Source organism: Halichoerus grypus, chromosome 2 (genome assembly GCF_964656455.1).
Source record: "Halichoerus grypus chromosome 2, mHalGry1.hap1.1, whole genome shotgun sequence".
In the NCBI taxonomy this organism is placed as follows: Eukaryota; Metazoa; Chordata; class Mammalia; order Carnivora; family Phocidae; genus Halichoerus; species Halichoerus grypus.
Genome location: NC_135713.1, coordinates 36138910 through 36427267, shown reverse-complemented (window position 1 = coordinate 36427267; position 288358 = coordinate 36138910). Strand labels below are relative to the sequence as shown.

Here is a 288358-nt window from a genome sequence, read left to right as displayed (position 1 = left end):
ACAATTCAGAGAAGGGGAAGTAAAACTATCTATGAGCAGAGACATGTGAAAAATGAGGTCACCGAGAGATCAATGATGGATTGTACCTTATTTTAACTTTGTTTAAAATAATTTGTAAAAGGAGTTGCATAGTGCAAGTGCCAATCTCTACGTTTATATTAAATCTCTGAGCATAAACAACTTTAACAAAATGTATTTAGGGAAAATAACTTTAAATGTATTTATAAGAGGAAGAAATCTAAGCTCTTAGCTATAAGCAAAGAAAAAGAAACAGGTGTCAATATACCTCATGCCTTAAAAGTTTCAGCCAGAGAACTTCTATGCTAAAAATGGTAGCAACTAATGTATTTTTTAGCATGGAGGGCTAGACACTGTGCTAAATCTTTGACATGCTTTATCTAATTTAATCCTCCAACAACCCTAGACATAGGAATTAAACTTTTACAAAATTTAGGTGTATTCATCTCTGAAGTAGTGGGTGTAATATTATCTGCCACACTAGAAAAAATCTAACAGAAAATGCTAAGCAATGGGCAGCTTTTATAGTCAGGAGGTGAAAGGTTTTCCATGAGGATAGCCAAATAAATGTGGTAGTTTCTTTCACTGAGGAAAGACAAGGGTTAATAAAATTAGGAACAAAGACGATAAAATTAAAAAATGCATGTGCTCACCAAATAGCAGAATTCAACATCTAAAGAATATTCAATTAAATTGCATTAAAACATAAAAGGACACAATACATTTTAGTGGTAGATATCAAACTAAATGATTTCCAGATTTGGTGGAGACCAAAGCTATAATTAATTTTGAGAAGAGTTTAGCTGAATTAATTTTTGATAAAAGGTGGGGAGGCTTGTGGTATTTTAATTTGTTCATTTAGAAAATAATTCTTAGTCACTGATAGGTTCTAGGCACGGGGGCTAAAGTGGCAAAGTTGCTGTCTCTTGAAATCTGAGCAGATGGCCAATGAGGTGCTATTGTTACCAAAAAAACATAACATAATGGGCCATTGCCAAAAGGCATGGCCAGATGCCTTTCCAGGAAAGCTCCTCATAGTCTGATGCTGATACTTCTTCAGTCTTGGAGGCTTGGGAATCTTATTTCTTAGCAAATTAAGAGTGACTTTCTCTCAGAGTAGAATTACTTTGACCAAAGTTATGAAGGTTATGAAGACTAATGTTAAAAACAGAACATTCACTGACATAAATATAAATATAATATCTTGGAGCCCTATATATTCACATTGTCATAACTCAACATATATATATATATATATATATACAGCAAGCTAAATTATAATCAGAAAGTTGCCTAGTGAACATGGTATCATAATAAAGGGAATTGGACTAGAATCTCTTTGACCGAAATCTCTTCTTACCTAACTAGTGATGAGGACAAGTCATCATTTGTGTCTATCACTCTTTTGCCAGTCCTTCCATCAGAATCAGTCAGAATCTAATCTTTGTCAGCTAGAAAGACATTTTGCCTCTTTTTTCTTTTCTGAGATCCATTATATACTGATTTGTAGCTTAATAATTGGAGGACAGTCATTTGTTGCTTATTCCAAATTCCACTTATTAACTCCCTTCTGCTCACATGAGAACAAAGACAACACCATGGAAGACCAAGAGGGTTTTCTATCAATTGTTCTTTTATTCCAAAGAAAGAGAAAACATCCTAGGCCACCTGTAACATTGGTCGGCCAGTGTTTATTATAATCTTAGATAAGGGAAATTTCTGTCCAATAATAAAGATGAGTAGAAGACACTACCTTGAACCCAGTGGAACAGCTGTGCTGTGAAGTAAAGTTGTCGCCTCGGGGCTTTCTTTTGTTTATCTGTGAGCTAGCTTGTTGCCCTTAAGGTCTCAGATGGTATTACCCCCTCACCTTAGTGTCCCTTGTTACAGCTGAAAGCTTGGTATAAAGGGACACTACACCCACAGTTGCCTTTAAAAATGATAAAGTAAAAGGTCCAAGCAAAAATTAAATTTGTCTCCAAAATATATCTTCTAACTTGTTACTTTCTACAAATTTCAAATGCCATAGAATCCGATATCTGCTGAAATAGACAAAACTCTTCATACATTTTGAGATGCCAAGTGTTTGGCGCATGGACTGTGATGAAGTTTCCTGTAAGATTTTCTTCAGAGGTGGACAAGTGGTCATCTGGTCCAGTTTGCCATCAGATGGCCTAGGGTAGTGTTGCCATGAAACCTGAAGTTGGCAGCCAAACACTTGCAGAGTAATTTTGAGAGTCTCAGAATTTCAAGTTCCCGTTGCGGAGTAATAAAGCTAAACTAAGCTAGACCAAAGGATAATCATGAAGGAGCCACCATCACCAAACACCATTTCAAAAATGTCTTACTGCAGGAATTTTAATTAGGGCAATAATAGGATCATCCACAAACTCCACATCACTCATCTATCTTGCATCATGATTTAATCTAGGGAAGAAATTAATAAATAAACCAGTGAGACCCAATAAGGAACCTGAGACTACTGAAGATCAGGATGCAGGTAGGCATCATATGGCCAGGAGAACTGAAGTGGAGATCCTCTCTGCAGTGTGGGGGGGAGTGAAACTACACAGTCTCTCTGGGAAAGGCTAAGAGTATGTTGTACTCCCGAGACATAGGGGCTAGGAGACATTAGGCACCCACCCCCTCTTCAAACTCTTTTGGGGTTTTGGTCGTTGTTGTTGCTGTTGTTGCTGTTTTTAATCCTAGCAAGGCAGAGGGCACTTTGAGTTAATTCAGAGCCTGCAGAGGGCCAGACCTGTCACTGCAGCCTCCTAGTAGTGCCCTAATGCGATCTAACCCTCCCTGCATCAGGTGGCTCCGCTAAACGTCTTGTCCTTTGAGTCCTGGGCAATTAATTAATCCAGGAATGCAAATCCTGAATCCCGGGCTAAGAAAATACGAACTGATTTGGTAAACAAATGATATGTAAAATCTATACACAGAGAGCGGCAAGTGACAAAGGAAATTGCAAATGCCCCTAAACACTCTTTCCCATCGATTGGCAGAGAGAATCTAACACATACACAGAGGAGATGGAGCATAAAATTGGGCGGACTGATTCAGAGGTTTGTTTTGATTTTTAAAATCATTTATTAAAAATAAAATGAGTGTGCGTACGTGTGGGGAGGGGGAACAGGATTCCCTAACGCAAAGGGGCTGTCGGCAGACGATGTACAAATGAAAGCGCGCTCTCTAAATCTCCAAAGCACTAAATGTAGAGAAATGCGCAATTATCCTGGGACTCGCCCGGAGAAGGCAGCCTCCGGAGTTGAAGGCGAGCCCGTCCCTCAGGTCCCCGCCAGAGGAAAGCTAACGAGTGGACTGGAATTTCCCACGACTGCCTGAGGTGAGCTTCAGGAGGGGACCGGCCACGCGAAGTCGGAGACAGTTTTCAACCCGAAAACCAGCGCTTGCCCCCGCTGGGTCAGGGGGCGGGCGTCCCGGGAAAGACACCCTGTTGGGGATCTGGGGATCCCCAAGCGACTCTGCGGCAGCAACAGGCTGAGCAAAAAATTAAAATCCTAGTGAGAATAATAAAGTGGTCTGCAGAGCCAGCAGAACAGAAGCTCGTTCTTCAGTGCAGGGGTGCGGGGGGGCGTTTAGTGTGTCAGGGACGCGATCTCCCCCCCCCCCCGCGCCCCGCGCGCACACACACACACACACACACACACACACATACCCCCAGACCCGGGACTTCTCTTCCGAAGGCGCGTCCTCAGGGCCGAGGGGAAATAGAGGCAGAGACCCGGGACCGAGAAATCGAGAATCCAGGGCATCCCTCTCGCTGCTCAAGCCCCCATCCCGTTCTCCCGCAGGAGTCCCCTCGGCCCCGAGTCCAGAAAGCCGTGGCACGCGCCCGCCCGGGAGAGTCCCGACGAGTCCCGCGGGCTGGCGGCTCTTGGGCGGGAGGGCTGGGGCTCCAGCTCGCACGGTCGTGGGCTCTGCCCCTCGCTCGGCTCCCGCAGGCCCAGGGATTAGCTGCACCGCGCAGTGGTCGTCCGGCTCCGGAGCCGCGGCGCTCAACCCGGTTCCCTCTGATGCTCCCACTGATGTTCAATCTTTTTCCCTTTTACCAACTGGCCTTTATTTTTACGTAGTCATCTTTGGGGGGCAACAATGCTAATAATCAGATAATCTCACTCCTGCCTTTGTAGTCCTGCCTCCTTGAATATTTGTGCCCCTTCACGGAAAAGGCTACCCACAACCTGTCCTAAGAGGACTCCGGGGCCAGATGGGGTTCTCTTGTGGCTCTGAGACATTTACACAGAGACAGCTAGGTTTTGGTTTTAGTTTTGGGTGCCGGTTGCTTTTGATTGGGGGATTTGTGTTTGTTCTATGATTATTTTTCTTTTATCATGCAGTCAAGGAAAACTCTCAGTGTTTTAAGAAAACTTACTCTCCCCATCCTCAGGGACATGAGTTCCAGTCCTAGACACTTTACTTTCTCCCTCTGTTTTTCCTCTACCCAAGTCCAATTTCTTAACTATTGTTTGCCCTTGATCTTTTTCCAAATTGCCCGGCCCCTGGCCGCCCCAGCCCCTCCTTCCATTTGCCCCTTTCTTTAATTTGTCTTGTACGTTAGACCTGGGTCAGCAAGCCTTTTGTGCTGTAATCCTGGACCAGTGTGTGTGTGTGTGTGTGTGTGTGTGTGTGTGTGTGTGTGTGGTGTTTCTTTTGTTATTTTCTCCCCTAACACTGCAGAAATGAAACACACATGCAGCTCTGTCGCCTCATATTTTCAGATGTTTTTCACACTATTGTCTGCTCCAGCCCGTTGAAAGTGCAAAGTGAAAACAGATGCATTTGAAAAGTTGTTTTTTTTTTTTTTTGAAAGGGGACAATCTTAGGATGGGGACTAACCCCTCAAATAAAGATAAGCAATAAATATAATATCAGATTTATAATGTGCATCAAGCAGTCTTGATTAGCACCAAGGTGAGCTTTGGTGAGATTTTTATCATTTCCATGTGTCTGGACTACAAGAAGAAATCAATGGGGGAAGAGCTCTATAAATCAGCATTCATGTCAAGACAAATCAAAATAATGCCTCTATTATTTCAATCAATAAACCATTTTTATTCCCAACATCTGATATACACAGTGTGTGTCCATCTATTTGTATTTGGAATTGGCAGCTTAGAATTATACCAAAACAAACCTTTCAAAGATGTGTCAATAAAATTAAAATTTTAAAAAGAAGAACTCCAAAGGGTCCCTCCTTTTCTTTAGATCCACTCTATTCTCTCCATTTCGAACCCTGTACACCCTAAGTCAGTAGGAGAGCTTTGCAATCTCCGCAAAGAACAGAATTGCTCAGAGAGGGGATAGAGGAAAGGGGTGGCTGTGGCTGGTTGGTAAAAGAAACCGAAAGTGACAACAGGCAATGACTCAGGCAGAGGAAAGCCTGCCTAGCTGTTGGCTCCAATATATTCCTGAAGAGGAACCTACAGGGGTCATGGGCAGGCTTGATACGGTGCCCTCGTGGTTTGCTCAGAACCAACCCACCACCTCCTGCCACCAAAATCATGATTCTTCCAGCAGGTGTTTGGCTGACTTGCTGTTGGAAGCTAATTGGGGCGAGGCTAGCTGGAGGAAGATGGGAGAGAGGGTGGGAGGAAAGGGGGGGAGAAAGAGAGAGAGTAAGAGAGAGAGAAAGGGAGAGAGAGGCGCTCTGGCTGACTGGTGGGCTGGCGGGTGGCTTTGTTAGTTTCGGGCAGATTTCTAGCCTTGTTTCTCAAAAATGTCCTGCAGTTTTGGCTTCCCTGGCAGCTTGTTAGATGGGGCCACAATTCTTAATAGATGCAAGAAAGGTAGAGAAGGAAGAGATTGATTCATTTATGAATTAACATTGTAGATACCTCTGCAGCAGTGGTATGTCTATAGTTTCCTTGGTTATTTCGTTTCCGAATTTACACACCCAGAAACCAAATCTCAATTATCCTTTTGTTGCTGGGGGTTCATTCTTTCCTGTTCCATCCGTCTGTCACAAACGCACAATTTTGACCAGGCCATTCCTAATCCCTTCCTTTCCCCTGGAATGGGAAGAAGGAGATGAAAAATCCTCCCAGATGGAACCCCAAACGGCGTGGGATCCCGTATAGTCTTTGTTTGGATTCAACAGCTGTCCGCCACGCCCTCAGCCCCCAAGACCAAAGCGCATTCTCGGGGGTTTCATTTGGGAAAGGGGGAAAAAAAGAAACGTATATATTTTTAAAAATCGGTATTTTTAAAGCAGGATTCCACAACCATTGGGAACTTTTGAGACTTTAACAGTTAATCTCTCAGGCGAAATTATCACCCCAACAACTGTTTCCAAATAAGTCAATGCAAATGGAAAAAACATGTTGGTAATCTGGATACGCGGGTTTATTTTTTACCCTGAAGAGCTTGTTGGTTTTCTCTCCCTGACTCCCTTCTTCCCTCCCTCTTCAGCCTCGGTGCATTGTTTGTTGAAGGGGCGGGGGAGGGAGATTGGGGGAAAGCTTCGGCGACGGGAACCTCGAGGCCGAGGGATTTCAAGAAAAGCGAAATAAACCAGGCGAGGAGGTGCTGGTTCTCTCTTGGTTTCTCTAATGCGTCTCTGCTCCGGGTCAGAGCGCTAATGACGGCCTCGTTTCTACGATTTAGGACGCGGTGCTTTCAAACAAAGGATACGGGGTGCTCTCGCTTTTCTTGTTCGCTACCCTGGCTTCCTTTTACCTTCTCCCTTTCCTCCCTCCCGCCTTCTAACGCCCGCCCCCCCCCCCGCCCCCGCTCAACACACACACCCCCCTCGACTGAAGCCCTTCCTTCCCCCTCCCTAGGCTCGGGTTCTGCGTTATTTGCCTCTCCTCAGCCGCCTACTTTCCACACGGGATCTCTAATCCCATTATTTTGCTGCCTGAAGGGCATGCTCCGATTTCCAGAGGCCTTTTTCTGTTCCCGGTCAGGTCTTGAATTCAGGAGTCCACGAATAAATCTAAAGCTTCTCTCCCAACCATTCGGATTGGATGCCTTTCGAGGCCCTGCTTAGTGCCACCCTTGCTTGCCCTAGGCGGCCCACGTCGGCCTAGAAACATTTCCACGGGTCCTGTTCTTCGGATATTTTCTATTTCCGAACATGCTAAAGCGCACAAAGGACCCGAGATGCAATGAAGGGACGGTTTTTCCAGGAGAAAATGGTGGGAATGAGCGCGGACGTGGGAGTGCTCTCTTCACTATGGGGTCTGAAGGGGGGCAGAGAAGGATACACAGCCGAGATGACCCCATTGGCCTGAGGCGACCTGAAGCGTGTCCCAAGTGGAGCGCCAAGGCCCCGGCTCAGCCTTGGCCGGCTCCGCCCCTTTCTAAGGCTCCTCGGTGGCTTTCGGCAACCGAGACCAGGTACCTCCGGCTCCTAAGGCGACCCCCTCGCACCCCCAAGAAAGAGGTTCCGAAAGACCCCAGGATACCCGATCTATCTGGTATTCTACCAAGAAAGACCGGAGGAACTGCAGCTCTATCCAGAGATGAGTTTTAAGGGTCACTTGAAATTGAGCCGCCGAGAGGACGGCTCCTTGGGGAGCACAGTTGAAAGAAAAATTCCTGAACACCTAGGCTCTGCCCGGGTGCTAACAGGCTTGCGCGACCCCCCGACTGGAGAGTTTCCGAGGCACCCGATCTTAAGAAGCAAACCTGGTTGCAAGCCCTGAACGCGCCCGCCTTGGAAAAGTACGAAAAGAGTACTCTGCTTTTTCAAAAACAAAAACTCTTTCCCCGAAGACGATTTTGGAAAACTCAACTATAAACCCCTTCCCCACAACCACCAACATTGAGAACTTTTGTAGATTTTAAGTGGAAAGAAGATACAAAGGATATATTCCGTTTCTGTTTAAATATCTACATTTTCAGATTGCTGTAGGCAACAATTTCTGGGAAAAAGGGGAGGGATGTGATCGAGATGGGGGTGGAGTTTTATTTGTTCTTGATTATTTTATTTTATTTTGGTTTCAAATATTTGGAGATTTCTTTGTTATTTCGAGGTTCATTTGAAAGACCAAGGACTCCACTCTGAATAGAGCATTTTTTTTGTTGTTGTTGCTGTTTCAAAATTTCAAACTGGCATAAGTGTTGGATCATCAGTTTTCCCTTTGTCTGGCCCGGTTGTAAATAATGGCTTTGAGATTAGCTAATTAAGGGACATTAATCACTGATAGAAAGGGAATAAATCAAAGCCTTGTTCTAAATTTCAAACTTGCCTGTATAGATGTGCATAGCTACTCTATCTGGAGCAGATAGGTGCTGTTTGAATTACTGTTCTTCAGAATAAACCAAATCCACTTCAGTTTTAAAAAATGAATATTGTATTTATACAGCTCAGTTGTGCCGTTAAATTAAGTCCCCCTCCCATTCTTATTCCATTTTATAAACAAAGCGTAGAGACGACAGCTATTACGGGTTAAAAGAGCCAAATCTTAACTTTCGCCTAGCATTATGCTTACCTTTTGGGGGGAGGGGTTGAAGAAGTCAGAAAAGGAAGGAATAAACCCTAAGCAGATACAGATGGAAGGAGGATAAATAGATTTGTATTGAGGTTTGTTTTTAATCAGAATACAGTTTCTGTAGAAATTCTTCAATGCCTGCAGTATTTCAGGTATAATTCTCTAGATTGCATTTCCTTGGCCTTCTGCATAAGACATTAAAAAATATTACGTTCTGGTTTGTGAAAAAGAAAGGCAAGCAGCCTGCGTGTGTGTGTGTGTGTGTGTTGTGTGCGTGCGTGCATGTGTGTGTGTGTGTGTGTGTGCGTGCGTGTGTGTAGGGAAAGAATCAGGCTCGTCTCTCCACCGCGTTTTCCCCCACCAGTGATGCTCATTGCATTTCGGCATTCCACGCTCATAGCCCTGCACAGTATTTGGGAGCTTGGACCATTTCAACACCGACAAAAGAGGCTTTAAATACATGCCATAAAACAACAAGCCGGTCCCTGGGAGCAAGTAAAAATTTATTCGTTTCACGTAAAGCCCTCCGAAACAGTAAACACAGAGCAGATAATCCAGAGCCAGGCAGGGGATCTGCGCGCCCTTGGCCGGGTGTCTGTGTCGGCGTGTGCGCACGGGTGTGCGCGCATCTTGGCCTCGGTGCGCACTGCTCTCCCTACCCACCCCCCAGCTACCCCACACACATACAAGTGCAAGTAAAGACTTGTGTGTTGAGATTCCTCACACTCGCCTCCTCCTTTGAGGCCCTATTTCCTTTTAGCGGCGACTCTCAGTTGAGGACTCAGTTTAAGATTAATGCCTGGGACATGTGCGCGTCTGGAGGGCAGAGTAGAGTCCTTGGGGTGAATTCGGCTTCCCGGCCAGAACAGCGCCCAACTATGGGTGTGCTCCCATAGAGCGACTGATTGGAGAAAATGCCACCTCCCAGCTCCTAAGTCTCTCCATACATTGGGTTCTGTCCTCAACTGGACAATATTGGCTGCCCAAGGCAGGTGCCAATTCCCCAGAAGCTAAAGCCTTCTCAGAGCCTCAGCATACACACGCCCCTCTCTTCCTTAGATTGCTGCTAGTTCCCCCCCCTTTTTTTTTACTTTTATTTTTTAAAGTCAAAAACTTTATAATTTAAGGTACCCAGTGTACCGTGTCATTTTAGAAAGGCTCACAGACTCGCCAGAACCCGGGATTGGGGAGCGAGGAGGGGGAGGGAGCCCCGCAAGAAAGGAGGGGAAGCAGCCAGGGAAGGGATATTTGCATAAAGCTTTGTCTTTAATGGTTCTTAGGCTGCTGTGGGTTATAACGCTAATTACGCGAGATTAATATGGAGATTGTTCTCCATTGCTCACCAAGATTTATTTAAACAGTGAACTGCTCAAGATCCAAAGCCCTAAACCATCCCACCCCGAAGCCGGGCCCTGATTTTCTCCCTGCACAAAGTTTTCCCAAGTCCAAAGGAGAAAAGAAGAGCTGCTCTTGGATCAGAAGCTCTGAGAAGCCAACTTTGGAGGTATTGCTGTTTAAGCCAATACCTGCCGGCCATCGGATATATAAATACGTAACGTGCAATTCTCTGTCTTTCCCCTCTATCGCCTTCTAAATGAATGCCTTTTCGGCGGCGCTCCCTCTTGATTGGGGGGAGGAGAGGTGGCCAAGGAGTAAATCCGGTGCCGGAGCGCCCCCTAGTGCGACCAAAGGGGAAGAGACGCCGTGGAGACATGCCTGAGTTTCAGTGGTCTGATGCTGTCCCTTAGCGGATTAGAGTGGGATAGGACTGTGGGCTGAGGCTCATACTAGAACCACCTGGGGAGTTGAATAATTCTAACCTAAACCGTACACACACACACACACACGTCCACTATCAGGGGTTCTGATATTCTGATTCATTGGTTTTAGGTGGGACTCAGACATCATTTTCTTCCCCCAGATAATTTAATGTGCCGTCAGAGAAGATAACTGATATTTGAGAATTTCCAGGTCTTTCCAAAATAATTACTGGTTACGGTGCAAGTGAAAAGGGTAATTGGCTTAACACTGACCTTTTATGTATATGCTTTGATATTTGCTAATTGTATTTAGAAAACCATGAGCTCATCATTATCCCTAGGCTACTTAGAAGACGTTATTTCAAAGATTTTTTTTTTTTTTTTTTTAGATTATTGGGAACCTTTGCTCTGAATGTTAATGTCAGATTGTATCTTGAAATAAGATGTTTGAAACTCAGTTCTTGTTTTCTTCTTTCTTGGGGTAAACATATGAAGTGAAAGCTTCAGTAATGGTGAAAATCATGGTAATATAGAATTATAACTATAAAAGGGTTAGATAGAGGAGTTGGTTCGTAGCTAGGGCTGGATTCTAGTTTCCCCACTGCAGTAAGCTGCTATCTCACTGTAAGCAAATCTTTTAATCAAGCTGTGTCTCAGTTTCCTCTTTAATAAATGCAGTATCCCATAGGATAATTTTAAGGCTCTGTGTAGATTTAGTGACTCTGTAAAAACCTAAAGCACAAGTACAAAAAATACAGAATAATGTCCCTGGAAAAGCTGCAGATATATTTGTCATTATTTGTTCTATTCATTCTCCTAAAGGACAATTATCATTGTAAATCCAGATTTTTGAAATGTGACCTTTTCTATAGCCACAGCAGAGAAAATTTTACATGGTCCCCCCAAAAATCATATGTATATAACTATATATGTATATCCATATACAGACATAACATGTCACTAACTTAACACATTCAAATAAAATTAAACAGCTTCTTATTACCCCCATTCACCCAACCTAACCCCTAAGCCTACAATCTAGGGATCGTATTTTTGACAGTTTTGTAATGGTCTCCACAAATGAACTGCTATAAAGGAGGGAATAAAGAGCTGAAGTTGTGGCCTCCGGCTAGGTAGTGAGCAGAGATTTGTGATTGCCCTTTGAGGGGCCTCTGCATGAAATCTTTGAAACTTTTTCTGGGTGTCAGTTCTCAAGAATCAGGTCAGTGTCACTGATGGAGAAACTTCAGCAGGCGAGCCTGGCAATTATTAGTAACAGCAGAAGCAATTAGAAATGAAATATCTCAAAGGAAACAGAAAAGAAATTGTAAACAGCCACAGAATGTGAAGTTTTCACTTTATCCTCACCAAGAATCACAACATAATATTGCATCTAGACGATCTATAGTTACATTAGAATTCATATTGTTAAGATTTTTTAAGTAGTAAAATAAAATATCGACCATATAAGGTACATATTTTTTCACCAAAAGAAGTATTTTTTTAAAGTTGCTTTAAGAACAAATATTTCAAAGACATAGCACTGAAATTGTTCACACCCCATACCTCATCCATGACAGCAACTTCAGAACTGGTTTATCTGTGTTATGCTTCCCAGCCTTGTGGATTTTTCCTAGTAAATAAGTACCAGTTTGATCAAGGGACTTGCTTTGAAGTCGTGCTGATATTTAAGATTTTCACAGTATCTTTGGCAACTTGGTTCAAAAAATGTTATTTTTCAGGGTTACTTAAAAAAAACCCATCTGTAATGTTTAAGCAAAATAACAAGCATCCATAAATAATTTGCTTTCATTCTGTGGTGACTTATGTGATAATATAAGAGATATAAAGAAAAGAATGTGAGTGAGTGTGCACGAATGTGTGTGCAGAGATAGTGGCCATAGTACACACATTTCAGGGTAACGGTTCACTTCGCAACACTCAGTCTGAGAACTCTGCCTTCAGGCACAGACTTGAAACTGGGCAGCCATGTTTTCACTCTGGAGCCCAATCTGACTCCAGCTCCCCCAACCATCCACCTCCCCACAACTGACCGGAAAGGGATGAATCTCTTTTTCAAAGATTCCGAGACAAATCAAAGTCTCTTTCAGGAATATGGAATTGAATTCACATAAAGTTAACTAGATATCTTTATGGCTAGAAGAGAGAACGGTGACCCACTGGGACCTGTAGCATGGTCATCTCTACTCCATCTGCCATGCTCTCTTTGTATCTGCCGTTGGTCATACTGTGGTAATCCTCTGAGCGATTTTGTTTCATCTAAAGGCACAATACTACAATTAGGAATTTTCCACACTGAGGTTGTTGGCTAGGGAGGTGTTTTGGAGACATTCTTTAAAATACCTCAACATCTTTGCCGATGTTCCTAAAGAGAGAAATAACATTTATTCAGAAGTAATTTATGAGGGAAGCATTTTGATACTTTGTCTTATTTAATCCTCACACAGCCTGGTAGTCTTACACACCAACTTTTCATTCAAGAAACTGACTCAAGGAATTTCATAACTTGGACAACATCAAATAGTTATTCTAGATCTGAAATGACATTTGGAACCCAGTGGGCATGATGCCATAACCTAAAATCATTTACTATGTGCCTTTCCTTTTCTCAATTATTTGAAAAATCTTGGAAAACTCTCAACTCCATGCATCATTCACCAGTCTAATTAGACACCAACTAACACAAATAATATCCAAGCTGAGATGTAAAGAAGTAAAGTGTAGTCTTCTGCAAAAACTGATCTATTGGGATGATCACTTTGGTTTTCTTGGGAACCTAGAAACTGGTCTTAATGTTGGAACACCTCTGGTTTTTGCTTGTTAAGTAGGTGCCCTGTGTTACAATATTTACAGGTTGTCACATTTCTTCCTTCCCCGATAACTTCTACCTCCACTAAATTAATGTACATTCTTTTCTTCATAAATTTTTCATCATTCGTATTTTTGGATGCTTTAAGAAGATCCAGAGGCTCTGGGCTATCTCTTTTTTCTCATGCCATTATCACGTTCTCAAGAAGCCCATCTACACCTAATGATGCTTTAATGTTTTCTTTACTTATATCATTTCTTTGAAGGATATTAATGTCCTTCCATTAATATTTCTTCTGAGCCAAGAGACAAATCATCTTCCAACTGGCCTATTTCCATGCTGGTCCGAATGATAATTTTTATAATAAATATTGCATGTCATGTCTTATTACCAAAATCTCCCTTCAGCATAAATGTCCATTTTGTAAGAGGATTAGTTAGGCTTTGCTGTAGGATACTTGTATTTTCAGTAAGCTTTTTCAATCCTTTCATTTTGTCAAAAGGTGATTAAAAGGACAGAAAAGCATTTAACTTGGTTATCATGATCAACCTTGCCAATAGCTGCCCTTCTTACATCATATGCTTTACCTAGAGATAGGAAAGCAATCACCTTTGAGTGCCTTTTCTACTTGCAGCCCTTAAAATGAGCAGTTTTCTAGAACTTCCCCAAATACGCTTGTGGACGTCAATTTCTCTTATAGTATCCTTTGCTGCCACCTGCTGTTCAACCTGCATTTATGAAGGCTGTGAATGCTCTACCCCTGGATGCGTGTTTGCCGACCTAAGGGGTGAGCGCAATGAGACAGGCTGATTCATAGCTGGGCCCTTTCACATGATCACACTTCAAGATGATCTTTAAACCAATAACTCTACTTAATATTTGTAGCAGTTGATTTCCTTTGTCACACCCTCTCTTCCAAATTGGCAACAAAAACATGAGAAACCCTACTCCTTTTCCTTTCCAGCACATTACTCTGGTTATTCAGGCAATTGGTGTATAAAAAAATATCTGGGTGCACATGGGTGGTGCAGTCGGTTAAGCATCCGACTCTCGGTTTCAGCTCAGGTCATGACCTCACAGTCGTGAGATGGAGCCCCTCGATGGGGATGGGCTCCAGGCTCAGTGCAGAGTCGGCTTGGGACTCTCTCTCCCGCTCCCTCTGCCCCTCCCCCACCTCCCAAATAAATAAATAAATCCTTAAAAAAAATTTCTGGAATATCTAGTATGTGCAAGGCCAGAACTGTAAGTGGGGACCACATTTCTAACTGTAAGACTAATTAATAGGTAGCCTTTCTTTTATACCACCTGCGCCCAGCTACCCTACCTCGCGTGGCGCTCAGTGATTGCTCCCACGACTGTCATCTCTTAGACGGGAGGTGTGGGGCTGCCGCAGATACTGCTCTCTTGCTGTCCCTTTTGCTCCCTTTGTGCTGCTTGACTACTTAAATCGTCTCGGTTCGTTTGAGTTATAAAACATGTTGATAATAGAGACTAAATATATGTCATTACCAGACCCTTTGTGTGAATGCTAGGTGGTGGTTCACTGTATAAAATCCTACCTTTGTCTTAAAACTATGCCCACCTAAGAGGGTTAATTTAGCAGAGGGGCTGATGCTATCATTGTTGGAGCAACTCCTGACATTTCTAGTGCACCTTCTAGAGGCAAACAAAGCATTAGAGACCAAAGTTGCATGGGCCGGATGACTCTCGCTTGTGACACTTTACACTTCTAACTAGAAAGAAATCCAACGTGGCACTGGGTTTTAAAAAAAATGCGGAGAACGATCTCTTGTTTTCTTCTTAAGCTCACCATCTGCCTTAGTCCATTCACGCTGCTATAAAAAGTCCCATAGACTGGGTGGCTTATAAACAACAGACGTTTATTTCTCGCAGTTCCTGGAGGCTGGCAAGTAGAAGATCAAGATTCCCCCGTAGATTTGCTGTCTGGCAAGACTGGCTTCCCCGTTTGCATGGTAAACTCCTGAAGCAGAAGGGGCCACGGGGCTCTCAGGAATCTCTTTTATAAAGGCATTAATCCCACTGGGGACAACTCCGCCTTCCTGTCCTCATCACCTCCCAGAGGCCCACCTCCTAAAACCATTACCTTGGGGGATAGGATTTCGACATAAAAGTTTGACAGGGACACCAACATTCGGTCCCTAGCACCATCCTTGTCCATCAGATCTGTCGGGAGCAGCCGGAGCATTACAGGACCTGCCGGGAACACTGGCTGAATCCAGCGTATATAAATGTTCACTTTCTTCGTGGAAGAATTATTTTTTTTTCAAATGTTAAATCCAGGCCTAGATAAGTCACCCAGCTCAACCAAGCATTTCAAAACCACCTGGTATCCTTAAATGTTCCTGTGACCAGACTTCCAGAATCCTGTAGGGCAAAAATTGCTAACAGAGAGAAGTCATTCGCAAAGGTCACCGCTCCCCAGCTCATCTTTGGCAGCAGACAGCTCTGTGCTGACATTGACAAATGTTTCTAAGGTACAAGATATAGTTCTCTTTCATGCAAAATTTCCAAATCTGATTTGCCTTTCAAATTTATTGCAGTCTTTTAAGGAGTGGTTTTGGCAATGTTTGGGAAGTGATAACAGCCAGAAAGCTGTGGAAATGATTTAATGGTCCAGAACTTTGAAGTGCCTATTAAAGACATTTAACTAACTTCATATTTCTCCCTACATTTTCCCCAAAATGTGTATGCATGGAAGTTTTCCAAATGGCTTTTCTTTAAAGCACAGGGGCCATCATTTTTATGTTAGAGGGAGGAAATTTATTACTTTACAGGTTCCTTGCTTCCATGTGTTTTTCTTCAGAGCTCACTGAAGTTACTCATTTTCATCTCTTGCTAACAAATTAAAAGACTTTGTTTTCTTAATTTCTTTTTGGATACATACTAAGGTGGCCCCCCTTCCCCCTATAAATCTTCTAGTTACTTCTAGTCCAGCAACAAGCTGTATGAGTCTAATTCAGGGAGGTGGGGAAGAAGGGAGAGAGGGAGAACTAATATTTTAATGACTTATCTGATGCTAAGCACCAAGCAGGACCCTTTATTTCATCTAGATTTGCTCATTGCAGGCATGCCTTCATGCACTTGTGGGCCCAAGAGCTGGGCATTACTCTTGGGACTGAGCTCTATACATCAATTTTTTCATGGTCTAGTAGGAAAAAACATGCAAGTCAACAGTCAACGTCAATGCAATACCCAATGCTTTTTGAGAGACAGTTATAATAAAGTGGCTGAGAGCATGGGCTTCTGAAGGCAGGTTGTCTGGGTTTAAATCCAAGCTCTACCACTTTTTTTTTTTTTTTTAAAGATTTTTTATTTATTTATTTGAGAGAGAGAGAATGAGAGACAGAGAGCATGAGAGGGAAGAGGGCACAGGGAGAAGCAGACCCCCTGCTGAGCAGGGAGCCCGATGTGGGACTCGATCCCGGGACTCCAGGATCATGACCTGAGCCGAAGGCAGTTGCTTAACCAACTGAGCCACCCAGGCGCCCAAGCTCTACCACTTTTAAGCTCTGAATCTTCTGTAAGTTACTTCACCTTTCTACCTTGGTCTCCCCATGTGTAAAGTGGGAATAGGAAGAGTAGCTACCTCAAGAAGCTATGAGAATAAAATGAGTTAATACACAGAGAGTGTTCCTAAGAGTGCCCGGTGAGTTTACACAGCTGGCTACTTCTCAATATTTAGATTTCAACCCAAATGTCATGTCCTTGACTAGAATATTTCCATCTGCCCATAATCTCTCCTCAAGCGTCTCTTACTCCTCCCTTGTTCTTTGCTGCCTTATAAGCCCATATCACTGTGTGAAATTATTTTTCTTCTTACGGGCTTGCTTGTTTATTGTCTTCTTTTGCTCCACTAGAGTATACAAAACACAAGGGCAGAGATCATTCTGGCTTTATTCATTGCTGAATTTCCAGACCCTTATGAAGTACCTGGCACATAATCATTTTTCAGCTAGACTTTGTGAAATGAATTGTTGAATGTTAAGAGCTCTGACAGAGGTAAGCCCAGGGCTCTCTTCAGGAGTACATAGGAGACATAGTTGATCCAGCCTTCGACGTCATCACGGACAGTCTCCACAAGGAACTGACATCCTTCAGGGACCTGCAGGCTGTCCGTAATCAGGGACAGAGGCAGGGGTAGGGCAGTTCAGGGAGGCAAGAGTGCTGTGGGAAGAATACACATTTAATCCTCACAGTGACGGTTTAAGATGGGCATTTTTCGCTCCATCTCCTGAAATGAGAAAAAGAAGCTGAGAGAGAGCTATGGAAACTTGCCCAGAGTCCCAGAGTTACTGAGAGTCAGAGCCAGGATTAAATCATTCCACTGCACTTACCTGCAACAAATATTACGATAAGGGCCTTGAAGCCAGAAATGGTATCTAATGCCTGAAATTGTTCTTCATGGATCTAATTTACTCAGAAATGTTGTTGTGATACCTTTCCTGTTCCGTAAAGAACGTAAAAACATGCCACTCTTCACTTCAGATAAACAGGAGGCTTCTTTGGTCCCACTTCACTGTCTTTTCGATAATCTCACCTTCTGTGTGTCTGCCTACCCACAAATACAGGTCGTATGGTCGAAACTGTATGGAAAATAGAACAACGATTTTCTATGCTCCGAGAATTCACACACAGGGAAACCCCTGCGGTACCTGACAGGAGCGCCATTTCGTGTGAGGATGGGATTACTTAATTACGTGGCTGCATCACCGTCCTGGCCATGTTGGCTGATCAGACTCCACAGCAAAATCACACAGCCACAGCAGCCTCATCTCGGGGGGCTCTCTCTTGCTGAGTAGGTTAAACAGCCCATCATCCTTCAGAAACACTGAAAAGGGACTTTCTCCTAATCGATTTGACACCATCTTTCCTCAGTGGGCAATAGGAATGGAAAAGATGGAAAAGCAAGTTGAAGAGAAGCCATTCTTAAAGAATTGTGCTCAATATTGAGTCCTGTCATTGTTACTGCGGCAGATTTTTTAAGTGACTGCCCATTCTTTGGGCCTCCTCTCATTGAGAGGAGGGGGAACTTGTCCCCTGCCCTTGAATCTGGGTAGGCTTGTGACTGCTTCTACACGTCACTGTGTGACTTCCAAGGCTAGGTCATAAAAGGCCAATTAGCTTCTGCCTGGGGCACACTTGCTCTTGGGATGTTCTCTCTCAGAATCCAGTTCCCACGCTGAGCGAAGCTCAAGCCACATGAGTAGGCCATGTGTAGGTGTTCTAGTCCATCCCCTACCTGGGCCCAGCCTTCACATCATCCCAGCCCAGATGCCTGGCACCTGAGTGAAGCAGCCTCCAGATGATTGCAGTGCTCTGCATGATCAAAGTCTGGCCCGGCCATTTATATCATCACATTAGCTGAGGCCCCAGACACTGTGGAGCAGAGACAAGCTGTTCCCACTGAACCCTGCCTGAATTTTTGACCAACAAAATACGTGAGCATATAGAAGTTACTGTTTTTGTGACCAAGTTTGGGGTAGCTGGTTACACGGCTCAAGTAGCCAGAACAGTTACCGTCTCTCTACATTTGTTATGGATCTGTGTCATAAGGATCTCTCTAAGAGATGCTAGAACTTCTTAAGTAGAGCTGTGGTAGATTCTTTTAAATTGGCCTCTGTTAAATTAACAGCCATTCCAATACCTATCGCCTCTCTTTTGTTTTCCTCTCCAAGAGACTGGAGAGTAAATTTTTCAAATTCCAAGCCTATCTTGCAGTTGGAGGTGACCTTGTCATACAGTTCCGGCCAATAAGATGTAGACAACAGTCCCTAGGTAGAGCGTCCCTTCTCTAATAAGGGCTTAATGGGGAAAAATCCCTTATCTCCCTGCTTTCTCCTTCCTGGAATATGGACATGATACTTAAAAGTGTGGCAGTCATCTTGAAACTAGGAGACGGAAAGACACACACCATGGCAAAGCATAAAGAGAGAAGCAGTCTGGTTCTTTGATGACTTCTTTGAAAGGCTAGACTTACCTTGTGTTGTCTTCTTCCAAAAGTACTGTTACATAAAAAAATTAATTTAACCTTTTTAAAGCCATTGTTAGATATTATTTAATTTATTGTTGAATGTATCCTTAAGTGATTCAACAATGTATGATGTTATATATTACATTACATATACCCATACATTTGAACTAAGAGAGGAAAGACATTTACTTGCACCTAAACAAACAAACAAAGAGTCTGTTCTTTAATTCAGACCTTAAAGCCCAGACATAGACTTACATGGGAACATTAAATGATTGAGCTCCATTTCCCGTACCAGCAATACTGGCCCTACCATCAAGCTCATCCATAGGCAAGGACACTTCCGTTATGATGTAATAGAAATAATCAAGTATTTTGTGAATTGAAATTCTCCAGTATGATTATCTTCCTTGAGCAAATCTTTATTTCTTTTTACAATCATGGATAACATTTCAGTCAGCTTCTTAGCTTTCTTTTTTTTTAAGACCTTATTTTTTGGGATGCCTGGGTGGCTCAGTCGTTAAGCGGCTGCCTTCAGCTCAGGTCATGATCCCAGGGTCCTGGGATCGAGCCCCGCATCGGGTTCCCTGCTCAGCAGGGAGTCTGCTTCTCCGTCTCCCTCTGCCCCTCCCCCTGCTTGTGCTCTCTCTCTCTCTCCCCCTTTCTCTCAAAGAAGATACAGATTTCTCCTGTGCTCCCCCCGACGATGTACACAGCCTCCCCCCTCATCAACATCACTCATCAGTGTGCGACGGCCTTTATATTTCTTTTAAATAAGAGCAAACACCAATTTTCCTAATTCATTTTGTATTAAAATGTTTACCCTTGCTTGAGTTAGTTGTATTCCTCTTCAGCCTTCACAAAGGACACCTTGTATATTTGCTGTTTTATATTTATATACACATATATGCACTTCTGACATATCATTTCTCTCATCCAATACAGTTGTAACCACCGTAACTGAATAGTGTGATGACTTACCAATAGTGATTAATATTAGTAAAAATATGTCTAAAAATAAAATCTACAGAGTTCTAAAACCTGTTAATTGACATCTCTTTTACTTCATAAAATAGTAAACGCATATAATTACTGGTTAATTTTGTGTGACAGTTATTCATCTTGTCATATAATAAACAAGATGAAATGTGAAACATAAAACAATAATTCCAAAGACAAAAGAGAAGAATAATTACATATGAATGAGGGGGGAAAATCAAAGAACCAAGAGCATTTTGAATCTCTCCACTCTCCCTAGAGTACCATTTCAGGTTGTAATTTATTTTAAAGGTATTGTGCTTCAAATGCATTTACTCTCTCAAGGCATTTGTCTCATAATTCTTTAAAATCCTGCAAGTAGATCTTCTAGTGTACCCATTCAGGCTTATATTAGGTAGCTTGAATTGTACATTGTGGGACAAAGTGATCTTCACAAGTTAGGAACACTATAAATCTTCTCTGCATTGAATATTCTTTATTATAAAACTTTTCTAGAAAATCTGGTCATAAAAATCTTAACTGCTTTATGGGCACCTGCTCTTCTTTGTTACATTGTGTGTTCTTCAAGATTAATACCAAGCTGTATTCATCTTTGCTCCCTCAGTGTCTATAATTCTTGATTGATTGATTGATTCATTCATTCATTTATTCATTCATTCATATTAGACACCAAGTACTCCCCATGTGCTAGGCACTATATGAGATAAAGAACTAGATATACCTGATCCTTACCCTTTGGGGACCTTCATTTTTATCAAGGACACAAACATGAAAATGTAATTACCCAAGTAAGTATTTGATTACCGATTTGATAAGTACAACAAAAGAAGGATGCAGGGGTAATGAAGAACTATAATGGAGACTTAATCTACAGTGGAGTGAAGAGAAGCTGAGGTGGAAAAAGTGGCATTGAATTTGAGGCCTAAGCAAAAACATTTCCATCCAGCGCACATGTGTAGGCTCTGGGTTGGTCAGATGTGAATGCTTATTAAATATTTGGTTATTCCAATAATGACGGAGAATGAGGCTGGTACCTAGTTATATATCTTGGAAAATTCAATTCCAACCTATTTTTTCAAGCCCCAGTTTAAGTTTCAATCCATTCTCCATTGATCTTCTAGCATACTTAAAACAATCTTAAATGCAAAATATAGCCTTTATATGAGCATATTGTTTTCAACTATTTATAATTATTTCCATCAACCTTCGGATTATATGTTCTTTGAGCACAAGAGCTGTGGTTTAACTTCTTCTATGTCCCAGTCTTAGACCTAACACTTTGCTGAGCAATATGTATTTGCAAATTGGGTCTTTCACTGATTTCTTTTTTGCTTGCATTTGTTTATATTTGCAGTTTCCAATTATACTAGTTCAAATTTATCTCTAGAATTAAATAAATCATAAAGTTTAATCTGTGAATACTATATTTAGTTTCCAAAAATGAGTTGTGAAACTGTCTTATATATATGAGAAAAACGAAAACACCATAATGGAATACAAAATTAGTTTAGAACCTGGGACAAAAAGAGCTAACTTATTTCCAAGTGATCTTGGTAAACAATGGGGCACAGATTAGTTCAGAGCCCTGAGTGAGTTTTAGCAATCTTGATGGTAATACAGCATAAAGGAAGAACTGTAATCTGGTGTGCCTGGGTGGCTCAGTCGGTTGAGCATCCGACTCTGGGTTTCAGCTCAGGTCACGATCTCAGGGTCCTGGGACCAAGCCCCACATGGAGCCCTGCATCTAGGGCCCTTCACCACCAACCCCGTTCAGCCCCACTCCCCAATGAGTCAACCTCCCTGCTGAGCGGGGAGTCTGCTTAGGCTTCTCTCTCTCCCTCTGTCCCCTGCGTGCTCTCTCTCTCTAAAATAAATAAATAAATCTTTAAAATAAAAAGAAAGAACTGTAATCATGTACATGATGAACAAGAAGTTGATGCTTCTCAAATAATACATTATATGTTAAAAAAAAAGAGAAGAAGAAGATAGCAGGAGGGGAAGAATGGGGGGCGGAATCGGAGGGGGAGACAAACCATGAGAGACTATGGACTCTGAAAAACAAACTGAGGGTTCTAGAGGGGAGGGGGGGTGGGAGGATGGGTTAGCCTGGTGATGGGTATTAAAGAGGGCACGTTCTGCATGGAGCACTGGGTGTTATATGCAAACAATGAATCATGGAACATTACATCAAAAACTAATGATGTAATGTATGGTGATTAACATAACACAATAAAAAAAGAAGTTAATGCTTCTATTTTACTTATGAAATGAAAACAATTTGAGTAGTTGGGCAAAAGCAAAGATGTTTCTTGTCTCTGGCTAAAATAAACAATGGGAGTCTATGGCTACATCATTTACCTGTGTTTGATTTAAACTCAATTCTTTTCCTTGAAAATAGTAGATATGTCAGTGAAATCTCTCCCAAATATGGTAATTGCTCACATTCTCAAGCTGAGGAATAAGAATAAGATGGTCATAAAAGAGCATTTACTACTGAATTTTCGGGGACCAAACAACTTGGGCAACTATGAATATACTTGAAATGAGTCTTTCCTTGGAGGAGATAAAGTTAGCACAAACATCATTGTCGTATTAATATGCTTCCATTAACTGAACAACTACTCCATGCACTATCTTTTATTAAACCTTAGAGATAACTTCAAGAAGCAACACAGATTGATTCTGCCCTAAAGAAATTTACAGTCCTCTCGGTTAAAATAATGAAAACTCTCTGTAACACAACTCCAAGAAAGGTCATTTATATAGAACACAACACGAGTGGTGTCACCTCGAGCTTTGCAGTTCGGTAGCCCTTGATGGGACATGGTCAGAAAAATGACAAATAACTATATAACATATGGTAAGGGCTGAGAAATACTAACAAGGTTTGTGGCACACAGTAGGACTCAAAAATCACCAGTTGAATGAACTGTCAAGTTGGAATTATCAAAGAGAGAGGTCATCATGAGTTGGTAAAGAGAGTCTTCAGATCAAAATAGACTTCTATGTTCTTCAACCAGGAGCCCATTGACCAACAATCAACTTGGGTACTGGAGCCTGTGGCCAAGAGACAGTATCTCTTTTGCACTCTCATCCAGAAAAACTTTCTGCTAGGATGCCCATTTCTTCCTATACCTTCCCCTGACTCTATTAATTTTGGACAGTCATTGATCCTCACCCAGAGGTCAGTAAATAGACTTTGAAATCAAAATATCCTACCATGGACAGATGTGAAAAACAAAACAGTGGCTGCTGGAGAATGCCTCTTCCTAACAGCACACCTCAGTGCTCACACTCTGCATTCACTTGTATAGATGGGAATTTTTCCTCATAAAAAGGACCAGGTCTTTTGTGAAACTAGGACACCCCAGCAGTAGGTCCAGCTCTAAAGGCGCCACACAAGCAAAACCCTGACCTTTTCTTCCCCTCGCTTGCCCAGAAGAGTCTCCATATCCACGATCGGACTTCACCTTGTGCACCTGCTTTATTTTTTCCTTTCAATTTTCTCTCTCAGCAGGCTGGGCCCTGGCTGCCTTCCAGCCTGCACTGAGAGGCCAGCATGCTGACTTGGTGTTACTACGCGTTTGTTTTTGTACAGAGCCGTCCATAGAAGATGGATTTCAGTTTGCTTACGTTCTCCCCCACAACCAGGCTATAGGTGCATTTTAACTATTACGTATGTTCTTTAGCTGCTTCTGATTGAAATATTTTCCAAACCATAGGAGCTTGGAATCACATGATCTCCACACTGATTCCTTTGCATCTCTTACCAACTGAACTAAATAGATTTGTTTCCATTAAAAAAATCTTCTTTTGGTCTAATATGCATGGGCCTGAAAAAGTCAAGTTCTCTGTTCACAGATACAACATTTTTCTTAACCAATATCAATACATCAACATCTTATATTCTTTGGAGGGAGAATCGGGGGGAAAACTGACATTTTTGGCATCTGGATCTTTAAAATATCAAAACAACTATCTTTTATTATAACATCAAATAGTAGTAATATTAACAATTGGCCTTCATAGTTATTTGTTGCTACTTGTTTGGCCATATTTCCATTATCACTTACTTATAGTGAACATTATTTTTTTAAAAACATGAATATTTAAGAATTTATCATTGAAGTACTTTGGATTCTTCTCTGAAGTAATGCATTGGGACATTATTTCAGGCAACTAGTCTTGCTTGTCTATAAGAAAAATCATCCTCTATGTGAAGGAAGCTGGTTTCTCTGTCAGTCAGATGGTGCAAGATATAACAGCCCACTGGGTATTAGGGCTACTTATGTCCACTGATATTGAGGTGACCTAAAAGTATCCTGGGCCTGACAATATCCAGGACCCAGGTAACTCTCCTATAGATAGACCACCCCAGGTGACATACAGGCAGTAAATGAGAGATCCATATCTTAGTAAAGAAATAGCTAAGGAGACTTCTTCCCCCAGGGAACTGTAACTGCTGAAATGAAAATTAAAAAGTCTGTTTTTAAAGAAAGAAAAACTTGGATAGACTATTTTTTCCTTTTATTTTAAATTTTACTTATTAGTTATTTTGGTTTATACTTGTCCTTGGATCACTGTGGATAGCTCCAAATAAACAGTTGACAGGGTAAGCATATAGTTTAATATGTCAAGGTATTATCTGGCATTTTTATATTCCTGGAAAGTACATTCACTCTCATCCACATGTTTCATCTGACCAACAAACTACCCCTAGAAATGCTGGTGGGAATTGGGGAGAAAATTGGATCTCTCTCCTTTACTCCATCTTCCAAGAGTTGTTCCATATACCATGGTACTTTTGGCTGAGAGAGCCATACTTTATTGGGTCCCCAAATGTAGAATAAGTGAGGTCATGGATATCAGGTGGCCTTCTCACTAATTTGGTCTAAATGTCACTATGTTGCCAAAGGTTAATTGCACAATAAAGAAGTTCTTCTATTCTTCATCTCCTTCATCCAACCAAAGGGAGATCCATTGCATTCCTGCCCAAATATCAAGAACTGAGGAGAAAAAGCTACTGTATCATTTTTGGTGGCTTTATTAGGCATATTCTGGGAATGAAAGTTTACTCCTCCATCGTATCTACTAATTACAATTTTTAGGACCTCTGTTAAACTTCTCTGGCAGGGAGCTCATTGGACTTTTGCAAATGAGCTAAATGGGGTATTCCTGTAGCAGGTAGCTCTCAAAATTCCATTCCAGAGATGAATGAATTTTCACTAAAAAGACAAATAAGATGCTCTTTCTTCCAAGTACTAAACAACAGTGTTCAACTTCTGATTCCATGAATGTATTTGAACATAGGGAAAAAACCAACAAGAGTGAGTAGGGAAGAGAAACTCAGTACTGAAGATTGCATCTGTCAGTATTGTTCTTTTAAATATATATATATATTTGCTGTTATGTATCTGCACTTTGGAATTAGTCATCCTGAGATCAAGAAGTAGCTCTGCTAAAAATTGTAATGCTCAGGTAGAGATAAGATAGTCAGCTAAAAGAAGAAAAGATGGGGCAATGAAAATTATCGTTAAGCCCCCTTCTTTGACTCAAGAGAGGGAAACCAAATTCTACCAGTAAAAACTTGGGAAATAAAACCAAGACTAGTAAAAATGTAACAAGACTTCTTAGCCAAGCCAAAAATGCCAAAAAGAAAACCCATAGCTTTCTGAAACTAAGGCCAGAACCATATGGTCTTGAGATAATCATCTCAGTTCAGCAACTTCTCTCTCATCCAGAAACTGAAAAGGAAAGGGAAGCCTGGCAGGAGCTAAGAGTCAGATTACAGTTCCTTCGCCTTCAGGCAGAGATGTCACTCACTTCTTTTATTGCTGACACCCAACCCACAGATTTCTTTCAGACTCTGCAATTGTGCAGCTGGAAGAGGAATGGTCCCAGTACTGGGAGGGGTACCGAGATCCTAAGGTGTAGGGTCTCCCACAGCAGGGACAGGACTTGCTCCTGGATATCCAGGATCCCCTGGTCAAATTTGGAGAATCCAGGAATAATCAGAGATACAGATCTGATTCAGAGACCTAACATCCACATTCTTGGAAATCCTAATGTAGGAAATGGAAAAAGGGTACAAAGTTTAATAGAGGAGAGTGAAACAGGTACAGTATTTTGAAATACCTCCAAATTTGGGCTCCCTTATCAATAAGTAAATCTCACTTTTATATCACCATTCAATCCACTGTTAAATTTTAGTCCTAAAACAGAAGCTCTGAAGGAAGAAGATGCGATCTAGAGAGAATACCGGAGAACTGTGTCCTTTCTGATCTTGGTAGATAAGAGAGAGGAGGATGCCATTCAGGTCCTGGTATCCCTTCCCCAAGTTTAAGTACAGGTAATTTGGAGGGTGGCAGGGAAATGTTCAAATACCAGTAAATTCCAAGAGAAGGCTGAGTCATTTGTACTGTCCCACGGGGAAATAATGAAATCAAATAAAATACCGGTTGATACCTGGACCTGAGATGTGATGCCAGCAGGGACAGAAAGTCATCACCATGGAGACCAGAGAAAAGTACAAGGAAATCACATGGATCTCTGGACACTTTCTTCCTTACTGGGATGAGGACACAGTTCATTTCACCTACCTTCATATATCTGATACCATCCTGGAGGGCTGTAGGGAAAGGGGAATGGAAATCTGAGAGACTGATTATTTTTATCTAAGGAGGCCAGGCTTTATCTAAAGTGGCTGTCTAAATTGCAATGGACTAAAGGTACCAGGCTGGTTCATTAGGTTCTTTTTTTTTTTTTTTTTTGGCTCATAAGGGAGATCAGAACAATTTTAGAAAAAGAAAAATTCTATTTTCTCTGTACATCTAAGAGTATGGGAAAACTTACATTAAAATTTATGGACTGCTTACTATGGGTCAGGCAATCATACCCATATAAAATAGGTATTATCATCTTTATTTTACAGATGAAGTTACTGGGACCTTGGAAGAGAAAAATCGCTTGTCTAGAGTGACATGATCAGTAAGTGAAAAGGCACGATTTTAGCACAGGTGATTCTAATGTCCGATCTTGTGCTCATAGCTACATGCTATACCGTCTAATGGGTCGTGTACTGTGGGGTGCCCAGAACTATTCCCGAGCCACGCTGTGTGTTATTACCACGTGGTCTGTGAAGCTTTTGAAGAGACAGTTTCCACATCCCCTCTCTATAGAATTGGGGTACTGCTTAGAAGTTGTAAGGACTCTGCCTTTTGAAGAAATATTAATGGTTACAAAAACTTGCTCTGAGCAAATTAAGGCCCTAATACACATTACAGAAAGGAAAAATCAAAAGAGGGACTATGTAGCAAGTGTTGAAAACTTTGTTCTCCCTATCTCTAGAATGATTTTAAATTTTTTTTTAAGATTTTATTTATTTGAGAGAGAGAAAGAATGAGAGACAGAGAGCATGAGAGGGAGGAGGGTCAGAGGGAGAAGCAGACTCCCCGCCGAGCAGGGAGCCTGATGTGGGACTCGGTCCCGGGACTCCAGGATCATGACCTGAGCCGAAGGCAGTCGCTTAACCAACTGAACCACCCAGGTGCCCTCTAGAATGATTTTAAAGAATAACTTGGAAGGACTACTTTGAGACAATGTATCCATCAAAGCCATTTCAAGAGCTCCAGAAGGACCTTTTTGTAATAACCTGCAGATATGACCTATGACCAAGAGTGGTGCTGAGTTACCCAGCTGCTTAAGGGTTTGGCTACAAATTGCCAAGAAGGGAGCAAGAGATGCTGGAGACCCTGCACAGGCAGTGAGCATGGTTACTGTTCAGGAGCCAAGAGCAGTAAACATTACAGGTTTAAACAGTTCCCACTGTTCAGAGCTGCAGGAAGACGCTGGGAGTCAGGGTCATTGATTCTTGCAGCCGAGAGAAGCTGACTCTGAGAGTAGACTACTAATTTGAGAAATCACTAAAAGCAGAGCTGCCCCTGCCACCGAGAGTTGTCGAGAGGTTCCTCTGGAAGTTGTGGGAGGAAAATCTGCATACGTTCAGGTGGAAAAGGTACCATTGATGGAAGGAATCGCAGGGAGCACCCCAGAGAAAGAGTGGAGACCCATGGAAGTCATCCTCTCTGTCACCTCAGCTCCAGTTTCTTAAAGAGCCACTAGCAATGGGACAAAAGGAAGAGTGGGTGGCATCTGCATTGTCTGCTTGCTACTCGTGGAGCCAGTACAGGCTATGATATTAAAGTATCACTCGGAGGGAAGACAGAGTAATCATTTACATATAAGGGTACCTGGTTAAGCTGGAGATCCAGAAATTCTGGGAGTCATTTGAAGCACCCATAGAACCAGCAGTTAAAATCCAACCATGTGATACTCTGAGGAAGGCAGCCTGGACAAGAGAATTATAGATAATTGCATTTTAAGAAAGACTTGCATTGTTCTAATAATTTGTATCTGGCCATCACTGATATAACCACATCCATGGAACTCTGTAGGGAGATCCGTGCAAGTAACACATTTTATAGGCAGGGAAATTACAGCACAGACCATGGTGGGAGCCATATTGTGAATCAGACTGTGAATCAGTTACAGAGCTAAGAATAGACCCCGGCTGCCATTTAGCAATAGAAAACAATCTCTGACAACATCCTAAAGGCTATTAGGATTTTCTCAGCTTTAGATAAATTCACCACCAGGAAAGTATCTTATACTTCTGAAGAACTGTAATTTAGTACAGTGACTAGAATTTGATATGTCCCATTGGTTTCCCAGTTAAGGAAAAATGAAGATGTTTAAAATCAGCCTTGAGATTACAATTGTCAAGTAATCTACTGTGTGAATTGCTGTGGAGAATAAGGTCAGGAGGCAGTCTAGCTGAAGAGATTTTTATTGAGACACAAAAAGAAAAGACACAAATATTTTCACTTTGACCATGGTCTTTGAAAAGTTACGAACATAATTACACAAATTTGCAGTGCTTTTTTTTCCCTATAAATATTTATTGTCCCAAATTTAGAAAACATTTTTGAGGGAGCAGATGAAGTAACAACTTCACTATAAAATAACTTAGAAATGTATTTCTCCATGACAAAATTTTGAAGACCCTTACAGCTGAAAGGAGCCTTAGAGTTCATCTCATCCAACTTCTCTCCTACATGAATCCCTACTCCCTCTCTGCAAGGTCATATAGGGACTACATGTCACCAAAACCAGTGGACAATATTGAGTCTTGGCTTCTTAGACATATTTGACATTGTTGATTTCTTGACACTTCTTGAAATATTCTTTTCTCTTGGTTTCTCATAAAGAATCGGTTTCCCCCATATCTGACGGCTTTTCCTCGGATTTCTTTGCAAGTTTATCCTCTTTTTGCCCAGCCATGAAACAGTGCAGCTTCTCAAGACTTGGTCCTCTTCTCTTTTCACTCCACAGACTGTATCATTCATTCCCACTGCTACGGTTACAATCCTTATAATTTGATTCACAAATTTTATCTTAAGTCTGCATTACTCCCCTGAGTTCCAGATCAGTATAAACAAATCCCTGTTTATATCTCTTCTTTGATCCTGTAAAGGCACCTCAAAACCCATGCTCTTCTCTCACTCTCCCTACCCTCCGATGCCATCAACAGTCCCTCTACCTGAATCACAAGCACTTCAGAGTCACCCTGAACCCCTCCCACATCGACCCCAGAGCCTACTGATGTACCTCTAAAGTATTTTTCAAATCCATCCTCCTCTCTCCATCTCCAGTGCCACCAGCCTAGTCCAAGCAGACAACACCTCCCTCCTCGATTATATTATTCAAAAACCACATCTAGTCCCCATATCTACTTTTGCTCCCTTCCAGTGAATTCTCTCCTCAGCATCAAGAGACCAATCTTTTCAAAATACAAATCTGATCATAATACTCCCTTTAAAGAAAAAAAAATTTAAGAGTGTCCCAGTGTTCTTAGGACAAAAAAAGTAAAAAGTAAAAACAAATACAGAATAATTCTTAACACAGTCTGTGAGGTCACACAAAGTCTCACCACCAATTGCATTTCCCACTTCACACTGTGCTCCCCCTCACTCTCCTTGCCCCAATAGCTTTTTCCAGTTTCTTGAATGTTCCATGCTTGCTCCTGCTATTTCTTCTGTACATAGTTAACTCTTTCTTAGCCTTCTAAGAAAGTGAAAGTGACAGATCGCAACTATCACTTCCTCCCTTGACATTCCAGATTAAGACAGACCCATGAATTATCTGCCCACCTAGCTTCACCTCTTACCACTACTGCAGTTTGTTCATTACTAGGGTAGTTAGAACATCTACTCAGTTTGTGCCTGTCTCCTCCACTAGATTTAAAGTGCCATGAGAGCAAATAGTTCATCCCAATTTACTTATCATTTTATGCTCAGTGCCTACACAGTGTCTGAGGGCAGGCAATAACCATTTGTTGAGTGAATGAAAGAATTCCTTCCTGTCCTTGAATATTCCCAGGGAGAAAGAAATCATAGCCTCCTGAGTCAGTTCATCTTTTTTTTTTTTTTTCCCCTTTTGGGAAATTTTGATGGAAAATTCTTCCCTGTATTTAGGCTTAATCTATCTCTAGGTAACTTACCAATTTATTCTTGCTTTTGTGAACTACAAAATTAATCCATTTCTTTCTCCATGTGATAGTTTTTTAAATAAATGAATTCAAAATCGTGATGATTTTACTCTTACTCTCTCATCCTCATTTTTTTTTTCTGTGTTTGCCATCCTCTTTATGCTTTTTGGTATATGACAACCCTAGTCTCCTTTTTTTTTTTTTAAGATTTTATTTATTTATTTGACACAGAGAGAGTGAGAGATAGAGAGACAGAGAGAGACAGAGAGCAAGCACAAGCAGGGGGAATGGCAGGCAGGGAAGAAGCAGGCTCCCTGTTGAGCAAGGAGCCCAATGTGGGACTCAATCCCAGGACCCCGGAAACATGACCTGAGTTGAAGGCAGCTACTTAACCAACTGAGCCACCCAGGCGCCCCACAACCCTAGTCTCCTGTTGAGATGAATAAACAAGTAATTTTATTAAACACCCAATAAGTGACTCATTTTTATGTGTACAAGCTTATTTCAATATTCAGAGGTAGAATTATTGACTGGCTTTCTAAACCCTGTCAATATCAAGAGTGTTTCATAGATTTGAGGATAACTTTGAAGCTAATTGTCATTTTAGTATGGGTATTTTCAATTTAAGTTCAGAAAACTTAGATACATAGATCAAAATGTACCTCTGAAAAAGCTCCATCAATTGACCATATCAACATCTATTTAAATTAAAACTATTCCATTTTTTACGCTCTAGCAATGAAATGAGCATTATTGGAAAGCCTTGTGTTTTGGCAAATTTGGCAATTTTAGCAAAATTCAGTGTGCTTGTTTTGGTTTATACGTATTTTCTATTACAAAAATGGAGGGTTTTCATTCACTGCCATAAGGCCTGGTCTGGTGCCTACTAGAGATCAGCATATCAGCGCTCAATATGTTTGTTCGAAGGAAGAATGCACAATTTATAGATGGAATGGCTTCTTATCACTGGAAAATTTGGTATATTTGTTGAATTGACCCAAGAAGATAAGAACCATCTTCTCACTTATGAGTTTCATTTAGAAACAATTGAGAAATAGTCACATTAGTAATGATTTATACAGTTCATTTACAAGCTTCTCCTCTATTATCAATTTCAGAGAATTCCATTTCTCAAGTTTAAAAAAAAAAAATGGCACTGAAGATGTATCAAACCTTGCCTAAAAACTCCTTCTTTTCGCCAGAACTTCTCCTAACCTCTAGAGGAGTTTACTCCTTTACATTATAAATTTTTTCCCAACATAGATTAGAATTTGGCCAGATCCAGAAATTATGTATTTAGTATTAAAACATTCAAATGGGCCTTTATAAGATCACTCATTTGCATTTCTAAAATAATACCCCAAATCATATACTTGTAAAGAAAAATTACAGAAGGAAAATTTAGTTTTGCTGACTCCTCTCTCTCTTAACTAACTCTCAAGTCAAAGCCCATTCCTTACCCTGCTCCCCACATACGAGACCTCAGACCAGGGAGGAAAGAATTAGTAGAAAGAAGTATTAGAAAAGAAATGCTATTTTTGTATGTTTACTGTTTTGATTTCAACTGGAGTTAAAAGCATTCTCCATTTATGAAATGATGGTACTCATGAATAAGAGAAAGGGCTGGAAGAAAGACTTCTGGGGGACAGGGGGTGACCTGAAATAATAACGTCTCCTAATTGTGCTTTAAGCATCAACTTCTTAAGAAGATAAACTTCATTTATCTTAACTTTAAGCTTATACTATTTTGTAATATAATTTCCCCCAATATATTTTATTATTTTCCATAACCTTTAGGAAATATATGCATTAATATTTTCATGTACTATATATCTTTTTTTAAAAAAAATATCACTCAGCACCTTTAAATTGCCGAGAATATAAGGAGGCTAGATTTAGACTGAACAAGGGTTACTACTTCTAAGGATTGTCAAAGCTGCATCTGCCAAGTTCACTGATGTGTGTTTAAAAAAAAAAAAAAAAAGGACCCAAAGCCTTTTATGCTTCAGCTTGAACTGTGGTTATCATGGTCCTAATCATAGTGCTTATAATCAAGGCTTTTTTTCTCTCTCTAATTTTCTCTTTCCTTCGGGAAAGCACCCTCACTTCAAGTCAGGTTCATTCCACAATCTCCTATTTCAGATGACTTGGTTGGAGGATGTGTCATGTTGTGTTGGAGCTGAGAAGAGGTGGTGCTCATCAATCAGCAGATTCCCGGGTGCTAATCCTCACCCCAGTTAGCTGATTCGGTCCTCTGGATTCTGACCACTGCCATGGTCAATCACACAGCTGCTCTATTCAGCCTCATCATCTCCCTATTCTTCCAGATTATTGCCTCATGGCCACCGAGACAAAAAGAAAGAGAAAGGGGACCAAAATCATCAAAATCATGTGTCCTGAAAGAAATACTCAATGTGATCAGAATTTTTCATTTAATTGACATGTGGAAAAGACTATTTTAACCAAATAGTTGGCAATCAAATGCATATGATGGTAAGAAATCAGAAGTTGGACGTTGCTGTTGTGGTGGTGTTTTTTGTTGTTTGCTTTGGTTTCCATTCATAATGTCTCCCAACCTGGCCTTTTTATGGTGAAGCTTTTTCTCTAACCCTCAATAGATCATTATTTATTTAAACTTTATACTCAGAGCAATGACTTCAGAAACAATCAGTGTCAGTTTACTCATAATATGTCCAACAGAGTTTTTTACTTGGAGGCTGACATTGATTCAATCATTTTGTAAAAATTATTTATCACCTGCCAATTGATTTCTACAGTAACGGGAATCATCTGACATTTTGCTACACATATCAAATTGCAAAGAAATATAATGAGAAATCACTTACTATAATCATCTTAATTATATTTATGAAATATTTGTTAAACATTTTAACATTTGTGACAGTGTCAGGAGAAATTGCTCAAACATTGTACTGAACTGAGCTGGTGGCAATCAATTTTTATTACATAGGATGATGTGAAACAGTATTTTCTGTAAAAGAATGGTAGTCTTTTGAAATAAGTTTCTACAAAGAATTTACTTTTTTATCTCCTTATATTGATGAAAAGAAATTCAGAGCTAAGTAGAGATATTTGCTAAATTTTTCTCCTTAGTGATAAAATGATACCTATAAAGATGATTTTCAAACAGAAACAGAATTTCATTTTCCATCTCAACTTCTCAGTGGTGCATTTCATAGAATTGCAAATCATGATGAGAAGACTTGGAAAGTCCCCTTCCTATAAAGAATATTTTTTTTTTAAGATTTTTATTTATTTATTTATTTGAGAGAGAGAGAGCACATGAGAGGGGGGAGGGTCAGAGGGAGAAGCAGACTCCCTGCTGAGCAGGGAGCCCAATGCGGGCCTCGATCCTGGGACTCCAGGATCATGACCTGAGCCGAAGGCAGTCGCTTAACCAACTGAGCCACCCAGGCGCCCCCTATAAAGAATATTTAAATAAAATGATTGTAATTTATTCACAGTGAGTCTACTTCATCATTTCTTTACATCTCTTTCTCCTAGAACTCCAGCTCCATGTTTTAAAGTAGCTGGTATGAGTATGAAATTTATAGAGCACTCTTAATCTGCAAATCACATGTTTTGTTTTCTTTTGTTTTCTTTCTTTTTTTAAGCAGATTTAAAATAAGTGGCATTCTCTTAAATGCATTTACTCGAGGGGATGAATGGCATGAAATCTCAACAGTGAACTTCTTAGGGATGTCAAGAAGGCAGAGAACTCCATTTGATCATGTGCCAGATGGTGACATCCCTATGCCTTAGTACAAAAGAACACATCAGAACCTTCCTGAGGATAAGTTTTGAGAGTTAACAATATGGAGCAATCAACAGGGCAGTCAACAGGGCAGTAGGAAAGTCCCAGTTTCCTACTGGGAGAATATATTCGTGGAACGAGGTGGCTCCAGTTTCCAAATTCCAAATTTTACATGTTTATACAAGGTGGGCCATCCTAGATGTTTCCTGAAATTGGCTAAATTCACATTTGAAATTTGCTAACCTCTCTTTCAGTATCCTCTCACTGCTAATGATAACTCTGCTATGGGGCAGACAGCGTTGTGTGCATGCATTCATTGCATCATTTCCTGTGCCTGGACACACAGGAAGATAGTTCCTAGTCTTCTCTGTAGTAAGGTGGACGGTGAGACTGGGTTCTGGTCAACAGGATGTAAGTGGAGATGACACATGCCATGTCCTCAGGCAGAAACCATAGATGCTGCTTTTTGAGAAAGCAAAACAGATGGAAGCATGGAAGCAATCTGGATCCTTGAAAAAAGGTGTCTCAAGGGTCACCTGACTTACATCAGAAATCTTGTGAGCGAGAAATAAATCCTATATAAAACCACTGAATAGTTAGGATTTATATGTTATCACAGCATAGCCTATCCTACTCTCACTAAAAAACTTGCCTTCTATTTTCAGCTTCCTTATTCACAAACTCATGTTTTTATGGATAAAGCGTAATGATTCACCTCTTCTAAGAGGTAGTTGCATCTCAATAAGATATTGTGAGAAGCAAAAAATACCATCAAGCCCTAAGAGAAATTAATTTCTAATAGAAAAAACTTAAGCGCTATGAAAAAGAGCAAGGGAAACTCATTTTTTGAAAAGATTCTATTTATTTATTTATTTGAGAGAAAGAGAGAGCGCGAGCAGGAGGGAGGGGCAGAGGGAGAGGCAGACTCCCTGCTGAGCAGGGAGCCAGCCGCTAGGCTCGATCCCAGAACCCTGAGATCAGGACCTGAGCTTAACCAACTGAGCCACCCAGGTCCCCTGGGAAACTCATATGTGAAGAGATAACTTCTGAAGCTTCTCTGGCTGTATCATTTACTCCAGCATTCTGTAAGCTAACCTTTTAAAAGTCATATTTGTTCTCCATGTTTCTATAGTTTCTTTCTCCTATTCAGTAAAACGCTGTTTTAGTAAGGAGCAATAGAAGAAAAAAGAATATATTTTTTTTGGTTGAAACATTTTTGACAGTTGTAACTCTATCAAAAGAAAGGATTATAAAGTGATTTATTCTAATAGGTACATACACTAAATACCTTAGCTTCTTAAAAATAGTTCATATTGAAATCATTTACGTAATAGGCATTGTGCGTTGTATGAGTTCCGTATTATACTCAGAATCCTTTTGTGCTTCTCTCTATGACACATAAGTTGTTACAAACAAAGTTTCAGACATCAGGTCACAGTTTTTGAGCTGTTTCTCTGTAGCTCCATTTTTTTTTTTCAATTGCACCCACAAATTCCCAAGTCTGTTTATTTTGTTATTAGGAACTGTAAGAAGCATTGACTATGAAAGTGACAGTTTGGGAAAAGCATGGGTTTGGGCATCAGACCTTGGCTTAAATATCATTTCTGTCATTTACTGGCCATATAAGTTTCACGGAGTTTAATCTAAAGGGTTTTAAATTTCTTACATGTTAAAATAAGGGGGTAGGGGGAAGCCTAACCCATAAGGATTGATAGATTTGTTTATAGATTCTACTTACGAAGCCACCAGTACATTGTCTGCTATATAGTAGGAATTCAACATACAAGAATCCATTTGAGAATTATTTTTATTGATATATATATATATAAAATTAATGTGTAAAAAATGCATAGATTTTAAGATTTTGATAATTCTATACATCCATGAAACCACCACCCGAAACAAATGTAGAGCATTTCACACCCTGCAAAGTCCCCTTAAATCCCCTTTCCATTAATCTCACCTCCTCCCTCCCTCCCCCTATTTACACAACCACTTTCTAATTTCTGTCATCATACACTTGTCTGATTTTGGACTTCATATGAATTGATTCACAGACTATGTACTCTTCTGTGCCTGGCATTGTTTACCTGACACAATGTCTTTTGAGATTTATTCATGATGGATGCCGTAGTTAGTGCTTTTTCATTGCTGTATAATATTCCACTGTGTGATGATACCACAATTTTTTGTATCTTCTGACATGTTAATAGACATTTGAGTTGTCAGCTTTTGGTTATTATGAATAAAGTTGCTGCGAGTATTCTTGTACAAGTTTTTTTGTAGACTTATGTTTTCATTTCTCTTTAGTGAGTACCTAGAAGTAGACCTGCTGGGACATAGGGTGGATATATATTTAACTTTATAATACACTACCAAATAGTTGTCTAAAATGGTTGAACCATTTAATACTCCTGCCAGCAATGTATGAGAGTTTTAGCTGCGCTATGGCCTTGCCAGTCTTTAGTGTTATCAATCTTTTTGGTTGTAGCCATTCTAATGGGTCTGAAATGGTATCTCATTATAGTTTTATTTTGCATTGCCTTGATAACTGATAATGTTAAGCACCTTCCTGTGTGCTTATTGGCCTTTTATATAATTAATATTCTTGAAGTGTTTATTTTACTATCTTTGTATTGGGTTGTTCAAACTTTTGCTGTTGACTTTCCATATTCAGGACACAAGTCCTTCATCATGTATATACTGCAAATATTTTTCCTAACATGTGGCTTGGCTATTTTCTTCATAGTGACCTTTGATGAGCACATTTAGTTTTGATGAAATCCAACTTATATACTTTTTTTCTTTTATAGTTGTTGCTTTTAGTGTTCTGCCCAAGAAATCTCTATCTACCCAAAGTCTTCTCCTAAATGCATTATGGTTCTGGATTTTACATTTATCTCTATGATCCATGTTCAATTAACTTTTAGGTGTGGCGTGACATAGAGATCAGGTTTTATTTTTTCCACACAAATAAGGATGATAATGATTTAATGCTGGGCTTATAAGCTTGGGTTTTACATTTTATGTTTTGATACTAGACACAGCAAGACATATCACTGTCTTCAGAGTCCCTAAGGTAATGTTAAAAGATTTCAACAATTTTTAAAACAAGTTTAATTGTTAGTAAAATCTCTTCTCAAAAATGTTATAAAATATCCATGTTTAAGCAAAATTGTCAATACAGTGATGATTTCCATGGAACCTGCACAATCACCCTCTCCCCCACCCCCCAATTTGGTTTTCCATCCCCAACCTTTAGCGTCTTTCTTGCAAATAAGTACTAGGGCACTCTTACCCTGTGTGATAATCTGTGTGGCCTAGTTCTCCAAAGATAGGTTCTTATTCCAGGTATTTCACACAGTTTGTCCCTTTCTCTCTTGGCTCCCCTCCATAGTAGCTGACAGCAAATTTATCTGATAACTAACAGAAACAAATGTGTTGATGTTTATTACCCCATTTAGCTAACTTATCTCTAGCTAAACAAATCCTATCTTCTGGACATGATGTCAACTCAAAAATATGAATTTAATGGTAGAAATTTCAGGCACTGTATAAATTGATGAAAAGATCAGTTCGGGATCAGCCAGCTCTGTGATAGTCTTAAAAACCCTCTTTTTGGGGTGAGGTACCCGTTATTTGACTCTGCTTCAGACTGGTCCTGGTGTTCTAATATAATAGAATCACCTCTACTTTTGCCTGTATGTTAACCATAAAAGGTACTTATTCCTGATTTGATCAGAATGATACTAGTTTGATTACATATTACATCATTTACAGCCACTTTCCAAAAAGGCACAGCCCTCCAAAAGGAAATAGTTATTACTTTAGCTGAGTCTGTAAAGTTTAAAGTGAATTCAGGGACTGTTAATTATCTCCTGATTGCTTATTATGTGGTGAATGTGAATACATAGAAAGTCAATCTGGGTAATTTTGTACCTGTGCCAAAAAAAAAAGGAATTTCTAAGGTTAGTCAACCTCAAAAAGTCTGACGGGAGTACTTTCTCTAAAATGTTCAATATCTCTTGTCTATATAATCTTGATTCACCACATTGCTAATGACCCTACATACATTTGGTGCTAGTTGCCGTCACTAAAATCAACAATTCAATGCAAATTGTGATATTTTAATATTTAATATGCCCCTTGCTAAGTTTCCAATCCCATCTTTCATTTTAGTTCACAAATGATTTTACAATGTAGTGACTTTTTTTGCTGATAACATTTTCTTCATAAGCCTAAACTTTTCAAATTCTTTCTTTTCATGCACACTTTCTATTGCATTTTTACTACTCAAAGACTAATCAGGCAGTCATTTCTTATCAACAACCTCTTTTCCCATTACGGAAGATTCAATTGAATGCATCCATTTGTTTCATTCTTTCTGAGGGAAGACATTCTACCATCAGCATTGCCTCCTGTGGCATTCTGAGGAAATTTTCTATAAATCAAATTTTGCTACTGATTCCCTACCCAAACCTTTCTGGAGCCATGTTCGCATCAGGGGAAGAACGGGAAGAAGAGAGCTTCAATAGTTTCAGTCATATGGATAATAACCTATTCAAACTTTAACTTGTATTCTGTCTACAGATCCTGCTCTACCACCCTGGGAATCCCACTGCTCTTCCATTTTACCATGTTCTTGCTACCAAGAAGGTAAATGACCTGATAAATTGACCCATATCATAATTTGCTTTGGACATTATTACTTTGGACATTATTACTTTGGACATTATTACTCCTCAAATAAAGGTATATACTTGTTTTAAACTCCCATCTTAAGGGAGACCCACTGGAGAGTCTCATGGTGAATTAAATTAGAATATAACAGACTACTCACTAAAATTACACTACTACTACTATGCAAAGCTAGCCACACTTAATGTATACCAGGTGTAAATGAACACAGCTAGAATCTCACTGTACTATTATCACATTAATAAATAATGCTGCTGATTACATTCATACTACTGATGATGATCATCATCATCATAATGACAACTTACATTTATTACCCACTTACTATGTGTAAGGGGCGCCTGCATGGCTCAGTTGGTTGAGCGTCAGACTCTTGATTTTGGCTCAGGTCATGATCTCGGGGTCGTGAGAAAGAGCCACAGGTCAGGCTCCACACTCAACTTGGAGCCTACTTAAGATTCTCCCTCTCCCTTTGCCCCCCACTCCGCTCGGGTGGGCACTCGTGCAGGCTCTCACACTTCCTCTCTAAAACACACACACACACACATACACACACACAACCACACTGTTCTCAGCACTTTTGAAATATTCTTCTTTTATCCTTAGAGCAATTCTATTAATCAGAACATATATAATTATCCCTTTTTTACAAGTAAGGAAGCTGAGATATGGGGTAGTTAAGTCACTTGTCTAGGGTGATACAGATAATACTGAAAACGTTTGCTGATATTGTCCACTTGCTATGGGCACTAAGGGTAGTGCTTCCTAAGCATTCTGTCCTTTGCTTTCATGAACCAGGTCAGGAAGCTCTGGAGGAAGCTGGGGCTTAGAGAGACTCAGTCTGGCATCACCTTGTAAGCAGAGAAGAGTGAATCCAGAAACCAGCTCTGTCTGGCACCTAAGTTTATCCTCCTAATTACTATACTCTTTCACAATAATGTGTAAAACTATTGCAGACGATGTTGATAATATAAGAACAGGAAATGGCAGTTTCATTCTTGGGCTCACAGAGGAATATCTTATGGAGCTGATGTAAGAATCCCAGTCTTTCTATTTCTCAACACGAATAGGCTTTGCAGATACCACTGCAGTATGTTCCCGAAAATGTCAGTTGCCACAGTGAGCAGTGTGCTTTGGGATAAGACAGCAAAGGAAGGAAGTGGCTAGAGATGAAGAGGATTGGAGGCAAGAAAAATTAACCACCACTCTCTCCAGCTGCCTGACCTTTGACCTCCCCTTAGCCTACCCAAAAAGATAAAGATGTCTTCCTTGGACAACACAAAATGAAATTCAACTAGGATTATGGTCAAGAACTTAGCCATATGAGGCCAGTATAAATAGGACATTTTGAAAAATGGACAATAGGGAAATTTATTCATAAAAGCTGGAGACTCTTACCTGATTGAGGGTTCTTTTTCAAAAATACTTCCTTTCATTAAGCATTGATACATGTAAGATATATAAGATAATGTAAAAGATACAAAAGATAAGTACTAAAACATAGATACAGATATATGGTGCTGGTATATGGCAGAAAATACTTCCCCTGATTTTTCCACTTATCATTTAACAGAATATTTTTTCGTGTAATTCTTTCTTTTTTTTTTCCATTTTCTTCAAAACAGAAGCCTCTGAATAACAAAAAGTCATAGTACATATTATCTCTCCTTCATGTTTTAAGGTGTAATTATTTCCAGATTTTCTATTTGATAAGTGTGTTAAAAATCAGGCTCAACCTACCATTTTTCATTGTTTATGTTCATTTATTCTGATTTTGACACATTTTATATTTTCTTACCTGAGGTGATATATTATAGTAAAGAATTCTGTCAAGTATTTGTTTTCTTTCTTTCTTTGGGGTATGGGCAAATTACTTTTATTCATTTGGGTACCCTTTCCAGAAATTATGGTATCTGATTTGTTTCATTAATTCTTATTTTTAGAATCACATAGTGATTTTTTTTCATGTTGGCATCTGCTCACACAAGTCATGCGCAATGAGACACTTGCTTAGTGGCTCTATCAGTGGAATCTCTTTATCTTGGAATATATAAAACATGAAGCAGAAGATCTTGGTGTTAAAAAATGAAGTGCTAGAAAATCACCAACATATAGAAAGCTACATATTCTTCCCATGTTTCATAAATTTTCCATGTGTTATTTTCTGTTGTAGTTTAATGGAAGGGAGGCATATAAAAGTGAGAAGGGGGGTGCACCTGGGTGGCTCAGTTGGTTAAGCGGTGGACTCTTGATTTCTGCTCAGGTCAGATCTCAGGGTCATGGGATCAGGCCCCAGATCAGGCTCTACACTCAGCACAGAGTTTGCTTGAGATTCTCTCTCCCTCTCTCTCTGCCCCTCTGCTGCTCATGCTCACTCTCTCTCTCAAATAAATAAATAAAATCTTTAAAAAAAAAAAAAAGAGTGAGAAAGGGCTGACAGCTGACAGAATTCTGTCTCACCAACTACTGTAACTCCTTTAAGCTCTGACTCCTCCTCTGTAAAAGGGGGCCTATACTCCCTCCATTGCTGGTAGACTACTTTGAAGATCTGGGATAACGCAAAGTGTCACATGGTTGACGCTTAACAATTGCATGTAATAATGTAGTAATGTTGTAGGATTCTTCATTTATGTAGTCGCTCATCCTTGGGTGCCCTATTGCTACATTTTTGTTTCCATTTTTTTATTTCAAGATGGAACCCAAACTCTAGGCAAGACTTTTAAAATTATATTTTCCTCTATCTGGGAATAGACAGTGTATTTGTTTCTTAAGGCTACCATAACAAAACACCACAAACTGGGTGGGTTGGTGGTTTAAAACAACAGAAATATATTGTATCACAGTACTGGAAGCTAGAAGTCCAAGGTCAAGGTGTCAGCAGAGCCATGTTCTGAAATCTGTAGAGGAGACTCCTTCCTCTCCTCTTCCCAGGGTCTAGCTGTTGCCAGGAATCCTTGGTGTTCTTGGGTTTACAGCTGCAGCACCTCTATCTCTACCTCTGTTGTCACATCCTGTTCTCCCCTGTGAGTCTGTGTGTCTGTCTCTTACCCTCTATAGGGACACCAGTTATTTTGGGTTATGGGCCCACCTACTCCAGCATGACCTCATCTTAATTACATCTGCAACAACCTTGTTTCCAAATAAGATCATATTCTGAGATAAGAGGAATATATAATTCAATCCATAATAGTAATAAACCCATCATATAAAATATTTAAGTTTTATGATACCCATCTCTTATTTCAAAAATGCTTCTTCACAAAGAATAAGGATTCATAATATACATACCCTCTGTCCAATTTCTGCTGGAAAAACTTTCCTCCCATTAGGGACATTTTCCCTCTAAAGTCCTAATTCCAATTTAAGTCAAAATCACATTATGACTTTGCAGTCTGTTGCCACCTACCTTCTTATACAGTGACCTCTGGCTAGTTGATTTTCTTATAAAATGTGTAGCAAATCACTTGACCCTTTCTGAGCACTCTTCGTTGATCAGAATCAGTGCTATTTCTCTGAGTTCATAACACAACTGTAAAAATAATGCTGCCTGGTCAGATGAGTGTCTTAGGTATGAAGTCTCTTCAGTACTTGTCTCCCATTTTCTATATCCCCATCAAACTGTGACCTGTTTGAGGCCCTACTTCTTATATTTTTTAATTAACAGTAATATGAATTGTGTGAGATGTTAAATGAAAATGATATGAGGTTCAAAAACATATTTTTCAAATACTAATATTATTCATATTTATTTTTATAGTTTTATTTTTATTTTTTATTATTATGTTCCATTAGCCAGCATGTAGTACATCATTAGTTTCTGATGCAGTGTTCAGCGATTCATCAGTTGCATATAACCCCCAGTGCTCATCACCACACGTGCCCTCCTTAATACCCATCACCCAGTATCGTTGCTTCATTTCCATCTCCAACTACCATCCTCCCTCTCCTTCCCTTTCCAACAAAACTCCTTGGAAAATTGTTTACACTCAATGTCTACAATTTCTCTTTCCCTCCACTCTTTTAAACCACTCCTTTTTAGCTTGTATCCCCACCCAATGACCTTATCCCCATCTCATGGCATTAAATATCATGTATATGCTAATGATGCTCAACTATTTCACGAGACCAAATCTCTCACCATATAATCTATCTTCACTTGAATGTCCAAAGAAAGGCATCTCAAATTTAATACACACAAAACTGAATTACTAAACTCACGCCACTCCTGGGGAGGCCTGGGGAGGGAAACCTTCACTGCTGTCATTTTCCCCTTTTCAGTTAAATGGCAAACTCCTACTCTAACACAATCAACCCAAAACCTTGGCATCATTTTTTGACTCCTAACTTTCACATGCCATGGAAAGATTGCCACACTATCTTCTTGGCTCCAACTTCAAGGTATACTCAAGTGTTCACCACCTCTTCACCATGATCAAAGCAACATTATACCTGAACTCATTCGTTGAGATGGCCTCTCAGGAGTCTCCCTGCTTTTTTCTTGCCATTCTGCAAGATATTTTAAAGACAACAAAGTGATCGTGCTGAAACATAAGTTGTGTCATCTTGCTGCTCAAAAAAACTCTATAAAAACTTTACATTCCTCTTAGTGTAAAAGCCTATAAGACCATATACAATCCATTCCAAAGGTAATTGATTCCCCATTGCCCCTTGTCCTCATCTGCTATTCATTCCACCACGCTCTCTCCACAACAGCCACACTGACCTCCTTGCTTACTCCTGGAACATTGCAGACACAAGCCTGCTTCAGGACCTTTGCATTTCGATTGCCTTTGCCTAGGATTCTCTTTGCCTAGCTATCAGATAGTCCCCAGATACAGCTCTGCCTGTTTCCTTCAGGTGCTTACTAAAACTTCATGATCTCAGTTAATTTTACCCTGGCACCCTATCTAAAAGTTCACATATACTCTCCGACATTTCATACCGCCAATTTGGCTTTATTTAGATTTCCTCTCAGCAAGTACCACTGTCTAATATATTATATATTTTACTTATTTATCTTTCATATTTCTATCTTTGTCAGCTAGGGTATAAGCCCCATGAGAACAAGGAATGTTTTCTATTTAATTCACAATATCTGGAACATCATGGTACTCAACAATTGTTCTGAATGGTTTAGTTTATTCACCAACATATCCCAGAATTTAGATAGAGCCAAATAGATAGTAGATGCCCAGTAAATATGTTTGAATGAATGAATCCTAAAATACCTATTGCATTGTCTTATACTTAGTATTAGCTTGATAAATGTTTGTTGAATTATTAAGTGAATATTTTTAAGGTTTTAAAAAATAATTTTTAATTTTATTTAATTAAATAATAATTGTTTCCTTTAAAAGTTGTCGGAATATTTTTTGAAAATTATGTTACATGGTTTTCCTCTCTATTATTCTGATTTGTCTCCAAAATTAGAATGATGATATTTCTTTTTTCTAATCAATCAGTACATTAAGTGTTTAACTACGAAAGAAAATTATTATGAAATCTAAAAATTGTTCTGCTAAAATCACTTGGGGATAGCAATGTTGTTGTGACATTAAAAGAAAAAAAAGCTACTTTAGCTGGAAAAAAAAAGCAGAGGTTTCTAGGGCTATCATCTAAAACAAGATAAATGAGATTTCTACCTGAAGAATGTCCCTGATATAACATCTCAATTTCTTGAGCAACATTCACTTTTAGACCTTTATTCGGCATGATGGTATTTCAGACATAAATTTATAGCAACTGATCTAAAGGCATGCAATAACAAAAACTAAGATTAAGTTAATAAAATAAGTAATCATGTGTTTTGTTCCTTAATTAAAAATCCTATTTATACAGAATAGTGAGTGCCTCAGAACATTCATACTCTATTTTATTGTATTTTTTATTATAAGAATAATAAAAAGTAAGATAAGCACTGATCGGATTTGTCATTCCCTATACAAAACATGAATGCACAATCTATCCCATTCCTGAAAGGCCTATTCTGGAAATATATTGCTGTAAACATTTACCAAATCAAATCCACTCACTCTACTAAAATAAGTTTATTTGGAGATGGTACATAAACAAGATACACATAATCTATGATTAATAGATGCCCCTGAATGTCCATCTTGAGAATTTAGTGCCATTACTGATTTTTATTTAATCCCAGTGTTCTAGTGATCTCATTTTACAAAACTTTTCTGTAGAAAAAAAGAGGAAAAAAACAAAAAACATTCTATGGTCTAGTCACAGAATTATCTCATTTGATATGTTTTATATGTAAAACAGGGAAGAGGGATGACCTAGAAAAGGGGAAAATGCGTTCTAAAATGCAAAGTGAACTGAAAAAAAAATAAAATAAAATGTAAAGTGAAGAAAGTGAAATCGGAGCCCTGTGAGTTTCTCAAGGCACAGAGACTTTTTTTTTTCAATCGCAAAGTTAATACCAGGTCATTGTTTAAAAACCAGAAAGAACAATATAGAATTATATGTTAAAAAAATTAACATTCTCCTTCTCAACCCTTGCAGGCATTCCTGTTTCTGCCTTTCAACTTCCTTCTCCAGAGCTATTATATATGGTTTATTCTGTACCATTCTAGAATTTTCTCTATGTATATATTTATACCTTTCTTCATAAATGACTTCATTGCTATTTCACATGAAAGCTACTCCCAAACAATTCTTAAGCCAAAAGAGAAAATGTTTTGGCAAACCTTAGGAACCAAGTCAGCCAAGTAATTAAACAACTTAAATATCATATCCATCACTTTTCAAAAGAAGGCAACAGTAAAATATGAGTAATGTTACCTGACAGCATTAAATTGTCAAAAATAACATTTATTTTTTACTACATAAACAAAAATTTTCAAAATCTACATGTTCAAGAATTGCATAGAGCAAGTTAACGCCGGAAGAATCAAGCCATTCCAAGGGCTCATTACTTCAGTAACAGAGGGCATGGCTCAGCAATGCACCTTTAGAACACATCAGGAACTCCCACTGCCCTGACAGTTTGGGGACATCCTAAGTCAAAAAAGACCTAGTTTTGTCACTTGTCAAGTGAAATATCCACATAATGTTTTAAGATATATATATGACAGAATATACAAAAAGTATTTTAAGGTGATTGGTATGGATTTCCAAAATCAGATTGGTCTTACAGGTTAATAATTTGACTTAATAAGCAAGAGGATACAGGTGATCATCCCCAATTATTAATTTTATCCAGCAATGACATATCTCCTCCAATATGTATGTGTTTGCCCATGCATGAGATTCTCTTTTAATTAAAAAAAAAAATGTACATTTTGGTAGGGATAGAGGCTTCTTCCCATTTTAAGTTCACATGTAGAACTTCTTCTCACTAGTTATGATCTAACATCAGAGACTACTTGCAAATAAATCCTACTTTCCTTGGACAATTATCTGATCACCTTGACTGCAGTTTGATATTCTAAGGTAAGTGTAACTTCTATTTCTTGACCTTTTAGTATGAATCAGATCTTCTCATTTAATTTTAGCAGTCTCAAAAGATAAATATTGTTATTAATCTTGCTTTAGAAATGATGACTTTGAAGGTTACAGGGGGTGAATATCTTACTCAAAGCAAAACAACAAATAAGTGGAAAAGCTGAGACTCAAAACGAGGTCTTTCTCCTTCTGAAGTCCATTCTTAATCTTCCAATACATAACTATAATATTCTGATTCCAAAACTTCTCAACTGCCCATTTATAGGTATTCATTTGAATTATTTTTTAGATGATTCATTCATTTTGAATGAAACCAGTAATTAATACCAACTTTCCTAAATATGTTCTAACAATTACGTTAATTTCAATAACTTCGTTGATGTTTCCTATGTACTGACCATATATACCAATATAGAACCAGTTAAAAATTTTCTAAGAATATATAAATGATCTGTACAGACAGAGAAAAGAGTTCACATACTGTGTGCTTGGCATAGATCTCACCCTATTTCTGATTAGTCCTACTCAAGTACAGATTATATGTGGAGGCAGAGGTTAGGAGAATGAGATTTTCCAAACCACCAGGTCTATAGAAGTCTAAAGCTTTCAATGGTAGCTGCTAAAAACTGTCATGTATTAAATATATAGGTATCTCCCCAAAAGAAATGAAAATATATTTTCACACAAAAATAAGTACAAAAATGTTCATAGCATCAATATTCATAAGAGCCAAAAATTGGAAACAACTCAAGTGTCCATCAGCTGATGAACTAAGTGGTTTTTCATACCATGAACTATCATTCTGTCACAAAAGAAAAGAAGTACTGATATATGCTAGAGTACAGACTTTCTCTCTTGTGAAAGAAGCCATCAGAAAAGATCACATACTATATGACATCATTTCTATGAAATGTCCAGAACAGACAAATCTATAGAGACAGAAAGTAGATGGGCAGTTGCCTAGGTCTGGGAGGAATGATTGTCAATGGGTAAAAGGTTTCTTTTGGGGGTGATAAAAATGTCCTAATAGAGGATTATTAATATACTCTGCAAGTATATTAATAACCTTAATGTTGAGTTGTATATTTTGTTGTCACTCTTACAGGACAATCAACCAACTGTGTGCTGGAAGCTAAAGATGAGATGACTTGTCAGGGTAGCCATGAGAAGGGTTGCCTTGCACAATCAATGTTCAGTGCATCTTTGAATAATCACTGAGTGATCTACGAGCTGACTTGACTCCTAGTGGGCTTCCTAGTATTGGCCAAGATAGTGCTTGGTGTGGTAGCAGCTAAGCAGCCTCCTAGAGCTGCTGGGCGACCTTTGGTGCTGTTCATTTATTATTCCTCTACGATACAAACTTCAGACTTTTGGTACTCAAAATATTCACGTTCATTTATTTCAAAGCTATAGGTTCTGTTGTACTTGTCACAAGTTTCTTTTGAGACTCACAGTGAGCAATGACTCAGCAGTTTTGCAATATCAACCATATCCTGAGGGCAGGGCATATAGAAAAATCTTGGTTGATGCCTGCATAGAAAGTTCAGGGGGAAAATAGAAGCATAGGAGAGTAAAGATTGAATTTATCCTATTGGAACAAAAAAGTATGACTGCTAAGACTAACTTCATATGTAAAGTTTGCTAATCAGTGAACAAATGACTTCCATGACTTTCTTAAAATCGTGTCATGGGGCATGGAGACAGCCTGATTTTAAGGGTGGTGATGACAGAATCTTGGCTCTAGCTCTTATATGTTATCAGAAAAAAACAAAAAAACGAAAACAGTGCATAGACTTCTTAGGACAAGAATTAATTTTAAAAGTGGGATTTAATGATCCTGCAGGAAATAGAAGTTCTCCTTCAGTTTCTCTTCCCATTGCTATTCCATATACCTTCCAGTACTTTTATTCAGCTGCTCATCCATTAGATTTTAAGCTCCTGGTGAGTAGCAATCCTGCCTTTTAGAGCCTAAAGAATTATCACAGATGTTTAGACAGTACTCAGAAGGCAGGGGCTGCTATTAAAGGTACTGTCTTTTTAATTGATTAACCCAGGTCATAGAACAACTATAACAACAAACACTAACCTCTGAATGAGTTCTTGTATTTGCCTACTTATTGCAAAAACTTCCTTTGGAGTCATTTGTAATTCAAATTTAAGCCAGAATACTAAAGAAAAAATATAAAAGGAAAAGAATAGCTTTAAAGTCTTAGAAGATCATGCTGTTAAATAGAAACATTCTCATTTTCCATAGAACAAAGAGTCACATTAAGTAATAAAAGCACAGCAGTAATGAGTGACTATATAGTTCACTCCTTCGCTGGATCTTTCCCTTGGTATTTAAATCTTTCCTATTTTTAAGCAAACAAGTAACAAACAAACAGAAAGTCTCTTTGACCTCCTTTCTCCTCTCTCCATCCTCCTTTTCACAAATTTTCCAAAATGCTGTTTATATTACACCGTTTCCATTTCTCATAACTCTCATTATCTCACCCAAGCAGTTCTTTATTTAATTTTATTTTATTATGTTATGTTAGTCACCACCCAAGCAGTTCTTTGTTGAGCTTTAGAATACAACTGACCTCATGTCTTTTGACCTCTTGTCACGTGACTTCTCATTTATTGCTACTGTAGTATCAATATTTATTGATTTATTTATTGATACTGTAGACTATTCCCTCCTTTAAAAATTCTTTTTTCAAAATATTCTTTTCTTGGGTTCCTTGACACACTTTCTTACTTCCTATATCTTTGGCTACGAAAAGTTTTCTTTGCAATATTATCTTGCAGGAACAAAGTTTTGAAAACTCTGATGCTTTGCTGGTTTCAAACATGCCCATGGCTTCAATTGCCTTCTATGGATTAATGAGTCTTTCTCCACGTAGACCTCCCTTTTTAGTTTCATATCAGGACATGAAACACTCCACCTGATATCTCCATGTGGTCGTCTCCAAGGCTTTTCCTAAATATTTTTCGGATTTCTTCACTTCTGGCCTCCACTACTCATGCTCAACTGTGTACCGCTCTCTTCTTTCTCCAGGACTACAACATGGCATTCTTAGCTGGTTTCCACATTCACCATTGCCCTCTCTAAACCCAGCCTCCAAATTGCAGCCTGAATCATCCTTCCAAAAAAGCAAATCTGATCATGTAGTCATCCTTCTTTCTTCTCCACCCTACAACACACATTAAAGAACTCTTCCTGAGGTCTCAATGCTCTTAACAAAAAGACCAAATTCTTATGGGGCTTGGTTATCCCTCCGGGCTTATCTCAATTCATTTCCTGTCTGAATAGCTGCACCCCAGCCAACGGCATTCTTTCAGTTCTTGAATGTTCCACATTCCCTTCCACCACCAGACATTTGAGCAGGCTACTTCCTCTATCAGCAATCTTCTCCTTTCCTATTATCTCCTTGGTAGACTCTGACTCTTTGGTGTACCACTTCCTCACGGGAGCATTTCTTGACCACTGCTGGGTAACAAACAACCATAAGTACAGAGATTAACAACTCAAATTTATTATCTCACAGATCCCATGGGTCAAGAGTATGGGGACAAGTTAGCTGAGTCCTCGGCTTAGGGTTTCACCCAGACTGAAATCAAAGTGTTGATATGTTCAGCCTCATCAAAGGCTCAAGATCCTATTCCAAGCTCAATCACACTGTTGGCAGAATTAATTTCCTTGTGGCTGTAAGGCTGAGGTGCTCATTTTCTTGCTGGCTATCATCAGTAAGTGAATGGATATGCAAATCATGGTATATTCATACTGTTGAATACAATCAGCAATAAAAGTAATGACTGATTAGTACACACAAATTAACTATTCTGAGTGAAAAAATCCAGACAAAAAAAAAAAATACATACTGTATGATTCTATTTATATAAACATCTAAAAAATGCAGTCTATCATGGCAGAAAGCAGATTGGTGGTTGCCTAGGAATAGAGCAGATGGAAGTGGGAAGGAGAGTTACAGACAGGCATGAGAAAACTTTTGGAGAGTAATAGATGGGTTCACGATCAACTGAAAGCTTTAAATAAGGACAGTTTATTATATGTCAGTTTTCCTCAGTAAAGTTATAAAAAAGAAGAATCATCATCACCACCATTTTCTGGTATCTTTTATGCTTTAAATCACTTTGCTTGCTCTCACCTGACCTTGGTCAGGATCCCAGGACTTCTTTTGAGTGTCTCATGTTTCTTAGCTACAGAGACCTGGTTTGGGGTATCCAAGGCTGCCAGATGACCAATCTTTATATGAAATCCCAATTAGAGCACTAGCAAGTACAGTGCCTGAGGACAATTTGGAGAATTGATGAACGTGTTTTAAATATGGCAGACAAACTTTCATCTCTGCCAAAGAGACCTTTTTGTTATAGGCCTGTAAATCAAATGGTGCCCTGAGCCAAAAATAGAGTAAGTTACAAAGCTTTGCTAAAGGTAGCTACGAAATCAAATTCAATTTTTAAAAATTTATTTCACAGTGACCAATAAATCAATTCAAACTAAGCTAAGGGTTTTCTAAGAATATACCAAATAAATTAATTGTAATTGAAATCAAAGTTATACATTTTCTGAGACCACTGAGAAGAGCAGAGCTAGACATAGTAAAATGTTGTCACTGTACTGAACTTGAACCTGAGTTTACTCGGTCAAATGATTCAATTCCCTGACTATATTGCAGGTAAAATGATGCCCACAGTTTGTGGACATCTCAGTGGAGCTCTCGTTGGATGATATCTTGGTAGAGAAAAATTAATATAATGTCCTAAGGTGCATGGAGTAATTCCCTAATAACTACAACTGATTAAATTCTAGTTAGAGCCGTTCTAGGCTTCCAAGCACCACAATTAGTAGAGTGCATTTTCACCTCCTAAATTTGAAGAAAAATACCTAGATCGCAGAAAAGTCTAGTTACTGTCAACTACATAAATGAAAGTACTTATATACCACAGCATGTATACAATTAGCTAATAAATTTCCACTCAATAATTACTTGAAATTAGGAAAGCAGAAAAGAAAGAAAGGAATGTGCCACATACCAACTCCACATTTTCCCCTAAAAGCATTGCTCTCCAGTGGTGACAGTCACAACATGTTTGGGAAAATGTTATTGGACCTTGTGGAGTTAACGATATAGTGTGGCTTTCAGCTAGGAGGAGAGCTTTAAAGCAGAGTCATAAGAATATTGTGGTAATTGTACTCAACACCAGGGAAAAGAAGTAAAACAGCGAGATGCTGAAAATAATACATTTTAATGGAAAGAAACATAAAACAAACTTCACAACGGTGCCCTTTTAATGTGCTCACGATAGCTGTTAATTTTGAAAAGGTAAGTGGACTGTTTATAGCATATAGAGAAGTAGAAGGTAAATGTTAAGAAGGGCTATTTTGGGATAATAGAAAGCATGGTACTAAATCTTAAAGTAGTAGCTGCTTAAAATCTTGCCATTTTCCAAATTTAGTCTATGACCTAGAAAATTTTAACAGCTCAAAGCCTTAGGCAGATCGAAGAATCAGTCCCACATTTTGGACTTTTTAATCAGGATAATGGATTCTGACCAAGTCAAAGATATCAAACAGTAGAAGTAAAGGATTATTAAAATATTAAATGAATGGAATCATAAGTCATAGAAGTTGAAAGCAGTGAAGACCTTTACATGTGACAGAGTACAGCTCCCTTTTCATACAAATAGAAAAAATGAGCCTCAGGAGATTATTTGCCTGGCTCAAAAGCACATACCAGAAAACCTTTATAATCATGACTTTCTACAAATGATTTAAATGCCTGAAACACAGGAGACCCTCAATAAATATTTGCTGAATGAATATATAAATAAGTACTTTAGCCTTTTCAAAACCTATTTATCAGACATTTAGTTATGCATAGCTATATAGTAGGTGATTAATGGCAGTCTGAATATTAATTAAAATTTTTAAAATACATAATACCATTTAATTATTCATTTCATAACACAATTTTGTAACCAGTGTGGCCAAGATTAGGAGTTTAGTCTGCGAGCAGCCACCTACTACCTCTATGATCACCAAGGGAAATATGCCCTGAGGATAAGGTGTGGGTCTGTCAGGGCAGTCTCCTTGCAAAGTGTGCTGGACCATGTCCAAGTCCTTGCTCTCTATTCCCTGTCCTTGTCTGGTCTCTACCAGTGAAATGAGAGAAGCCAAGAGCAGGATTCACAAAACAGGGACATCAAGGACAGCATGTTACATGGACAAGGAAAATATAAGGAGAAAAAAGTGGAAAGGCTTTGGAGGACGTAGGATTGATAGCCACGTATTAGTAAATTGACAAATCTGCTTTCTCTCAAAGGGAGAGGAGCCAGAAAAGCATTGCTATTGTATCTTAAAGTTCTTAAGATGTTGTTGATATGGCCTGGAAAACACAGTGTGTTAGTTTGCTAGGACTGCCATAGCAAAGTACTGTAAGTTAGGTGACTCACGCAACAGAAATTTATCATCTCACAATTTGGAGGCTGGAAATTGGAACTCAAAATGCTTTTCCTTCTGTTCCAGGCCTCTCTCTTTGGCTTGTAGATGATCATCCTCTCCCCGTGTCTCTACACATTGTCATCTCTCTACATGTGCTTGTCTCTGTGACCAAATTTGCCCTATTCATAAGGACACCAGTCATATTGCGTTAGGGCCCACACTAATAATTCATTTTAGCTTGATTACATCTGCAAAGGCCACATTCTGAGGTATTTAGGGTTTAGACTACAACACATGACTGGCGGGGTGGTGGGAGACAGGATTCAACCTAAAACACATGGACTACATAAAAAGTAAGATTTCATTTTTACTTTTTTCATGTGAAAGGTACAAATGAAGTTGTCAAGTGGCTATAAGATAACATCTTTACTTTTGGAACTAGCTATTACATTGCATTAATGGTTTGAGGAGGAAGTTTGCACCTCTTGAAAACGTCCTCATCTCTAACTTGCCATTGACTTTGTGTCAGTACACAGGGAAGTAGCTATACGTGGTCCATGAAAAATCAATCTTCAAATAGACAATTTGAGAGAGTCTTGTTTTTAGTTTCCTGCTTGTTTCACAAGATCCTGGATTTATGGTTAGGAAGTATCTTTCTTCTATTGTTAGCACTTTTATTTATGTATCAATGGTGGAGCACTTTTTTTTGTAATGGTCAGAATCCTACCGAGCAAAAAAAAAAGTGTTTTCCAGCATTTTACAGAGTGACTAGAAATTGGAGAAAGTGGTAGCACATTTATTTGCTAAAATACTTATGACGAATTATAAACAGGGTAGCACAGTGGTTAAGAGCATGGCTTTGGAGTCTGATGGATCCAAGTTAAAAATCTGTCATTTGCTAATTGTATGACCTTGAGCAATTAGCCAACCTCACTATGCCTCAGTTTGTGACTCAAATTCATTTGTGATAGTAATAACTAACCTCATATGCATTTTGTGAGAATTAAATTTAAAAATGTTCATAAAATGCTCATAATAAACACCTGGCTCATAATAACCCTCTCTCTGTGATAGCTCTTGTTATTAAATAAAGAATGAGAATTGGAAAATGAAATCACTATGTAAGCATGAGCCTGATATTATGATATTAATAAAGAACAATAAGATTCAAAACCTGTGATGATACTCAAAAGGAAACAGAGATGAAAACAATTTCACATTTCGTTCTTAATTACAATAATTTGCTCAAGCAATACATAAATCATTTTTACCTAGATTATCAATTTCAAGCCAATCATTTGCACTACTTTTCAAGTAAAAATTATTAACTTATATTCCCTCATTTTTATTGGTAATTTCCCATCACAAGGTAGTAATTATAAAATTATATATTGCTAGAAATTGGTCTTAGAGATAATTTTGTCCAATTTTTTTCATTTTACTTGACAAGAAAATTGATATCTAGAAAGCGTAAATGGTTTTCTTCATGTTACATATTTAGGTCATAACCAACCTAGGCTTTTTAAATCCCAGGCCAACAGTCACTGAAGGGCATAACTCTTCAAAATAATACTAACACATATTGTATTGAGCCATACAGTGTTGAACTTCCAAACTTTCTTACTTAATTTTCTACCAAGGAAGAAGATTTCATTAAACTTGCCAACTGGAAATTAATTAAGCACTAACACCTGATATTATTTAAAGAAGCCCCATACAGCAAAAGCTTATAAACACCTACCTTTAGAGCACGTAAGCAGGTACAAATTATCTTATCCAATTGAAATTTAAAATTAAACTGTACTAACCTTAATATATTTAAAAAGTAAAGACACTCCTAAACCGATGGGGATAACAAAATGAAATTAAGTGGATGTTGCAGCCCTTGGCTAAATTCATCTGATTGATCAACATGACAAACTCACTAAAAGATAAGGTAAGAAAAAAGGATGGTTTTTAAGATAATCAGATCTGTCCACATTAACTCGTCTTGGAGACAGCCAAACGCACAATGCCTTGCATTATTTGTTGTTTTTTTTCACTGATCAAGAGATTAAAAAGAAACTGATGTAATTTCTATTGACAAGATTTCTAATCACTCTTACATCTCTGTTTTCCCAAGGGTTTTGAGGATAATTGCTAGAAAAACTCCTGAAATGATGAAAAATTAAGTAGTGATGCCAATGTTGTGAAGGCTCTGTCTGCTTTGGGGAGAGGGGGGGTTAGGAAAAATTAGCCTGGTTCTTGTCAAAGACATGGATAAGATGGATAAATCATTGGCATTCCAGAACCTTTCCCAGTGTTAGAGGAATTACAGAGGGCAGATATTAACAGAGGGAGAAGTCAGTGGACACTGCTAAGAGGAGCAGGGGAGAATCAGAGAAAGGACCTCAGTCAAAGGATAGTGTAGGTAGGTGCCCAAGGCTCACTGGGGTCATGTCACAGCATCAACTATGGGCTTACTATGGTGGAATGGATACATAGGCAAACCTGTTAGTGGAAACAAACAAACTAAAACTCCATGCTGAATTGAGGAAAACAACTTGGCTTTGTGAAACTGGAGCTTGAGTTGGGATACTGCATCACCAAACATTTTATTTGTGTGTGTGTGTGTGTTTAGAATTTGTCATTTGTCACATTTCATCTATAGATGTGTTCATAGTGAATGCATAGACTTATCTTTGTTTACCAAGCAATAGAAATAGAAACTGAGTCTAGCTGTATGCATTTTACCCTTGAAAATATATAACCAGACACATATTGGTCTCTAAATTTAAGATCTTCCTATATAACTTCCTTATTAATTTGGTCTGGTTGCCCTGAAGGCCTGCTGGACTGGAGCTGTCATGCTGAGACATTACTCCATGTTTCTTATATCTGTTTTTCTTTCATTTTGGTTTATTTTCTTATTAAAGAAAATCTTCTAATAGCTGCCCATGAGAAAAGATACATGGATGTAATTTTTTCAGGTCATTTATGTCTTAAAATTTATTTCTTTAACTTTCTACTTGCCTGCCAACTTGGCTTATTATAGAATTTTAGGTTGGAATTCATTTCCTTTCAAACTTTTGTATCTTGTGCCCCATTATATTCTAGCTTCCAGCGTAGCTGCTGCTAAGTCTACTGCATTTTGATTCTTTATCTTTTCTATGGGACATATTTTTGTTCTCTTTGGAAGCTTTTTAGATTTTTTTTTTTATTCTCATTATCTGAAATGTCATCACAACGTGAGTTGTTGTGGGCCTTTCTCATGATATTGGGCTATCAGAGGGTTCATTTGGGCTGGAAACTCATGCCTTCCAAGTAAGAAGTATTTATTATTATTTTAATTATTATCATTATTAAATTTCCTTTATCCTCTTTTTTTCTGGAACTCCCATTATGTGGTTGTTAGATATTTCACATTGATCCATCATGGAGTGATCAAGTTTTCATTTATTTGGACTCTTCTACTTTTGATCTCTGCTTTTGGTTTCACTTTTTGAAAAATATCTTCAACATTATATTCCAAAATTTTATTCAATTTGTTTATAACAGGTATCATATTTTTTATCTTTCAAGTTTTTTATTGTTGTTTGCTTGCTTGTTTTAATAGCCTTCTATTATTCAACAAGTAAAATACCTTCTTTTGTCTCTTAGGAAACCGACCATAATTCTGATATACCCTTATATTCCCAGCATTATCTCTGTTTCCTTCAAATTCCTTTTCCTGTCTATAGTTGTTTTCATCTCTGCCTTTCAAGAAGGGACTTTCTTAAAATTAATAAAACGTGAATTCGAAACCCTTTGTGCTTGGGCAGGACTTTGCCACTGGTGAGCTTCACCACAGAGGAAATGGTAGAGATCTGACCATTTCCTCAGGGGATTTTTCCAACTACTAGTAACAATAGATTTTTTCTTTTTTCCTTTGAGGTTATCTGGCTTTTCCAAAGAAGAAACTTGCAATTCTCTGGCTGGGATATGTGCCTGGGTCACAGTATTCTTGAAATTGAGGAATACAAGGTTGCTGAAGCTTCATTTCAGTTTGTAGAATTTCAATTCATTCTCCTCTTTTCAGTGTGGTGCCTCTTTCTTCCCTTCAATGTGCCAGGTGGCCCCTGGTCCTGAGCCCCTCTCGTTCAATTTTTCTGCAGAATCCCCAGGATCCTGCTGGCGCGGGGAAGAATCACCTGGCTACACAGCATGGGACTTGCACTGAGCTCCGGGCAAAGGTCCAAACAATGTCTCCGTGTTCTGCCTCATACCTCACACCGACCTGAGCAGTAAGTGCAGCGATACGTGGCTGAGCCTTCTCCTGAGTCTGTGATCCGAACGGCTGGCTTCTCGTTTGTGATCTCCTTACACCTTATGTTTTCCTTCACTGCTTATGTGGCTTTAACACATCTCATAAGGCTTCATATACGCTGTGGGCCTTTAGCAAGAGAGAAACCTAAGTTCAAAATTTAAAATAATGGAATAAAGGAAAGAGAGCTGTGCTTGGAGAGAAGTATCACGAACAGAATCATGCAGCTGACATGAATAGGGATTATATGTTTGTACGGGGAATGTGGGGGCAGAAGCAATGGGGAAAATGAGGGGAAAAAAAGAGAAGAGTCCCTTTGAGGAACAGCAGACTATGGTTCTGTGGGAGCCAGTTAACAGGGACTTGAAGGCTAAGCTACAGAATTGGAAATAGTTATAAAAGGCAGTGGGGGGAGCCATTAACAACAGATTTGTGGTGAAGGTTTCATGAGATTGGACAAGGAGGCGGGGGCATCCTGCAGTGCCTTTTCCATAAGCCAGATAGATGAGGGGTGGTGAGAGCTATGGCAGGACTGGAAAATCCCCAGTGAACTAGATATGAAAGGTGAAAGAACGTTATTGGGAGAAGTTCTCAGAAATCTCAGATTCTAAGGGCTATGTCCTAGGCATCACACTATTATCGTAAGGTCCCTTGAAAATGAAGAGTAATATTAAAGCATCTAAGGTGTGGTTTTTATGATTCTAGAATGTCTGCATGGAAAGTAGACTGTTATTTGATTGTCGAAATATTTCTGTGGAAGGATGGCCACAAAATAGCACACTTACAATAACAGCAGATTTATAAACGCCACCAGAAAAGAAAATACCTCAAGACTTCGGAAGAAAAAACTTTATGACCTAAAGGTCATCCTTCCACACGCAGAAAGAGCTCCCAAATATATTCCTTGTACCTGGCACACAGAAGCGATGCTGAAATAATTTCATTAGAAAAGGAGGTTTTAGATAACAAAGTTAATTCTTAAAATGCCATCAGGCATAAGAGGATTGATTGCTAGTAAAGTTTTAGACATATGGTTATTATTCAGTAATGTTTATTTGATTATGACTAAAATTGAATTTATAAAATTATGATAGAAATATAACATATAAATATAAAAATAATTATAGACTCATACTGGTTTGACAACAACAAAACAGATTTGAGGTTAGGCATATTCAAGTACAAAAAAAGATGAACAACTATAGGAAGATATTTTCTCTTGGGTTTTGTGCATTTGGAGATGTTCAACCGAGAGTCTTAGTTCAGGTATAAACCTGTGCTTCTTAAAATACATTTTTTGCTCTGGCCAAAGCGCTGCTTTTTCCCTGAAATTATGCCGGTAATGCAGACAGCCATGGTGTGATCGCTAAGTTAGCATTTGATGGGGACACTGGGACCAGCAACTCCATCCCAGGGGCACATAACCGCCAGTTATTTCTGGACCCGCCTGGAGGAGCTCAGTTTCCTCTCCTCTGAGAGAGCGCTGCTGTCACAGCAATTTAGTGTCTCTTGCCACCACAGCAGGACATTGATTAGTTTGATTGTGGGAAAGAAAATGCCACCCACAGGATAATCAGTCCTATTTTTTCAGTGGTGGGCAAAAGGGTATCTGCTCCTAGTCCAGCTTTGTGTGAAGAGAGCCACCTCACAATCTGCTCTTCCTACTTGCCGGATGCCACACTATCCTCCCCACCCCAAGAGAGCCAGAGAGAATTCTAGGTCAGCTGCAGCAGTCTGTGGCCCCCAGAGGAGTCTTTACTTACCACAGATGCAGAGTCAGGTGGTATTTTGTAGATGGGAAGGGCCTGGGGTCAGCTCCGGTGAAGGCTGGTTCTGAGGAAGAGGCATGAGGTAGATGAAGTCAGGTATCAACAGTGTCCCAACTTCCTCTCCTATCAAACCCTCCTTTGTTTTGTTTTGGCTTTTGTTTTTTTTTTTTAGATTTTATTTATTTTTTTGAGAGAGAGATACCGGGGGAGGGGGGGAGGAGAGAGAGCATGAGCGGGGGGGGGGGGGGGGGGGAAGAAGGAAGTAGGCTCCTTGATGAGTCAAGGGCCTGACCTGGGGCTCCATCCCAGGATCCTGGGATTATGACCTGAGGCATGATCCTTAACCCACTGAGCCACCCAGGCGCCCCGAACCCTCCTTTGTTAAAGGAAATATCTAGTTCACTTCTTATGTCACCCCCAAAATGTTCCTTCTGTGATTTATCTTTTTAAAAAATTGCTATGATCATTTCATATCTTAAAGCTTGTCATGGATGTCACCTCACTTTTCAGATTAAAATTAAAAATCTTAATTTTTAAATTTATTATTTAAATTTTAAATTTAATTTAATTTAATTTAAAAATTAAAAATTATTATCATGGCCTAAAAGTGCTGCACGGTCCAGCTGCTAACCCCTTAGGCAGCCTCATCCCCATTACTCCCCACTTTGGTCAGTGTGCTCTGGGAAGACAGCTTCTCTCTGTTACTCCAATCCCTGTGCTCCTTCCCACCTCACAGGAGTGGCTCTCTCACTGGCAAATTCCAGTTTCCACCTGGCAAATTTTTACCCACTCCTAGATCTCAGTCTTGTGCCACTTCCCAGGGAGGATATATTTTACCGCCAAGTTCAGTTAGATTCTGCCAATGTGCCCTCTGATTCTCTCTGTATTTTTCCTCCATGGCACTTAGCAAAATTGTTGTGGTATAATTATTTGGTATGTGGTTATTGATTGATTGTTCATATCTCCCACCTAACGTAAGCTCCATGAGAACAGGGACAGTATCTTCTTTGCCACCACTGTACCTTCAAAGTTCAGCATGGTGCCTCACCCATAATTGTGTAATCAAAGCTTACTAAGTATTTGATGAATATAGGTTGCCACCGAATCCTTACATTCTCCACCAGGTCCTGGAAGGGTAGAAATATTGTTAATATCTAAACATTCTCTCCAACCTAAGACCTGAGTGCCCTAGACCCCATTTCTAATGGCTTACTGTGTTATGCCTCATCATGGCAGGAAAGGCAAAATCTAGACCAGACATCATTTAATGGCATTTATGCTCTCCTTCCAACTTGTAGAATACACATGAGGAATTAAAGCAGTGTCATTTTGGAATCATTTCACTAAAAAAGTTGAGCTGGTGCTTTTAGTGTTGTTTAATTTTTTTTTTTTTTTTTTTTTGGCAAAAATTCTGGATGTGAGCACATCCACATTTTTGGTAGAACTTTCTGTGCAATGTGTAATCATGAAGTTTACCAGGTCAGTTCAACCAACTCTGATTTCAGTCAGAAAGACAGGAACTCATTCTAACTATATTCTGTTTGGCTATAACTACCTACCAAACAACCCAAAGTTTAGTGGTTTGAAACAACAATTACTCATTAAAAAAAAAAAAAAAAAAAAAATATATATATATATATATATATATATATATATGTAATTTGGACAGGGGTCTCTGTGGACTGCTCATTTCTGTTCCTTGAAGCATCTGCTGGACTGGCTTGACCAGGGTTGGAGGGTTCATTTCCATAATGGCTCATCTGCATGGAGTCTGCACTGGTTGTCAGCTGGAAACTCCCTTGAGGGCCACTCTTTCTTTCCCTTTGGCTTCTCCATGGACTGCTTGGGCTTCCTCTCATAAGGTAGCTCAATCTCAGATGTGAGTGTAAGAGATAGTAGAGGCTGCCAGTCTCTGAAAGCGTTAGCCCAGACAGTGGCCCAGGGTTACTTCTGCTGTATTCATTTGGTCAAGCGCTATAGACTGAATGTTTGTGTCTCCCAAAATTCATATGTTGAAACCTAATCCCCACTGTGATGATGTTTGGAGGTGGGTGATTAGGTCATAAGGGTGGATCCCTCCTGAAGGGGATTTGTGCCCTTTTAAAAGAGACTCCGGAGAGCTCCCTCACTCCCTCTGCCATGCGCGCAAGCACACAGCAAAAAGATGGCAGTCTATGAACTCTCCCAGACACCTAATCCGCTGATGCCTTGCTCTCGGACTTCCCAGCCTCCAGAACTGTGAGAAATAAATTTCCATTGTTCAAGGCTCCCCGCCTACGGTATCTTGCTCTATAGCAGCCGGAATGAACGAAGACACCAAGGCAGTCACAGCATCCTCTACGTTCAAAGGGAAGGGTATATCGAATAATTTCATACAACCTGTCCTTGTCCCTGGAAAGAAGCAGTTGAGTAATCCACACCTGGGTTGGTCTCAAGGCATCTAATCAGGAAGCGAAAGCACAGCCACCACTTACCGTCAGCATTGCTTTTGCCTTCTTTCCCTCTCCCTTTGCTTGGGTTTGGAAGAATCCTTTGAGGTAGTTGGGTAAAGACTATTGTCAACAGTTTGGAAAGAGATCATGACTGTGTTTAGTCCGTCACTTCATCACTTCTGGGTTTGATAAAAAAAATATATCAACTAAAACAAAACTATTCGGTATTTTTACTCTGTACAACCTTTTGTTGCAAGCAATGTTTTTTTTAGTCGGGCTTTAGGGAAAGGTGTCAATGGTAGGATTTACAAAGTCTGTAGCTGGACTCAAGTCTTGCCTTTGAACGTCAGCTGTGACAGCAATTCAGTGTCAGAAGTGGAGTGCAAAGGATAAAAATTATTGCTGGCGGGAGAACACCAGGCTGCCATGTCTGAGCGGGGTAGCAAGGGAAGGCTTTCCGGAGCAGGTGGAGTTTTGGTGACACCTTGCAAGACGGCAAAAATGTAGAGCGGTGCGAAAGGGGAGGGAAGGCAGAGATTATTCTAAGCAGGTTTTCTACATTTCACCGTGAGCAGTAAGCTAGCATGGGGAGAGGCAGGCGGCAAGGCTGGAGGAGATGGGGGTCAGCCTGCCGAAGACAGGGGACAGCGACTGGGGGCTTCAGCGCTGAGATTGCAGCACTGACGGGCAGTGGGAGCCCGGTCGTCGGTCACACGGGCCTGAGCTGCAGGGGCAGAAGCAATAGGGATGGAGGCCGGAGAGGAAACCTACTGACAGTGGGGGCACCAGCGTCAGGTGGGCAGCTCTTCAGTGAAGGACAGATGCAGGATTGCAATTGGAAGGGATCAGAACCCCAGGCTAATGTGCTAGGTCCTCAGCCAGCCTCAGGGAAGTCTCTAAAGAAACAGAGCGGAGAAAAGGAAGTGCAGAGGCCTTGACGTAGGCAGCGGCAAAGTGCCGAGCTGCGGAGTCTCACCGGTCTCTCGGGCCTTCACAGGAACCAGGCTGAGGCCCCAGCTCTTTGAGATGGCCTTCGTCAAGCACTGGCAGCTACAGAAGGTTTTTGAGCAGACCAAGAGTGGTCCTTGAAGATTAATCAGGCGGAGAGGCCCGTGAGTGACATATATATTCTAAACAAAGATCTGTCATCACAAACCACACCACCACCACCATCCACCAACGATGTTGAAGGCATTTTATATCTGGGTACTGTGTGGGGGGTGTGGGGTGACCCACACACAATCCAGTGAAATGATTAGAACCAATATTATTGTTCCCTTTTGGTCAAGGGGGAAAATGTGAAATTGACAGTGTAAATAACTTAGCTTAAGTAACAGTTCAAATTAGCATCAGAGCTGGGAATGAAACTCTCTGTGGCTCTCAATCTATTTGCATTAAGCTGTGATCACTGTTAGGTGTAGGCTGGGGCCCATAAGTTTAAGGACTGTCTCACGGGCCACTGGAGGGACCAGAGGGACCTTCCTTCCAGTCCCTCTGTGTTGCAAAGCCCACAGTTGCCCTCTGCAGTTGCAGAAGCCCAAAACTTCAGTAAAGACTGGAGGTTGCCCTTGCAGCCAAGTCCACCCACCTGTCAAAATGATAATTAAAAATTTTTAAAAATCTTTTGTGGAGAGTAGCCCCAGGAGCCCATAGTTATAGCTGAAAGAAAGATCTTATCAGCATGTAATTTCTCACACATGGTACCCTTCATTTTATAGAAAAGAATACCAAGATCCAGAGAGGTTAAGGAACTTATGCAAGATCACACAGTTAGTCGCTGATGGATACCAAACCAGAATCTAGGTCTTATGTTTTAAGGTGCAATTTCAATGATGGATCTTTTAAAATTCTGTTTTTTCTGTTAGGAGGTTTGAAAGGCCAGAAAAGGAATCCAGAATCATTTTTTTATTGATCCTTTAGATTTCCCTTGGTCTAATGTTTTCTGTGTGGCTACAATATCTAATACAAACAAAAATCTTTACCATTTTTTGGGTGATTTGCTTGGATCAGTCTAATAGATGAAGAGTTAATTGACAGAGAGCAACAAGCACTCATAGATGGTTAGAAACTTTCCTCCAACTTTCCCTGACCTTCCTTTAGATACTCTATACAGAAAGTCCTTGAGGCCAACCATGGTGTTTTATGTTTTTCTATTACCTAATTTTGAGTTTCTAGGAGATACTCAGGAAACAGTAATTAATTGATTGAGGTGGAGAAAACCACCCTGAACCCAGTGCTGGACCACACAGCTACATACAGGAGTCCAGCTTGGTCCAAAGGTCAACTCCCCCAGGCTGTGAGCTGCAAGTGAGCCAACCATCTCTCTCGGTGACCATGTGATCTGGTGAATAACCCTGTGTGTGGAGAATGAGGATGTGTCATGAGAATGCAAAACTTGGGAGTTTTCAAGAACGTACAAATTTATTTTGAATTATCATAATAGCCGGGATGAGGCTGAGGTGGTAGCCCCTCCAATCATTATCATAGGATAATGTCCTAACATAAAATGCCTTTTCAAGTTTCCCATGAGAGAGCATTCAGTCAGGGACTAGTTCACAGGTTAATGTGAAGGGAGCTGGAAGAAGGAGAGGGGTCACTCAAGGGCCATTACCAAGGGGACAGTCCTGTTAGCATACTTCCAGCTCCATGAGGACCAGTGGACCAAACAAGATGTGGTGAAGAGAAGAGAGGTACCACAAATGACATGCCATTTCTACTCTGCCTGCTTCAGCTCTGCCTTCACTGATCAAAGTCCCACGTAAGTCAAAGTGCTCTGGCTTGGATCGTAAACCGAGGAATTTTTTGACAGAGGACTGAACCTTTCTGCCTATCAGGCGCCTGGTGTGTGAAATCGGCAAATCCATAGCTACCTGCGATGGTAAGGAAGGCTTACTCCGGGACCAGCAGTATACAAAAACATACACATTTATCATCATTGTCCCTGCAACCCTTTGAGGATAGAGTAATATTGTCTCCTCAACACTCAACACATTGTTTAAAAATCGCCATTCTTCTCCCGTGTTTATTCCACATGATATTCAGTCTCTTTCATGGTGAAAATTAAATCACGTATATGAATATTCCAGCAGTGTCTGATACCTTTTCGGCATTCTAAATTTTCCTTCCTTCCTCTTCTCTTTCCCTTCTCTGTCTCTCTGCCTTCTTTCTTTGCTACCTTAATGCACCTAGTTCCTAACCTGCCATCACATCTATGTATTTCTAGAATACATGGGCATCATGGCTCCAGCAAAGAGAGTAATCCAGAAATATTGACGAATTCTCATCCTACAGTAGGGATTATGATTTTGCAATTAATTTTCATGCCACATCCAGGCATCCAGGATGGTGCTTTAACAAATAAAAAAAAAAAATGTATCTTGGAAAAGAAGTTCTGCAGTTTTTAGAGTCCAATGGAGCTATTTCCAAATATACTTTGTCTCCTTTCAGGTTTTCCTAAGGCTAGTCTTAAACTATCCTACTAATTCCGTGTAGGATAGTCTTTACACTATTTCTGATTCACTCTGTGTCTCCAATGGAAATCTTGTTCTGCATCCTTGGCTCTCTACCTTTTTTTTTTTTTCTTTGACTCTTCTGCCAAGCTAGGATTTATGATAGGTATAGCCTTGCATAGCCTATCAAAGATTTAGGTGTATTGATCATCGTCTCTCTTCCACTACTTCAGCAGCCTTTCATTTCCCAGGCCTCTATGGGAACATTTCCACTATTGGTAAGAGCTTCCAGAAGGTCTCCTCTCAAGGGGCCCTGGAATTCTTCAGCAAACACAAATCAGATTTTTAACACAGCTACACCAGTCTTTTCAATGTTCAGTCACTGACATGTACCAGAGGCAAGTTTATAATAGCTTTTGGGTCCCATACTTCATAGAGGAAAGATTGATTTCGGCACACTGTTTCTTTTTTAAAATCTATAGTAAAAAACATATTGTTTTGAAATCCTGTCTTAGGAAAGTTGACTTTTGCCCTTCAGCATATAAGAAAGACTGTGACAAATGCTGATTTATAATAAAACACATACAGATAATAAAATCTAAGCATAGGGAAAAACCAAAATAAATGAACCAGCTACCACAAAATATTGTGGATGCTTTTGAAGAAGGAGGAGAACCACCATAAGATATTCATAGTTTCACATAAGTACAAGTTTCAGACCCCAAAACACCACATGCATCATTGTGTCCAAATGCTTCCTTTTACAAATGAGCAAATGAGATCCTGAGAAGGTAATTGATTTGGCCAAAGCTACCTAGTCACTAGGGACACTTCTTATTCAAGGATTCAAGTCCATCTGGGATTAAAACAAAACAAAAACAAAATTAAAAAAAAAAAACAACCATTGTGCTTTGTTCTTTGCTTCCTATTTGCAAGGCAACTGCTCTGGAAATATAGCCCTTGCTCTTACATGGTTGCAAGTTTCCTTGGACCTAACCAATCGTGGGTACTTTAATTCTATTTACCCAATATTCAATGGCTCACTGCTCTCCTCATCTCATGGATGTGTGTCTTACACTCTTACTTTTCCTCTCCACAACTACTGACCTGATCCTCCAAGTAAATTCCAAGTGTCCTTATGTTGCCCCTGCTCCCTGTGCCCTCCAGAGTCTACTGCTCTCTCTGCCAGGGCTAGTTCCGCATTAAGTGCGAGAATGCCTTTCTTCCCCTTGGGTCACCCTTTGTCCCTGAGAACCACACACACACAACTTGTAACATCAAAGAATGTGAATGTGTGTATGTGTGCTGCTCATTTGATCAACTTATCAGACATCCCTGAACATTTCTGAATCCCAGCAGTGAGCCGAACTTGGGCTCAAGCTGACATAAATTAGCCTCCCAATATTTAAAATAATAGCTAAATAGTTCACCCAGAAAATTTTATCTAGTATAATCACTTGAGCATAGGACTAACTTTGCTCCGTTTCACTTTCTTGCTTATCAGAGAAAATCCCCGCAGCCAATACTGATTGTATGTTCGGTAATGAAAATTAGCCATATCTTCTCCACTCTACAAAATCTACCCTGAGATTCTGAGTCTTTGAAGCTACATTTGAGCCACACCTCCTCCTCGTATCCAAATACTTTAAAAATCCAAGCGTGACTTTGAACACCAGCGTGGAATTGCCTCCAAATTAATTCTCGTTTGTTTACTGGGGAAACATGATAACTTGTTTTCGTAGAGCCAGAGAAAAGGAAATTTTTTCTTCAGCTCAGAATTCGGATATCCGTAAGACTGGCATATTCCACTTTTTTCTTTGAGGCAAACCCTCTTCCGTCTACCCAACCCAGAGGGTGCAAATGGGGCTGCATGGCCTCAGAGCACCAGTGCTTTTGCGGGGGTGCTGGGCTCGGCTTTCAGCGTGGACTCTGCGGGCCAAGTCGCCTCTCCAAGAAAAGAACAATTTGGAGAGAAATTCATCTCATTTATTGTAAAACATGAAAATGCAATTATGTAATTTGCAATTAAAATGAGGTTTTTAGTCTTTAAATTTAAATTGCTGAATCACTTAACTTGGTGCTTACATATTGCCTTATATATTTTGTATTTCCTCTGATTATGTCTCCTCTTCCCAGTGAGGGCAGAGACCAGGCACTAAACTTTTCAAATCTTCCACAGCTATTTTTATGGTACCTTATACATAGTAACACTATTGTCTATTGACTTAAACTGGGTGCAAACACTTACGTTTTAATTGCATTTTTTAGATTAAATCGAATCCTCCAACTGAACACTGAAGGCACAAACACAATGCTATTTAACCATTCTTTATTTTGTGGAGTCTATTTCGAATTTTGAGTGATCTTTATAAAATGCTAAACCCCCAGCTTTCTACTAAATCTAAAATACTTTAGGTAAAATAGAAGAAAAAATTACCCCTCGTCTAAAGTAAAAGTTGCAGTCAGCAGTCTTAAGTTCTATCACCAGCTTCACCTGAATTTATCCCTTCCTCTGAAACAATTTTCCCTAATCGGAACAATCTTCTAAGAGGGTAAGTGGAAGCTCCCACAGAGAGATACTGATCCAGGATTCTTCGGGTAAATGCTGTTAAGGTAAACACTTGGTAGATACTCTGTCACTGAAACTCTTGTTATCTGCTCAGGGACATTCTTTTCTCAGACCTTTAATCATCACAGAACAACCTGGACCAGGCCACAGTCTAAGGCAAAAGTCAGAAGGAAGAACACCAGTGTCTTCCCAACAACATCATTTACATTCTAGGAAGGTATTAATGATGCATCTATCTACTCCACTTCTTCCTTTTTTTTTTTTGTCTATGCAGAAAAAAGAGTGCTAGGGAAGGGCCCAGTGTTCTTTTGCTAAGAAGGGGTAGGAAAGATGAGAGGACCTTGGCTACCAGGATATTTTTTGCACTAAAAGGACGGACTCCAATACTTGAGGTGGATGTCCGTTGCAGATCATTGCTCATTCTTTGGACCATCCTTCAGCTTAGGTCACAAACAGAGACCTCTGACATTTGCTGTCTCTCTTTAATCATTGCTCATACTTTCCCAAGATGGCTATTTCCTTGTCCATTTCTTCTTTATAGGACACTCATAAAAATCCTACTTATAAAGAAATCTCCCCTTTCAACACCAGCAAACACCCCTCTTTTCCATAGCATTCTCAGGAATTTAGAATTCAAAAAATATGGAAACAATTTATGCCCATTGATGGATGAATGCATAAAGAAAATGTGGTAGCTACATACAACAGAATATTATTCAGCCTTAAAAAAGAAAGAAATTCTCCATTTGTGACAACGTGGATGAACCTGGAATGCATCATGCTGAGGGAAATAAGCCAGTCACAGAAAGATAAATTCTGCATGATCTCACTTATATATGGACTCTAAAAATGACAAACATAGAAGCAGAGAGTGGAATGGTGGTTGCCAGAGCCTGGGAGGTAGGGAAATGGGAAGGTGTTGGTCGAAGGATACAAACTTTCAGTTATAAGACGAGTAAGTTCTAGAGATCTAATGTACATCATGGTGACTGCTAATAACACTGTATAATACACTTGAAATTTACTAAGAGGGTAGATCCTAAGTGTTCTCATAAAAAAAGGTAATTATATGAGGGGATGGATGTGTTAATTAACTCGATTGTGGCCATCATTTCACAATGTATATTTATATGGAAACACCATGTTGTGAACCTTAAATACGCACAATTTTTATTTGTTAATTATACCTCAATAAAACGGGGATGGGGGAGAGGAGAAAGAATTCAAAGAAATCCCTTCTTTCCCCACATTTCTATAGTACTTATTATCAGTTCTGTAAGTATAAATTTTCTTACAAATGACATCATAGTACAGTTGTACATATGCATGTCTACACTTCTCAGTTGGAATGTAAACTCCCAGTGGGTGAAACCAGATATTAGAGGTGGTTTTTTTCTCTTTAGTGTTTACTCTAGACCCTTACCCCTAGTATTTAGGAAACAGATGTTTATATACTTATAAAATGCTAAATTAATGATGATACACTCACATGCTTTACTAAGACTAAAATATTAAAACTAATAAAACACCTTGAATACACATAATGCAAATGCATATACTTTCTAAATCTCTTTCTGCCAGGTCTTGTGTAACTTTGCCCAAATTTCCCATCATTTTCAGGCACCAAATAAAGTTTTTTTTCCAGAACCATAATGACATTTTTAATAGCGTAAAAAATTGGAGACAAGATTCATTCTCAGAAAACCAAAATAATTGTTTTGCAACATTCTCAATGCTGTATATGGCAAACATCATAAGAAATCTTGTTCCTACATTATTCCTATGAGCATCATTTCTGGGGCTTCTATAAATAAAAAAAAAATCAAGATAGACTTTTAGCACGAAGGAAATAATTGCTCAAGAAAGCTCTTAGATATGGTATATATTCAAACCATTTAAGAAATATTAAAATAGGGGTGCCTGGGTGGCTTAGTCAGTTAAGCATCTGCCTTCAGCTCAGATCATGATCCCTGGTCCTGGGATTGAGCCCCGCATCAGGCTCCCTGCTCTGCCAGGAGCCTGCTTCTCCCTCTCCCTCTGCCTGCCGCTCCCCCTGCTTGTGCTTACTCTCTCCTTCTGTCAAATAAATAAATAAAATCTTAAAAAAAAAAAGAAATATTAAAATAGCCAAGTTCTTAGGGCAGGAAAAAGTGTTCCAAAGAAAACAATCTGAAATTTTTATTTGTACTCACAAAGTTAGGGATTTGAAGAGTTATTCAGGGGAAAGGGGACTCTGCTACCTTGTTTGTGTCCCTAAATTTGCCTTCAGGTTTGTACCCTATGGAGTCACTTTCCGTTCTGTAGACGATGGTGGGGCCCGTAAGAAGACAGGGCTGGATATAATGGCCAGCAGAGTGGGACAGATCAAACAGACCACTCCCACATTCCAACCCACACGTTTGGTGGAGTGGAGTGCATCTTCCCATTCACACGTTCATTTATCATTCATTTATTTCACAATTATTATGGAATGCCTACTGAATACCAGGTAGGTGTTAGGTCTACGCTGGTAAGTACAAAGACCCAGAGCCTACTCTACAGCCTACAGTTAGTTTAGAGGGGCCAGTCAGGCAATAAAGAAGTAAACGGGCAACTATAAATAAAAACTGTGATCAGTTCAGGCCATGAAAAAAATTCTACTTTCGATTGTGTGGAGGGATTTTGCTGAAGGCATTGTGGTCAGAGAAGGTTTCGCTGAAGAAGTCACAGTTAAGTTGTGACCCAAAGGATGAAAGGAGTTGGTCATAGCGGTGGCAATGGCTGGGAGAGTTCCAAACAGAGGCATAAAAGCCTTGAGTGGGAGAAGAGCTCAGAGGCTCAGCAAAACCGAAAGAAGCCAGTGTGCTGGGGTGTGGAGTCAGAGGGCATGATGTGGGGATGAGGTCAGGGAGGCGGAGGACAGACAAATGTTGTGGGATTGGCTTAAGTCATGGTAAGTAGCTTTGATTTTTTTTAATACAGTGAAATGAAAAGTTACTGAAGGTTTTAAGTAAGGGAATAAGCTGATACCCTTTATATTTTCAAAAAATTATTGAGGCTGTTTTGCTGAGAACAGAAAAAGAGGACGGTTGGGTGAAGGACCTGCGGGAGGCTGTTACAGACGTCCGGGGCTGGGGGAAGAAAGATGGTGGTTTGGGGAAGGGGCTGGCAGTGAGGCCAGAGAGAGATGGATGGACAGGAGCTCTGTGTTGAAGGCAGAAGCAACAAGACCCAGTGAGAGCTTCACTGTGGAGGGGTATAGAGAGGAAAGAAGAAAAGATGATGCTTAGTTTTCTGATTGGATGGCAATCCCATTTTACCAAGGTGGGGCAAACCAGGAAGGAAGAGGCAGGAGATTTTGAGGTGAGATTAAACATCATTATGCCTTTTAAAATAAGTAGTCCTTTGAAAAAAAAAACAAAATAAGTATAATGCAGCCAAAATAAATATAAAACTCTCTCTTTCCCCCTCTCTCTCTAACTTGCCTTTGTATGCAATTACCTGTGAAAAATGACAGATTTAGAACACTCTGAAGGCCATTCCTTAACTGGTAGGGTACCCAACGCCGGCATAATCCCTAGCATAGAGGTTTGCAAATTTCTCAGTTCATGATGCCTTTGGTATAATTTTTTCATGGCATCAGCAAGATCAAATGAATTACCTAATTTTTTTTAACTAGTTTAATCCAAACAAACTGGAAAAAAAATTGTATTTTATTTCATGTTTAAATAACCACTACTATATATACTAACGGGTTGGATGTATGTGCCTCTGGGGCATTGCATAGCTTTGGAGACCCTGCCATCAGATTGCACACGACCACCTTTTATTTCCTTTCATATTGATTTCTTCATTGCTACTTGCTTTTTATCACAGCAACTTTGAAAAACCCAGCTTCTCAAAAATATAGCATCATTAAAAGGAATGTAGCACAATTTAATGTTGAAACTGTGAATGTTCCTCAGCTAGTAATTTGCCTGTGTCTGAAAGACATTATTTATTGCGGTTTCCCTCAAAGATTTAAAATATCTTGCATTCCCTGAGGTCCTCGGGGGAGGGGGGGAGGCTGGGGGAGTTGGCATATAGTGTAGGAAATGTGACCTTCACAGTCTATGAGAAATTTTATGTAAACCTTAACCTGTGTTCTCAGAGCAAACAGCATTCAGGGCAGGCACTGGGGCAGTCCAGATCTTTCCTAGAAGCCACTTCTCCCAGACTCCATGGCACCAGGCTACCAAAGTCATTTCCATTACAGGCATACCTTGTTCGGTTGTGCCCATCTTATGGTGCTTCCCAGACACTGCATTTTTGACAAACTGAAGGCAAGCTCGCGTCAAGCAAGTCTATCAGCTCCATTTTTCCAAAAGGGTTTGCTCCCATCATGTTTCTGGGTCATATTATGGCAATTCTCAAATACCTCAATGGCTTTCATTATTATTACTATATTTCTTATAGTGACCCATGATCAGTGATTACAGCTCACTGAAAACTCAGATGATGGCTAGCATTTTTTCTCAATAAAGGAATTTTCAATTAAGGCATACACATTTTTTTTAGACATAATACTGTTGTACACTTAATAGATGACTGTAGAGTGTAAATGCAGCTTTTATATGCACTGGGAAACCAAAAACTTCATTCAACTCACTTTATTGCAGTATTTGCTTTATTGCAGGGGTCTGGAACCAAGCCCGCAATGTCTTCAGAGTATACCTGTATACACTTCACACACTCATGAGCCTCCGGTGGGTTTCAGTTAGTCCTATTGCATCAGGAGCCAAACTTGGCCTCAACTTGAGATTCTCCATTAACTGACCACGGCTTCCATGTTTCTCCCTCTTGTTGCTGTAACTCCCCCTGACACACCGTCACCCCGGCCCTGGGAGTCCTCGTCAGCCCTTCATTCCACCTTCTCTTCTGGGGTTTTTGCCTCTGACTGTGATGCTTCCTGTCATCCTACTACCCATCCACCCTCGCTCCCTCAGTGATGAAGACCCACTGTGTCCACAAGGCTTTTCTGAGTAAACTCTGGATGCCGCTCACTCCAAACCCCAGAGCCCCGGAGCATGGAGTTTGTTGCCAGACTGCCTGTGTGTTAATGTTGTCTCTTCAGGAATTAGCAGCGCCATCTTGAATTCCTGAACTTCCTAGGTCATAGCTTCCTTAGCTGCAAATGGGCAGAATGTTCCCTGCCTCAGAGGAGGGTAAACAATTTCTTACTGGAAACTGCTTAGATCAGCGTCTGACACGGAGACATTAGTGACTGTAGCTCTGGTTATCGTTGTTGGTGTTTTTGTTATTTTAATGACAGGTTATCCCATCTAACTATGTTTGTTTTTCTGTGTCTACGGTGAAAGATCCTCCTCAAAGGCAAGTGCCATGCACAGTGTTTCAAATTCTGAAGTTGAGCTGAACTGAAAAAACAACACACTTTCATGGATTATTGTAAGATAATGCAAACACATGATTATAGAATTAGGATTCTTAGATTTTTATGTAAATGAAGTTCTCTAAACTGACTTCTCCCATATGTGTGCCAAAACTTTTACAAAACAATGATAATCTATTTGGAAGCTTTCTAAAATAGTCCTCTAAAGTATTTCTGAAATACTTTCCAAATACTTCTCTAAAATAGTCACTAAAATACTCCTCCGCTCTCTTAAAGAGAGGCTACCAAATATAAATTAAACTCGTTTGACTCATTGTTACTAATACGGACGTCCCTCACCATGCAATAATTCTGTTTTGTGACCTCCTGCACCTCTGTCTTGTCTGTCATTTTTCTTCTCATTGCATCTTCCTGGAACTACTTCTCCCCTTAAGTCAGAGGGAGAAGATCTAGATAGAGGCTATCCATTGGATAGACTCATCTTCCAAGTAAGAGTCTTGTTCACCAACACAATACTGTATGCAAGGGCCTGAGAAAGCTCATACTTGGGCTTAGTGAAGAATGGAAACCCAAGTTCAGACCAATGAGGTCACACATGATGGTTGAAATAATAAAGGCTAATTAGAGAGCAAGGGATTTGCAATAGCTCTTTCAAGTTATCACAGAAAATTTTAGCTTTTTTTTTTTTTCCTGGTTTGGAACTGTATTCTGAGGATTTGATATTGCCAGGATGTGAACGATGTGATTTTTTACGTTCAGAGTATGGTGTTAAAACGGTGAGGTGAAGAAAACCACTTGCACCTGAGCACTGTCATTGTTCCATTTCATTGTTCGTTTATGTTTCCAAATTTCATTTGAAGAAACGGTTCAGAAGCCCTTTACCTCCAAAATATGAAGCACTGCTTAAAGTTATGGGGTGGAAATCATGTCTTGGGTGATGTACAGGGGATTCAAAAAGCGAAACTATAATAAGAGCCCTGTAGTATGGTTCTTTGCATCAGGAAGTTGAAAGTTCACAATACATACTCATTCTTTGGGTGGCCCTCTTGCATGCCTTATGTAGCTGTGCATGGGAAGAGATGATAAATAGCGCTGATCATCTCCCCTTGAAGATGGCTGTATCACACATCAGTTGACATCACTACCTTCATTAGATGCCTAAAAGCAGTTAACTTACAGTAAAAACATAAGCCATGTTCTTGGACATAGTGTCCACAGTAAGTTGTCATCACTGTTTTTTAAAAGCCACCTGTGATGGTTAATTTTATGTGTCGACTTGGCGAGGCTATGGTACACAGTTGTTTGTTTAAACACCAGTCAAGGTGTCGCTGTGAAGGAATTTTTTTAGATGCAATTAACATTTAATTCAACAGGATTTGAGTAAGGCAGATTATCCTCCATCATGTGCGTGGGCCTATTCCAAACAGTTGAAGGTTTTAGGAGAAAAGACTGAGGTCCCCAGAAAAGCAAGGAATTCTTAGACTGCCTTTGGATTCAAGACTGCAATGTCAAATTTTCTCTGGATCTCCAGCCTACTATCATGCCCTGCAGATTTTAGACTGACCAGCCTGATGATCATGTGAGTCAATTCCTTTAAATAAATAAAGATAGATGATAGATAGACCCATGGATACCTATAGATTCTCTATTGGTTCTATTTCTCTGGAAGGCCCTAACTAATACAGACTAATACACAACCAAACCTAGCCGATAGTTGCTTCTAATCTGGCTTCTCCCTCTGGTTAAGTGTAGATCTGCCTTTACAAATATAGAAGCCTATAAACTGGTATGTTGCAAATAGCTAGAAGACCAACAAGTCTTCAATATCTGACCTTTAGCAGTACCCCCTGCGGGGTACACCTCTTTCCAAAACTATAGTGTATTACTTAAAGTAAATAAAAATAAATCAGAACAGTAACACAACACCTGCAGGACCCTCTAGAATAACTTAAGGGTATTGTCCTAATCCTAGGACAAACAGAAAAGCTCATCTAACTTCCGATGATAGTGCCACTCTTATCCAGATATAATGAAAAGGCTAATGGGCATTTTAATGTTTATATGAAGAGAAAACCAGATCCTGCAGCAACAGATCTACCACGGCTACTTGAAGAAGGTTCTACCAAAAAACAGGTATTAGGGGCTGAATTGTGTTACCCCCAAATTTATATGTTGAAACCCTACCCCAGTACCTGAATTTATTTAGAGATAGGGCCTTTAAAGAAGTGATTAAGTTAAAATGAGGCTGTTGATGTAGGCCTTAATCCAACATGACTTATAAGAAGACGAAATTTGGACACACAGAGAAACATTAGGGGTGCACACACCCAGAGGAGAGACCATGTAAGAACATGGTGAGAAGACCATCTTCAAGCCAAGGAAAAAATAAATCTTCCAAAGAAACCAAACCTCCCGACATCTCAATCTCAGACTTCTAGTCTCTAGAACAGTAAGAAAATAAATTTCTGTTGTTTAAGCCAGCCAGTCTGTGGTATTTTGTTATGGTAGCCCTAGCAAACTAAAGCAACAGGAAATCAAAAGTCTTATTTAAAACTCTACTTCTGTAGAGCAAGAAATACTTCTCTTGCCTTTTTTTTTTTTTTTTTTTTTTTGTCCACAAAGAGTGACAATGTTCTTCTGCTAGAGTACTGACAATCTTTTCAAATGATGGGGTATTTCGTCAGATAAACTTCAACTTTTCGTTCTTAGATTCTATTTTCTTAGAATAGGGAGGAAGAGCAATGTGGAAAGAAGGCATAATGCCCTGTTCCAAAAAGTCTGAGGTCCCCGGCAGAAATGGTGTACATGACATACAGAAGCGAATTGACCAAAGGAAGGTAGAGATTACGCGGTAGGGGAGGAGGGATGAAAAGAGAAAGTAAAAGTAAGAAATTCAGATAAAGCTGGAGCAGGAGAGCAGTAACCTTTACCCATTCGAAATCCAAATGCTTGGAAGCATTTGAGAAACTTAAAGTTGGTGGTTTTGTTTTATGTTAGCTCAGCCATTGAGGCCATATTTCTTCTTCCCAAAATATAACCATCCGTTGTGTTACAAATCTTCAAACTATGCAAGTAAATGGTTGAGTGAATTTCATTTAATCATTTAAGGGTTTATGCTAAAATTTGCTTCAGGCAGATAAGTTAGAAGTATAAGGATATGTCAAATTCTCCAGTGACTTAGGATGAATTCTTAGAGTGTGAAACCACTCCTCTCTGTTGTTTGTAGATAAGAACTTTTAAAAGTGGTCTGTGCATTTGAGAAATAAAGTGAGTGGAAAATTTCTCTAAGTAGGACATATTTCTGATGACTAAGATTGGTACATTATGTCTACTCCAAACTAAGTCAATAATGGATTGTTCCCAGATAAGCACACAAAAATGAATTATATGTAACTTAGAGCTGAAATAGCAGACATAAATTTACTAATTTAGTTCACCATAGAACTGGTCCAAAGAAACAACAACAACAACAAAAACTTCAGAAGAAGCACAAAAACTCACTGACTAGGGTAGCATGACTTTCATCAAGTGATCACATTAAGGTCATTAATAATTGCAGAAAATGACTAACCCATTCACAGTTTCTGTGGAACGCAGCAAATAGTGTAGAATCAGAATTTTATAACGTCATTTATCTTTCAAGTTTTTTTTTCATGATCCAAGTGAAAAATTGAGCCCTCATTACGTGAGAGGAAAATCAAACCAGAGAATGCCATAAATCTATGGAGAGCTATGTTGAAAAACACATCTTGAAAGTGACACAGTGGTGATTGATGAGAAAAATCTCGAATTCACTTGCAAACTGTTTTCCATCAAAGATTTTTAAATCTTGTGATTTTGTTTTTAACAAAAGTGCTACTGTTTTTTAAAAGATCTCAGAGAATAGGAGTTTAAAGAGCAACTTTTCAAATTCCAGAGAAATTGAATTCAAACACTATTTTATCTGGACTTGAAATCAGCATGGAATGTCTCCTGGACGATGAAATGGAACCTAAGACAGTAGGCTCATGCATTTCTTTACTTTTTCAACTATAAGCATTTGCAAGTGCTAGAGCTTTTCAAAGTACATTTAAAATTATAAAATGGAAGTGAAAAGGCACAACCTTTGTCTTGTGAAAATGGCAATGATAGCTTATTTAAACTATGTCACCTAGAATGTATAAGATGCTTATTGACAAGAAAAGAGGGAGCTGGATTTTGGGGGTGGAGGTTGGGCAGAGATGAAAACAAGTGCTCTCTCTGCCCAAGAGAATGCCTCCTTCAGGAAATACTTCATGTTGTAAAAACATATTCTTAAACCACTTCCTAGCTTTGGTATGGTTAGTAATACAGAGGAAACCCATTCTCATGAACATAAAACAAGTCAGGAGATGTGTCAAAATCCTTACATCATACCTCTTGCTAGTGAACCCACACAAGTTGTCCCACATCTCTACACCTTAATATTTACATTGACAATGCAGATAGTATCTTGTCTAAATATTTGACTGAGAAAAATAAAACTGAAATAACATATAAGAAAGCCTTCCTAAAGTTAAAAGAAAGAAGCTATTCCATTGCAATATTTTATTGCTCTGATTTTTTATTGCTCTAAAATTTTCCTCCATTTCAACAGTCATTTAGATCTTACAGTTCTTTTTTTTTTTTTTTTTCTCACCGCAATAGCAAAGCAAATGTTCCATTAACTCCAATGAAGTGAAGAAACTTCTCTGACACATTCCTGGATTGTCTACTCAATCATGTTCTATCAAATCAAAGTAAAATTGCTTCTGTGCAGTTAGTGGCACCATTAAGGAGGGTGTAGTCAAGTGTTGGAGTGAGATTCCAGTTGGAGGGTTGTGTTCATATGTCAAAGCAACACAGATCACCAGTAGAGCACAGGAAAATTCTCTCCACAACCTCTTCACTTAGGACCTGTGCACAGATGCCATCTAAATTCACTCTGATCTCAACTCATAAAGTTTAGAACCAATAACAAAATTGCATTGTCTTGGTCAAGGTAGACACAATTTCTAATGGGAAGCCACTGCTCTTCGGTCAAGTTAGTGCTGAAAGGGCTCACAGAAATCATCAAAACCAGTGGTTTCCAAACATTTTTAGTGCAAAATCTCTGTTATCAGATGAAGTCTTATCCCAAATCCTGCTATGGAATACAATCTGGAAATGGCTCTGTCTTGGAAGAAACAGTGGAGGAAGAAGTCTCCCCACCCAGTCTCCCCACTTGGAAACATTGTCACATCTTCAGAACAAGAAGTTCTATGGAATGCATTTTGAAAATAATGAATTTCTTTCATTTGACAGACAAAGAACCTTAACATGCTCTCCTGGTAGGAGGACAAGAGCCCACACCTATTGACTACATCCTGTGCTCTTTTTATTAAACCACCCCTTTTTCTTTATTTCTTATTTCCTCAGGGCACAATTGAGTTGGTTACTTCTGTGGGTATGTTCCACACACCTGGGGAGCCTGGGCTGGGTACAGGGAGAGAGACAGGGTTTGTGGATGAAATAGGAAAGAAAAATGTGATGTGTACCTCATAAATAAGATTCCCTTATAACCAAAGGTTATTTACAGGGAGGGTTAAAGGGGTGTAGAAGAAACTCAGAGCAGCAGTTCTCAAACTCTTGGTTTCATTTCAACACATTCGAAGTTACTGAGGACTCCAAAAGCCTTTAATTTTCATGTGGGCTTTATGTCTCGTAATAACGAATAGAACTGAGAAATTTTAAAATATTGATTCAGTCATTTATTTAAAATCATGTTAAGCATTACATAAAACATAACATTTTTTTTTGCTTGCCTTATTTTTATTTATTTTTTTATGTTTTTACTACGTCAAAAACTAATGATGTAATGTATGATAATTAACATAACATAATAAAATTTAAAAAAATTTATTCTCAAGAAAAATATATTTTCCAAGTAAAAAATAGTGAGAATGGCATCGCTTTATATATTTTCAAATCTCTTTAATGTTTGGCTGTATGGAAGATAGTTGGATTGCCGTACCTGCTCCTCCCTTCGGGTTGTTATGACCTCACATGTGGCACAGTCACTGAGTAATGCCAAGGCAGGCTTATAAGGGTACGAGAGTCCTAAAGAGAAATGATATCTTAATATTATTACGAGAATAGTTTTGACCTAACAGAGCCCACAGAATGATCTCTGGGACCTTAAGGGTCTTCTCTGTTGATCTTTCACGCAGTGAGATCTCTACCTGGAAACTGACGTGAAGCATGAATCAAAGCCTACAACAAAAACTGAAATGGTGTTTGAAACTGCAGGTGGCCCAGTTGATCTGTACTAAGAAGGCGGGGGTGGTGGGGGAGGATATGTTTGGTCCATTTATTCAGACTGTGTAAAGAGTGTAAGTAGATACAGCAGATAAATGTCATTTCAATTAAATAAATGCAAACTAGGGCAAAGAGATAGTTTACCATCACCACCCTACTTGCAAAGTACAAGAGAAGGTAGTTATCACAAGAAAGTAAAATTAGCAGTAGATCTTACTGAAAGACTTCATATTCTTTGAACTTCTTGGTTTCCTAGTGTTACAGGGCTGCAGGGTTCTTGTCTCATGGAGTCGAAGAATAAATCCCGAGGACAAAAGGGTGAAGTGAAAGTTTATGAAGCTAAGGTAAGAACAGAAAGGAAAGAAAAGGAGCTTTCTAAATTGAGAGGGGTCCCAAATGGGTTGCCACTGAAGGCTTTTATGGTTGGTCTTTTATAGAAAACTGACCAGGGAAGTTGGTAAATATCTTGTCAACAACATGTAAGACAAACATGGTGGATCTGTAAATATCGTGTGAATATCCTGTCTATATTTGTAACAAACATGGTGGATTTGTTATGCTCCCTTCTCTCTGGTTAATATCTCATCTATAACATTTCTTTATATCTGGGATTTCTGGGATCCTAGTTAGGTAGACTCCTGTGTGAGCCCAGTCATGAGCCCCCTACCTATCTCTCTCTTCCTAGCCTCACCTGCCCCTTTACTCACTAGAATGGGCTAAATTTCTATAATTGCAACATGGAATTGCTGTGATCAGATACAGTATTATAAGAAATGTATTTTACACAGGGAGAAAATAAACTTTTTAAAGGTTTTTGTAATATGTTATAATGTGTAATCATTTTCATGTGTTCTATGCCAAGCACATAAAATTCAATAAAATTCAAATTCAAAAATTCAATAAAATTCAAATTCAATTTAAAGTGACCTAGGAGTCTGTCCATGAAAACATTATAGACTGAACGCTATTCATTGTGCCATTCTCTTTCCTTTCAAAAATGGGGCGCACGCTGAGCCGATCCACTTGTCACCGTTCTCTTAATGTTCCCTTTGTGTGCTCCCCATATCCAGACTCTCAAAGCTATGTAAAGACATGTGCCCATACAATAATCTAGAGAGGTCTGTGCAGGGGCACAGACTGTGAACAACTCAGCCCAGGAATACTGAACCCATCCCTACACACACACACACACACACACACACACACACACACACACACACACACGGTGGGTTTAGCCTCAGGATGTTTTTTTGTTTTGTGGAAAGAGTGCTTTCCAAAGTCCCACTCAGCTCAAGAGAACAGCCATAATGCATTTTTTTAAAGATTGTATTTATTTATTTATTTATTTATTTATTTGAGAGAGAGGGAGAGAGAGCACAAGCAGGGGAGGAGCAGAGGGAGAGAGACATGCAGACTCCACACTGAGCACAGAGCCTGACATGGGGCTCAATCTCACGACCCTGAGATCATGACTTGAGCCGAAACCAAGAGTCGGATGCTCAACTGACTGAGCCATCCAGGTGCCCCCATAATGCACTTTTAAATCAGAAATTAGCATATTTTTTCTGAGCTAATGGCTGGAAATGACAAATATAAAGAAGGACACTGTATTAGAAATTCAACTCATGCAACCCTAGGTAAGAAAAAAATCAATTTTATGAAAGCATACATACTTTTCAACTTTTCCTTTTCAGTGCACTGCAAATAATACATTCTCAATATACTACAAATAATATCTTAAGGAAAATAAAAATAAAGGAAGAAAGAAAAGAAAGAAGGAGTGGGAGAAAATGCATATAAATAATACCTTTAAATACAATTGTTTCTCTTGCTTCTACCTTCTCTCTTGTAAAACCCACTTCAGCCAACAAAAACGTGAATGCTTTTAAAGTTGAAAGGTTATAAAAGAAGTATCTCCATGATTACTTTTGAAGCTTCAAACCTCCAATATTTATTTTTATAATTTGACTGTTACTGTAACAGATACTACAATTCACATCTGCAGAATCTGATGGCGACACCAACAGTGGAATCATGCAAGTGCATGCAAACCCAATGTCCCCACCAGAGGAACGTGTCAGGAGAACAGTGACATACACCAGAATACTGTTGGCATTTAGGGATTAGTGTAAATGGAAAAACAGTGAGGCAAGCAGGAAAAAAAAAAAAATCGGTTAGGTAAATGTGTCCTAGAGAAATACTAGTCTGGAAAATTTACATTACCCTTTTCATTTTTCTAAACTAAAAATACATAGCGTAGTTTTACTGAAAAAATTGGGGTGCATATTTTTAACAGGAGGCTCTGGCTTGCCACGTAAATGACCCATCAGGGAACATAGATGAAAGGACCAGCTCCAGAGTTACAATGACCTCAGTGGAAGCTGACACAACACAGAGGTGAGAATTTGCTGTGTTCTGTCAATGGTGCCCACTGATCACCACCAGAGGACTGTCCCCCTCCCGGGTAGTGCCTGGAGCAATGGCACCTGAGTGGTCTTTCTGGGAGGTATTTAGGCAACTGAGAAAATGTGAGTATAAAGACATTAAACCTGGAGGGCAGCAAGCAGAGAACTTGTACTCTAATTCTGAGCTGAGCTGTTCTAACTATGCGGACCGGGCAAGTCTAGGAGCTTCCGTATGTCAGCTGTGACCTGTGATGATAATAACCCGGGAGCATTGACATAAGGCACAGGATGTGAAGACTTTCTTTCTGAGATCTGACTTGCCTTTCTTCTCTGCGAGTCATCTGGTATTCTCCGGGTGTCAGTTTAGTGACAGGTTTGTTTGCACACTAATGTTCACAAGTTCTTATAGAACTTTATTCAAATCCTTAACCAAGACTTAGAACAAATAAAGACATTTGCTTGATAAATATAAAACAAACACAAAGCTCTCTCTCTTTTTTTTAAAGATTTTATTTATTTATTTGACAGAGAGAGAAAGCAGCAGAGGCAGAGGGAGAAGCAGACTCCTCACTGAGCTGGGAGTCCGATGCGGGACTCGATCCCAGGACCCCAGGATCATGACCTGAGCTGAAGGCAGACACTTAACGGTCTGAGCCACCCAGGTGCCCCCAAATATATAGCTCTCTTATCTAAGATTCTCTCCAGCACATACTTTCCATGGGGTTCCTAGTTTGAGAATGTTAGTTGTTTGTCAGAGAGAATTGATTAATGTTCTCTATCCAAAAACATTGGGTCATGACAAGGACCTACTTTGGACCTAATTTCTCTCTACTTCCCATTCTGTTTTCTTTTCTTTTTTTTAAACTAATGTGTAATTTTATTTTTTTTCCACAACACATACCCTCTCCAATGTCCATCACCCAGCCACCTCATCCCCTCACCCCCTCCCCTCCAACAACCCTCAGTTTGTTTCCTGATATTAAGAGTCTCTTATGGTTTGTCTCCCTCTCTGGTTTCATCTTGTTTCATTTTTTTTCCTCTCTTCCCCTCTGTTTTCTTTTTATACATTATTTGTCCCTCTTCTGGCTCCAGAGAGCTTTTTTCTTCTTTTTACCAAATATGTTTAACAGCACCCCTCCCTTGAGTTGTGTGTGTGTGTGTATTCTCTATTTTTCATGTATTACTTACAAAGTATCAATTTTTTTGTCTTGTAACTATTGATATGTTTCTGTTCCCAGCTTGCAATAATTCTTGGACTTGGCTGTTTCTATTGTGAAGCATGAAACTCACTTGCCCTTGAGTCACACACACACACACACACACACACACACACACACACACACCTTGCCTCAAGTCTGCACCAAACTCTGCCCTCTGGAGAATGGAATGCTGCTGGCGGGCTTTTTTTCCAAGTAATTCTTGGCATGGCTGAAGGCTCTCGTTGGCTCTAAAAGAAATACTGTGGCCTAGGCTTCCTGGCAAAGGGCCTCTTTGAAAGCACACCCCAAGGAAACAAACCTGTTCTGCTGCTACTTTCTGGTTTTGTTGGTTTTAAACATCCGTCTCACAGCTCAAAGAGAACAGCAAAGGGGCTACTTTGGGAAGTAGCAGACACTCTTTATTTTGTACTCTCTTCTATCTGGGCATTGTTTATAAAATACAGAAATTTATAAAGTACTATAACATTTGAGTTATTTTTAATTCACCGTTGGGTTGTATAGCAATAAAAATACAGACAGTGATGAGGCAATGTTCAATAAACCAACATTTTATTGCTGTAGAAGGAGCTTATGTAAACCTTCATCCAAAGTCACTCTGTCCATAACTCCGGGGAAGCAACAACAAAGCACACCAAGGTAACTCCTGCTTTTATATATTCTATATATAATTACCTTTCTTTCATTAATAAAAATTATGATGTAATTTAATGCTATCTCATAAATATGCAACATTACAAATGGTGAAGAAAAAAGAGAGAAAAATCACCTGAAAGCTACTACCACTGTAATTTGTATTTATTCCCTAATATGGCAAGCACACTATGTATTTCTCATCTTGCTTTTTTTCTCTTAAAGTAACCCAGAAATATCTTCCATGCTTCTATGAAGCCTTTATAATTTTTTTTTTAAGATTTTATTTATTTGAGAGAATGAGAATGAGAGACAGAGAGCATGAGAGAGAGGAGGGTCAGAGGGAGAAGCAGACTCCCTGCTGAGCAGGGACCCCGATGTGGGACTCGATCCTGGGACTCCAGGATCATGACCTGAGCCGAAGGCAGTCGCTTAACCAACTGAGCCACCCAGGCGCCCTGAAGCCTTTATAATTGTCATATTTAATAGTAGCACTGATTTTTTTCTCACTTCAGCAAAGAGATTCCTTTTTTTGACTCTCTTTCTTAGCTACCCTTGTTAATATAGAATTGAGTTCTTTCTCCTTAGTTTGATGCATTAAGCAGGAGAAAAATTATTGTTTTATTCAGTCCATGGTTCTGGTGAAGACTTAGAAGCATAGGCCAAAAAAAAAAAAAAAAAAAAAAGACAAAGACCGTGAGCACTGAGGGATTTCCTTCCAGTGGCGTCTCCACTACCATGGAATCCCTTCCTCACGTCTCAAGATGGCAACACCACCCTGGCCCACTGGTACTCTGGGACATTATTACAAAGACCCCCAGCCTCCAAAAGAGTGACAAGAAATGATCTTGGGTTAGCCCTAGAGTTCTTAACAAAGACTAACATTTGGGAGGGAAAATGAAGGCGGCATAGTGTACACTGCTTATCTTTCAAAACGTCCTTAATTTTGAGCCAAGATGCTTGAAGTAAATCACTCTGTTAATATCACGGTAGAGGTCATTTTTGTTGCTGAGTGTGGAATGGTATGTGGAATGTTAGGAGACTCGGCAAGAGGGCTCAGCCAGCTCAAGGCCAGCTCAAGGCATCTGTCATCATCCACATTTCAGCATGGCCACTTTCCTGGGGGTGACAGCTCTGGCAAGGTTCCCTTCCCATCATCCTCACCGTGAACTGAGGAGAAGGCAAACACCTCGTCAAGAAGGACCAGTGCTGATGATCCATGTAGTGAATGAGCGATGCCGTCTGTAGTTACTGCAGGAAAATCTTGTACTAGAATTGAGGCTATTTGGGAACATTTTCTAGTCTCCAAAATAGTCAAGAATTCCTCCCCTAAAACCATAGTTGAAAGAATTTCTCTGCTCACACTATAGGACAGTATTAATTTTAGGTGGATGAAAGAGTGAAAAATAAAAGAAAATGATAAAGTTTTAAAAATTTAAAAGAAAATATCTATAAATATTTATCTACAAATATCTACAAATGTTTATGATACGTGAATAGAGAAAGACTTTGTAAGCTTTATGTAAGGAAAACTTCATATGGAAAATTACCATATTGATTTGATTACCTAAATATTAAGATTTCTCTATGTCAACATTATGAACAAAATTAAGTCAATCAAAAAGCTGGTAAAATATTTGCAACCAGTATGGCATTGTTCGTTGTATTTATTTTTAAAGGTTTTATTTATTTATTTGAGAGCGAGCATGAGCTGGGGGGGGTTGGAGGGGAGGAGTAGAGGGAGAGGGACAAGAAGACTCCCTATTGAGCAGGGAGCCGGATACCATGCCAGGCTCCATCCCAGGACTCTGAGATTATGACCTGAGCCAAAGACAGACACTTAACCAACTGAGACACCCAGGCACCCCGACATTGTTAATTTTAAACTGAAATTAGGTAATGAAATAAAAATAGCAATGATAATTCCATAGTGGAATATGTAAAAATCATAAACAGAAAATTCATGAAAGAGTAAAAACAAAACTCTCACAAAAACTGGGGAAGTGGTCTACTTCCCAGGAGATGGAGTCGACATATTTTCCCTATTCCTCCACTAAGTACAATTACAAACGTTGGCATTCTATGTAAAACAAACATAGGAAGTCTATGGAACATGGAGAGAAGGTGGCAAGACTGGCTAAAACCTGGGGATTCAAGGGACAAGAGAGCAGTGAGTTCTCTAGGGGTTTTTCCTCATATATTCTAGACTTGGATCTGAAGAAGCCAGCAACGGAGGTATATCAAAAGACACAAACAAAGCCCCCCACAAAAGCCCGCTCTCTCTAACCAAAGGACGAGGAAAGGGGCAGCCTAGCAAAGAGAAGTTTTAGACTATAATAATCACTGTATTATATCCAAGCACCACAGAAAACAAAACACGCACACAAAATATAAACCAACCAACAAGCAAAGAAACACAACTGGGTTCACCCCAGCCCACACCCCTAAAGGCCGAGTGGTTTCATCATTGTCCAGTGGTAATGAGGACGACCTCCTTCTGTGGTTTTAGTGGATGTCATGAGGGAGCACTCCTACTGCTGCTGACCAGGGACACATCAGTGGGGGCTAGTGGGGAGCCAACTCTCACTTGCACCCGACACTAAAAAGGGTCCACTTGCTCAGGTGCCTACAGAGGCTGAGTAGTGAACCCAGACTTCCACCCCATCTGGCGATAGTGAGATGGCGGTCCAACATTTTTGTCAGAATCTCAAGGGAGCAGGACCTCATGATGTTTAAAGCACAGAAGTGGCCTCAATGACAAGATCACTTATACTGATCCCTTACGCTGGCTTAACTTCTTCAAGATGGTTCTTCCTCATTAGTGTTAAGATGAGAGTTGGTGGATAAGCTACAATAAAAGGGTAATCCTTTATGAAGTTGGACCGTTTATCATGTGAATTCCTTGGTTAGTATCCTGGCGAGGAAGCTGAAGTGTAGTGACACAGTGACTGGGGAAGGGCCGGTGAGAAACCCCAGGGGCAGAGCGCTGGGAGAACTGAACTTGTCAATGCTCAGCGAGAAATCATCCGCGAGGTGATGCGGTCCCGGCCCCCGGTACGTGTGCAAAGGGACGGAGCCGCCGAGCTCCAACTCTGCCCAGCAACACGTACGACACAGAAGCAGCACACATCAGCACCCAGGAGGTGAGGATGACCTGTTCACACGAGCAAGCTACACAGATCTTGAGTCAGGTTTTGGATTTCCATAAAGTATCGAGCTGGGCAGTTAAACCAATTATATCTAAAGTTCGAGGAGGCAGGAGGCAACAAAATAATTGTAAAAATCTTTTTCAAGCAAGTGGCACACAGAATCTGTGTGCTTTCGAGATCCAAGTTGTCATGATTGGCCTCTGGGAGTCTTCTTTTCTCATTTTAGTATAATTCTAGATATATATGACATTTTTTGTGGAGTTTTAGGCCACTGACACATGGTGGCTATCTGGCAGGCAGTGAAGGAACACACGTCTGACTCGAAGGCGATGCATCAGTGGTTAAAAACAAAACAAAAGGTGGTTGATGTTTATAATAAGGGAGCAGTACAGACCCTGAGGTTCTTAACTCATCAGCATTCACACAGGCACCTTCACACGGAAGCATCCACTGCCGCTGAAAAACATTTTTAACTAGACAAAATATTTCAGCAAACTGTTGCTTTATGTGACAAAAACAAACAACAAACAAAAAAGGTAAAAATTAAGTAATTTTAAACGCTTGCTTTGTTTTTGAAATTTGAAACAAATTTTGAAAAATTTGTTTTGAGATAGCAAAATTCGGGGGGGTGATCTTATAGTTTCCTCACTTGCAATTGTTCGATGATTTTGCAGGATAAATCCAAACTCTTTAGTTTGGACATGAGGCCTTTTGTAGTCTAAATCCGGTCATCTTTTGACTTCCATAATTCGCAAACAGAAATCTTATTTCTCACCCGTGAAGAAATACTTAGTAGGTCCCTGAGACCTTATACCCTTTCTCCTTCCTGTGTCTTTCTCTCTATTCACGTGGCTTCTGACTCTTAGAAAGCATATTACCTACTGATCACCTGAAAATTCCTCCTTCAAAACTCAATTTCCCTAAACTCTCAAAACACACCAAGCATGTCTTTTTGTGTTCCTGTGCATGTCCATTTTATCGTGCTTAAGGTATATATTGTAATCATGGTACTCCTCTTAGTCTCCTCCCACAAACTTGCTTGTTCATTTAATAGATACCAAGCAATAAATATGTGTGAGGCTCTGTTCTGAGCCCAGGGAATACCGCAGTTGTAGAAGTCAGGGTCTAAAATAGAAAACACTTTGGAGTGTTCATGACAGAGGAGATTCAATTCAGGGTATTGGTTAGAGAAGATAAGAACCAAACAGGGCAAGGGGAAGCAGTCTGGAAGTTGACAATACCAGGGAGGCACCATCATGGGACTGGAGAGGCGAAAAGAGGAAGAGACCTACAAGAGCCCAGGGGTGGAGATCGCCTTTTGGAAACTGGCACCACACAGCCTGCGCTGCAGGAGTTAGCTGGAGGATGGGGGGTGGACAGCAGTTTCTGCTAGAGGCCAGCGCGGAGCAAATGGAGGGAGAAATTGCCCTCTTCTCTTTTCTGTTCTCCAGTTTCCTGCTAGTGCTCCCCATTGTCAAGTCCATCTGGAAGCCAGCTAAAGCAGGGGCAGGAGAAATATAGTAGGTTTGGCTCCCACTGTGACACAGAGCAGAGCAGTGGAAGAGCGCACAATGAATCTGAAGGCAAAAATGCCCAGGATCAGCACAGCAGTGAACAATTTTTTTTTTTTAAATGTTTTCCTGCCCTCATGAGTATATGAGCATTATGACATCTTCGATGTCAGGTGTGTGTTCCTTCACTTCCTATCTCACCTCCGTATCTGTAACTCCTGGCTTAGGGATTGCACATAGTGTGTGGCCGATATCCAGATTGGATACCTTAATTGAAGAATAAAAAATTCGTAGAGATAAATAATCTTTATGATCTCATGGTTCCCTCCACATCTCTGACTGCTCCAGGAGGAAATACTCTGGATGACAGGTTTATCTCTTGATAGCAAATAAAGAGCCTAGCTTCCACTTCCACCTGGGTAGCTTATGAGTCCTATATATGTGTTGTGTTTTCTGTGGTGTTTTATTTGGACCTCATAAATCTGATACTATTCCAAGGTTTCATAGTCCAGAAGTTTATCAAGGTCACAGTACTCCAGACAATGGGAGTTGGTGTGACAATTTCTGGGTTTCATACTGCTGTATTTCGCAGAAAAGAACCTGTCCCTACAGCCCCTTTTGCAGATGCTGTGTTCAACATTCTGTGAGCGGAGCCTTAGATTTGCCTTCTGCAGCCTGGGCAGATGAGAGGGCACTGGGATTGATCTCAAGCCCTTCTGGAGCAGACATTTCCAGGATTCTGCTGAACTTGTTGGCAAAACTCTCTAAGTGTTGTGAGTAGCATTTATATGAGCAGCTGTTCTTCTCATTCCTATAAGGTCCTCTCACTGGCCAAGGTCTTTTTCTGGGCCATTATAAATGCCAAAATTAGCTCAAAAGGCATGGATAAAGACTTTTCATAAACACTGCATAAAAGTGATTCAGTTCAACAAACATTCTGGCGTGTTGATTCTGTGCTGGGCATTGTGCTGATCAGATGGAGGGAACCAAAACCACAGAGCAGTTGAGAGTGTGAAGTCAGGTTGGATGGCCTCGGTTCCACCACTCAATGAATAGGGGAACCTGGCCGAATCCTTGTGCCCTTCTGCCTCAGTGTTCTAATATGTAAAATGGGGATAATAATGGCATCAACTTCAAAGATTATTGTTAAGAATTAAGTGAGAACAATGCATTGTACATAGTGTTAATAGTCATCATCATTATCGTTCTCATTAATAAGGATTGCACAGACCATACACTCCTGGAGGGTGAGGATTAAGGTGTCCACCTTAGTATTCACCCAGTGCCCGGCAGAGAACCTGGAGTACAGTTAACTACTTACTTTTTTTTTTTTTTTTTGAGTTCTACTCAAATAGAACTCAATACTGAAATGCATCAAGTTGCTTATTATGTCTGTCCTATTAGAAAATGCCCTAACTTCAGTCCTGAGTCATTCTGTTGGGGAAAATCCATACTGTTTACAGCACCCCAGCCTCTACAGTGTCTCTTGGCTCTCTTGCTCTCTGTCTACCCTCCATTTGCATTTCAGGATCATTAGAGTTTAAGAGGGAGATGGGAGAAGATAAGAAGGCGGAGATGAGAAAGGCAAAGTCGGAGTAAACGGAGAGATAAGACACAGCTCCAAGCACCAAAAGGGAGTAAAATAATGAAAAATTATTCTCTTCCACTTAACACTCACTCTGTTTCCACTCTCATGTGGACTCTCACGCACTTCCCTTGCTTAGAAGTCCTGCCTCCTCCTTCCCCCAGGCACCCAGATCCTTGGCCCAAAGATGTGTTTCTACAGGGCCCACGGAGTATTTTCAACACAGGACATACTTCCTTGATAGGCCTGAGTGGTATTGTTCAGAGGCCCAAATGTGATCTTACTGCTTTCACTCATTAATTCATTTCTGCACTAGGCAACTGGCTCATTTAAAGTATCCTGAGTTCCTACTCTTTAGCAGTTACTGGACTAAGGTGAATGGGACAGATGAATGAGTCCTGGGCCTCAGCCTCAGAAGACATAAAGAGACATCAGTGTTGAATGAATAGCTATATTAGTGAGATAAATTCAGACAGAAGTACCTATGGGTGCTGTGTGGACAAAGAAGTAGGAATGACTAATATTATATAGGATTTTTCTTGGTTACATATACAGTCTTTCTCAACCTTCTCATTCTCTGCTCTCAACACTCAATTATCTTGGTAAAGTCAATTGGTCTATTCAATAATTGTTTATTGAGTACTTGCTATATGCAGAACTTTGCAGAAATCTAAAGTATAAGTGATATTTTCTTGGGGCACCTGAGTGGTTCAGTCAGTTGAGCGTCCAACTCTCGATTTTGGCTCAGGTCATGATCTCAGGGTCAGGGGATAGACCCCCCCAAGTGAGACTCAGCTTTCAGCGGGGAGTCTGCTTGAGATTCTCTCCTTCTGACCCTCCCCCTGCTCGTGCTTGCTCTCTTTCCCTCTCTCTAAAATAAATAAATAAATCTTTTAAAAAATGTTATTTTTTTCCTCCTGGGTCTTCACAAAGTATTAGGGAGACAGAAACAAACAACAAAAAAACAAACCTCATGGCTTTCCTCTAAGCAATACAGATTACAGTGTGGAAGAAGGTCATGAAGGAGACAGAGCTTAGCTTGGGCTTGCAGGTATAAATTGGGGATTGGTATCTGGAAGACAGAAGAAAAGACTTTCTAGGCAAAGGGAGAAACTTGGGGTCTGGAGCAGACAGACTCATGGTGGGTTCAAAGGACGTAAGAAAAAGAACGGCGGAATTCAGAGTGTTGGGATAGGAGAGATGGTGGGAGAAAAGGTTGGATTGATGGGAAGAGTCAAATTATGCAGAGCCTAGAAATCCCAGAAAAAAAAAAAGTCTAATTAATTACAGTATCCAGAGTACTCAGGAGTCCATTCTGCCCTTTCTGGGAAAACAAAGGGCGAATGAATGAATTACAGGCTTTCTTTGACCAATTGAACACACTAGATAGTTCTGTTGTGAAGAGACGTTGGTATCCTCTAGCCTGGACTTAATATTTAACTTCTCGCCTTTGCCATCTTTATTAAATGTCAGTCCCTGTTGCTGCCTTTAAACCTTTTCACTTTGATCTCTCCCCTGTTGTGAGGTCTGTTGGTGGTTACGTGGAAAATCATGGTTACCTAGATTCCTAAGTTCTGCTCATGTGGCTCACCTTTTGTCTGCATGTCCTAAGATGATGACAGCTTGTCAACAATGTCACAACCCAGTATGGGCCGACCTTTCACCTTCTCACCTTCCAGACTGATGTTTCTGAAAACATGTCAACACACATGGCTTGGAGTGTGGTTGTGGAGGTGTGGGTAGAAGAGTGGCTGCTGTCATGCTGAGGAAAGCACTCACGGATGGAATAAAATGGAAAACAGATGACAAATAAACATATATATATAGAGAGAGAGAGACACCTGAAGAGCTTGAAGACTTGAAAGAAATAATGGTGGCCATCCTATAAAGAAAAATCAGGCTACTAAGCTTTTAAACCACAAGTTGAATATGGTTTATAAAAAGTAGCATGGGAAATCAGTGTGGGACAGAGCCAGGGTTAACATGAGGCCTCTAGCTAGGGGGCTGAGAAATAAATTTCTCTTGATACTCTTCTTGGTGTCAGAGGGTCTCCAAGATTATCGTCCCACTTTCCCTGTTGCTTCTGACCTGGGTCCTTTGCTCTGTTGGCTGTGGAAGGAAGGAAAGGCAGCTTCCTTCCTAACTTCTCTCCTACGGCCTACCTCCTCAGCCCACATCAATAAAGGAAAACATGCATGGCTAATCTTTCCAGGTTTTCTGAGGGCTTTTCCAATCGGGAAAGCGGACCCGAGCTTATTGGGGATCCCTTCCCAACCCTCTTTCTTTTTGGTCCACAGGCCAAAAGTAGTCACAAGGATACTCAAAGGAATAAAGTAGCTCCATCTAATATGGCAAAGGAAATTTTCTCTCTTTGTGCATCTCCTGAGAGTTTCATAAATGAAGCTGAAACAGGAAGTTTATCCCTCCTGAGGCTGAGGGGCGGGACCAGTGTCGACTGGAGGCTATAGTTTTGAGGGGAAGGAGAGTCTTACAGGTTTACCTTCTCCTTTTGTTTCATTTCTCTAGCCAACAACCCCATGAATCCTGACCAGGCCTGGCCAGGCTTTGATGTGACAAACAGGTTGTGAGGAAGCTATCAAAACAGTATTTTCAAGACAGAATAAGAAACAAGAGAACCAGGATCCCAAGTTGAGGTTCAACTATTTTCTTTTTTCCCAGAGGGGATTTCCAGTTGGCTATTGGCACAAGTAGCGTTTTGTTGTAGTGAATTTGCAAAACAAAACTTAGACATATTAACTTACCTTCAGCTTATAGTTTGGGACCATTGAGGTGAAAGGGCAGAAACCACTTAAGGAAGTGCCCGTAGCATACAATAATACTGCTCTGCCCACAGATTTTTCAAATTATATGTCTTCCTTCATTCAAAAATATTTGCTGCTAACTTATTCGGGTCTTGGATGGACACCAAAAAATAAAGTTGTTTTTTTTTTTTAATCTGGAGGATCTTCCAGTCTAGTGGAAGAAGTGTTCATGTTAATGGCTGTAAGACTGCACCTGGTGACAGGCTTCAGAGAGGAGCTACGATTCCCTTTGAGATTTTTAAAGAAAAATGAAAGCTGACTGATCTGACAGTGATAATGGGTAGAATGATTTGACTCGCAGGGAAATGGGATGAGGAAAGACAGAGAATTAACAAAGTCCAAGGTTTGGGGGATTCAGGGATTAATGGGGATCCTGGCTTGACTGGAAATAAGAGTCATGGGAAGTGATATATATATGAAGATGGAAAACTGTTTCGTTTCTTCATATAGGGCTTCAATGCTGTGTTAGAATCTGTGGTCCATGAAGTAATGAGAAACCACAAAATCTTCTGAGCAGGACAGGACCTTGATGAGGAGATCTTCAAGGCTGGGTGAGAGGTTTCCTTCCATGTCCCGCCCGCCCCCCCCCCCCCCCATCACGTCCTGCAGCATCCCGGATGGCAACTGCCTCGATCTGTCCTCACTGAGTGATTGTGGACTCTTGTAAGGCAGGAACCACTTCTTGGATGGCGAAAACGAGCATCTAGAGAACATGTGTGAGAGAAACTGGTACATACAATGGGCTAAAAAAATAAATGATTTAAACAGATAAATGAAAATATTAGAGCTGACAAATATTGCAGCATTCCAGGGGAGCAGAGATATTTTGGATGGAGACTTGACAGCTCTTGAGACTGAGCGGATTTAGTGGGCAAGAGAAATGATTTTCAATGTGGTAACTTCACGAATGGAGGTGCCTTGAACAGAAATAAGGTAGTCAATAAGCCATCAGCACTGATATTTCGATGGAAAAATATGGCTAGTGCACTCTTCTAAACCCTCATTCTTAGAATTATGCAAGTTGAAATAGCATTCCTGGTCCCTGAAAACCGATGTCATTTAGACAATATTATAAAACAAAATCAATGTTTACGAAATTTACTATTTGCTTACATTTTTAAAAAAACTTCTGTACATTAAAAAGCAAATCAATGTGTTTGTCAGATGCCTTTTGAATGTCTATGTAGCTGAATATCTTGCCTCATGTCCAGTGTATGACCAGTCCCTTTTACCCTCTACGAGTTAAGGAAACTCCCATAAAGAGGATGGAAAGAAAGTGCGGATCTATTATTCTTTGTTATATGATGTAGCTAACTGGTAACATTGCCCTGTTATTTCTCCCAAATCATCCTGATTGAGTAGCAGAAGTGGACAAGGTATGAAAGTGATGGAGAGAGACTGTGGTCCCCTTCAGTACAAAATGAGGGGAATCATTCTTTGTCACTTTCTTTGGTAATGCTAATATAAATTTAACATTCTATTTAATTAAAAGGTTTTAAAAAATGAAACACTAAATGTTTAACAGATTAAAGTTATGAAATTAATCATAACATTATCAGAGAGACTACTGGTGGTAGTAGGTAGAGTATAATGTTCAGGAATGCAATTTTTTACCCAAAGAGCCCCAGAAATTGTGTTAACTATGTCCATACTCCAGGAGAACTACAAAGTATTGCAGGAATTTGGAGCAGGGAGTCATCATTTATGGCTGGGTGATCCAGTTGAAGGTACATGAGTTTGGCCTTGAATTATGGATAGATTTGCAATAGGCAGAAACTCAAGGAAAAAGATTCCAAATAATAAACTGCAGAAAGCTACACTGCTCCATGGCTCCTGCATCTCAGCACTAGAATACTGATTATGCTGTAAGCCTACAACTATTAAGAAATACGTATCCCAGAAGTTAACCCAGAAACACATAAATAGAAAAGCTCCCAATTACACAGCTGCAAAAATTTAGTTAGATGTCACAGAGTAGTAAGTATGTATAATAAAATTCAGGTTTGTTACAATTTATACCATGTTAGAAGAAAGCAATTCCTTTGGAAGGAAGCTTATTTCACTATTGACTTATAATTATAGATGTACTTAATTCCATCATTGATTTATTTTTATTGGTAATGAGGATTAGTACTTTAGCTTAAAGTATCTCTCTTCCATGTATGTCAAGTAGTTAAAGATCTGTAAATGAACTTAAATATGCTAAAGAAGCTCTTATTTAAGGTAATTATTTAGCAAAGCAATGATCCTTTGATTATGCAAATTACTGACATTAAATTATAAATCTGTGAGTATCCAGTTTGATGTTTCATTCCGGGCCCTCAAAATGACCTTCCAAACCAGGTATTTATTGCTTGATCCAAAGTTAAGATGACTAAGAGGACGATGAAAATATATACTTTAAGGGTGACAAGAGAGAGTAGCTGTTAGCAACATCCAGGGATTTCTGTATTTCCTTCAGCTGATGGAATTGGAGCTGGAGCCGATGATGATGATGATGATGGTGATGATGATGATGATGGTGATGATGGTGATGATGATGGTGATGATGGTGATGGTGATGATGATGGTGATGATGGTGATGATGATGATGATGAAGCTGTGGCTTGCTATATTCCTCCTGCTGAGTTGTTATTTAGGTTTGTGAATATATTATGTGCCAATCAGAAGCATATTCTAAAGATTTGGGGCTTTAATGCTTCTTTATTTGAAGACAATCTTCATCAGACAGACATTTATAAGTTACTTTTTATGTATGTACTAAGTGCCAAAACATTTACTAGGGACTGAAAGTAATCTGTGCCTGGTAGCAAGGAAGAGGGGTGACTGGGGGAAAGAAGCAGGCAATCAATAGACCTTTTCATTGTGAGCTAAGTGAGATGGATGAGCTTTGGTCAGATACACAGAGAAGAATTAGAAGACTCACCTTGGTCCAGTCTGGGAGGAAGAGGGAAGGTGGTAGAAGTGAAAACAGATTGAAGGCTAAGGGGAGTAAAACTTGGGAGCTGGGAAGTGGGGCTGTCTTAGGCAGAGAGAAAAAGCCTGGGAGAGGTGAGTAGCAATGGGCTGTTCTCTGGACTGTGGATAAACTCAGTATGACTCCAGTGCTGACTGAGTATCAGGATCACAGTGGAGGCGGTGAAAAATGAGGCTGGAGAGGGAAAAGAGGGAAGAAGGGGCCAGAAGTTTTATTTTGAGGTATATGTTAGGAGGCATTGAAAGATTTTAAGTAAGGGGCTTATAAAATCAGGTTTGCATTTCAGAAAGATCAGCATTATGAAAGGGGGTCAAGCCACTTGTGATATAAATATCCAGTAGCCCATTACCTGGGACCAAAGGGCAGGAGGGTCTTCCGTGTGCTGAGTTCTCTAGTTGCTGCCTCCAGGCATGTGCAAGTGGAGGCAGTGTCTATTTACTAACATACAGAGGTATTCAGTATCTTAGCCATCATAAAGCCGTACTCATACGTGCTAGCTGAATATCTGTCTGGGTAGAAGGCACCAGATTCAGTCAAGGAGAGCTATAGGAGGTTACTGATATAACCCACATAGACGTTAACAGAAGTCACAAGAGAGATCAAGACACTTGAATGAACTCAAGACACCCACAAAGAGAAATTAAATGGCTTGGCTATTAACTGGTGGGGATTGAGTGAAAGGGAGGGTAATAGGGGATGCCTTGTCTCCTGGCTTGAGTCAACAGGTGGATGGGGTGGCCATTCATTAGTTCATTGAGAGAAGTGTGAAAGGAGAGTAGAATAGCCTGAGGTGGGAACACCAGCGAGTTTATTTGAGGTATCTCTGGAACACTGAGGAAGAGATGTTTGCTTGGCATTTTTGATCCTTTAAATTGGAAACTCAGGAGAGAGAGAAACAAGAGCTGCAGGTTTAGGAATCATCATTATGGGTGGGAGTTGGAGCCATTCACGGTGGATGATGTCTTCCAAGCAGAGCATATAGAGTGAGGTGCCACCATCTTGGGCATTGAGTCTTAAGTGTTCCCTAGGTGATAGTCCTTTGTATACACACACACACACATGCACACACACACAGTTCAGTGGATTTAGGAATTGGTACATCATATCAAAAAAGATATGAGATTTACTAACCTACTGCAACCACTCTCTTACACATCTCAGTATTTACAAGTTTCATAGGTGGCGGGGGGTGAAGTGCATTCACAAACATGTCCCTTTGTGGATCAGGATATCCCTCCCCTACTCTTATTCACAAGGAAGAATGCGTGCTTTTATAGACTTGGTGCAGAGACATTTCGGTTTGTTCTTCTCTCTTTCCCAAATACTAAGAGGAATACGAGAATCTTAATTGATCTCCAATAAAAAATTCAGAGGAAAATTATTCTTAATTTATATTGTCATCCTAACATATAAATTGAGTCTCTTGTTTACTAATTTTCTGCCTTTTCCTAAATTCTATGTCTTGTCTACCTATTCTTTTTCTGTTCTTCTCCAGGCCTTCGTACCCTTGAGAATTATTAAAACTGAGTCATAGCTTCTTGCTTTCTGCCTCTCTCAGAAATCCTTCTGAATATGGCTGCCAACATACTTCCAAAACTCCGCTTCCATGACATCTCTCACCAAGGGCTGGCAATGACTTTTCCATTGCCAATTACATCAAGCGCAGACTTCTTTCACTCCAGGCTCTCTAGAATAAAACCACACCTAGCCTATGAATGGTTTTAATGATTCCCTGATAGAGCTCTTCAAGGCAATCAGACCTAAATCTTCATTGACTCACCCCCCCCCCCCCCAGTCTGCTGTAATTCTTACACTCGTTTCCTGTTTTGCAGAGCTGGGATCTCAGCAATAATAAACATGGTTTATCAGAAAGACCACAGAGATGAGACTCAGAAGAAACTCTGGCCCTAGGTTTAGAGCCTAGTGACTCTTTTGACAAGCTATTTAATTTCTTATCTATAAGATAAAGAAATCTGCTAGCACCTTACAGAGTTATTCTGAAGGGTAAATGAGACCATCTATGTGAATGTGCTTTCTACATCATAAAGTGCTAGATAAAGCAATTTCTATGTAATCAAAATTTCTCTTATCTGGAATTCAAGAATACATGATTTTTAAACAAGGTATATGTTTGATAGCTTTGAAATTTTCAGTGTTCCTAGATACACATTAGAAGTCACTACTGTTTGAAATAATTAAAAAGAGGGACCTGGAGGTAGGGAACAGAAATAGAGGCCCGATAAATACTCAACAAATTCTTGGGGTTTCTCAACATTGGTTTTCCAAAAAGGTAGGGTTAAAAGGGTTTTAAGTTAGGGGCGCCTGGGTGGCTCAGTCGTTAAGCGTCTGCCTTCGGCTCAGGTCATGATCCCAGCGTCCTGGGATCGAGCCCCGCATCGGGCTCCCTGCTCCGCGGGAAGCCTGCTTCTCCCTCTCCCACTCCCCCTGCTTGTGTTCCTTCTCTCGCTGTGTCTCTCTCTGTCAAATAAATAAATAAAATCTTTAAAAAAAAAAAAAAAAAGGGTTTTAAGTTAGCCTAGGATGTAGGACTACACTCTTGCCAACTATATTCCTATGATGAGGAATGCAGATTAAGTACAAAGGGAATGGTAGTTCCAGGAGTGAGTAAGATTGAGCCATGAAGTCACAAAGATTATCAAAAATTTGGTTGAGGAATCAAAAGCTAAAAATTCAAAAAATTAAGTGCTTTCTAATATATGTATTATCTACAATAAAGCAGAAACAGATATATGAGTAAATCATCATAACTTTGTTGCAGAAAGATTACAAAAAGTATCTGGTAAATGGAAATTAGTAATACACTACCCATTAACACTAATATAATGATTCAAAATGTCATTTGGATTGCAGTTTTCAGTTCAATGAATTCAAAAGTATTTATGAGTTTGTGTAGGTTCACTCAAGACCCTTTATCTGTAAGCCTACTTTCCTTCATTTGCCAATTTTCCTTTCCTTTTTATTTTAAAGGCCTTGTCCTCAGGTTGGGGAAGATCTATGTGATATTGAGGGTCTGGCTAATACCATGGATCTTCCATGGTATTTCCCCCATAGCTATAATGCAGATCATCCATTCTTTTCCTAAGCATTGCTTGCATTTGGGGTCTTTTCCATTCAACATTGTTGTTTTTGTGCGATTCATGAATTATTTCCAAACATGGGTTTGCTTTTCCCAAACAGATTGAAGGTTCCTTAAGGCCAACACAAAATCTAATACTCTCTATTCCTTATAAGAATATTGTGACTGTAAATAAGCACACTAGATGCTGAACAAGTATTCCTAGAGTAACTGAAATCAAGTGTAATAAACAGAAGTTTGCTATCTATGATTTCTCGGCTCTAAAAGTAACATGAGTAAAAAATGTTATTTCTTGTGGGGATATAAACTGAGTTCCTCATATTTACTATTAATGTGTTTAGAAAACCAAATTTGTTTAAGGACTAATGTCTTATTCAGTTAATGAGATGTCTGTTATAAAAAGTAATGGTTTAAAAATCATTTTCCAATTACTAATCAAGTCAGAAATGCTTAGAAAATTTAAGATGGTTCCTCTGGAATGCTCCTTTGGATATTCCTAAGTGTTTATAGAGAATACCTACAAAATGTATAAGTCTTTTGTTTCAGTCCTGTATTTCTTGACAGGATTTGAGATAAAAATGGTACTCAACATGGCCAGTTAAATCTATCGCAAGTATTTGAGGGGAATACTGGCAAGAAAGGTTTCTTTTTTTCTCTTATTCCCTCTTATTTTAAAAGTATTTTATAAGTGAAAAGGGCAACATCGTTTTTAGAGTTTGTTGAGAATTTCAAATATCTAGTCCCCAGAAGCAAGATTCATCATCAGGAATATCTAAGTCCTAACCGGTTTTCAAAATAGTGCCCACATATACCGTACTTGTTGAACAAATTCAGATTTATTGAAAGTAAACATTTACATTGGCTACAGTGTTAGAACTATTACAAAGCTTGATAAAAGAGGCTTAAGTAGCAATAGAAAGCAAGTGCAATAAAAAGTGAATAGAGAAAATATTTGGCCTTAGTGATCTCTTGGCAGTATTTACATTATGTACATATTGTTAAATATTTATAATAACTCTAAGGCACCAAAGGCTAAATAGCAGGTTGCAATACTATTTTGTGCACAAAAGTCAAGAAATTTATTGTAAAGAAGGCTGGATAGTTAAAGAAACATAGGCATCTTTTAATGTTTACATAAAGGAGTGGCTGTATTTTTTTAAATCTCAAATGATACATTAAATATTGGGCAGATTGAAGAAAATATTTTTAGAACATTAAATTATGTTGACTATGTAAATAAGCACTATTTTTTTTTACTGACTTGCTGGTAAATGTGTAATGTAATCTACTCTTCAACACAGCTTTTTCACACTCATGGATATGTTTTGTCTAAAAACTATTTGAAATTCTTTTAACCTACAAAAACTTATCCTAATATATCATAGTGTATACAAAATCTCCAGGAAAAATTGACTGGACAATAATATACATCAAATTTATATATAATCTGACAAAAATTTAGCAGGCATTCAATGCCAAAAGAATTGAATATTCAGTCTGCCATTCTGGCAAAGCAGTTGAGTATTTTAATCCTTTAACTGTAAGTGGGCGATTGTTTGTGGCTTAGGTGAATGGACATAAAATTGGTCCAGGGAGAAAACCAATCTTAAAGGGAACTAACTATATTCAAACTTTGCCTTGAAACCCCTTCACATCACTCACTGGGTCTTAGCTATGTCATTCAGCACCAGTGACTGAAATATCCATTTCTGCATGTCAGGAGGTAACTGACAATATCTACGTCCAGCAACATGGTCTTGACTGAATTATCTGATGATTTCCATTTGCAAAATTTTATTGTTCCTTCGACTGGAAACCAAGTTACCTTAACAAACAGTATGTCATTTGTCTTGAGGTAGTGTTATAATGAAGAATTCAGCAGAACAATCGAATACCATTCTAATATTTTTACAATGTGCTTCAAGTGCTACTATGAAATCCACATACTTCAGTGGTAGACAGTCCAAGGTTGAGTGGCCCTTCGTGACATATTAAATTACTATCTGATGAAGGCATCCAGACATTAACAAGGAGGATGAGTTTTTCCTTAAAATTTTCTCAAACACCACTGCCTCTGGCAAGTTATGGTATTATGGTATGAAGTACTGCTAAAATTCTTTCAATGATATTAAAAATTCATAGACTTGCATATTAAAAGTTTCCTTTCTTTTAGCAAAGTGGAGAATAATTGAGAGATGTCTTTTCTAAACTCTTAAATTTTTCAATGAGAGATATTCAGAACATTAACAACAGTTTTGGGATTGGTTTCTTACATCACATATTTGATACTAAGTTTAAGGATGTGGCACTCATTTAAATTTTAAATTGAAAACCACCTTCACACCCAACATTTGACTGAGATTTGTTGAGCAAAAAAAATAAAAATCATTTCAACATAATGCAATGTAAGGCACCAAAAGGGCCTTCCCATAATGTATTCTCTAGCACTAGGTTATATTATTACTCTTTTCTCTTCTTGAATGTTCAATCATTTTCTTCTCTTTTGTAATCCAGTGGACAGTGAAAGAGGACAAATTACTCATTGTGAAATGTTTACAAAATCAGTAATGCAGGAAAAAGTAGAAATAAATTAAGGTTCTTCTTCCCCTACTTCAAGAATGAAAATAAATGATTACCTTTGCTCAGTGGGTTAATACTATGTAGTAATGGCTACACAATTAATATAACTATAACAAAGCATCAGTGAACAGACTTCAAATATTATATAAATACAATACAATATCCATGTTTGGAATCATCAAATATCTCAATAGGTAATCTTAATGGGGTGACTGAATCAAGGCATGATAATGTTCAAACTTCTACATTTTAAAGACCTACTTGGATCTTGGAAGCATGATATTCATTTACTAATGATAGATACTGAAATTAGATTCTTTAAAAATAAAGATAAGTATCAGGATGCTATAGTTACCACAATATCAAAAGTTCAATTAAAGGACTGGCTCTAATACTTAGAATATTTGCTTACAAGGTTCTGAACTTAATTTTTCAAAACAAATTTACAGTCTGTCATTCTACATTGCAGTAACATTCAATGAATTACCATTAGGAGACCTCTGATTTTATTATCATAAAAGATGTCTATTGTCTGTAATATTTAGTAGGCATTAAAACTATCAACCACTTCCCTTGCTCTAAGAGGTTAATCTACTTTTATTCTTGAACTGGCAGCAGAAGTTTGCATTATGCCAGTTTTTCCTCCCTGAAATACTCTCCCCTGAGTCCTCCAAGTTACCCTTCCAGTTCAGATTCTCACACTACACTCCTTAGAGATCACTCAACTGTGAAGTCAAACCTTAATGGATTAGGTCCGTGGTTTGGAGGCCCTAGAGGCCACACAGGTCGGGCTCCAAGACCTCAGTTTCTAAATCCTGCTAGTACATCTTCACAATGATGCTATATATCGAACGAGCCACAAAATTAATTTGAAAAATAATTTTGTTGCTTAAAACTGTTTTTAAAACCCAGTCAAAGGTTTTTGGAAGACTTGGGGAATCTTGACAGAAAAAAAGCAAGTCGTCCTCTTGTCCCATGTGAAGTCTTCAGGTATCTGGTCACAGAACACTAAGTAAGATACTACAGCTTGGCCCTTCCATGCAATACGATCCCTCAGTCTGGCTTTTGAGTTCAGAGGCACAAATCAGAACAGATCAATGTTTTAAGTGGATCCTATCACAATGATTAATATCCCATCCACTTTAAGACTATTTTTGCAGAAATAAGTGGCATATCAATTATTTACAATATAAGAAAACAAACAATTAGCAAATACTTCTTAGATAGCAACCCTTAACAATGAGTATGACCTTTGTGCTCCCCTTTTATGCCAACGGAAATAAACACAGAAGTTATAACATTATATTTGCAAATGACTAAACATTTTTATTTATTTTTTCTTTCTAAATAAATTAGAATCAGATAAGAGCCTAATGATTCAGGGTTTGAATAGAGTGGTAGACTTGCTAATTAAACTGCTCTCATGAATGGCCTTATTCCAAAGACATCATGTAGGAAGATAAACACTGTCTAAAACTTACGATGAATAAGAGTAACTTTAGGACCCAAAGAAACAGAAATGATTTTGATGAGCACATGACTCTTGAAAGGAAAATGCTAAGAGCTGGTGTTATTATTCTCTATAAACTTATTTGTGTTCTTTTAATATAAAAGAAACTTCAACGTTTGTCTTCTTTCTCAATACGAAAAAAAATAAGCAGAGGTATTAGATGAAAAAATATAAAAAATGCTGGTGTGGTATAAATAAATTTTAAAAATGTTCCATTGTAGGAAATAAAAAATATATACCGTTTGTTTAAATTCTGAGGCCCTTCTTTTAAACATATAATCATTTGAATATAGAATTAGTCCACCTGGGGCATCTGTGTTCCCCAAATTATAACTGTTAGATAACATTATAAAAGAGTTGAATTTTAACTGAAGGGGAATTATGTAAACAAATAGAAAAATTGTTTCTAAATATCTTCAGTGAATGAATGGTGGTAAATTTGACTCATGTCTTGATTTATGTCCAGATTTACTGCTTACTGAATATTATTTTCTTTTCACCAAATGAGCATAGAATCATGGAGCCGTGCCATCTCTGTTGTCAAAGCACATATATGTGCATATACACACATAATTGCACGATCACACATTTTGATGCATCAATCTATAGATATATACATTACATACTCTTGGGCAAAGCACTACATCTAAGACCTAATTGTTTTTGTATAAGAAAAAAATAACAGGAGAATAGGAAATATCCCTCCCCAAAACATTTGAATGTTCATACCACTAATTAAGTAGCACACCAGAATGTGCAAACATACTTATTGCAAAGTACTGTATAGATTTAGACGTCATTATAAAATGTTCTCAGTTCTATTTTGGTAACCTAAAATGTCGGTATATAATACCAAATTTCCAATTAAAGAGTTTAATATAAAAATATCAGCACAAAACTGTTTTTTCAATCTGTTTATTGTGTGAGCAACCCAAACTTCAGTTTAAGTGCTGTTGTAATTTTATTACTAGATTCCATAACCCTACAATTGATAAATTTTATACCATTTTAGGTATTTAATAAGATACTTAGAAATACTAAGAAAAAAATCAGTATTCAAAGGGTTACTTTTGTTTATAATAACAATAAATTATTTTATCATCTTCTTCAGTTCAAAATCCAGCTTTGAACCCGAGGAAGGCTTTCAAATCATGTTAATTAAATGATGGTCCTTTAACCAGTAGCAGTTTGATTACCAATTACTCGAAGGATCTCTTTGTGAATGCCTCCTTCTTGTGTGTTAATATTCGCATCTCCAACCTGACCATCTTCATAGCTAAAACACAAAAAAGAAACGTAAGACATTTTTAAAAAGACGAAACACTAAAAAAAAAAAGCACTTAAACCCCCTGAGAAATGCCATTTGATACCTAAAATATAGCCAAAGGGATTCAGTAGTGAAGACGTTATTTCTCAGTTGTATTTAATAATGTGTTCGCAAATGCAGAAAAGCCTGCATGACTAAACACATGATTATCCTACATCATGCCCTGATTTGCCCCTCCCTCCCTCCCTCTTTCCTTCCTTCCCTCCTTCTTTCCCTTTTAATCTTAACTTTTTCATCCCCACATAAAGCATTGTCCTTGTCTTTGCCTGGCGGGCATTTCCCACGGCAGCTGTTCTACGAAGCCCACCGTGAAAGAACATACCAGCTTCAGCTTTCGGTTCCTTAGGTTCGAATCTTGTGAGCCCCACTCCCACTTCACTCATTTGTTTATTTTCTGATCTGCGACACCCTGAGAAATGACTTCACTTTCTGCCACTGCTCCTTCACCGTGCCTGCCCTCTCATTATTATTCCGTTGTGATCAGTGCCGCCTTTTTTTCCTTATCACTGGCGGCTCTGTGTAGTCTGACTCTAGAAGATATTCTTATTTGTGCTGATACTTCACACAAGAATGCAAGTGTGCTAAGTTTCGCTAAGCTATAGAAGTGGAAATATAACATTAAAGGACAGCGATTACTAAGTCCTTTAGAAAGAAAGAATTGCGTATTAGATGATTATTCATGTCCTCAAATAAACTTACTTGGGCAAAAAGAATTTTCCAAGAATGAATTTTTAAACTTCCGTGATAAGATTCAGAAGTAGAATAGGTGATGAATTAATTTTACTTCGTAAAAATGACTTCAAGACAGAAGCTTTCGAGAAGTGGTAATTACTTCAAAATAGATAACCATGGGTGTAAGCAGTCTCAAAGATTTATGCGCACCACTGCCTTTTCCTCACCACATTAAAATTCTCCTGAAATAGCACAATACAGGAAAATGGAATAGATGACATACAGCAATGAGAACTCAGGTCCTTACATAATCCACTGCTCAAACACCTAGTGATAACTCCATTTGTATCAAGTTTAAACTCTTTAAGAACTGACCCACGGTTGCCAATCAACTAGGTTAATTCTATCTGTGTAAGTACATACACATGCACGCATGCACGTGTTTATCTATGACACTCAATGGTGAAGCACTACTGTGAAGAAAAGAAAGGGATATGTGGTACACGGCCTACTTATAATGATGTTCCCAGGAGACCAAACTGTAAGTGCTCTGTTAATTAAATGGAGAATGTTAAAGTGAAATGCTTTAAGCAATGTCCAACGCTAGTTTGGAGCTTTGTGGCAAACCGTATAAAAGATACATTTTATGGGGCAAGTAAAATATGTTATATCGTTTTTGTGTACATCCTGGCTACCCCCGGGGCCAAAGGGTAAACTAAGGCATCCATAACGCTGAGCCAAGGCTGGGGAGGCAACCTGGCTTGCAGGCTCATCCCGAGGGAGATGATGGTATTTACCAAGCCAATCCAGCTAGTTCCTCAAGGATCTGGATTTCGGAAAGCAAAAAGACACTGCCAAAAAGAGGATGGAGAGACAAAGAAAACCAGAGTGCCAGTTACACATACCGGTCCACACGGATCTCTCCTCACTTTCCTAATACGCATTTGTGTTTGCTCTGGCCCCGTGGCATCTGCGTCCTCTGTACGCTGGACGCAAAGCTGAGTAAGACAGTCTTGGCTTAACTGGTACCTGCGTGCTACCAGCTCTATTCCTTTCAATTCAAAGCTGACCTTTGAGATTTGTCTACAATACATTCTAACTGCTCATGTTTTCCTCAACCCACTGCAATCATTCTTCCGACCCTACCACTCTACTGAAAGTGTGGACAACGGTTACCCGTGGCCTCTTATGTGAAGAATTCAGATTCTACCTGCTACGTCTGCCGTATGTGATAGTTGACTGCTCTTTTCCCTGAAGCGATATTATCTCTTCACTCCCTAGTTGGTCCTTTGATTATTAATTCTGTTTCCTTCATTGCGTCCTCTTCCCTGGCCTCCCATTTCAATGCTGGCTTTATCCACAATTCACTCTCAGTGTTTTCTCTTTTCATGATATGCAAACTCTCAATTATTTCAGTCTCTCCCGCTGCTTTAATCATCACCCACATGCTGATTCCTAAACTATATCTCTAATCCTTACATCCTTCCCTAACTATAATTTCCCCACAGAAATCACAAATCTAGTGTATTCAAAATTGCTTAATTTTTTAACCCCAAGTCTGCTTTTTTACCTCTATCAAAATCTCAGTTTGGAGTACCATCATCTACCCAGTCTCTCAACAAGAGAACTTCGGTCATTCTTGGCTCTTCCATGTGCCTAAATCCAATAAATCACCAAGTTATCTTGCTTCTGTTTTCCTAATTATTGCCAGGTGCATCTTCTCTCCATTTGATGCCATTACCTCCGTTTATGGCTTCATTATCATTCGTCTAAATAAGTGATTTTCAAGTTGCTGGTTACGTACAATTAGCGGGTTCTGAAATTAACTTAGATTGTCTGGGCTAGCATTTTTCAGTGAAACTAGAATAGGATAGGACACAGAATACTGAATGCACCACACAAAGTAAGCATTGTTTTTTCCCAAGTCACAATGTCAAATACGTTTTCTTTTGGAGTGAGAAACACTGACCTAGACGACTGTAAGAACACTGTAACTGATCTCTCGGTCTCCATACTTAGCCCCACCGTCCCTCCTAGAAGGCTGTTTTCTGCTCTCGCTAGAGTGATACAAATGGCCTGCACGTCACTTGCAGGACAAAAATCCAATGTCACTGGCATAGTGCACCAGGGACCTTCGTAACCCAAACCTGAACTTCCCCTCCAGTCATGTCCCACTACCCCAACACTCTATTTCCATCAAATGGAAGGGTTTGCTATCCCCAAATACTACGTGCTCATTGACACCTGAAAAGCATTAGTAGTTAATGGAGAGAAGATGAGACTCACATCCTTTAAACAAACAATAATTTAGGATAGAAAGAGCCCAGGGCAAAAGCAAACGGAGAGTAGAGAGCAAGAGTGAGAGACTGAGATGGAGATCGAAAGTATTGGGGCGCCTGGGTGGCTCAGTCGGTTATTCGGCTGCCTTCAGCTCAGGTCATGATCCCAGGATCCTGGGATCGAGCCCCATGTCGGGCTGCCTGCTGGGCGGGGAGTCTGTTTCTCTCTCCCTCTGCCTGTTGCTCTGCCTACTTGTGCTCTCTCTCTCTCTCTCTCTCGCTCTGTCAAATAAATAAATAAATAAATAAAATCTTTAAAAAAAAAGTATTAAGAAAAATGCATATTCGTCCATTGTCTATGAAGCCCACGAGGAAGCATAACAGTTGTGGGTTGGAAGGATAAAACTGGCCACAGGCATTCAGATGTCTTAAACTATGAAGCATATATAATAATAAAGGAAAGACAAACTACCATTTGCCTGAGTCAACTGGCAGCGTTTAGATATATGCATTACTAGTGGCATAGGGCATTTACTACAATATGGCATACAGAATACTTTGCAGCTATTTATTAGTATTACAGACAAACAATTGCTAATTTAACAGTGAAGTTCATTTATGTCCAGAAAGCAACAAGATTAAAAAAAAGGAAATGGAGTGGGGCGCCTGGGTGGCTTGGATGGTTAGGCATCTGCCTTCGGCTCAGGTCATGATCTCAGGGTCCTGGGATCGAGTCCCACATCGGGCTCCTTGCTTATTAGCAAGGAGCCTGCTTCTCCCTTTGCTTGCCGCTCCCCCTGCTTGTGCTCTCTCTCTCTCTGGCAAATAAATAAAATCTTTTAAAAATTAAAAAAAAAAAAAGAAATGGAGCAAGAATGGTATCAATAGGGAAAATGATACACTTGACTGGGGTTTTCTGAAGAAGGAAAAATGAAACCATCTAAAAGGAGACAAAAATTACTTAAGTTCCCAGGAGCATTAAAAGATTACTAAAATTTTAGGGCGCCTGGGTGGCTCAGTTGGTTAAGCGACTGCCTTCGGCTCAGGTCATGATCCTGGAGTCCTGGGATCGAGTCCCACATCGGGCTCCCTGCTCAGCAGGGAGTCTGCTTCTCCCTCTGACCCTCCTCCCTCTCGTGTTCTCTGTCTCTCATTCTCTCTCTCACAAATAAATAAAATCTTAAAAAAAAACAAAACAAAAAAAAACAAAAAAAACCAAAAAACTATAATTAAAAAAAAAAAGATTACTAAAATTTTAATTAAAAAATAAGCCAATTTGCTTAAAAACTTTGAGAAGGAAAGAGAACAACAGAGGGAATTTAGCTGTCCGGAACTCTCTGGATATGTTAGGAAATTTCCTGGATAAAAACTTTTGAATGTATTGACAAGTTCTATTTCCAAACTGATGTAGCAGCTTAAAGAATGGCACACGTCAATTTGTTTTCGGACTCCCTGAATCTGGAACCCAGAAATGATAGCATTGTTTTTCATTAGCAATAGAGAGGAGAAATTCACTGTGAACGAATGATATCCAGGACTTCTCCAAAGTTCCTTAAGGTATCTGATGCTATAAGAGCGTTGTCTACATCATCACCCATGTACAATTTCTTCATCACGTTGGAACGTTCGGCCTTTGTCACTGTTCTCATGCACTATGTGTTAAGCGTTTCTGCGAACAGAATTTGCATTTTACTAGGGAAGATAATAGAGTTATGCAAATAACTGTAAGACGGGCAGCAAGGACAAGCAATTTTAGGACGAGCAAGGACGAGTAAAATTTAGAGTAAAGACAGACATCATGTCTGACTGGGATATCAGGAAAGATCCCATGGAGAAAGACTATGTAGTTGAGCCTTGGGAGATCAGCTAAGGCTGAGCGGGCAGGAAGGCCCATCATGTGGAATGACTGAGCAAAGGCACAGTAGTGGGAAAAATAATTCCAAGTTGTGTTCAAGAAACACCTAGGATAATAATTTTATTTAATCAATGGTCTGTATGGGTCATTGAAGGAAGATAAAATGGGCTCTGTGTTGTGGAATGTCATGTCTTTATTTGTTAAATACTACCAGAGTGTATGAACAAGATATAATCAAGACTCTGCTTTAGGAATATTAGTGTGATATAAGTAGTATGATCTTAAAAAATTTATATGCATAGAAATGTAGGCTATACATCAAAGATTAACTGTAGTTAATTCCAAGTGGGGATATTATGGGTGACGTTCTTTTTTGCTTACCTTTGATTTCAGTTTCTATACAATGAATAGTTATCACTAGTGTAATAATGTTAATGGTTAATAAATTTGGTATTGTACAAGATAGATTAGGAGCAATGATGAAATTAGAAGCCTGGAGAAAAACTAGTGATCTTTTGATGGACTCTGGGGCAGAGAATGAAATATCCATGGAATCAATGGTATTGAAAGGAGAAAACTGTGTAAAGATACACATGGGGGCTGATGACTATAGTGTACAAGGAAAAAGACATTAAAAACTATAGCTCAGGGTTGCAAGTGTCTTTGGGTAAAATTACTGCGTAGATTGGAGAAGCCAAGAATTTGACTCGGGAATTTAGCAATAATGGGTTTCACTTTGTACATATTGATTTCAAGGCAGGAGCAGACATTTTGAGAGAAAATACCTAGCAAACAGTTAAGTGTGGGCATTTCATTCATTCCTACTTCTCTGCCAAGCACTGTGCTAGGCACACAAAGACAAATGAGCCATACAGTCCCCGACCTCAAAAATGTATGCAGAATAATGGAGAAGACCCTATATAAGAAAGAATAACCCAATGATAAAAACAAGCCCGTGGCACCACACAATAACACCAAGGATTAGCACAACGGAGTCAAGGAAAGCTTCTGGGAGGAGGGAAGGCATAGCTAAAATTTAAGAGGAGTAGGAATCAGATAAATTAGTGTGAGGGAAGAGAGGAAGAAAGAGTCTAGATTTACTGGAGAAAGGAAAGAGGAAAAGCATGGAAGTGTGGGGATCATAGCCTACAGTTGAGGTCATGAAGCATAATATCTGGAGGTGAGAAATTGTGGGTGATGAAAACTGGGGGTCGTGAGGCTAGGGGCTAGATCTCCTTGACCTTCCAATGCAGTGGTGCTGAAGGAAGAACAAAAGGCTGGGGAGTGAGTTGGCTCCCTTTGTAAAGGAGATTGGACTTTATCTTATAAGAAGCAAGCAGCTCCTAAAGAGTTTTAAACAGGAGAGTGATGTGGCAGTTTAAATCTTGGAAATGGATCTGGGTTGCAGACAGAGAAACTGGATTTATTATAGGCTAGTGAAAAAGCAAAGTTCCCGATCGTATCAGCTTGATGTCACACAACTTCACTGAGCCATGACTGAATCGCTTGTCTTCCAACTTCATAAATAACTTGTCTGTCTCCTCACTATGTTCCCATTCAAAGACTGGTTTGTTTTTTGTTTGTTTGTTTTTGCAAAATCACGATGAAAGTTATCTTTCTTTTCACTGAATGGCCATTATACAGTTCTTATTTTACACATTTTTCTTGTATCCATCTCTTTAGATAGATTTCAAACTTTTACCAAAAATAAAAACCATACATAATCCAAAATATTATCCTTTTAGCTTCATCTTTGTTCATTCATTAAAAATGTACTGATAGGCAGCCATGCATCCGGTACCAGGGGAGGTGCTGCAGGGCATCAGGATAGTAAATGAAAAGCAAAAGTAGGAGTCAGCCCTTTCAGACTTGACAGCCTCATGGAAAAGTCCGATACAAGAAAAAACTAAATTTTAAATCGAAGTTCTGCAGTGTCAGCTGCAGGAACACCAGGAAGAGAGATTACTTTTGATTAGGAGCTTCCTGGAAGAAGTGGTATTTGAGCTGAACCTTAAAAGATAGATTTTGGATAAGAATTCCTGAAATTTATTTAGCACTGAGATCTGCCAGACTCAAGAACCTGAAAATATCCCCTATCTCTTTTCTGCAGACTTGTCTGATTTGGTCCTTCCTGTTCTTAAGTTTCTGAACTTATTGAATGTCGGTCTTGAAAAATAGGAGGGGCTGTATACCTTAAATTTAGCTAATAGACAAAATATGGAAACAACTGATTTTGCAGACCTGCCTGCTCTAAATCAATGAGACACTGAAGCATTGAACAGGTAGGCTGTAACATCAAATAAGCAAGATACGCAAGCCTAGCAGTTCTTAACCTTCCCTTGGTCCCAGAGAGTTGAAAGAGAAGTCATATACTCTTACCTCTAACGGTTTTCACTACAGCGGGGGGTGGGGAGGATGGGTAGCCTCGGGGGAGACCATGACACAAGACACACCTACTCTGTTAACTTGCCAAATTATCAACTACCTTCTCTTTGATTTTATTATTTAATCCTACTCATGGAAAATAGCCAACAGTAAGTCTTCCTCTCTTGCTCTAAAACTCCCCATTCGCTGTGAAATAAACATTTTTGTTGACTGTGACTAGAGCACGATATGTCCATTTGCTTTTTGCACCTCCTCTTAAGCCCAGCTTCTTGCCCTTTTTAAAAACTGTTGCCTTATTTCTACATGTGTCTCAAGGCGACTAATGAAACCAAATTTTCTCAACAATTCCTAGAATTGGCTAGAATCTGTTTATAACATCTGAATTATTACGTTTTGCCGGAAGCATTAAAATTTAAGTTTATTCATTTTGAAATTATCCAACAAAAGTTTTCAAACTTATTCCTTTTTTTCTAAGTGATATCTTCCTTTAAATTTTACTTTCAAATTTTTTTTTGATACAGTAGTCTGTTCCCTAAAATATCCCCCCAATTCTTCTCTCATTCTGTGTTGTTGTTTACTTGCTGGAAAGAGTACGGTCAGGATACTAAGCACCTGTTTTATTATCACCATTCTAGAAATCAGATTAGCATGGAAATTATTTTGATTTTTCGTAGTTTCACTTAATAATAGATTAAAAAAGGAAGCCACAGTAATTTTTTTTTTTAAGATTTTATTTATTTATTTGAGAGAGAGAGAATGAGAGAGAGCACATGAGAAGGGGGAGGGTCAGACGGAGAAGCAGACTCCCTGCCGAGCAGGGAGCCCGATGCGGGACTTGATCCAGGGACTCCAGGATCATGACCTGAGCCGAAGGCAGTCACTTAACCAACTGAGCCACCCAGGCGCCCCGGAAGCCACAGTAATTTATATCCTAGTCATCAGGCCAAACTTCTAACATAAGCAATTAGATAATGTTAATTTAAAAAATCAGAACAAAATGAGAACAAGAAAATAAGATTTTCTGTCTGATAACAGTATACTTGTGATAACTCACTTCTTTCTCATCAATTTATCTTTTCCTAGATGTTACCACTCACTGGGGAGGCACATCACTCATAGAACTCTGTGATTATATCTTTTACAAAGAAGCTGATGGTTGTAATTAGAATGTACATTAATTAGTGAATGGATTCTCCTTCTGATGTGTTTGAATCTTATCAATTTTCCTTAATTAGTCTCTTCTCTCCTGAGGGTGCAGAGAAAAAGGATGAAATCTCATCTATATTTATAAAGAAATGAAAATCATTATCTTAATAGTTTTTTTTTCTTTACACTATTTGGAAAGTATCTAAGTATACTGGAAGAATCTTATTCTCTTTTCTTCAGATGGTCTTTCCTCATTTTTTTCTTCTAATAAATACAGAAATCCATCTCTCCAGACACACACACACACACACAACACATACATCCCTACAGATTTATTTTACATAAAATTTATGTAAAATTTCAAAGAAATAACGTTTAAATGCCTACTGCCTAAAGTTGTTTATTTAGCTTAATAAATTTGAACTTTAGCAAGATACTAAGAGGAGTAAATTAACTGATTAACATCAGGCTAAGGAAGGGATTTTGGAGTTCCTTTTCCATCTAAATCATAAGGTCACTCAATCAGATAACTTTGTGATTAGATGTGTCTTTTGGAAGGCCAATCTTCTAACAATGGATAATAGTCATGATGGTCAAGAAAGAGGGGGAAATTTAATGAGTGCCCCCCCCTTTTTAAGATTTTTATTTCTTTATTTGAGAGAGAGCATGAGAGCATGGAGGGAGAGGGAGAAGCAGACTTCCCACTGAGCAGGGAGCCTGATGTGGGGCTCAATCCCAGGACCCTGATATCATGAGCTAAAGGCAGACACCCAATCAGCTGAGCCACCCAGGCACTCCTAGTGAGTGCCTTTCAATGAAGACCTGCACTGTGCTAACTTTGTCCTCATAAGAATCTTAAAATCGCATGCAGATAGCTTCCCTAGGAACCCTCAGATCCACGTGGCATCCTTCTCTACCTTGCATTCTGACCCAGGAGGCTGACCTGTATGGACTCTATCAATAAGCTCACTTGCCCTCTACTTTCTGGCAGGGTTTGACCAATGGGGAGTCCCAGCAGGACACTGGCAGGGGGGTAAAGTCCAGGTTTCCCTTGGGTCCAGGCCCATTAAGGTCACATTGGGCTACCTAAGTCCTTCAGCTGAAGGCTCCAGCTCCTTTCAAAGCTGCTGAAATAGTAAGGGTTCTCCTATAGGGTTCTGAGAACTGTTTCTTGTCCTTGTCCTTTTGGCCCTGGGGATGTAGAACCCCACTGGTGCTGCTAGATCCAGGTTACTACAGTAGACCATGGTGCCCCTATAAACCACACCTTTTTAAGCAATCTACTTGTGGGTGATAGAAATTATGATATTTCTCATGGGCCACAGGTTTCCTGTCGGGATTCTGCCTGGTAAGGTAGACATAGCGTGCTACTGTACCTACCAATGATGCTTTATTGTACCTACTGATAAAGCTCAGAGGGGTCATGCCACGTGGCTAGGGTCACCTGACTGGTGAGCCTGGACACAAAATGTCTAACCAAAGCAGGCTCCGTCTACCATACTCACGGCTGCCTGGCCATGAAGAAAGAAATCTACAGATACATATATGTGTCACAATATGTATGTATTAATATGTATCAAAAATACAGAAGATACATAAATGCATAATACATAAATCAGTATCATAAGAAAGTCACAGTTTTCATACTATCCCAAAGAAAACCTGACAGTTAGTAAAATTTACGTTGTGAACAGTTTGCCAATAAGCTAACAGATCAAATGCTGCTGGCACAGCATGCCGTAGATAACACTATATACTCAAGCAATCTGAGGCAGTCATTTTGACATGGCTTATAAAACAAGCCAGTGCTTTTTTTCCATCTTCTCTTTAGAAGACTATGTAAAAAAAGTACAAAACAGCTATACTCTGTTCTTCCCTGAGGTCCTTCCTGGGATAGGACCATGGATGAGGAAGAGATAGGCAGGGAAAGGGTTGGGAGTCAAGTATGGGTGGGTGAAAATCAGATAGGTCTACTGCACACATTATTTACTTAGATATGAAAAATAATGTGATTATATTTTCTTGCAGCTCTTATGATACAGCTGTGTCAAAAAATCCACATCAATCTGTCCTGCACTGCCAGCCTATGTTATATGAAATGCACATCATCAGCTTTTTTTTTAATATTTTATTTTATTTGAGAGGGAGAGAGAGTGCATTCAGGGGGCTGGTTGTGGAGGGCAGAGGGAGAGGGAGAAGCAGACTCCCCACTGAGCAGGGAGCCCAATGCGGGGCTCGATCCCAGGACCCTGAGATCATGACCTGAGCCAAAGGCAGACGCTTAACGACTAAGCCACCCAGGCGCCCCAGATCATCAACCTCTTATAGGGACAGGACATTCTCATTATTGTCTTCTTCATTCCTAGTTATAATATTTTTTAAATCCATAAATAACTAAAGATATATGTGTATGTGTACATATGTGTATATATATGTTACATCTATCTGTATGTGTATGTCTATCTACACACATATACATATGTGTGTATATATATGCACACATAGATCATTAAAGAGACAGATGTTTTTCTTCATTTCTTCTAAGTTAACAGCATTTAAATATCATTCTGTTTTTTACAGCTCATTAAAATAAAACAGAAACATTCAGATGATGAGAAACTACCTGTCTGTTACCTACTGGCAGCTAAAGTGACCAAATAATAATGTAGTCACTACTACCTCATTCATGGAGAAGACAGTAACATACAAATTTGAACCTTCACACTTACACAAAAAAGAATCGTGTGCAGACATGATCAGTATTTGGGACGACCCATATCTCTCCATGTTTGTGCAGGTCAGGTGAGGTGATCACTGTAAGTGGAAGATAAAATTAAAGAACGATTTTATTCTAAGTTACTATATCCCTCCTCTTAGAAATCTAAAAGCAAAAAGTACATGCACAAACTAACACATGAAAAATGTTTAACCTTATAAGCTATCAAAAGTGTAAGTAAAAACAATAAAATGTCATGTGACAATTTTATGTTTCAAACACCATCAGTGTAACAACAGGAAGGGAATCACTTGTATATTATCAAAAGCAAATAGTCCTGACTTGGAGACTATGTAGACAGAAAGCAACTTCGTGTCCTATATTAACTATTAAGGGTTGAAGACTTAAAAGGCAGTTAACGGTGGCTACTGAAACTCCCAGCACCAGCTTTTTTAGTCAAGGTCAGATTTTATATAGAAAGAACAAAGAAAAGCATATGATCTTGCAAATCACCTATCAATTTGTCTACTTCAAGTTCAGAATAGAGGAATAATTTCGGTGTAGAAGCAGAAAGACCTGTTGGGTTCTCTCCTTAGTGCTTGGTTCATCTTTCACATTTTTCATGGTATTATACATTCAAAAACCAACTTAAAGAGGAAGGCGGCATATTCACAAAAGAAATTTGCAATACTTGATCAGAAAAATATAATTACCATTCTGAGGTATCTGCCAAGAATAAAATACAGCACTGTCTGAATTCTTGCCAATTCTGCTTTGTTTTTCACCTTTACGATCTCTATTGTACCTGTTTTCCATCTGTGCCCTTAGAGAAGGTCACAAGGAATAATGCTTTCACTAACCCATGTTGAGCGTTTTGGAAATATAGTAAAATTCTTAAACACAGATAACATAGAGAATTAATGCTATGAGGTTGGTAAAACTTTCAACTTACCTTCACATAAGGCTATGCATTTTAAGTTACGGCTTTGCAGGAATTGGGACTGCTGTCCTTTTTTCTGTGACTAAATTCCAAAAGAATTTAAAAATCAGAGTTGAAAATAGGGCAGTTGCTCAAGTGAGAAAAGAACTCATCATCATTAAAAAATAATAGCCACTAAGATAGCTCCAGATTAAAAAAAAAAAAAAAAAGGCCTATCTAGACTAGCAGTAATATCCTTGAATTCTTTAATGTCAAGCTATATTTGTTGTATCATTTAATTTCTGTACATAACCATTATTAAATCACTCTCAAGATAAGTGAACTAAAAACGCTCAATTAAAGTTTAACAGCCTCACATCATAGAATTAGAACTCAAATTTATTTTTACTGGAAGCCCGGCATCCTCATTTCAAGGGAAACAAAATTAAAATTGCATGATCTTTTCAAACATTACAATCAGTTATTCCAGATCATCTAACTTACCCAAAACCAACCCACTTTTACAGCACCATTAGCTAAGCTACAGAGGTTACAAGAAAATCTCATGGAGAAAATCTGTAGTTTTGTTTTTGTTTTTAGATATTAGGTCAGCTATACTTTTTTCCCCCCTTATTTTAAAAATCACATTACTCATTAAGTAGATTTCTCATTTGTCCAGAATGGTTGTTTCCACTGAAACAACAAGGGATCTGTGCTTGGTCTCTTCTCTGCCTGGAATGTTCTTTCTCCCAATTGGCTCATGCATTCACTGCCTATAGGTCTCCGCAAAATAACCTCAGACGGAGTGTTCTTTCCCGACCACCCCAGGCTACACTCATTCTGGTCCCACCTTCCATCCCACAGTACTCAACAGCCCTTTCCCTTGACTTTTCTCCATTTTTCTCTACCATCTAGCATTCTTTCTCTCTAAACATACACTTCATTTATCCATAGCCACTCAATAGAATGGAGGCTCCCTAAGGAATTCTCTATTGTGTTTGGTTCTATTTTTGATTTGTCACTAGAGCCCACTGCCCAGGAATCTCTAACATTACAGTAGGAGCTTAATAAAGACTTGCTGAATATTGACTGAATAAAGGCATTTCGATTATTGCATTTTAGGGTCGGTTTTACACCTTTGCGAGTAATGGCCGCTTAAAATAATTCTGCAGACTTAAAACGCCTGAGTGCTTATTGAAGCCCTGCTGGCTAAGGAAGCCCGAGCTCCCTCATCCCATCAGCCACTCGAGTCACTACGACACCTGTGATGCACTGTTGCTTTTACTGCTGGACGCCGGCTCATCTTTGGCTGTCACCTTCTGCTTCTTGTTCATCCCTGAAAAACACCAGCAAAATCATAATTGAGGGACAAAGCCGGGTGGTACCCCTCAAATACGATCCAGGGGCACTGCAAAGTTCCACCGGAGGTGAAGACCTCACTGCCTCGGGCCACGGATGGCCACAGTGGGCTCCAGGAGGAGCAGCTGCTGTGCCCTGGGAAGTCGGTGGGTTTGGGGAAGTCCCGAGGGTGTTAAGAGTGTAGACAAGCCAGCTTGGTTTTCTCTGTACTGAAGACAGGGATAGGAAATTCTCTTGCGGGACACCTGGGTGGCTCAGTCAGTTAAGCGTCTGCCTTCGGCTCGGGTCATGATCCCAGAGTCCTGGGATCGAGTCCCGCGTCAGGCTCCCTGCTCGGCAGGGGGCCTGCTTCTCCCTCTGCCTGGAGTTCCCCCTGCTTGTGCTCTCTTTCAGTCTCAGTCTCTCTCTCCCTGACAAATAAATAAATAAAATCTTTAAAAAAAAAAAAAAGGAAATTCTCTTGCATAAAACTGATTGATAGATTTAGAAAATTCTTAAAACTTGGTTTTAAAAGGCTGGTAGAGCTTAAACTTTCATCCTTACCATCTGGTTAGTAGAACGAGAAGGTAAGGAGCGGGAAACATGAACAAGGTCAGAAAAATACATTTATACTGAAACTTAACTTCATGAGTTGTTGATCTATATTTAATTCTGTGTAGAATTTACTGTATCATCTAATAAAGAACATTTATGCAAGTTCTTTTGTCTGTGATCCTCACAAGTTTGAGCTTACTCTGTTAATGCCATGACTTTTTACTGTGACAGAATTTAGACAAAACAGAACTTAAGATTCATGTCTGTTTTAGAATAGATAGATATTTTTCTATACTTCATTTGGAAATGCCCATCTACTGTCCAGAAATGGAGAAGTATGTTGATCTTTTTGTTGTTGTTGTTGCTGTTTCAATAAAGGCTTGATGAGAATGAATGAATTGCAAATGGTGTGGATGTAACTCTTTCAAAGTCAGAAATATATCCCCCAAAGGGGCAGAGGTGGAGAAGGTCGGGCTGAGGTACAAGGCCAAGGGTTTCAGACGTGCACTTCTGGGAGAAGGCAAAGGCTGTTATCCTCAGAGAGGCTGTGCCGCTCTCCACCCCCTTCACTTGCAGCCTGAAAGCCAACTACGAAGCTACTTCACAGTACTTGATGACTTGGTATGTTTTTCCTTATCAGTGCTGAGGATGTATTTTCTTAAACTGGTTTTATTTTAGTTTTTTATTGTGTTACGTTTTAATGAGATTTAGAATCTGATTTATGCTGGTTTTAATTTGTTTTCTCCTTTGAATTATATTATTCTATTTCCTATATTATCTTATTCTTCCTGGTGTTTCTTTTCTTTTCTTTTCTTTTTTTTTTTTTTAAGATTTTATATATTTATTTGTCAGAGAAAGAGAGAGAGCACAAGCAGGGGGAAGAGGCAGAGGGAGAAGCAGGCTCCCCACACTGAGCAGGGAGCCCAATGCGGGGCTCGATCCCAGGACCCTGGGATCATGATCCGAGCCGAAGGCAGACACTTAACCGACTCAGCCACCCAGGCATCCCTGGTGTTTATTTTCTTAGTGTTGTTTTGGCATATTGTATTTCAAAGATCATTGCAACAATATTTCTCAAGCCATAGGCTTTTCTACAACGTGACTTTGCCACATTTTCCTTTGGGGACTAATTCCCCACCCCTCAAAAATGCAGGGGCTTGTGACTGTTCTGACCCATAGCATATGTGGGAAGTGCCACCATGTGACTTCTGAGGCTGGGTCAAAAAAGGCCTACAAAGTCCACCTGGTGCTCTTAGGGCATGTGTTCTGGAAAAGGTTGGGGTGGAACCCTGAGAAACAACTTGCTGTGGTTGAAAGAGCATGAACGCAGGCAAAGCGATTAGATGGGCCTGGTTAATATTTACCTGGTGATTAGACCTTTCAAGATATCCTTTTCTATAATAGAGCATCTTAAGACTTACTAACCAGGTACCACCTGAATGACATCTCCTGAAGCTGTGTAATATAATTATATAATTGCCCATACACACGAGCACGCAAGCAAAACCAACTATATATGCAGGTATATGAATATAAAAACTTTACAAGTCTGAAGGGAAATACAGAGAATGCCAAGGTTGGGGGAAAGGAGAAAAAATTTCACTTGTTACTTTACACAGTTCTATGTAGTTTCAATTTCCTTCTTTTTTTCAATTTCTTTATAAAAATGAACATAATTACTTTATGTTTAAATACATTAAGATATTGCTCTAAAAAAAAAAAAAAAAAACCACACCAATCATTGCAACATATTCCCCCAAATTTAAAAGTGCAAAGAAATCACCCCATATTCCACCACCTGAGGATAAGGAATGCTAATAATTTCATGATCTTTCTTTCCATATTTTGAATTTACCAGGCTCCTCTCCAGCACATGCTTTCAATTTTTTCCAAAATAATTTTTTCATACAATTTCACCAAACAAGATGTCAATAAGTAGGTTGATTTTGAGGGTGTTTTTCTAATCCTAAATTCTCCATACTGTTCAAAATGTCTTTATACGATATATAATAATCCAAAGAAAGAAGTTGGCATGATACAGAGTTACATCCCAGGATAGTGAATTACTACAGATGAATAATCAGTGTTCTACAGAATGTTTTGCAAATACTACATTCTAATAGTTACTTGTGGAGGGGATAAATGTAGAAACTACTGAACAAAATGGAAATTAATTTTGAAATTGAAAAAAACCACATATTCCACTTTATATACTAGGGTAATTTCTATATACTAGGGTAAATTCGTCCTGACATGTGAGCTTTGTTTTCGCTTCTGACATGAATCAAATGAATTAAATGCAAATATATCAAATAAGCTTCAGTCACCTGATATACAATAAAAAAGTCAAAACCTCACACACTTGAGGTTAGAAATGAAACACGAGCTTACCTGAGTAACCAAAAGATATGCTTGACATTGGACTAAGATAGATTCCACTCCCATACATTGCACCGTGGAGCTAAAAGGGGAACAGGTGGGAGAGAAAGTAGACAGTCAATGGTTTCAAAGGTTAATATTTTACAAAAGAAAGGAATCAGTCTCATGTTGGGAGGATTAACTCTTAGAAAACGGTAAGGCTCTTTCCTAAAGTCTAATGTGAAAATAGTACTATTATCATCCTTGTCTTCAACATTCAGTGAGTTGATACATGAAAAGTGATAGCCAGAGAAAAAATCCTTGATAAAGGTTTTCCACCCGACCTATGACAAAGACAGTCACTTATTATCAAGTACTATAATAGGTTTTTATGTTAATGACTCCAAAATATTGAAAACAGAACAGGCTGAATTATACACGACAGAGTTTTGATGAGGACGCACATGCTAGTATATTAACAAAGTAGCCTATTTAGATTTTCATTATGCAACACTGTCATCCCATTCCTATCTCCTTTTAGGTTAACAGTTTCATTAGCAGAAACTCTTCAACTGGTCTAAGAAACTACTCAGAACAATTAAAATTCTCTCTCATTATTTCCATGTTCTAGGGCCACTGTACCTTATTTAGTATGAACTGAATGCTAATTCAGTAAGTGCGTGTTTATGGACATTTACATTTAACTGTATCATCTCAACTGTCATTGGGAGTGTGAGATCCAGCACACGCGACAGGATTGAGCATCTCATTTTCTGACCTCTTTCCATCGTCAGATGAAAATTAGCTGAATGAGAGTGAAGTGGGGTGTTGGAGGCGACGGGCATAAATAAAGATGAGCCCTATATCCACGATACCCCGCTAACTCCCAGCGCTGCCACGGAGACCGTGAAACAGGCAGCAGATGGCTCTTTGGTGTCCAATCTCCCTCTTGCTGATTCTTGGCCTTACCTTTCCTTATCCTAAAGTATCCACACTGGGGCAGTGCTCAAGAAATCTGTGTTGAATTATCAGACAGAATGCTTATATGGTTTTACTTTCTGCATGATAATTTTATTCTACTGAAGTTCAAAGTGATTTTACTGTTTTCTCATAGGGAATTCAATTTCTTTTTCTTTTCATCCCTATATGGTGTACTGGTCAATTCTGCTTCAGTTATTTTATGAACATTACTTACGCCTTTTAGAAATTCTATGTAATTTTTAAAGCCCACTTGCTTCCCCTTTTTCATGTAATAAAAAAGCACCAGGATTGCTTACTGAACTCTAACACTAAAGAATATATGGTCTTGTTAAAGCATTCAGAAAATTTACCTGCAGTCTAGTATTAGAAGCAACAACCAGACCATTCCTCAGGATAGAGTGCCAGTTTTCAATGTGTGAGCCACTAAAGCACAGAGGAGGGGAAGGACAAAGCAAAACCAAACATTAATAATCTAGATTCTAGTATAATCAGTCATGTACCCTCTGAAAGTCTTGAATTTCCAAATCAAGTATCAGGCAGTGGACTGTTCAGGACTAATAGCCAACTACTAAAAGAATGTTTTCCTCCCCACACACTTCTGGAAGATCGAGGGGAAGACATACCCCCATCAACAGGAAGCCATACTCACTGAAATGCAAAGGTGCTTCCAAAGAGTTTTTTAGCAGCTCTAAAATTAGATTCTTTGGCTGGTGGACTGCTGAGAAGAAGGAATTGATGTGGAGTGTGCATAAACTTCAGTTGCTGCCATTTAAAATAATGACAAATGAAAACATGTCAAAATTAACATATAATCAGACTGATGACAATTTCAAATTTTACTCGTTTAAGAATTAATCGAGATTCAAGCCATACTAACTTACATTAACAGGACCATTCATTAAAAAAAAAAAAAAAACCCTGCATAAATGATAAATCATATGGAGTTGCTGATATGATGGGTAATTTTTTAGGCTAATGGAAAAGGAATAGGAGACAGACAATCCAAAGTCATTTATATTTAGCTTCGGAATACATTCTGTAATCATGTCCAAGCAGATCTGCCTTCTTAATTATGTTTCTTTTTAAAGCTTTTATTATTGAATTCCCTAAGTATACACTCGTTATTCAACTGGGGAAATATCTGAGTTGGCTAAGGAGAAAAGAAAAGTTAGTTCAAGATTTTAAAATTGCAAAAATTATCATCATCACGCTTTATTTGCATACATTTATAAAACTGTAAATTGCCTACATTCAAATACAGTTCCCCCTTTGTTCATGGAAAGAAATTAAAACAATCTTTTGAATTAGTTGCTTGACAAAATTTTCTAATTGCTGCCCTTTCACTTAGGAATATACTTATATAGGAGTACAAAATAAAGGAAATCTCGCAGTTTAGAGATTCACAGACAGGAGAGCTGAGAGTTCGGATACTGCTCTTCTTTGTTTTCGATCAGAACTGAAATCAGAGTCCATCAGCTTCTTCCTTTATTCTGTAAGCGTATTAAGCCAAGAAGGCAGCATCTTCTCCGCTTTGGGAAAGTGGGGCTGTGCCCACAAGAAACTGACAATGCTAAAAAAGCACATTACCTTCTTCTGGTCAATATCCAGATTCTTGCTATCACTTGTGGAATAACTAAATGATTTCATACTGACCCTTCTACTTACTTAAAAGGTCAGGGCAGCAGCCTGAATTTGAATTTGCTTTCTTGGGAAAACTCAGAGCTGGTGTACATACGGTAATTTCAAACTGAAGAGTTAGGCCTAACCTGAGATTACTTCAATTTCCTGGAGAGGATGCCTAAAAATCACAGGGGTCACTTCTCCCAACCAGTCAGGACGCTTCCCATTTCTGTATGTATATGTGAAAAAACAACTTACCCTGTTAACTGGCAGTTTCACAATATGTGACCTATTACTTGAAATAACCCTGAAATTAATTAAAATAGTCCATCAGTCACAAATATATGCCAAATATATTTTACGTTTTTTTTTTTTCCCTTAGTTGGTAAGTGATCGGAACTTACATTTGCTGTGACATTAACTAAATTGAGTAAGCATTTTACTTAATTACATCACTTTGCTTTGGTTCCTGAAACAATTTAAAGAGCTTATGGAAAGAAAAGGATAATATTTTAATCTGAGAACGAAGAAGTAGTTCCTTAAAACCTGAGAGATGATGATTTTTAATAATTACAACCTCAGATACCGGCAAAATGAACATTTCTAAGCATACTTTCAAAGGATGATCCCCTAGATGCAAAGCTGATTCATACATCTGCTTCCTTGGTTCTTCCCTACACTGTCTAATTAAGAATGAGTTTCTGTGAAGATCTTTTTCTTTCTTAAAATATTTGAGGACGTTTGTGCTGATATACATACAGTGGTATATACACAAACTGTTATTCACCATATTTAGACACTGAGGTTGAAAAAAATTACATTCAGGTATCTGAAAGAACTAATTATTTTTATGTTTTTCAGAACAGAAAATAGTAACTAGGGAAAACTCTAAAAAAACATTTTGGGAAATTTTCTTCTCCTTGAAAGAAGAGTGACTAACAAGCTGAAGGAAATGATCACAAATAATTAAAAGTTAACAATCAGGTTGACTACTGGGGGTAGGGGTGGGGGGGAAGAGACTAGATATTTGAGGTTTTTACCTTCATTGTGAATATGATTTCATGTGAGAATGTAAAAAATTACAATGAAAACCTTGTGTTATTCTACTCAAACAGAATTTTAATAATAGAGCATTACAGATACAAAGAAGGAAGACTTCCAAATCTAATTTTTAAAGTTTTATTAGACTGAATGTTTATTGTAAAATCCTAAGTGAGAGTTAAGTAACCAGAATCATTCTTTCTCCTTTGCCCATCTTTCCATAATTTTTTAAAAACTTCCTGGTTGTAGCTAGATTAAATCTCATTCAGACCAATCTCTTATCACCTTTACATTTGTATTATTGCATTTATAATCTTGGTGAATTCCATAGTCTTTTAAGTTTTCAGTGATTTCAAAGAGACATGTGCATAAAACCGTTAGAGGTATGGGGAGTAGGGATACTATTGTTTTCATTTTGCAAGTTAGAAACCAGAGGGCAAAGGCTTTGAAGCAGGTGTGGTAGGAACGGGGTTCTCAACCTGCTCTTCTATTCTCAGTCAGCCTTCCTAGGCTCTATGCCGGACTCAAGCTATACCCCTCACCAGGCTCACTCTGAACAGAGCATCATCTGCAGCCGTCAAACAAAGAGTTCATCAAATTCATACTGTTCTTGTTAAGGAAGTGAACCATACACTATGACATTTTAGAAAGATTTTCAATAAACGTTTGAAACTGAGTTTTGTCACTGAGTCCTCAGTTAACTAGAAAATTAAATGAACCCAAACGGCTTCACCATGTAATTCAGCTAATCACATTTTTTTTTTAAACTATAGACAAACTGCTGTCAAATACATCATCTATCTGTGTAGTGCATAGGACAGCATTTTCTTCCCCTTGTGATACACAAGTTTTAATTAAAATGAGAGTCATTAAGGACTCTGTAAAATCACCGGGCCTCATAGGCTTGCGGAACTGTAGCATTGCAGGTCTTGTAAAATAGGCCTTTTTTTCCCCCTTAAAGCAGGCAGTAGAAAATGATGCTGTTTTCATTAAGAGGAAAACTAAAATTTTATACCATTGCAGTAGGGGATGAGCAAGGGGGTCTTGTTTATCCATCTGCTTCTTGATTTCCAGATATGGTGCCTGAAAAAAAAAGTCATTATACTTCTTGATTTTTCTTAAAAATTCCTTTTTCCCTTTTTCCCTTATGCAAAAGGAAAATCAGGTTGAACAGGTATGTCTCATCTAGTTAAACCCGAAGCTCTGTGGCCGTGACATGGTCGCAGCAACAATTACCCTCATTGTCCCCCCCCCCACCCCCCTACAAGGTGCTGTGAACTCTGAACTTCCATGTGGCCCAATGGGCTTGCCCAAACATTTTGCTCCAGAGGCTTCATCAAGTTTTAGCCTGGCTCCCACACACTAGGCCATGTCTAAAGGTGATCCCAGGCCCCCAGCTGAGTCTCTGCTCAAGAAAACATGATGCTGCCCAACCACAAAAGGTACCTACCTCGTACCCACCCACACTGCTAGCCTTCCTGTAATTCTCTACTCATCCCCCTGCTGTAATTTCCTGCTTCCCCACAGCCCCCTATTTCCACTTCTCCGTAGCCCCCTTTTGTTCCCTCTCTGCTCTCCCTTTAAAAAACTCAGTCACTTCTGTCTTCCTCGGAGGTGACCTCACTCACACTGCAAGTCCCTCTCCCCCGCTGCAGTCCTCGAATTAAATCTCTCTCGCCACCTTTAACAAGTGTCAGGTGCTGTCTCTTTTTGACGATGACTCTTTTTAACTTTTAACAAACATTAAAGCAAAACTCGTAAGAGCTACTTCTCAGGCTCATATCTGAAGGTACTGACTTAGGTGCAGAGAAAACTGGACAAAACCTGCATAAGAAGAGCCCTTCTTTTCAAAGTATTTAGTGGAATTTATCCAGACAATTAACCTTTTCATAGAACAAAAGGCAATCTGTCTGTGATAACTTGTGTCTATCTATAGGGCAGTACCTTCTAGAAAATAGGACAGTATAATGTTATATTTATTTGGAGAGGTGTAAAGGATTTGACGCAATAAAACCTGGCAGCATCCCTGTGGAGTGCAGACTGGAAGGGGGTGCAGTGTTACTATTTACCATCTTGACAGTGAAGAAGCTAAGCGTCAAGCAATTAAGCAACTTGCCCAAGGTCACAGGCCGCATCATTGATGAGCAAATTATACAACACACGCCTTTGACTTCCTAGGCTGACATCGTCTCCACTGCCTTCTATTAAAATAGCTTACACATGACCCAGAATAACGGAAGAAAATTTTGGCAGAGGGCTGATCCCAGAGTCAGAATTTTGTAGCTATTTTTATCCGAGAATGATCTGGGTCTAGGGTATATAGTATGATAAATACCCTATTATCACCAAAGTCTTTGGTGACTAAAAATATTTACTTAACTTTGTGTAAGCCATTGGAATAGGTTCGTTTTTCCCCCTAAGTGGAAATGTATTTCATTGTTTTCTTTTCCTTATACAAATAATAGTATTTGTTTGAAGAGGAATTCAGGTAATAGAGAAGAGTATGGGCATAAAAAAACAACGAGCAAGGATGATGGTTTTTAAGCAAATGATATAACTTGTGAACTAAGGATCTCTTCGTTTAAATTGTCTGACACACATTATTTGTTGAACAAGTGGATGAATATTTGACTACATGGAATAAATAACTATCAAAAGACTCAAAACTCAAATTTGGGAATGTAAAAAGGTACTCTGGGAGCACATTTTCAAATACAGTAGAGGTGATGGCAGGGGTGAAGGGAGGAGTGACAGAGAAGCTTTGCGGGCCTCAAAACTGAAGGAATCCAATACTCTTTCCCCAAAGACAGAAAGGACCCAGGGTAATACTCAGGATAAGCCTCCAGGGTGTCTAGGGCAGTGCAAGCCTTGAAATGCCATACATATGTAAACCAAACCCATAATGTGTGTTGTTGTCAATTATGGATTATTAATTTCTACTTATCATGATGAGTTTTAAGCCTCTCTCCAAATCTTTGGCAGTGGAAAGGCCTCAAAAATCCAATAGCATGTGCTTTGCGAAGAGCTGGACTATAGCCCAGTGATATGTTAGACTTTCATAATAAACCGCAATCCTTGCTCATCAAACACCTCACCAAGCCTCCCTAAAGGGCTAAAAATATAAACTCATACTCTCGGGGAGGCTAGTGTCCTCCAAAGTTGTTCTGAGATTCTATTTGATAGAATATTTGTTTTTATTTTGACATTAAAATAGTGTGTTAAAATTACTACCATTAATTAAAATGGACAGTCTAGAAAGATGGTACCAGATTTAACCTTTGCTTTAAGATATTCTGACACACCACCACACACGCCAATTGTTGGAGAAATCATCAGGATTATAATCATTCAATTACCCTCCAAAAGTCAAAGTGGTAGTCCACCAGTACACTGATGTAATTTAATCAAAACATCCTAGTACAACACAATTTTAATTTTTGACATATTTTAATTATACTCCCATCTAATGGAAAAATCTACATTTCACTACATTGCCAGTACTCTCAGACATTTTTAAAATATGATTTCACTCAAGCAAAACTGAACTGTACAAGACCACAAGATGATACACTTACTTGTGTCATTTCTCTAATAGAAGTTATGCTATCCAGTGCTTTCATTACTCGATCATAGTTCTTCTTCTGTTTGAATGGAAAAAAAAAACAGTATTCACTATAAGCCTTTGCAAGCCTATGTGTTACTGGAGAAACATATTTTCCCTGTACGTGGATTTCCCATCAGAGTCGATTTGAAAGCAGTGACTGGGTTGTGTCCATAAAAGGGAAGGCTTTAATAAGATGATTCTAGGATGTAGGATATATAACTGAGTTAGAGGGAAGAAAAAAGAAAACAATGCCAATCCTAATATAAGTACATAAAATCATGTTTAGTCTATAGGGGGAGAACTATAAATATAAAAAAGATATTGTGCTCTTGATTCTTTGTGTCACCAAAAAGATTAAGCCATGATGAATAAAGTAAGAACAGAATCCTTCTAAAATACAAAAATCCACTTTAAGTCTTACAATATCATTTTGCTTTTATTTTCTTTTGATTGAAAGATTGTTACCAAAAGAGTATGACTAGTGAGTGTATCAATGACACCACACACTTAACTGATAATTCATCTTTTTTGGTTTTTTTAAGATTTTATTTATTTGACAGAGAGACATAGCGAGAGAGGGAACACAAGCAGGGGGAGTGGGAGAGGGAGAAGCAGGCTTCCCGCGGAGCAGGGAGCCCGACGTGGGGCTTGATCCCTGGACCCTGAGATGACCTGAGCCAAAGGCAGATGCTTAACGACTGAGCCACCCAGGCGCCCCTGAAATTCATCTTTAAGTATACTCTAACTATGTGTACTCTTGCCACTTATGAAGGAAGGAAAGCTTTTCCAAGGACATTTTATATAGCCATTGTGTCTACAAAATGATTTCAAGATGAATAGTAAGAGAAACTAAGGCAATTTTAGCTCTCATGCAATTTGAAAATTTTGCTATTTCAGAAGGATTCTGCCTCATCTCCACAAATATTTATAAAACTGTTTTCTCAAGGAATGCCAGTTGATCGACAATATGGACTAAACTTTCACTAATCTTCAGGTAACTAGGGAAAAGGCAAGGGATGATTAAGTAAAAATACAAAAGAAAGCAAAAATCAGTCCTTTTACCCACAACCCTTAAAATTACGATGAGGTTACATTAAGCTAGACTCTCAAAACTATATAATGAAATTAATCATATCAACCATTACTACCCAGTTTATTACTGCTATTTACCTGCCTTTCATGCAGATGGGATGTGTAAAGATTGCAATTTGAGAGGATGAAATGGGTCTAGTTTCATAAAGATGAAGTTCTGAAAGTGATTTTAAAAGATGAAAGGACAGGGGAAATAATAGGATATGGGAAAGACTGAAGGAGGCAGTAAATAGAGTTTGTGGGAAAAGAATGGTATTTATTAAATGGATAGAGTCCACCACAGGTCAGAGATGGGCCTGATGAGGGAGTGAGTTAGACGGAAAGAGGGAAGCTGGCAGCTCTAAAATCTCAGCTGCTGTTACAGGGGGCGGGAGGGGCGTATGAGGAGAAGTACTCACCCTGGGGTTGAAGGCCAGCATCTGAGGATCATTAGGATCCACCACAGAAGGATATGGCTCGAAAATGACAACTTTTCTAGGAGATTCCAGTGCAGACCTACACATGGATACTAGTAGATCTACCACCTTGAAACACATACATAAGAGAGTTAGCATCCTTCGCGATTCAGCGCGTGCTTTGCCATTGCTCCTCCCGCTCGTGGTTGCGGAAGTTAAGTAGGAAAATCTCAAAACTGCTATCAACTTTGAGGCTTCAGACCACAGTTGACCAAACCTGACCATTAACTTCAAATGACTGACATGTGTTGCTTCCGATAACGTCCTAGTATCTCTTTGTCATCAACTCTCTACTATGCTCTCACATTGCTCTAGGTTCTATGGCAGACATGCACAAGAAAGACAGGTCCTCTCTTTCATGGAATTTACATTCTAATGGAGAAGATGCATAACCAAATAATCAGTTAAATATATGCTCAGATACATTTCTGGTAGTGTTGAATGCTGTAAAGTTTAAGCAGGTGTTAGAGACTAAGGCAATAGGGAGTGCTGTTTCAGAGTGGCTAGGAAGGTGGTGATACTTCAACAGAGACCAGAGTGAAGACAGAGAACGAGATAGAGCTCTGGGAGAAACTATTCCAGGTGATGGAACTGCAAATTCAGGAGATGAGTCTGACGTGTTCCAAGAACAGTAAAGCTCCTGACATCATCTTACTTCTTCCTACTCTCTGCCTCAAGCCATTCATGACCTTTGGTATGCTAAATATGATGGCTTTATTTCTATGTTCTTCTGTGACCTCTTAACACAATTTACTAAGGGGCAGTGTCACTTAACAGTTAGGAGCAAAGCCCCCCTTCTCCAGTTCCCAAAACAATATGCTTCTCAATCGAGAAAACGGACACTGTCTAAATGGAGAGAGGGCGCCCGAACGGACACATCGACAGTGTGAAGATAAGGGACATCATAAGGAAAGCAGTGGACTTAATCTTTATAGAGAAAAATATTTCTAGAAAGCTTTTAGACAGGCATTTAAAAAATGTAGAGTAAGAGTAAAACAATTTTTGATTCTTGTGGTTCATGGGAGGGGCACTGTGACCTAATGACCATGCACTCACTATGTTGTGTGTATTCTCACAAAACACACCCACCCAATCACAGCATCCAGAACTTCCAGTGACCTAATATAATCAGCAACACTCAAGCCATTGGGTATATGATCTATAAGAAACCCTTCCCGAAGTACACAGACATACACCCCACAAGACTCACTCAGAAAACAGTAGAACTGAAAGAGCTACTATGTTTCCAACACACTACACCATTTATATGTGTGTGTGTGTGTGTGTGTGTGTGTGTGTGTGTGTGTGTGTATGGTTTCCAAGCAATATATATAATAAAGACATAATAAAATCCTTTTTGTCTTCTGCACCCACACTTACACTCCTTCTACCCCAGACAGATGCACTTTAACCTAGACACAAATTGTTTTTGGCATTTTCTGGTCTCTCAATAAGAGAAAAATCCAAATAAAAACTCCTGAAAAAGAATAATCAGTAAAATAAAACAGCCTTTTCTGGAACTCTGGCGGTGGGGAGGGAATTGGTACTATCTTATAAAAATTTTTAGGAATTACAAGTCAGTATGCAAATGAAGTGTTAGAAAAGTTCATGCCCTTTGCTTTAATAAAGGGTCAAATGATCTTTGATAAGGGTACTAAAACCACTCAGTGGAAAAGAATAGTTTTTTCTATGAATGACAGTGGGAAAACTGGATATCCATATGAAAAAAAAATGAAGCTGGACTTTTATCTTACACCATACACAAAAATTAACTCAAAATGGAATAAAGACCTAAACATAAGACCTTAAACTATAAAATTCCCACAAGAAAACATGAGGGAAAAACTTCATGACATTGGACTTGGCAATGATTTCTTGGCTTGACACCAAAGCACAAACAATAAAAGCAAAAATAGACAAATGGGACTGCATCAAACTTAAAAACTTTGGTGCATCAAAGGACACAATCAATAGAGTGAAATGGTATGGGATGGGAGAAAATATTTGCGAATCAGATATCTGAAAGCGGGTTAATATCCAGAATATATAAAGAATTCCTACAACTCAACAAGAAGAAATCAAATAATTTGATTTAAAAATGGGCAAAAAACCCAGATAAGCAATTCATTAAAGAAGACATATAGATGGCCAACAGCACATGAAAAGATGCTCAACATTATTAATCATCAGAGAAATGCAAATCAAAACCATAATGAGATATCACCTCACAACCATTAGGATTGCTACTATCAAAAAACAAAAACCAAAACCAGAAAATAACAAGTGTTGAGCACATGAAGAAACTGGAGCCTCTGTGCACTGCTGATGGAATTACAAATTTGTGCATCTGCTACAGAAAACACTATGGAAGCCCCTCAAGAAGTTAATAATAGAACTTCCATATGATCCTGCTGGAAGTGACAATCCCACTTCTGGATATATATCCACAATAATTCAAAGAAGGGTCTTAAAGACCTATTTGCATACCCATGTTTACAGCAGCATTATTCACAAGAGCCAAGAGACAGAGGCAACCAAAATGTCCATTGACAGTTGAATGGATAAACAAGATGTGGTATTTTTACATTTTGAAAATTTTGAAAAATTATTCAGCCTAAAAAAGGAAAATTCCATCACATGCTACAACATCGTATCGATAGACCCTGAAGACATTATGCTAAGTGAAATAAACCGGTATAAAATAAACCACAAAAAGACAAATACTGTAAGATTCCCCCAAGAGGTATTTAAAGTAGTCAAATTCATAGAAACAGAAAGTAGAATGGTGATTACCAGGGCTGGAGAAAGGGGGCTACATAAGTGGAGTTGTTTAATGGGTATAGAGTTTCAGTTCTGCAAGGTGAAAAAGTTAATGGAAATCTGTTTCATGACAAGTTGAATATACTAAACACTACTGAACTGTATGCTTAAAAAAGGGTTAAGATAGTAAATTTTATGTTACGTGTTTTTTATCACAAGAATAAAGATACAAATAGATACAATAGTAATAACCTGAACAATGTATCCCTTTCAATCAAATATTTATTAAACACCTTGTGCCAGAAGCAACAAAACAATCAAAACTACCAAAAATGATATGCCTTCTTCTGCCAATAATTTCATCACTGGAGTCAAGTAAACTATAATGAAATAATAGACATAGGGGGTAGAGAATTCAATTAGAATATTTCTGCTAAATAGATGTTCTAAGCCAACTTAAAAGAAATAGCGTTAACTACCACAGCAAAATCTCATGCTGTCCACCAAAGCCTCCTACTCCTTGCTTCCCAGGTAGAGAGCTATTGACGGGAGGCAGCTGCTCTGCGTGCGACATTTCCACCCCTTTTGTCTATGTAAGGCTGCGTGATTAGTTTTAACCAATGGAACTGGATCAGCAGTGGAAAATGGTGGAGTTGATGAAGAAACAGGTGCACCTTCTTCGCTTTTATCTCTGCTTCTGCTGTATGCCATGTACCTAAGACAGCAGAGCCACACAATGGAATGGGTCCAGTTAACTCAATCATCACACAGAAAGCTGCCCAACAAACATTCTAACTGGACAGTTGTGGGAGCAAGAAGTAAAAATGTGTATCATCTTAAGCCACTGTAATTTTATGATTTATCTGTTACAGAAGTTAGCAGGCAGAATTTTTGAACAAGAAAAGGTCTGTATAACACTGTTTGGATTTGTATTCATTTCCACGTTAATTTTTCCATGGAGTAAAATGTCTACTTTAAAAAAATAAAACATAACAAACGACTATGCTTTTTTTTTTTTACCCCAAATCATGTATTTCCCCACTCCCAGCATTTTAAATGATTCTTTTTTTTTTTTTTTAAGATTTTATTTATTTATTTGACTGAGAGAGAGACAGTGAGAGTGGGAACACAAGCAGGGGGAGGGAGTGGGAGAGGGAGAAGCAGGCTTCCCTCTGAGCAGGGGGACCGATGTGGGGCTCGATCCCAGAACTCTGGGATCATGACCTGAGCCAAAGGCAGATGTTTAACGACTGAGCCACCCCGGTGCCCCCACCCTTTTCTTTAAGTAGGCTCCATGCCCAGAACGGAGCCCAACATGGGGCTTGAACTCACGACCCTGAGATCAAGACCTAAGCTGAGATCAAGAGTCTGATGCTTAACTGACTGAGTCACCCAGGTGCCCCAAAATGAAAGATTGTTAATGGGATCTTAGCACATAATGGTGAGTGCTATAGTCAGCAAGTTCCAGACATCTTTCTTCTTACACTGAATAATATAATTGAAGAGGCAATCTGGAGGCTAAGATACTTAGGATAGAGAAATACAGAGTTCAAACAATGGGAATTAGGCCACTTGATGAGCGAGAAAAGGTCAGTGGGTTTATAGAATCACATGCTTCCAAAGGCCATTATATACAATCCATCTGGTAGAGCAAGACTCTCAACCCTCCCTTGCAGGTAAGGAAGACCCTGGAGCACTTGCAAATGAGAAAATTCAGGTCCAGGTGAGTAAGAAAGGCAAGTGCAAGAGTGACCTACAGATATATAATGTATTCTGGAAAATAGGTGAATTTAAAATTGAAGATCAATGGCTTTCAAACATTTCAATATTGATCCCTTTTTTTTTCTAAATAAAATCTTGTATGAGCGCTGTGAATTGTGTAAGACTGTTGAATCACAGACCTGTACCTCTGAAACAAATAATACATTATATGTTAAAAGAAAAAAGAAAAGAAGAAGAAGATAGCAGGAAGGGAAGAACGAAGGGGGGGAAATCATCGGAGGGGGAGATGAACCATGAGAGACGATGGACTCTGAGACAAACAAACTGAGGGTTCTAGAGGGGAGGGGGGTGGGGGGACGGTTAGCCTGGTGATGAGTATTAAAGAGGGCATGTACTGCATGGAGCACTGGGTGTTATACGTAAACAATGAATCATGGAACACTACATCAAAAACTAATGATGTAATGTATGGTGATTAACATAACATAATAATAAAAAAAATAAAATAAAAATAAAAAATAAATAAATAAAATCTTTTATGAAAGCTCAACACAAATAAATAAAATGGAGCTGTTTTGGTTGAAACAGTATATGGGGGCTTGGAATCCTAGCTGCTGAGACACTCTCATTCCAGTCCAGCTTCCTGCAGTGTCCCTTTAAGGGCGGTTCTTGCAACCTCAGAGAACCACTTAAAATGCAGGAGTCAACAGATGCACCAGGACTACTGAGATACAGTTTCTTTCTGTCTAGAAAGAGAATCAGTTTCCATGTAATCTTTAGAATTATAACCAAAATATTGTGTACTTGCTTTAAAGTAGTGAAAAGAATATTCTGCTTCAGATAGAATCACTAAATTGATATGATCGAGTAATTGTGTTTTGTAACTATCATTATAAAATCCAAAATTAACTTCTCTTTAACAACCATTATTTTTTGAGAGGTATCTATAATAAGCGGGGGGAAAAAGCACCTAATATTCTGTCAATCTAGCCTACTGTTAGCATGATGTTCATTTTCCTTCTAATTATTTCTTAGTTCCAGGCTCTAACTCCTTCCCTTTTCACATCGTCTGAGGGACAATTTACATCCACTAAAATGCACAGATGTTAACTTTACCACTTGAAGAATTTTATATATATATATACATATATATAATATATAATATATAAATATATATAATGTATATAAAATATATATTTTATATATAATATATAAAATATATAATACATATATACCCACATACCTATTCATGTATGTATACATGTATGTATATTCACAAACATACACACATCTGTGTAAAGCTTAATCATTTTTACATAGCTATGTTTTAGTGTATGTGCTGCTGAATCGAGCACTTCAAATAGCTATAAACAGCATATATTTAAGTATCTTTTTTTTTTTTTGAGCAGTATTAGTTCCAATTGATGAGAAAAACTTCCACATTTCAAAAAAAAAAAAAAGGAAAGAAAGGAAAAAGATCCACCATGGTCAGATACATTTGAGAAACCCTCCAAGTACTGGCTACTTATTTTCTTAGTTTCAGGGATTCTGAGAGCCTTTAATATGCAAATATGTGCATGTTAGCTGTAGGGGCGATATTAAGCCATATTTCTGAAATTTAATCATGGAATCTTTTTTTCCACATTACATATGATCAATGCTATACTGTTTGTATTATTGTTCATTTATAATTCATTATATCATAACTGTTTTCCTTAATATTTCTTCAAGTGGATGTACCTCCATTTAGGTAATCAGTGAAATGATTAGGTTAACAGGATGTATGTACATCCACGAGGCCTGTGCTAGTCTATATTAACTGCTGTACTTTCATCTGGAGTAATGCCTGTTAATTCTAGACATTCGATACTTGTTGAACGAATGTCTGTTTTATAGTCATTTTCCCCCATCCATCTTTGCAAATTTTGTAAGTAACAGACTGGTAATTCTCTTCACATTTAGCTTCCTGTTGATTTTAGTAAAGCTGAATATTTTCTTATGTTTCTTTACTAACTGTATTTGTGAATCGTGTGTTCATTTCCTCTATTAATCTGTTATAGTCCTCATGTTTTTCTTTTCAAGTTTTATGTGCTTTTATACAATTATGTTTGAGGCAAAACAAATTTTCTCATACTTAGCTCTTAACATTCACTATTCTTTCAAGTAAAAAACGTAAAGTATGTATGGCAAAACTCTTCTTTAAGCCACTAGGAATTTGTTTTACACACAGTGTAAAGGGCTAAGCTGATTTTCTCCCCCATGTTGCAGGTCATTTCTTCCCACCTCACTTACTAAATCATTTTAATTTTACAATGTGACATGATGCTTCCTTTGAAGTCTATTAAATATATTTATAATTAGATCTCTTTGGGGGATTATCTGCCATTCTATTCTTTGCCAGGACTGCATTTTTTTAAAAAATATAGGATTGCATAATATGTTTTTGTATATGGTCGGTCTAGCCTCCCTTAATTAACATTCTTTTCTTTTTTTTTTATGTTTTCTCTGATTTTTTTTCTTATAAATTTATTAGGAAGTTAGGTTCCATAAATAAATTTTAAAAAAGCAATTGAAATTTTGATGGAATTCATGAAGTAAATTCTGGCATCTTTAGAATTTATTTTTTTCCTTGCAGAAACATGGAATGCTTCTCTACTTCCAAGCTGTTTCATTCGTTTTTATATTTTTCTTCCTATGTCATAAACACTGCTCTTGCAAAATTGGATGCTTTTCCTTATATGTTCGGCCCTTTATCTTTTCACCTAAGTTTTTAAAAATAAACTGGCTTCCATTTTATGGCACTATAACTTTACAAATAAATTTTACATAATGCATGTGCAAGGGTTTCAATATTTCAACTTCACCATGACAGAATCACAGTTATTTTTCAAACACAAGAAAGTTGGCTTAATTTCTTCCCTCGGCAACTGCCAAATGACAAAACACTCACTAGATACAGATAGCAAAATTCAGTTTCCAGCTAAAAAAAAGAATCAAATGCCAGCTTGCTTTTTAATCTAATGTCAAACTATCAAAAATGTGTCCAAAAGAAGAGCAGACTGATGGTAACTAGTGGATCAGAATAAATTTTTCAAATCAAAATCAGGACTAATTAGCACTGTGTGCTCCTACCTGAGCTCCGGTTGCTATCTCATCAGCAGCTTCGTTCATTACTCCCAGGGTTTGAAAAGCAAACACACACAGCTCTCGCTCACACACAGTGGGCTACAAAAGAAAGGGCAATCAGTTACAACAGTTTTTTCCATTTCCCAATTCCTAAATTAATTTTATGACATTCCATTAAATATCTAAAAAAAAAAAATGTGAAGTTTCAGAATGTTAAAAAGAAAGGAATCATAGGACCCTATTTAACAAAAGTTAAATTTCTAAATTTGGGTAACAATTTAGGAAAATAATCATCTAGTGATATGGAGTCACAAATACAAGAAATTCATTTCAAATAGTTGTAGGTGCTTGCACTTAGAATTTTTAGCAATAGATGGAAAATCCATCTCTCCTACTTAATACACATTTGTACCTGAGATGTATTAAAAAAAAAAAAAAAAGCAGACACCTAAGCTGGTGATATACTAAAAAATGAGGTTAAACCCAACAGCTGTGTAAAACAAATATACCAAGAAGAATTCCACTTTTTCCTAGGTAATTTTCTTTGGAAGGAATAAGCATGATTCTGCTTACTTGCTACCCAGCTCTTGAAAGATTGGTTTTGTTGCAAAGACTTTTGACTTCAATAACCTCCTGAAGTCAACAGCGCTGAAATATACACTCTGCAATTGCTTTGGAAGACTTCTCATCTTTCAAATCTAATACAGTGTCATCTGTCTGATTTATCTTATCTCCCGAGTTACATTGCATTAGGTAGCTGATGAAGCCTGACACGATACAATCCACGGTGCCGCGGCCTGGCAGACAAAAGGCATTTGTTAGTGCCACTGCTCCTACGCTCACTCATTTCCGAGGACTTGGTCTAGCGCTTAACCAGTGGGAAGTATGGTCCTTTGTGGTCCATCCTTCATGTTCAGAATGGGTCCATGCGGTGGCTTTGTGGACATAAGCATGACCGATCACAAACATTTCTGGTTGATGTTTCCCAAAGAGAATTTTAGGAAAAAATCAACTGATATATCCCTTTGTCCACCTTAAAAGGGCAGTTTGATTACATTTCAGAAATGTCAGGAAAAACTACCTACGAGAGGAAATTAATTGGAGAAAGCCCTTCATCCAGACTCAAGCTATATACACACTGCTAAATATAGACAGCTATACTTAGAGCAGACTGTTCAATTTCTGCTACTTATTCTTTTCTTAAGTGTTTAACCTATTTTTAATATTCTATTTTTTTGTGTTTATCTATGTGCATGTATGTCTCAACCTCAATTTTCCCCAGGGACACTGGTTGTTTCTTTTGTTCAATTTCTGGGAGCATGATATGGTCTGAAATAATAATAGCAATCATTTATTGTACCTTTACCACAGCAACAAACACTATATTGGTGTATAGTGGACCTGTATACAAAAAGAATCCACGGAGAAGATAAACCATGGAAATCATAAAGGGCCCTAAGAATTTATTCATGTACCAGCTACCCAACAACGTTCACTGAGGAAGTAAACAGGGACACAGAAGGTATTTTATTTTTAATACTACTCTCGTCAAATAACCATACATTTTTTGTGAATAAAATCCATCAATCCCAAAGGAATAATAGGATAAAGCTTATTTAGTGTATACAAGTAATAACTGATTTTATTTTTTCATTTAAACTTTGGCAATCAATTATACTTATTTTGTGATCATCCAAATATATATGTATGTATGTACATATGTACATGTGTATTCACAAACAGATTCCAGGGAATGTTTTAAAACAATAGAAACTATCTTTTACAGTACCAAGTTGTTGCTTTAAACAATGGAAATTAAAATGAAATAAAATATCTCACACTCCACTAGATTGGATGGATAAATTTTTAAGATTTTAATATAGGAAAAATGTCTAAGACTGAAGAAAAAATAGAATATTCTTACATATCTCTATCACACTTTGTCCCCAATCTTAAGTATTCATGTGCCACCCTGATTTTGTCTCAAATAATTTTTACCAATTTCACCCTGACCTCCTACTTTTTTTTTTTTTTTGTCTTGGGTAACAAATGAGCAACATTTCAATGCTTTCTTCTGTATTTCCATTTCATCCTCTTCCCAGACCTGATTATATTCAAATCTCCAAATCACATGGACTTGCCAACTGACCCATTACTTTTTTTTTTTAAGGATTTTATTTATTCATTTGAGACAGAGAGATACAGAAAGAGAGAAAGCATGAGCAGGGGGAGACGGAGGGGGGAAGCAGACTCCTCACTGAGCCAGGAGCCCAACGTGGGTCCCAGGACCCGGAGACCATGACCTGAGCCGAAGGCAGACGTGTAACCATCTGAGCCACCCAGGTGCCCCTGACCCATTACTTTAAATAGTAAACATACATTCCTAAAGATAAAGCTATGGCTTGATTACTTTATGGACACTTCTTTTCTTTCCTTCATCTTTTTGGTTGAAATGTATAAGGCTGATTTATAGGAATATACGGTTACTGCAACTATTTGAAGAAGGAAATCAGGTACCCTAGAAAACTTCGGGGGGAAAAGGGCAATTTCGCTACCACACTAAAAAATTAGAAATATACATTACATTCTTATAATTTTATCTTCCCTTTTTTTAAATAGCAAATATAGAGGTAGTAATATGGTGATTAATTTATATGCTATATTAACACCAAACTAAGTAAATACTAGTGAATCTTTAAAATAACAATTCTATATCTATTGCTCATTTTTACTAGAAAGTTCAAGACAGCATTTGAGATGTAAATCAACTTAATTTTGAGATAAACATTTACAAACTAGATTTTGTAAACTTTTGACCCTCCCTTCTCCCATGTTTACCCACATTTTATTTGAGAAGTTGAAAATGTCAACACAAGATAGCACACGAAAACAAAGTTCTCAAGTCATATTAAGCAATCAAGATTAGATGTCTCGTTGCTCACAGAAAGGATATCTTATTCAAAAAAGAGAAACCTAATCATTCTTCCCTAATGAAACATAAGTAATTATATTGTGGGTTAGCGTTCTCCCATGTTAGCTGACTCTCAGCTAATCCCCCACCCCCAACATATTCTGCTATTACTATACCATTTATACAGAAAGCTCTAGCATCAATTAAAAATGGAACGTAGGTGGGGCACCTGGCTGGCTCAGTTGGTAGAGCATGGAACTCTTGATCTTGAGGTTGTGAGTTCAAGCCCCACATTGAGTGTGGAGATTATTTAAATAAATGAATGAATGAATGAATGAATAATAACATATACCCCCAATTTTTTTAAGTATTAAGAAAAGAGAACATAGTCATTTAATAGCTATTACTGGATAAATGTAATGATGTGTCTTACTACACATAATTTAATACAAAGCATATATGCCTAAATATAACCAAATGTGTACATCATTTATGAATTCATTTTTTAGTTTACAATCATTAAGTCTCAATTTGTAAAATATTACCAATTCTTAATGTTATTGTATTGTCCTCAAGCAATTAGTTCCTATAATTTGAACTGTAAAACCATGACAAGTCCCTCTTGCCATCCTACATACATAATTTCTTTGCAATATAATATTCATTATGCACCATTTAAACACAGGGATAACTTTATATGTCCCTAAGATTTATTTTAGAAGTTTTAAAGCTAAGACAAATACATTTTAAATTTTAGTTGAATCAAAACCATTTAAATGTGTGCAATGAAAACGTATTTCAAAAATGGTGAAGCCCTAAAGAATATTTTAGAAACTAACTGCATTTTAGAAACTTTGTGTCTTCAATGAATTTAAATTACTTCCTACTAAAAACAGAAATGATAAAACTCAAGAGAATCTAGCTATGTACTTATATATAGCATGGTGTAGGTGAGAGGTTTTCAAACCTTTTCTGCCATGCTCTTTCCATTCAAACAAAATTTTTCATGTAAGCCCAATATATAGAACAGATAAAAAGTGGTGATTGTTCCAATGGGGGCAGATGCGCACAGTTCAGTTTTCCTGTCTGTAAAACAGGGATAAAAAAATCACATCTAGCGAACCAGGTTGATAAGAAGACCAAGAAAGAGAACCAAGTAAGATAAGGTTTAGAAAATCTCCCTGAGGTATACAGAGCTGTTTAAATATTAACAATATTAGGTAACTTGGATAAGCTATACCTTCTACTTGTTTTAACCCAATGTGTATACAAAAATAAGTGTTTAATAAAAATTTTCATTAAAGCTTATTATGAAATCGTAGTTTTATTTTCATATCCATAGTTTATTGAAACCCTTAATTTATTGTTAAAATTGTTCTTGCTAAAAGAGAAATGAGCAATGTAAATAAAATTCATAATTAAAAAACTAGGGTTGAAAACATATGAGAATAATTAAGAATAGCTACCAGAAATTCAAAACCTACAAGCCTTTATTAGCTCTTTGTATTTCTGATTTTATAGTCAATGCTTCCTGTTCTTTTCATGGTTTGGAAGAGAGACACATTCAGGGCAGGGATGGGGGGGAGTTCACTGTCCATCAAGAAAGACAGGAATCCCACAGAGATCAAGACAGATTTATAGTAAAGATAGGCTCATGCCTGTTTAAGTTTCAACACAGTGTTCCCTATTATCTCATACAACTAAAGTTGTTGTTTGAGCCTTAAAACCAATTTCTTTCTACTCATTTTGGATGTGAAAAAAATCATATTTCTGAACTAAAGTGTTTGGTATAATTATTATTTAGCCTGTATTTCAAAAATTGAAATCTTATTTCTGTGGCATGAGGTGGGGGATGCGAGGAGGAGGTGAGGAGGGAACAGGATGTGCTTTTCCATCCATTCTTCAAATATTAAAGTCAGACCTAAATACAAGAAGACCTACCTGTTTTACTCTTAGGAAGTAAAATGGGACATATCAAGGTTTTACCTGCATGTTCAGTTTCTCAATAATTTTCATGGGAATGCCTTAAACTTATGACCAAATTATAACTGGGTGTCATTAATTTCACTCTGAAAATAAGAACTTAGTTACAAACATTTATCTAAGGTCCACAGCTCAGGTTTCTCAGCTGATTTTGCTTCAGTAGGACTGGGCATTATTCTCCAACAATGATACAAAAATCTCAAGCCTCATCAGTGCATTCATAGCAAGCAATCTGGAATATTTTCACATGACAGGAGAAGAAAATGAGATCATAATTTTCATATCATATGTTGATCTGGGAAATGGGAAATTCTACTAACCAGGGACATACAGAATGATTGCCAAGTACCAATGATAAACTTCTAAACACAGAGACCCCAATCCTTACAACCATTGTGGTTTTCTCCAACCCAATTCAGCAGCACTTGTGCAGGTTCAAAGAAGAAGACAAAGTTGCATTGATCATGGCGTTCAGTGTGAGTATAACAAAAAGACAAGGACACTGGGAAGGAAGAGGCTGAGAAAACAGTGGTGAGTCTAGCAATAAATCCTTATTTTTGTGTTTTCCAAAAACACTGGATGAAGACAAAATCAACATTTTAAAGCATCAACAGTTTGCTGCATTAATACTCTAGTTGACTGCAAAATGTAGAGAACTACTGATTGGGTTTGGGTTTGGTTCTCTGATCATGATCCAAACTGCACTGCCACACAGGAAATCCAGGACTCTAATAACAATCCTTGTGATGCTAATGTGAGTTTTGTGCATTTTCAAAGTATTACCTGTCAGGCCTCACGCCTGGGAGTGACATTTATAACCTTTGTGCACAAAGAGAGAAGTTGGTCATTGTGGTATTTCTAAATCAGGAAGCAGGGTAGTTACCGGTGGTGCAGAAAGTATGACATGCTTACCCTGACCTCTAAGTGACAGAACAGTACAAGTAGTGACCAAAATGTTAGGACTTCTGGAAAGTGGTAGTAAAGGGCGACTTACATCATTCAGTAAATAATCATGCTTAGAGAAAAGAGAAAAAAATAAGATACAGTTTGAATTTTGAAAGAGAGAGATCTAACAAATGTAATGAACATTAGGCAGAGAGTTCTATGGGACCCCGAGTTTTATCTGACCTACTTAATCACCCACTGGGATATAACTTCTCCTCTTCACATCTCTAGGAGTTATTACAGTTGTAATGTGTCATCTGAGCTGAATAAATGGTCAATGATTCGGTATAGTGATTAATACTCCAGAAGAAATTTTATGCATAATAATTTTATACATTTCTATTAAAATTACAGTAAAACTTCTTGCAATATAAATGTGAGAGATACAGAAAAAAATGAGTATGCCGGATTTAGGTTAAATATCTGTTTAAGACAATCAAAAGGCAGTTTTTTCTGTTTACTTCTCTTCCTTTGACTTCCATTTCCTGATTTGTGTTTACTTCTCTTCCTTTGACCTCCATTTCCTGATTTGATTTCAGCTGTCATTTATCTTACTATTTAAGAAACCAAAGTAGGTTTTCTGATTTCCTTGGGTATCAGTCTGAATCCCAGCAAAATAAAACCAGCGGATAACCAGCTATATACTTATTTAGAAAACATCGTTATTTACATAAGCGCTTCCACTTCTAGAAAGAGACCACCAGCTTCACTGGTGCAGAATAAAACAGTTACTTAAAGTAAAACAAAAATTGAATCAAGGCACAGAGAATACTGATAGCAATCAGGGTATTTCTATCACTTACTATGGGAATGAACTGCCAGTAACTGAACCACAAGGACCACAACACATGCAGTAAATTTCCAGGATGTAAAAGTAGTCAGTTCAAGTACATGAGTCAAGAGTAGCATCATGATTAAGAACTGTGGCCTTGGTGCCATTCTGCCAGGGTTCGAATCTTGTCTCTATCACTTACTAGCAATGTTGATAGTAAATAAATTACTGTTCTCCTCATCTGTAAAGCAGGGCTAATAATAATAATACCCACCTCACAGGGTTATCATGAGAGGATTAAATCACATAATCCATGTAAAATGATTTGAAACACATGATCACATAAAAGGCACTCAAAAAGCAAGTGCCATTAATAACTTTACTACTATTTTCTGGAGTGAAGATCACATTGCCAAGGATCAAGCAATAGATCAAGATCCACAGACGAACACTAACAAAATAAAGATGGACCTCCTGGTGGGATAAACTGAGATGACCAAAGGATTCTCCTTATTCTCATCATAACTACACAGTTCCATGTATCACATAAAAATAACAAACTTGCACAAATTTTTAATAAATAAAGGCTGATTTAGTTAATTTGGGTTTCAGAGTAACATTGTATCTCTTTGAGAAAAAAGCTGGCTGATAGAGAATAGTGTATTGGTGGCAAGATAAACTTTTTGTATATGTTTTCCATAAACAAGTAAAATAAAACAAATATATCATATACCTTGACAAAAGATCATGATCATAAATGGTTATTACATGTTTCTTAAAGTATAAATCCTGAAATGCAAACAAGTGCTGACAAAATTGTCTCTTTCTAGGCTTTATAATTTGTCTTTTCAAACATATATTCCCAGGAACAGGACAAATTTTTCTTAAAAAGTACCACAGAATCTAGCATGGTGCCTTATACTTAGGAAGCCTTCAATAAGCATTTATGATGCAGTTTTGAAATCAGGCAGAAATAAGCTGAAAGTACAGCTTCTACCCATACTAGCTGGGTGATGCTGAACAAATTGCTTACCCTCTTTTCGATCTTAATCCTCTTATTTGCACCATGAGCCCGAAAATACATAAACCACAAGCGTTTTGTGAAAATCAAATAAGGAAGCAATATGCAAAATATCTATCTGTACAGTGTCTAGCACATAGCACTCATGTCATCTGCAAATGGAGATCGTTCTAGTTTTTCCTTTCCGATCTGGATACCTTCTAATATTTTTTTTTACCTAATTGCCCTGGTTATAACCTCCAGTGCAAAGTTGATAAGAGTGACAAGAATAAACTAACTCAAAAATAAATTTATCCAAGGATGTACAAGACCTGAACGATGAAAACTACAACATAGTGTAGAAAGAAATTTTTAAAGGTCTAAATAAATGGAAACATTTCCTGTGTTCCTGGATTGGAGGGGTTAAAATTGTTAAGACAGCAATACTTCCCAAACTGGCCTACAGATCCAATGCAAACCTGTAAAATTCCAGCTGCCTTTTTTTGCAGAAATGAACAAGCTGACTTTAGAATTCATATAGAAATGCAAGGAACCCCAAATAGTGAAAACAATCTTATAAAAGGAAAATTAAGTTGGAGGACTCACACTTCTTGCTTACAAACTTAATGCAGAGCTACAGTAATAAAGACAGTGTAGCACAGATGTAAGGATACACATACAGGTCAGTGGAATAAAATTAAGAGTCCAAGTAAACTGATACATCTATAGTCAAATGATTTTCAACAAGGGTGCCACAATCATTCAATGGAGAAAGAAGGTCTTTTCAACAAACAGTGCCGAGGCAATTGGATAGCTACATAACAAAAGAATTAATTTAGAACCCAACCTCACACCATATGCAAAAATTAACTCAAAAAGGATCAATGACTTAATTCTAAGACAGAAACTATAAAACACATAAAAGGAAATATAGGTGTAAATCTTTGTGACCTTGGATTAGGCAACAGTTCAATTGATAAATATGGACTCCATTAAAATTAAAAACTTTTGTATGTCACAGGACGCATCAAGAATGTGAAAAGAAGGGCGCCTGGGTGGCTCAGTTGGTTAAGCGACTGCCTTCGGCTCAGGTCATGATCCTGGAGTCCCGGGATCGAGTCCCGCATCGGGCTCCCTGCTCGGCAGGGAGTCTGCTTCTCCCTCTGACCTTCCTCCCTCTCATGCTCTCTGTCTCTCATTCTCTCTCTCTCAAATAAAGAAATAAAATCTTTAAAAAAAAAAAAGAATGTGAAAAGAAAACCTAATTCTTTTCTAATCCTAACAAAATAGGAGAGAATATCTGCAAATCACACATCTAATAAAAATCCAGTATTCAGGGTATATATAAAGAACTTTAATAACTCAACAACAACAAAAAAGAAATAATCCAATTAAAAATGGGCAACGAATATAAAGAGATGTTTCTCCAAAGAAGATGCACAAGTGGCAATAAGCACATGAAAAAATGCTCAAAATCACTAATCATTAGGGAAGTGCAACTCTGAGCCACCATGAAATACCACTTCACACACACTCAGATGGCTGTAACTGGGGTGGAAAAAAAGGAGAATCACAAGTGTTGGAGAAGATGGAATTGGAACCATCATACACTGCTGGTGGGAATATAAAACAGTACGGCCACTGTCAAAGATAGTTTGGTAGTTTCTCAAACACTTAGAGTTAATATACATCCCAGCAATTCCATTAAATGATGAATGGATAAACACATGTCGTATATCCATGAATGTAATATTATTACACCAAAAAAAGGGAATACACTATTGATACACGCTATTGGATGAACCTTGAAAATATTATACTAAGTGAGAAGCCAAAAACAAAAGGCCACATAATGTATGATTCCATTTATATGAAATGTCCAGAATAGGCAAATTCACAGAAACAAAAAATAAATTAATGGTTGCCAAGGGATGAGGGGAGGAGAAGACTGGAATGACTGCTAACAGTTACAGATTTCTTTTTTGGACAATGGAAATGTTCTGGAATTAGACAGTGGTGATGGTTGCACAACACTGTGAACACACTAAAAACTATTGAATTGTATACATTAAAATAGTGAATCGCACATTATATGAACTTTATCTCAATTTAAAAATTGCAGAAAAACTTGAAACTGGATCATTCCTCCCAAACTGCACATCTAAATAAATGGAAAAATTTATTTTTTGTGGCAACATATACACATTGGTTCTTACTTCTATACTCCCTCAATAATGCCCCAAATGTTTCAGTAAGCTGGCATTTTTTTGAAATCTTTAAAATTCTGATTCTTTGTATATCTCTTCTAACTTCTACCCTTTCTTCTCTAGAATAAGCATCTTAAATTGTGTGGTTTTGAAGAAACACTGCTCACAAGCTTGCATATATACATCTGTAGCTATATGAATCTCTATATTCACCTACATCTACATCTATTGATATTGATATAGATGTAGATGGATACACAGATATAAATAGAGGGAAGGAAAGAGAGATGACAGATAGGCACATATAGGAAACACACTAAGAAATATTTTCCTAATATGAAACGACCTGCTCTTTCACAGACTTCTTTAGAAATAGTGATTCTTTTGTCAAAATTACACCACCATGTGTATTAAATAATTTGCTCAGTAGAGAGCATTTACTGTAAATCAAGTTATTTACTTATTTATTTTTATATCTTAACCCTTTTATATTCTATATCAACACTGATATTCTACCAGTGAGAACTTACCCTAAGCATGGGGCCATTTTGAAAGACATGTGGCTCATCACAAACCACACAGTATTCATTCAATACAGGGATCCGCTGTTCAGCAAACTCAATTGTCTGAATAAAACAATAAAGATAAATAATTAAGTCAAGTTCATAAATAATTTGAAAACCCATTAAAAGCTAAAATATTTCTGCAATGGATGACGTGGCTCATACCTGCACTAGGAAGCCGCGGTCTCGTATTGGAATGCATTTGGCACCATTTGGCTATAAAAGGCAAAGTAAAAGAAGAAAACAATTTTTTAACTCAGAGAATATATGAATTACAGTCTTTGACTTTTTGCAACAGTGAATACAAGTGTGATCTAAGGTCAACTGTAATATGAATTAAATCACTGATTATGACATCAAGATTTTAGAATTTCTTTATAACATACTTTCTGCCATTACTACCACAAGCCTTGTCTAAGCTAAACCAATAGTATTCTTAATTTCTGATCTTCTAGTAAAAATGATTGGCATTTTTAAATGATCACAAAAGCTCATTTTCTCTACTACTTTTTGTCAAATGCTCCCACCTCCTCATTTAGACTATTTCCATCTTATTTTACAATGAGAATTATTCCTCCAAGGATATATGAGACAGCTACTGAGGGGGTACAACACTAAACTATTGTACTGTAGTAGGCTTAACCATACAGGAAGATTGTAAGACATTTTCTTTTACAGAATATGTGAAATTAACTTTCTTAGGTGAAACTGTCATGGAAAACGTTCTATGTTAACATTTTGACATTATTTTCTGTGTGTCCTTACTGCCTACTTTTGATAAGAAATGGGCTTTTAGGGATGTCCATCTAAAATTATCAACATACTTAAATACATTTTCTTAACACAAATATAATTTTATGGTATCATTTACAATATAATTTTAGAAATAAAGCTATACAAGAGCAGCACAATTTCTGATAATGTATCTTATTTTTTTCAATTTCATCCATTACTAGGTGTATCCATATATATGGCTAAGAGTTAAGTATACCCTTACCCCAGCGCACACACGCATTTACTAAAAGTAAACAACATTTTTATCAACTATTTTACGTATTTAACATACATAGGATAGGTCTGTTTCTTTATCTGAAATCAGCTATAATGCTGATCACTCCAAAGGTAAACTCTGTGTAAGACTGACTCCCAATAAATACCACGCAGAGGACTTAAGTTTGAATACAGTTACCTTCTGGCCCCATCTCCACCAAAAAACTTCAGGATAAAGTGATTTCAGTTTTAGAAAGTAGACACTGAAAGCAGCTTTAAGTGAAGCTTAAAGTAGTAGAAGTAGATGTTGCTTCTCTCCACAAGTTATGATGTTCATAGGCAAATGTTCTTATATGTATATATAAAAGGAAGGACATTACTCTGAATTTAATTATTAGACAAACTTTGTCCTCCACTACTTATGTATGAAAACTAGAGAACAGATAAACCTACTTGATAAAACATTAAAATGCCCTGCTTGCTTAAAAGGATCGGATTTGTGGATCCAACTGACTTCCTTCCATTTTTAGCAGCATTCATGACCATAACAGGAATTTGGACTAGACCTTCAATCAATAGCTATATTTATTTTTTCAGAATCAAAATGAACATTCCAGTACTGGTTGCCAATGTCTGGTATGCTATAGTAATATCCAAAAAGAAACAAAGGGTAAATTCTAAAAAACAAAAACGAAAACGAAGATCTTGCTTCTTTCCTCTACCAGGTCTTACAAAAACCTCTCCTGCACCTTAGCTAACATTTAGGAACTCAGGATGAAAGTATTTACGCACAGCAGGCTGGGAAGATGACGATGAAGACGGTGTTAAGATACCGATAAGCCCTGAGGTAAGAGAGAGCCTCCTGCCCTCTGCATTAGGTTCCTTGAAAAGCTCCGTCTTGGATGACTTGGGAGCACTGGAGTAAGACTTGCTGAGCAACTTGTGGTTTTTCAGTCCATACAGCTCTTCCATTCTGAGATTACTGGAGTAAGATCTGCTTAACAGTTTGTGGGGCTTCAAGTTGGTGTTGTGCTCGCATCGCGGGTCTCCAGAACAGGACCGAGTCAACAGTTTGTGCGACTTCAGAGTGAGGCAGTCCTCTTGCTTGACAGCTGCCGGGCAGGGCCGGTTCAAAAGTTTGTGCGACTTAATGGCAGCCACCGCCTGCTCAGCCCTGGGGTCACTGGACAGGGAGCGACCAAAGGTCCTGTGCGACTTGGTGGCGCACACGTCGTCGGTCTTGACGGTACTGGAACAAGTCCTCCGCAGCAGCTTATGCGTTTTGGAAATTCCATCTTGCTCAGATTTCAGTTTGGATTTGCTTTTACCACAACCAGGGGGAGGATAACTTGGCGACCTTGAAAATGGAACAACAATTAATACAGGGCAAATCATGAGTATGACACACCGCGGAGAACACCTGGTAGGCGCAATCAACTCAACTCGACCACAAATACCACCTCATTTTAATACAGCCCATCCAGCTCAGATAGCAACCGCAATATGGGCACAATGATCACATGGACTGAAATGAATTATATTTTTCCTGCAAAGCAAAAACAGATTATCAGGTTTTGCACCCCTCCTGTCCCAGAACTCTTTGCAGAACTAATTTTGGTACAGAAAAATCTATGTGATTAGAAAACATAGAATGTCATTTGAACACATTTAACGCATGTTAAGAAAACGAACACTCTGAATGTAGAAATGGGTATCTATGCTTTTGATGGAATAGATAGAACTTGGTCCGTTCTTTGAAGTCACACAGAAAATAAATGAATGCCAAGACCATAGAAAGAATGCTCTGAAGTACCTAACTATGGAGCAGCACATGCTCAGAACTGAAGACAACAGAGAAGTCATCTGCTACCCACCTGCGCAAGGTAGAAAATAAATGCAGGGGAGATTTCACCTTCTTCTCTGACAGCTTCTTATTGTGCAGGCAATTGGATTTCTCTTTGCTCTGTTTCCACTGCTGTGTGACGAATGTCTGCATGATCCTGTCAATCCAAAGTAAGTCTGTCATCACAGTTCCAAGATGATATGAGATTTCCGTATTATGTAGAGAACGTATTTATCAAAGGAAAATAAATGCATAGTAATTGGTGAGATTATAATTTAAAATCACACGAGATGTTTCCATGTGTAGGAAAGCACCATGCAGAAAATTTCTATGACTTTATTGCATTTTGGTTAATAACTCATTAATTACTATGATATGATTAATAGCATAAATGACAAAAGAAGTGATAAAATAGGGGCGCTTGGGTGGCTCAGGTGGTTAAGTGTCTGCCTTCAGCTCAGGTCATGATCCCAGGGTCCTGGGATGGAGCCCCGCGTCGGGCTCCCAGCTCAGTGGGGAGTCTGCTTCTCCCTCTCTCTGTCCTCCCCTTCCTCCCACCACTTGTGCTCATGCTCTCTTGCTCTCTCTCTCTCTCTCAAATAAATAAATAAATACCTTTAAAAAAAAAAGAATTGATAAATAATAGGCTATAAAGATATTTAGAAGGGCAGCCTTTAAACAACTTTAGCCGAAGTTCTTTAGCCAAAAGGAAGTTCTGAATTATTTTGCTGGGGACAGAAACACATTTTGGAAATATTGTTTGATATTAACTATGATTTTATCACTTAAGATACAAGTAAAGTCAATTTCTTTTTACTTGATTTGCTTATGCAGTTTTCTTCATGAAAAGGAAAATAAAATGAAACTGTGAATTCGTTAAGTAAAAAGGAACCATGTAAAACTGACTCTATGGAGAAATATGAAATCAGCAAATTTTCTCTCTCTGCACAGCCCATTCACTTTTTTTTTTTTTAGATTTTATTTATTTATTTGACAGAGAGAGAGAGATAGCGAGAGCAGGAACACAAGCAGGGGGAGGAGTGGGAGAGAGAGAAGCAGGCTTCCCGCTGAGTAGGGAGCCCTATGCGGGGCTCGATCCCAGGACTCTGGGATCATGACCTGAGCCGAAGGCAGATGCTTAACAACTGAGCCACCCAGGTGCTCCTAGCCCATTCACTTTTAAATACACTGGTTTTTTAAACAAAACTGTGTGTCTTGGGGTGCCTGGGTGGCTCAGTCAGTTAAGTGACCAACTCGTAGTTTCAGCTCAGGTCATGAATTCAGGGTCATGAGATCGAGCCCGGTGTGGGAGAACAGAGTCGGCTTGAGGTTCTCTCTCTCCCTCTCCCTCTGCCTCTCCCCTGCCGACACATGCATGTGCAAACTCTCTCTAAAATAATAAATAAATCTTAAAAAATATATATAAAATAAAAAATTTAAAAAAACTGTGTGTCTCTAAAAGCTTTTAGTTACTATCATAAAACAGGAATTTGGCAACTCCTGATCTCAGTAGTTTCTAAGTCAAGACCACTGCCCATCACTGCTTCATGGCAAAGAATCCTGGAACATCAGCTGTGGACTTGGACACAGTATTGTTTTCTGAGAAGGGTCCCTGACTGTGACAGCTTCTCAGATCCCACCTTTCAAGTGGCAATGGCAGAGGGTCTGTTAAGGCTGAGGCTCAAGTAGATGTGAAATTTTACACTTAAACTTTATGTATACAATAAATTAAAACATTCTGATTTTCTTTCAAAAGTCAATTCAGCATTGCCTGCTTTTCGTGTTCTTCTCAGTTATTTCTAACACAGATTGCTTTTGGAGCAAAAAAAAAAAAACACCCCACAAAATACAAAACACTGGTACCAATATTTACCATTTATAATATACCAAAGAGTAATTTATATAACAGGTTTTTTTTTCTTTTAACTCTCAACACCCCCAGAGAATAGTAGCTATTATTCTACACATTTCACAAATAAGGCTAAGTAAGGTTAAAGACTGAAATCGTCCCAATTTAGCCTGGTAATAAATGGCAAAACTGCAACACCTATGCTATCCAATATGGAATGACCTATGTTAACATATGCTACTCCAACAGGTGTGACTCTTAGCACTAACACCATTATTAATTTCTCAAGATCCTCAGTGTCTATCAAATTAACATCGATCACCACAAAGTACAACCTCAGACTTACTACCCCTGGCCTTTAGTCAGTGAGCTTAGTTGAGTTCAGAAGAAATAGTCATTTATGGAATATTTTGGGGCCTTTTTAGCTACAGAGGCAGTGAGGAAGAAGGGGATAAAACTGCAGTCTATGATGCAGGATTCCAAATTTGCAGTAAATTCACCTTAAAGCTCAGGCCAATGGAAATTTTTTTTTATTTAACATTTTATTTTTGAAGTTTTTTTTTTTCACCCAAGATTTCAGCATGACTTAAATGTAACAGTAATATTAGGGTTTTCATTTGTCCCTGTACCTAACCTGCAATCCCCAGTGACACCACCCTTTGTACCAAGCAGATTCAGATTCTTTTCCTCCTATAAAAAATTGCCATTCCTGGGGCGCCTGGGTGGCTCAGTTGTTAAGTGTCTGCCTTCGGCTCGGGTCATGATCCCAGGGTCCTGGGATGGAGCCCCGCATTGGGCTCCCTGCTCGGCGGGAAGCCTGCTTCTCTCTCTCCCTCTCCCACTCCCCCTGCTTGTGTTCCCTCTCTCGCTGCGTTTCCCTCTGTCAAATAGATAAATAAAATTTAAAAAAAATTGCCATTCCTATGCACCATTCCCTAAGAAACCTAACAAATGCTTTTCTAATTCTTGATAGACTAATTGGAAAAACAACAAAAAAACAAGTCAATAGCTAAAGTTGTTCCAACTTTCATACTACATTAGCATTCCAAAGTGTGACCTCAGCATCTGAAACCAGTAATTCTTAAACTTGGGCACCCACACCCCTAGATGTTCTTGGATTCAAAAGGTGGGAGTTAACTGTCCTGTAAGAAAGTTAATGTTGTGTTTATTGTCGACCGTAATGTGAAATATACAGATGAGCACATGTGGTGTAATGAACACCTCTTGATAATGGAGAGCCACCAAGAGATTTTAGTGCTCGCACCGGTGTTTGTGTTTACTATTATGCTGGTACAACTGCCATTGGTTGAAAAAAGACTTCAAAGGTCAATTACACCAGACAATGTAGCTGCGTCAACAAAGGTCCCAAGGTAGTTCAGAGAAAAGGGAGTGTATGTGGGCAACGCTATGATTTTCTTCATGCTGATTTCAAAAGGAATACGCACTCAAGGAGCCAGTACTATATTTAACCTGTGGTGGTCTAACAGCTTCAGCAAAACAGCATCATGCATCAAATCAAATTAATGTACTAATTTTACAATTAAAATTTGAGTGTTTTACACTGCAGTTATAAATTGAATTTTGTTTTATAAATGCAAACTCAACAGATGAAGAATTTATATCTAATTTTATGTTTGTATATATTTAAGGCAATACTGGAGATTTACAAGGCTTTTTTTCCTTTTAAAAACAATTTAAGGTTGATCGATGCAAATTCAGCATCAAGTCATATATAGTTTAAGAGTATTTCCAGGGCCTGTGCCATGTTTAGCTTTGGAATGATAGATACTCTATATGAGACTGATCACTACACTGTTGACCCACTACTGTTTTGGGTCAGTATTTATTTTTTCTTTCAGGCTCTTTCAATGCCTTCATGTTCTCCCAATATTCATTCAGTGTCAAAAACATATCCCAAGTCTTACATAAAACAAAAGGATACCTACGATTATATGAGAAGCAGATTGGTGGATGGGTCAAAAGTATTGATCTGGGGTCAGATTCTGGCTCTATCACTTCCTCACTATGACCTTAGCACCTTGCCTAATCTCTCTGGGTCTCGGTTTCATCATCCAGGAAATGTGGATAGTAATGGTACCTGCTGGGTAGCATTGTGGTCGAGATCAAGTGAGTTAATGTAGGTAAAGCGCTTAGAATAGTGCTTCACATACAATAAGCATATGCATTTGCGCCTGCAATCGTTATTAAGCCCGTCCAGTTGCCAGAAACACACCAGATAAAGAATCACAGACAAAGTTTAATGAGTGTTTCTTATTTGCTGAAAACAAACCAGAGCAATAATAACAAAGGGCCTAGACTTCCAGTCTGCCTTCCTAACTTACTATATGTTTCTGGAAAATAACCTCTTCATATTTCAGTTTCCTCTTATGACTTATTGTGAGGATGAGATCAGATTTTTGGAAATCATGTTATTTTAGACTAGAAAGGATCACATGCAAACCCAGTTATTTGTAATTAAGGAAAAGTAAATTAGATTAAAAATTAATAGGAATCGTTACGAAAAAGTTCTAGCCCATATACTAAACTGTCCACAGAACTAAAATTTATCCATAGAAGTAATTAACCTTTTTAAAATGTTAAACATTTAGATGGAAATATTAATAAAATGTGACAGATTCTACAAAGTGATTAAATAATGACTACAGAACACAGCTTTCCTTAATTTCTCAGAGTTGGAATTACACACATCATTTCTTTTTCTGAGCCCAAACAATGTAACTCAGACATCTTTAATTAAAAGGCAGAAAGTCATACATTCCAAGATTTCTCTGTTTTTATAATTCTTCCCTCCTTTGGATCAACTTCACTTCACTTTTTTAAAAACGGGTTAAGTGGCTAACAAAAGTACATAAAGTAAAAACTATGGGCTTTGGATGATAGGTGTCAATGTACATTCATCAATTCTAACAAATGTACCATTCTGGTAGGAGATGTTGATAACAGGAAGCCTACGCATATGTGGGGACAGGAAGTATATGGAAAATCTCTGTATCTTGTTCTGTTTTGCTGTGAACCTAAAACTGCTCTTAAAAAAATCAAGTTATTAAATTAGAAAAAAAATTTAAAAACAAGGAAAATTGTGTGAGGGGAGAAAACATCACAGGAGGGGGAAAAAAATAAAAGATGTGCCAAGGTATGGTGGTAATCAACTTGGATGGCATAACATAGAGGCAGGCTCCATGCTTAGCTCCAAGACCTGTAAGACATTAGCTCAACACAGAAAACAAAATCCAATTAAACTAGAGGGTATTACGCTGAGTGAAATAAGTCAATCAGAGAAAGACATGTATCATATGACCTCATTGAAATGAGGAATTCTTAATCTCAGGAAACAAACTGAGGGTTGGTGGAGTGGTGGGGGGTGGGTGGGATGGGGCGGCTGGGTGATAGACATTGGGGAGGGTATGTGCTATGGTGAGTGCTGTGAATTGTGTAAGACTGATGAATCACAGACCTGTACCTCTGAAACAAATAATACATTATATGTTAAAAAAAAAAAAAAAAGAAGATAGTAGGAAGGGAAAAACGAAGGGGTGGAATTGGAGGGGGAGACGAACCATGAGAGACTATGGACTCTGAGAAACAAACTGAGGGTTCTAGATTGGAGGGGGGTGGGGGGATGGGTTAGCCTGGTGATGGGTATTAAGGAGGGCACGTATTGAATGGAGCACTGGGTGTTATATGCAAACAATGAATTATGGAACACTACATCAAAAACTAATGATGTAATGTATGGTGATTAACATAACATAATAAAAAAAAAAAAAAAAACCATTGGCACCTGGGTGGCTCAGTCGGTTAAGCATCTGCTTTTGGCTCAGGTCATGATCCCTGGGTCCCAGGATTAAGCCCCAGGTTGGGCTCCCGCCTCAGCGGGGAGTCTGCTTCTCTCTCTGCCCCTCACTCTGCTCAGGCTCTCTCTCTCTCCCTCTCTCTCGCTCGCTCTCTCTCTCAAATAAATAAATAAAATCTTTAAAAAACAAAACAACACACACACAAAAAAACCAATTCCAATGGAAAAGCACATCTAATCCTAGTACAGAAAAATGAGAAAATTGCTCTTTTAAGTGCTTATAAGGAAACCACACTGCATTATATAATGTGCTAAACATATGTTGTAAATTGAATTTAGTTTTAGAGACGTGCAATTTGAAACACTAAGGGTTTATTATCTAATTTTTATATGTTCATATTTAAACGCAACATTGGGAATTTGCAAGAATACTCCCTTTATCTTAATTTCCCTTCAAATGTGATCCACACATAACTCATATCTGAGCAATATCAAGTCATAAAAACTTTAAGACAATTCTAGAGCTCCATAATATGTACAACCCGTGATAACACACACAAGCTTCCTCTTACATCCATAATCTCAAGTAAAATGACCACAATAAATCTCTATTTAGTAAATGAAATAAAATGTTTCAAAGTACTTTCTCTTAGAACATTGCTCAATAAAGGCTGATGTCTGATGCCCAATTAAAATTCATTAAAATACAGGTGAACACATGAACTGAATCATCGTTGAGGATGCAAACCACGTGTTTAAATATATAATAATCTAATGGTAAATTTAAGTTGAAGTAAAATTTGCATATTCAGAAGAATAAATAATCCTTCGGGAATTCTCCAGTAATACAAATTCTTTTTCTTTTTAAAGATTTTATTTATTTATTTGTGAGACAGAGAGAGCGAGCACAAGTGGGGGGAGGGGCAGAGGCAGAGGGAGAAGCAGGCTCCCCACTGAGCAGGGAGCTTTATGCGGAACTCAATCCCAGGACCCCGGTATCACGACCTGAGCCAAAGGCAGATGCTTAACCAACTGAGCCACCCAGGCGTCCCAGTAATACAAATTCTTATAGCTGATATATAGCATAGGATTTATTAAATTTATATTTTGACTATATGCTACCATGTTTTAAAAGTCATTTTGACTGGGATAATTTTATGTTCATAAAATATAAATTCATTCATTGCATTAGTCAAGGTCCGAAGAGGAAATAAAGGGTTTATTTAAAAAAGGAATGATCATTTCAAGAGTGTAAGTATAGGAGCCAAGCACAGGGCAGTGGCTGCCACCTGTTACCACCTCTAGGCCCCAAGGAACAGGCAGAGGGAACCTGTAATGGAACCCAGTAAGAGAGAGAGTCATGCATAGGCTGTGGCCTAGAGCAGAGAAGAAAGCTTCACTTGAAGGGCTAGTCAACTCAAGGTAACCTCTTAGAGTGGAAACCAAAGGCAATAAATACTCCTTTTTTATACTGCTTCCTCCTCTGTTGGTCACATTCGAGACACAGCAACACATTAGAACCTGCACCCACACAGATCAACCTCCACAGATGAGGGCAGGTGTTGGAGGGAGGAGAGTGGACCCGGGCGGGCAAACAGAAGGACTGCGGCTGCTGCGAGAGGTGAGCTCTGCCAGCTAAATTACTGATGCAGCTCTTGGCATTGGATGAGTTCCTCTCCTGAGGCGCTCACTTCAAAGAGCTCTTATTTAATAAGAAGGGGAGGAGAGTGAGCAAAATGAGAACTCAGCTCTCTTTCAAAGAAATTTATTTTTTTCTTCTTGGGAAACTTACTTTTTCAGCTGATGTCCCAATCCAAATCGCTCTTTTGTAGAAATCTGAAAGACATCAACAGTGGGCACTGCAAAGGAAAAAATAATCAGTCAATATGTTGAGCTGAAACTTAACCAACAGCCAGGAAAAAGACTGAAAAGTAATATATATGATACACTCTAATATGTACACATACATAAATATATTATACATTTACATATTATATAGTATGTAAGAAATATTTATACACACATACATATTTAAAAATAGCATATACACAGTCTTATACATTGCTATTTATGGTTTATATATATAGATTTTGGAGATCATTCTTGGTCATTAGAAAACAAGGGTAGAAGTAGGAAAAATCACTCAGGAACTTATTAAAGTAATTGGCAAGAGATACTGTGGTCTGGATCAGTGGAGGTGGTGAACTGTCTTTGTTAACAGGACATTCTCAGATCACACGTGCTCCACATTGGAACCAAACTGGTATCCCCAATTTCCTCACCCCCCGTGTTGGCAGTTACTCTGGGACACAAACACTCCACTGATCAAAGAAAACTGTTGTTAGTATCATCAATCAGTTCCTTTTCCAAAAGCATGCTAATCCTTAGATACAGACTGAGGAACAGAGTGGACATCACTCGAATCCCTCCTATCCCAAACCCAGGGCTACAGAAATTCAAAAATGAGTAAGAAAAATCCTAACATCTTGAAAACTCAGCAGAATTTTTTTTTTTTTAAGAAAAGATGACAAAATTGGAACATGTTATGCTCTCTCTTAAAAGATTTAAGAAGACACAATCTATTCCCAGGTAGGTGGGAAAAGTGACTGGGGAGATGGAGGCAGAGAAACAAAAGGGACCTGGTTTTTGAAAAATCCAAAATGCACTAGAAGAACTGAAATTGTCACTGGAAGAAATTATATAAGATACACAGAGAGAAAGAGAGAGAGAAAAGAGAGATAAGAGACACAAATGTTTACCCAGAATATATAAATTATTCCTACAAATTAATGATACAAAGACCAAAACTTATTCATACTATGAATGACTAGAAAATAAACATCAATATTTTACCAAAATGATAAATCTTCTAGAGAAATGTAAGTTACAGACACTGACTCAACTAGTAGTATAAAATCTGGATGACCCAAATTTTAGAATATACTGAAAGAGCTAACAAGATGTTACTTTCAAAACTGTTCCAAGATTCAAGTGATAAAACTTATACTACTATTAAATTAATGAAATTAATTATTACTATTAGTTGCCTTGAGTGTATTCAGATGTTAATAATCAGTGAAACTGGATGCAGAGTATATGGGGACACTGTACTACCTTTACAATTTTTCCGTAAATCTAAAAATGTTTTAGATTAATTTTTATAATTTTTTTTTGAGAGAGAGACAGCAGGAAGGAGGGGCAGAGGGAGAGAGAGAGAGAGAGAGAATCTTAAGCAGACTCCACACTCAGCACAGAGCTCAATGCATGGCTCAATCTCACAACCCTGAGATCATGACCTGAGCCAAAATCAAGAGTTGGACACTTAACCAACGAAGAAACCAGGCACCTCAATTTTTATAAAAATTTTTAAAAGTAATAGTTTTCTGATAACTAAGAATCAGTTAGAAAATAAACTGGAATATAAAAGTCCCATTAAGCAAACAAGTACTCATGAATAAATTTAGCTAAAATTACTGACCTCAGGCAGAAAAAAAAACCAAAAAACACAGAATGGTACTGATACATAAAATTAAAAACAATGAACAAATCTTCCTTTAAAGGAATAAAGGAAAAGTGAATATAAAAATGTCTATTCTTCCTAAATTTATTTAAAAGTTACCTTAAAATAACCAAATAATTCCCCACGAGGGTTCATTTTTAGGGACAACAGACTGAGGAAGAACTTGACAGAATGCACTAGAGAAATATTTTTATGTTTTAAAAAAGATGAAGGTTATTCGATTTTTCCTTGTCTTTCATATAACGTAGGTTGGGAAGGCAGTAAGTGAGGGCTGCTTAAGATACGTGGAAATGATTCTAACACTGATCATGTACATGTGCAGGTACCAATCATGAGATGATTTGCACAGAACAACATTTTTAATAATGTTGGTTGTTTGGGGCACCTGGGTGGCTCAGTCGTTAAGCGTCTGCCTTCGGCTCGGGTCATGATCTCAGGGTCCTGGGATCGAGGCCCCGCATCGGGCTCCCTGCTCAGCGGGAAGCCTGCTTCTCCCTCTCCCACTCCCCCTGCTTGTGTTCCCTCTCTCGCTGTGTCTCTGTCTGTCAAATAAATAAATAAAATCTTTAAAAAAAAAAAAAAAATGTTGGTTGTTTATCACATTAAACTAAAAGCAGCCTTGCCTTTCAGATCAGAAACTAGACTTATACACCAGCAATGCTGAAAAAAATACATAATAAGAATAATCATGTCTTTTTATTTAAAATATATTTCCTCATATACATTGAAAATAATCTTTAATATTAAAGTGGATAAGGAGGTATATTTCTTTAATTCTTATCATTCTTGTTCACTTACAGATATTTTGTCAGATTAGCCCTGATCAAATATTACAGCTCAAATAAGTATTACTCATACATTTCCAAAACTTAGCAATGAATGCTTTCAAAAAGAACTGCTAACTAGGTCAGTCTAAACCTTGGATTAGTCACAAAACTTGTTTGAGGTAAATTAAGACCAAAGGGTACCAACTGAAAAATAAATACGTGAAAGATAATATTAAGGAAAAAGAGGGAAAAAATAGCCCAATAAGTACACATAACAAAACACAAGCAACGCCAAAATAGATGTCTTGCAAATGAACAAAATTAAAACACTTCAGACACAAACTAGCAGAAGTCTCTCAAGCATTTTTACCTTTTTTTTGAGGGGGGACTATTATGACCCCATAAACTTATAGTTGGTCAAGTGTGTCTCATTCACAAAATGAGAGAGTCATTCTCCAGTATGAAAAAAGCAAGCATAATCCTCATGTTTCTTTGGTTTACAAACTATTAGGTAGCAAATCAACTAACAGAAATGAAAACAGAAGGACTAAATTATGGATGAGCTGTAATACCGAAGAAGGGGTACTGAACAATACAATCATCTAAACGTGAATTAGAATATAATTGTTAGAACATTTACAAAACCATGGAAATATAACAAATCTTTAAAGAGACGTTGAAAAGGATAATCTCTGCCTAAAATTCAAGATTATATTTAAAAAGTGAGTAACAGTGGTAAGATTACATAAAAGCATGCCACATTCTCATCTCACACAGATGGAGTAATGTGAGTAGAGATGAACTGACCCAATTTTGTTCCTAACCCTGATAATTAAAAAAAAAAAAAATGTTCAGACAGAAGAGCTGCTTTTTCTTTTAACCACCAACAGAATAAAATCGAATGGTCGCATATCAAATCCCTAAAGAAAAAAACTTAACCATACAACAAAGTATCTGGGGAAACAGCAAAAACACATACACCTATACCTGGAATATTGTGCAGATATTACAAATTATTCCATTTTAGAATATTTAATGACTTGAGGACAGTCTCGTGACATAACATTAAGGTGTATAACTATACAGTTCGATGTCAACTTTATGAAAATGAGCCATGTGTGCAGAGAAAAGAGAAACACCAAACTATTCACAGGTTTCTCACTATAGAGGGATTATGAGTAATTCTTTTTCTTCTTTCTTACATTTCTACACATTTGAAATAATCACAATAAAAATATGTAACATCTAGTTGTCTTTGCCTGGCATTAAATCATATGTTGTTTATATTAAGAGCTGATTATTTAAGTAGAAATCATTATACAAAAACAGAAAAGAGGAGACTCAACAGAAACTTTTTCAAAATGAAAGATTTTCCTATGTATTTCATAAACTTGGAATGGGTCAGGGATCTTTCTTGGGTAAAAGCTAATAGTAGATGTTAAGTTCCTTAATATGCCTAAAGAAAAACGCGCCAACATCACAGTAAAGGATGTGTGAAGACGGCCTTGACTTCAAGAGGTGCTGTGTATGTCCATATCCCTTGATTCTGGGTGGGTTTTTCAACTGCTTTGAACAATACAATACAGCGGAAGATTCACTGTGCCTTTTCCCAGGTGGCATCCACAGCCTGTCTCTTGTAACACTTGCTTTCGGACCCCAGTCACCATGCTACAAGAAACCGGAACCACATGAAGAAGCCATGTGTAAGGTCAACAGTCAAGTCAAGGGGCCGCAGCTGAGCTCCAAGATGACACACTCATCAACTGCAACATATCTCAAAGTCCAGCATCTTGAGCATCCAACCTAGCAGAGCCTTTAGTTGACATAAGCTCCATCTACCACCTGACTTCCAAAGGCATGGGAGACTCCAAGCAAGAACTGCTCAGTTGAGCTCAAAGAACAGTGAGAGATGGTAAGCTGTTTTAAGCCACTAAGTTTGGGGTGGTTTGTTATTCAGCAGTATATAACTGTAGCAACATGAGTAGACACAGTGTGTGTGTGTGTGCACGCGCGTGTGTGCGGGCACGTGCAGATGCACGCATGTGCATGTGTATCTGGTAGGGCAAGATATCTTAATCCAGTAAGTATTGGCAAGATTTAATAATCATGTCCTTTGCTGTAAATAGCTATCACTTGAGATATAGCAAAATCATCCTTCAAGATAGTGGAAAACAAAAATATTACTAAGATCTCCATTTTTAAAAATAGAAGTATGTTATATTTATAGTTAGGCTAAATTCATCAGTAATCAAAGGTGGGATAAGTAAACATTAAAATCGAATCCCAGAATCAGAGACATAAATAATTAACTCTAAGGGCAACCCAAAATATACTTACTGAGCCTCTACTATATGCAAAGTTCTCTTTTAGGTTTTATTTGTTTGTTTCACAGCAACTTGTCAACTCCTGAAATCTATACAACTAAATGTTGTATGTTTCTGTTTCCATAAGTTATACTGGCAATAAACCATCTTTGTTAGGATGCAAGTATATTTAAATACCATTATCAAGATAGCTGCAATTATGCTCAGAATTACCAAATGAACACTCCCTTTCACGCCCAAAGCACAACTAATTCATACTCAAAATAGTAAACAGAGAAATAAAACTAACCTGGGCCATTTAAATACTGTGTAAGGGAACAGTGTAGTCGGACAATTATAGGTTCTGTTCGAATCACTTCCCAAGCCACAGCAATCTCCTCCTGTGCAAATAAATATGTTAAAAGATGAATTAGTCACCTTTTATAGAGTTCTTGATTTTTTTTTTCCAAAATGAAACTTTTTTTAAATTTATTTTGAAGAAATACATAAATCAATAAGGCTTACAAATTACCTCAAGACCTAGGGTTTGGAAAAGAATGTCAAAGTATTCTTAATTTTTACCTTCTACACAGGAAAATTAAAGTGAAAATTTAAGAAATAATGAAGTACTATAATAAGAGCCCATAAATTTCAGAATATATTAAAAGAACCAATGTAAAAATATACATATATAAAATGTGTTTCTTCAGCCAGTCATTGTATTTCTCTATAATCACTTTAACAAAATCAGCTTGTTACTAATAATGAGAAACAAATATTTAATTTTTTCCAACAACACAAATAAACATTTTTGAATGTACCAATCATATTGTATAAATTGATACTTACATCCAGAAAGCTAACATCAATATGCAGATCAATATCTACATCATCAATGGCTCCGTATTCCCTGAAAGCAAAGATTAACACTTATTTTTCCATTTTCCTTAAAAGATAATGTGTGCTCGTTTAAGTCAAAGATTCAATCCCTAACTCTTCTCACTGATCTCCACAGAGCGCTCAGAAGTGACTGGGGACGTGAATTAACGAACTCCATGTAGTTGGACTGTCATCTCCTGTGACTATTTATACCGTCTAGACATCTTTCTATTTTTACGTACATGCATTTGCATACATAAATTCAAGAATTGTTTGCTTCATAGTTTCAAACATCCCCAGTTCTCTGTGGCGAATTCAACCACTTGGTTTTCATTGTGCTCTCTGAAGAGGAAGAGTTGCCTCAAAGGGCAAAGGAAGGAGTTTCTGACAGGAAGAAAGGGTGGGAAAATAATTCACTGCCACAAGGATGTGCCCATGACTTTCCCTTCCATGCTAAACATCACTGGTTCCGACCGGATCCACGGGCTCTGCCGCTCACATGTCATCGTGTTTTGATAGGCAGCTCTGAAAGTCTGATATATCCAAATTAAAACAAGTAACAACACCATGTGCCACATGAAGACGTTCTAAACACCAACCTTTCTCCAGCCCACGAAGAGCCGTAAACCGGCATACATGAAAGAACATAAAAACAATAGTTTCCCCAGATTCTCTATATACATAAATCTGTATTTTTTATATTTTTATAAAAGTATGAAGTTACAAATGCTATATAGGATGAGAAATAAAATTATACAGATAACTGAAATGATAAAAGTTAGCTGCCAGTATTTATTAAGCACTCATGTGCCAGAAATTATTCTAAGAATTTTATATACACGTGATGGCGGTGCATGATGGGTACCACCACCACCTTTAATTTATATACGCATTAACTGAGGCTCAGAGCAATAAAGTAACTGACCCATCATCACTCTGCAGCAGAGCCAAGATTTAAACACACACATCCTATTTATTTACACAGGTGATTAATCGGTTCACTATTCAATAAACTATCACTTTGCAGGGTCCTCATCATAGCCTTCTGACGAGGATACCATTACTACCCTCATTTGCAAACAAGGAAACTGAGCTTTAGAGAATTGAAATCAGATGTCAAAGAGTCGATAAGTCAGTGGGGAAGTCAGGCACTGAGTTCATATTCAATTTCAAAATTGGTTGTAGGATATTATCTGGCACATAGTACTCAATGATAATTTCTGTGTATTACGTATTCAAGTAAGGTTAATATAATACAAAACTGTGGCACTTGTCTAGGGTTCAGAGAAGACACTTTTAATGATCAAATGGTTTTATGTAATTTGATGAATGAAGGAATCGAAGGGGATTTTTGATTTTTAATGTCTATGACACACAAAAAGCAGCATATTAGAATATAAGAACTCAGGGCACCTGGGTGGCTCAGTCGGTTAAGCGTCTGCCTTCAGCTCGGGTCATGATCCCAGGGTCCTGGGATCAAGCCCTGCATCGGGCTCCCTGCTCGGCAGGAAGTCTGCTTCTCCCTCTCACTCTCCCTCTCACTCTCCCTCTCTCTCAAATAAATAAAATCTTAAAAAACAAAAAAAAGAATATAAGAACTCAGCCTCTGTGCTTTCTCCATCAACCCCTTAAAAATATATCAAAACAGGGCTCCCTGCTCAGCTTGTCCCTCTCCTCTGCCCCACCCCTCTGAACGTGCACTCTCCCTCTCTCTCAAATGAATAGATAAAAATCTTTAAAAAAAAAATTTAAAAATTAAAAATATATATATATCAAACCACTGACCACATTTTCACTATTTATGAAATTGTATTTTTTATTCTTTGATGATAATATTTTTAGATTACATAAAAAAGAAAAGGGATAAAAATTATTCACATAGTAACTGAATTTTTAAAAACACTGCATGGAGGGGAAATCGGGGGGGGGGGGGGAGACGAACCATGAGAGACTATGGACTCTGAGAAACAACCTGAGGGTTCTAGAGGGGAGGGGGGCGGGGGGATGGGTTAGCCTGGTGATGGGTATTAAGGAGGGCACGTTCTGCATGGAGCACTGGGTGTTATATGCAAACAATGAATCATGGAACACTACATCAAAAACTAATGATGTGATGTATGGTGATTAACATAACATAATAAAAAAAATCTGTGTTATTCATAAAGGATAAGAACACTTGTAACCTTATGCAAATTTAGACATGATATGATATGCAAATTTAGATACAAAAATATGCCAATTTATTTATGAAATTATACAGACACCATGCCAAGAATAAGGACCAAGCAAATAAACCATCTCTTTTATGCCTCTGGTTCAGGGGTCAGCAAGCTTTTCCTGTAAAGGTCAAGATAGTAAGTATTTTAGCCTTTGCCTCAGGCCTTTTCTGGTCTCTGTCACATATTCCTCTTGGTTTTTGTTTTTCTTTAAACCCTTTTAAAAAAGCAAACACTATCTGTATCTCTCAGGCTGTTCAAAAATGGGCCCCACGACCCAGTGGTCATAATTTGCCAATCTTAAACATCAGCAATTTATTCATAAATATAAAAGTCAAACATCTTTTGTGTTGGCAAATTAAAAGAAAGAACCACTAAATGTAATGATGAGGATCAATTATTAATGATGTTCAATAGACATTTAAGTGGGGTGAAAACTGTAACAAGTATGTGTAAACCTCTGCCTAGAAGGATGTTTGTGAGTGTAGAAATTGGGGACAGAAACGAATATTAAATAATAAGGAAATACTTAAAGTATAGCACACTGGTACAATAGAAAAATTTTTTACCCATTACTAAAGAAGTTGATATAAAAATATTTACTATCCAGAGGGATATGTTCCAAAATATACTATTTGGAGCACGTAGATTACCAAAAAATGCATGGAAACTGAAATTCCCTTTTTAAATAAAATAGAAATAGAAAAACCAAAACTTTTTTTTAAAAAAGTACTTATTTATTAACTGTAGATTGTGGGTAAAATCTATTTTATATAAAATTTATGTGTTTTCTGGGGCGCCTGGGTGGCTCAGTCGGTTAAGCGTCTGCCTTCGGCTCAGGTCATGATCCCAGGATCCTGGGATCGAGCCCCGCATCGGGCTCCCTGCTCCGCGGGAAGCCTGCTTCTCCCTCTCCCACTCCCCCTGCTTGTGTTCCCTCTCTCGCTGTCTCTCTCTGTCACATAAATAAATAAAATTTAAAAAATTTTTTTAAAACATATCTACTTTTTCTGATTACTACGGTAATATAAGCTCATTTTATAAAATGTCAGAAAAACACACAAAAGCAACTTATAATACTACCACTCAGATATTATCTTCGCTTATATCTCATTCCATATTTTTATATGGTATATAAAAATCTGTCCTGCTCTTTCACTTCTTCTAAAATAAGTATTTTTCTATATTATGAAATATTCTTCAAAATCATAGAATTAAATGGTTGTATTTGTATAAATACAATTCTATAATAAGATAATGTTAAAATTATGAGGCTGCTATTGATTTTTTTTTTTACACTGTAAATATTGATAAAAAGGCCTCTGGATAAAAATCTATGTGCATCTGTCTTCTCACAGAATCATTTCTAAAATTACTGCATGAAATAAATAATATAACTATATTTGGGGGTCTTGATATATGTCATTTAATTACTATTTTAAAAGGTTATGACCATTTCTAATCGCACCAGTCAGCTTATCACAGCGACCACTTTCCACATCCCCATCATCACCAGGCGTTCATTTGCTCGGGTCACTGCCAGTTTCCCAAGGGAGAATAACTTTTGTCTGGATTTAGTTACAGTGGCAAGACTGGTACAATTAGAGGCTGAAAGAAGGGAATCAGAGACAAGAAAAATCAGTAAGAACCTTACCCACAGCTGTTTTCTTCGGAGTTTTCCAGACCACTTCAACAGAATTTATCATAAAGTTATGATCAGAAAGTGACATGTATTCTTTTAAAACATTTAATATGTGAATCTTTAAGTATTCTTTATATGATTTCTTCAATATTCCTGTGGTTAGTACCTTCCTAATTTCTAACACTATCAATTTATTTCAACAACAACAACAAAATTATAAGTGCTCTTCCCTGCCACAGCAGAGCACAAAGACAGAACACAAACACAGAATTTTGAAGAGGCAGAGGCATTAAAGATTTGCAATTAACTGGATTCTGCAGGTGTAGATCTGTAAATAGTTACACTTTTTGTTTTTATGCCACACTTCAAAGAATTCACAACAGTGCTGCGTATATGCAAACCAATTTCCGTTGTGATGCCCTTTTTATATAATGCCAGTAATTTCAGATTTCCCACTGCGAGATTACAAAGCGTGATTACAGTTTGTCCAGATGCAGCGACCCAGTCATCAGGATTGCTTCTATATCTGACTAACTTTCAGTTGCCCCGGATCTCATGAATAGCAAATGCAGAATCAAGTCAAAAGCCTGAAATATGAATGCAACTTGAATTGTGAAGCCAGATATCTGATTGTGTCCTGAATGCTGTATTGGGTTTATAATAACTCAAAATAATTTCATGCACTGCCTATATTTATTCACTGTGAAAAGATCACATCAAATTGAACCTGAATACTTTTTTAAGATAAGGAGAACAACACAGAAATGATCTGATGCAGTTGTTATACCTTGGAACTGAGAAAGGACTGCTTCACAATTTTTTTTTTCCCAGACATCTGAGCTACTCTTTCAATCAACATATCTTGAAATCTGGTCACTTGATTTTGGATGTTTACATATGACCTAGTTCATTTAAGAACGTATGTACGAAATGTATTTTTCTATGAACATGTATTTTTGAGGGCACTATGTGTTAGAATTCTTGGCAGTTTCTTCTCCTAATTTTTAATGGAACTAATCAAGATAACATCATCATTAATGAGACACAACATCCATACTCACAATATAGTAAATGTTAGACCATCTCTCCTGGTCCTCCTTTCTCTATAAATACAGCTTATTCATTATACTGTTGTGATGTTTTATAACACTACCTGATCAGAATTAGCAGTGATTGCACTGGTTATAAAAATATTATTAGATATCTAGCCTTCCCTTATTAGCTGTCAAGGAAATTATACATATACACACATACATGAAATTCTATCACAGGTTCTTGGGAAATAAAATCATTACTATTCAGTTATTTCTTGCATTCAGTGACTGGTCAGTTACATTTTGAGAAGAAATAGATTCTGTGAGGAAACATAACACCTTCTATGACATCTGAAACTCAACAAGCATTCCCTGTCTCTCTCTGCATGCCTACTCAATGTATGTTTTTTGCTCAGTGTGGGAGAGATGTTTGTGAATGGGCCAAGAAATATGCAAACTCAGTAGTCAGGAAGAAATCTTGGTAGATTAAAGCATTTGCAAGACTGTATCCAAAGTGCTCTGAAGTTTCTCTAAAAGGCAACAAGACTGAGAAGAATGTAAAAACTAGGTCCAGATAAAAAAAGAAGGCGATACAAAATGACAGTGTATTAGAGATACAGTTTCTACAACCCCTCCTCCCCCGCTGAAAAATCCTTGGTTTTACTTGAAGAAAGTACAGGCGCTGGGAATAGGGGTGACTGTCTGGGATCTGACATTCTGAAGCTTTCAACTAGATTATGGGCCAGTATTTTTGGAAAATACTCCCCCCTTTGTTTCTTCTAGGTGCTTCCTGTCATCACTTTCCCCTGGTTTTCAGTCAGACCATTTTTCTGGAGGCTCCAGAAGCAGGAGTGGGAGTACCAATAGCTGGAAAGGACACTACAAATATCCAACAGCAAATCTTTTGATGAACGACGTCTTCAACGTAGGTTAAGGTATGCTTTAGTAACAGACTTCTTCAGCTCTCAATGGTTTAACACAAAAAAAGGATTTATACATCATGAACGCTACATGTTCCCTATGGACTCGGAGGGCTGGAGGGGAGTTGCTCCTCACTGGGGTCACTCAGGAGCCCATAGTGATGGGAGTCTGGGGGAAACGGGAACTCCTGCACTAGTACCCACACTCACATTTCACTGGACAAAATTAGCTGTATCCACTCATCACATTAAAGGGGCAGAGAAATAAAATGCTGCCAGATACCAGAGGACAGGAACCAGAAGATCTGTAAGTAATCCTACCGGTCACTACAAATGGAAATGCAGAAATCCAGAATAAGTGGTTCATACAGATTTTTGTGGCTTTTCTCTCCTTCCCCTCCCCTCCCCTCTCCTTTCTCTTTCTTGCTCTCTCTCCCTCCCTCCCTCCTTCCCGCCCTCCCTTCCTCCCTCTCTCGAGGAAGTATGTGGGCCTGAATATAGTAGCACAACCTCAACCTTAAGAACTCCTCAGTATGCCCTGTCCTCCAGAACATCAACTCCAAAAGGCCCTATTACAATTGTCCATCCACAAAAGGTGATCAAAATGCAGAAGATGGGGCGCCTGTGTGGCTCAGTCGGTTAAGCGGTTAAGCGTCTGCCTTCAACTCAGGTCATGATCCCAGAGTCTGAGAATCAAGCCCCCACGCTGAGCAGGGAGTCGGCTTCTCCCTCGCCCTCTGTCCCTCCCCCCATTTGTGCTCTCTCTCTTACACCCTCTCTCTCTCAGATAAATAAAATCTTTTTTAAAAATGCAGAAGAGTCACAATCTTGCAATCTTCTAACCTTCATCAAGCATTAGTCATCATAAAAATGGCTTCGACTTTTAAAACAGAAGATGGTATGATCATAAAGCAAAGGTTATTTCATATGGGTTAGACGTGTGAAACACCACAAGCAAATTGTCAGAATCATTTCATTCCTGACCACGTGAGAATTTTGTGACTTGTAATTTCCCACACCTTTCTAAAAATATTAACCTCAAATTGTTTTCCGATGGCACTGATCAGATTTTTTTTAAATACATGACTAGAGGAGAAAATGTAGAATGAAAAACATCAAACATCCTCATTTTGCTGCATGATTCAAGATGAGACATGTTCACTCAGTCTAATAAACTGATGGTTTATCCTGTTTCTCCAGAAATCTAACTCATTTCCAATACAAGAGCCTAGGAACTGGAATTGTCATCAGTGTTTATAAGGATGGTTCAACACAGCCAGGATTCTGCTTTTGAATGCTATGGCCACAAAGAGCTGAAATTACCTGCTTCAGTAATGAACTGGTCATTAGTCGCTATCTCTACCTCCTCTTTCAACCTACTTTAAGAGGTTTTTGTCTCAAGTGAGGCAATGCCAGTTCTTTTCATCTCTTACAGAGAACTTAGATGTGGTTAGCTGCCTTTCTCATTAGACGTCACATTAAAAAAAAAAAAAAAAATGACACCAAATAGCCTATTATGCATATTGAGGTACTTCTGTTCTTCAAACTCCATTAAGTTCTTATAAACCTCAATTAAGTAAAAGAACAGCTAATTAGAACAGTCTGTTTTCAGCAGGCTTAGAACTTTGCAAGGAAGAAGGTTCCAAGAACTTATGCCTATACTCTTGCCATGTCCCCAAGCCTCAGTAGTCGATACGAGACAGTAAATTCATTCATATTTATTTCAAGTAAATCAGACTAGTCCCGCTGTGGTTCATACTTTATACCATGAGGCCTCTGGGAGGTTATTTATTTTGGAAACATTCTCGATAGCTATAGAAAATCTACAGCTATAGAAAATCTACAGCAGGTAAGAACATGGCTTATGTTAATAGAGATTTAAATTGAATCAAAACTTATAAGTGAAATAGGGAAGGAGAAAAAAAAATCAAAGCCATTTATGACTTTCAATATTTCATTTGAATGAAATTCCAAGTATTTATCTAATTTCAAGAGTTGGTAAGTTATCAATAATTTTATTAATAATGGAAAATACTAATAGAGATGATCACTGGTACTTAAATTCTTGCTGAAGAAACAAAAAATATTCCATATATATATATATATATATATATATATATATATATATATATGACAGTGTAATTAAGAGTTTAGCATGGAAATGTGTGTTCAAGATAGTTCCTTAACTTTATATAAAGGTAATCAACATGCGTTAAGGCAATACCCTAAAATGATAGGTACCTCAAATGAAAAGAAGCTGAACTATATGTTGTATTGTATGATTAACTCTATCCCAGACTTATTTTTTTTTTTTTAGTGGGGGAGGGGATTAAATTACTGAGATCAAAATTTTAAGCAGTCAAGCAAATTTCGACTCAAGTTAAAAAATTAATCCTTGTTTTGAACCACTTATGGATAAATCCCTACTGCCTTCTTCATTTATTCATTCTAACACCCTTACTGACTATTCATATTCCCTACCCTGGAGCCACAGTAGAGATCAACTGAGAAATAATTGCAGCTAATTTGCTAAAACCTTGAAATTTGCAAATATTTGTTTTTCCAAGCATAATCCCAATCACTCTCAGTCCACTGCAGCCGACCAGACCTCCATGAGTGGGAGAGACAGGATGGATGTATACAACCCCAGTTTACTGAGGCTGCAGGTGGTGGTGAGTTTGTTTCTGAAGTTAAAATGAAACACTTGACAATTATCAATTGTAGTTCTGTTGTACTTCCCAGCTTAAAATATTTGTTGGCTCTCTCAAAATCTAGATATGTCCATGGAAGAGAAAGTAACCGATAATGTAAACATCTTTCATGGATGCCATACAAACAATCAAGAATCCATCAACCCATATTTCATATATTCCCTGTGCTATATTAAGTAACAAAATATAAGCATGATTAAAAAAACAAAACAAAATAAAACAAACCAACAAAATAGCGCACTGTCCCTGCATGCACAGAATTTAGGGTCTAGAGGGGGAGAAGTAAACCAATAATGACAAGACACAAGAAGTTGAGAAGCATAATAAATGAGGTGAAAGCCAAATGTGACGGGAGTCCGAAGGGCAGAACGACTAATCGGCATTGGAAACTCAAAGGAGGCTCCAGAGAAGCTGGCCTTTGGATTGTGGCTTGAATAAGAATGAAGCACTCACTGGTGAGAAAACAGCTCGTGCAAACGCCGGAAGTCAAGAGGGAACAGAGCACGTCTGGAGAACGGGCTTGGGTGGTTTGGGTGGATAAAGCGGGAACCGAGATCAGGCTGGGATCGGAGTCTGAAATTCCATGGCAACTTGGAGGCTGCCCATCAGGCAAAGAAGAAGAATCTGAAATAATCAGATCTGACTCATGGAGGGAAACTAGGATAGTGACAGGAAAGAGTTTCTTTTTTAAATTAGGGAGAGAAGATGGTAGGTAAGGATACTGAGGTCTTCTGAATAATTAAAAGTGATAAATAATGGTCTTTAAATTTATCACCAAATTATATATGAAGTAACTGCAAGATAAAATATATTATCACTCAAAGAAACACTGCAAATTTATGTCCTTTTTTTCCCCCCCCTTTCTTTTTTTGGGGTCAGATCACATCACAATGTGATCTGGACACCAGTGGTTATGCATTATTTACTTTTATTGTTCACATGATGTGTCCTTGATTTATGATTGACTGCATGGGCCAGCTGGCCAAGTCTATTAAAGGAATTGATTAGGACGCTATTTAAGACTGATATTTTAGCAAACTAACTCTCCAAAATAACTAATTTCTTTAATGCACCAATGTACTCTTAAACCACATGTACCAAAAACAAAACCAAAAAAATCCATACAGCCACAGATAGTCCATTTTGTATAAGTAGAAACACAGCAGAATGTCTTAAGAAATTTCAAATATAACTAAGCCCAAGAATATTTCCACTTAAATAACTCAACAGAAAAATCCCAATGACTTACCAAATCATTTTAATTTTTATTCACAAGAGGTATTGATTTACCTGAGAGAAACTGCGTGCGGCCCATATATCTCTCTCACTGCCGACAAATCAGCCTCAAGCTGGGGGTGCTTGTGCAGTTCCCCGTCATAGTTCACCTGACAAAAAGGGATGGTTCAGGAATGACTCAGGGGTGAAGAGAATCAAAAGAATCAAATACAAACCATCTCTTGAGCAGGTCCCCCTATAGGTTCTGCCAGGGATATCTTCTCTGTCATCTTCATTGAAAAATAGAATACAGCAGTATATTCACTAAAGTTCATAGGTTCGCTTACATCATAAGTCTCATATAATGTATTATGCTCGAAAAGTAAAATTAGAGGGGTGCCTGGGTGGCTCAGTCGGTTAAGCACCCGACTGTTGATTTCGGCTCAGGTCGTGATCTCAAGGTCGTGAGACTGAGCTCCATGTTGGGTTCCATGCTGGGCGTGGAGCCTGCTTAAGATTCTCTCTCTCTCTCTCACCCCCCACCCCACTGCTTGCACGCACGTTCTCTAACAACAGCAACCAAAAAAAGCACCACTTTAATCTACTACCTTCCCATTACATTACACAAGTTACAAAACATATTTGTTCAAGAAGTTTACAGAACCAGAACAAGACACCATATACAGCCATATCCTAAAATCAACTGCACAGGTTAAAACTTTAACACTACCCTGGAAAAATAGTGAATTCTTTTATATATATGCATATGTGGCTACACCATTTTCATATATATAAATTATAATATTTCTTCATCACAATTTTCCAACAAACACTTTACGTCAGTGTAAGAGGAAAAGACAATGAATACAAATATTGAGGATGCTCAGTAACTCGGGACCATCAATTTTTATAAAGGTTAATCATGTTCTACTTAAAACTAACCATCCATGCTTTTGTTAGAAGCGTCATCATTTCAAAACACTGACTGAGCCCAACGTGCTTAAGAAATGTAAAAGTCAGAAATAGAATAAAATGCCATCTGCAAAATCTCTGTAATGAATTAAGATAACTTCAATGCAAGTGAGTGATTACAGTCAAAGAATTGCCAAAGTAACCTTAATTTCTGAATATATGTACAAATAAGAAACAGAGAAATTATACAGATCTGCAAGCCAGTTACAGAACTAACGCGCAGGGCTCTCGGACCACAAGCACAGGAATCCACTAGGACATGGATGCCTACCGTGGACTCTGAGAGCAGATAGTTGGGAGGTCTGATGCACTCACCTGTCCTCCATAATAAAATTCTTCAGAATCATTATCACCTTCAGAATCTTCTTCCACTGTACTATTTTGTCTTGACTCCTTAAAATAATAGAATCAGAAGAAAGTTTTAATGGTCAAACTAGCTTGCCTTCTTTCAAAAAAAGTAGATAATGGCCATAATGGATTAAGTCTTGTGCTTATCACCTGGATTTTATATAAAAGACATTGTTGGTGCAGTACAAACCAAAAACAAAAGATAGTAGGAGACATTTTGTCAGTGTATTAAGCTCTATGTATATCTTTTTTAAAAGTTCTATTTCATCGATTTTGTGTTGTACAATTTACCATTATATATATACATATATGTGTGTGTGTATATATATATGTATATATATATATATAAACTATGTATAATCACCTACAACTTTGGCTTTGTTCAGATAGAACTTCTGAGAAGTTCATACTGATTCGATTTTTTATTAAAAAGTTCCTCGGCATATTTATCCCTGACTGTCCTCACTTCCACTGCCAACTCTACACAATGGTATGAAACAAAAGGCACTCTTAACTCCAATAATAATTATGAAAATAAATATGAATTACATTACAAAGAGAGCGTTCTGCATATAGAAGTTATTTGCTTTAGATTTCAGATTTCAAAAGGATATTTAATTAAATATGCTTGAACTTGAAGTTTGAATTTCTAATTAACTGAACCACATCTGTTATGTGTCTAAAGTGCAAACAATGAAAACTCATCTAAAGTAACTAATGATGATATTCCTATCCCTGGCTCTGTTAAAATAATTAGAAGAAAGGCAAATTCCATTAGACACAGGAATCTATTAATCCAACGTTTTGGAATCATCCCTAAAATTTCCAGAACAAATTTCAAATTCTTAAGGAAAAAGAAAAACCTACAAAAGGGAATTTGGGTTTGATAAAATGCGAACAGTTTTCGGTTTTAGCGGCAGTACTGCTAAATCTGTGGTTCTCGTTGTGGATAAAGAAGAGTAGAGGGAATGATACAACACTAAGAGAAAGGGAAGGTCGTATTGGGTACATAGTGTTAAGAGCAAAGAATTGTTGGTCCTGTTGCACTCATTTTTTTTGTTTAATGTCCAGTATTTATTGACTGATTCAAGCAAACTTTTTAAAGGTGAGGAAGGGCGTATGAATTTGTTGTTGTTGTTTTAACATTGGTCAATAATAATGACTCTACATACCTATAATCTTTGCTACCTTAGCTAAAGAGACCACCTTTTACAAATGAACCTGTGAGGGTCCCATTGAAACAATGGATAGCCACATATAGTTGTTAGAACTGTAAGTTATATAAGTGCTCCTTAGTCAACTACGTTATTTGACGAACGTACGGAGAATAAGTAAAGAAAGCTTCGTATGTATCTGATTTAGATTTAAAACTGACATTCTTTCTATTATTTGAAAGGGAGCTTCCTTCTCAGAGTTAACTCTAGGTCACTACCCTCCCCACACATTAAGTCTCTCAGCTACAAGCTTGTGTTCCATACACTAGATGCAATCTTAACCCCAGTAACAGTGATGATATTAACTAGAAATACAAGGTAAATTTAAAATATGCCTATATGTTTTCAATAAATATAAAACATGAAATGCAATTTCCATACCTCTCCATTTTCCTTCTGTAATTTGGATTTTATGGATAAGCAACAGTTTGTGTCATTTGTCTTCCTTAATTCTGAAAGTTATAAAACATCATTTCAGTTTTTAGTATACTATTTACCAAACATTTATAAGCTTCAATGTAAAAACACCCCTCAGGTGATTCTTTCTTTGCAAGAAAATTAAGGAATATTTTGAAATTATATTATGTTGGGAAGTTATGTGATATACAAGCTCTTCTGATTTTCCATTGCCCATAAAAATATGGTCAAACCAAAGTGCCACTACACAGACTCCTTCAGATCTCATTATATATTTCATGGGATCTACATTGCCCTGAGTCAGCTTTTTAAATATTCAGTTTCCCTAGCAGTGTCATTATGTATGGAATATTTTAGAGCAAATATCAACATAATGCATTTAAACAGGACTTTTTCAAAGAACTGTAAATTTATGTGTTTAAAAAACTGTTAAAAAAAACAAACTAACACAAGTTAAATAGAAAATTTATATGGGGATTTATAGATCCTAAAGATAAATATCTGTTACATGGGCTAAAAGAAACAAAAAAAAATAAAGCTACCTACAGGCAAGAAAATATTAACCTAGAATTTTAAAAAATAGTGTATTCCTATTACCTGTTGCTATTCGATGAAAAATTATTGGAATTGGCTCTGTAGTAACTAATACATCTTCATCATTTTCTGAACTTGACACGTATGTATTATCTGCAAAGAAATGTGGACAATTAAAGGCATAGTAATTTGAAAAAAGACACCCTTTATTTAAAAAAATGAGGTTACATCCACATCACTTCTATCACTCATGAAGCACATACTACTGCTCTGATTAATCTCAGAAAAAATTACGTGTATTTCAGATTTATGTGTGATTTCATTTTAAATGGCCTCTTTAAAGATGTTTGCATCTCCTAGAGAAATAGAGACTTTGGGTAGAAATTATAGAGATTATAGCCCAAATATATCTCTCATATTCCGTGGGGCAACAGATCATTCGGATGCAATTGCTTGCCCGAACTCACTGAACAGGGTCCTTCCCAGTATCAGTACCTTCCTAAGCAGGTTAGTGGTTGGAAGGAGAAAGCTAAACAAGAACATCTGGTGCAACAAATTCAATATCAAGTCTCTAAAAAATGTGAACTAAAGCTTTCATTGAAAATCATACCACCGTATTACTCTACCACATTTGAAATTGATATGAAGTCTCACAACTCTTCCTCCATGAATTTTCATTAAATACTATACAAGTTGAATTCATAGAACATTAAATTATTCCACAGCTTACTTAATTATTTCACTCATCATTTATTTTCTCTGGAAAATATATTTTATAAATCTAGGATTTTTCCCTAATAAATACAGACCTCCGCTTCTATGGTAATATAATATAACACACAGCCATTTATCCTAGTTGGTTCATTGAGGAGTACAGAGCATCTGTGAGAGAGCTGTTTAACAAACACTTCATCAGTTCATCAGCAGTGGTCCTATAATACTCTCAGTGTTGTATAAAATATATAAAATATAAAAATAAAAAGTGTAAAATATTCCCAACAAATAATAGAAACCTGTATCAGTTTCTGCAAAAGGAAGTAAGTATTCTGACAATGGTCTGAGTACAAGATAAAAGATCTTGAGCCAAGTTTTCATAATATTGTGTCACTACAGTGAGAACATGATCTTTAATTGATAGATATCAAAGTCATTACTTTATTTCCAAAGAAACATCTGCACTGTTTTTAAGACCTAGAGTAGTGAGTCAGTGAGAGCGATATGTAGTCACGGCGTAGCCACAAAAGATGCTCAACAGAGACACAAGGCTTTCATAGTTATTCTGGGAGGTAAGAGGACACGAGTGTAGACTGGATTTGAAACAAAACAGGTTTGCCCCATTACTTTATTTTAATTGCAAATTTTGCCTTGTTTTGTTTTCAAATAGCATCAAGGAAGGTGTGAGATTTTTGTGTTTATCAAGTGGGACCACAGGTTAAGAAATAGATTTAATATAAACTTACTTTAATTACTGTCTCATCATATTGATTGAGACTTTGACGTTTCATCTGGAGTCTCTTCTGTCAGTAACCTCATACGCTGAGGTAGGAATCAAAACCCCTCTATCAAAGCCGTTATTTAAATTTCTTAAACCCTCATTCAGAGTCTTACTGATCCAAGTTATCTGCTATGGAATCAACTGAATTAGATTTTTCCTGTGCACAATGGATTCCTTGAAGTAAACTTATGGAGAAAATGAGTATTAGAAGTGTGGATTAGGGGCACCTGGGTGGCTCAGTCGCTAAGCGTCTGCCTTAGGCTCAGGTCATGATCCCAGGGTCCTGGGATGGAGCCCCGTATCGGGCTCCCTGCTCCATGGGAAGCCTGCTTCTCCCTCCCCCACTTCTTCTGCTTGTGTTCCCTCTCTGTCTCTCTCTCTCTGTCAAATAAATAAATAAAATCTAAAAAAAAAAAAAAAGTGTGGCTTACAGTAACAGAAGTAATAGCTGACCACCAAATAGAAGGGGAGATCCAGAAAAATCCGTAAAATGGACACAGCATCACGCAGTATCTCAGTGTCATGGAACAAGGAGGATTTTACTACAGCTTCAAGAGGCAAGTAAGTTAGGATTTTCTGTTTATGAAAATGGGGAAGTGAATAACTCAATCTAAAGGTTCCAATGGTTTACGTAGTGTTGACACTGGAAGGCAGTCAACTCTGATTCAAGAGAATAGAATTTGGTGAAGACATGTTGCGTAATGCTGAACGACAGGACGATAGAGTCAACCATATCATTTTCTAAGAGATTTTCTACCAGTTTGTATTTTGATCAGTATTTAGGCATTAGAACACTTTCAATTTCTGTTTCTGGCTTAATTTATCCAAGCCAAAATGTTTTCAGGTTTCAAGACAATATCTATTAAATCATCATTACAACATTAATAGGCCATCAAATCAACATTACAACATTAAGGGGTATATACCCATGTGAAGAACAGAAATATAGGAAAGTAGACAAAGCACATAAAATCTAGACCCAGCTACCAACTAGTTATTGATCCCTTTTAGCTAAGCCACAGTCAGCCTAGTTCTAAAAATGAAGGTTTGCTGATGCACTTTGAGGATCGTCCCAGCTGTATGAATGAATTGTGTTTTCTTTTTTTTGTTGTTGTTTAAATAATCATTTCTAAACCTTCCTCAAACTATTTTGACATCTGTAATAATAACATCATCTTTGTTTAGACATGAGAAAGTAGGACATAAAAAGAATAAGGAATGCATTTAAGGTAACAGAATGAGTCAGTGACAGAATAAAATGTTTTCAAACTCAAATTCCTTCTCTGGAATTCTCCCACTTGACTCCAGAGCTGCCAAATTTTTTTTTTTTTTTTTTTAAACTTCTGGAGACAGTTATGTTCTTTAATGTGTAAGTTTTGTAGAGGACCTCAAGATCTTTATTAAAGGCTGTTAACAGTATGAATATTTTCTCTTCCCCGCCCTACCAGACTATGCAAGCATTACTGGAACTCTCGTGGACAACTGGGGAGAGATGGGTAGAAAGCCATGAAAAGCATCTCCTGAACTATTGTTTTCATTCCATTTCAGATGCAACATGATTTAAGCCAAGTCATTCCATTATTCATTACTATGTAACTAAAGTAATTATAATTTTATTGGTTTTATAATATAATCTGGATGTCTCCCCTGAATGTTATATATAATATTCATGTACTTCATGTCAACTTTCAAGCCAATCATTTATTATCCCTATTTTAAAGATGAGGAAACCACGGCTCAGAGAAATTAAGCAATTTGCCCAAATTATTTAAGTAATTAAAATTACACATGACTAGTAAGTGGTGAAACTGTCTGAATCCAAACATCAATGCTTTGTTATGCTTTTTTAATATCAAAAAATTGTCACGTAACAATTGCAGTATGTTGTAAAGCATATAAAAGGGATGAGAGAATTTACACCCACCAATAGGTGAGCCTCCTAATTAAAGGTGGGAATTGATGAGAAAAAACTCTGCTGTTCTATTACAGCAGAGCCAATTATCTGTGACTTGTAATATACTTACCTTCAAAAAGCAAAAATCTGTCTACAGTGTATATGACATAAGGAAGTACAAGTAAACCAGAAGGTTGCTCTATTTCTTCACTTTATTTTAAAGAACCAACATATCGTTTTGCATTGCATTTATATACATGTTATTTAAGGTAAAACTAATGCTCACTAAAGACCGTCTTTGTTCACAAAAGCAAAACTGTTGACTAATTTCAATAGATGACACGGGTTACTTAATAGATTGGAATTATAAAATGATAAATCGTTCCTAAGGAGATAAACAGGGTGACATAATCCTGAATTTGAAGGATTATGCTCATACATTTCCACAGGACAAAGAAAGTTCCAAATTTTCAAACTTGGATGATGAAATAATCACTCAACCATATAATCCAGGAAACTAGGATGGGGGAAAAAAAAGACTGAGGAACATTAGCAGAAGGAATTAACAAAAGTACTATCAAGATTACTGCATTTAGAAATTAAAAATGAAGTAAAAAGCTATTTGTTTGAAAGGATTTTTACAGTAGGTAAAACTCTGGGGAAGAAAAATCAAAGGGAGAAAAAGGCAAGAACAAATGTAAAACAACAGAAATGAGAAACAGCCACAGAGATGCGGAAGATTTTCAGATGTATATACTGAATACTATGAACAACTTTTTGTTGAAAAGGTTGCACATTTCACCAACATAGTGAGCTTTCAATAAGAACACATGTTTAAAAATGACTAAGAAATAGAAAATCAGAACAGATAATAATCGTGGCAGAAAAATAACGATTATTAATCCCAGAACCATCCCTAAAAAGATACCAGGCTCAGAGAGATTTGCTTGCATGCTCTGTTGAATGCCAAAGAATAGGTACAATGTCAAGCCTTTGGTGGCAAAGTATATGACAAAATGCATCTAATTCTTCTTTTTTTTTAAAGATTTTATTCATTTATTTAATTGACAGAGAGAGAGAGACAGTGAGAGAGGGAACACAAGCAGGGTGAGGGGCAGAGGGAGAAGCAGGCTTCCTGCAGAGCAGGGAGCCCGATGCGGGGCTCGATCCCAGGACCCTGAGATCATGACCTGAGCTGAAGGCAGACGCTTAACCGACTGAGCCACCCAGGCACCCCCAAAATGCATCTAATTCTTAAAGATCAACATTAAGATATCTACTAATAATATAACTTGTCACCGTGTTGTTCAAAGGAGAAAACGTATGTGATACCTCAACAGAAGTTAAACAAGAATTTGATAAAGACTTAATACTCATTCTTTAAAAAAAAAAAAAAAGCTTGGTAAATGAGAAAAGTAGTTTTCTGAAAGCAGATGAAAGTATGGTCACTAATTTTGGAAAAAAAGGACAAAGCTGCCAACTTTCATATAGATTATTAAAAATTAATCTGGAAGTTCTAGTAGCGTTATGGGAGAAAAAAACACAAGGATGAATATTGGAAAGGGAAAGCAAACATATAATTTTTATACAATATTATCTACATGAGAAATCAAGTGTATTAACTGAACTGTTAGTACAAATAAATGTAGATTAAAATTTAATAATGGGGAAATATTATCATGGTAATATTCACTTTGAAGAAAGCTCCATAAAAAATACTACCACTACTTCTCCCCAATAAGTGATAGTTAGGAATTAGAATTGAATTATAGGCTTGATTTTACCACCAAACTACTTGTCCTTGGGAAATACTATTTAACCTCTCTTGGCATATTTCTTCAAGTATAAAATGTGACGACAGCCTTTGTTCTGCCTATACACAAACTGGCATTTAGAGTCAATTCACTTATGTATATGAAAATACTTGGTACACAGTGTTCTGGTTACATCAACCAATTCAAAATCCGACCTCCAAATGCACTAATTTCTCTCACCCATACTTGGTGTTTTATTTACACTCCTTTTATTTTTAGAAATGAAATTATACTGTAAATTCACTACAGACTCTCTCCAGGATGGGAATTTGTTTTAAAAAAGCACAAATGATAACCAGTGTTTTAGTTTTAAGTTTCAATTTTTGTATATTGCGTTTTCAAGAGGGGCTCCCTCCCGCAAGGTGAGAAAAAGTCAGTGATGCATCTTGGCCACAAGAGGGAGCTAAACATTTGGTTCGCTTGGTTTACCAAAGGCATCTTCTGCCCTATTTCCTGTGCTACAGAATTATTCACTTAACAGTCTTCAAGGTGGGTTTTGATTTGTGGCATTATTTCTATCACCCTAACTTAAAGTCCTCTCATGATTGACATTTCTAGAAGCTGCCTCAGATGAGAAGCACAATAATTATAATATTTACAACACTGAGGTAACTTTAATTTTCCTAACATACTTATTTAGCAAACATTCAGCATCAAAAACATCATAAGGGAGAGGGGCACCTGGGTGGCTCAGTTGGTTAAGCGACTGCCTTCGGCTCAGGTCATGATCTCAGGGTCCTGGGATCAAGCCCCGCATCGGGCTCCCTGCTCAGCGGGAAGCCTGCTTCTCCCTTTCCCACTCCCCCTGCTTGTGTTCCCTCTCTCGCTGTCTCTCTCTCTCTGTCAAATAAATAAATAAAATCTTTAAAAAAAAAAAACATCATAAGGGAGAAAGTTGACTGCAAAATCATCTACAAAAAATTTTTCTTCATAAATATTTTGTCTTGCTATTTCCATGAAATCTGCCTAGAACACTTTATATACTTTTTATATAAAAATAAGCATATTTTTAATAATTAATAACTCCCCATATAAAACTATACAATAGTCTTAAAGAATACTAATGCTTAACACATGTGGCGATCATAGCAAAATAACTGTAAGATAGTTTATGATTTACAAAATTATTTTTATTTTTGTTTTTAATGTTAACCATGGTACTTTTTTTTAAGATTTTTTTTTTAAAAGATTTTATTTATTTATTTGAGAGAGAGAGTGAGAGAGAGAGCACAAGAGGGGGGAGCGGGAGAGGGAGAAGCAGACTCCCTGCTGAGCAGGGAGCCCGATGCGGGACTCGATCCCAGGACTCCAGGATCATGACCTGAGCCGAAGGCAGTCGCTTAACCAACTGAGCCACCCAGGCGCCCTAAGATTTATTTATTTATTTGAGAGACAGAGAGAGAGTGAGAGAGAGAGAGAGCATGAGCAGGAGGAGGGGCAGAGGGAGAAGGAGAAGCAGACTCCCCCCTGAGCAGGGAGCCCTACATGGGGCCCCAGGATCATGACCTGAGCCAAAGGCAGACACTTAAAGAACTGAGCGACCCAGTCACCCCTATAAAATTATTTTTAAATGTAACATTTGATATTATAAAAAAAAGAAGATTAAATGCATGGTGCAAACGGCCACAAAAAATACTAGCCTAAATGCTAAAGAAGTAAGTTTTACATCTTCATACTACCTTATGAACTAATTATTTTTTAATAATACTCAAAGTACATATAATCAAAGTTACTTATAACAATCTAGTAATTTTACATAGAAAAATATGATCCAAATCATGCACAGTATGTGAATAAAATGGCTAGATTTGAATAAGAATTGATTCCAGTTTATGACACTGGCAGATCACAACAGTATAATTTGGTGACCATCTGATTTTATTAAGTCAGAATGTTGGAATATATATATATATGAAATATAGGCAGTTAAAATTTGCTGTTCTTTGTCACAAAATATGATAAACACTAGATTCCTGGATTATACTCTTTTCTCTGAGGTAAACTAATCAAGGTGTATTTATTCTGCACTAAGTCTGCAATCCTTATGCTCTTATTCAAGATGAAATTATAGATATCACTTGTGCAGAAAATACTAAAGAGGAACATCTTGTTTGTATCTTCAAATTGCCGTGACTGAAATGTTGGCATCCGCAGCCTGGGCTCTGTGAGATGGCATGCGTCTAGAAAATAGGACTGACCATGGCCTAGAAGAAAAACACTTGTTTGATTTACAGAAAAATGGATCTGCAGTGTTCTTACATTCTGTCTTCTAGGGACAAGTGTTTGTGGGCCTACTAATCTATTTCGGGAGACAGACACACAGTGAGAAGAGCCATGCATATACAAGATACCTAGTCTAGTCCAGTGGTACAGTCCACAGGCTCTGGACTACTGGGTTCAAGTCCCAACTCTTCCTCTTACTAGGCGTGTCATCATTCAGGAGGAAAATGGTGATGTTATGGTAACAATATCATAGGATTATTGTGAGAATTGTTTAATCATTCATATGCTTAGAAAAATGAAGACAGGCCTATTCTTTGCTATTACTATTTTTAGCTATTAGTTTAGCTGTTATTCTTACCTATTATATTTACATTATGAAAAGCCAAATGATGTTCCAAATCCAACAACTAAACCAGCTCAGAGAATCTTTGTTTTACTTGCAATGAGATAAATATATACAGGCTGAAGCTATCACATGGGCTCAAGTAAATGACTTTTCATCAGGAAACTATTTTGCTTCTGGACTGCATCTCAGGGTAAGACATGAATCTCACAGGCAACCAGCAGAATTCTTCTAGATCTTCAAGTCTTTTCCTGCCAACATTTCACTCCTAGATATATTTATATACATTTTCCATCTCCAGAAGGAAAAAATATTCAAAGAAATCATGACATGAGTATTTGTAATAAAAAATAGAAAGAAGAAAAACATACCTGGGTAATCTTCAGATACATGTACTGAATAGGATACACTGTTAAAACAGGGAAAAAAGAGAAAAGAAAGGCTCAAATTACTGCTAAGGTAAATGTTTTTACAAAATAAAAACCAACCTCACATTACCCATTCATTTTTACAGATATAAGTATAAACAAAAAAACCTCCTTGGTATTTGACAGAGGAAACTTAACAGGTTTTTAAGATATATTTTCCATGAGTATAAATGGTTTTTGAAATATCTTTCTCCCAACAGTGGTACCTTTAGTATAGATAGGTCTTTTTATTCTCAGCAATATCTAATATTCCCTAATCTATGATCATTTGTGTCGTTTGCTCAGATTTTATCAAATCTTTTTTTTTCTAACCAAACATAAAATATTCCTCCTATTTGGTACAGCAGTTCAGAATTTAAACATTTATTTTTAATACTGCTTCCCCACAATATGCTGTGCTTTTGAAACATGTCCTTTTCTTCAAAGAATTAAGAACAGGAAGACAGTGGAACTAACAATTATTCAACAGCCGCTCTCTCATCATCATGATATATAACAAATAAACTATCTCCTGTTCTCAAAAGTATTGGGTTGCTTTAAAAATAATTTTTAAATTGCATTTTAACAATTTCACAACTCCTTTCTCAGTAACCCTGCTGCCTCCTCCAGGTATTATCTCAGTGACGTATGGAAAGTTATCATGCTTATTTGTTCACTTTCCTATCTCTATCAGCTAGACTGTAAGTGTCTTGAGGTAAGGGTCCATGTCTATTTTTACTTCTAACACAGTCACCTATTATGGTGCTTGACACTCAGCACTTGTTCAATATTAGCTTTCTGAATGGATCAGGGGAACTGCCGCCTGCCAGAGAAAAGTCAAAATTTAGTTTAAGTTCAGCCAAATTAACTGCCTGTTAAGAACCCCCCTCCAAAAAAAAAAAAAAATCAATTCTCTGATAACAGAGCTTCAAAATACATGAGGCAAAACCTGACAGATAAAGGGAGAAATGGACAACTCCACAATCATAGTTTGAGTAATTAATAGAACTAGACCCCCCCCCAAATCATTAAAGACATAGAAGATCTAAAACAGATTTTCATAAAAAACTAATAACTGCAGAGTTATCTTTTTCTTTTCAGGTACACATAAATGGAATGTTCACCAAGAAAGATCATATACTGCACTATAAAACTAGTCTTAGTAAATGTGAATGCTTGGATGGCTGTGGTTCACCGTAGTTCATATCCTGGTTTCCTGGCTCATCTGGCTCTTATAACACTAAGTCTTAAGTCCTCAAAGAGCCACTGCCTTTTAGAATTTGAGTGGACTTCGGGCTATGTGACTGTGGCCATAGGCAATGCAACCCCTTCACGCAAGCCCAAGTCTTCCAGACTCTACCAATCAAACCCCTGGCATGCTGCTTAGTCCATGGAAAGAGATTACACAAAGACAAGAATGAATAAGGAAGTGAGTAGGAAAACAAGATGGTTAGTAATGAGACCAAGTACTGATACACTGTTCTTTCATAAAGTATATTTAATTGTTTAATTAATTCAAAAAGCATTTCTTGGTAATCTGATAAAAGACAAACATTATGTTAATAATGTTAACCAAGATTTAGGTAGAAAAAAATCAGGAGATGATTTTGTATGATTAATTTAGGAGGAAACAAAGAATATAAAACACAATGAATATGACAGACATAGGAACTTAAACATTTTAAAGCACAATAGTATTTTTTTTTTTACTTTTTATTTTTATAGAATTACAGGTTCACATGAAGTTTTACCGATAGCAGAGAGGTCTCATGTAGCCTTTATCCAGGTTCCCCCATTAATTACATGTTATATACTGATAGTATAATATCAAAAGCAGGAAATCTACATTAGATAAAGTTTGCATATAGTTTTAGGTTATTTTATCACGTTTGCATCATGTACTCACTATCGTACATCAAGATACGAAACTATTTGATGATTCAAGAATTTCCTTCATTCCACCCTCATTAGAGTCAAACCTGTCTCCTTTCATCCCAACATCCTTAACCCCAGGCAGACACTAATCAATTCTCCATCTCTATAATTTTGTCATTTCAAGAACATTATATAAATGGAATCATAGAGTATGACACGAAGCACAATAGCATTCTGAAGCGAAGTTAGTACTGTGAAAAAATTACTATGATTGGCAATATTTAGGATAGACTGAAGAAGAGGGAGATTGGATTCAGAAGCTACTATCAGTGGGGACGTATGTAATGGGGAGGAGAAGGCGGGAACAAATGGCAGATGTTGGAGCCCAGCCAAGAGACCAGCTTTGGAAATCATGGCCCTGAATCAAATGCCAAGGATTAGAAGATAAAATAACCATGCCAGTGATGCTTCAAATAAGCTGGGGGAAATACACACTATGACCTCAATGAATTTATTTTCCCACAAGTCATCCCCTTAGACAATGGAACTATACTATGTAGAAATTAAATTATTGATGATCAAGGCAACCCTTCATCTGGCAGAACTATGTGACAGAAGCCTGGGATCTTGCCAGAGATTACACTCAATAGCAAGCTGAATTAATTCTCAACAGCCTACCATCTCAACCAATAGGAGTTGGCTTCATTTCTTATCCATATGAATGTCCAAATCCAAAAGGAAGCCTTAATACGTTCCCATGTCTATCTCCAATTGAGGAGCCTGTTATAATCAGGGCCACACACACAGAGATCAAATTCCAGCTTTGAGGCTTACTAGCTGAGTGGCATATGAAAAGTTAACTTCAACACGCTCGGCTTCGATCTCTTTTCAGTAAAATGGGAGAATCCAGACCTACAGTACAAGCCTGCTGTGATGATTTAATGGTCTAACAGGTGTAAGGTCCCCAGAACGCCAGACACAGAGCAGTGGGTGCCAAGTAATTCTAGTCAGCTTCCAGTACCAGCAATGAAAATGTAGAAAAATGAAATTTCACATGAATGAAATGTTTATTGGGGAACTCAAGTTACTCAAAACCACAATATATTACGTTAATCAGAGACCAAAACTAACACTGATGATTTTATCTTACGGTTGTATTATCCTCATGATTTTAAGAGACATTTCCAGGTTCATGATCATACCTAATTTTTCAAATATAAAATAGAAAGCAAAAGCCCTACAAAATGACTCATCAGCTCCTGTGTTATATAGCATTTTCTTGGGAGTACACCAGAAGGAAAATCACCAGGGCTGTAAAATCCAAATCAGTTTCACTCTGTGGCTTACAGAGTTCTTAGGGAAACAATCTAGTACAAGCAGACATGGATGATTAAGCTAAAGGACCTAACAGGCAGGGCTGGGGGGGAAAAAAAGGCAAAGAACCAAGCTTAAATAGATACAGGAGTAAGGGTAGCATGTGCTGTACATACTAAATACTAAAGCAGGGAAAATTATCATGAGGAAGTGAATGGGAAAGAAAGTGAACAAGAGAAGGAAGAGAAAGCTGGAGCAAGCTCTGAATTCTGATTCACGAAAAAAAAATGCCTTCAAAATTTTAGACTACGACGTTAAACTACAATTATACTGAGGTGCTTCGTCAGAGGAATTTAGTCGGTCACTCTGTGTTTGGTATATAGTGCATGTACTACATGGTACTGGGTTTTTGGTTTTTTAAGATTTTATTTATTTATTTGTCAGAGAGAGAGAGAGAGGGAGACCAAAAGCAGGGGAAGCACCAGGCAAAGAGAGAAGCAGGCTCCCCGCTGAGCAAGGAGTCTGATGCAGGACTCCATCCTAGGTCCCTGGGATCATGACCTGAGCCAAAAGAAGACACCTAATCGACTGAGCCACCCAGCAGTCCCTCCCCCCAACCCCGGGTTCTTAATATCACACAGTTAAGATTAGAATCTATAAATTATTTCTATAACCTCAATCATTTCTTAAATAAAGTGGCTGCTTCCACTTCTTATTCTTCTGAAAGCAACTGTCCCTACCAAAGATCTCTCTCTACTGCCAAGAGCCTTTGAAGGAGTTCCTGGGGGGGCCCTCAGATGTTCACTATCTACCCAATCCTGTATTTTGTGTCTAAATTTGTTTACTTCTGTAATTAAAAGCATTCATAAGGCCATTCTTATACCTAACCTCACCACTGACTCCATTACCATCCTATTTCTTCTGAAATTCCTGCAAAGAACTATGAATAGATGGAGTTTAGATCTAGTTCCTGAGTTCACAAATCAAAGAAAATTCTTGAAGAACAGCAGGGAGCTGAGGAAAATGGCAGTTTTAACATAATAGGGAAGGGAACTCGGATCTGAAGAGGAAATTGTTTTAGATTTAGACCTCTCGGAGGTACTGGATTCAGTAACTATATCTTACAAGTGGGCCCCAAAATGTTCCTGCCACCTCAAACTCAAGAGTCCTGGATTCTGAGCTCATACTTTTTCATCTACATCCAGGGGTTTTGACAGAGCAAGCAAAACCCAGCATTTTATGTGTCTTTTACTTTACTCTCTAAAACAATCTCTCTGATAAACCAATCCTTACAGAGCTTTTCTTTCCCAATTAGATCACTTTTAAAATTTACATAAGAAAAAGCAAAACGCAGAAACTAAGAAAACATGGCAGCTCCTGGGCAGCAGTCCTCCACCCCAACTACAATGCTTATGACTAGAGGCCTCAGCTCCGTACATTCGCATCCGCTTGCAAGACAACAGCTCACACCTGAGGATGTACGGTCCCGACCCCATTCCCAGTCGCCCTGGGAACGTATCAGAAGAAAATTCACTCTGACACCTCTTCCCCAACGTTCAAGTGTTACAGGGTGAAAAAGACACTGTCTGGCTATTCATCTCCACAACCAACTCTTGCATCTCAAGCTAGAAGGTGACTTGGCATGCTAGAAGCTCACATTGGCTATTTGGATGCCATTTACGTCCCAAAATATTTCCTATCACACTCATCATCATTTTTATCTTCCATAAACATTTTCTAAATATCCAGGTCAACGAGCTATAGCACCCTCATCATTTACCATTATTAGCTACCAATTGTTTTGTCATTTACCCAGGATTAGGAATTTCTAGGGCACTCTCTGTCTCTTTACTTAAAAATCCTCACATCACCCACATCCATATGGACAACGTTATGCTGCATATGGTTCCATGACCTCATCTTCCCTTATTTTAGCTCACCAAATCCATGGCTACACCTTGGACCTTGGCTTGAAGCGTAATTGCTCTCCTTCTAAAATCTCAACCCAGTGTCCCACTTTTTAGCCACAATTTTATAACTTTTCAACCCTCACTCCTTTATTCCTACTCACTGACACCCACCAATCCCCATGCTTTCTTTCACTCTTTGTGCTCTTTATAGTCCCTTCCAGCTTCACTTCCTTCTTTATGTGACTGTAGAGCCCTAACTGCTCTCCCCACACCATCTTCAACTCCTTCATTGTGTACCCCTATTTTGCCCATGCAGACTATCTACCAGACCTAGAACCACCAAACCGTAGGTAAGTCATGTCTCCACTCCCTACACCTGGGCTCTGAATGCTGCTGGAGTGCAGAGTGGATCCAAAGCATCTGGACCCACTGCAGACATATGGTGCCCCATGCCAGCTCTGCACAGTCTTGCTCAGTAAGCCCTCATACCCTCTTCCACGTCTTCTTCTTGGTAGATTTTTCAAACCTTCACAACTTTCTAACATCCTGTAACAACCTGCCCTTTCAACCATCCGCATTAAGATAAAATAGATCATCATACGGCTACTCCCTCTAGGCATTCTCTCATTTCTTTCTCCCACCAACCACCTATAAGCTAATACTTTTCTCCTTGCACCCAGGAAGATGGAAATGTCTGTTCTTTTATCTAAGACTAATCCATCTAGTTGATTTATAGATGCCATAAATGAAGGCTCCATTTGGGAACTTGTTCCACAATTTGAAATTAATAAAAAAATTTGTAATTACAGAAGTGTGAAAAGATTCACTCACAAAGATATTAATGGTAGCGCTACTAAAATGAAGAAGTACCCAGAAAAGCAAAAATGGCAATAATAGGATTATATAAACTATTATATATATATAATGTAACACCAGGCAACTGTGAAAAAGTAATGGTGCAATGAAAGAGACACGTGTTTCTGAAACATTAAGGTACATACAAAAATTTAGACAGCTACAACATATTTTCATTAAAAATATGTAAATACATATTTATTTACTACAAATACATATTGATAGAAGCGTGGCTAGAAAAATAATGACAAATTTCAACATTTGTTATCTCTTATTTATTGGGTGAAAGCAAACCTTATTTTTTGTATCTGTATTTTTTTAATCTTTCTAATAAGTATGAAATAAAAAGGGGGAAGCTCGTAATATTTAAGCTCTCCCTTTACCTTGTAACCTTTTCTAATTATCACTCCACCTGCCTTCTTAAAATCAAGTTTTTGCCAAGAGTCATCTAAGCCATTTTTGCCACCTGCCCACTTGCACCTGCACATTCCAACCTGGCCTCCACTCCTAGGTCCCCACCGAAATTCTTCTTCACAATAGCACTGATCTTTTTTTTTTTCCTAGTCCTTTTCTTACACAAATTCTCAGATGCATTTAATAAAAACAAAGACATCATGAAACCCTCTTTTCTTGGTTCCTGAATCACACCTCTCCCTGGGTCCCCTCTTATTTTTGAAGATGGTCTTCTAAGTCTGTTGACTTTTGCTATTTCACATTTCATGCTGTTTTCCTATTTCAATGCTTTCCAGTCATGCTGACTGCTCTATTTTTTCACATGAGTAATCTCAACGATATCCACGAGTCTCCTACCAGCCATGAGCAGAAGGCTCAAAAATTCCCTATCTCCGAATCAAGTAGGCAGCTTTTTTATTTCTCCCCATATTTCAATAGGATAGTCTGGAAGCAAATTAAACCCAACTCATACAAAACACAACTCACTGCCTTTTTTACATTAATTTTCAACTCAACAAATTAAATACCAAGAAATTTGGGGCAAATAATAGCAGTACCTGCTGTTAGGAACTACAGATCTACTTTCTATTTGACCATATCAGGATGCAAGACGCTCGGCCACTTTTGGGAGCAGGGAAAGTTTGAGTTAGTTGATTTGAAGTGGGACCTGGAGTGTGCATTTCTAAAAAGCACCCCAAGTGATTCTGAGGAAAGTAAGCTCTAGACCTTGTTTCCAAAAAAAAGAGATACTGATTCTACAAAATTAATGCTAATTCTTCAGCATGTCTTCCAAGGCTCTTCATGATCTGACCCGTAACTCTCTGACCAGCCAAAACCCTGCCAAATACCCAGAGACCTGAACTTCTAACCACTTCAAGTTCTACCATTTCCAAAACAGTTCATTTTATTCACACAAAGGAAAGTGGCTCCAGACTCTGGATGTGAAATCTGGCTCCATTATTAACTGTGTGACGACTAGGGGCCAGGTAACTAACACTCTTTGACTCAGTTTCCAATCTGTAGTTTTCCATCTCTTCGGGTTGCTCTAAGGAGTAAATAGGTTAATACATGTAAAACACTTTGAAGAAAAAAAAGAAACCAAGCACACCTAAGTTTTCAATAAACATTAGCTGCTTCATCAGTAAATATCCTTATCATTATTATTACTCCTACACATAGACTTAGGGTTCTGGAACACACTCCCCTTCTCCCCTCAAGACTCAATCTCAAGGACAACTTCCTATGAAACTTCTCCCACAACCCAGGCAGATGGATGTTTCTTCCCCTATGTCCCACTTCATCTCTAGACTGAGAGTACAGACCAAACATTTTCATCCTCAAATTCCCGGGCTTTGACACAGTAACTTATCACTCAAAAAATAGCTTCTGAACAGACAAACAAATCATATCTTTTTCCAAAATTACTGGAGGATATACCATGACAGTCCTTGACAGAATACGTATTGCTTTGGCAAGTGTTGAAATATTTGATGAAAATCAGCAAATGTTGGTACCCAACAGTGCCCCCTGTGGGTCCATACCACCTTGCATGGGAGTATCCAGCTCTTCTGTCACATCCTCTTCACAGGCTTTTTGTGATATCCAGAACAGAGTGGGTTCTGAATGCCAAGATCATAGGTATTCTCTGTATTTCTCATTTTCAAATCTACATACAGAAGGTGATACTTGCATTATTACCAGTCTTGACAGCATGAGCTGAAATGTAGGGGAAGACCTTTGGTCCAAAAAATGGAAGCATCACAGTTACTTTCAATACAAACAAGCAGAAGTGTGAGCATTTCAAATTGATCATTACATTACTAGTTTACTTGTCCGGCGAGCACTACACAGGAAAGTCCTTATTTAACCTATCTTGAAACCTATCTTTTTACTCCTATCTTGAAAGTATAGAAGGAAATGTCAGTTCTCCTAGGCAGAAGAGGGAAGTGGTATAGAAAATGTCTGAGCAGGGATTTGTTGGGACATCATATATTCCATGCCAGGAGCAAGCATCCTCTAGTCAGGCCTATAATGACAACCACACGTATTTACCTGCCCTGCCCTTCTTATGCAGCATTCAACATCAAGACAAGAGAACTAAGCTCTCATTCCAGAAGAGAAGACATATCTTTCCTGCCAATGAAATAAACTGTTGATGTAGGACATCAACATATTTATGTTACCCTTATTTATGTTACCACCCTATATTACCCTTTACAAAGGTAAAAGGGTGAAAATGCTTGCCTGATAAACACGGTTACTCAATAATACGTATGTTCCTACTTTCGAAGCTTATTTTGATAATTTTTAAAAAGTTATACTTCCAGTAAGTGATGTAACAAGATTAAAGTAATGGTGTTCATTTGTGTGACTTTTAGGGAATTGGCTGAGTCAGCAACTTCATGCTTAAATATTATATTATAGGTCAAATGCTTAGAATTTTAAGCAAACCATCTTCTCAACAGAGATGAACTTGAAGGATCTAAGTCCAACTTTGATTAGTAACCCAGATGCATGCTTTATTTAGGATATTAATATGCTCTATGGTACGAGCAAATTTTTTTTTTTATACTGCCTTAGTCAAAGGAAAGAGCCAACTTTTTCTCTTATTCTTTGATTATAACCAAAAACAAAAGGGAGGTCACAAATGCAATTACAACAAGACCTGAAGAGTGGATAGAGCATGCCAAGACACCAACATTAAATTTATTATATATAAATATTATTTCCATATTTCCTCCCCGAAGTTTAACGTCTGGACTTTTCTTCTCTGTGCAGTTTGCAACTAATTCAACACACTTTTGATAAATATTTGCTAAAATATAGATGTCTTTCCCATCACTGTTTTACATCTAGGTTCAAGTTACACATGCTTATAAAAAGTTTAAGGCTGCTACAAATGATTTACACAACATGCCAGGACTGGAAAGCTGAATATGATAAAACAATTCTAAAAATGAAGTAAGGCTTTGTTGAGGCAAGAAAACATGTTTTAAGAAAACACTATAAATATTCAGAGAGATAACTGCAATAAATACTAAGATATTACCTCAGCAACTTGCTCAAATCCTTAAAGTACCTAAGATCAGTTCTTTCCAAGATAATTTCTTATGGAATATCGAGCACAATTCTTAATACCACCTGAAGACCCTGCAGGATATAGTCTATCTACTTGCCTCAGCCCCGTCTTGTCCTGCATTCTCTCTGGGCTGCAACAAAAAGGACCCCCTTCACTTCCTAAGCCTGCCACATTCCCTCTCCCTGGAATGCTCTCCTCCTTTTTGCCTTAACTCATTCTCATCCTTCAGATCTCAACTCAAACGTCACCTCCTAGGAAAAAACTTTGTGATCACCCCTCCCAGACTTAGAATCTTACTCTAGAGCAGCTACACAGTTTGTAATTATACATTCATTTGCATGACATTGACATCTGCTTCCCCCACTAAATCTATAAGAATGGAAGGCACTTCTGTTTTCTTCACCTTAACCTCCCAGCAACTATCATATACCTAGTATATAGTAGGAACACTGTAATTAATTGTGGAATGAATGTTTATTAATAAATGTATAAATCCTTTGACCTTCCAACTTGGAATAACCGTCCTCACAAAATTACTTAGCAACTATGATTTAGTTTACAGCCTGAAGAGCGCAGAAGAACACAGACTTTAGAATATGCCTTCACAAGCCATGTGAGCCTGAGAAAAAGAATTTGCTAATCTCCTTCTGCTTATTTGTGAAGTGAGATAACATCTACTTCCTAGTATTGTCGAGAGGATTACGTGGAAGATGATAAGTGGACGAAAGAAGCCTGTGTAATGGGAGGAGACAATCAGTGAACATATTTCTTAACTCCCTCCCCTTCCCCAAAACTCAAACGTGAGAAGATACAAAATAATTCTGTAGCAGACCTCTTCATTACCCATTCCCTTCCTTCCCCTCCCGATATGAAAGCCTTTGGGTTTGCAGGAGAATTCCTTCTCCCAGGGGAGGAAAGAGCTGAGCAAATGGATAAGCCAATCAGAGAAGCCTAATTTCAGCTGGCAGCCTTCTAACACCTGCGGTAAACAGAGAAAGGTTGAGCCCAGAAAATTTCAGACATGGAAGCAGAGGCCTGATCAAACTAAATCTAAATCTCTTTATCAATGAACTTTTCAAGGAACAAATAACTTTCTTTTTGCTGTCTTTTTTTTTTTTCAAGATTCTATTTATTTATTTATTCATTCATTCATTCATTCATTCATTTATTTTAGAGAGTGTGTGTCAGGGGAGGAGCAGAGGGAGAGAGACAAGCAGACTCCACGCTCAGCATGAAGACCCATGTGGGGCTCAATCCCACGACCCTGAGAGAGATCACAACCTGAGCCAAAATCAAGAGTCGAACACTTAACCAACTGAGCCACCTAGGCGCCCCTCTTTTGCTGTTTTAAGCCAGCCTAAAATATTTTTTTGTTTCTTACAACCAAAATCATCCTAACTTGTACACGGACCTATTAAGCCGCTTGAGATGTTTTAATGTGAACATCTACAAGCTATTTAAACTAAAAACTCATAGGCTTATATAGCCTTAATTTAATTTTATGATTTTTGTTACAAAGTGTATACTTGAGTGATTTACTTAGGATTTTAAGAAATATTCACACATTTTATAGAACTTGTGACCTAAAATCAATGGTAATGAATTAGATACTACATGAGACAAGTTGTAAGTTCACAGGTCTTACTATTTTTCTGTTTGTCAAACATAAGGTCATTTTCTTTAGGGTGTAATTTTTTTTTTCCTTGTGGTTAAATGATTTATTAGTCCTTCATGGTCTTTGGTTTGTTACTTTGTTTCAATATGTATATATGTACATAAAGTTGGATTTGGCAAGCTGTAGTCCTAACCACTGCTTTTCCTGTTTGTTTCTGGACAACAGACTTTTGGGAAGTCAGCAACTCGACAGGAGAGTGAGAATACTTTTAGACTATAGAACAGTATTTCTAAGTGCTTGCTACAATCAATAAGCCTTTCACTCTCCATTAAGCTTTTGAAAAATGACTTGTTCTCACAAGATTAATGTGGAAAGTGTAATTATTTGAAAACAAGGGTACTACAGTATCTTAAATCTGACATATTTTTACCACAAAGTTAATTGATTACTAGATATTCAATTAACAAATGCAGTTCACTCCTCAGCCAGTGAATATGTAACTAAAAGGTAGCCTCAAAGTAACAAATATATAACACAAAAGGAGGCATGCAAATGGTTTTAGCAAAGGAAAGATGGCAGGTGTAACAAGTGTAATACCAGTTTTGAATATATGTCTAAACTCAACACTAAACTAGTACGTTGATTTTTCCTGTGGGAGGAGAAGATTCATCAAGGGAGACTCTGCTGACCCTAGATCCAGTGAAACAAGAATTACAGAAGACTGAATTAATGGATGAGTACCATTTAACTGTAGGTGTTTGTTCAGATATTGTTGATGCTGTCTTAATATTCTATTTTCTAATGGATATGTGAGGAAGACTTATCTTTTTTTTTTCCTTTTAAGCTATACCTAACTTTCGATTTGGTAGACACTGCTTTTCAAACTCAAACAAAACATTTTAAGAGAGTATCTAATTCTCCCTGATCTCTCCAGAATTCAGAAACGATGTGTCCTTACTTTCCATGACCATATAGTTATTTTCATAGGTTCAATAAGAATTTTCCCTCTCTTTTTACCAGAATATTATTGGACAAATCAATTGTGTAATCAAAGCTACCACTATAATATATTTGAAAATGATTTTCATTTAATCAGGAATGACAAGCAACTACTGAGGGACAAGGATTGACTTTACATGTGGAAGTAATGCTTACAATGTCCTCCAAGAAAACTGGCCTAACACCTGGCTGATAGGTTCCCAAAGTTACAAGAGGGAGAGAAAGGTCACTTTCAGTCAGGACAGGAACCTTGGCAAATGTTGGGAGCCTCAAGCAGACAGAAATTCACCCAATTACACAGGTACTAAAGATGAAATGTGTTGGAGAGTTTCTTGGTTTTGTTTTCCTAACCTCAGAGAAGTAAGTAACAGAGACTTTTAAGAGTCCAATCCAAGGTTTTTAATAAAAATTTCTCAATCACCTCAATAGCTCATGGTTCTAGATTTGCAAACTCAAGGAGGCCTCTATGGCCAATTAACATTCTCACTGCAGCATTTTTATTTATTTATTTATTTATTATTTATTTATTTATTTTGATGAATAATTACCTTTGTAAATTACTTATGCTTTCAGGAGAAAGGCTACAAAGAAAAACTGTCAAAAACTTGAAAATGAGCAAAACAGATACTGAATGTTTTCCACTGAGACACTGGACCCTGCAGAGAGTCTCTGATCCTAAAGGGGTTTCTGATTAACTCAGCTATTTTTATACCCTGCAAGGATAAAAGCTAAGTTGTAAAAAAAAAAAAAAAAAAAAAATCATAATGCAAATTATTCCTGTTCATGGCACTACGAATGAGTTTTTTTTCAGTAAAGAATATATATCTTGACAAGTTAAATGTCTGTACCACTAATTCTCATTGAACCATCTTTAGTATGCAAACATAAGCAAAAAAGCTCTGGAACTGACAAATGAATGCCTCCCTATTTCAGAATAGTTTAGGTGCTAAACTGATTAAAATTTATAAATAAAGTAGACCTTGCTTAAAATATTTGTGGGTTGTGAAAAAGTAAGAGGTAACTAAAAGGTTCACAAGCAGGGATTGGTTAAATAAATAATGGTATATCTATTATGAAGGTCTGCAGTCACTAAAAGGGATGTAGACTGTAATCTAATAATACTGTAACCCCATTTTTATTAAAAATTTGTATTTACATATCTTAATTAAAATGTATTTATAGTTGTATAGGGCTTTTGGGGTGGGGGGAGAAGGGTATAAGGGTATACTTTCTGGGGAGAAGGTTTCTTGGATCACTGATGGTTTTTATTGCTGATGATGTTTGCTTTCTTTTCTTCCAAAATTTTCTGGGAATAAATGTTTTAATATTAATCAAATATACCTCTAGAGGAAAACTACTAGAATTAATTTAAAAACTGTATTTCACAACCCAAATAACAGTATATTCATTAATAAAATGGGGGAAACACCTCTATATCTCTGGCTAGATCCTATACATCTTTCAGCAATCAGGTCGCATTTTTACTTTCAAGAGCCCTCCCTCTCAGCTTCACCCCACTCTTTCCATTCTGATGCACCCCACTCTTTCCAATCTGATGTTTCTTTACTAAACACTGCCATAGGGCCCTTTACGAGCCCCTCTTAAAACTTTTCATAGCTATAATTGGGGTCAACATCAAATCAATGCTTCTTTCCCCTACTATATATAATTTCTCTATGTATCTTATTCACTGTTGTTTCCCAGATGCTCAATATATATGCATATTGCATCCTAAGAGGTGCTCAAAATATATATATAGCTCCCTTGCCATGTACACTGAATGACTCTTAAAATATGGTAGAGTAAGAAGTACTTTATGTCTTATCAAAGATAAACCAACCTAAATCCAGTTAACTTAAGTGTCTTTATAAGTCTGATTTTAGGAGAGATGAGTAACACTTGCCTTTCACTCATGGAATAGATTTTTTACATATGTAATATTTTAAGGGATATAATTTGGCCTATAATGTGTCTGTATGAAACAAATCATTGGGAATTTTATGTACTGTATAATGTCGTGAAGTGAGAACAAAGGAGTCACACTGTGTACATTACATGCAGAGGGTTCAAGGACATTCATCTATAATTCAACATGCTCAAAATCATGAAAATATTACATTTGATATTTGCAACATTGATTATAAAATCTGAACAAACAGTAAAGAGCACTTGAAGGTCTTGAAATTTCAGTATTTGCAGGCCATGCAAATAAACAGAATATTTTCTGTTCGGATAGCTCCCCAGGAACCAAACAAATGTAAACTGAGTCCTATTACAGCACTGCCACATGAGAGAAGCAACCATCAGTCTGGCTTATATAAATGTTCTTCCAGTCACGTCAAACCTTTTGTTCATGATTAATTTCTATTATAGTGATACATTACAGTGATAACTAATGATACTGAGGCTCTAGAATATAGGTTTGTCTAACACTTGGTTCTGCATATATAATCTTGTTATAGTCTGGATTTAGGGTGGGCATAAATATCACACTGTCTCAGCTTCCCTTTCTAGGCAATGCATGGTTAAATCTGTGCCTTGGTATCTTTGATTTTGGCACTATGAATTTCACTGAAGAAAATGGGAAAACACCAGCACCCATGGAAAGTCACTTCTCTATAATTCCTAAAAATAGGCAAACCTCTTAGCTTCAGGTAAGTCAATGAAGAAATTTCTCAGGTTACAGAGAAAAGCAAAGAGAGAGAACGAGAGAGAGAGAGCGCATTATTAACGTTTTTTGTTCAGTCAATCTGAGAAAGAAAATGTATACTAACCATCCTGGGAACATTTTGCAATTTGGTTGAGAATTACACATTTCTAAGGACATGAAATAGAAAAAAAATCAATTTTACACAATTTTATATAACAGTAAATACATTACTTACAAACTACGACTTGTTTAAAATGATTATGTGATTTTCAGCAAAAAATTCACTAATATGCTGCCCTCTGTTATCACATACAGGCTGAGTACGTAGGATAATCATCACTTTCACCATCTAGGGTCAACCCAAAGCAAACGAAGAACTGGATATTTCTACACCATCATAAAAGTCTTTTCTTCTCTTTTTCCTCTTTCTTTTTCTTAAGAGGGCAAGTAAAAACGAAAACGTTAAAATTTCTGTCATGAGATTTCCCAACCCCTTTCTCTACCCTCAAGAAATCCTTCATAAATTATTATGAATTTCACATATACCAATTGAAAAAAAAAGATAAATATCTTATATGGAATCTTCAATAAAACCTCCATTTAAAAAAGAGGAAGATAAAGTTCAATGCTAAAAGCCTTTGTATCACTCTTATTTATATTTTTACATTTAATATCATCATATCATACGTTCCCTCAAGACTTCCTGAATGCTTTCCAAAATTACTTCTCATAACAAAGTACACTTAAGTTCATTTTCTTCATTAGAAACTCTTCTAATGTACAGTTAATGTACAGAGTGTGAGGAGAGTAAGGAAATGTTCCAAATGGGGCAAGGTCACTTAAGGAAGACTGTTGGAGGTAAGTGCAATACTTGAAAATACACTAGAAATCGAGGAGTACTACAGATAAACAAGGTGAGAACCAGATCTGTAGAGAACTGTAGGGAAGCTGACCTGGTAGGGAAACAAGTAACCATGATGAATATTAAAATGAAGACTTACATGATAAGAAGAGATGGAAAATGATAGTAAAGACATTAGGTTCTACCATAGATATTGACAAAATACCCTTTTTTGGTGTAACAACAAATTGTGAGGTTGTGAGTCCATAACTGATAAGTCATTTTCTAAATTATTTAACCACCACTATTTCTATCCCTGAATACAGTTTAATTAAAATTTAAATATAAATACTATTAAAGCTTAATATAATCTTCCAAAAATTGACTTATTATAAAATATTAAGTTAAAGTCAATCAATCAGGGAATCCCTTAAAAGCTTTTAAGTTAAAGTCAATTAGGGAATCATTTAAAAGCTTTTAAAAAACTACTTCAAGGATTATTAAATATAAAGACTTTTTCAAGCAAAAGAAAATGTTTTCCATAACGTATTGATATTAGCAATTTGAACCTTCAGTTCTTTTTTAAAAGTCGAGTTGCCCACCAGAGGGTATAACAGACACCATCTGTTATGTCAGAAGCAAGTTTTTCGTCCATTTTAAATCAGTCTCCTATGACTATAAGTCACAGATAAAAAAGCACTGTTAGGTAAGACTTATTCAGTTTAATTCCTATAGTTACCAAAAAAAGAAAGAAGATACTATCTGCTGAGTAAAAACTATTATATGTCATTTGCATTTATCATTAAAAAAACAATTTTACTACTTTGTTTTCAGAGCCAAATTACTCAACAATATACTGAATGTTTCAAACGCATCTGTTAATTAGTTTTTATGCAAAATCAGTCTGCATATCAACTATTTCTATTCAGAATTTCTTTTTAACCATCTTTAGTTTTAACCCTGTTTGCATTTATAGCAAGCACAAAACTGGTTTTAAAAATTACAAGTACTATGCACTAATTTTTATGGATAAGTCCTACGGTATGTTTTGTGTTTGTTAAGATTCTCTCCCATATTATATGTAGTTTATTTTTCCAGAGTCTAGTTCCAGCCTTTCTTAGGGGCAAGCACTAAATTACTGTCTCTTTATCGCATTATTTCCAGTGCCAGCAACAATAAGAAACCAATATTTTTATGCTCACAAGCTAATAATCCCCTTGGGAAAATCAAGATGGTAAAGATCACAGTTTCTTATCTGAACCCCCAGTGGCCAGGTGTATTTCGAAATTCTGAGTTTTTCACATTTTAGAAAGATAACAGAGTGCACATTTTACACCTTATCGTCAAAAATAAAAATATATCTGGAGAGAGGCATGAACGTTCCCACTATAAACAAACTCATGTCAGTTCAGATCAGTTTGCCATTAATGGGCCAAATTTCGTAATTTTGTTTCAAGTTTCAGAGTTTTTTGGATTTAGAAATTCTGGATAATAAACTGTATACATATATGTACATATATATATGTATACACACACACACTTACTTGTATATATTTTAACTTCTAATATCTGAAAGGATAACTCATGAGGCCACATTCTGTAATTAAGCAAATACATAACTGATTATAAGATATCTATACATAAATACCTAAGCGTTGAGTCATACACTTTATGCTCTCCTAATGACCGTATCCCAAAAAAACGAGAGAAATAACTGCAGGAGATAACAAACATTTCCTATCACAGTAAGATTAAATAAATGTATCTTCACCGTGGAAAGAACAAAAAGATGTCTAGTGATCCTTTACTCAAGGTTCAACAAGCACATCTTCTTCTTCAGCATATAAGTAAGTGTAAGAACTCTACCTGACCTCCCGGATTTACATGAACCACACCTGTACGAGCAAAGGCACGGCACTATGATTTTCCTAGTTTACATTTTCATTTGACTCGAGTCCAATAGACAAACATGTTCATTCTTTTGGACAGAAGAGCGAAGGAGAAATCAGTTGAAAAAAGAAAATTCAAAATAGAGAGACTTTGTTTTGATTGCACTCTCTAAAGGCCAAAGGATAAAAGGCTTGAGAAATGGGGGTGGGGGAGGGGGTGGGGGGGAGGTACATAGTATGATCTTAATTTCACAGAGTAGTAGAGTGAAACAGAAGTCAATAATCATCTAATGCACACTCTCACTGTACAGATGAAGAAACATAATTTTATGCGGATTCCCTCATTTCCATGCGGAACCAGAAGCAGAGCCAGGTTTTCTGATTTTTTCCTCTAAGTCATTTTGGCCTCTTGTGATTTTGTAAACTGAGCTTTGTTATGGCAAGAAATTTCTGATTATTTGGAACAAGATTCTAATCTTTCTTCCTCAAAATATTTCTGAAGATAGAAGGCACAGAGAAAAGTTACTGTCCCAAAGTAATCCAAAGCCACCAGGCATCCCTTCCTCCACAGGTTACAACCTTGTCTTGTAATTAATATGCTTAAGTTTATGCAGGTATTTCTTCATCTGTTCTATTTCACCTTTCATCATTATTAACAAAAGAAATGATTCACATTCTAAAAGTACAGCGTTGGACGCCTGGGTGGCTCAGTTGGTTAAGCGACTGCCTTCGGCTCAGGTCATGATCCTGGAGTCCCTGGATCGAGTCCCGCATCGGGTTCCCTGCTCAGCAGGGAGTCTGCTTCTCCCTCTGACCCTCCCCCCTCTCATGTGCTCTCTCTCATTCTCTCTCTCTCAAATAAATAAATAAAATCTTTTAAATAAATAAATAAATAAATAAATAAAAGTACAGCTTTGTTTTCAAAGGAAGACACTTAAACTATAACAAAAATATCTCGATGATTTTTGGCAATGAATAAATATTCCATCAGTTAAAGTACTGGTTAATAATCAGCACACACACTCAAGTTCTGTCCCATCAGCTTTTCAAGAAATAAAAATAGGTCTGACATTTATAAAATTACATAGACTAACGAAGAAAAAAATGATGAATCTAAGACCAAACAAAATCCAGTTAAAATTCTTACACAATCTGTACTGATGACTCTAAGTTTTATGTTTTTTAAAAATATATTTCAATTTCAAAAAAGGTAATATACCCAGATGCTTGCCCTAATTAGTACAGACAAGCAGTAACACTTCTTAATAAATTAGTTACTACCTTCCCATGTCCGTTCCCTTTAAGAAGGCATTTAAAATGTTTGTATGACAATACCTGCATTCTCAAATGCATCTAGCTCCTTTCTTCTCCCACTTTCCATCCTAAAATAAATTCTGTTCAGACATTTAATAAAAGATAGGAAATGTTTCAAGGCCAGGCTTCATAGTCCTAATATATACCTTTTTCTCCTTTTAAAACCAATGAGTATTTTTATGTTTAAAGTCTGCAAGGTGACAAGGATACTGAAGTTGTCATCAGTGTCAAGAAAGAGTCCAAATTTATCGGTAAGAAAGGGAAGGAAAAACATTTAAGACAGCTAATCTGGAAGAGATGGATGGAAGATGCCTGCAGGAGATATTCATACCTAACTGAAAAGAAATAATTCAAAAAGAGTTACCTTTCTGAACTGCAAAGGGAAATAAAATTTATTCCCATAACACTCATAAAATTATAGTCATAAAAATGGACCATCTATCTGGGCCTCTTATTTTATAGGTAAGGAAATTAAGGTGTAGAGAGGTCTATCAATCTGTCTTTGGCTACAAAGCACTTGGTTCAGAACTTAGGTTTCCTTTGATCTAGATGCCTTTCATTAAATTTTACCATTTTCACGATTATTTAATTGAATTTGTACAGCATATTTATTAACATTCATATGCAGCAGAACACCAGCTCTTGGTCCCAGTCAGAAATGAATCAATTTAAACAATCATGAAATGTACTTAATAACCTAATGTAAAAAAAAAAAAATTACTTTTCCTCTATATTTTGTTTCCTTAGCAAAGCACCGTTTGTGAAAGGAGACCCATCTAACTCTATTTGGCATCAGTTTTGCAAATCAATATTAGTTAGCAAAGGAAAGTTCTTTTAATGATGAGGTGACTGTTTAAACTACTTTTACTTAGTACATAGTTGCCAGAGCAATGAAAGCAAAATGTGTCTAATTGTATCTTTTTAAATGAATGAGATTTTCACTTTAGAAGAGGAGCAAGGTTCAACAACCACACACTTACATATGTACCATAAGACTGGACCATAAAATTACCCCATTTATGAGAAAAAATGTTTTAAATCTTCATTAAATATTTTAAAAATGAGCTCTTAGTTATCTTTATTTACCTCAGTGAAGATCTTTGTTTTGTGTCATCACATTATTAAATATTTTGCAAAGTTAACATATAGATATCTCCCATATGAAAGGATATGGGAAAACTCTAAAATACTCCATATAAAATTTCATTTTGAGTGATATCAAAATTATACTTTGTAAGTTATGCAACATTTTAAATTCTGTTGGGGAAGCTATCCGTTCAAAAAATATTTAACTTCCTTGATATTAAAAAATTAGTTTTACTTTTTATCTTTGAGAAATATTTTTAAATCAGACATTCTTGTGAAAGGAAAGGCAACTAATTCTGGGAGGGGAGTAGCCAAAGTCTCATGTGGGTGCCAAAAAAGAAAGAAGGCAGGGGGAGGGTGGTGGGGAAGGGAGGAAGAGAGAAAGACAGAAAAAGAAAAAAACAAGTCTGTAGTTTTAAGAACTGAGGAAACTGTAGGCCATTGATTTTGAAAATGTAATTCCTACAAAAACAAGAACCTGACACACAAATAGATATTTTGACAAAAAACCAAAAGTGAAGCTGAGACAGCCATCAGTTAAATTGCACTCAGGATATTAGAGAAGAAAAAGAATATGAGAATGATGTCAATTTAAGGATTATGTGTAAATATCAAATGACAAATGTTTCTCAGAACTCAAAGTGTTAAGATCAACAGAATCATTTTTACCATTTTTAATGAGCTGATTCATAGATCACTCAACATTCAAATCATTCTTTGAAGTCAGTCTAATTGCAATAGCATCCTTTCATCACCTATATGTAATCTATCACCTATATGCAGTCTGAGATCTAAAACTGCAAGTATCAATAAAGCTTCTTCCCAGGATGCTGTCATTTAACAGAGGAAACATTCATTAGAATTATTAGAAATATTCATTAGAATTGGCTTAGAAATGGCTTAGAAATATTCATTAGAATTGAAAGGAAAATGCTTAAGCCTTAATTATTTCCACCTAGAAAAACGACACAGAACTAATGCTGGCAATGGTCATGTCTGCCCAGCTCTAGTCCCGAGACCTTCCTTCTCAAACGTGCACCATCTTAACCCACCCTGACATTTACAAACATGCCTCTGAGGAAGCAATTCAAAGTCATTATCCTATTACGGCTAAAAAATACTACAAAACAAAAGAGAACTTTTAAAAGCACACAAGAGGTTTTATAAATATGGCAAATACTAAGCCCTTGAGAGAAATGACATTCATACTCAGAGAGAAAAGAGGTCAAAAGGAACTATATTCAGTGATTAGCTCCCACCCATCATTAATAGTCAGAACTCATACGTTCATTCAGCCAGTTACGGAGTAAATGATTTTTGAAGACCTACTCTGGGCCAACATAGCTGAATGAAAATAGATGCAGCCCCTGACCTCAGGAAGTTTCAAGTCTGGCCAAGGAAAATACAATAAAAATATCTCTGAAATAAATGAAAACTACATCCGTGACAAATGCTCTTGAGGAAGATGACATCATAAACCGGAGCATAAAACAAGGGCACATGACTTGCCATCCTCGGTGCAGGGACCGAAAGTTTCCCGCAGAAATCTGTAAAGCAGTAAAAGAAAAGGAGTGGAGGAATTTAAACACACCACGTGCCTTCTTCAAAATTTTCATTTTCCAGGCGTAGAGCTTCCAAACTAAATGTGGAGGGCACAGATTGTTTTTTATTCCTCTAGGTATCGGCAGTATCTGTGACCACTGGCACACTGGAAGGTGCAAATCATAATCTGCCTTAACATATTTTGCTGAAAAGAATGGAAAGCCTAGGGCGCCTGGGTGGCTCAGTTGGTTAAGCAACTGCCTTCGGCTCAGGTCATGATCCTGGAGTCCCTGGATCGAGTCCCACATCGGGCTCCCTGCTCAGCAGGGAGTCTGCTTCTCCCTCTGACCCTCCTCCCTCTCCCTCCCTCTCATGCTCTCTGTCTCCCGTTCTCTCTCTCGCAAATAAATAAAATCTTAAAAAAAAAAAAATTAAAAAAAAAAAAAAGAATGGAAAGCCTACAAGTAACGCAGACTACCTGAAGTATTTACATTTTGTAAAATACAGTCCACATCTACCCTTGCCACAAGTTTGACCGAAACGCTTGCCACTAATTTGATCAAAGCACAGTATCTACACACAGAAGACGACCATGAAAAGTGGGATACAGCTTGGCTGGACCAGTGTCCATCTTCTCCAGAGGAAGCCAAGCCCCGTGGGAAGAAGGAGCAGTAGGTGCGGGCACTGGGCGAACTCCCAACAGAGTATTTGGCACGCGATAGCCGGGGCTGACTCACAATGTGTCCAAATGTGCCTACAGCATTTTGCACAAGGAAGTAGCTCGGATGTTCATTAAAAGAAGGGGAGGTGGTCATAAAAATACTACAGCCCTGCTGATGAGGAGCTGAGGATATAATGATTACCAAAACAAGCATCGGGGCAACCCTCTGTCACTCACAAAACACAAGTACAAAGAAAGTGCCTGTGCTTTTCTTACCAACTTAAAAGGCCCTGAGAAATCTCAGATTAGTTTGATTTACGACTGTAAATGTCATCCTCCTGACTGTCTTGATCGGGCTCTAAGGGAGGCTTCAAGACAGTCAGGACAGTCACAATTCAAAGGAATGCAGATATGCACCCAATTAGAAAAGCTATCTGAGCAGGACTGCTTACAACCCAGATCTGTCTGACACCACTGGAAGATGGCGTGGGACTGCTTTATCCTTACATGGGAGAGTAGTTTCTAATGACCACTCTTTCGGTTAGGTCCACAAAAAGCAAGAATATAAAACGCAGAGTGATGTGTTGTTCTACGATGTGAATTCCCTCCCCAGTACATGTCTACCCTTTTCCTTTTGGGCAAACAGAGATGCCTGGCTTCTGCCCTTTGAGAAAGGTCTACCGCATGGGGACAAAGATGATCCACGGTGCCAAGTCCTGAGCAGTGCCTCTTACACTTGGATAGGACTTGTCTGCACAATCCTTGGTGGTCCCGCCCTTCTGAGAGAATATTCAGGAGCCAGCAAGTCTACACGAGACGAGCATACAAAGCAGCTCCCTTGTGAGTTTTCCCCGCACTGGGGAAAGGGAACTTTCTGAATCATCTCTGTGCCCAAGCCAACTTTATTAAATGGAGCTTTGTTCCCAAGGGAGTTTTTAATTGAGACATCATTGGTAATATGCAACATGCTTTACAGTCGTTGGTGATGCTAATCAATGTGGTTAAAGGAGAAGAAAACAGCCTCCCCTCTCAGATTCTGAAATCAAATCTGAGATACTCCTATCAGTAAAAACACATTCATAAAATGGAAAAAGACATAAAGCTGGAAGATAGCTAATGAAACCGCTTCCACAGACTTCATTCAACAGATTTTTACTGAACACCTTTTATGTAACACGCACCGAATTACGTCATTTTTTAAGATGCCATACATTCACTCTTACTATGTAGTTGAGGAAACAGGGACTCCCAAGCTTTGAGACACTCCCCGGCTCACGCCCTACTAAGAGAAAAAGTGAAGCTTCAAACCCAGATCTGTCTGACACCACTGAAAGAACCTTTTTCTAAAGAAAAATGAAGTAGGGAGGGGGGCAACTCGAAGCAACATGGCATCGCAGTAAAATGGCCACAGAGAAAGCAATCAAGCTGCCACAGCTTCCCAAACAGAGGGGCGGGAACCCCGTGGGAGTCGGATGCACAGCCACACAAGATCGGGCTCTAAGGGAGGCTTCAAGACAGTCAGGACAGTCACAATTCATAGGAATGCAGATACGCACCCAATCAGAAAAGCTATCTGAGCAGGACTGCTTACAAACTGAGAAGGCCAACCAACACCAGCAGTGCCATTTCGAAACACAACCACCCGCAGAATAGAACATACTGGTGAGATTTCAGAAAGACTGGCTTAAGACCTAACAGACCTTCTACTGCTGTTGTAACTTAGCTATAAACCCTTTTCTGAGTACCAGTGTTGTAAAAACTGTATAAACAACTGAAAAGGTCTACTGCGGAAAAAAACAATTAGTAAATTAATAAATTACTCTGTAATTTGTGTTATGTAGATCACTAATTTTGTTTTAATTAACAGCCATTATTAACAGTAAACACAGGAAATTATGTTTGAATTTCATAGACATGAACTGACCGAACATGTGTTCATGTTAGGATGCACTAGCTGGCCAATAATTTCCCAGATTAATAGTGATGACTCGAAGATAAGATTGTTATTTGAGCCTATGTGGAAGTATCTTGTTAAAAATATAACTAGGTAGGGGCACCCGGGTGGCTCAGCTGGTTAAGTGTCTGCCTTCGGCTCAGGTCATGATCCCAGGGTCCTGGGATGGAGCCTCACCTCGGCCCCTCCCTGCTCAGCTGGGAGCCTGCTTCTCCCTCTCCCTCTGCTGCTCCCCCTGCTCGTACTCTCTCTCTCTCTCTTTCATTCTGTCAAATAAATAAAATCTTTAAAATATATATGTAACTAGGTAAATAATTCACTGGTTGTTCTTCTCACTTTAGACATCAGCCAAAATTCACCTCTAGCTAATACACACACACATAAATATTATATAAGATGCTTTATAAAGAACAACTACATTCATTTAACTGGTATTAAGCTACTAGTCCAATTGAAAAAGTTCTACAATGATAACGAAAACATTGACTAAAAGAGTATTATATACAGCCAAAATTGTCATGTGTATTGCTTTTACCAAAAAAACTTTAAAAACAAATAACATGATTACAATATTTCCCATTAATGAAAAATTACATTGTAGGCAGATGAGTAGAAGAGGGCAGAATACCTAACATTTCACCATATATCATGGTCAGTCACTTCTGATGGACACAATTGTGGTTCTCATCCATCTAACATATCACATCGTCAATATCATTTCATGTAGCTACAAATTCCTTTCTGAATCAATCAACTTCTGTTTTCATTCAGTAGAGGGTAACTAAAATGATTTTTTTCCTTTGCTGTGCTGGCCCATGTACTGTATCATTTAAAGGGAAACAAAACAACACATTTGATTAGCTAGAATTTTATTTTAACATTTGATTAGCTGTAACGTATTTTAAATGCATCTACTGAAAAGTTAGCAGTCTGCATGCTTACTAAGGTAGGTAAAAGTAAAGAATCCATTTTCACACATACAATCAATTTCACCGAGCTATATATTTGTTTGTTCATTCCAAAAGCAAAAAGGAAAGGCATGTAATCTGAAGAGACAATCATAGTTCCGAGAATTTTTACAGTTGGTCCTGAAGAATATTTATAGGCATGTCATTGCACAGATGGAGGCTGACCCAAAGAGAATAATTTCTTCTGGAGAAACTGAAACCCTCTACTTAAAATTTAAAAAAGACACTAAATTCCTCATAAATATACTTTAAAAAATATTTCAATGTCTCTAGGAATTAAACCTTTGATTGAGAAGAAGTATTTTTTAAATTTCCCTTCCTTCTTCCTAAAGGAGGGTTTGGTTTTTGTTTTTTTTAAATCTAATAAGGAATAAACCTGTTTGGGGAAATCTGGAAATATTCCCTAATAATGCATATTTTTTTCTTATGTTTCCTTTATTTTTCTCATTCAGTTTTCTTTTTTGTTATTTTCCTTCCTCAAGAACTTATTCTTACCTCTGATTGTAGGATTACCACCACCAAGCATAAAGGTACTACCTGCCATAGGTAAATCATAAATTCAATGGATCACACCATTATGGAGCTTTAAAGAGCTTCTTAACTTCTCACATTATAGGTATGAATGAACAAGAAAGCAAATAGAGGTTAACGTATTTATTTGATACCATATAGCAAGAAAGTGATGGAATTAGCACAAGAACCTAGTATTCATGCAAACGCAAACCACCTAAATGAAATTAAATGTAAATCAGCCAAGAACAAACCATCAACTTCTTTTCAAAGAGAAAGGCCCCTGCTAGCCAAACACTTTGCTATCCAAACACTTAACCATATTAATGTTAAATCATCATCATCATTGTCATCACGATTATATCACCATCACCAAAGTCTTGAGAAGGCAACTATTTAATCTAGGAAATGAGAGAGAACAATCTATTCCTAGCAGGGAATACACTGAACTCAAAACCCTTGGGCAAGAGTGCAAGAAGGAGCAATCTAATAGCTAACCAATGCTTCCTAAGACCAGACTTCACTTCAGGACTCTGAAGGAAGTTTTTAAAACAAGCATCTGAGAACCAAATGATAACATTTAAAAAATTATCATCCATTAAAGGCATCTGAAAGTTGACTTACAAGGGAAAGGAATTTTGAGCTTATTGCCAATATTTGCACGCAAAGTAAAAGCTATTACCATATTTAAGAGGCAAAAATATACTTTAACATTCATAGATTGAAAATGCTGGGCAAGAAATAATAAGTTATCCCTAATCAGTAAATTATTTCAAATGGCATCTGATAGCTGTTGACTGTTGCCAAGCCACATTACGGATCATTCCACTAAGCTGGCTATAAAACAATACAATTACCAATGTTGATTATCTGCTGCAGAAATATTCATGATTTAGAGTGAACTGAAATGCCTCCTTGGGATGCACTGTCCCAAACATTCCTAGTGAGTACACCACTCACATCATTCTGCAGGGTTAGGAAAGGTGCGGGTAACATGAGATGTGTAATATCTTTAAGTACACAAAACATCCATGCCTGAAAAATTGGGCAAATAATCTCTGGGAGAGGCGATGTCCTGTGTTCACTAAATCCTATGTCTTCCCGAACACACAGCTGGATTCCAAGGTCCCAAGACGGCTGAGAAGCATATACCTTTTGGTACCAATTCTTACATCAGTAGTAGTTTAACACAACAGATGCTGACTTCTCATCCATATCACAGAATATGGAGAAGAGCAGGAGATCCTGTCTCCTGTCAGTGAGTGAGGAGAGGAGAGGAGAGGAGATCCTCCTCCAGTCAGTGAGGGCCAAGGCTTGTTAAACTATTGTGCCCAACAATCTGCTAAGGCTTCATCCTCCTCTTGCACTCAATCCACACGTGCAAGAAACAAACGTGCATGAAAGTCACGAAGAAAAGTTTCATGGGCAAAGCCTTGAAGTGACATACATCACTTCCATCCACAGCCCATTCTCAGGAACTCAAGTGTATGATCATACCTAAGTGCCAGGGAGGCTGGAAAATGTGGTCTAGCTGTGTGCCCAGGAGGAAAGGAATTTGGTGAACTTACAGAAGTCTATACCACAGCATCTTTTAACATTATTAATACATTTGGCTTACTGTAAAATTTAATTAGTTTGAAACGCTTCCATTATTAACTATAGAACTTCAGTTTTCCAATGCCTTTCATTAGAAATTAATGGCAGAGAAAAACAAATATCCATACAGGCATGCCTTGGAGATCTTGCAGGTTCAGGCCCAGACTACTGCAATAAAGCAAGTAACGCACACAATACAGTGAACCGAACAAATTTTTGTTTCCCAAGGCATATAAAGTTTTATTCACACTATACTGTAGCCTATTAGGTGTGCGTTAGCATTATGTCTAAAAGAACAAGGTACACACCTTAATTAAAAAATACTTTGTTATTACAAAACACTATCCATCATTTGAGCTTTCAGTGAGCTGTAATCTTTCTGCTGATGGAGGGTCTTGCCTTGATGTTAAGGGCTGTTCACTGATCAGGGTGGTGGCTGCTCAAGGCTGGGGTGGCTGTGGCAGTTTCTTAAAATAAGACAACAATGATCCGCTGCATTTGCGGCTTCTTCCTTTCACGAATGATTTCTCTGTAGATGAGATGCTGTATGATAGCCTTTTGTCAGCAGGAGAACTTCTCTCAAAATTGGAATCAATCCCCTCAAACCGTGCCACTGATTTACCAACTTAGTTTATGTGATCTTTTAAATCCTTGGCCGTCATTCCAACCATCTTCACAGCATCTTCACCAGGAGCAGATTCCATCTCAGGAAACCACTTTCTTTGCTCATCCGTAAGAAGGAAGTCCTCATCTGTGAAAGTTCTATCACAAGACTGGCAGCAAGTCCATCACATGTGCAGGCTCCGCTTCTAATTCTGGTTCTCCTGCTGTTTCCACCACATCTGCAGTGACTTCCTCCACGGGAAGTTGGAACCCCCTCAACGTCCTCCATCAGGGCTGGAATCACCTGCTTCCAAGCACCTGGCCATGCTATCATGTTGACCTCTTCCCTGGAATCAGGAATGTCTTTAAAGGTCGCTACAATGCTGAATCCTTTCCAAAAGGTTTTCAAGTTCTTTTGCCCAGTTTCATCACAGAAATCACTGTTTCTGGCAGCTAAGGCTTTACGAAATGTATTTCTTAAGTAATAAGACTTAAAGTTGAAACGACTCCAGCAGAAAAGATGCTGTGTTCGCAGGCATGAAAACAACATTCATCTCGTTGTGCTCCTCCATCGGAGGGGCTCTTTGGCGACCAGGTGCCCTGTCAATGAGCAGCAATATTTTGAAAGAAGTCTTTTTTTTTTTTTCTGAGGTCTCAACAGTGGGCTTAAAATATTCAGTAAACCATGTTGTAAACAGATGTGCAGTCATCCAGGCCTTATTGTTCCATTTGCAGAACACAGGCAGAGTAAGTTTAGCATCACTCTTAAGGGCCCCAGGATATTCAGAATGGTGAAAGAGCACTGGCTTCAACTTAAAGCCACAAGCTGTGTTAATCCCCTCACAAGAGGGTCCGCTTGTCCTTGGAAACTATGAATCCAGGCACTGACTTCTCCTGTGTAGCTATGAAAGTCCTAAATGGCTTCTTCTTCCAACATAAGGTTGTTTTGTGTCCATTGAAAATCGGCCACTTAGTGTAGCCAAGTTCTGACCTCGGCCAGATCTTCTGGGTAACCTACTGCAACTTCCACATCAGTACCTGCTGCTTTCCCCCTGCACTTTGATGTTATGAAGACGGCTTCTTCCCTGAAACCTCATGTCCCAATCTCTGCTAGCTTCAGACTCTGCTTCTGCAGCTTCCTCACCTTCCTGAGCCTTCACGGAATTGAAGAGAGTTAGGTCCTTGCTGTGGATTAGGCTTTGCCTTAAGGGAATACTATGGGTGGTTTGATCTTCTATCCAGACTACTCAAACTTTCTCTATAATCAGCAATAAAGCTGTTTCGCTTTCTTATCATTTGTGCGTTCACTGGAGTAGCACCCGAAATTTTCTTTAAGAACTTTTCCTTTCCCTTTACAGCCTGGCTAATGGGTGGTGCAAGAGGCAAGCCTAGCTTTTGACCTACCTCGGCTTTCGACGTGCCTTTCTCACTAAGCTTAATGATTTCCAGCTTTTGATTTCAAGTGAGAGACGTGTGACTCTTCCATTCACTTAATCACTTAGAGACCATTGCAGGGTTATTAACTGGCCTAATTTTAATACTGTTGGGTCTCAGGGAATAGGGAGGCTGGAGGAGAGGGAGAGAGACCGAGAACAGTCAGTGAAGCAGTCAGAACATACACATTTATCCATAAAGTTCCCCATCTAATGGACGCAGTTCATGGCTCCCCAAAATAACTACAGCAGCAGCATCAAAGATCACGGAGCACAGACCACCATAACAGATATAACAATGAAGAAGTGTGAAACATTGCAAGAATTACCAAAATGAGACAGAGAGACCCAAAGTGAGCAAATGATGCTGGGGAAATGATCCCGATGGGCTTGGTCAACATAGGGTCACCATAAACCTTCAATTTGTAAAAAATGAAATATCTGCAAAGCACAATAAAATGAGGCATGCCTGTAATTGTAAAGATTTCAGTAATCCCCAAAACTTTCACGAAAAACTGTTCAGTCCAGCTGTCCTTCCTCCTTCAAATATTACACTGAAACATTCATTATGAAAACTGTTAACATATTTTAATTGGACAGAATGAAAAAGGGAACAGCTTGGACATGAAAAATAAAAGCTGATTCATCTACTTAGTCACATTCCTTAATACTATTCCAAAGCTACAAAAGTTTTAGAGCATGATACAGATAAACAGAAAGCAAGAAATATGTCAAAAAAAAAGAAAGAGTATATTATAAGAACTGCTTGGGGAAAAAAAGACCGAAAAATCAGCACACAGCTTTAGCAGTTTTATTTAATCATTACATGTTGCATACAAAGGCATGATTTCTTATCAACCAGTAAGAACTTTTCTTTTTACTACAGGGAAAACATTTTCTATTAATTCACTCACTCTTGCTAAATAAGACCCTATTGCGTGGGGGGAAAAAAAAAATCTAAAAAGCTACCAAGAAAGGAGAAAGATTCAGCCAGGAAATATTATCAATCTCATTCCCATATTAGTATAGGCTATTTCCACTATATTTCCCACCCGCCTGAACTAATCAACTGCAGACAAAAGAAGGCACAGAACAATACAACTGGTTAATAAGTCACAGGTACCTGACGTCAGGAATTCAGAGAAAATGGGAGGGAGGATTCAGTGAACTGAACAGTCTCTCAAGAACGTCAGTTCTGGGGGGCACCTGGCTGGCTCAGTTGGTAGAACATGCGACTCTTGATCGTGCGGTCAACCCCAAGTTGGGCATAGAGCTTACTTTAAAAAAAAAAAAAAAGTCAGTTCTGTGCTCTGAGATAAATTACTGAATGAGTGGACCATAACACAAGCCACAATTAGCTTAATGCTTCTGAAACTGCTGGCCAATTTTCATATTTCAATTAAGTCATCTATGGGGCGCCTGGGTGGCTAAGTCGTTAAGCGTCTGCCTTCAGCTCAGGTCATGATCTCGGGGTCCTGGGATGGAGCCCCACATCGGGCTCCCTGCTCAGTGGGAAGCCTGCTTCTCCCTCTCCCACTCCCCCTGCTTGTGTTCCCTCTCTCGCTGTTTCTCTATCAAATAAATAAATAAAAATCTTTAAAAAAATAAATAAATAAATAAGTCATCTATCAGGGTAGGACTGGATGACAAAAGCTAACACGACCTCTGCCAAATAAATACATACATACATACATAAAATTTTAAACAGTTAAGTCTCCTGCAGCCACTCGTGTTTAAATGGCATGTTTTCTGAAACCCAGGAGGCACCCACTGCTGCAGTCTCCTAACAAAAACTATAGTAAGAAAGACAGACTTCTCTTAAGAGCACGACAACTGCTATTGAAAAGTTTTGCACAGAGAGATATTAAAGGACTGGAAGGGTTTTATTCCAACTCAAAAATGTTTCATACATAACCCCTGAGGAAGGTAAAAAAAAAAAACCAATTATTTTTACCTTTTATGAATCACTTTGTTAGATCACTAGATTGCTCTTCTCCCCACAAGCAGCAGAGGACACAGAAGAGATATTAGAGCAAGGAAACAGGAGTGCCATTATTTTCTGTGCAAATTGTGCGCTGCAAGAGGGCTCCAGGCTACGGGCTCCCAAGAGAGCCGTTGTCTAGCCTGTACTCTGTCTGCCCAGTAAGACTTGCACCCCAGCACTGCTCAGCCAGGAGGGAGGGAGGCCGTTTTCTCAATATCAAAGATCCATGTCAAATAGCTAGGCTGAGGGGGAGGCAAAGAAGAAAGATGATCTCAAAAGCATGGTCTGCTTCAAGGAAATACAGAACTTCGTGGTGTCAGGGGTTATTGATCCAATATTTATTCGTACCCTTTTCTATAGAAATCTGATATTTAACTTGGAACATGCCTCCCCCCAAGTCAATACTATCTGCTCCAGTTTCCCCTGCATCCAGGAATTATGATATGATCACGTTCTGGTCAATATGGTATACACAAAAGTATCCTGTAGCAGGTTCTGGGATCCTCCTCTAAAAGGCAGCTGGTAACTGTACCTTTACTGCTGCCTTTCTCCATTCTTCCCTCTTGTCAGGAGCAGGAATACCGCACCTTGACCCATAAGGAAGGGATGAGAGGAAAAGGTCCGGGTCCCAGAGCAGGCCACCCCTGAAAGACCTACATGGCAAGGAACAAACCGCCCACTTAAGCCAACGGTATTATAAGCTTTTTGTTAATTGCAGCCAAATTGCTACGTGAAGACCCTGGAGCCTGAGGAACTGAAAACAGAAGAGCAAGAGGGACCCAAAACACACAACTTCCCTTTACACATGGCCTAGATCCCTACTGAACGCAAACCACTGCCCGAGTCAGACCCTGACAGTGAAACCGTGAAATTGTAAAACTGTGCAAAAATTCATTAAGCTTTACCAAAGTTCTTACAGATGGTCAAACTCCCAGATTTTAAAATTAATTTCAATTGCTCACAACTGTATGATTCTTCGATGATGATACCCTCAATTTCTCAACAACTTCCCATGTGAAATCAGCCTGTTTGTCATCAACAAATTCTCCTTACTTCTTCAATCGTTTCCATCGGCATCCAAACACACTCTGGTATAATCTACTGCAATTCTTCCAAGCTACCATAGTTCTGTCCTGTTAATATAATCAACAACCTCCATCACCCCAAATCCAATGATCACTTCTCTCTATCACAGCTGAACTCTCATTAGCACTGGACAGTTAATGATGTTCTCTTTCTTGCAACACTTTCTTTCTGGGCTTCCATGACACCATACTCTCTTTCAGTTTCTAGGTCTATGCTCCTGCCTTTAGTTTCAATTGCTGAATCCATCAGTCTTGCTTGACCTCTAAATTATGGAATGTTCCAGGGTTCAGTCCTGCAACCTCTTCTCTATCTGCATAAATGTTACATCATCTGTTCCTGCGCTTAGATATCACCTCTATTTCAACAAACCTCAAATCCCTCCTTCCTACCCTGATTTCTCACTTAAACTCCAGGTAAAAATCTAACTTCCTATCTGACCTAGCTGTTGATTCTCTATCCTACTACTCCCAAACGTGCTCCTTCCCAGACTTCTCTATCTTTACCATCTAAATACTTTCTCAGGCCAAAAACTATGCAATCGGGATTACTCCTTTCCTTCCCTCACCCGCCCCCACATCTGACACCACTTTTGGAAACTATCCACTGCTCTGCAAAGCCAGGCCACATCATCTTTCCCCTGAACCTCAATAATGCCTCGATCCTGTCTTCCAAAATAGCCATTGTGTGCAGAGAAGCCAAAGTGATCTATTTATAAATTATATAACTTATTTATATATTTACAAATTCTGTAACTTTCCTGCTTAAAACCCTCCAATGACCTCCCTTGTAGTTAGAATAAAATTCAAATTTCTTAAAATGCCCAACATGGTCGTACCCTGCCTACTTTGTCTTGTTCACTGCTGTTAACACAGCGCTGAGAACAGTGGCTGACACACAGGGGGTGTGCAAGCACTATTTGTCAAATGAACCAATAATGTAACAAATATAAAACACATGGTAAACTTACAATATATTTATTCAAACACACCTTACTTCACTAGTAGCAAGAAACTAAACATTGTATCAAATTCCTTTAATCTGAGAATCTTACTGTTGCAGAGGCATCAGTTTAATCATCAAACTCTTTGATGAGCAAGTAAAGAACCATGATATTCATTGTATTGACACAACTATTAAATCGGAACTATCCTGGGGCGCCTGGGTGGCTCAGCCATTTAGCGTCTGCCTTCAGCTCAGGTCATGATCCCAGGGTCCTGGGATCGAGCCCCGCATCGGGCTCCCTGCTCCGCAGGAAGCCTGCTTCTCCCTCTCCCGCTCCCCCTGTTTGTGTTCCCTCTCTCGCTGTCTCTCTCTCTCTCTCTGTCAAAAAATACGTAAAAATTTTTTTAAAATAATATAAATAAATAAATAAATAAATAAATAAATCAGAACTATCCTACATCATGTAATTATTATCTCTCTTAGAAAGCTCTGTACATCATCATCAAGCCAGCTTCCTTTGTAATTTGACAGAATTCTAATGTAAGGAATAACAGCTTCTTCTTTTCTTCAAAAAAGGCTCCAACTTGACAATTCTCAGCCTCCACGTGGAAACACAAGAGTCTCATATAGCCATTTTGAAGCACAGCAAAGATGAGGAAAGAATTACTCATTTTAGTAAGGCATAATAAATTTGAGATTCTTGCTACAATGTCAGTTTCATTCATTCATGTACTTTCACAAGTGGGAGTTAAAGAGGAATGGTGGAATTACAAGTAGAAAGCTGGGAACCAAAAACTTACAATAAAGATCTAATATAGTATTCATCTATAAAGAGCAGATGAAAAAAGCCTGAATTCTTCTTGTACGTTACAGGAGAATGAGAAAGCAGCTCTGTACATATCCATGCTGTGATAACCTAATAGTTAAAATGTCCAGTTACATGCAGGCACAGGAATTTGCTAATATTATGTCAAAAGGTAAACATGCTATGTATTTTAATTTAAATACTAGCTTTTTAAAAAATATTATCTTAATTAACACTTACTTGTTCCCCGTGTTACTATTGCCTGTAACGCAGTGGTCTGAATAATCGTTTAAAAATAAACATTTGGGGAGCACCTGGGTGGCACACTTTGTTAAGCGTCTGACCGTCGGTTTCAGCTCAGGTAGTGATCTCAGGGTCGTGAGATCGAGCCGAGGGTCATAAGATAGAGCTGAGCGGTGTGGGGCCCCGCAGGGGCTCCGCAATCAGTGCGAAGTCTGCTTAAGACTCTTTCTCCCTCTACCCCTGCCCCCTCCCCCACCCTGTGCTGGCTCTCAGGCTCTCTCTCTAATAAATAAATAAAATCTTTAAAAAAGAAAAATTTTAAAATTTTGATTAATCTTATTATCTTTTCCCTATCAAATGACCACTTTGGTAATCTTTATTTGCAATATTTCATTTTAAGAAAACGTTTTTATGAATATGAGGACACTGACGTACACATACCCAAGTAAGTGTGAATTGCAATTTCCTTTCCTCCCCCAAAATGGGGAAGGAGTTCATGGAAGTATGAGTAAATTCTTAGAAAATTCATAAAAATATTAGAGAATGCATAAAAATTTGTCCAAAATTATGGAATTTATCCATTGCGACTATTTTGGCAGGGTGTGGAGGAGCATTTTGTCTCCTACCTACTGCTCCACCATTAAGATACTATGGAGTTAATTTTACTTGAACTAAAAAAAAAGATTATATGAAAAGATTACTAAAGAGAACAAAAACTGTGGGTGCTTTCATAAAGACCGCGTGAGACATTGTTTTACTGCGCTAGTCTTGGCTGAGTTTATGCTCCTGTTGCAGTCTTGTGAGGGTACTGAAATGAGAGGACGCTCTGCCATAGGTCGAAAATTAATATGCTGCGTGGGTTAAACGTGGCTGGCTGGCCACTGATTTTGGTTTCCTGATAAACCCTTACCAAAAGAAGAGCAAAGGAAGCGGCGGGGGGATAACAAATTCACGAGGACAGGAAGAAAAGGGGAGCCATCAGTGGAAAGAAAATTTCCAACACTTTCAAAAAAAGAAAAGGGGCCAGGAAAGTGTCAAGTAATTTAAGAGAGCGGAAACGCTGGTGGTGGACTACCTGTAAGAATGTATCTCAAGGAGAAGAGAGGCAGTTTGCCACCTTAAGACATTGGATAGGTTCAGAACTTGAGCCACAGTAAGCTGGAGGGAGGCTAAACTCAGTGGGATGCAGACTACACAGAACTGAAGGCCCGGGTCCTTCCCTGGTGACTCCTATCAGGCTGCACGCCCTGCTCATACCCCACAACCTCTAAAAACCTTGCCAGAAACTTCACTACCCAGGGCTCATTTCCTCCTTTGTAAAAAACCTATTATTTGTTTTCTATTGCTGCTATAACAAATCACCACAAACTCAATGGCTTAAACTTACACAAATTTATTATTATCTTGTAGTCCTGGATGACACAATTCCAACACGGGTGTGACCAAGCCAAAATGAGGTTGTCAGCAGGGCCACATTCCCTGCAAAGGCTTGAGGGGAAAACTAGGTCTCTGCATTTCCAGCTTCTAGAGGCTGCCTACATTCCTTGGCTCATATGGTTTTCCTCCATCTTCACAGTAAACAGCACAGAGTCTGCAAATCCCTGACTCTCCCCATCTGCTGCCTTTATTACACCTGCTACTCCGACTCGTCTCCTGCCTCTTATAATGATCCTTGTAATTACCCTGGGCTCACTATGGCAATCCAGGATAATCTCCCCATCGCAAAATCTCAATTTAATCATATTGGCAAATGCCTTTGTATCATGTAAGGGAACATATTCACTGGTCCAAGGATGAGGATGTGGACGTGTGGTGGCCATTATACTGTCCACCAAATTACCTTGTCAGATTATTGAAAAGATTGAGATTGTCCACATAACAATAACAGCTAAAGTTTAATGAGCATTGAAGATATGCCAAGCACTTCTCTTAATCCGTTAGAGATTTAACTCATTGCAACCTCACAACAGCCCTATGACATACAAACTACCATCACCCCCATTTTACAGATGAGAAAAATACAGCACAATTACTACACCTGAAGTCACATACCATGTATCTGACAGAAGGGGGATTCAAAATCCAATCCTCAACCTCTTAACCACTCTGGTAAACACTGAGTAAATTTTAGTTGTTGTTATTACTATTATATCACTGCACCAAATTTATTACATAAATCTTATGCCATGAACATAAAAACAAAATAAAGATCAAGCCCAATATTAACATTAAAACTTCTTTAAAAACATTTTATGTGCCTCCCACTTTCCCGTTTTAAATAGTCCTTAAACCAACTTTAACTTTTCTTTTTTTTTTAAGTAGCCCCCAACAAGGGGCTCAAACTCACAACCCTGAGATCAAGACCTCAGCCAAAATCAAGAGTCAGAGCCACCCAGGCACCCCTAAAGATTCCTTATACCACTATAAAAACTTTCCTTCTCCTCCTCCCTACCAGCTCTATATGTGGTTCCCATCCCACGTGCTCCCATGGCTCCCCGCACTTGTAACATTATTATGTATTTTCACGTCTGCCTCTTTCTCTGGCCCTTGACCTGTGAGTGTCTTGAGGACTGGGACTTCTCTAGACTCAGGGGGGCCAGTAGAGCCTGGTCCACAGGGCTTATTGAATGAATTGAGTGAAGAAATAATAAACTGCAGTAATTAAAAAACCTGGTAGGTTGTTTTGCCAAGAATCTTTAACAAATGCTACCCATTTTGTACACTTCCTAAAATATCTCCATATATTAACATAAAATCAATATGAATTTGAATAGATTCCAAAATGTTCCTGTTTATTTTGTTTCTGCAATCAACAATAATCAGAGAATGAAAAACATGAACATTTTGTTTTTTTATAGGTGCTTCTCAAGTCAGTATATATTCACTGTGGAGAAACAGAAAACCTTTTCCAAAAGTTCTTTTCTTTTAATAAAATGCCAAATATCTATTTCTAAATATGGCTCAGGGATAAGTCTACAAAATGTTAATAAATAGCCAAAGGTCAGCATACACTGTTTGTTCTTATTGCTTTGGACATAACATAATTTAGTTTTTGCCATTCCACTATGTAATCTACTTCAAACCATCTTGAACAAAGTGAAGATTAATACAACTTTAAACTGATAAAGAAGAAAATCATACTGTACCATAAATATTTGTCAGAGATGGAAGAAATAATGAGATCCTTCGGGAAGCAGATAAATCAATTTTGCAGAAAAACCCTTTAGATTTTTATTTCTCCAAAGGTTTATCATTATTGCAACGATGCTAGACAAATAACCTGGTTATCATTTACTCCACTGGCTTTAACGCCAAAAGAGAGTTAACAAGTGTATTAATAATCAGTATGGAAAATGGAAATAAAAGGTAAAGCAGTAATATGTTTCACCAATGATGCTTTTGGTGGCAAGTGTCAAAAATCCAAATCTAATGAACTTTAAAAATGAGACTTGATTATAAGTACAGAAACGTATGTTGGAGTATAGCTGTTGGGGGTGGGGGAGTAAGGGTGAGGTACTCCATTATGGTTTAATTGTTTAATTCAGCAGCTCAACAATGTCATCAAGGACTCAGATTTTTCCCATCTTTGCTCTCTTAGGATATAACCCAGTCTCACCTCTGGGTTAACTCCCTGTGTGGCCCACAGGGTCGCTGCTGCAGTCCCAACATGACATCCAAACGTGAGGCTTCCTGTGTGTGTTTCTTTCTTTAAGAGCATGGGATGAAGAATTCCTCACATCAGTGAGATCATATGATACATGCCTTTCTCTGACTTATTTTGCTCAGCATAATACCCTCCAGTTCCATCCACGTCATTGCAAATGGCAAGCTTTCATTCCTTTTGATGGCTGCATAATATTCCATTGTATATATATACCACATCTTCTTTATCCATTCATCTCTTGATGGACATCTTGGCTCTTTCCACAGTTTGGCTATTGTGGACATTGCTGCTATAAACATTGGGGTGCACATACCCTTCGGATCACTACATTTGTATCCTTGGGTTAAATACCCGGTAGTGCAATTGCTGGATTGTATGGTAGCTCTATTTTCAACTTTCTGAGGAACCTCCATACTGTTTTCCAGAGTGGCTGCACCAGCTTGCATTCCCACCAACAGTGTAGGAAGGTTCCCCTTTCTCCGCATCCTCACCAATACCTGTCGCTTCCTGACTTGTTAATTTTAGCCATTCTGACTGGTGTGAGGTGGTATCTCATTGAGGTTTTGATTTGGATTTCCCTGATGCCGAGCAATAAAGAGGGCACGTCTTGAATGGAACACTGGGTGTTATACGCAAACAATGAATCATGGAACACTACATCAAAAACTAATGATGTAAAGTATGGTGATTAACATAACATAATAAAATTTTTAAAAATTAAAAAAAAAATAGCATGGGAGTTGGTTCCAGAAGCCTCACAGCAGCAAACTCCTATTTTAGAGGCCAGATGTGTGTCCCACATCCAGCCCTGAATCGATCAGGACGGGGAGGAAGGGGAAAGTGGGCGACTGGAACAAAGCACACGATTGGGTTAAACTAATTTGCTTTTCCCCGTGGCCTGGGAAGGAGGTCACTCATTTTCACTAAGGGTCATTTCACAAACAAAACTGGTTTTCTCTTTGCATGGAGAAAGAGGTAGGAATCGATGTCTTATAAACAATAATGTTTGAAACATGAGAAACAAATGGTGTCAGAAGAGTCAGCGCTATTATAGGTCCAGGTAGCAAGTTCTGAGGAGGTAGGATAAGGGAGCAAAGGTTCATATACACATAAATACAGCTGTGTTCACAAGAGAAGGAATTAACATGTCATTTTATAGATGATCAATAACAAGAAACCATTCACTTTCTAAAAAGTAGCTAAACATACTAACATATGCTGATGCTAGGAAAATTCAAATATTTGAGTGTATACAAACATACACATATCAGTGTGTGTATATGAATATATAAAATAGAGATAGAAAGGAGATAAGAGATAGAGACAGATACACCAAAGCTAGGTAGTCATTCAAACCAGAACCTCTCAGATACAATAATTTTTCATCAAATAGGTACGGTTACAGACATGGAAACAAAATTATGTTGTTTCAAAAGTCAGTAGCAGAGTTACACTGCTAAATCTATTACACTTAAATACTGACACTCTGAAAAAGATGAAATCCAAGAATATTTACACCATAAAGCAGCGTGCACGCGCACACACACACACACACACAAAGTTGTTCCTTATCTTTCTCTAAAAAATTTCCTACCAGAATAAAAGAGCAGTTACAAAAATGAGAATTAGCAGGACTCAGTAAGAACTGGATACCATTGGGTGTTGAACCCATTCTAATCTCTGATTCTTCTAAATAGAAAGATTTTTTTAAAAAGATATAAATAAGCATCATGTGAGTACTTCTCTATCACTACTGCGGATAAAGTTCTAATGCACCAACAACCACTGCCTCATAAATCATTCCAAAATAGATAAAAATCAGTAGAAGAAAGAATCTAAGCAAAGATTCATGTAATTACAAAAAAATTTTTTTCAATTTATACTTCAGGTTGAACCAAACCTGCAAATAGGTCTCCCTTTGAAAACAGTAGCAGAAATGTGCATATAAGTGATGAGGTGATGGAAGGTGCTCATTTTATCACCTTTAAATAACTGAGAAAGGAGTATTTTAGGAGTAATGATGTAATGGAATGAAAATATAATAATGAACCCCAGAAAATTATTAATGTGACTTCTCCCCCATTGCCATTTTTTTTCTAGCCAAAATCTGCACACAGCTTGTCTCTGTTGAAGGGTCATTAAGTTCATGTCACCAACATCCGTGAATATATATTATCGTGTATTTTCTCTCTCTCTCTCTCCTTCCCCTCCTCCCACATACACATTCGTACACACATCCTTTCTTATCAATCCATCCACTCATCTTTGACTCTTGGTCTGTCTACGTTTTTCTCTTTTAGTCTCTTGGTCTTCCCATCTCTCACATTTTTCCCTTTCTTTCTTTTATATTTTGCCACAGTAGTAGGGTTGAATGACACTGGGCATTCTTTCTGGGAGGCGTAAACTTCTGGATGAGTCCTGAGATGAAGCAGTCCTCTCAGCCGTGTGGGGACTACACTCTGGAGTTTCAGGGATTACTACTGTCCCCTACTAGGATGCTTGCTTATATGATCAGTGTATTTTACCCACTGCCTTACTCTTAAACATCAACAGGCAGGGAAAGATCACTAGATTTTTGAGAAAAGCCTCCAGCACAATCAAAAAAAGAAACCTGGAGAAAACAGAAACAATGAAGGAAGGAAACTAAGTTTATACAGAGAAATACAGATATTGACTACAGATGGTATCCAACTTAGAATGGTGCTACTTATAATTTTTTTTACTTTACAATGGTGCAAAAGAGATAAGCATTCAGTAGAACCCATACTTGGAATTTTGAACATGGATCCAACAAATTACAGAAAATATTCAAAACTTTACCATAAAATAGAGCTTTGTGTTAGATTGACTTTGCCCAGCTGTAGGCTAGTGCAAGTATTCTGAGCACATTTAAGGTGGCCTAGGCTAAGTTAATGATGTTCAGCAGGTTACATGTATTAAATGCATTTTCTTTTTTTTTTAAGATGTTATTTATTTATTTGAGAAAGAGAGTGAGTGAGAAAGACAGTGAGTGAGAAAGAGTGTAAGTGGGCAGCGGGAAAGGAAGTGGGAGAAGCAAGCTCCCCACTGAGCAGGGAGCTCAATGCGGGGCTCAATCCCAGAACCCTGGGATCATGACCTGTGCCAAAGGCAGATGCTTAACTAACTGAGCCACCCAGGCACCCCTTAAATGCATTTTCAACTTAACAATATTTTCAATTTGTGATGGATTTACCAGGATATAATCCCACTGTAAGCTGAGTATGATCTGTGCATAAAACAAGAACAAATATTTTTAAGTATTTTCAAAAGGAAAAAAATTAAAAATTAAGAAAGAACCCTGGAAATAAAAAATATACTGGCAATTAAAAATTCAACAAAGGAGTTGGAAGACGAAATTGAAGAAACCTTGAAAAAGCAGAATAAAGAGATAAAGACATGGAAAATATGAAAATAAAGATAAGAAACATAAAGGATCATTATAGGATGTTGAAGAGTAGACCCCAAAAAAGGAGTTGAAGGAGGTGAAGAAGTACTATCAAAGATATATTACAAGAAAATTTCCTAGAAGGACAGGAGCCTCTACACTAAAAAGATTTTTGAATGCCAAGTCCAAGAGTTTTTTTTAATAAAGTTTATTCCTAACCACATCATTGTGAAATTTCAGAACTTGAAGGATAAAGAAAGCTCTGAAAAGCTTCCAGAGAAATACAAAGACAGGTTTCATAAAAAGGAATTATAATCAGAAAGATACTGGATTACTCAAAAGCACTGGATTACTCAAAAGCAATGTCTTCAAAATTATGAGGAACAATGAGTTCTAACTCAAAATTCTATACTTTCTCTATCATTTAAAATGAGGATCAAATCAAGTTACTTTAGACATGCCCAGACTCAAACAAAAAATGACCTTCAACACAACTTTTCTTTGGCAACCAGAAGAGTGTATGTCTTTAAAAAAAAAAAGAAAAAAAAGGACGATAACATATCAAACCTACAGAGAATATGGGTCAGAGTCAAGAAAAAAGGACTCAAGAAAAGACTCCAGGATAGGTCAGGAAGCGGGAAGGGGTAAGTCTCTGATGATTTATTTGATAAGTTTAACCATTTGGGAAAATTACTGAAAGCCATGACAAATGTTCTAAGATATTTTTTAAAAAAAAATAATTGATATATAGTCAAATAAAAGCTAATGGAAAAAATTCATAGGCAATTTTTAACTCTAGGGAAAATAAAAAGTTGTAGAAGGAAAAACATATAGTTATAATGGTATAGTCACTATAAATGTAATGTTAATTACTGATGCAACCAAAAATTGTGAAATGGCTATATTGAGAGATTATGGGATAAGAAGATACAAGAGAGATAAATACTAATATAACGTGCATTCAACAGAAACTGTCTAAAATTGTTAAGTCAATAAAGAGCAGTTAAAGTGTATTATTTTAAAATATGGTAAGTACATTGATTATAAACTCATACTGATTTTGTAATTATACATGTGTTTACTTCAACAAATACAGAATTAAAAAAAAAGAAAACTCCCCACTGATAACAAAAGGAGATATGAACAAAGAAAAACAGGATAAGACCAGCATTCATTCAAATCCAAAAGAAACAGTCAATATAGTCAGTTTTCAAAAGAAAATCTTGGCAAGTAGTATGGTCTTTACACTTGGCTATTTTTCCCTGAAAAGCAGCAGAACATGTCCCCTCATCAATCAATCACTCTCCCTCTCCCTGGAATAGCTCTTTGGAATATATTCCAAAGATCAAGTCTTAAAATCATTCAAATATTATATTCAGACATTAAGAGGTTAGATCTTGATGAATTTTAATCAGGAATTTTAATCAAACCTTCAGAAATTGCTGCATTGTCTTTGAGAAAAAATTATGCATTCTAACTAGCTGTTAAGTCTTTTTAATTGTTACTGTGACATGAGTATTAAAAAATCTAAATTTAAAACATCTGCAAAATACAAAAACACCCTCAGTGAATTAGCAAATGAGCAACAACTATAACTTCTATGTATCAAAGAAAGTTCCTTTCCTGCAGGATCTGGACCATGGGAGGTAAATACTGATTAATCATATATTTATGTTAATTGAATGATGAATTATGTACTCTAAAGAACTATGCTTACATTATATATAAACAACAATTTACACTGATGCATGGTTGACAAGTGTCTGATTTATTAAATCAATAAATGCTCTTATAAATGTGTATAAAAAGATTTTATATATCAGTTCACAAAGAACATATTGATTTAGTGAACTACATAAATATATGCAAATCTAACACTTAGACAAGACTACCCAATAAAAAAGTAGCTATATAGATTTTTGTGTAAATTATGAAACCCTTGAGTAACAATTTCATAGGCAAAATATATGCATTCCAGTATATGGAAACTGCAGAAATCAATCACTCCATGCTACTAGCATCACAATGGACTATAAAAAATGAATGAGGAAATGTTCAGATTAACCAAATTTTATTTAAATAAAAGTACTCTGAAAGCATAAGGTATTTGACAAAACAAAAAGTATTAATACTGTTCTTTTTCTTATTATTATTAGTAATAATATTATTATTGCCTCCATTTATTGTGGGTAAAATTCTAAGCTCTGAATTAAATATTTGTGCTTGTGTGAGTTTATTATAACAAGTTATTATTTCTATGTAGAAATTAGAGAGATTAGAGACCCAAGATCATGAAGACCCTAGATTCAAACCAGAACTTTTAGACTCAAAACCCTGGTCTTAACCACTAAAATTATTAAGCAGGCTTGTTTCTGACATTGACCCTCACAAGAAGTTTACAATCAAAAGGCTCCAGGGATAACCAAATGGGATAGGAAGACGATTAAATGATTTTCAGGTAAATGAAAATTGATACCAGACATGAAAAGTTTTGGATCCCATAAACCAACTATTCAGAACCTACAGTTTCTAAAAACATTTAAGGAAAATATTTAAAACCCAATAAAAGATACACAAAAGAATTATAAAACTTCACAGAAACAAAGTTCTAAACTTTCAATAAATTTAAAAAATGTTCCAACTCATCAATAATCAGTAGATGCAAATTAAAATAACAATGGGATATGATTTAACATTATAATATTGATATGAACTTTAAAATGTAACATAAACTACTGGCAAGAATCGGGGAAATGGTGACTTTCATTCTCCCTGAAACATAAAATGATACAAACAATTTAGAAAGCAATTTTGAATATCAGCCTATCTTAATCCAACAATTCCACTTTTAAAATATACCCAAGAGAGAATCTCGTTCAAGTATATAAAGAGACATACAAAGATGCTCAATAAAATTAATACCTATACTAACTTGAAATAACCACATAATAGTGGAATACAATAATTCCACTACAATGAAATTGATATCAGATCATCCAAGGGTTTAAAAGTGAATATATATCATGTTTTACGGAAAAGATACATTTCTGGCATGCTGTATTCAAAATATGTGTGTAGGGGCACTGGGAGGCTCAGATGGTTGGGCGTCTGCCTTCAGCTCAGGTCATGATCTCCAGGTGCTAGGATCGAGCCCCGCGTCGGGGTCCCCCTCAGCAGGGAGTCTGCTTCTCCCTCTCCCTCTGCTTCTCCCCCTGCTCAGGCTCTCTCCGTATCTCTCTGTCTCAAATGAATAAATAAAATCTTTAAAAATATATATATGTGTAGGGCGCCTGGGTGGCTCAGTTGGTTAGGCGACTGCCTTCGGCTCAGGTCATGATCCTGGAGTCCCGGGATCGAGTCCCGCATCGGGCTCCCTGCTCAGCAGGGAGTCTGCTTCTCCCTCTGACCCTCCTCCCTCTCATGCTCTCTGTCTCTCATTCTCTCTCTCTCAAATAAATAAATAAAATCTTTAAAAAAATATATATATATATATATATATGTGTAAAGTGAATAATTCAGGGTCTTCATTTTGAACATAAAATTATTTATTTATGACTTTCTTCAAATTACACACTTCTTCAGTACTTGGAAACACATCCAATATTAAAGAATTCTTTTACATATATGTGGTGGAGACATCATAATAGGACTAACAACACAAACTTATCTGTTTTACCAAATACCAGGGTTCTTGAAAGAAGAAAGACTGTAAATCAAAACTAAAAATCAAGAAGTTAAAGGTTAAAGACACTTTTCGGGCCCAAACCACAAATAAGTATATCTTGAAGATTTAAAATTCAGTGAATCTTAAAAAATTTACACATTCCAAAAATATGTCTAACCTAAACTCCCACTACCTTCCTCCCAATCCTCTTTTCATAATCTAACAGAGCACTTCACTTATCACTTATATTTCCCAAACATACAAGCTCTTCAGTTCCCAGTGCCTTTGTAAATGCTCTTCACTTTTCCTAAAATGTTTTTATCTAATCCTCCTGATTGGGTCTACCCACTTCATCTTCCAGAATCTTCTTCCTTCAAGAACTTTCCCAAACTTCTGAGACTTCCTGTCTGGATGCTAGCTTCTCCATTCTTCTATTTCAGTAATTACTACTCTATCTTATAGCTATGTGTTTACCTGTTGGTTTTCTTTAACTGGACCATCCGTTACTCAAAAGCAAAGACGCTGTGTCTATTTATCCTTGAAATCACCATAACCTAGAGAATTGGACTTAGCAGATACATACGTGTTGGCTAAATAAATGAGTATCATGCTTAATGAATGCAAAGGGGCGGGAATAATGTGTGGTTTTAGGAAATTTAAAAATAGTCACCTTCCTAGATAATGGTGAAATCATAAATATAAGTTTACCCACAGGGGTTTATAATTGGGATGTGAGTTAATTTATTATTATTATTATCATCATCATTATCATTTCTGTTGTTACCATTATTACCTCTGGTTTGAATAATCACTCTATTTCAATCTGAAATTATTGTAACACCTACATGAGCAAGCTGTTCTGACCATCAGCAATCTAAAGAGTTATAACAATAACCTTGATTCATGAACACTATGACCCTTCACCTCTCAAAGATCCTATTCAATTCAAGCTGACCAACATCATCCAGCTCTTACTGTGACAATCATATTCTAGCAGGGAGGAGCGTTAGCTCTGCAGCCAGTCTGAAAGTTCAAATCCCCATCTGCCACTTCCTACTTATGTTACCTAGGACAAGTGACTTAATCTTTCTATGTCCCAGTTTCCTAATCCATAAAATAGATATAACAGTGATGCCTCATTTAACAGACTGTATTAAGTACTACATGAATTAATACATAAAAAATATTTAGAATGGTGCCCAACATACAGTAAGTGTTCATCAACCATTATATATCATCACATTTATAGTGTCTACCTGTAAAGTTTGAATCACGTATTTTACAAGTTACCAGTAATACTTGTCATGAAATATACTAAAATGTCTATATAACAGGCAATGTCAGTTGCCTATAGTGTCCTTTCTTCCTTCCTGAAAAAAAAAGTCCTAATTTCTTTCAAGTATCCACTTCTCTTGCTTCCAAGACTTAGAGTAAGATGGCCCCATCCTTAGCTCCAAATTGGCCCAATAAGAACGAAAGAAAGGATCTGAATTCCTGACTTACATGACGGGCTTCCCCTCACTCTTTCCATTGAACCTGAACAAGCAAGTAAGCAAAATACCAGTTGTTAATGGCAGCCATCCTGAAAGCCGGAGGAAAACCTGCCTTAGGATGAAGCCTATATAACCAGTTCCTTGATGACATACATCACTTAGCCCCTGCCGGCAGCTTCCTGCAGTTCCCGTCTTGCATAATAAATTTCCTTCATTTTTAAGTCAGTTTGAGTCCCAGCATTTTGTTATTTGCTGTCAAAATATCATAAATGAAGCAGAAGCAGCGTGTCTGGCGTTTCTTTGTAACAAAGGTAACCTGGCTGAGACAAGGATATCATCCCTGACATGATCACAACAGACTACCACTCCAGTAAAGAACATACTTTGTTTAGGGTTAAATCCCCATATGCTGCCCACGGTGTTGCAATTATAAAATACTGTATCAATCAAAGACTTGCTTAGCCCCAAGAATTGGTAAAAGGTGAAAGATGTATACAATCTGAAGAGAAACCAGAGTATTCTTAGCCCCAAGAATTAGGAAATAGTTCACTGACATCTCACCATTGATAGAGAAACTGCTGGTCCCCAGCCACCACTATCAAAAAGTACTTTGTAAATCCTAATATTATGCTGGCTAGAGCTGTTTATTACACCAATCCCAACAAATGTATAGTGCACGTTCGTTTTAGTTATTGCCGTAATACTTAACATGTCACGAAAATGGTGACCAAGTACACTCTGACACCTTAGAGAGGTTCTCACACTTTAATCCTCTCAGTATTCCCCCGGGATTCAAGTTAAAATACAGGTTTCCAGGCATCACACCCAGCAAACGGGATTCAACTGTTCTCAAGTGGGACTCAGAAATCCACATTTTGCATGCACTTCAGTAATTCTGATGCAACCAAACCCTGAACCACATTTTAAAACCCACTGCCTGAGACCAGATTAAAATATATATGAAGGAAATCACAGACACCTGGCAACACATTACAAGGTACCTTATGATGACACTCAAGTCCTAGCCCAGTCCTGCGGACTCTTTATAAACATACGCATTTTCAGTTCCTCTGCTAGTTATCTCCGTATCACTTAGATCTTATTTTATCACCTACACATTGTTTACATTGTATCTGCAGAAACTCTTTTATTTTTATTTTTCAATTGGTTTGCACTTTGGTGCCTTGAAATAATACACCTAGATCATTTCTTAGTCCATCAATTTCTGTCAGTAACCTGACTCCCCGCTACCCTTCACAGCTGAGCCAGATATTACAGAAAATAGTCCCTAGATGTTCGGCCAAAAGGTATCACCAATGTTCTTTTCATCTTTTACTTCTAAAATCACACATTCTCCTGAGCCACGCTGACAGAGAGCAACTAACTGTCTTAATCAGTGAACTATTTCTGAAAGTAATAAAAGTACTTGCTTTTAAAACTTCATTTTCAACAATTTATCTCTATGTAATTACGTTTCCGATTTTTATATGCTTTATTGCAGCTCTCCGATTTTAAAAAGAAAATGAGCCCAGTTAACTAAAAATAAGTCAGTCATCTTTTATCAAATTAGTATTTTTCTTTTCTCACTTGTGTGACACATTAGGAAATGGCAATTAAAAGAGAAGCAAGCTAATTAGCTACCGTGGCTGCTTTCCTATAATCAAGTGAAGCACGTAGATACAGAAAAACTACATCTCACTCACATGTAGAAAAACCCTTGATTTACTCTGGAGTCTGGAAACTCATCAAAGCATAACACAAACCCAAAGCGAGTCTCCTCTACAGCACTAATCATGACAATAATTACAATTTTAAAGTATACACTCTTCAACGTTTAAAACAAAAATGTCCACCAAAACATTTTCCACCGTGTGTATTAGTGTCAATCCGCCTTGAGGAGATAATCAGAATAGCAATAAGGGCACTGGTTCTGGCAGTCTGCAGTCTGTCCACTTGTAAATGTCATACCCACCCCCCGTGCAGTATTCAGGCTTCCACTCGCTTTCTAAGGAAGCAAATTATTAATCATTAAGTAATCCTCAATTTAAAAATTACACTGCTCGAAAGTAATCTTGCAACTCTACACATAGATCAGCAAATCCAGACTTCCAAAAACATTTTAAAAAACCATTCTTCATGTTTATTTTAAAGCAGCACTGTCCAAAAATAATATATAACAAGCCACATACGTAATTTTAAATTGTCACGTTAAAAAGATAAAAAGGAAGATAAAAATCAATTTTTGGGCGCCTGGGTGGCTCAGTCAGTTAAGCGTCTGCCTTTGGCTCAGGTCATGATCCCAGGATCATGTCCAGAGTTGGGCTCCCTGCTCAGCGGGGAGTCCGCTTCTCCCTCTGCTCCTGCCCCCACTCGTTCTCTCAATCACTCTCTCAGTATCTCTTTCTCTCAAATAAATAAATAAAATCTTTAAAAAATAAAAAAAATTAAATAAATGATCAATTTTAATAATATATTCTATTTAGCCCCATATATCCAAAATAGTATCATTCCAGTATGTGATCAATATGAAGATTATTAATGGGACATTTTACATTCTTTTTATTATACTGAATCTTTGAACTCTGGTGCATAATTTATACTTAGAGCACATCTCAATTCAGCTACAATTCCAGTGCTCAAAAGCCACTTTTGGCTTGTAGCTACCCTATCTTTAGAGGTGAGCATTTAGGGAATAACAATTAAGATAAAGGAAATGACCATGTGCTCACTTAGGTATTAATACCTCAGTCAGGGTAGCTTTTCAAAGATGGTAGAAAAACAAACAGTATTTTCTGATTATGATCTGAAAAAAGACAGTTAAAATGGCCTTTTTTGGATAGTCAGTTCATGATCAAAATCTACATATGCCAAGAGAATTACTGGGATATATAGACATAAGAGCTAGCCACAGGAGTCAATAAATATCAGATCTCCCATCTAGAATGAGAAGAACTTCGAGGTACCTTGAGTCTCAAAGGCTGAAGTAAGCCATCCTCCTCAGCCTGAGGCAGACTTGACACCCTGTCTGTGGAAGGCACCTACCTATAAGACGACTTCTAGCTACAGGGAAGATTTAATGCGAGTAAAGAGGGCAAGTTAAATAAATGTTAAATAAAGTTCAAAATAACAACAAAATCAATCGTTTCAATACGTAATCAATTAAATCTTAAATTTTGCCTTATGGAGTGGTACTTTCTCCTATAGATCATGTCTAAATATGGAAAATTAACGTTCAAAAAAATGAATGTTCAGGGGCACCTGGCTGCCTCAGTCGGCAGAGCGTGGGCCTCTTGACCTTGGGGTTATTGAGTTCGAGCCCCATATTGGGCGTAGAGTTTACTTAAAAAAAAAAAAAAAAAAGGCAAAGAATAAATGTTCAGGGTGTTATAAAATGAGGGGCCTGGGGGAACTTTAAGGATCTAACACAGAACCTTTCATACAAGAAAAGCAGAAGTTGCAAGATACTGAGGTACCAATCCATGGACATCAACAAGCTTACTGAGAAGCTGTTAGTTGTTATTGAAAACGTATTGTGAGTGTATTTAAATTTACTCTTATCGTGACTACATTGTTGTTTCTCACTGAGCTACGTCAGTGATAGGGCCTGAAAACCCTAAGTGTTTTCGTTTTTGTTTTGTTTTTTAGTAAAACATTTTTTTTATTTAAATTCAACTAATTAACATACAGTGCCTAAGTGTTTTAATCATACCGACTTTTGGTATATACCATCTTAGCAGCACTGTATTGTACCTAGTGATATCCACGCAACCAATGGGCTGCATACCTAAAAGTTAACACAGCCACTGCTGGAGAACATCCTCTACATCTGACCCTTTCTGTCTAAGTACCAGTGGACGTTCTACCTTCCTTCCTCTACTTCATGACTCCCGCTTTACTTAGAAACCAAACTAATGCAAATGGCTTGATCTAGGTTTTTTTTCTCAGATTTCAGTATTTTCATAGGCCCAAGTAAGGTGTGGAAAAAAGAACTGTAATGAAACAACCAAATTAATAAAAAAAAAAAAACAACTGGACAGCACGCACACAAGCAGAATGAAGACAAAGCCATCAACGAGGTCATACTGTCTAAATAGTCAAGTGATGCTGGAAACCACAGAATTCCAAAGATGCTGTCCAAGGCAACAGTGTGTTTGACTTGGAAGGCCATGACTGAGGTGCTATAAAATATAAGGCTTAGGCAGTTAGTAGGCTTTGACCTTCAGAATAAAATCTGGGGAAGCTGAAAATGGTACAGTATTACCTGGAAAGAAATTTCCTGAGCTTGAAATGCAAAACCAAGTAAGCTTTTTCTTATTTTACTCTTCTACTAGTTTTTTCACACTCGTCTTCTGGCAATAAAGTCTAAGCTCTCTGCATAGCTTGCCACAGCCATAGTTTTACATTCACCAAGCCCATGAATATAAACAAGCAGACTACGATTTTAATTTACTCCCATCCTTTAATGGTTTCCCAGATGAAGGATTAAGAAATCTGAGTCCATTTATTCAGACTTGTTTTTTACAAATAAGCAAAAAGATCGGTTTCTAAAAATTAAAAGGGGGGAGAAAAGGGCTTGTCTTTTAGATTTGTTTTCCCCGCCAAGAAAAATCATGTGCTGTGGAAAAAGTCTTGAAGTGAGCAAGAAAGTGTGTCTTGCACACCAAGTGCAGCCCCTGCATGGGCACAGGCTATGTGAGGTGGGATCAGTTCTTTCTCTCAATCTCAGGTTCCCCACCGATGTGACACCGGAGATTGTTCAAGCTTGGACACTGAATCTGGGACATTTCTGGCTTCTCCCTAAGAACAAAACTGGAATAGAAAAGGCGACAAACACCTTACCTCCTGAGCACTGCAAACTTTTTTTTTAAGATTTTATTTATTTTACTTGAGAGAGAGAGAGAGAGGGAGAGTGTGTGCAGGTGCACAGGGCGGGGGGGGGGGGGGGGGGGGGCGCCGTGGCGCACAGAGGGAGAGACGAAATCCCAAGCAGACTCTGTGCTTGCGCTGAGTGCAGAGCGCAACGTGGGGCTCGATCCCACGACCCTGAGATCATGACCTGAGCCGAAACCAAGAGTTGGAGGCTTAACCAACTGAGCCACCCAGGCGTGCCAGCACTGCCAGCTTTCAAAGAGAAATGAGAGAAATGAAAAGCTGGAGCAGCACTTGGAACAATGAGGGATCTAGGGGTTATCTAGGCCAACAGTACGAAAATATCTACCAAAGGCTCTTTTCTTTCTCTCTCTTTTTTTTTTAAATTCCAGTATTATATTAGTTTCAGTGTTACATTAGTTTCAGGTGTACAATATAGTGATTCAATACACTGCTCAGTGCTCATCATCATAGGTGTACTCTTAATCCCCTTCACAGTTTCACCCTTCCCTCCATACCTCCCCTCTGCAACCACCTGTTTGTCTTCTGTATTTAATACCAAAGCTTTTTAAAAGTTCATTCTGTTAAATTCATTCTCTCTTCACTAAATGCTATGAAATTAGGATTTCCTTATATCACACTAATTACACAAAAAGTTCCTACGACACTTTGTCGTGTTTATGTCATATAGTTTCCTAGTCTCTCATTTTCATTACATTTATGGTGTAATTGAGGTGGTAAGATAAAGGAGGAAAATATTCCTTACAAAGTTTGAGTAGTTAAACAATAACAGGTTTTTTGTTTTTTGTTTTTTTGTTTTTAGAGAGAGAGAGAGAGCACGTGAGCAAGTGGGGGTGGGACAGAGGGAGAGGGAGAGACAGAATCCCAAGCAGGCTCCACTCCCAGTGTGGAGCCGGAGCAGGGCTTGATCCCAGGACCCTGAGGTCATGACCTGAGTCAAAATCAAGAGTTGGCACTTCACCAACTGAGCCACCCAGGGGTCCCAACAATAACAGAATTGTTAAAAGAATGAAAGCTCAAAAACTGAAAATGTTAACTCAAAGTGTGTGAGATGTGTGTGTGTGTAACTGTCTGCAACATGTAAATGCCCAATAAATGTTAACCATTTTTAATGTCACTGTTCTCTTTCTTGATACTTTTCTGAATTATTGTCAACTTTAAAAATCCAAGGTATCACTAAAGGCAATGCAGCTTCTCCTTCCTTTGAAATATTACTGTACATGTAAGTCAATATCACACAACACTCACCTTACTTACACCAAATTTCTTCATTAAACTAAGTTTTATCAACTCTGCCCCAATACAGTTTTCTGGAAAACAGGGATCTCCTTAACAATTATTATATCACATTTTTCACAAGAGCACTAGATATATTTCATTGGCTATCTTTCGCCTGATTGCATAATGAAATCTAGCACATTCACTGTGCTAGCTGTTAATTCCCAGCAGCCAGCAAAGTGCCTGCCACATAGTAGATGCTAATAAAAACTTACAGAATCAATAAATTAGAGATGCAGTCCACTCTTCTTTTCTAGTAAGCCTTCCCCAAATGACAGTATTTTTCCTTAAGAAGTAAATTAAAAACAAACTTCCATCCCTACATTAAGAATATTTTGAAAGTTCAGGGGCGCCTGGGTGGCTCAGTCGTTAAGCGTCTGCCTTCGGCTCAGGTCATGATCCCAGGGTCCTGGGATCGAGCCCCGCATCAGGTTCCCTGCTCGGCGGGAAGCCTGCTTCTCCCTCTCCCACTCCCCCTGCTTGTGTTCCCTCTCTCGCTGTGTCTCTCTCTGTCAAATAAATAAATAAAATCTTTAAAAAAAAAAAAAAAAAGAATATTTTGAAAGTTCAAAATCCTAAGGCAAAAAAATAAAAATAAAAATAAATTTTTACTAAGAAAAAAGTCTTACAGCAAATATAAACTAGGCAAATGTAAAAACAAAACTTTATTAATGGCCTCCCATTTTTGACATAAAATCTTCAAAAGAAAATCTCATAAGGTCTCCAGATGAATACTTTTTTAACGAGACAGTATTGCAATCTTGAAAAGGCCTATTACTCAAACACTAATGTCTGGCACAAAGGCAAAGCCTCTCAAAGGCTTGCAACACCGAAACTGCTAGAGCAATGGGCTGAACATGCAGGTAAGTCATTCATGAAGATGCACCAGCATCTCACGTGTGAAGAGCACCATGTGAGGTGCTACGCAAACCACCACAAAAATGAAATAGATAAGACAGGTTCTGTTCTTAAGACAAGGAAACTCTATGACCCCATGATAAATGGTGTGACAGATACCTAGTTTTTCAACCTCTCCTCCTTTCCCTTCGATCCAATTAAGATCAACATAGGAACAATAATTCCTATGAATAATTGAGTAGGCACTCATTTGCCATATTGATAAGTTCACTACAATATAGTCATTTATTCCTCCCCACAACCTAGTGAAGAAAGTCACTACTGTGATTATTTCATAGTTTAGATATGAGACTGAGGAAAGGAAAGATTAAATAACAGGCAAAGGTCCGAAACGTAGAAAAATAGGAAGAAAGATTTTGAAATTCTGAAGCCAGGCGTGAGTAATTCCAAAATCTTACTCTCTGACCATGTCTTTGTTTTACTTTCCCAATCCTAGCGAAGTATACAAATGTCATAGCTGCCCTAACGTCACACCCGAGGGCATCTCCCCTTTGAGGCTTTCTTCTGAGAGGCAGGTGTACGGCCAAGGTGGGATGTATCAAAGGACCGGAGAACAAACAGCGAGCTCACTCAGATCAGGGCATTTGACAGTTTTGCTCTCCACGGCTGAGAACACAGCCTGAAATGCATTATTTGATGCTTCAATTACTTCTGCAGGAGGCTTAAAGCCGTCTGATACTATACTAACAAACAACAAAATTTCTAACCAACTCTTGTTAAATAAAGTAGAGAGAGAAACTGGGTGGAAGGGTAGAGCAGTGCTGTAGCAATGATATTTGAGATTCTATACTTTTTTTTTTTAACCACAGGTAAGAGAAGTCGGAAACAAAGGTGTCATTTACTAGATTTTTAGTTTGGAATGAACCAGGGTTTTCTGACTTAGAATTTAAAATACTTTTTAGAAAATAAAAATGTGTTAGAGAATGAAATAACAAAACGAGAAGTCTTGACAACTGTCACTTCAACAGGCAGGTGTGAATTTTAAATGTAGTATTGTCCCAGACGCTACCAATAAAGTAGGAATTTATCTAGTTAAATGATTATTTTACTTTCATGTTTTATCAGTGATCACAGATCAAGTTATTTATTGTCACAAAAGACTCGGTCTAATTATGGCAGTTGTATGATTATGTATAATATGTACTTTTCAAAAACGTTAATGTCCTTTCTTAGAGAAATTAAGTAAGATTTAATTAAAAATTAAAAGAAGATGCTTTTACTTCCAAAAGGGCCAAATTTAAGACAATTACATAAATTGTACAACTAAAGATGAATATATTTTCATCAGGTTTCAAATCGTATATTCTGCGAATTAGTCCCCAAATTCAGGGAAACTGAATGCTGTTTTATTTAAAATGTCAGTTGTCAAAACAAGAAAAAAAGTATTAGTTTCTGTTTACGAGCTAAAACAATCACAACTCCACAATTACACCCATTATTTTCATGAGTCAGAGCTATAAAAACAAGGTCAAATTCTGTAATTTTTTAATAATAAAATTAGGACATAAAAAAGTTCCAAGTTTCTAAACAAGAAAGGAAGAAGTTCTAAATGCTGTGTATAACTGTGTTACTGAACAAAAACAAAAACAAAAATTCAATATGTACCCTATCTATAGCCTTTTGAGCAAGCAAGATCTTCCCAGATGGGACTAAGTATCCCTATCTATGCAGAACAGTAAACAGTTTATTTTGCAGTCACTAATCAGTACGTGCTTTAAATGGTCTTTCCAAGCAAACTTTGTCTCTTTAGCAACCTTATAAATTTTCCAGACTTCAAAAGACCCATTCGTATTAGCCAAAGTCACTTCAAATCTGATTATTCAAATTGTAAATGTAATTACATAATCAGAGTGTCATACATATTATTTGCCATTTGTGGAAACTATGCCAAGGAAAGCAAATTAATATTTATAAAAAGGACTGAGATAAAGAAGAATATTCTTTTTGTTAGAAAAATTAAAGGTTTTATCCCCAAATAAGCAAATCCCTGTGCTTAGAAGTTTGTTTTAATGACTTCCCTCAATCCGCAGCTGTCACATCTAGTCAACACACCCCACCCAACAAATCCAATCAACATCAATCCTACTACGCTGCTACTGAGTTTCTCTTCAGTTCATCCACTTGTCCCCATTCTTATAGCCACTACTCTAACAGCATCCGTTATCAAATATAATTATATAAAACACTTTCCATCTTACCATTCTATTGAGAAAAAAAAAAATGGGTGAGAAAAGGCCCAGACAACCTAGAGTTAACTGAACTCCAAAAGTTATAATCTATAACTTGAATTCATATCAGTCAGTAAAAATAAATCACATTTAAAATGAGAATGAGGGTATTCAAACAATGTAAGACTTAGCTATCAATTATAATACAAAAAAATTCTCCATGGCATCATCTGGGGAATTTCCATTGTCTCATAGATACAAAAATTCAGAAACTCCAATATCATCAGAAAGTGTTTTAATGAATACTTAAGATGGATCTGGAGTACTACCTGGAGTGTTGTCTAGTAACTACTTCAAGTATGAGAGGGAGGATTGCTAAGTGTAATGATTATACTGAGAGAAGGCTTTTGCTAAATTAAAAAAAAGTCATGGAAGTTTATGAAACAGTAGCTGAATTAACATTACTGCATTAATTTAATATCATATCCATCAGGGGAAAATATAATTTTGAGAAATGATGCCCAACACAAACATTCAGTTATTAAGTATGAGCAACAGTCAAGAAACTACAAGCGCTCTTAAAGAGAAAAACAAACATATATTCTAACTCTTACTAATTTAAATATTTGCCTTAAAGCATTATTTAGTAAATTTAGGTCATGTTATATTTTATTTCCTTGCAGTTGATCAAATTAAGTCTCTAATTTCACTGCATTACAGAAAAGCAAAACAAAAATTTATGTTTGGAAACCACACGCCTCTCAAGGAAAAAAGTTTTTATGTGTAAACTTATTTCATCTACCAACTGTGAATGAAGCAATCTACAGAATAATCAATAGTTAAATGGAACTTGGTTTTCCCTGCAAAGAAGGTTTATCCTCTTCTCAGAGAACTTTAAGGAGGAAAATCATATAAAGATAAGTTATTTTCCAGCATAGTGGCAAAAGATAAAAATACCAGCTTTTTTCACTCCTAAACCAGTGTAATTCTTTTTTTCTGGAAGCTAACTCTGGCACATCTGGCCGTTGGTATAGAACACATGTTGATGATTTAAGACTTAGTCCATCTCTTGACCTTAAACCAGTAACCACATCTGAAAGCCTCATTTTTCTCACCAGAATGTCTACAGCTGGACTTTCAGAAACGGGTATTGTATTTAGTCTGGTTTAATTCACTAATTTTCAATGAAGATAGGTTCCATAAGCCACTGATGCCTACTTATGGAACTTTTACTTATCCAATGGGTGATGTTAACCTATCAAGAATGTATCGGCCAGAGAAAGACAGTGAGGGCCCTCAGCTGCATCAGAAGACCTCCAGTGCCCTAGCAACTTGCTACTACTCAGAATTTGGTCCATACACTGTCCAGCAGCATCTGTTCATCTAGGAGACTATTAAGAATATCACATCTTGGCCCGCCTCAGACCTACTGAATCTGAATCTACATTCAACAGATGCTCAGGTAGTTCCTATGACACTCCAGTTTAAGATTTAGTGCAGAGCATATTTGGTTTTTTTCATCATTTTGATAATGAAGATAGAACTATAAGTAATTTGGCTGATCTACAAAGGTCTCTCTAGAACCACAGTTAGGAGGAATCCTAAGCAGGTGATGTTGTCTTAATGAAGATGGCTAAGTAAACATATGCTTCCTCTGATCTGAACACCTCTTTACACTTAGGCTCTCAAGTCCACTGGGAAACTGGGAGGCAGCTATGGAAATGATTCCATTGAAAATGTATATACACAGGGGCACCTGGGTGGCTCAGTCATTAAGCGTCTGCCTTTGGCTCAGGTCATGGTCCCAGGGTCCTGGTATCGAGCCCCACATCGGGCTCCCTGCTCCGCGGGAAGCCTGCTTCTCCCTCTCCCACTCCCCCTGCTTGTGTTCCCTCTCTCGCTGTGTCTCTCTCTGTCAAATAAATAAATAAAATCTTAAAAAAAAAATGTATATACATACGGACACTTTGAAATTGGTAAAGTTTTAAATAACTATTGGTATGGTGATTTCTTCTAAAGATTCCCATTCTGCTAAGATCTATGTGCTTTAGGTAATGGGCTTGGCAAGGGAGGAATCCAAAGGATCAACAGTGGTCCTTCCCATGTTCCAGCATTGTAGGCCCTTCTCAATCTTTCATTCACTCGGTCAGCCATGTGACCCATGCTTATTCAACACCACCCATGTCCTGCCATGTTATGGATAATATAGGCAGCAAAAAACAGACCTGACTCTGTCTGTATGGTTCTGAAACAGGTTATCACCCTCTTCCAGCAACACCACACGAGATCCAATGACACCATGGTGTCCTCATTTCTTGAACACAGGGATGTAGAAAAATCTTTCCACTATAGTTCCAAGGAGGCAAAGTAAGGAGAATTTTTCTTCAAAGAAACTTCTTTTTTTCCTGTGAAACTAAGTAAAATCCTGTTCTAAGTCTTCCTAACAGGACACGTCTTCAATAGATTTACTTAGTACGCTTTTAACTTACTAGATAGAAGCTAAAGATCATCTGAGCTATCACATCTTACATAAATAACACCCAGTCTTCTATTCTTTTTCCTTCCCCTCAATCCTTTCAAGGAACCCCTGACCCAGGCTTCTTTTCAAATTTTTTTGGCTTCTTTTTATTTTGTCTAATGTCTTTTCCTTATGTTCAGAGAGAGGCGGTAAAGCGAAAATCTCATCAGGATTAGAGACTGATTATTTTTTGAGGAATGGTCTCTGGCTTCTTTCCTGCTCTCCATTGTGCTGTAGGGGGAAGAATCCCATTTCTATTGAGATTCTGCTGCATATAAAATATCCTCAGGTATAATTTTTGGCTTTATCTAAGGCAAAGGGTCATTTTATCACAGTAATAAGTAGTGAAAAGATGCTAAGGAATAAGAAGGGGATATGAAGAACCTGCTAGAAGGTAATTCATTTGAATTATATTTCAATTATAATACTCACAGATGTTCTAAGATTCCCAGAAAGCCCTGAAAATACAGGAAACTTTAGATTAGTATGAACACCTAAAGTGCAAGAATCATGTTGAATTCATCTTTGTTTCCCTGGTGCCTATGTCTGCTGGAATGGTGGATGAGGAAATCAATGAGTAAATATTTTATATATTTTGTTCTTGGAGGTTTTCTTATCTAAATCTCCAATTTAACCATGAAACACTAATTCCTTCATTTATTTATTCATGCACTTAATTGAGAAACAACTGCTGAGCACCTACGTGTACCAGGCATAGCACTGGGCCCTAGGAATGGTGAGCCACAGACATGACACCATAAGCCCTTGCAGAGTTCATGGTCCAGAGAAAGAAACTAAACTTTGCTCATATAATCACATACAAATGTGTAAAACTGCCTTGCAATGCAATGAGAAATCTCTTGTAGAATTTAACTTAAGGAGAGACAGAGAGACAAAGGGTTTTCCTATATGATACTTAAAGCAGTGACCAGAAGCATACAAAGGAAATTAAAAAGGAAAGGCAGTGCCACTGATCCAACACAGCGATTATTATCATTTTTAGTAAAATTATAGTTAATAAGCCATATGCTAAATTACATTATGGATAACAAATGAGAATTTTTTTTTTTTTTTTTACTTTTTTATTTGAGAGAGAGAGCAGGAGAGGGGGGAGGGTCAGAAGGAGAAGCAGACTTCCTGCTGAGCAGGGAGCCTGATGCGGGACTCGATCCTGGGACTCCAGGATCATGACCTGAGCCGAGGGCAATTGCGCCACCCAGGCGCCCAGAATATTATTTATTTAAAAGATACAAAGATATAGCTCTGAGTATCCACCAACATCGATCACCACCAACACATTTATCAAGAAAATGATACAAAAATTTTGGTGTTTTTTTTTTCCTGGAATAAGCCTTTTTAATTTCCTACTGTCTCGATTTAAGTACTGATTTTCTTCTTTCAAATACTGTTGGCCAGGATTTCAAATAAAAGAGATAGGATTTCCAGATAAGATTTTGGCATTTGGTTTAATAACTTTCCAAAAACCCTTGAGCATTTGACTCAGAAGGATATGACTTTCTGATGTCCTATCTGAGTGACAGCTGTGGTGGCAAGCTGGGTGTCAGTATCGTAAGTGAGAATAAGAACACCGAAGGCCAGAGCAGTAAATCCAAGAGCACAGAGATAAGAAGGGTGCATCCTCAGTGGCTGATTGCCAACTAAGTTTGCAAAAGCATAAGAAATTCCAACAGCTACAGAGTCAGTTAAGAAAGGGGCAAAGCAGATGAAGTATAAATGTAGAAATGTTGAAGCCAGAGAAGTGATTAAAGAAAAAAAAAAACAAAACTAGGAGTAATGTGGTAAAATCAAGATGAAAGACTTTACAAAAAGAAGACACAGGGACGCCTGGGTGGCTCAGTTGGTTAAGTGTCTGCCTAAGCGTCTGCCTTCCGCTCGGGTCATGACCTCAGGGTCGTGGGATTGAGTCCCACATCGGGCCCCTGCTCAGCGGGGAGTCTGCTTCTCCCTCTCCCTCTGCTGCTCCCCCTGCTTGTGCTCTCTCTCTCTGACAAATAAATAAATCTTTAAAAAAAAAAAAAGAAGACACAAAGGAGAAGGAGGCAGATGAGTGAGGACAGAGGGCAAATAACAATGGGTTAACGGGTAAATAGGAAATAAGAAGCATATAACATTATTTCAAGGGGAAAGATAACAGGAAATATCTAATGGGCAGAAAGCACCACTACTTTGTTTTCCGATAATAGAATCATGGCTGCCTTCCAGTTTTCATCCTTTCAAATTGGAAGATTATGGGCTAATCATTCAAGAAATGTAATGGATGTGTTCCATATACATTAAAATATGGTACCTCGGATACCCAAATTTAATTTAAAATTTGTGACAATTTTTCAGTTACACAAGTTTAAGCTAATCTTAAAATAAAACTTTTAAGCTTTCACCCCAGTAAAATTTAAAAGAATTCTGATCTAATTTTTTCTATTATTATTTCGCTAAGGCAGCTCAGAGTGACTATAAAGTAATAAGAGATTAACCCACAGAAGGAGCTATGGTATGGCTGATCCTACCCATTCCTTTGCTACATTATCTATTTGAAATTAATTCAAAGTAACTTTTTCTTATCCTCATTTAAAACAAAATCTTTCATCTCCCCTGTATAAGCATCAAATTACATCCTGAGTACTGATGTACAGACTTAATTTATAAGATTTACATAATTCCTAACAACAAACAGCATGCATTTTTTTTCACCTAAATCACGCCTTTGTTCAAAAATAAACAGTATATTCAACTGAAATATATCAAAATAATGCCATGGTAGGGAATAATTTAGAATTCACCCAAGTGAAAATTCCTGAAATTTATATTTCTCACAGCAACTGTAAATCACAAAAAACATTGCTCAAGTACACTAAAGCCTGAATTTTGCATATTCAAAAGTAAATCAACTTGCAGTGCTTCTGGGAATAATGAGCCCATATCTGCTGAGTAATTTTTAAATCAAAATAATTTATTATTAGGAAAAGAGTTTAGAAATAATCCATTACCAAACTATACAGTGAAGCAAGGATGCAAATATCAAAAAGAACAAAACTGAACCCTAACCAAAGGAAAACAGTAACTACATTTATTTTTTAAAAGAGTCATAAAAGAAAGGCTTATTGAAATATTTTGCTTTTTTATTAACAATAATAATCATTAATTAATTAGTGCACATTATTAGCACAGATTATAGAATCTATCCATTTGCTTTTATGAAGTGTGTCTAATAAACATTCAATTAGCTAAACTACTCAGACTCCAACAGTCATTTCAACCTAGTTCAATACTTCAGGGGGTCTGAATGACTGAGCGTGAATCTGGATTGGTTGTTACTTTTTTCATTTTCTAAGCATTGTGGGGGCTGCATGGTCACACCTAAAGCTCAGGCCTATCTGAGCACTGACAATTCAGTATTGTCAAGACACTACGTTTGTATCCTGGGTTGCTGATTACTCTGTAGAGTCTATATAAGGAGTCTCTACACGTGGTCCCAATTTCTGGAAGGAGGAGATCTCAAGCTGTACTGTCATACTCATAGTTAAAAGCAAGGTTCCCAAAGCCACCCTAAGGAAATGCCTCAAGGACACCAAACTTAGATAAGCAGAGGTGAAACCCCTCCACAGGAAATGTCATTCCAAGACCCTCTGAGGGGATTTTGATGAAAACCAGGAGAATCAACCAACCATGAAAACATATTCACTATCAAGTAAATAAATGCAAATTAAAATTATGAGATTCAACTTTGCGTGTGTGTAATGGACAAAAACAAAAAAGAATTCGAACATCCTTGCATGAGCTAAGTCATGAGAGTGTTACCGGATGTGTAAATTGGTGTCACTTTCACGAGAGCAATCTCACAACATGTATCAAAAGACTCAGAATTTTCACTGTAGGAATAAACAGACAAGTGCAAGAAAATACAAGTCCAAGGATCCTTGTTCACTGCAGGACAGTGAGAGCAATAAAAATATTGCCTCAAACATAAAGTGTGGTACATAAGTGGTTATAAACAATGATTTAGGTTACTGTGGAAAAAAGGCTACTTGCAAAATGCCACTTAGGAATTCAGGATAATCCTTCTTTGTATAGAATAAATTAAAAATGAGAATGAGAGGAACAAGTGTGTACACACGTGTGTGTCTGCATGGTGTGTGTATAGAAAAAAGCGTTGAAAGAAGGTATATCAAACTGTTAACACATTATCTTTTGAGTGCTGCAATTATAAGCAATTTTACTTTCTTTTTCACACCTTTCTGCATTGTCAAGGTTTTTAGAGTAAATATGCATAACTCTAAAATCATGGGCAATATAGATGTGAACATAACAAACCAAACAAGCTTAGAATTCTATAATATTACCTCAGACTCTGAACATGTTCTTCTATAAATGTAGTTATGTTCTATCCTGAGATCAGTTCTGACCTCCCAAGACAGCCAAAACAATCAGAACACCTGGACAGACTTAATTTCCTAATGGCTTCAGAACAAGGCTTAGATTCAAAATGCTGGCTACATGTAATCCATTCTATGCCTGAGGATACTTTCAACTATAGTGCTGAATTAATAAAAGATGAGAGAACACTGGGGCCATTAACAGCTACTAGCTACTACCTGTGCTTATTCACGTTTTATTTGAGATAGGCCGTTGGTAGTGGAATCTGTGGTCAATTGTAATAAATAATTAAAGGCTAGGGACAACAATTTTAAATAATTCTTTCATTTATTATCAACTGATAATTTGGTTTAAAATCCACCAATGGCATTTTAGTTTGGTAATCATCTTGAGAACTCCTAGGTTTAATTTATACACAAAATTCCTAAGAGCAGTCTCCAATATCCTTACAATAAACATTTTAAGAGCTGTTCTTTTCCTGGGCCCCTCGTCATTTAGAGACACAGATAAGAACAATATAAACCACTGCTTCAGAGAATTTAAAGTCAAGAAGGGAATATAGGCAGGAAAACCAGGAATTATACATCATTATTTTAAGTGTTAAAACAAACAAGCATAGGGTGGCTTGGGAGTGCAGAGTTAAGTGTCTCTAAGACAGGGTGATGACTGACCAGGTGTGACTAGGTAAGCTAAATCTTGAAAGACAGTAAGATTTAGTCAAATGATTAGAGAGTAAAGAGTATTAATTTTTACCGTCCTACGGAAATAAGAGAAAGTAATCATGGGGACAAAGGGCATTTCTCATCAGTAGGCCTGTCTAATTATGTCCCAATAGCATTCAGTCCTTCATTGAAAAGTTTTGATTATGTACTTTAACTCAGGCACTGTGCTAAGTGAAAAAGAAACTGTTCCTGCCCTCAAGGAATATAAAGATAGAGTCATAAACAGAGAATTTTAATTATGTGATCACTATCCCCATGTGGCTGAGTATCCAAAGCTACGGTAACATCTAGGAAGAGACATATAATCTAATTTTGAGTGTCTCAGGGAAAACTTCTTAGAGGAAATGACATCTAAATTGAAATCAAAGCAAACAAAAATAAAATTTAAAAATGCAAAATAAAAATAAGTATCAAAAGTAAAGTGGTGGGGATTAGTGAGTTATGGCTAGGAAGGTCAAGAGATGCCTAAGCACAAAGGGGCTTTTAATACCAGGATGAAAAGTTTAGATTTCACTCTGTGGTCAGCAGAGAAACTAGAAAGGGCTTTAAGAGAAGGAAGTCATGTGATCATTATTTATACCTAAGAAAGATTATTTTACTATGGGTGTAATGGAATGGAATAGAGCAAGACTGGATGAAGAAAGATTAATTTGGAAAAGGCTTTTGGAATAATAAAAGTAAGGACTGGTGGTGGTGGTCACAACTAAGAAGAAGTTGTGATGGAAAGTAGCCACCATTCAGTATCAGCCATTTGACAGATATTAAGGAGTTAAAAATAATTAATGTAAACATGGTGATTAATTATATATGTAAGGTGTATGGAAGACAAAGGCATCTTGGATATCTCCCAAGTGTTTCATATGGGAAAATATGGGTGAGTAGAGGAGTCGTTCAATGGCACAGGGGGTGGGAGATGAGACTCATTTTTTGCATACTTAGTTTGGAGATTCTTAAAATGTCCAAGTTGTGATGTCATTTAGACAGGGGGATATACAGAAGATAGATCTGGGCTGAAAAAGAGATCATAGTGTAAGAACATGAAAAATGAAGGTTCAAGGATTTGGGAGATCTGGGACATATAAATATAGATATTAACACAGGGGGTTGAAGAGATTTCCCAGAATGTCTGCAGTGGGTAAAGGTGGGAGAACAGGAGGGAAACATTAAGTTACACTGACATTTAAGGAAGTGAAACAGGAAGAAGCGTCCCTAGAAGGATGCAGCGGTCAGAGATACAGGGCAAAACCAGGAGTCCATCACAGAGGCCTGGACAAGAGAGCATTTCCAAATGGAAACTGTGGCCACAGTTGCACAAGTCAAGTAACAGCTGCCATCAATATAGAATGCTGTCAGGCTGAGGAGAGAAGCTGAGTGAGGATGTAAAGAAAAGAACACAAACATTAGTCAGAAATTTGCCTTTGGAGGGGAGGAGCGCAGGAACAAAAAGAGAATAAGAAGAGAGTTTTTATTCGTAAACATTTTTTTTTTTAAATACAGAAATGAGCCAGTGAGAAGGTGAATGAAAGAGGGATAAATCAAGGAACAGATGTGTTCCAGAGCCCAACGGGGGGTGTTAGCACATTAGCTACAGGCTTCTTCCCATGAGAACGAGTGATAGAGGAAAGGATGCTCTAGAACACAGTCAGGTTGTATACACCTGGCAAGAAGTAAAAAGAGTTGCTACCTCTTGGTTACTGATTTTCATGTGAAGTTTGATGGAATGTGTTCTGGAAGAACGTGGAGGAATAAGAGCTTTGAGAAGAGTGGAGAAAAGAGGAAGAGGAAGTAGTATGGAAAACAGGAAAGCTAAACAAGGAAACAGACCACACTTGGTTCTCACTATTCAACATTCTTTCAACGATTTATGCAGTACTTGACATGTGAGAGGCTCGGTGAGGCTGGAGATCATACACTGATCATCACTCCCGAGTCTCTACCTAAAGAAATGTTTATCAGCCCAGGCATAGGAGTGGAGTAAGTAGGCAGATGGGTCTTTAGATGAAGCTTAGCTAGATGGGTCCCATAGAAAGATTAAAAGGAAGTTGAGAGGATATTGCCAAATGGGTCTTTGGAAATGATGAAACACGGCTTAAAAGGGAAGGGGGAAAATGAGTAGGAGGAAGTTAACAGAAAAATTAAATGGACCATGAGATCAGAGGTCTCAATTAAGCAGTAGTAATAACATGACAGCGGAAAAGATGGAACACCCACACTGTCAGAGAATGAGGTATGTGTGTTAAATACACCAAGAGTTTAAGCAGTTCCAGGAGACAGCAAATTCAGAGTGTGACTATGAAGGTTAACACGGTGAAGGTGTGAAAATACTAGTGTTGAGATAGTCAAAGAATCAAGAGTCCTGTGGATATCAGGTAGGTCATAGATGTGGATCCTTGGGAGTCACTCGTGTGCTGAATTGGGGGCTGATTGGAAAACCGCAAACCATGTGTCAAAGTCCTCAGGAAAGGAGGGCGAATGACCAAGTATTTGGTACAAACCAGCAAGAGGGAAAAGGTGGTACAGGAAAACAGTCAGCTTTACAAGAGCCAAAGATTTCACACAGGATGGAAAAGAAAGCACTGGGCATCTCTTCCTTCTCCACACCTCTTCACAGTGGCTAATCCAACCTTCTTAATTTCTATTCCTCTACCTTCTTTAAGAAAGAATGGAAGCCATCAAGTGAGAATCCTTTTATCTTCTTGCCATCATACATAATTAGCTGGTCCCGGCTCCCAAATGTAAAGCAAAAGGGTGTGAGCCTATGAAGAGATGACCTCAGGGAAGGCCCAATCAATCCCCACCCAAGGTTAGAGACTGATGAGACTTATTGTGTCTGCACCAGCAGCCAATGGCTAGAATGACCATGTTTCAAAAAAATCTTCCAAGAGAAAACATCTGCAATCCAGGTACATGGTGGGACATAGACCTCATTTAAGACTTATCTCAGTCTATGGATTCCAAGAGACCTTTCTACAAGTGAGGTAGGAGGTGAAGGGATGAATTAGTCCCCAGGAACCTCACCAAGTATTCAGAAATTATAACATTTCCCGGGTCACCAAAAAATACAGCAGAAACAGTAAAGCTCACCAAAATTCCTTTTGCTCCCCCCCTTCACTATAACCCTTATAGTTGGGCAGGTCTACTTGACTAATGTGAGCTGTGATATGCAATAGGAAGTGATGTGTATCACTTCTGGGCAGAGGTAATGAAAGGCCCATGTAGAATGCTCCAGGTTCTTTCTTTACCTGATATGGAGAATAAGCAGTGTGTGTTTCCAGATAATGCACATACAAGATGGAAGCTCTTCAGTCTGACTCCACAAGTGATGATATGGAGCCCCCACCAGCCAAAAATGAATATAGAGAGTAAGAGAGAAATAAACCTTGGAAGTGGCTCATATTTCATAATTATTTGGTTATTGCAACATAAGAAGGCTATACTCATCAAAAGTAGAAAACTTCCATATTGACCAAGAATACCCAATGTTGTGATGGCTGACAGGAGTGGATAGGGTAGAAAAAAGGACAGAGTAACCAGCTTAAAGTTTCAAGCAACTCAGGCTCCTAGAAAATCTTATCTCCAATAACTAGTGGACTAAAGAACCTCTTCCCTAGAAGGCCAGAGGGTCAAACAGCAGCTAAGCCCAAAGGAACAATGTAGCATCCCCTGAAGAACTCATCAAGAAAAAATATTCGTAACTAAACATCTTCCCAAACCCTACTCCTTTCCTTTGGCCCAAACAAGGAAGCAGTTCTGAATGATGATATTTGTCCAAGATCAAGTGCACCAAAGCAATCACTTTCTTGTTCAAGTGCCTTGGACCACAGTATTATAATGTCCTTAATTTTCTTAACTGACAAGGCTATAACAAAAGGAATAAAACAGGGGCGCCTGGGTGGCTCAGTCGTTAAGCACCTGCCTTCGGCTCAGGTCATGATCCCAGGGTCCTGGGATCGAGCCCCGCATCGGGCTCCATGCTCGGCAGGGAGCCTGCTTCTCCCTCTCCCACTCCCCCTGCTTGTGTTCCCTCTCTCGCTGTGTCTCTCTCTGTCAAATAAATAAATAAAATCTTTAAAAAAAAAAGAAAACATATTTAGTCACTCATCATATATAAGTGGTTTTCTTTCAGTAAAGAATTTAAATGCTACTTGTTAAGAACTTGAAGCATAAAGCTAGAATTAACTTCTAGGCTTTATATAAATAATAAGTGAGAACTCTCATAATTACATTTTATATAGAGGCGAGAATTATCTGATTTTTATTCCTATCATTATTGGTTGAAAGTATTAAAACATACTTTATGTCACATGTGTGTGTTTGAAATCACATCAGTAAGTTTAAATGAATTGTAGAACATTATCCAAAAGAATAAAATATTTACGCATCATCTCTACCATCTGCACGGAAATGTGGTGGTTCATTATGACATATTCTGGTCTATTTCCCGGGAAATCTCTATCTCCTGTGAAATCTCTTCTTATATAATGCATGCTCACCAGGGATTTTTGAAGTTGATGGCAAAAATACTGATATTGGTTACGGAAGTCAAATCCAGGAGTATATTTTGTGTTGCAGATGCTGGGTGTGTCAGACTAACCTATTCTCACATAGCACAGTACCACTTATTTGCTTAAGGTAAGTCCAACTGTTCCCTAGATTTTCCAAGGCCAAACAGAATAATAAGCTGTGAAATGAAAGTGGAAAAGCGCTCTCTCTCTCTCTCTCTCTCTCTCTCTCTCTCTCGTAGACTTTGGGTTTGTCACATCAACATCTATTCCCTTTTCTTAGAAATGTTCCTATTATTCATCACTATATCATATCTTCCTCAGGGTAGCTAATTTGGGGACAGCTAATTTTACCCCTAACTGTAGCAATGGGAATGGAATTTAGGCCTAAAATAATCAGCTTTTGAAAGCATTTCCCCTCTCTGGATATGGAAGAGGAAAAAAGCACCAGAGTTGTCTGCAGCTGTCTTGCAATCCCATGAGAAAGGGATACTTGCCGACATGGAAGGCAAGAGTTGACCTTTGGAAAGAAACCAAGTTGTTGAAGACGTTGTTAAGCCCTAAACCAATCAATCCAGAAACCCAATTTACCACCCCATCTAGGGCTCAATAAACAAGAAAATCTTTTATTTAAGCCAATGTGAGTATTCTGTCATCAGCAAATAAAGGCAGCCTTACGTACACAGATTTCGAGACACAGAGCTCTCCTGCAGTTCTCCACGCTCTGAAAGAGTGCTGTGCATTCCAGAAATCCTGGCTTGCTTATCCCCATTCTCTAATCAACTAAAAACATGTTTAAACTAAATGCAAAGAGAATGATTAAGAATACCATAAAATCTGCATTTCTGAAAAAGGAGCACATAGATGACTAGTCTAGAGCAATTGCCATAAATGGAACAGCTGAAGCAACAGAAATGCTAAGATTTGATCTTCACTGGATGCAAGTACAACAAAACCACTAGTACCCCGACTGACCAGCAAGCACACCACCTACAGGGAGACCTCATCCCACACCCTGCTTCTGAGGAAGGAACAGGAGGCAGGAAGAGAATTATCTGCCATTTGTGACACTTACTGAACTCCTGGCTTTCAAAGGAGCCATACTGATACAATCATTTTTAAAAGTCCATGCTATAAAAATGAAGTAAAATGACTCCTAGAAGTCACTCCTGACACCGATTCACAAATAACATTAGGTCATCTTTAAATATGGTCATAAGGCTTCTGACAGGCTCATGCGATCTAAGTGGAAGTTGGATGCTGGTTCTCTGTCAAGACTACACTTAAGCACTTTATCATTTTTATGACATTATGTAAATTGAAGAGAAATTGAATATATGAATCTATATATAACTTTAGTTATCACTTGTTATTATTTTCAATCCAGCATTTTTTTAATGCATAATTTTCACGCTCAGCATTCTTACATCTTTACAGATTGTCATCTGAGACTACGTGCCTAGCTATCATTTTATATAACCAGTCCAAAACATCAAAATATCTACGTTATTTGGCAGTGACAAAGGCTACTGATACCAGCACTTTTATTTTCCTTTTCCAAAAACACAAACCCAAATTGAGACATAATCACGGAGAGAAATGTTCCTCCTTTCTAGCCTAATTTAGGAGGTAAAGTCTTTATTTCTTTTCAAATCCAAAGGAGAGAATCAGGCACACATTATTAATTCATCTACTTTCACCTGCTCTGATTAAAATTAAAGATGAACATTTCAGGCTGGTAGTCAAAACTCTTCACTCATTATTCGGTGAACTTCAAGAACCAACCAGCTAAGAAGTCACCTAAGCTAAGAAACCTTCACCAGCCCCTTCGGAAAACAGCATGCATTCTTGTACTAGAACATCCTATCAGTGGTCATCGGAAAGGTCTTAAGTTCATGTCCCTGATAATTAAAATATTTTAATTCAAACTGTGGATTAATATATGCTTCTTTAATGCTAATTAAAGAATATAAATATTAGAAGCTCTCTTTTTTTAAAACCTCAACTGAGTAATATTTTCACAAGTAATAATATGGGGTTAAAATGACTCTCGATGTGCCATCTAAAATAAGACCATTGTGTCTTAAATGGAAGAAGGAACGTGTAGGGAGTTTATTTTGGTTTGCTATTATTACTTGTGTTTATTTTTTTAATAAGAAAAAGTAGTTCATATAACATTGATTATAGTTTAGGAAAAAACACGAAGTTATGCTGTGCATTTTTACAGTAGAAGTTAAGAGTAGTTCTAAAATTAGAGAGGAAAAATGAATTTACAAAGTAAAAATATGTGTCAGTGATGTTAGTCAAAGATCAGCTAATGCTGAGATTGGCAATATTATATCCCTACACAGTTACTCACATTATAATGGGCATTTTTTAAATAAAATATGAACACACAATATAATGAGGGCAGAAGTCACCCTAATCATCCTCTTTGTACTCCCATTTAGAGCACCTGGTATAGTGTCTTCAGTATAATTGGTATTCAGCAAATATTTGGTAAATGAATGAATAAAGAATGAATGATGAGAAAATGATAAACAGCTCCTCCTCTCCCGGGAGTTCAATGCGGAGTTCAAGAGCTACTTTCTTTTAAATACAATTAATCCTTAATGTCCCTGTAAAATAGCCAAAGGGAAAATGTATTTACATTACATCTGAAATTGATGGAATCTACAGAGGGGTCAAAAATCTTTCTCAAAGTAAATAAAGCATTCACCCTCCAGCTAGGAACAGGGTATTTAAATCATTTCCTACGTGGATGGCTTTCAATCTGAGCCCCCACTGTAGCGACCACAAGTACTCTCCTCAACCTCTTCAGGAAAAATCCCTGGAACCCCAGAGTTCTGCTGCTTACCCGTCCCCCCTACTGGTCACTGCTTTTCCAGTTCCTCTTCAGTCCCTCCCCCTCCTAATCCACAAATACTGGGACCAAGTCTTTTCCAGGTCAATCCTGATTTCTATCCTGCCTTCCCCAAATGTACTCACACTTATCAGACCATATGTTCTAATATGAGCTGGGGGGGGGGGGGGGAAGCCATCACACTTGTATATGAGGTCACAGAAAAACCATTTACTAACATTTGAAAACACCATTATTATTCTATGTTCACCTCTGGTCCACAGTTAAGCAATTAGGATATAAATATATCCTATCTTCCTATTCATGAGGATACTACTTATGAATTGGAAGTCTGACACAACATTTATGTGACCTAATTTTGAAAATTTAAAATAGTATAAGGCCTCTAGGCTTAATTTTATAAGGGGAAGATTAAAGAGACACAAGCAAGCACAGATTTATCTCTCTGTGCTATGGGACACTGGCAATTTTTTCTAACTTAAAACATGTGATATTTAAAATGTCAAACTTCTACATTTCTGCAGTAACAAGGTGGTTATCACATTGAATAACATTTTCTGTACTTTCTCTCCAGTAAGTAGAATTAATATTAACACCTGAACTGAAAATGTTAAGTGACTATAAATAAGCCAAAATGATTTCATTAAAATTTAGCTTAGCAAATGTTACTTTCATATTCTTGGTGGTAACCCTTTCTATTCGTATTCGAAAGCAAGGAACAATTTATAAGCAAAGGAAGTGACATCAAATGTGAGCCGCACCCCAGTGTGTATCCAATTAAGCTCACCTCAGATCTAGGTTTCTCCACTCAGCCAAAGTGGATATTTGGGAAAACAAGTTTCTAATGGCATAGCCTTGACCCTACAGCAGTATCCCACCATCAATATGTTGCCATTTGCCACTATGACAAATGGTACTACGAGCAACATTTATTATACTGCTTTGTAAGCCAAAGCACTAAATCAGAGGATGAGAAATAAAAATAACCATAAAATTAAGCAGAGAAGAAAACAAAACATACAAAAAGGTTTTAAACCACCAAAATATGTCACAAGGCCATGTCCTTACATTCCCTCTGGAGTCCCTGGACAAAGTCTGTCCCATTTTAGACATGATTCTAACAAGCTTGGTTATTTGGTTTCCAATCACATCATATTACAAGCAAAGTGGAAAGAAGAATAGGGTGTGGAGAGACAGGACAGAGAGTGAGGGATTCAAAATTGGAAGGTTCCTTAACCAGGTCCTTAATAGCGACCACTGAATTAGTTAATTAGTTCCCCTTTAATGACCAAACTAAATAGTTTGCTTGTCCACTCAGGCCTTCTCCTCACAGGCGCCAAAGAACTTCAGGTTCAAAGAAACTGTTGTTCTCATTCTTGAAGCTCCTCTAGAACTTAAAATCCAAGACTTTTATTTTGGGTTAAATGCTTCCCAACTAGTTGACACTGGAATTAAATTTTATACAAGTTCTTAAACAATGTAAAGCTGTTAAGAATGATGCATCTGTAAACTTTTTACTGTAGATTATCAAAGAGGAATGTTCACTATCACTTTTTTCCAGCTTCCCAAAGCTAATCCCTCTCATTTTAAGTAGACAAGAAATAAAAGAGCTTAAGAATCACTATCCACATCCAGGATGATTAAATGTCTTTTGCCTCATTGATCAGTGACCCAACAGACCTTCAAGAATGGAAGAACTGGATTCAGAGCCAAACACACTTAATTTTAAACCAAAAAAAAAAAAAAGCCTGTAGATATTGGGAAAACAAATTTCAATTGCTCAATTGTATTTTACTGAAACATTTTTTTTAATAAAACAAGAAATAGTTAAGAGGCATTCTTGTCTTCTAAGATTTTAAGAAAAAGTAATTTTCTAAAGGGATCAGAAATGTTTATGAGTCTTCTATTATACCTATGGTAACATTCTTTTTAGTTGGAACTAAACCTCACTTATGTCCTATTATTAGGGAAATTATCTACAAAAATTAACTATTAAGAACACAAGGTCTATCTTTTGAATTCATGAAAAAAGATAAAATTCAGCATTTTATAAAATTTCAACCACCTGCAAGATTTTTAATACACTTAAGTTATTCACAGACCTTTTCAAGTAGGGTAAAAAATAATTTCTGCTTGGGGCACCTGGGTGGCTCAGTCGTTAAGCGTCTGCCTTCGGCTCAGGTCGTGATCCTGGGGTCCTGGGATCGAGCCCCGCATCGGGCTCCCTGCTCCGCGGGAAGCCTGCTTCTCCCTCTCTCACTTCCCCTGCTTATGTTCCCTCTCTCACTGTGTCTCTCTCTGTCAAATAAATAAATAAAATCTTTAAAAAATAATAATAATAATAATAATAATTTCTGCTTGTTTGTTTGAATAGCAATAGACTGTTTTTATGAAAACCCAGGCCTGCCCTTAGGTTGTAACAACATATACAGAGCTAATGGACCTGTGCCAAATATTATCAAGATTTTAGTTTTTTTATTTAAATCTGATTTTATAATTCTGTCCTCTTACCTCATGGCTTCCAACGTTACTGAGAGGCTACCCCTTAAAGCAGGGCAGCCTGAGTTTCTGGCACAGGGAAGGCACAGGAAAGTGAAGCATACTTCTTTTTCTTTAAAGATTTATTTATTTAAGAGAGAGGGTATACACTCACGCAAGCCTGTGCAGGGGATCACGACCTGAGCAGAAACCAAGAGTCAGACGCTTAACCGACTGCGCCACCCAGGTGCCCCCAAGTGAAGCATACTTTATGAGACAGTGATGTTTTTCTTTACTGAGTGTATGGAATCAATGCACTTAAGCAAATTTGGTGGGGGGGGGGGGAAACATGGGGGAAATCAATTCATTTATCTGTCAGGTAGTATTTCCTTAAAAATAATAGATTTCCCCCAGATTTTAATTATAATAATCGTTGCTCCACAAAAATCATAAACAGACTTGCACACAGACAGACATGCAGATATAGAGGGGATGGAGGAACAGTATGAACACAGGTGGCTTACAAATCTCTATGCTCATCCACCCTTGTGTTTTCCACCTTGCTTGTTGTAGCAACTCCAACAGCCCTGAAAGTTGCTGGGAAACAAGATAAAACACCAGAAGCTTACAGAGACCAGGTAGGGTGTGAGAAGTGGAGGGTAGGCAGCTATTAAAGTAAGAGTAAAGGGCAGGGATCCAGGGCAGGGATCCAGGGCAAGGAAGAAGGCAGAAGTGGCAAGCCTATGTAAATACCCAGTCCCAAAATACCTTCTCCCACAGAATCTGGAGAGTTTTCCGTTTACAACACTGCTTAAAATTAATTTAAATTATCAACCAGATACTTTAATTAGAAATGTAGATGTTGAGGCAATCCAGGCTATCAGTGTGCATAAAGTTGTTCCAGCCACCTTTTCCTTCCAATAGCTTCTCTATCCTGTCCACGGAGTAAATGAGAAATTTGCTTGGGACAAAAACGTGAGGGTAATTTAGAAGCAAGAACTGGGATTTACCCATCTCATATTAGTTGTTCAGTGAGCCTTTGTTCCTTTATTTCACGATTACAAAATTCATGTTTTTTTCCTTATGTACACAAACACAGACATATCAAAAGAAACCTGTTACCTAACTGCTGGGCAGGAGGAAGTTGTGACATTTATTGGCCAGCGTCAGCAAAAGTTTTGAAAGTGCGAGCTCGGCCCTCAACAGACGAGTTCATTTCATGGTCACCCTGGGCCACCTGCCCTGGGGCCACCATTTGCCTCTCCGGTAAAGCTATGATGCAGCCCTGAAATTAAATTTTTTTCCCCTATAAAAACAACAACAACAACAGAAAAAGTTTTCTCCCTACAGAGTAGGTTTTGACACGTCGGACCACGCAACAGAAGTCAGCAGGTACTTCACGTGTATCAGAATATACCCAGCTGGACTTCCCTGGGATCAGGGAGGCTGGGGCCAGGGGAAAGAGCTGCAAGAGAAGGGCTCTTGTGGGGGCCCCACAACACATTTACACTGCCTTTCCAAAGAAACCACTTAATTTAATATTACACAACTCAGTTAAAGAAAGGGGGAAAAATACAAGGGCAAGCAAATAAGGAATCTAAACAATAACCTAAACTATTTCAAATTAAATAAAAAATCCTAATTATTCTAAAATTATAGGTGAAGATCAGGACCTCAGACCTGTGGAGAGGAAAAGCATTATTACTGAATGCTGTGCTGACCTGATGATAGCCAAAAGTGAGTCTGGAGAATCTTTAGATTCTAAAACTGATAAAAGTTTAGACTTGGACTTTGTGACACTGGAAAAAAAAAACAAAAAAGACCCACAGGCAGTTACATGAATGAACACATGCTATGCTATTTTGGGGGGGGGGGGAAGAGCATGCAATTACTTGAATAAACACATGCTACTGCCATTTTTTTTAACTTTCATGTACATTTAATGTAGTTTTTATTAGAAATTATTATTCAATGATAGTGGAGAAATGGAGGAAATTTTATTATTTCCAGACCAGACAGGGCAGTTGTCCTACCAAAAAAGGGGAACAATTTTTTTGTTTTCCTTATTCTGCCTGCTTATGAGGTCCCGACTGCAGGAATTGGAATTGGGCTAGTGCTATAAATAATGACATCAGATGTTGCCTTCTCTGTCAGGCCTGAGCTGGACACCATATGTGCAGGGAAGGGTTAATGCAGGCCTTGGTTGCTCAAACCCTGCACATTCCCAAGAAAGGCCTGTCCTCAAGACTGGCCCTGGGCGAGTTCCCAGGAAATGAGCTCTGAGCCCTTAGAATATTCTGCCTGATAAAAGTGTTTTTGTATGCCCTAAGCCTTAGGTCATGCAATACCAGTGTGCTCAGACAGTTTATACTAACAAGCGTGATGTATGGTGAACACATGTTTTTGCTCTGGGAAGCTGGGGTCTGAACAGCCGAGGTCAGTTGTAAAGGTGCAGCATGCCTTTGTGACCGATCCCTAATAAAAACCCTGGACACCAAGGCTCAGGTGGGCTTCTCTGATTGGCAACACTTTGCCTGTGTTGTCACACATCATTGCTGGGAAAATTAAGTGTGTCCACATGACTCTACTGATAAGACACTTGCAAACTTGTGCCTGATTTCTCCTGGACTTTGCCCAGTGAGCCTGTGCCCTTTGTTGATTTTATTCTGTACCCTTTTGCTATAATAAACTATAACTATAAACTATCACAGGACTTCAGAGTGTAACAGCTTTCCGAGTCCTGTGACTCCTTCTAGCAAACCACTGAGCCTGAGAGTAGTCTTCAGGACCCCCTTCCAAGTGCATTATCAAGTTCAATCCGAAAAACCTTGCAAAATTACTACCATTTCAGAGATGATAAAGTCAAGATTTTTCAAAGAGGTTAAGCCACTTGGTTGTTTAAAAAGAAACCGAATCAATCTGTCCATTCTGTTATACTGCACTGTAACGTTATGGGTCACAAAGAATTTTTTAAAATAATCTTATAACTCAACTAACAATGGACAAATTTCCTTTGGAAAATATAAAATGCAATTTCATAAACCCTGAAAAATACTTAGACTACAATTAATAAGTAAACACAATCCAAATTAAAGTTGGACTTATAAGAATTTTATGTATAAGAATTATGGATGTCTGGGGTGGTTCTAAAGGCCATAATCAGATGTTGTTTCACCTAAAAGGTGTCCCTCGTCTGCTTACTCCTCCAGCCCACAAAAATTTTCCACTGTAATTCAATTCTCAAAACCTCCTGTCTTTGAGCACTGCGTGTCTGTGCATGATCTGTGCGTGTTGGGGGTTGGGGGGTGGGGTGGTTAGGAAGAAAGAAATAGGTATATTATTATTTTCTTCATGTCTGCAAATGTAGTTTAGAAGGTTATCTTTGCATGTTTAGGAAAAAAACTTAAAATGCATTGCAATTTCGATGTTTGCAGGTATGTGCATATCAATGCATGTGTGTGCAGGCATGTATCATGTATGAAAGACACACAACAGCATACACATTTCAAATATGCTTTGTGTTTATGCTCAGCATTCAGCCACAGAAGTATCTGAGAGCACCAACTCCTACTTGATTTTATTTGAGAAGTGTACTGGCATTATGTATTATTGTGGGGACTAAAAAATCAGCAGGCATGGGATTTCTGTAATAATTATTAATATTTCTTGAAATATTCTTGTTTAGTATAGTTTTATAATCTATATTTGGAAAACACTGATAGAAAATCTAATTTAAAATGGTGATTTTTTTTCTCTATGGAATTAGCTACATACTAAATCTGTAATATAGGCTATTCATTTTAGTTTTGTGCCAAGGCACTTTTATTTAATAAAAATAAATAGCTAGTTTTATATTTTCCTAATTCAAATTTATATGCCTGTGTTAAGTAAAAAAGAAATTCTTAAACTTCTCTAGATCAGAATCCTTATTTAGAAGTTGAAAAAGTCTTGGCAAGCACCTGCCTTTCTTGTCTATTTTTTTAATGGACTTTAATTTTTAGAGTAGTTTGGAGATCACAGCAAAACTGAGCAGAATGTACAGGGATTTTCCATCTACCCTCTATTCCACATGTGCAGAGCCTGCCCCGTGATCAACATCCCCCATCAGAGTGGTACTTTGTTATTAATGATGAACCCACAGAGACACATCATTATCACCAAGAGTCCATAGCTTACCCTAGGGTTCACTCTTGGTGTTATACATTCTATGAATTTGTAAAAATGTATGACACTTACGCACCATTATAGTACCACACTATACAGCATATAGAATAGAATAGGATATAGTACAGAACAGCTTCACTGTCCTGAAAATCCTCTGTTCCACCTCTTTGTTCCTTCCTCTCCTGTAACCCCTGGCAACAGCCGATCTTGTCACTGTCTCCATACTTGTGCCTTTTCCAGAGTGTCATATAGTTGGAATCATTCAGTCTGTAGCCTTTGAGACTGGACTCGTTCATGTAGTCATAGGAATTCTTTCCCCCATGTCTTTCCAAGGCTTGATAGCTCATTCCCTTTTAGTGCTTGAATAATATTCCATTGTCTGTATGTATCACAGGTGACTTATCCATTCACCAACTGAAAGACATCTTGGTTGCTTCCAGGTTTTGGCAGCTTTGAATAAAGCTGCTATAAACATCCATGTGCAGGTTTTGTGTAAACCTAAGTTTTCAACTCCTTTGGGTGGATACAGAGGAGTGTGATTGCTGTACAGTACGGCAAGAGTATGTTTAGTTTTTGTAAGAAACTGCCAAACTTTGTCTTCTGAGTGGCTGTACCAGTTTGCACTCCCACCTGCAAAGAACCAGAGCTCCTGTTGCTCCACATCCTCGCCAACATCTGGTGTCCTCAATGTTCTGGACTTTGGCCACTCCCATAGGTACGTAGTGGTAAGCACCTGTATTTTCATTTAAAAGTGCATCTGAAATGTAACATTTCACAGAATGTACCCCCAAAAGACTAGAAACATCACACTTCTGTTTTAAAAAACCTTTTGTGAAACTACTGCCCTAAGTGGATTTTTCCCTGCCAATTACCTACAGCTGGCAAGGATTTTGTGTATGTTGGGACACCGAGAATTGAGGACACTGGGAATTTTACATTAATGACATAGGAAGTCAACACAGAAAGCTCACATTAAATCAAACTGAGGGTGGGGGTAAGAGAAATGGGTGAAGGGGATCAAAAGGTATAAACTTCCAGTTACAATTAAGTCATGGGGATATAATGTACAACACAGTGATTATAGTTAATAATACCATACTGCATATTTGAAAATTGAGAATAGAGTGGATCTTCAAAGTCCTCATCACAAGGAAAAAAATGTGACTATGTGTGGTGACAGATCTTAATTAGACTTATTGTGCTGATCATTTCACGATATATACAAATATCAAATCATTATATTGTACATCTGAAACAAATATTATATGTCAATTACACCTCATTTAGAAAAGAAAATCAAACTAGTATGATTTCATTTTTTTTAAAGATTTGTTTATTTATTTGAGAAAGAGAGAGAGCATGTGCATACACACATACAAGTGGGGGGAGGGCCAGAGGGAGAGAATCTTCAAGCAGACACCCTGCTGAGCACGGAGCCCCACGCAGGGCTCGATCAATCGACCCATGAGATCACGACCTGAGCCAAAACCAAGAGTCAGACTGTTAACCAACTAACCCCCAAACTAGTATGGTTTTTAAAAAACTAAGTTTAAAATCTTTCTTGCTCCAAATTTTATCATTTGGGCATCAAATGCAGCCAAGAATATGCCATTCTCATATTAATTGAAACTCACTTAAATCACCATTCTAAGCTGGTTTTCCCATAAGGATGGACTGCTCCAAAAAGAAACAGGAGAGAATTTGGCTCACAGTGAATTATTCAAACTTTTTCTTAGTTAACTAAAAATGAATCTGGCCATTCACTAGAGAAATCATATCAAATTCTGTGGTGATAATAAAGTAATGACTGCTTTGCAGCTAGAGGGCCTTTTTTTTTTTTTTTGCATATCGAGCTGTGGTGCATTTTAATAAGAAATGATGACTGCATCAGCTTTTACCCATAAAGCAGATCTTTACATTCTGCTCAGGTCTTCCACATTCCAGTAGCTAAGACTTTGTTCTTAAGATCACTGACACAGATACAGACAGACTGACAAACGTATCATCACAATCATGAATTCACTCACTTAAGATTTTGCACACTGATTTCAAAATGAAAAACCCAGAATTTACTAGATTTTCAGTATGTGTGGGGTTCCGGTGGTTTCCCTAAATCACAAAAGCTATGGAGTGTTCATATAGGTAGGAACAGGTCTGCTGTTAACATGAATCATTTTCAATATATACATGACACTGTGTCCACAGCACTGCGCCTGGAAGCACCAGTTTCATTCTCCATTCATGTGTTACCAAAAGTAGCATGTGGCTTCCTGAAGTGTAATGACTGACACTGCCTAAAAAAAAAAAAAAAAAGAGTTTGCTTCCTGACTCATGTTGAAAAAATTCTGAGAAATATTTTAAAACTCCTTCCGTAAATTTCTCAGTTGGTGACTAGCAGGAAAATACATAAAATAAATGCCCTCATTGATTTCTAGATGTAATTTATTAAAAAAAAAAAAGAAACATGTAGATAAATTCCATATTTCCCTCACACAAATTTTTCCAAAAGTATATACTCCATCAGATTGCTCACTAAGAAGCCCTACTGCAGTCAAAGTGACAGAATTTAAGAGGACATAATGAGTACTTCTGCTACACAAAATCATTATCTCTAACCCTTCCTTATGAGGCCGACTTCTAATCCTGTACCAAAGTGGGCCCTGCTAACTTCAAGGCTTTGATGAAGAATGGTTGAAAGCTCTTATCATAAATGGATTCAACACAAATGATGACAAAGTGAGAGACCCAGAGAAATAAATCCTCACGTAGAAAAGTCAGTCGCATGAAATGTCAAATGCCTTTAACCAAAGCTTTCCTGGTCATAAAGCACGTTCTATAAAAATTACTGAAAGTGAATTCTTCAGGGCTCAATTGTGAATCGGCAATTTCTATTTCTACTATACTGCTGTTTACTCAAAAACTATTTTTAATGAGTAAGACTCAGAGTTTGCCAAAGTGTTTTCCACAAAACAACTTTCTCAAGATGTTCCAGATCTGTAATCAAGTAAGTCTGAGAAACCCTGAATACTTCATTCACCTCTTGGATATGCATAATGTACACTAGTATGTAAAAAGCTCCAAAAAGCCAACCATTAGAAATGTTTAATATTGTTTAACTAAGCATTTCCCAGACATATTTGGCCACATACCTAACACCTAATTAAATAGTTTGGGAAATGCTATCCCACAATGTAAGAAAAATATTACTCTCATTTAAGAAATAGGAGGAAATTCTTATCATATTCTAGGCACTCTGCTAGGAACCAGAATTCTAGTCTTTAAACAGAGTACTGATTTTTTTGTGACTTCTTTTTATTTGACTTACATTTTCTCTTTTACACAGCTCTGTCCTTAATAGCATTTTTGCTTGTTTTCCAATTTTGTCTGAACTTTATTCTTCATAGGTGTGAAAGCCTAACAAATATAGTTATATTAGTCTCTGGCTCCATTCTATAGAGTAAATATTCTATAAGTGATTCTTAGATAACAACCTATACATGTTTTTTGGACAAAACAATGATGAAAATCCAAATAACTACAACACTTCTGAGTTGGTTGAGAAATCCTAAGAACACTTTCAGGCCATCAGTATGATCTTTTCAATCTATATTTCAGAATGTTCAGAAAAAAACCATCTTGGGGAAAGTCAGTTAGCAGCTAGCTTTCTGCTCATTTCTGAACAGGGAAAATTGATCTGACTGCACAAAGGTATTCCCTTTTAAATTTAATGTTGTGCTTTGGCATCCTCCATTAATACCAACAAGGTATCAGCCATAAACTGGGATGTCACCGATATGCAAAAGAACTACACCCAAAACTTGTTGTCATTATTCTGTAATGGATTGGGAACAATCTATTTATATTCTTATCCCATCCTCCTCAGATTTCACTGTCTTCTCATTCTCAGTCTGTTCTACTCATGATCTTACTCTATCCTCTTCTTGAGCATAAATACGTCATAAATGTTCACAGAAATGCCACTAGTGGTTAAAGAAAAGATTAAATGAACTGGCATCTGTGATAATAAAAATCATAATCTCGATATCCAAACCTGTGTCATTATGTGACACAGAAACTACCAGTCAATAAACCTTGAACACCTGTGGATGCTTAATGCACTAAATATAAACTGCCGTTGAATGGAGAGACCCAGGTCAATAAACGGACAGTGGAAGCCTCAGAAGTACATACAACTGGATGGGCAAGGTGGCTCTAGAAAGCCAAGGATGGGGGTTTCAATTTGATAGGGAGGAAACCGTGGTTGCATTTGAAGGCTTCTGAGCAGAAAAATGCTATGGTGAAATTCATAATTAAAAGAGTTCAGGTATCGGGGCGCCTGGGTGGCTCAGTCGTTAAGCATCTGCCTTAGTTCAGCTCAGGTAGTGATTCCAGGTTCCTGGGATCGAGCCCCGCGTCGAGCTCCCTGCTCAGAAGCCTACTTCTCCCTCTCCCACTCCCCCTGCTTATGTTCCTCTCTCGCTGTGTCTCTCTCTGTCAAATAAATAAATAAAATCTTTAAAAAAAAAAGAGTTCAGGTATCAATGAACTGGATGGGTGAGGAGCTGTTAGGCAAGAATTTTAAAACACTGGGTTAAAGTGACTGACCTAAGTCAAGGTGATCAGGGCCTGGGCCAAATGTTGACACTGTGAGGGATGAAGATGCCCACAATGATTTCAAAGAAAGAGCCACTGAAGCCTCGAAAGAAATGAAGAAGGTGGGATACACGAAACCTGAGACAGATTCCTCCTGAGTGGCTCAGATGATGTGACACCAGGGAAAGGCTGGGAAGAGAAGCTTCGTTTAACGAGGAAGTGATGGGTTGTTCTGATATGCTGGGTTGAAGTGTCCAGCATTTAAGTGAGGCACCTGGACAGAAAACCTAAATTATGTCCCAATGAAATAGGAGTGACAAGCCTTATTAATAAAAGCATATTTCTTATTAGTCTTCCCTGGGGGTACATGGAAAACGGAATTTCAAAAATGTAGCGAGTGAAAAGAGAAAGATGACATGCCAGTAACTTAACCATTCCATACTGAGTCAGTGGCATCTGTCTTAAAGCAAGATTTATCTACCATAGCACAATCTATCCAAAAGCAAATCTGTACAGAGAATTACAAAATATTTTTAGGACTGATAAATGCTCTCTTGCATGTATTTTTCAAACTGCTGCCGAGAGAAATGGTGGGGAATTTAAATGGGTCGGCCCAATATTTGTGTAAGGATTCCACAGCCAACGTACATAATTTTCTCACTATTAATGCTCAGCCCTGGGCTCAGGCATTTCCCTTGCCAGCCAGCAGAATTTTCAGTACGGCCCCTGGCGGGCATCCTACCAAGCAATCCCTCCCCAACCTCAAACATTCCCAGCCATCCTAGTCATGCCAGTTCAACCAATGCCCCTTAAACCTTACATAAACATCGACTCACACTGCAACATATCCCTACTCTGCTTAATAACTGTAAGCTATTTAAATCACCCAAGCCTCAGTTTCTTTAACTATAAAATGTAAAATAGCTAACAAAATACCTACTTGTCTATGCCACAAACATAGGATGTGAGGCAGGCAAAAGGCATGCAGAGACCATGCCCAATAATTACAAGTAAGAGGTATTATCTTAATCCATGAAATAAATGGACTTTAAATATTTTACTATATAAGTCTCAATAAAGTTATAGTTATGTTAAATTGGTGGTTATTTTAGGTCAGTGGTTTTTAAATTCATTTAACAATGAAATCTTCTTCAAAAAAATTTGTACAGAAAAGAGCCAGAGCAGCTATAATTTACAAAGGGATACGAAAGCTCAGATCTCACTCACTCATTCAGCTTCCTTCAAACTCCCTTCCACCAGGCACCCCAGCTTCCAACGTAGGTTCCCAGGGCTCCAAGGAAAAGACTTTTTAAAAAAAAAAATCATTATTTTGGATAATAATTGATACAGTATAAAATTGAGAAGCAAGTCCCCATTGCCAAGAGGAACATGCTAATTTCTGATTTTAAAAAATGATCATTCTTTTCCTTATGACATCTTAAGAAGCACTTGATGGTTTCAAAATAATTGCATATTTCAAGATTTCTAGAATGAGTATGTAATTCTTTCACAATGAAAACTGATTAATGTTTTTGAGATGCTCTTTTTCTACTTCACCACTCTCTCAATGCCCCCATTCCTGCATCCACATACACTTCTCCTTTCAAAGAAAGTCAAAACAAATGCACTTTAGTAATCAAGTAGATTGCCTCTCTCCATGGCATCCCATGAGCAAGGAATTAAACACTGGGAGCCCAGGTGGATTAGGGCCCTCAGAAAATTTGTTCACCAGAGTGCTACTGATTTTTTAAACTGAATTAAATACTTTTAGAGTCCAAACTCTCTAGTGTGTCACAGTCCCCATTAACTCCCTCATAATGTTGAGCAACTGCGTTATCTTTCTGTCTTCTAAAAGCATTTGAGCACGCCACAGGGCTTATAACTTGGCTGGGCAACTTCTGGATTCTGAAGAAATTCTATTGCAAGTGACATTACCAGATTTGGGGCTTTTTGAAGTATTTGACTATTTCTATACCTGACCATTTAGTTAGGAAATTGCTTCTCACCTGCCAGAAGACCTTTCAGCATTCGTTTAATAATTGAATCAACATCTACTTATCCAAAAAACATATTGTACTAGGCAGGGAGCTAGGGGCTAGGGAAACTGCAATGAACAGGACAGACCCTGCCTCCAAGAAGCTCAAGGTCAGACAGATGATCAAGTAAACAGGTGCTAACAATACAATGTGACAACATGGTTTTAGAAATACCTAAAAGGATAATACAGGGAAGGGGATGCCAAGAAAGGCTCCTCCGAGGGGAATTTGCCTTAGCAAAGATCCAACAATGAAGGCCTCCCAGGGTTGAAATGGGGGAGGGTGGGGAGGACAAGGTGTAGATGGGTGTTCTGCAGCATGTGCAAAGGCCCAGGAAAAAGAAGAGATAGCATGTGACTTGAGGGACTGTGGACGCTATTGTTAGTGTTACATGTAATGCTCCAAAACAGTTATGTGAACAGAATATCCGGGGGGGGGGGGGGGCACATACTTCAAAAGATGCCACTCTACCCGTGACCACGTGAAAAGTGTCTATTCCTACAATAAAAAGCGTACACCTATAGGGAATTCTGAACATTCTGCCAGATATTAAGTTTCTAATGTATTAATAATTTCTAATATAAAAGTTAGATTTCTTATCATGCAGTCACACTCCTTGATTGGAAAACTCTCAATTTAATAAACATTTCTTTATTCTCATATCCTTTCTAAAGGGAAGACATTGTTATATTCTTGGGTGAAAAAACATTGAGGTCTCAAAAGAGTATAATACAATCCCTGGATGCATATATTTTATATGCATATAGACACATAAAAATTCTGAAAGAATAAATTCTAACACATTAATAGAAATGAAAAAATCATGTGTTCTTATTTTTTTGGCTTATCTCTTTAACAAAAAATTTTTTTACAATAAACACTTTTTATTTGTGTATTTTTAAAACCTCTGTTATATCCTCACAATACACTTTCCCTACTGGAAGCTCACAATCAGGGAATCCAGCAGGGGCCTATGGCCAGGCCCAATGGGCTCACCTCGCTCAGTCCTTGTCTTTGCGGACCACTGGCACCAGAGACTCAGCCTGCTCTCCCAGCCCTAGTCACTGACACTACTCACTTCCTCCCTTCTGTTTCTTCCACCACTAACTGCAAGACTGACTGCAAACGAGATGAAGAACCAGAATCCCAAACCTTTGTGGTCTTAGGGATTTTACTATCAATCAATAAGGGAGAAAGGAGGCAGAAGATCACAAGCATGACAAGTACAGGGAAGGAATGACTTTTGCATAAACTTCCAAATTGTCTACAGTTGAGGCCAGACATCAGCACGCCCCTGAAATTGGAAACAGCACTGCGTTGGTGCCCATGGCAGGCCCTGAACCACTGATGGTTTTGAAGTTATTCCAAGAAGTCCAGGAATCAGGGCACCTGGGTGGCTCAGTTGGTTAAGCGACTGCCTGCAGCTCAGGTCATGATCCTGACAACCCAGGATTGAGTCCCGCATCGAGCTCCCTGCTCAGCAGGGAGTCTGCTTCACCCTCTGACCCTTCCCCCTCTCATGTGCTCTCTCTCTCTCTCTCTCTCTCATTCTCGCTCTCTCAAATAAATAAAAAAATAAAATCTTAAAAAAAAAAAAAGAAGAAGTCCAGGAATCAGAGGTGTGTTACAAAGACCATTGCTAGAATAAATTAATCTAGCTGTATATATACCACAAATTTTTAAGCATTGCAGATGGATTAATAATCAGATTCATAACATTTAACACCTCTTTCTCATTATTTCTCAGTCGAAAGACACTAAAACTATCACTCTCCTATCAGTATCTGCATGATCCTTTAATGTTCAAGGGTCTCCATGTTCAAAGAGGCTGAGAACACTAGTGTAGAGGAATGAGCACAGGTCTCGAGAGGGTGACAGGACAGGGTGTACATGGTAGCTTCTTCAATGAACTGAGTAAATTTCAGCATCGTTCTTAAACTCTCTGAGCTCAGTTTGTACGTCCAAAAGTGAGGATATAATGATTACATGAAACTTCTCTTTAGGGAAAACTAACTGAACTCAGTCTCCCAGCTGACCATCCGCTCCCCCCTTATTCCTCACCTAAGGTCCACCAAGACAGCAGAACAGCAAATGTTAACAAGCCCTTCAACCTCCAAATGAAAGGTCAATTTACCAGGCCACTGGCCAGCCCTGACACAATCGCCTCTTGGCATTTCCTCTTACACACAGAAACATAAAAAAATGTATGTGTAAAAAAAATTCACCAAGTTATTTCTTTTTTTGAATAGTAACACGTAAGGTCAACCTTTGCCTTTAGAACAAAGTGTAACTTGTTCTTAGAAAGCGTGAGAAAGAAAAAATGGTTTACTAAGTTTTATCTACAACCCGAATTGAAAATTATCCTTAAATATGTTCTCAGTGGTTTATATGAAACGATAGTTAAATATAATTCAAGATAATCCCGTACTATCTCTCCTTAAGATTCCCACCTCCTTTAATGGTGAAGTAAGTCTAGTTTACCGGAAATGACACTATTAATGGACTATTATAAGTTAATAAGCACTTTCAATAAAAACAGCAGGATTTTTTAAAATTTTAAATGCCCAATTTTAAATGCCACAATGAGAAATACATAATAAATATGAGATTCTAATATAGTTAATGAAAACAATGCATTTTTATCTTCAGGAAAAAAAAAGTCTTCTCTGCCATTAGCTATAAATGCATAAAGGGATTATCATTAAAGGGATTATTATCATGATTATACTAAAACAACCTATATATCGTTTTGTAGAACAAGCTTTTAGGGAGACAAAGCAATCACAGAACAGTCCGTTAAAGTCTTCTTTAGTAGATATACAAGTCCCAGGTATTTAAATCAGAGACAAAAGAAAATACTATCCCTTAATAGGATTACATAGAAAATGAAACATCTCTTACTTTAAGAGCAACCATGGTGCTTGTTCCTACAGTGAAAACCGATGTTATCTGAATCAGTTAATTATTCATCCCAACCCCCCGGCCTTGCTCCTGAGGCATTCATACCTTCTCCACCTCTTGCTGTGTTAACACCAGTTCAATAATTTGCTGATAAAGAATCTTACTGCTGCATCTAACAGATCTTAGAGATTAAGTGTGTGGCTCACTCCCTCATTGTACAGATAAGTAAACTGAGCCCAAAAGAACTCAAGTATCTTATTGAAAATAAACTAGTTAGTTGAAAAACCTACCCAGAGCGTTCTCCAGGCCACACCTCTCACTGGGTAAACCACAGTAACTGTTAAGCCGACTACTCAAGCAGCTATCTACCTGATTGCATGGAGAATGTTTTCAATGGGCCGCATGGCATATTTTAACTGTTAAAATAATCCAAAAGGATATTAGTCATACACCAACCTCCTCTGGATAGTAAGTGTAGGAGCAGCATTAATTTAGCTGAATCTCCTCTAAGTTACTCTTTTTATTCATAACTACAAGGATGATAGTACCACAGTAAATTACCAAGTACTGTAATTTTATTCTTTCCCAATAAGTATATGTTATATGTGCTATGTTCTCAACTAGTAAATCAAATCAATATACCAATCCTGAGGCTTAGGCTGTACATATGGGAAATGTGATAACTGTTTTAATTAAAGCTTTTTTGAGATATAGATTGCAGCACAGATCCCAAGCATTTTAAAGATTCACATTAATTCCAATCTCTTAAAAAATGTATTTACAGAGGAAAGCTTCTTTTGCAATTTATATGTTCATAAATGTTTCCATTAAGCTAAGCGATATTTTGGAATGTGGTCAAATGATATTAAATGTCAAGTCCTAACAGCAAGGATAAATCTCTGACAGTTCTCGTATGCGGCCACCGCTCTTTTAAACCAGTGTCCCCAAAGGGCTAAAAGGGAGAAAATCCTAACTTAACAAGTGAAGACGGCAAGGCATATTTTAAAAGCTACCTTTCATTTTCACTCTACTTCCTAAATACAAAATTGGATTTGGACTTTTTCACACTGTTAACAATTTGGTATTAATATATGCATCTGTCATACCTCCCCCTCAAGAGAGAAGTTATACACTCCAGCTACATATAACTTCCAAATCCTTTCCAAAACTAAATGCGAAAACCAAAATACCGCTCCTTAAAAAAAAAAAAAGGTATGGAGAATTGGCAGACTGCATATTTATATCAACCTTCGGAAAACATGGAAACACGCAGCCCCAACTCACCAGGAAAATTATTACTTGTGTGCAAACTAGTTTGTGACATCTTCTATCTTTTATGCATTTCACTTCATACCCAGTATTCCGGTTCTGCACCCGCTCGAATCTATCAACCCCCAAACGTCTCAAGAGCAAGCTACTACAGTATATCAGCTTTAACATGAACAGTGCAAGAGTTCTGCTCATTGCCTGTGGCGTGATCTCAGAAACACTTGAAGCAAACATATTTATGTCCCCTCTTATTTAAAACGGGGGGACCTCGAGCCTGGGATGTGGCGAAAGGACAGCAACAAGAGAAAAAAAAAATACCCAAACACGGAACATGCTAAGAACAAAGGAAACACAAGCCTGTGAACAGGAAATGAAGCAACTCTATACACACAAATACCTTTTGGGGCCGCCAACGTAGGTGAAAGTAAAGGTGGAATCTGAGTATCTGAAATCTGAAACGGAAAAGTCCTGTTAAAAGCTACCCCTCGAGTGGGTTTTTCACCTTGGTCATGACTTGGGCCCCCTATTTAGTGGAACCAAGGGAAGGCCTGGCGGGCTGGAGAACCGCGAGGTCCCCTCTCCGCGCCACGCAGGAGGGGATGCTGCGCACCCCGGGCCGGGTGCCGCGGGAGGCCGCCCCCCGCAACAAGTGCCGGGTGCCATGGCAACGGCGGGAATTTCCCGGTCGGGGTGGCCGGAAGCGGCCCCCGCCGAGCTCGCGGCTGAGAAAGCAAAACCCGATCCTTCTCCCCGGGGAGCAAAATGGACGAAAGGCGACCCCCAGGCATGGGAGCAGGGCGCCTCGGGAACCCCGGGAATCCCTTGTCTTTCCGGGGCAACGCATTGCCAGTCGGAGGGGACTAACGGGAGCTGAAGGCGCGGAGATCCGGCCAGCGCTGCCCCCCCGGGGGCATCGGCGCCGGGCGCAGCCGGCCGGCGCAACGTAGCGCAGCGCAGCGGGCTCCATTGCCGGCCGCCGCCGCTCAGCCCATTGCGCAAACCCGCAGGTCCTCCCCGCCCGGCTCGGCCGCAGCTGCTGAAAGCCCGGAGGCGGGCTGGGACGCTCGGGGCATCCACAGGGGGATAAAAAGAGCACGCACGGCACCTCCGCCTAGACCCCTGCTCGGGCCACCGTGGTTCAGCCCCCAGAGCTGGTGGCCGCCCCAGACTGGTGGGGGGGAGGGGAGTAGGGGAGAGGCTGGCGCCCCCTCCCCCTTTTGGCTCCCGCTCCCGCTGCAGCAGCTGTTGCCAAATGAACCCCGGAATGGGGACGTGCAACCCACCCCCAGCCCGAGCCACACACGTCGCGGTCAGAGACCTGGGAAGGGGGCGGCGGGCGGTCAGGGGAAGCTGGCGCTGGGGGCGAGGCTCCGGAAAGGCGAGAACTCACCTGCAAACAGGCAGTCCTTCTCGGCTCTGGACTTCTGGATCACGACGTCGATATCCTTCTGAATTCGCTCTTGCCTTGAACACATCCCCATTAAATAAATCCCTGGAAAAGAAGCAGCCGCTATTTCCACCCCACCCCACCCCCCTCGCACGCTTCCAGCTTTCGTAAATATTCAGTTAAAAATGAAACCTCTGGCCGAGGCAGGGGCTGAAGGCGAAGTGGTTTCGGAAGTGATCCTGGGTGAAAGAGGAGGAGGTGGTGGAGGAGGAGGAGGGGGGGGAGGTCGGCTTTGCATTCCCAGATGTGACCGCCCAGCTGCTGCTCGCCACTGCTGGATTCCAATTTCCTCCCCTCCTGACAATGGATGGTGATGACACCGAGTCTCACTTTCTCCCTCCCCCGCCCGGACCAACGGCCGTGGGGGGCCAAGGGTGCTGGAGACGGCCGGAGAGCGATCACCGGCGGGGCGGCGGGCGCCGGCGAGGGGCGAGCCCCGCTCCGCCTCACGCGCGCACACCCCTCGCGGCCCGCACGCCGGCCTTCCACACCCGCGCACACTCGCGCCCGCGGGCGGCGGCGGCCGTGCGGAGGCTGCTGCAGCGCCGCCCGCTGCAGACCCTCCCGCGCCCAGTCACCGGGTCCCGGCCGCCGGGGTGTGAATAGTATCCGCCATCCCGGGCGCAGGCTGGGTGTCCCCGCCCCGGCCGCCGCTCGCGCCAGGGGCTGAGTGGGAATGTAGGTAGTGAAGACTCCCCGGGGCTCCCAGCCTGCCCCCCCTTCCACCACTTTTATGAATTCGACTCCACTTTCGGAAGGGATTATGAGTCATATGGAAAACCCAAACCAGAGCGGCTGGGAGCGGGGGAAGGGAAAAGAAAAATCTTTAAAAATTGAAAATAAATAAAACGAACAAATCTTTCCTTGTTGCCACATCAGGCAAGATGGAAAAAGCCTTGAAATGACTCCAGACAGACACCCTCCCGTGCCCTCAACTGCCACAGTCTTTTTCTCCCAGGTGGAAGTAGTTCAGTCCCTTCGGGACACCTGGTAGGAAATGCAGCCCCTTTTCAGGGACCTCCTCTTACTTCCAAAGACTCACCGGTTCTTCCCTCCTAGGTATTTCCGTCCATAAAAAATTGGCAGAATCAAGGAACCCGTGCCAGGGTCTCCCTAGAAGATGGATATCTGTTTGGCTTGTTTTAAAAAGCCGCTCCTTTGCCAGTCAGTCAAGGGGAAGCTCCGACGATCCTGCTGTCTTGTTTAGAAGTGAGGTAGCGCTCTGATCCTCACTTCCTGTTCTGCCTAAGGACACCTCAGGGCTGAGGTACCCGTCCTGCCTCTATATTGCCATATGCCCTAGGACAGGCCTCCAATGGCACTTCTCTTGTTGTTTTTTCCTCCACTGAGGAGGCTTCCCTGAGCAGACCATGTCTCATCTGGTTCTGCGTTCCCAGTGCCTGGTGCAGTGCCTGAAAAATAGCAGGCAGGTCTGAATGTTGGCTGAATGCACGAATGGTGGTGCCTTGCAGCTTCAATTCTGTATGCCTACCACAGTCTTAGTCAACTTCCTTATCAGCAGAAGTACCCAAGAGTTGTCAAACTGGCTCAGACCCTGAATCGGTCCAGTCTGGATTCTGATATGGGCAACATGATGTGTAGGAGAATTAGAAATGATTGTCATCCCTGACAGAGTCGTAAGATTCCATAGAGATAAATGCAATGAGAAATCATATGTTCCAACCCCTTTATCTTGCAGGAAAGAAAACATGAAATGATTTGTCGTACAGCCTTGAACACAGCACATTCGTTGTGAATTATAAGAGGAAACACTCTGCCTTAAGAAGACCACTGCCGTCTCTGATGTCAAAGTTACAATACAGTACATTTTCTGCTCAGACCTCTTCTGAAACATCTTTAGGGGTAGGGCCAAGGTGTGCAGCCCCCTTGGCAACCAAAAGCACGTCCTTCTGTTCCACCGAGCACAGAGTATCATGTGTATGTCCCTCCATCCTTCTGTGCTCCTTCTCTAAAATGCTTAAAATCTAACAGCTCCCCCAAACTTACTTGATGGTTGTCTCTCTATCCAGGAACCTCGCATTCTCAAAGTAGAACCCGTACTACAAATAAATTTCAAATAGTTTTAAACCTACCTGATGTTATTCGTCTGGAACACCTCTTGGTTTACTACTCCCTTCATAAAATAGGCCTTCTTGTGATTTGTCCTATATTTGATTTTTTTCTTTCAAGCTTCACAGGCTGCCCTGTTTTTGTTAAACAAAACTGACCTCACTCCGTTCATGCCCTTAAGGTGTGATATATTTAAATATTTTTAAATGTTAAGGGATAAGATTTAAAAAAAAGAAAAAAAACCCCTTTCTCTCTAGTATGCATTTTTGCAAGATAAGTTTCTCTAATAGAAACTATACCAAGGCATCAGTGTTCCATGCTAGATCCTTATGGCATGATGCTTTCAAAGTCAGCCCACAGCCAGTATCCCATTTACCTTACCTCTTATTTAAACATTTAGATTATTTTGCGGTGATTAAAAACTATATGCACGTTTGAAATGAGGAAGTCTTATCCGTGCCTTAACCACTCCTGTGCACACACACACTCACATGCATTCAGGAACACGGCACATAGTAGGCCTTTAATCAGTTTGTTAACGAAACAAAAATCATTCACAATGAGGGACAACTCTGGCAGTATGCTATAGGAAATTCAAGATAGTAAGTAATCGATACATTGGATGATTGGGTCTAGTCAAAAAAAAGTCCCACCAGTTTAGAAAAAATGATCCCAAGCCAACAAATAAAATTTCTTAGAGGAAAAATGTAAATTCTTCACCTCTGCTGAAAGCCCCAGCTGCAGAAGTATAAGGCAATGGAAATGTGGCAATAAGTTCAATGGGTATGCTGTAGTTATTAATAACCCACACGTGTCCAGAGCTTATTAGAGCAGCCTGGTATTGCTCTAAATGCTTTACATATATTAACTCATTTCATATTCATAATAATCCTCTACGGTAGCTGTTACTATAATTCTTCACATTTTACAAAAGAAGAAACTGAGGCACAAGGGGAATAATTAACTTACCTAAGGTGGGACATAGACTGCAATGAACTTTTTCCTGTCTCCAAAACTTTCAGCAGTTGAACTGAACTTTGTGGAAAATAAATGTTCAGAAGTCTCACTTCAGAGCGAACTGGCCTCACCAATGGCAGCAGGCCAGGAGTTAAGCCAACAAGAAGCCCTATAATGGATTCTGAAGCAGGCCTGGAGCCTATGGGCTCTCAAAATAGCCTCTCCTGGTGGCAGCGATCTTTCCCTTTCTTGCATTGAACTTCCTTTCCCAAATGAATCTCAGTCCTCTGTAAAGTCTTAAGAAAGGGAAAAGCCTGACCTCTCTTATTTCTTGGGAATTAAAAGGACAGGAGGCAGGATTTGCAAAGAAAACACCCCCCTCTCCCAAATGCATGATGCTGTCCTCGGTAGCAAATCCCCGTGGGAATGCCCAGCAGCCTTGGTCAGCTGTGGAAACAGCACTGTGACAATTTGCTCTTGAGGTAGAATCAGAGTGAAAGAGGGAGAGGGTGAGCATGAGGGATTACTATGGGAAGAGATCACCAAGAGACTTTCAGCTTGGGTGAGGATGTGGGATTTTATCTGGGAGAAATGGGAAGCCACTCAAAGGAAGGTGATCTCAAAACTCTTTTCAACAATTAGATTTATAAGACCTTCTTGCAGTGGCTCTGTAATGGAAAGAAATCCATAAAGTTCAAAATGCCTCCTAGGCCCAACTGGCCCCCCCTTAAAAAAAGTGGATTTGGACAATTCTTTCTGCTGGTAGTATTGTTTTGGGAGAAACTAATCCTGTTATCCTGACTTCATTCGGTAGGTCTAGCCATCAAAGTATGAGCAAAGCAAAGTCACCCTTGAATAAACTTGACAAAATGGAAGACAATTTTAGGTGGTTTGGTGTGAAATTCGTCCCAATTTTGTCCTTAGTATATCCCCTAACTAAAGTCAAATTGAGCAGCACATCGGTCATACTGAGGTTTTATGCCCTTTCTAGCAACCTTAAGACACTTAAAATACCAAAGCTATAACATGAAACCTGAACTACTCTTTCTAGTTCCAAGCTTCTCTTTAACTTAGTCGCATTTGTCTCTCAATAAGCTTTAATTCCCATTTCTACCAAGAAGCATCCTTGGGGGCACCTGGGTGGCTCAGTTGGTTAAGCGTCTGCTGTTGGCTCAGGTCATGATCTCAGGGTCCTGGGATCCAGCCCCACATGGGGCTCCCTACTCAGCAGGGAGTCTGTTTCTCCCTCTGCCCCTCCTCCCACTCATTCTCTCAATCTCTCTCTCTGAAAGAAAGAAAGAGAGAGAGAGAGAAAGAAAGAAAGAAAGAAAGAAAGAAAGAAAAAAAGAAAGAAAGAAAGAAAGAAAGAAAGAAAGAAAGAAAGAAAGAAAGAAAGAAAGAAAGAAAGAAAGAAAAAGAAAAAAGCATCCTTGACCCTTGTTAGATGCCTCACCATCCAATGCAAACAAACTCATACTTCTCAGCTTGTACTCACTTAATTCTACTTCGTCTGGAATACCTCTCCTTTTGTTTATTTTTAAAAATGCATAAATACTGCATGAATATATTCCCAATGCAAACTATTTAAAGTGTATATTAATACAGAGAGTAAAATCTGAAAATTCCCACCTATCTTAACCCCTAAATCCACTCCTGACCCCAAAGATAATTAGTATTAATAGTTATAAGAGAATCCTTCCATTCTGGCATTTCTATATCCACATATGTATGTTCATAGATTTATACGTATACATCTTAATTTAAAAGGAACCACATAATATATGTTGTTTTGCTACTTGATTTCTCCACTGTCTTGGAGAACTTTCTATGTCAATACAAAGAGATCTACCGCATTCCTTTTAGCTACTGCAGATAATTTTATTGAATGGACACGCCATAATATATTTTAACCATGCCTCTGCAGTCATGATAGGTTTTTCCAAATGTTTTGTGATTAAAACAATTTGCAATAAATGCATATCTTTATGCACAATTTCAGCAGTTTCTTTGGATAGATCGGTAAAAGTGGACTGACTGGATCACAGGGAACTGACAATTTAAAAATTTGATAGGAACAAGCAAATTGCTCTCAAAATTACCTTATACTCCACCAACTGTTTTTGAGAGTATCTAATTCTCTGCATCATTCCCAATAATATGTACTATATATCTTTAAATCTTCTTCAATTGGTTGGATGAAAAATATTCATCTTGCTTTTATTTGTATTTCCCTGATTATTAGTGAGAGTGGGCATTTTTTCAAGTGTTTATTGGCAATTGAGTATACACATATAATTGAGTATGATTGCCTGTCATATCCTTTCTCTATACTCTTATTGGGTTTTATGGCTTTTTATTATTGCTTCATAGGAGACCTTTATATATTCTAGATAGCAATGCCTTTTCTGCTATAGATACTCTTTAGTCAGACAAAAGTTTTAAAATTTCATTTATTAAATAAAATAAAAATAAACAATTTAAAATTAACTCCTTCAGATCGAATACTACCTTCCTCAAAAAAATCTTCCCTGATTTGTCCAGTTCACTAATATTTCTTCTTCCCTGACTTCTCCATTCCTACACTGTAAGTTCCTTGTGGGCAGGAGCTGGTTTTACTCATCTTAGTAAACACAATAGAAACTACTTAAACATGATACCCAGTAAGTAGTTTAGTGAATAATTGTTGGCTTGACAAGAAATCTTAATTACTCTCTTTTACTGCTGTTGTTTTAAATTCCTTGAAATTTTGAGTGCCCCTGTTGTTCTTTGTTTCCACTGCTCCTAAATATCCTTTGGAACAGTGCTGAGAACACAGGTGCTACTCAGTACATACACATTGATTAATTGATTTCATTTTGTTATGATCTTCAACATTTCAGGCTGTCGTCACAAAAGAGAAGCATTTCCCTAAGAGTGTTCCATTGGATATTAATTTCATGTTATATAATCATATTTCCTCCAAAATTGTTCCAGATTCAAGTAAATTTGAGGAAAATGGATTAAATAAAGTTTAATAGGTTTCCCTCTAATTAATTTGGGGCTGTACTGTGCTTAACTAAGAGGGATATGAGGAATTTCCAAAAAGTTTTAGGTGACTAAACACGTGGGGGTTTTGTTGGTTGGTTGGTTTTTTTGGCAGTGAATTATGTTTCATGTAATTTTAATAACATATATGTTTTAATTCAGGTAAAAAATTTCCAATATATATTCATTTTCTTCTTTGTGATATCAGTTGTGAAGCATTTTTAATACTCATCCCAGGAAAGGCTTGTGATGATTGAGTTCTGAAGTAAAACAGAATCAGATTCTGGGACGCCTGGGTGGCTCAGTCGTTAAGCGTCTGCCTTCGGCTCAGGTCATGATCCCAGGGTCCTGGGATCGAGCCCCGCATCGGGCTCCCTGCTCTGCGGGAAGCCTGCTTCTCTCTCTCCCACTCCCCCTGCTTGTGTTCCCTCTCTCGCTGTGTCTCTCTCTGTCAAATAAATAAATAAAATCTTAAAAAAAAAAAAAAACCACAGAATCAGATTCTGACTCTACAACTTACCAGCGATGTAAATTTGAACAAGGTACACAATCACAATTTGTTATTACCTAAAATCCAGTTTTCTCATCTGAAAAATGGGGAGAACAATGGCTCCTGTCCCTTAATGGTTGAAGAAAAGGATTAAATGAGATAAGCACATGAAAAGAGAAATAAAGAATTTGCTTAGTAAGAATTCATTATTCTTAAGGAGCCACTTTTTAAAAAACTTTCTCCCTCACTTCTATATATAATTGACTGATTCCTCCTCTGTTTCCCCAATTTATCTGGTGATTTTCTATCGTATTGTTGAGATGCGTATTTGTTACAAGTAAGTTATAAGTCCCTGTGCAGGGCCTTCCTCTTACTCATATTTGTAAGTCCTGTGCACTTGGTGCCAACCTACACAGATTCGAGGTAGAAGGAGCTGACGGAATTCTAGAACAAGTGCTTCCCTGGAGGTACATTTCTTTTCTTTCTTTTCCAGCTGTTGAAGATACCTGTATTTATTTGTTTTGAAACAAATTCATAAAAAAAGTTGGAAGTATAGAACAAATAACTTTTTTTCATCAGAAATATTTAAGAGACATTTGCCAACCTGATGCTCCCTTACCCCCAAATACTTTAGTGGGTGTGATAGGCAATTCAACAAATGGCCTTCAAGGTATCAGGTCCCAATCTCTGGAACCTGTAAATAATAGCTTCTAAGGAAAAAGGATCTTTATATATGTGATTAAGGTAAGGATTTTGAGATGAAGAGATTATCCTAGATGATTGGGCTCCAAATGCCTTCACAAATGTCCTTATAAGCAAGAAGCAGAGAAGATGAGAGAGGCGAGAGAAGCGCAGACACAAGAGGAGGAAGCAATGTGACCACGGAGACAGAGATTCTGGTGAAAGAGGAAAGGAGGAGGAGATGAAGGAGGAGAAGAAGGAGAAGAAGGAGGAGGAAGAGGAGGAGGAGGAGGTGGGGCTGTATTTTACTTTTGATTGCTTAAGTAGATTTTTATTTCTAATCCTATCATGTCTAGCAGACAGAACATTTATCTTTAGTTTTTGTGAATTCTACTCCAATTCTCCTGCGTTGTACTGAAATTTCAGAGAGCTTACATTGCATGAAGGTATTCGTGGGAGGCCAATCTGCTCCTTGGTCAGGGGACCACCCAAGTCATTGCTGAAAGCCCTTGTCTCCGTCCACTGAGGCTCTCCCAACTGAGAGAACACTGCTTAATTGCTGTGTTAGGAACCACATGGCTCTCTCTTGCTTCTGAGCCCGACTTTGGAGCTAAGTCCCAAGCAGACTTCCTCCATTTCTTTTGCCCTTCTCTCCACTGAAGAGAACATGCCACTAATATTGGGTGGGACAGTATAGGGGAAGCCCCGTTCTCTTGTTATTCTCAAACATTTTATTTTATTTTTTATTATTTTTTAAGATTTTATTTATTTATTTGAGAGAGAGAGCAAGGGAGAGAGAGCATGAGTTGCGGGGTGGGCAGAGACAGAGGGAGAAGCAGGCTCCCCGCTGAGCAGGGAGCCCGATGTGGGGCTCGATCCCAGGACCCTGAGATCAGGACCTGAGCTGAAGGCAGACGCTTACCCGACTGAGCCACCCAGGCGCCGCTCAAACATTTTATTTATGCTCCAATCTTTTAAGTTCTCTTTAAATGCTTGAACTTTTGTGGAAGTACATTTCCAGTACTTCCATTACTATAATGCAGTCTTGCCTCTTTGAGGTCACATCCAAGGTCACTATATTTGGTGGTAAAACAGAACTCTAACTCACGCTAGCAAAGGCAAGATTTGGTTTGTTGGCTCAAATAACTGGAAAAGGTACTTGGTTGGCTTACCAAACCAAAGCAAGAACTGGAAGAACTAGGGACTTGGGGAGTCAAACTGGGGACTCAACTCAACCTGAATTCTCTCTCTTTCCATTTCCATTTCTGCTTGGTATTTTCTTACTTTGAAATAGCAAGGAAAATGGTCCTATGGTATTCCCAAATCTATAACATGCCAGCTTAGTAAACCCAGTGGGAGAAGGATAACTTCTTCCTCCAGGACCTGTATATCAACCCCATAATAAAAATAATATAATTATCTTCCCAGCTTGGATCAAGGGTCTATCTTTTGTACAACCACTTTGCCAAGTGGATGAAGTACTATGATGTGTTAGGCCAGGTCAAGTACCGACTCCATGTTCAGGGGCAGTACTTAGGAATGAATGAAGGCAGTGTCTCTTACAGGTCTCTTGCTAGTCTCATAAAAAAAATCATTTCCTGCCTCAGTTCACTTCATTTCTCTGGACTGGATCTGTGGTGTTCGTTCATCTTTTTGGGGTGAATTATATCAAGAAATGGATTATTTTATTCCTCACAGTTTGGATTTCTTCTCATTTTATTCTCACAGTGCAATCATTGGAGTCAGGGGCTATGCTCGCTATCAGTGCCCCTCCTCAGTGCTTATCCCAGTAATAGTACTTAGCACACTTACTGTCTTCCTTTTTTAAGAGGCTAAGCAAACATGTGCAGAACCTCGGTCATTTGCTCTGTTCAACAGTGTTTCTCTTATATTTAAGCTAATGTGTGAAACACAGAAAATATTCAATAAATACTCATTAAAAGGAAGCTGAACAGTTTCCTTCCATGGTGCAAAATGGAAACACAGAGAAAGGGCACATACCTCAGACTGAACTGGGAAAAAAGGTTTGTAGGTAGATGCTGAATATTGAAAAAAATAGGAGTAAAGAAAGTGAAAAAGGACATTCTAGGCAGCGGGAAGCCCCCCTGGAATCTGTGATGTACTGAGCTGGTTCACATAAGCTTGCAAGCTGAATTGTACACATCTTTTCCTCACTCCATAGGCAGTGATTTTATACTGGTAGCTTGAAACAAGCTATAGTGGGCATATTTACCACAGAAATCAGCAATCTTAGACAGTGAAAGATTTTGAAAGAGAAAGCACCTGACATGACTTGCTCAATATCTGCTGGCTAGAGTTCTTCAATAGTGGTTTTGCATGGCAAACTTGGCAGAGGGTGACATAAATAGCTACCCTGTATTAAATGCCTGCAGTTCTAGGGAAGTTACTGACTGTCCTATCAAATCATTCTTAGCCAACTGCTTAGCCTAGAACTATGCCAGGCCCAATCTAAGCTTGAGTCCAGCCAGACCACGTGTCGCCCCCAGAGCTGCACCACTTTAAACCTATCCCAGTTATTCGTATGTCCCATAGAATACAAGTCTGTTTCCTCCGGCCACCTGGCAACACCAGCCTCCTAAAATGCTGACATTAGCAAGCTTCCAACAAAAAATGGTTGCCAACTCTAGCCATATTTTTCTTTTTTGTCTAGGCTATTTTAGGTGTGGGCCTGTCTAATGGTAGAGACATGATCTAAGTGGGTTTTCACGGTTCTTTGAAATCTAGGAATATATAGAGAGAGACAAGTTTATTTAAGAAAGACACACATACAGAGATTGGAAGGAAAAAGTGTTCTTTTGGGGTGGCTGAGATGGACACTTATAAAAAAGCAGCAGCGTCCAAGCGGGATGAAATGAGCAACAACATTGGAGCACTCTTTCCAAAGTCACTTTGTAGCTTTCCATTTAAAAATTTGTTTTCATGAAAGCATGAAGTGTTCTCATTGGACAGACTCTTACAAACTTCTTTCCTGACATCACAGCAAAATGCCTTCTTCTTTTTCCCCTAGCTTCTGATCCCTGAAATCACTCCCTAGAGTCTTTGCTCCCTGAATCTGATCCTCTCTTCCCTTGGGGGCTTTGGCCTTTCTACTGCCCTGTGTAGGAAATGGTGTGTGTTGAAAACTATGGTTCTACCTGTTTAAACTTCTTATAGTTTACACAGAAAATTTATAATAGAACCAGGAGTTAGAATTAATAGTTACTGTCATGGAAAAGTGGTTACAGAAGAACCTAGTGAGGATGATTTCTAAAAATGTATTTTTTTTCTCCCATCTTATGAAAGTGAATCATCCATGAAAAAGTTGTCATAGGGCAAATTTTTGTAAACCAAAATGTGTCATTCATGTTAACAGTATACAATGACCTCAAGAATTAACAAAGCAAACTTATGATTTCCAATGTTTGTATTGAAGTTTAATGGACTAGATTCCATTCTTACTCGAAAATCTTCCTGCCCTCTAACTTACATGGGAGAAGTCTCCTTCTTACTGCTGTTGGTTGTGTGACTTTCTTTGGCCTCCCGCCAAGTAGAGTCTATATGGCTGCCCTTGCCTTTGGACTTGTCCATTGATATGTTTTGGTCAATAGGTTGTTCACAGGTATGAAATCAGCAGAAGCTAGAAATGTGCTAGTGTGTTTGGACTTGCTTTCTTGCATTTCTGCCATCACCATGAGAAGATAAAAACCTAGGCGATCTGCTGGTTCCCAGAAGGATGAGAGACATGTAGGGTAGACCTGGATTCATCTTGCAATTTGGAGCCAAGCCCACTCTACCCCAGCCTAGATCAGGCACAGACACATGAACGAGAACAAATGATTGTTGCTTTAAACCACAGAGTTTGGAATGCATTTATTCCTCAGCATTATTGTGTTAATTATTGACTGACACAAACAGTAAAGGCAAAATAAATCAATTAAAATGAGGGAAGCAGTCTAATAGACCATTGCTAAGATAACCTAGACAATCGCAGGTTTCTTGAAAAGAAAACCTAGTACAACAATCACCAATTTTAAACCTACAAAGATGTCTTCCTGGTGGCTCCCATATTGTCGTGCTCAGATCATGCCTTATAAGCTGAAGGGACAGCTTGAAATCAAACTTTTGAGAAGTCAAATTCTTTAAATCTGAGTGGTTATGTTTCATGGCGTACCTAGAAATCATAGCAAAATGTTAAGAGTGATTATTTCTGAATGGTGGTATTATGAATATTTTTTCCTTATTTAAATATTTTTAATAACGTAGGTTATTGGGATAATTTCAAAACATTTTGTTTTATTTTTAAAGGAACAAATTTACCCTGGTTTTCAAATTACAGATTTTGAAATAATCACTTGTTTCACAGTGGGAGTTTCAGAACTAACAACAAAAAAGATGGAAAGCTACCATTGCTACACTTCAATTAAGTGAGGTATTTATTTTACTTTTATTCTACTTTTCTCAACTGTAAAAGAAAAAAAAAATTTAAGATTTTATTTTTAAGCCACCTCTACAGCCAATGTGGGGTTGAGCCCACAACCCTGAGATCAAAAGTCACATACTCCACTGACTAAGCCAGCCAGAAGCCCCTAAAAGAAAATATTTCTTCTTAAAATAAACTTCTTCAGTAAAACCCAATTTCTAGGGATGCATTTAGATATTGTTTATCTGATTTCAGTAGAAGGCTCTGTAATAGATGTGTATCTTATCAGGGTTCAGGAACGGGACTTTCTCTTCCACATAAACCTTCCACACCCTTCCATCCAGTGGCATTGTAGGGTATCCACCCCATGGGCACTAATAGGGATCACCTGTGATTTCAAGCATAATACTACCGAGCCGGAATCTGCACCGCAGGTCACAGAAGGGTGAGTTCAGTGAGCATCACCCCTGTGGTTAGGCAACTAGTCTGCTTATGCAAGTGGCTGTCAGCTTCCTGGGCCCCCAACAACACTACCTTCCCCTCTCTCCCATCCGCCCCACCCACACCCAGCTGCAGGGTTTTGCTGCAACATTCCTCTTTCCTATCAAGGTGACTTTTTAGGAGTGGCTCCCTCTTTTTAGGTCATAACACTTCTTCCCACTTTCATTATCTTCCTTTATCTTTCTTACAATATGAACCCAAAGTATTTTGGATTTTGTTTTTGTTTTTGTTTTAATGAGAAGTTGGGGGAAGTTCTGCTCTGTCTCTAATTACCTCGTTAAGTCTAGAATCCTCTCTATCCAGAATCCTGCTCTACTAGAAAGCTATCCCAAGAGCTTATTTATTTATTTATTTATTTATTTATTTATTATTATATTATGTTAATCACCATACATGACATCATTAGTTTTTGATGTAGTGTTCCATGATTCATTGTTTGTGTATAACACCCAGTGCTCCATGCAGAACGTGCCCTCTTTAATACGCATCACCAGGCTAACCCATCCCCCCACCTCCCTCCCCTCTAGAACCCTCAGTTTGTTTTTCAGAGTCCATCGTCTCTCATGGTTCATCTCCCCCTCCGATTTCCCCCCGTTCATTCTTCCCTTCTTGCTATCTTCTTTTTTTTTTTTTAACATATAATGTATTATTTGTTTCAGAGGTACAGATCTGTGATTCAACAGTCTTGCACAATTCACAGCGCTCACCATGGCACATACCCTCCCCAATGTCTATCACCCAGCCACCCCATCCCTCCCACCCCCCACCACTCCAGCAACCCTCACTTTGTTTCCTGAGATTAAGAATTCCTCATATCAGGGCGCCTGGGTGGCTCAGTTGGTTAAGCAACTGCCTTCGGCTCGGGTCATGATCCTGGAGTCCCGGGATCGAGTCCCACATCGGGCTCCCTGCTCAGCAGGGGGTCTGCTTCTCCCTCTGCCCTCTTCCCTCTCGTGCTCTCTGTCTCTCATTCTCTCTCTCTCAAATAAATAAATAAAATCTTTAAAAAAAAAAAAAAAAAAGAATTCCTCATATCAGTGAGGTCATATGATACATGTCTTTCTCTGATTGACTTATTTCGCTCAGCATAACTCTCCAGTTCCATCCACATCGTTGCAAATGGCAAGATCTCATTCTTTTTGATGGCTGCTTATTCCATTGTATATATATACCACATCTTCTTTATCCATTCATCTGTCGATGGACATCTTGGCTCTTTCCACAGTTTGGCTATTGTGGACATTGCTGCTATAAACATCGGGGTGCACGTACCCCTTCGGATCACTACATTTGTATCTTTGGGGTAAATACCCAGTAGTGCAATTGCTGGATTGTATGGTAGCTCTATTTTCAACTCTTTGAAGAACCTCCATACTGTTTTCCAGAGTGGCTGCACCAGCTTGCATTCCCACCAACAGTGTGAGAGGGTTCCCCTTTCTCCATATCTCTGCCAACATCTGTCGTTTCCTGACTTGTTAATTTTAGCTATTCGGACTGGTGTGAGGTGGTATCTCATTGAGGTTTGGATTTGGATTTCCCTGATGCCAAGCGATGTTGAGCACTTTTTCATGGGTCTGTCGGCCATTTGGATGTCTTCTTTGGAAAAATATCTGTTCGTGTCTTCTGCCCATTTCTTGATTGAATCATTTGTTCTTTAGGTGTTGAGTTTAAGAAGTTCTTTATAGATTTTGGATACTAGCCTTTTATCTGATATGTCATTTGCAAATATCTTCTCCCATTCTGTCGGTTGTCTTTTGATTTTGTTGACTGTTTCTTTTGCTGTGCAAAAGCTTTTTATCTTGATGAGGTCCCAATAGTTCATTTTTGCCCTTGCTTCCCTTGCCTTTGGCGATGTTTCCAGGAAGAAGTTGCTGCGGCTGAGGTCGAAGAGGTTGCTGCCTGTGTTCTCCTTTAGGATTTTGATGGACTCCTGTCTCACATTTAGGTCTTTCAACCATTTTGAGTCTATTTTTGTGTGTGGCGTAAGGAAATGGTCCAGTTTCATTCTTCTGCATGTGGCTGTCCAATTTTCCCAACACCATTTGTTGAAGAGACTGTCTTTTTTCCATTGGACATTCTTTCCTGCTTTGTCAAAGATTAGTTGACCATAGAGTTGAGAGTCCATTTCTGGACCTCTATGCTGTTCTATTGATCTATGTGTCTGTTTTTGTGCCAGTACCATACTGTCTTCATGAAGAAATTGAGGAAGACACAAAGAAATGGAAAAACGTTCCATGCTCATGGATTGGAAGAACAAATATTGTGAAGATGTCAATGCTACCTAGAGCAATCTACACATTCAATGCAATCC

General features: G+C 38.3%; 1 protein-coding gene across 6 annotated transcripts; it reads right to left on the bottom strand.

Moving 5' to 3' along the window:
- Positions 1-103534: 103534 nt before the first annotated feature.
- On the bottom strand, positions 103535-275099 carry PARP8 (poly(ADP-ribose) polymerase family member 8). 6 transcript variants are annotated; one of them, XR_013445540.1, is made up of 28 exons: positions 274037-274283; positions 273848-273949; positions 272855-272909; positions 184296-184333; positions 176219-176308; positions 175586-175656; positions 173958-174035; positions 172746-172840; positions 162903-162963; positions 162364-162454; positions 157256-157322; positions 149832-149957; positions 148750-149314; positions 147133-147183; positions 146935-147030; positions 136593-136685; positions 128922-129047; positions 127403-127468; positions 124843-124910; positions 123045-123093; positions 121816-121928; positions 121517-121589; positions 120219-120288; positions 117197-117270; positions 115968-116037; positions 115029-115113; positions 104662-104876; positions 103535-103911 (listed from the first exon to the last, which is right to left on the bottom strand). XR_013445540.1 is itself a non-coding variant. In XM_036111782.2 (27 exons), the coding sequence occupies exons 2-27, from the start codon at positions 273936-273938 to the stop codon at positions 103809-103811; spliced, it is 2565 nt and encodes an 854-aa protein (XP_035967675.1). In that variant the 5' UTR covers positions 273939-273949; positions 274947-275099; the 3' UTR covers positions 103535-103808. The 6 variants fall into 6 exon arrangements, 5 of the variants coding, with proteins under 5 accessions (XP_035967675.1, XP_035967672.1, XP_035967673.1 ...); XM_036111782.2 differs by lacking the exons at positions 104662-104876; positions 274037-274283 and adding an exon at positions 274947-275099; XM_036111779.2 differs by lacking the exon at positions 104662-104876.
- Positions 275100-288358: the final 13259 nt, after the last annotated feature.

Excerpts from the sequence above, each read along its gene's own strand:
- PARP8 (XM_036111779.2), bottom strand. The coding sequence starts at position 274,142 with ATGCAAAGCCGACCTCCCCCCCCTCCTCCTCCTCCACCACCTCCTCCT. Across the intron at positions 175,657-176,218 it reads TTTTCATCGAATAGCAACAG|AATTAAGGAAGACAAATGAC; the intron begins GTAATAGGAATA and ends TATAACTTTCAG. Across the intron at positions 162,964-172,745 it reads CCGCACGCAGTTTCTCTCAG|GGAATACGGAGCCATTGATG; the intron begins GTAAATCAATAC and ends CTTTGCTTTCAG.